The sequence below is a fragment of the Hypanus sabinus genome, chromosome 5 (assembly GCF_030144855.1).
Source record: "Hypanus sabinus isolate sHypSab1 chromosome 5, sHypSab1.hap1, whole genome shotgun sequence".
In the NCBI taxonomy this organism is placed as follows: Eukaryota; Metazoa; Chordata; class Chondrichthyes; order Myliobatiformes; family Dasyatidae; genus Hypanus; species Hypanus sabinus.
In genome coordinates this window covers 48239244-48527601 of record NC_082710.1, presented here as the reverse complement: position 1 = coordinate 48527601, position 288358 = coordinate 48239244, and the positions used below count along the sequence as shown (strand labels likewise).

General features: G+C 39.8%; 2 protein-coding genes across 4 annotated transcripts; both read left to right on the top strand.

Annotated features, from left to right (window-relative positions):
• The first annotated feature begins 25308 nt into the window (after positions 1–25308).
• nfil3 (nuclear factor, interleukin 3 regulated) lies at positions 25309–36426 on the top strand. 3 transcript variants are annotated; one of them, XM_059969915.1, is made up of 3 exons: positions 25309–25653; positions 26770–26979; positions 34362–36426. In XM_059969915.1, exon 3 carries the CDS (start codon positions 34627–34629, stop codon positions 36136–36138), a length of 1512 nt encoding a protein of 503 aa, XP_059825898.1. In that variant the 5' UTR covers positions 25309–25653; positions 26770–26979; positions 34362–34626; the 3' UTR covers positions 36139–36426. The 3 variants fall into 3 exon arrangements, with proteins under 3 accessions (XP_059825898.1, XP_059825897.1, XP_059825900.1); XM_059969914.1 differs by lacking the exon at positions 26770–26979; XM_059969917.1 differs by lacking the exons at positions 25309–25653; positions 26770–26979 and adding an exon at positions 27008–27261.
• Positions 36427–48843: 12417 nt separating this feature from the next.
• On the top strand, positions 48844–239363 carry auh (AU RNA binding protein/enoyl-CoA hydratase). Its single transcript, XM_059969913.1, has 10 exons — positions 48844–49111; positions 69831–69898; positions 70876–70963; positions 105571–105657; positions 161762–161854; positions 169536–169592; positions 213828–214015; positions 217102–217152; positions 230009–230056; positions 236288–239363. The coding sequence occupies exons 1-10, from the start codon at positions 48874–48876 to the stop codon at positions 236363–236365; spliced, it is 996 nt and encodes a 331-aa protein (XP_059825896.1). The 5' UTR covers positions 48844–48873; the 3' UTR covers positions 236366–239363.
• Positions 239364–288358: the final 48995 nt, after the last annotated feature.

Sequence of the window (288358 nt, the reverse complement as noted above, 5' to 3'; positions counted from 1 at the left end):
TTTCGTGGAATCCAGTAACGTTAGTGTAACTCAGACTGGATGAAGTTGCATTGATGTGTCTTTACAAACCTATGTGTAAAGCGCTCCTTCCCTCTGCTAGTCTGCAGGTCCCCCTTGGGCAAGGTGGAGCACCTGCTTTAGACGCCACACACCCCTCCCCATCAAGGACATGTGAGCCATGGGAACAGGTGGTGGATGATTGTCTGAGCATCTGGTGCGTATCACAATTCCTGGTTCTGCTACCTCTGACAACAATCTCTGAAGAGTATCGATAATGGCTGGGGTCACCTGTCTTGTAAAGACACTGTCCAGAAAAAGGCAATGGCAAACCACTTCTGTAGAAAAAATTGCCAAGAACAAACATGGTCGTGGAAAGACCATGATCGCCAATGTCTCACGATGTGGCACATAATGAGTGAATGAACAAATCTCCTTGAAAGCAAACTTCAGATTTTGTTTTTATTTCTCTAATTAACTGTGCTGAATTGGCACCGGATGATATTTATAACTCCAGTGAAACCAGTTAGATTACTGTAATAGGGTAAAATATGAACTGAGGGATAACAAATTCAATATATTCAAGGACCTCAGGAAGGAAAAAGGAGTTAGAGACAGAATGGGTGAGACAGAGTAGTTAGGTTTTTTTAATGAGTAAGAATTGCAAAAAGTGTTGGGGTAACAGCAAAGCATACTGTTGACGTCAACTTGCAGTAAGCTGAAGAACTTTCAAGTGCCTAGTTCCACTCTTCTAGTCTCCTCCCTCATGCTGCTGTGATAAAAGTCATTTCCATAACTCGTTGTAACTCATTTTCTCGCAAAGTCTCAAAACTATGCACTTCCTTGGTTACCACTAGACCTTCTTCAAATAGTCTTCAGAATGTAAAACTATAATTTAACATTCTCTCATCACTCCTCCTTTATGCATATTCTTTGCTCAATAACATCCACCTACATCCACTGTCATAAGAATCCTTTTATTTTTTGATAGTATCTTTTTTCGTCTGCTCCCAAAGCTCTATTTGGTTATTGTGATGCATTGGAATGAAGACAATAAAGGGAGAACCAACAGAGCATGCACTATACTCTTTTGTTATTACAATAGTGGGTGGATCATATTCCTCACTTTAAAGTCTATCACATTGGTGGTCTACAAAAGAGTTTGGCTTCTGAATTGAAGAAGGATATTGCCTTCTCAATTTAGTTGATTTAAACAGAAAGTTTCTGAAAATATACCATTTCCATATCTTTATCTATTAGTTGAAAATATTTTCATATAACAAGCAAAACAAATTTTATTCATACTAAATCAATGTTTTGATGAAGCAGTTGTCCATCTCAGTTATCAATGTGGGAATTGCCTGTTGTTTTGTTAACCAGGGAAAATGAGAGTAACTCTGGCATGTGACAATGGGATCTGTTGATTTTAAATATCATTGATTTAAATGAATCACTTTAAAAAAGTATCAAAGTCCAACAGATGTCATTGACTTTCTCCATTCATCTGGGGGGAATTTTGTATGTCACCAAGGTGGGTGGGGAACTGAAGTTTGGAGGGTGCTGATGTACTGTCCCCAGCAGTGTGAAGGAAGTTGAGAAACCTCGGCACTACACTTGCTCTGACATTCGTTTTAACTGAGCCAGTGATTGCTGCTTATTTTATATTTAGATTGACTTGGGCAATGTGACATCAACTATGATTCATATTTGTTTCCACTGATGTTTGGCAACTGCTCGGACAATTACCAAATCAGAAAAAGTGATGTGCTGTGAACCACTAGACTTGGCATCACTCTGCTGTAACCATGCTGGGACAGCAAGGAACCACCAGGACATTATCTCCCCTACTCTTTGGGTAATGACACCTTCAGAAACAAAATAAGCCTGGGGATGCTCACGGAAATAGGCCAATTTTGGAATTGGACGTGGAGAGTATTCTAATAGTCTGGTATGAAGGAGCCATTGTTCAGGATCAGAAAAAGCTAGAGAAAGATGCAAACTCAGAAAGATCCATTAAGGTGACTAGCCTCCCCAACATCAAAGACACCTTCATAAGGTAATGCCTCAAGAAGGCAACATCCATTATTAAAGATCCCCAAAATCTAATGCCCTCTTCTCATTGCTACCATGAGGGAGAAGGTACAGGAGCCTGAGGACACACACTCAATGTTTCAGGAAAAGCCTACCATCTGTCATCAAATTTATGAATGGACAATGAACCCATGCACACTATCTCACTACTTTTGTTCTCTTTTTACACAACTTATTTAATTTTTGTATGTTTCTTATTGTAAATTATAATTTTTTGAAATCCTGTCTTACAATGTACTGCTGCCACAGAACAATAAATTTCACGACATATGTGATTGATATTAAACCTGATTCTGATTCTGAAATAGATTTGGTGAACCCATAAGATCAGGAAAGGGGAGTAGAATAGTATTTTCATCTCCATTCCTGAATATATTTACTGCTATTCTGTCATTCTACTGGCTAACTCTACTTCTGTACATCCTCATACACCTCCACCTTAAAGGGAGACTAATCCTTTTTTAATGTATGCACTTCCTGACTTGTTTTTTCAATTTCGTCCTTTTACACCATCTTTCCTTGTTCTTAAAGACACCGTAAATAAGACCTCTTCATCCTTCCATTCAGATCAAGCACTTTCCATCACCGAGAGGTGTCTCTCCTTCTTGCAAGGCAGAAGCACACAGAACAGCAGTAAAACTGAGGAAACTAGAGTTGAACTTCTGCGGAAACCATTTCACATAGTTGAAGGGAAAGAGGCTTTGGTTATACCCGAGATACAATACTGTCAGAGACAGGAAGATGTGAGAGTCCTGGATGGCTGGTAACTAAATTCACTGTCATTCCCTCACCTGGTAAGCAAAGCTCACTTGTGTGGATTTGAACTCAGCAGAAAGTGAAAAATTATTATTGTTTATTATCAAAGCATATATAACTCTGAAATTAGTCTGCTCCAGATAGCCACGAAACAAAGAAAAAAACAGGAAAATCATTCGGAGAGAAACAACAAACCCACCTCCCCCCACCCCCATACAAAAAAGAACGGCATCCTGGTCATCAAGTGTCAGTACCTCCAGTTGAACTCTGTGTTTTTGTGTGTTTCCCCCAGCTGTCAGTCTATGGTTTTGTATTGTCATGTTCTCCTGTCCCCACTCCTGCTCTACTCCAGCCCCTGTATCACTGAGTACTCCGTCTCTCATCTGTTTCTCATTATTACCCATGTTGCTGCCACCTGTGTCTCACTGTGCTCCACCTATCATCTGCCTCTCTGTTTATTGCTCAGTGTATTTCAGTCCTGTGTTTTCACCTATTGGTTGCCAGATTGTGCCAGTGAATTTTCCTGAGCCTTTCCAGCATTTGTATCTGTACTCTGTCCGTCTGAATATTGACTCTGCCTGCTTCCAGATTCTGGTATTTGGATTTCTCTGGATGTTTTGATCTCTGTCTGAAATTTGATGCTGACTTTGTTTGCACCTTGGGATTTGTCACTCAATTAATATCACTGTGTGCACAGTACTGAGTCTACAACCTGATCCCTGCTCCAGCGTCCTGACCTCAAATCCCAAAACCCCCTTCCTCCCACACAAAATGGAACAGGAATATTGAGCCCTCTCCCCCACAAAAAAACTAACCGAACATCAACCCCAAAACCCACTCCCCTCACACAACAAAATGAGAAAGGAACAGGTGATTAAAAACTGTCAGTCTGAGAAATTCTGTAGTCCATAATCACAATAGTCCAATCCATAAACGCAGAACCACAATACCATCCTACGATATCACCAACGTTCATTGAAACAGAGGGACACGACATGAGGCAGAGAGGCCTAACTGCCTGCCACAGCGAGCCACACAGCGATAGGCCGCTCACAGACCTCCTCCAGCAGCCATCAAAAGGCAGGCAGAAAGGGTGGGAACAAGATTGTTCTAATTAATGTTTGCAGCTTTTCACCAGTCAGTCAACACAGCTGATAGGACATGAAGAAAGGGTGTGATGACACCTATGACACTTTCCCAATGGAGGTCACTCATTCTCAGAGTGTCCCAACAGGATAGTCAAGCAGGCAGTACAACAGCATTTCAGTTGGTTAAGCAAGAAGAAAATTGTCTCACATTCTCAAAGGAGCAGGAACATTAAAGCTCTGAGGTTGATGCTGTACCTTATGAGCATTGAGTGGCATGTGCAATGAACTGGCAGGAATGTACATCTGCTGCATAATGCACGTATCTGCTTAAGCATGATGTTGAATGTGGGTGTCAGGTAATGTATTCCTTCCTGGGAAGAGACCACGGGCATGCGTCCGGTGCTCCCGATGTGGCCTTTTATGTATTGGTGAGACCCAATACAGACTGGGAGACCGTTTTGCTGATCACCTATGCTCTGTCTGCCAGGGAAAGCAGGATCTCCCAGTGGCCACACATTTTATTTCCACGTCCCATTCCCATTCTGATATGTCTATTAACCATGGCCTCCTCTACCGTCAAGATGAAGCCACACTCAGGTTGGAGGAACAACACCTTATATTCCGTTTGGGTAGCCATCAACCTGATGGCATGAACATCATTTTCTTTAACTTCCATTAACGCCCCTCCCCCCCTTCTCACCCCATCCCTTGTTTGCTTGTTTGTTTGTTTATTTATTTATTTATTCACCCCCACCTTTTTCCCTTTTCTCTCTTTTCTCTCTCTGCCCCTCTCACAATCACTCCTTGCCTGCTCTCCATCTCCCTCTGGTGCTCCCCTCCCCCTTTCTTTCTCCCTCAGCCTCCCATCCCATGATCCTTTCCCTTCTCCAGCTGTGTAACCCTTTTGCCAATCAACTTTTGAGCTCTTAGCTTCACCCCACCCTTTCCGGTCTTCTCCTTTCAATTCAGTTTTCTCCCTCCCCCTCCCACTTTCAAATCTCTTACTATCTTTTCTTTCAGTTAGTCCTGATGAAGGGTCTCTGCCCGAAATGTTGACTGTACTTCTCCCTATAGATGCTGCCTGGCCTGCTGCGTTCCACCAGCATTTTGTGTGTGTTGCTTGAATTTCCAGCGTCTGCAGATTTCCTCGTGTTAACCCTCCAATTTGCTTCCTTTTAGCTTTCATTCAGACTACTAGGCAGTATGGTAGTGTAACTGTTAGTGCAACGTTTTACAATGCTAATGATAGGGGTTCAATTCCCATCACTGTCTGTAAGGAGTTTATATGTTCTGCCCATAACAGCATGGGTGTCGCCTGGGTGCTCCAAAGCATGGCAACATTTGCAGTGTGACCCCGGTACATCCTTGGACTATGTTGGTCATTGATACAAAAGGTATATTTCACTATATGTTTTGATGTTTCAATATACATGTGACAATTAAAGCTAATCTTTACTCTATAATCTTTTGATTCTTTTTCAATGGACTTCTGGCTAGGCTCCCTCCTTCTCCCACCTGTGAATTTCTTTCTTTCTTTCTTTTTAAATCTTTTTAATAATTTTTAAACAAACATAAATGAAACATGAATACAGAGAGTTTGCGAGTACATAGTTAATAGTTTAAATAAACATTCAAATAGATGATAATCAAAATATAATAACCTCCCAAACTCATGGTAATTACAAACAAAAGAAGTAAAAAAAAACCAAAAAAAAGAGAAAAAGAAAAAAACCTAACCAACATGGGCCATTGCGTTATGTCAAATATACACAGCAGCGTCAATAACTCCGCACCTCCATCCAAATAATTAAGGATAATAAAAGTGAGGTTTAGGAAAAGACAATTTAACTCATATGAAAATGTTGAATAAATGGTCTCCAAGTTTCTTCAAATTTAACTGAAGGATCAAAGACAACACTTCTAATTTTTTCTAAGCTCAAACAAGAGATAGTTGGAGAAAACCACTGAAATATAATTGGAGGATTAATTTCTTTCCAGTTCAATAGAATAGATCTTCTAGCCATTAATGTAACAAATGCAATCATCCGTCGAGCTGAGGGGGATAAACGACTATTATCCACCATTGGTAAACCGAAAATTGCTGTAATAGTATGCAGTTGGAAATTGATATTCAGAACTGTTGAAATAATACCGAAAATATCTTTCCAATAATTTTACAAGCAAGGGCAAGACCAAAACATGTGGGTCAATGAAGCAACTTCAGAATGACATCTGTCACAGGTTGGATTAACATAAGAATAAAATCGAGCAAGTTTATCCTTAGACATATGAGCTCTATGTACAACCTTAAATTGTATTAGGGCATGTTTAGCACAAATAGAAGAAGAATTGACTAATTGTAAAATTTTCTCCCACTGCTCAGTGGGTATAAGACAATGAAGTTTTTTTCCCATTCCTTCTTAATTTTTTCTGACACTTCTGGATGTATTTTCATGATCATATTATAAATGGTGGCTACTAAACCCTTCTGACAAGGATTCAGGGCTAAAAAATTTTCCGTAATGTCCGATGGACATAATTTCGGAAAAGACTGTAACTCATTATTCAAAAAATTTCTAACTTGCAAATATCTAAAAAAATGAGTTTTAGGTAAATTATATTTATTAGATAGCTGTTCAAAGGACATAAAACTATTATCTAAAAATAGATCATGAAAACATGTTATATCTTTTGTTTTCCATAAAACAAAGGCTTGATCCATAAATGAGGGCCAAAAAAGAAACTTAGATATTATAGGGCTTGATAAGATAAACTGATTCAAGCCAAAAAATTTACGAAATTGAAACCATATTCACAATGTATGTTTAACTATAGGATTAGTTATTTGCTTATTCAATTTAGATAAAGAAAAAGGAAGTGAAAATCCTAAAATTGAAAACAATGAAAAGTCTTGTACAGATTTACATTCCAAATTTACCCATTGTGGGCAAGCTGCTATAGTCGATTCTTGTGTCCAAAATATTAAATATCATATATTAACTGCCCAATAGTAAAATCTCAGGTTTGGCAAAGCCAACCCACCTTCCTTCTCAGGCTTCTGTAAATATTTTTTGCTTAGTCTAGGATTTTTATTCTGCCACAGATAGGAAGATATTTTGGAGTCAATAATATCAAAAAAAGATTTAAGAATAAAAATTGGTAATGCTTGAAATAAATATAAGAATTTGGGTAATACCATAATCTTAATAGCATTAATTTGACCAACCAATGACAAAGATAATGGAGACCACCTGGTAACAAGTTGCTTAATTTGGTCAATTAAAGGTAAAAAATTAATTTTAAATAAATCTTAATGTTTTTTGGTAATTTTAATACCCAAATAAGTAAAATAATTTGTGAATACTTTAAATAGTAAATGTTTATAAATTGGAACTTGCATATTTAATGCAAATAATTCGCTCTTATTAAAATTCAATTTGTAAACAGAAAAGTTACTAAACTGAGCAAGCAAGGACGAAATAGCAGGAATAGATCTCTCGGGGTTGGATATGTATAGTAACAAATCATCAGCATATAATGATAACTTATATGTCCCTTCCCCACGAGTAATACCCAAAATATTAGGTGATTCATGAATGGCTATAGCTAAAGGTTCCAAAACAATGTCAAATAGTAAAGGACTTAAAGGACAGCCTTGCCTTGTACCACGGAAAAACTGAAAAAAAGATCTTTGATTATTGGTAAAGACCGAAGACAAGGGTTTATAGTATATTAATTTAATCCATGATATAAATTTTGAACTAAAATTAAAACGCTGCAATGTATTAAATAAATATGGCCATTCAACTCTATCAAATGCTTTTTCAGCATCTAAGGAAATGACACATTCTGGTATTTTGGGTGAAGGAGTATAAATAATATTAATTAATTTTCAAATGTTAAAAGATGAGTAGCAGTTTTTAATAAATCCAGTCTGATCTTCAGAAATAATCCGAGGTAATATATTTTCTAATCTAGTGGCCAAAATTTTACTAAAAATCTTAAAATCCATATTCAGCAAGGATATAGGCCGATAGGATACTCATTCAGTGGGGTCTTTATCTTTTTTAAGAATTAGAGAAATAGAGGCTTCATAAAAAGATTGTGGCAATTTACCTATAGTTAACGCATCTTTAAAAATTTTACAAAGCCAAGGGGAGAGTATAGAGGAAAAGGATTTAAAAAATTCTACAGTATAACCATCCGGACCAGGAGCTTTACCGGAATTCATTGAAAAAGTAGCCTCTTTTATTTCAGTTTCCGTAATAGGTGCATCTAGGAATACACTATCCTCTGTTGTTAATTTTGGGATATTCAATTTTCTTAAAAATTCATCTATTATAGAAGAATCCTCAACAAATTCTGATTGATATAAAGAATTATAAAAATCTTAAAAGGCTTTATTTATCTCTTTATGGTCAATCGTCAGAGTGCCATCTCGTTTACGAATCCTAGTAATTTGTCGTTTAACCGAAGCAGTTTTCAATTGATTAGCCAATAATTTGCCAGACTTATCTCCATGTACATAAAACTGGGTTCTAGATTTAATTAATTGATTTTCAATCGAAGAGGATAATAACGAACAATGCTCCATTTGAAGTTCAACTATTTCTTTATAAAGTTCTTTGCTGGGGGGGGTCACTGAATAAATCTTATCAATTGCTTTGATTTTATCAACCAATGTTAATATTTTAGAATTAGTTCACTTCCTAACTCCAGCAGAGTATGAAATAATCTGTCCACGAATAAATGCTTTAAAAGTGTCCCATAACATTCCACTAGAGATCTCTGCTGTAGAATTTGTTGAGAAAAACAAATCAATTTGTTGTTTAATAAAATTAAGAAAGTCTAAATCCTGCAATAAAATAGAGTTGAACCTCCAAGAATTAGCATTAGTAGATGAGTTCATTGTCTTAATAGATAGCTTCAAAGGTGCATGGTCAATAAATTTAAACACAGAAAGTCATTTTGCTTCGTTGCATTCATCGGCATTAGCTCTCAATTAAATAATTCTAAACTTCTCATCTTTTTAAAAATCCTTTCATGACCTTACCTCTCCCTATTTCAGTAATTTCCAGTTGTGCAGTCCTCTAAGACATATCATTCTTCAATGTCCAGCCTTTGCATAGTTGTTCTACCACTGGTACACCTGCCTTCACACTCTAAGCTCCTAAACACTGGAGTTCCTTTCCTAAACCTTTCCACTTCATTTCCTTGTTATTCCAATTTAAGATATTCTTTCACACCTAACTTTGTTGACCAAGCTTATGATTACCCGCCCTAAACGTTTCTGCACGAACTTGTGTTAAATTTTGTTTGATATCGTTCTTGTGGTTCACCTGTAATGACTTTCTGTACTAAAGGCACTACGTCAAGACAAATTATTTTTGTTTTGTTTTCTTGGTTGCTCTCTGGCTGTTCAAAAGTTGGTCTGTTGCTGGTAAGATGCCTTGGAGTTCAGGGTAATTTAGAAACCGGATGGTGTAACTTATGGAGGGTAAAATAAAGACCTCATGATAATGAGGACAGGCAGGTGAGTAAACTGCACCATTGGCTTTTCATTATTTATCATGATTGCTCTTGATTTTCATCTTCACTGTGTTACGTATCCCGTAACTGGATAACTCACCAGCAAAGATAGAGAGGTCCGTTGGAGTCTGATGGCACTATTTTCAAACGTTTTATTCATAAAGGGGGCACAAAATTAAGGTTAAACCAAACATTCAGAACATATACATCGGCAAAACTCAATCTAAAGCACGGGTACAGCAATAATCATCATTAAGAAATAATCTCGACTGTTGTCTAGGGGATAATATATTGTCCGTTGGGAACACAAAAGTCACTCAGGAGTCTGCAGCCTTCTGTCTCTTGGGGAATCGCTGGGTTTCACGTGTTTCAGAGAGAGTGAGGAGAAAACGGGAAAACTTGCCCGGGTCTTTGACGAAGCAACACCGTTGAATCAGGGGAGCGTTGTTTCCCTGTTATTAGTTCGAAGTCCTTCTCGGTATATTCAGCCACCTGCTCCCCAGGCAGAGAAGTTACGGAGCGCACGTGGCTTTTGACTGGCTTCCAGCTATCATGGGAGCGTTGAGCGATCGAGTCCTTCTGGTGCGTCTCTCTCTGGGGTACCGCCTTCTGCAGTCCCCTTTTATCTTGACTTGCAGAGTTGCAGATGTCCATCAAAGTAGGGTGATGCAATCCCCACCCAGTTGTTCCATAGCAGGGTCATGCCCTCAGCACAGGTGTCTCTAAGAGCCCTGGCCAAAACCATTACATTGTCTCTGATGCACCATCAATAACTCACACTGAGACGTAGGCGAGATATCGGCTTTTATTGACTGGAAGAAGGAACCAGGAGTGAGTGTCTATCATACAAGGTCCTGGAGACTGAGGCCGATCTTCAGGCCGCAGGTCTCCTTTATACAGGGGCCTGTGGGAGGAGCCACAGGAGCAGTCAGCAGGGGCGTGTCCCGAAAGGCACATAGTTCACCACATTCACCCCCCCTTCGTTTGAAAAAGTCCTCATGTAGTGAAGGTTCTTACAAGTCAAGCCGATCAGGCGGTCGAATCTGTCGCTGCGATCTACGTAGCACCGGCTGTGACCGCATAGGTGCCGGCAACATTGGCGATTGCACAGGGGACGGGGGTTGCGCGTGTTCTTGCCCACTAGGCGCCGGTGATCCCTCATGCATGTGCGAGGCGCCTGGTATAAATGCGTACGAAACGCCCGGTATACAAGTGTCGTGAGGAGTCTGTGTAGGGCCTGGTGAGTACGGTGTCACCTCTGGTGCAGGGTTCACAGTTACCGGAGAGCCTTCAGGGTAGTGGTCTGCTGCACCTGCGGGTGCCAGGTCGCGGATGGAGACCGTGTCCTCCCGCCCATCAGGTAAGACCACGTAAGCATACTGGGGGTTCGCATGGAGAAGGTGAACCCTCTCCACCAGCGGGGAGTATTTATTGCTCCTCACATGTTTCCGGAGCAGCACTGGCCCCGGGGACGTCAGCCAAACTGGTAGGGTGGTCCCAGTGACAGACTTCCTGGGAAAAGAGAATAGGCGTTCGTGAGGGGTGGCATTGGTGGACGTACATAACAGAGAGCGGATAGAGTGCAGTGCCTCAGGGAGGACCTCCTGCCATCGAGAGACCGGCAACCCTTTGGACTTAAGGGCTAAAAGTGTGGCCTTCCACACTGTGGCATTCTCCCGCTCTACCTGGCCATTACCCCGGGGATTATAACTCGTGGTCCGACTGGTAGCAATGCCCCTAGCTAGCAAGTACTGGCGCAGCTCCTCACTCATAAAGGAGGACCCTCTATCACTGTGGATATAGCAGGGATACCCGAACAGAGTGAAGAGCTGGCGCAGGGCTTTTATGACGGACGTGGCAGTGTGTCGGGGCAGGGGATGGCAAAGGGGAACCGTGAGAACTCGTCAATAACACTGAGAAAATAGACATTGCGGTCAGTGGAGGGAAGGGGGCCCTTAAAGTCAACACTCAGGCGTTCAAAAGGGCGGGTGGCCTTGACAAGTTGTGCCGTGTCAGGACAGTAGAAGTGCGGTTTGCACTCGGCACAAATTTGGCAGTCCCTGGTCATCGTCCTGATGTCCTCCAGGGAGTACGGCAGGTTCCGAGCTTTCACAAAATGGTAAAATCGGGTGACCCCCGGATGGCAAAGTTGTGCATGAAGGGCGTACAGCTGGTCGAGCTGTGTGCTAGCACATGTTCCCCGGGATAGGGCATCAGGGGGCTCATTGAGTCTGCCAGGCCGGTACAGGATATCATAGGTGTAGGTGGAGAGTTCTATCCTCCACCGCAAAATCTTATCATTTTTGATCTTGCCCCGCTGTTGGTTGCTGAACAGGAACGCAACCGAGCGCTGGTCGGTCAGCACAGTGAATCTTTTGCCAGCAAGATAGTGCCTCCAGTGCCTAACAGCCTCCACTATGGCCTGGGCTTCTTTCTCCACCGCGGAGTGCCGAATTTCAGAGCCTTGGAGGGTGCGAGAAAAGAATGCTACTGGTCTGCCTTCCTGATTAAGGGTAGCAGCCAGAGCGAAATCGGAGGCATCACACTCCACTTGGAAGGGAGCGGTCTCGTCCACTGCATGCATCGTAGCTTTGGCAATGTCCGCTTTAATGCAGTTGAAGGCCGCGCAGGCCTCAGCAGAGAGGGGAAACGAGGTAGACTTGACCAGGGGGCGAGCCTTGTCCGCGTAATGGGGGACCCATTGGGCGTAATAGGAAAAAAACCCCAGGCACCGTCTGAGGGCCTTGAGAGTGGTGGGAAGAGGGAGCTCTAACAGGGGGCGCATACGTTCGGGATCAGGCCCAATAACCCCGTTTTCCACGACATACCCAAGTATAGCAAGGCGGGTGGTACCAAAAACACACTTGTCCCTGTTATAAGTAAGGTTCAGAGCTGCGGCCACTTGGAGAAACCGTTGGAGGTTGGCGTCGTGATCTGGCCTGTCATGACCACAGATGGTGATGTTATCCAGATAGGGAAATGTGGCCTGCAGTTGGTACTGGTCCACCATCCGGTCCATTTCCCTCTGGAAGACAGAGACACCATTCGTGACACCGAAAGGGACGCGCAGGAAGTGATAGAGCCGGCCGCCCGCCTCGAAGGCGGTGTAGGGGCGGTCCTCTGGGCAGATGGGGAGCTGGTGATAAGCGGATTTCAGATCTATTGTCGAGTACACCTTATACTGAGCAATCTGGTTGACCATATCCGCGATGCGGGGTAGGGGGTATGCGTCAAGCTGCGTAAACCTATTGATGGTTTGACTATAGTCCACCACCATCCTATTTTTCTGCCCAGTCCGAACAACAACCACCTGGGCCCTCCAAGGGCTTGTGCTCGGCTCAGTGATCCCCTCCCTGAGCAGCCGCTGCACCTCCGACTGAATGAAGGCCCGGTCCCCCGCGCTGTACCTCCTGCTTTTGGTTGCCACAGGTTTACAGTCGGGGGTCAGGTTGGCGAACAGCGGTGGGGGAGGGATCTTGAGAGTGGAGAGGCTGCAAGTGTCGGTAGCGCAGCTGTTGGCCTGGTTCTGGATGGGATGTGTGTGTCCGTGTGTGTGTGTGGTCAGTAGCGGGGTATGTGAAGAAGTCCCACAAAACTGAGGATTCTTGACAGTGAGTGGTGGGAGGGGCCCGTCGTATGCCATAGTCACACTTTCGAGATGGCTCTGGAAGTCCAGCCCCAATAGCACAGGTGCACACAGATTAGGCATGACCAGCAGTTCAAAGTCCCGATATACTGTGCCTTGCACCACCAAAGTCGCTACACAACCCGCCCGGATGTCTGCGGACTGCGACCCAGAGGCCAAATGGAACCTCCGACTGACCGGCCGCGTTGCAAGTCCGCAGCGTTGCACTGTGTCCGGGTGAATAAAACTCCCAGTGCTGCCCGTGTCAAACAGGCATCCAGTCCAATGCCCCTCCACCTGGATGTCCATCATGGACCTTGCAAGCTGGTGTGGGGCGCTTTGGTCGAGAGTCACAGTGGCCAGAGTTGGATCGCCGTCGGGGTACCCGGTCAGCATCGGAGGGTCGGGGGCGGGGCATGCTGACGCCGACAAAGATGGCCGCTCACATCCGGGGTACCCGGTCAGCATCCGAGGATCGGGGGCGGGGCGTGCTGACGTCGACAAAGATGGCCGCCCACATCCCGGCATGCAAGATGGCGGCCCCCACGTTTCACCCGCAGCGCTGCACTCCGCTCGAGGTTGAGACTTACAGACCTTGGCGAAGTGGCCCCGCTTTCCGCAGCTGGAGCAGGTCGCTTCTCGCGCTGGACAGCGTTGTCGAGGATGTTTCTTTTGGCCACAGAAATAACAAAGCACGAGTTTCTTACGGGCCACAGCCGTGGTCTGGGTCGGGGAGCTCGTGGAATGGCGACTGGCGGCGGCGTTGGCGAATTCGCTCCCGGGAGCCGGCGGTGGCGGGGTCTGAGGCGTCCACGAAACCGGCGGGGAATCGCGCGACTGGACAGCGTCGGCGTTATGCCGCGCAGCTTCCAGAGCGTTGGCCTTCTCTATCGCCGAGCTTAAGGTAAGATCCGAGTTCTCCAGCAGCCGCTGGCGCATGTACACTGACCTCAGTCCCGTCACAAAGGCGTCTCGCACCAGCAGCTCCGAATGCTGTTCTGCCGTGAGCGTCTTGCAGTCACAAGCTCGGACGAGTGTCTGTAGTGCTCGGAGAAACTCAGCGCACGATTCGCCAGGCCGCTGTTGCCGGGTAGCTAAGCGATGTCTTGCGTAGACGGTGTTCACCGGCCGCAGGTACTGTCGTTTGAGGGCGTCCAGTGCCCCTTCGTAGGTCGGCAGGTCCCGGATAAAGGAGTAAACTTTGGGGGTGACCCTCGAGAGTAGGATTCTGTGCATAACGGCGGGTTCAGTCGCACGAAGCTCCGCCAAGTACGATTGGAAGCATGCAAGCCAGTGTTCAAAAGCGAGAGCTGCGTCAGGGTCTTGAGGGTCCAAATCCAACCGGTCCGGACGCAAAACGGGTTCCATGTTTTAAAACTTCCAGTCAATAAAATTGATGCACCATCAATAACTCACACTGAGACGTAGGCGAGATATCGGCTTTTATTGACTGGAAGAAGGAACCAGGAGTGAGTGTCTATCATACAAGGTCCTGGAGACTGAGGCCGATCTTCAGGCCGCAGGTCTCCTTTATACAGGGGCCTGTGGGAGGAGCCACAGGAGCAGTCAGCAGGGGCGTGTCCCGACAGGCACATAGTTCACCACAGTCTCTCATTTGCCTGGGTCCAAGACCCGAATTAATAGTGCTCTTACGATTCTCCGGAAGGAGGGGGCTGCTCCCGCCCCTTCGGCCCCTCAGAGCTGTGGTACATTCATAACACCCCCCCCTCTAAAAAAACGTTTTTTACCAGTGGTTAAAAACGGAGTTGTACAGAGTCTTACATGGTTTTTAATCTAACAGAATACCCAAGCTTTTTCTTTTAATTACAGAGCCATACAGTTATACACTTAGTTCAGCATCGAGATAAACAATCCGCTAGCACATTATCACTCCACTTAATGTGCTGTATCTTAATATCGAATTCCTGCAGCATCAGACTCCAGCTCAATAACCTCCTGTTTTTATTTTCCATATTGGCCAGGAATACCAACGGGTTGTGATCGGTTTTCATGGCCGCACCGACCACCGCGGGGGTAGTGTCATGGTACCTTTTCATCATGTTCGCGTGAACTAACTGGGTCGGCTTTCGCCAATCGGGGGTTTCAATCACGTAATTCAGCGAGTCTATTTTCTTACGCACTGTATATGGTCCTGGAAACCTCGCCTGAAGGGGGTGGGTAACTACCGGAAATAGGACCAAAACCTTGTCGCCTACGTAAAACTCTCGTTCTCTCGCTCTCGGGTTATAGCACTGGCTCATTTTTTCCTGGGATTCTTTAAGGTTTTCCTTTGCCAAGGCGCGTACTTTATGCAGCCTCTCCCGGAATTTCAGAAAATAGTCGATCACACTGACTTGAACGGTCAGGCTAGACCACTTTTCTCTCAGGAGGGTTAGAGGGCCCCTGGGCCTGTGACCGAAAACGAGTTCAAACGGACTGAACCCCAGTGAGCACTGGACTGTATCCCTGACGGCAAATAACAGAAGGGGTAAAGCCTCATCCCAGTCTCGAACATTCTCCTGACAATAAGTTTTAAGCATGGTCTTTAGTGTAGCGTGGAACCTTTCCAACGCCCCTTGGGATTCCGGGTGGTACGCGGAGGCTAGAATTTGTTTGACCCCTAGCTGGGTCATCATCTGCCAAAATGCGTTAGATGTGAAGGTACTCCCCTGATCCGATTGTATCTCCTCACACGCGGGGATGGGTCGGAGGGGTGCCTTAGGGATAACTTGGTTCGGCTTACCCACCATTTGGCAGGTATGACCTTTTACAATATTCAGTAATCTCTTTTCTCAGGTTTGGCCAATAGAACTCTCTTTGAACCCGATCCACTGTCTTCGTTATTCCCAGTTGCCTACCTAACGGTCCCTTATGAACTAAGTTCAGAATTTCGTCCCGATACGCTTTCGGGACTACTATCTGATGAACCACCGCCCAGTCCTCATCGACCGACACCTTGGGGGGCCTCCACTTCCTCATCAACACACCCTCCTTCAGGTAGTAACCTTCGGGCTCGGTTTCAACCTCGGTCTCCGAAAGAACCAACTCTCTCAAGGCTATCAGCTCCTCGTCACTTTCCTGTTCCCGTACAAACTCTCGTCTGGCTAAGGGCAGGTCTACCTCCCCCTGTTTACTCTCTCCCCCCTCCTTACTCCCCGGTTTACCTTCCTCGAACCCTCGCTGGTACAGAGTCGGTAAAAACGTGTCGGCCAAATCAAAACCGGCCAGATTTAGACTGCTCTCTCTCTCAGCTGTCTTTTTCGACATGCTGCGAGTGACCGCACAGGCGGGGTATATCTTCAGATCTGAGGGAGGGGCCTCAATCCTCGCAGGCTGGGTTATCAGCTTCACGGCTGCTCCCATTTTCCCTCCCGCTAGGTCGTTCCCCAGAAGGACATCCACGCCTTCCCCCGGCAACTCCGGCAGGACCCCCGGCTCCACTGGTCCCAACACCAACTCAGCATCCATAAGGACCCTATGCAAGGGGACCAATTCGTAAGCCCGGAGAATGGCCTCCTTTACTTCAGCATAATTCTCTGCTTCTCCCTCCTCCAGGGACAACGCCGCATATGCTCGTTGGGCCTTCCCCTTTAACACACTTTGTAACAACACCACCCACTGCTCTTCTGGCCACTTCTGATTTACTGCCACCTTTTCAAAAAGCAAGAAATAACTATCGACATCTGTCTCCTCGAATGGGGGCACCAATCCCAACTCCCTACTAACATTAAACCGCTCCGTTCGGTCTAACTCTTGATTTCTTCGCTCATTCCTTATCTTCTCCATCTCCCAGTCAAGTTGCCTCTGTTTCTCTTTCTCGGCCCGTTCCTTCTCTTTCTCGACGGCTTCTAGCTCCTTTAGGTGAATTTCATACTGTCTTTGCCTTTCTTTCTCTCTCTCAGCCGTTTCCAGCTCTTTTAACTTAATTTCATGTTCCAGCCTTAATTTCTCTATCTCTAACTGAACCGTCCAAATTGATGGTACCTTTTCAGGGTATCTCCCAATACCTCAGCTTCAAACACCTTCTTCCCAATGTAATACTGGGTTATGGCCCTTCGCACCTCCCGCTTTTTCATGGACGACCTCACTTCTGCGAGGTTCAACCCCTTCGCCAAATTTAACAAGTCTGATTTGGTGGCCGCCTCTAGCGCCCCCAGTCGGGTTTTTCATAAATTCACCCACGTCCATCTTTGCTGGTTTCCCGTCTGGCTACCCGCATAACCAGATTCAAGTTTTTGACTACAAGCCCGATTCACTGGCCTCCCAATTTGGTTTCAAATCCCGGACGAGAAACCCCACGTTGTTACGTATCCCGTAACTGGATAACTCACCAGCAAAGATAGAGAGGTCCGTTGGAGTCTGATGGTACTATTTTCGAACGTTTTATTCATAAAGGGGGCACAAAATTAAGGTTAAACCAAACATTCAGAACATATACATTGGCAAAACTCAATCTAAAGCGCGGGTACAGCAATAATCATCATTAAGAAATAATCTCGACTGTTGTCTAGGGGTTAATATATTGTCCGTTGGGAATATAAAAGTCACTCAGAAGTCTGCAGCCTTCAGTCTTTTTGGGGAATCGCTGGGTTTCACATGTTTCAGAGAGAGTGAGGAGTAAACGGGAAAACTTGCCCGGGTCTTTGACGAAGCAACACCGTTGAATCAGGGGAGCGTTGTTTCCCTGCTATTAGTTCGAAGTCCTTCTCAGTATTATCAGCCACCCGCTCCCCAGGCAGAGAAGTTACGGAGCGCATGTGGCTTTTGACTGGCTTCCAGCTATCACGGGAGCGTTGAGCGATCGAGTCCTTCTGGTGCGTCTCTCTCTGGGGTACCGCCTTCTGCAGTCCCCTTTTATCTTGACTTGCAGAGTTGTAGATGTCCATCAAAGTAGGGTGATGCAATCCCCACCCCCACATTGCCCGAGGGTGTCCATATCCGTGGTCGCTGTCACGTAGCAGGGTCTTGCCCTCAGCACAGGTGTCTCTAAGAGCCCTGGCCAAAACTATTACATTGTCTCTCATTTGCCTGGGTCCGAGACCCGAACTAATAGTGCTCTTACGATTCTCCGGAAGGAGGGGGCTGCTCCCGCCCCTTCGGCCCCTCAGAGCTGTGGTACATTCATAACAACTGCATCAGGCTCCTCAATGTAGTGTTTCATTTCTATATGTCCAAACCTCAGCACTGCAGAAAGTTACACAAGCAACACAGCACTACCATTCAGGAGACTCCGATGCCCTTAGTTTTATCAAGGCAACTGAAATACGTCTTCAGGTTGCCAGTATCTTTCTTAGTGACATAATAGGCTGTCAAATAAGCTGAACCATAATGTATCTGGTTGCTGATCCTTACAGTCATGTTCATTTATTCTTTAAAGGGATTTATTTCTTTTCTCCCAACGAACAGGTAAGTTTTCTTCAGGATGCTGAGAGTTTAGGATGAAAGCATGATAGCATAGTACTACTCAGGAACATAGTGCATACCCTCATGAGGTTCTTTTTGTAGTTGCATGCAAGCTGCTTATTGAAGGAAAGGAAATCATCGTGCCTGACTTTGATATCACATAGTCAGTGACTGTGGCTTTCTGTTGCACACAATCCAAGTATAATTAATTGCACAGCCTGACAAACGAGTCACCTGTTGCTTGCTTAATGTGTTGGCATACCAACTGCAAGACACTTCAAGTACGTGTGATTTAAGAAATGGGATGAATTGAGTCATGAGTTTGAGGGCAATGGTGATTATGCCAGGGGCAGAGAATTTATGAATACAGGTCTAAGGTTAACATGTTAACTCTAATGTTTCAAAGCATTTCTTTTATGAATTAAGCCATTTCTAGATTCATTCAACTGTAACACTGCAAAAACATACCTATTTGCCTGTCCCTCTTCAGCCTTCTCCAACGCCATTGTGCTGTCTATTACTCTCCCTGGCGGACTCTGGGAAGCTTGGAAAACTGACGTGAGTTAAATTAAAATTCTAGACTTTGGTTAGCACCCCACTTGATGATATACTAAATCTGACAACCCACCACACACTGGAAGTTATTACTACACAGCTTGGGTTAAATGCTGATCAATAGATTTAAACAGTACAGCACAGAACAGGCCCTTCAGTACACAATGTCTGTGCTAAATATTATGGCAAATTAAACAAAATCTCTTTTGCCTGCATTGATCTTCATCCCTCCATTCCCTGTACATTCTTGTGGTCATGGGTTGACCTAACAGTCTGTTAAACACCACCATTGAACTGCTTCCACACAAACCACAACAGCTCATTCTAGGCACCCACCATTCTCTGTGTAACAAACTTCCCGTGCACATCTTCCTCAAACTTTCCCCTTTCCATTTCTCTTGCCCTCAAGTATTTCATATTTCTGCTTTGGATAAAAGATTCTGTCTGTTTGTCCTACCTTCTGACTCTCAAAATTTTATATACTTCTATCAGATGTCCCATCAGCCTCTGCTCCTTTGAAAACAACCCAAGGATAGGAAGCAGATCTCCAACTCATTGCTACTTTCAGTATATTTCCCACCAACTCTTAACACACTTCTTCAGCAGATCTCTGATTTATTTTTTGTGACTACGAGACATAGGAGTAGAATTAAGCCATTCGGCCCTTTGAGTCTGTTCTGCCATGGTCGGTTTATTGTCTTATCCTCCTGCCTTCTTCCCATACTCTTTGACATCTGTCCCAATCATAAACCCATCAACCTCCACTTTAAATATACCCAATGACTTGGTTTCCAAAGTGTGGCAATAAATCCCACAGAGTTGCCACCATCTTGCTGAAGAAATCCCTTGTCATCCCTTTTCTAAAGGAATATCCTTACTGTGCCCTCTAGTCCAATGCTCCCCTGCTATAGGAAACATCCTCTCCATGTCCACTCTGTCTAGGCCTTTCAATATTCGAAACATTTCAATCAGATCCCGCTTATTCTTCTAATAATCCACTTAAAACTGGAAAGCGGAGTATAATTAAATAGTGAGAGAATGGATAATGCTGATATTCAAAGAGACCTAAACGCTTTTGTTTACAAGTCACTGAAAACCAACATGCAAGTGTAATAAGCATTTAGGAAGGTTAATGATACATTGACCTTTACACAAGAGGGTTCAATTTCAGGTCCAATGATATCTTATGCAATTATGTAGGGACATCATCAAAATGAACCTGGAGTAATGTTTGGTCTCTGTACTTGGTGAAAGGTTGTGTTGCCATAGAGGGAGTGTGCTAATTTGACAGATAATGAGTTTAGAGAATGAGAAGTAATTGAGTAGATTACCCCTGTGTTCTCTAGGGCAGTGGTTCTCAACCTTTTTCTGCTCATAGCCCACTTGTGACTTTCATTTCCCTCTGTGGCCCCCACCCTCCATGATCTCCAGTAGTTGCTAAAGTTTTTTTGGGTCAACTGTAGACATTATTCTAATATACAGTCAATACTTACATTTTAATAGGTTATAGGTATTTTTATTTAATATAATGTTACAAGTGTACATGAGAAATTAAACTATTTCAAAACTCTGAACAGGATACTTTATTTATTATATACATAATATTCTTCCAACCGGCAATGAAAAACCACTTAATATTGTTTCTTTGGGTATTTAATAAGATTCTTGCAACAGATCCAAACTAGCAAGTTTTTGAATATCTGGTTGCAACTTGGTTAAAGGTAATCGAAGATCACCTCTTTTCACAACATTAGGATGGTTACAAGCTTTTCCCAGCAGGTGAACAGCTTGACTGAAACCTCATTCAGCAGGGGCACAATTAAGAGCATCCTGACTGGCTGCATCACTGCCTGGGATGGGAACTGAACTTCCCTCAATCGCAGGACTCTGCAGAGAGTGGTGCGGACAACCCAGTGCATCTGTGGATGTGAGCTCCCCACTATTCAGGACATTTACAGTGACAGGTACGTAAAAAAGGCCTGAAGGATCACTGGGGACCCAAGTCACCCCAACCACAAACTGTTCGATCTGCTACCATCTGGGAAACAGTACCGCAGCATAAAAGCCAGGACCGACTGGCTCCGGGACAGCTTCTTCCACCAGGCCATCAGACTGATTAATACACACTGATGCAATTGTATTTCTAAGCTATATTGACTGTTTTGTTTTATATCTTACTGTACATAGTATTTATTACAAGTTACAATAATTTGCATATTGCACATTCAAATAGAGACATAACATAAAGATTTTTACTCCTCATGTATGTGAAGGATGTAAGAAATGAAGTCAGTTCAATTCACTAGGAGATGGGAAACCCAATTAAAAACAACTTTGTTTTCTCCCAGAGCTGTGGAAGCTTATTTTAAATATCACTAATTATCCAGAAATTTTGCTTGCTACATTTGAATTTTGCTTGAGCTGGTGTATCACTCTGCAGCTCAATAACATATTCTTGTGATGTGGTGTCAACATCATTGACATTCACCCCAAATGGATCCACCACCCAACTTGGAACATGCATCTCCAGCAGGTCTCTGAACCGAAATTCTATGTGTGTGCAGTTCTTTCAAACGACCAAGAGATACAATCAGATCATTTTGCAATAATTAAGGGTGGCCAGTGAAGGAAATTACATAAATTTGCAACGTCCATCATTGGTGCTGGAAATTTGAGCTTTCCAATGAACGTGGTATTAACATTGTTGCATGATATGAGATTGCAATTTTTCCCCAGTAACTGTTTGTTTAATAAACTCAATTTTTCAAACATATTTTACGTGTAAAATAAAGAGCATGTATCCACCAAGAAAAGTGAATAGAATTTCCTTTCAAAATATGGTAAGTGCCAGGGATTTAATGGAGGTTAAGTGGTAGATAGTGATGCATGTACTCTCGCCTCCCTGCAGTTTAGCCAATTCTAGCAAATGACCCCACTTCAGTAGCTGCAGCCTTCCTGTCACGTTTGATAAGTATTATAACATGCACCGACCGGTCAGGAGAAGGCAAGCAGAGCCGCCTCCTGCCGCCTACTCACTGATTGCCCTTACTACAGACAGCCCCCACCCCCTATTTGCTGGGTTGTGATTTGGGAGTGGATGTGGAGTGGAGTTTATTGGGCCATCCTGGAGGGTGTGAACAGTGACCTGTGCATGGTCAAGCAGGAACAGAGTTAACCACCCATGTGTAGCATTCCCTCCTACACACACACACACACACACACACACACCACACCCCCTGTTTTGCTCTCTCACTTGCATAATCTAGCATATTTCCCCATTCATTTCATTCACGGTTACAATAAAATAGCATATATTCAATTATTTTTTATTCATATATTTTAGTAATATTTCATTAAAACTGTAAACCTTCCATGGTTCATTCAGAAACTACTACGGCCCTCAATTTCTTGTTCTTTACTTGTGGCCCCTGTGAAATCCAGCATGACACACATTGAGACCACTGCTCTAGGCTCTAGAAGAATAAGAGGAGATCTGAGAGAATTTTATAAAAACCTGCAGAGATGTATGGAATAGATATGTGTAGGATCTCTGGCTGAGGTGCCTTGAAACAAATTTCACTGCCTTGGAATAAGGGTTGGACACTCAGGGTTGTGATGAGAAGAAATTTCTTCACATGAAAGCTGGTGAATATTTGGACACCTCTGTCCAGATGGATAGCCTCCTTTTTCTATAGAAAATGGAGTTCATTGAATTAATTCAAAACCGAAAGCAATGCTTTTCTCCATATAAGGAGAATTAAGGGATATATTAAAACAGCAGGAAAATTGAGTTGAAATGCAAATTCAGCTATGGTCTTGATGGATTGCAGAGAAGGCTCGGAGTACAAATGGCCTACTTCTTCTCCTACTTATTGTGTTCTTCTATTAATCTAACATATTAAAATTATATTAAATATAACTGGCATCATTTGAAAAGTCATTTACATTGAAATCCCTTAACAAAAATTATGTAACATCATGCCCATTTTGGCAACAGCAAATACTGTTTAGTAGACATCAAAACCAGGTTCTGTCGAAGGGTCTCAGTCCAAAATGTCGACTGTATGCTTTTCCATAGATGCTGCCTGGCCTGCTGAGTTCCTCCAGCATTTTGTGTGTGCTGATCACAATCAGGTTTGTTATTACAAATCTTTTTGAACTTGAAATATATTGTTTTGCTGCAGCAGAGCAGTACAAATTTATTAAAGTACTATAGAATAGAAAATAAATAAATAGTGCAGAAAAGGAAATGTAAATGTTCATGGGTTCACAGGCCATTCAGAATTCAGGTGGCAGAAGGGAAGAAGTTATTCCTGAATAATTGAGTGTGGGTCTTTAAACTCCTGTACGTCCACCCTGATAGTAGTAATGAGAAGACGGAATGTCTTGGACAATGAATGATGGATGTTGCATTTTTGAGGCATCGCCTCTTGAAGATGCCCTTGATGGTAAGGAGGAATGTGTTCATGATGGAACTGGCCGAGTCTCCATCTCAATGCAGTCCCTTGTGATCTTGTGCTCTGGGGCCTCCATGCAAAGCTGGGATGCAACCAGTTGGAATTCCCTATGCTGTACATGTATAGAAATTTGCTAGAGTTTTGGTGACGTAGAGTCTCTCGATCTCCTAATGTAGTAGAGCTACAGATTAGAAAATCTGATCAAACAAAGGGATGTCAGTATAAGCAATGAAAGCTGAATATTGCAAGAAATCTCACATTGTTGCAACTTTAAAGATCATAAATTAATATAAATTATAAATTAAAGTCTGGAGCCATTATACGTATATGCACAAGGGACTTACGATGTTTCAGGAGATGCATTGAGGAAGGGCTTCAGTTTTTAATATATAGCATCATAAACATATATCAAAAGAAAGTGCAGACCAGATCTTTAGTATAGAAAACTACAAGGAATACATACTAAAATAACCATAAATCAACATAAACATGCCCTAATGTATTGCTGTTTCTGAAACTTTGGGTATTAATTTACACACATTTTATACCAGTGAAACCAGAGATAATTCTTACAAATGATATTTTCCCCTGGTTAATGATGAAATTTAAAACGTCAAAATGCTGTTAAAGGATATTGCAATAGCCACTGACAACAGCTTGACTAGTCCCAGAAACAACCCCATGATGGCCCATTGCAGTATGCTTCCTTTGCACTTGATTCTAAAGGCATACGTATTTAACTGCACATCTAGGAGATGCCACTTCAAGTAACACAGTCTCTCACATTCTGGAAAGGCAGGGAATATGAACATCCTCAGGCCACGGAAAATGCATGTGGTGTGTTAGCCCATGCATCCACATGAAGAATCTACCACGTAACACTCTCCCATACTCTCCCCAGTGGGGCTTTGGCAATTTGTGTGTGGGAAACTATTTATACCTGTCTGGACATGCCCCTCGGTTGACTGCTCCTGTGGCTCCTCCCACAAACCCCTGTATAAAGGCGATTGGAGACACTGCTCCCCCTCAGTGTCGGAGATGCTGTGTTCCGTTTTGCTGCTAATAAAAGCCTACCGTTCGCCTCCCGTCTCCGAAAGTTATTGATGGTGCATCATTATGCAAGGCGATTTTGTATGAAATCACGTACAATTTGTACGATTTTGGTGAATGATAAATGTATTGGAAGTCCTACGCCATACACGGGCATTTAAAAATCAAGTATATTCAGTACTGTAAGCAGGTGTGGCATGTTATATGTGAATTTAGCCCAGATGAATGGGCCCGGAATGCCCTTTTCCCTCTACAGGTAGGTACTCTTTGTCCCACTACGTTCTTCCAGCGTTTTGTTTGTTGACAATGCACTCAAATTCCCTCAGTCTACAGCAGGGAAATTACCTTACACCGAAATTGGTACTGAGTCAGTATACCACAAACACCTCGATACTTAATTTTATTTGTTTCTTTTCCCAGCGAGTTAGTGAAGATGTTATTTAGCAGCTCCTTCAGCGTTTTGGGGAAAATAGCTTTCACAAGTTCTTCATTTTAAAAACGTGATTAATCTCCGCTGAGAAAGTTTCCAGCACAACCACATAACTCAGATTTCCCCGTCTGGCCCTTTGCCGTCTGCACTCGGGGTATCGGGCAACCTTAAGGGCGACTTGGCAGTGTCCCCACTGGATGTTACCTAAATAGCAGTTTAGTGAGATCAGCACCCACCCCCCACGTCTGCGTCCCTCGCTCTATTTCTCTTCAGTTATGCAACAGTCTGCGATAATGTGCTGTTTTTCAACCTAACCCGGCACAATCTCAGCACCCGCCCTCTCGGTGCCGTGGTTCCGGCCGCATTGGTCGCTCCCTTGTGCCTAGTTGGGTGCTCCCTTTCGCTGTGCGGTCGAGCGTCCTGTCAATCAGGCGCTTCCTTTTCTTCCACTCCGGCTTGGCTGCTCGGCGGCTGACCTACTAACACACATCTCGGGCACCAGCAGCAGCAGCAGACGTGTGGCTTTATGTGGCGAGGCGAGGCGCGGCGCGGCGAGGCTTTCAATGGGAAGTCGAAACGAGAAAACTACAAAGTAAACCCAGGAGCACTTTCACTGTTCACAAGCAGCTTTGCTCCGCCACTTACTGATCGCTTTCGATGGTGTTTCGCGAGGTAGGAAATAGTTTAGTCTGTTGTCTTTTTGTGTACTATGTATTAAAATTGATTTAATCTCCGCCTAAAGGCGCAGAGCTCCAGGGAGGCAGCGCTGCGCATCTTGCTGTGACGAACAGCTTCTATATATAAATTCTCTAATTATAATATCTATCCATAGAGGAGACACCATCCTATTATGTAACCACGGGAGCGCTGTTAGTTCTGGTAACGAGGATCTAGATGTTCAGAGTGTAAGCACAGAATTAGAGTGGGGTCCCAAAACACACAAAATATCATGGTAGATTTGTAATAAGGAGTTAGGATGCCCTTGCTATAAATCTCGTTTATGTGTCTGTGTGTTTCCGAACAAAACAGGTTGGCGCTGGGTGGTACGCGCAGCAAATAGCCTTATGTGATGAATTCCCCTTTTCTCGTGTATATATTTTATGACATTATTACACTATTATTAATAGATTGTTCGCTTGCCGAGCACATCCTGTGCCTTGTACTTGTAGGGTTTGTTCTTGGAAACATTGCATAATATAGCCATTATAAAACGCTGGCAGGATCAAGAAGCTGAATGGACGCTTTTGTAATCCTGCTATTAGGAAAATAGGACGCGGGTGCAGTGCTGTCTTGTCCTTTTTTGTAACAAAAAAGAAAGTATTTTTAAAATGGTTAAGCAGATATGTATAAACAATCGATTGGACGCGGAAAGGGCTGCAGTTTTAACATAAAATCCTGAATGTTTCCATAATGTGTAACTCGCCTCGGTTAACCGATCGTTCAAATGTAACATACATTGTGACTCTTCGCCCTTTGAAGCAAGCATTTTCGAAAATATTGCATAATCTAATCGGTAGGGAGGGAAACTGAAAGTTGAAAGAGACGATGTTAACCGTGCAAACTATTACAAAGCAGGTATGTCTCAGAAAGGGATCGAGGGTTGTTTGGGGGTATCCAGGAGCTGACTGATTCAGCCGAATAAGCTTTTAAAACGAATGTTGGAATTTAACGAACCTAAATTCCTTTCCCAGTCTTTTGCTTAGAAAATACAGATGAAATCTTTTATTTTTTAGAAGAAAAAAAAGTTTTAGTTATATGCCGCGGCTTCTTGTGTTTTTCTTCCCCCAGTACAAAGGAGTATGTTGTAGGCGTTGGTGTTGGGAACACGTGAAGGGCAGCGGCTGCATTCCTTTGTTCAGGGTGGATTGGAGTGAAGAGCAAGTCGAAGAGCTGAATGAGGATGAATCAGCTGCAGGATCAGCTCGGATGCTGCTCTAGTCACGTATTCTGATTCTCACTGTCGCAATCCAATGAGAGGGAAAGAAAACACATAGAGAGGTACATTACATTGTGAGGCAATCGCTTCTGGATTGACACATCGTTCCAGAACATTTCATCAGTGTAGCGATAAACACCTTTAAACGTTATCGAGGCGCTCAATGGGAGAAAGAGAGAGTGGGTGGTGGTAGGGCACTGGAAGACACTGGCTATATATAAGACGAAAACAGCTCGTTCAAGACGTTCTTTCGTGGTGGATCTATTAGTTTAGCAAAACTTCCCCACTCCAGTTCTCTTTGTGATAGATGACCATCTAATGTGTCCCAGCTCTCGGCTTTTTAGGTATGGCTGTTTTGATTTCTAATGATTAAGTACAGTAAATGGAGTTTTTTTTCATATAAGCCTTGCAAGGTGATAATTACTTCAGAGAAAACTCTGCTCTTCATAGTTTTTAGAATATGATTTATTTTTGAGCAATGTGCTTTTATAAAATATTCATTCAGTTATTAATTTCCACGAAAATTGAATCTCTTCGATTCAGTCTTTCAAAACAGACAAACCGCTTTCCCCATTCCTGGTCTGGCTGCTTCGATGGCACTTGTTCTGCTGCTTTGTTGCATTAAGTACATCATAGCGTTTGAAATGTGTGTCACTATTATTGTTGACCTGACAGCAGGAGTCAATTGTGTGTGGCTGGCTAAGTAGGTCATGTGTATAATGGCTTTATTTTCCTGGTTAGTAGCGTTGTCATCAAAAGCTTTGGAGTGGATCGTTGAGTTGCAACTCGGGCGCTGTTCTCTAGAGGGCGCCACGATTATCTTCATTTGCGCACCCTATCTGATTTAAGGTCCAACAGAAAGTTTTTTTGCACTGCTCTAAAATTGAACATTGCGAAGAAATAAGGCGGAAAACGAATGAGATTACAGTCAGTTTTGAAACCTTGTGCATTAAAGGCTGCTGCATAATTTCCTGATTCCAAATAAATTAAGATTTCAATTGGTTTACCCAATATGTGAACAAGGATAGTCCTTCTAACCCACATGAATTCAACAGTTGTTAGTTTTCCATGCATATTTTCTCAGTGACCCATCCCTGCTGAATCCTGCCAGCAGAATTCTAACAGTTTATCCAATATTTTTTTTACATCTTGGAAGCTGCGATCTGAATAATGACAATTATTCTTGGCCTACCTTAATGTCCATTTAGTATAAGAACAACAATGCCTTAATATAACTATAGAAAGCCTTGTGGACCCATACTTTTAAGTATTGAGATAGTACTATATCGTTTTACATTGGGGAATACTTGTTATGGGGGAATTCTGGTTTATGGGATAGCATGACAGGAATATGAAGAGAGATTGAAAAGGCTAGGCCTCTATTGACATCATTGAAACATTGCAAAACTGTCAAAGAGTTCACCAGGATAGTTGCAGCAATGATGTCTCTCCTTGCAGAGGGATCTACAAAGAACAGATTATTGTCTCAAAATAAGAGGTAGGCCATTTAAGACTGGTAAAAGGAAAGATTTCTTCACATAAAGGGTTGTGGATTTTTGGAATTCTCTAGCCCAGAGGGTTGCAAAGCCTCACTGATTAATAGCATTCAAAAACTGAGAATGATGGAATTCTGTATATTTGAGATAGGACAGGCATTGGCATAAAAAGTCAATATCTTTTTGAATGGTGGAGCATGAGCTTCATGTCCTATTACTGCCCCCTTTATTTTATGTTCAAGAATTATTGTTGCTTTTGAACATGTTACACTACTTTTACTAATGCTGTGATTAAGATTTGTTAATATCATAGTCCTATGATATTTTCGATTAGTCTTCAAACTGTACACCAATAATCCAACATGCTATCAGAATCAAGTTATTGCATATTGTATTAAGTGCAAGTGGATTTTCAGTATCCTTATTTTTCCTTAGCAACAAAAAGTAAGTAAAACCCAGTATTTACAACTCGTATGTATTAAACAGTCATTCAGAAAATTGGAGCAATATAGTTTCCTGTAGTATACAATTGGTGCCAGTCATACCATGAAAGTAAATGTAATTATGGTAGCTTAACCATTTTGCTAACGCAGAACAAATAAAATGAAATGTGTGCTCAACCATCATCTTCAGCCTATTCTGAAAATAGAAAGACAAATATAGTTATGATTGAGTAATTAAGCAAAAACAATATGTCAATTTGTATATGCAAATCATTTTGATTTCTGCCCTTAAGCTTTTCTAAGGTCAAGATAAATAAGGATTATGTTACAAAATTGTTTTCTTCATTTTGAATGAATCTTTAAAATCTATTTCTGCTTTTCTTTACCTATGGTTCAATTTAATAACAGAGATCCTATAGAGTGTACAACCTGAAATCCTTATTCTTCACAGGCATCCATGAAACAGAGAGAAAAGAACCTGAAAGAATGACTGACAGAAAAATGTTAGAATGCCAAAGCCCCCCTCCCACATGTGAAACTTTATTTGTAGAGGCAAGCTCTATTATTATAACTGAAAAAGTATGATGTACTGAGAGTATTCTTATAGTTCAGTAAATATATTAGCTTAAAAATTTGTAAATGGATTTATGTCCAATGAGTTATTAACTGAAGATTTTCATGGAGATAAAAACTAAGATGATGTTTTTGGGTGGCATGTTGACTCATCTAGTAGTAACAGCACCAAAGACTCAGGTTCGATCCTGTACTTGGATTTTGAATCTGGGCTATGCATATTCTCCCTTTGAATATATGGGTTTCCTCTGAATGGTCTGATGTCCTCACACCTCTCAAATATGTGTTGGCTAGTCGGCCAACGGCTACAGTAAATTGTTCCCAGTGAGTATATGGTAGCACCTGGGGAGAGAATGTAAAGAAAAAGGAAAGAATGATAAGCAGGTGAGAAGAATGAAAAAGTGGGATTTATGTGGGATTATTATAAATGAGTGATTGATGTTCACTGTAGCTCTCTATGACATTTTGACTTAACAACTGGTTCAGTAAACAAATATTTTACTGCATCACTGAATTAATTTTATTTATTAGTACATTTTTGAAGAGAGTGAAATTCATTAACTTGTGGGGAATTGATACTTACGCCAGTCTTAAAGATCATATATTTCAACAAGAGTAGATAAGGTAACATATATAGTTAAGTGTTTGTAGACAAATTTGAATAAAATATTAGTGTTGTGTTAATCATCACTTCACTTACATTCCAACATTTAAAGATACTTAATAAAAATCTTTAATAAAATTCATCATGCAATTTACATGAAGGTTGGGAAATGCCTACATAAATTATGAATTTAACAGGAAATTATTGTTAAATTATTTCCAGTTATGTTTTTTCCATTCAGTGCCAACCTTGGATTCCTCAATATTCATTTATGCATTTTTCCATAATGAAGCATAACAACCATAGATTCAGTATTAACCATTCACTTCCCACTGTGGAAATTGTTGTATTCATTTGTAAACAGGTAAACTCAAAGAACTAAAGTAAGTGTTTCTGGAAGAACTGGATTGAAATGTTCATTAAAGGTTTGAACTGCTGACTGGTTCTTTTATTGGAAGAAGTATTTCACTCATGATTTCAGTAACCAACAGTTCTTGGGGTTTCGCTTTGCAGAAATTATTTATCTTATGATTAAGAAGGTAATGCTCTATTGAGTGTTGAAAATCTGCATTAAAAGAAGTAGAAGTATAAAACAATATTTATTTAGGAAGCAGTTCCTCCTCCAGAGTTGAAAAAAATTAATGATAGCTGAAATAGGCAATTAGTGAAATTGTTAAAAGGTATATTTTATCCCAGTTGAAGAGCATTCCAGAATTGTTGATATTCTTGGAGATTTTCAGTTATTTTTACATATATCTAAGTAGTAGATTAAATTATTAGAAAAAGGGAATGAAGGCTCAGTCTGCATCCAATTTACCATCAACAATACTTTAAACACAGAATTTGAAAACTGAATAAAATCTGAATTAATATAATCTACCATTTCATTCATAACAAATCTGAAGCCTTGGCTCCCTATTAAGTTAAACTTTATAAAGTTTCAGCAAAGTACCTAAGAGTATAATGGAATATCACAGCCATTGAAATATTTTCTACTGATTTGTTTTAAGTCTAGAACTTGCTTTCTTCTCCATGTTCTCCTGATGAGAAAAAAAAATTAATGACTACATTTATAAATGCTCAGTCCTGCTTTAGATGTTTCAGCAGTAATTCATTAAAATGGTTTAATTACAAAAGGAAGATTAAAATTGGAGGCAATTTTGTAGAGAATTAAGACCTGTCATGTTTAAATATGATTTTTAATTGGAAATGGGGGGGAAGAGATTTCATGCTATCTTGTCCTTCATCAGTAATGTGGTTTACAATTAGTGACAGTAACCGACTACCACATTAAATCTACCTGCTGATTTAGATAATATTCAATCTTCCAACTTGTTTTTAATTTAAGAAAATAAAAAGTTCTTTTTAAATTAATATTCACCAAATTTGGTGTAAGAGAACAATTAGAATTAGTAAAGGCCAATTATGGTTTAAATATGTCACTAAAAATAATTTTATATTCATTAAGAAAGAAAGATTAGTTATAGTATTTTAAAACAAAACCAGGGAACTCCCTACTTTTGTTTTATATGGTCCAGTGTACCTGTATAAACCTACTTCTATTGCATTGCCATTGTTTATAAACTTGGCCTGTTAATAAGAAAAAACTGAGCAGTCAGTTATCATCTGATACTATACTTGATCACTATTTCTACTAGATGAAGACTAGTTATTCTCAGCATTGCTAGTGATCATTTCCACTAGTAATAACTCATGGGATATAACTTGGTTGGATTCAGGCTCGTAGAGTAATTTTCCAAGTCATGACTAACAAAAATAATATTTATTGAGTATATGGTTATTTTTGGCATCTAATTTTGTTAGGGAACAAACCAGTAAGGATACAAATAGTCCTTTTAAGACTAACTGACTACATACAGTACATGATATGATATGACAACAATTATCTCATTTTTTTAATCTCCAGTCTCTTTTGCTTGGTAGCCTTATATTCTTATCTCATCTGTGTTTTGGCCCAAGCTCTTGTTGCTATGTACTTCTAACCTCCAGATATAGAAATGGAAAGATTGCAGATGGAATGGTTGCAACTTCAGTTGTAGTGCATCAATCACTATAAGTGATAGAAAAGGACTTCCCAAACTCCTAAGTGTCTTTAGAATTGATGGACAAAAACCCTTAAAAAGAAATATTGACATGATATGCACAGAAGACTACAACAGAGGAATATAATTACCACAACAATGGTTGGAGAATGTACACTTTAAAAAAAATGTTTACTTTGGGATTCTACTGAAGAAATTTGCTTGCATCTGCATTGTACTTTAAATTTTAAAAAATACCCAAATACAAACATTTCATTCTTTTCAACACTCATTTTGAACAATCAGTCTGTTCAGAGAATATGCATGGCATTGTATGAATTTAAGCATTTTGGGACGTATTGGCCTATATTTAGACTTGATGTTATGAACAATGGCAAGCACTAGCATTTGCAGCTGACTTTAAGGAAAGGTGCCTATAAAGATTCAACAATTTCTGTGGTGTGAGTTTCAGCATTCCGGATGCTGACAAGTTTTAGGGACTTCTGGAACCAAGCAACTGTGGTGCCTTGAAACAAGCTAAACAGGCAACCTCAGTAAGTAATTCTCACAGAAAACAACATTGTGAAGCAGAAAGCATCATTGATTTGACTATGAATTCAAGATTGGATGTGGCCTGCTTTTTAACTGCAATCTTTAGAGAAAAAGGAGTCCTCATAATTAGCACTCGCCTCGAAGACTGGTGCGGATACCTCTACAGCACCGGCTGGCTTAATCAAATCTTAATTGACTTTAAAACTTACACTGCTTACAATAAACTGTAACTCTTTAAATAAAAGGAGTCTGTATCAATAAGACCCGACATAGATTGGGAGACCGCTTCATCGAGAATCTACACTCCTTTCTCCAGAACAAGCAGGATCTCCCAGTGGCCACCCATTTTAATTCCACTTCACATTCCCATTCCAATATGTCCATCCATGGCCTCCTCTGCTGTTGTGACGAGGCTACACTTAGGTTGAAGCAACAACACCTTATATTCCATCTGGGTAGCCTCCAACCTGATGGCATGAATATTGATTTCTCAAACTTCCAGAAATGGCCCCCACCACCCCCCTTCACCATTTCGCATCCCCTTTTCCCAATCTCACCTTATCTCCTTGCCACCTATCACCTCCTTTTGGTGCTCCTCCCCCCTTTTTCTTTCTTCCATAGCCTTCTGACACTTTCACCAACTAACCCCAACATTTTACTTCATCCTTCACCTGGTGTTTCTCTCTCCCCTCCCTCCACCTTTTACACCTACTCCTCAGCTTTTTTCCTTCAGTCCTGCCGAAGGGTTTCGGCCCGAAACGTCGACTGTACTTTTTTCCATAGATGCTGCCTGGCCTGCTTAGTTCCTCTAGCACTTTGTGTGTCTTGCTTGGATTTACAGCATCTACAGGTTTTCTCTTATTTGTAATTACCAATATGAATTCAGTTTCTACAACAATAATCAAATCTTTTTGTTGTTCCTCTCTGCGTCTCGTTGCGTATTGAGTGGCAACCTTGCCTTTTATTTAGCATTTTTCTGCTTTTTACAAGGCTGAGTTGTTAGCTAAACATTCAGCCCAGCACAGATAGAAAGCGTGCAAGGAGCTGGCTGGATTTGAACTTTGGACCTCTCGCCTCAAAGGGTGGTGTGGATGCCACTACACCACCAGCCGACTTAAGTAAACTTGAACTTGACTTTAAAGTTTGCACTGCTTACAATAAAGTGTAACTAAATAGTTTTTACAGTAAAAGTAGTTTGGAAGTATCAGAAGTTCTTGTATGTTTGCTGGCTTGAGGATTAGAATGGGGAAGATGGCAAATCAGCCATTCCAGTGTAACTGCAAGGAATCAATGCAACAACAGCTTATGAATTTCCATGTGTTAATTTGTGTACATTTACACTCCAAGAGTTCCTGCCTAATTTCTTCCATTATAACACAGAGCACTGCTGTCTCTTGGTGTTTTCTTAATGCAGATTCTAAGTGTTAGCCATGGTGAGATTAGCTCTATGAATTTGAATAAGCAATTTTAAAAATAAACATGAGCACCAAAGTTCCAGATGACGTATGCCCCGACCTTCATGCCAGATTGGTAAAGCTAAATGCCCTGTATGATTGAGTCTGTCCATGCACTCTGCCTCTAAAGTTCATTCCAGTGAAGTCAAAGAATTCTGGAGACAGTCTGTAATATGTTCTTTACCGATTAACACTGCCAAAATAGAATAATATTCTAGGCAATGTTTTAGTGTTGCATTTATTTCAGAATGACTAATTTGTTTAATTTTCTTTCTTCCAGGTTGTCAATAAGATCACAGTGCAATTGACAGATTCCTTCTATCAAGTCCAAAAATAATTTTTGTAGCTCTGATTGAAATCTAACTAGTAATGAAGATCTGGGTAAAATTAAGGCTTCAGACTTCTTTGTATTGGAAACAGTGAACATTTAGTAATCGAAGTCTACTAATGGAAGCAAAACCTTCATTGTGCTGTATTCTAGAAAACAGTTAAGAACTCTTTTTGTCCCGTTGGTCATACAAGTGCACAAGAACAAAGTCAAAATAATGGAGGCACAAAGACCAGCACTCCAGAAGAATACAGCACTGGTTGGATCCTGCATTTCTGGAGAGCAAATGGTGGTATTAGCTCCTGCTTTAGAAAACATAGCAGAGAATTTCTCTGCGGATGACAGTTTGCTGAGTGATGAGTTGAGCATTGGATCTCTCAAACAAAAATCATCAACTTGCCGGAGAAAGCGGGAATTCATACCTGATGAAAAGAAAGATGCACTGTACTGGGAAAAGAGAAGAAAAAATAACGAAGCTGCCAAAAGGTCGCGTGAGAAGCGACGTTTGAATGACATGGTTTTGGAGAACAAACTTATGGCATTAGGTGAGGAAAATGTAAGACTGAAGTCAGAACTTTTAGCTTTGAAGTTGAAGTTTGGATTGATTACTGCAGCATTTTATGCTCAAGAGGTACAGAATCTTGGGAATTCTTCAGGCCCATGTTTTCAAGACTATAAACCCTCCAACATGAACCTAACTTCTTTCCCACCTGACCATGAACACAACTTTCTAGCAAATGGCTGTATTTCTGTCATTAAACACTCACCACCAAGTTCATTGTCGGATGTTTCGGAAACATCTTCAAATGCCAGGGAAAGTCCTCTTCTCCAAGTTGCATGCAAAAGCCCAACCAGTACCTTCAAGGTTATAAAACAAGAGCCTCTGGAATTCAAAGTGGATTCTAGGACCTACTTAAGGGAATCTAATGAGGACAATGGTTCATATGTTGCAACTGTGTACAGGAACTACATTGGGAGTGCCTTCAGTGGAAATTATTCCCATTCGCCACCTGCTTTACAGATTACCAGATCATCAAGTAATTCCCCAGGAACATCAGAAGCTGATGAAGGTTTCTTAGGGAAAAGTACACCCGAAGAGGATGGAGAAGATGAACAGCGAGTACCAAAAGGCCCAATTCCCTCTCCTGTAGAACCAAAAATTGTGAGCAATGCCATAGTTAAGGTCCCCGAATCAAACTCTTCTGCACTGCCTCACAAGCTTCGTATCAAGGCTAGAGCAATACAGATTAAAGTAGAGAATGTGGAGGCATATTATGAAACGGCGGAAAAACAAACATCTGCCAGCAATATTTCCACTGAAAGATCTTGCGCATTAGATAGTGCAACAACATTTAAATGCAATTCTTCAAAGCCAGTGCACTCTTCCCTTGCTCCTTTGAGCATTCAAGTAGCAAGTATCAATGACTGGTCTCAGAAACCAGAACTTTGGCGACAAAAAGAAATTGAAGAGAAATTGGAAGGGGCATATAAAAATGTTCAGCCATGTTCACCAGTTGCACTAGCAAACCCATTGGTTAATGCTGGGAAGGACTCTGCTTGCAATGGCATTAATCAAGGGGCACACTTGGAATCTGACAACTTGTATTTAAAACAAGGCATTGCAAACCTAAGTGCAGAAGTTGCAACATTGAAAAAACTCATAGAAAAGCAGCAGGTTACTGCTTCAGACTCTAGTAAAAGCTCTACTGAGAAACGACTTGCCAATTAGATTACCAAATGAAGTAAAGTAGTACATTTTATACTAGATAAATTTTCACTGGAACTGTTGTCATTTCACTGTAGTTAACTTGTAATTTCTTGTAAATGCTTCTGTATGTTCTGAATTGTACATTATGAAATTTGTCTTTTGTGGACTTTGTGATAAACATTGTATGATGAAAACATTCACTTCTGTACATTCAACTGCCTGAAACAATTCTACAGATGAACCTTTTACCATTTTGTTTTATCAGACATCAAAAAGCCAAATATCAGGTACAACAATTAAACAGTTGATGAATAATGAGACTTGCCTGACTTTTGTTGAATAAGGAAATATTCAAATATACGAAGATCCTGTTACTATTACTATCCTGTGCTATTGTCTCTACCCTGGCAGGTTGTGCTCTAAATTTTTTTAAAAAAAAGGTCTCCCGGAAATTGCAGTAGTTTTATGAAGCCAAAATTGAGGATTGGTGAATTAAATGCACTATCCAATATTTTATCTGGAAGGTGCTGTTCACCTGAAAATACTAATTTCAAAAAAATTGTGTATTTCATTTCAAAATTAATAGAAATTGAAGTAATTTTTACCACTTTTTTAAAAAGTTGTTTTCTCTTTAATTTTGTTTATGGGGATAGAGAGTTTATCATTTTTATCAGTAAGTACCAGCATCAAGCTTTCTTAGTCCTAAAGTTTTTAATATATAATCATCTTTGGATGATCAGTGAAACTCCCTTGATTCCTGACTCTGACAAACACCTTAGCTCCAGCTTTTCTTTGATGTGGACATTCTGGCTGGTTGTCATGTATTGTCTATTCCCATTCCCTCCGAAAGTACTGGCTCTTTCATTCGAGCATGTAAAGGCAACCATAATACAACTGGTCAATAGTTGCAGCTCAAATTGGATAAAACTGATCAATATGCTTCCCTTAAATGCTGTTAGAGACCTAGATGCTTTTTTAATGGTAATTTTTAACTTTCTTGTTCATCAGCTTTGTAACCATCTTTTAATTCATTTAATGACTTGAACTTAATTATTTATCTGCCATGTGGGATTCAACCTTGTATTCTACTCATATTATCCCTGCTTCAGCCAATGTGATGAGGGTATCTGCCTCTATACTAACACAGACATTGGCTTTCAGACCCTCACCATGCTTTGGGTGAATAGAAAATGCTCATCTTACCTCTAATCATTCTGTCTTCACTTTAAATCTGGGCTCCTTGGTTTTTGACTCTATAGGCCTCTCAAAATTTTGCACAATTCCTGTAAGTCTTCCATCAGCCTCCCCCACCACAGTTGAAACAGTCAAAGCCTATTCAGTTTTTTTTTTCAGGGACTGCAATATTCCAATCCTGACAACATTCTCAAACATTTTCTTGACACAATCTCCAATAAAATTGCATCTATCTTGCAACACGGTACAAAAAGTATATGAAGTACTTAACCTGTGGTCTGACCAGATGTACAGTACAATTATAGCATGAGATTTGCCTAAGCAAATAACGGAAAGTATTGCAAGGCCTTTGTAAGCAACAGGCTCGTTACTGCAGAAATCTGTGAATTTAACGGTCTAAGGTAGTTAGTGATACAGTATGGATTAGGGTCTTCGGCCCTTCGAACCAAGCTGCTCCAGCAAGCCCTAACAAACTCAACTGACCCTCACCTAATCGTGGGATAACTTACAATGACCAATTAACCTTCCTAGTACATCTTTGGACTGTGGGAGGAATCCAGAGCAGCTGGGGCAAACCCTCCCTTTCCATGGAAAGGAAGTACGGACTTCCTACAGATGGCGCTAGAATTGAACTCTGAACTCCGGACTCGGAGCGTCCTGAGCTGCTATGCTACAGTGGCACCCAATATTTCTCAACACAGTATTATTCCATTTATTTGGTATTCCCTGTGGCTGCATCTCCCAAGATGCATTACTACATGATTTTCTGATTTGAATTCCAATTGCCATGTTAGTGCTCAACTGACTAAACCATTTATATCTTAAGGCAGTCTAAAATGTTTCTCCCCATTGTCAACTACATGGACAATTTCTGTAAGATTCATTTTAGTGTCTCCTACACTTAGGTCTTAATCACCAGTATGTTTTACAAATGACAAGGGATTGAGATGAACCTCACTGCTGCAAAATTAAGACATAAAATCTGTCAAACATTACACTTTGCTTTAACTGAGCAAAATTTGGAACCCTTTTCCATGGGCTTTCACATTTTGAGCAGCCTGCCATGTGGAACCTGGTTAAAAGTCTTGCTTCAATCAACATACAGTGCATAACTCACTATCTTCACTGACCATCCTAACTTCTAATCAATCAAATTAATTATACATGAGCTTCCCTTAACATATCTATACTGTGTGTCCTTGATAAAACTGTGCCTTCTATATGCGGTATTTCCTCAGAACTAATAAAGCATCCACTTTAAATATCTTGGATATTTGATCATTTGACTTTAAAGTGGATGGTTTATTGTGTAGCTATGTCCTAGTCCATTATTTTGTTTTTCTGCAAGATAACTCTTGGTCTTAAAGTTGCCTTTGGCATTGAACTCTGTTATCATTATGTCCTTTTTCCCTAATGGTTTTGGTGTTTAATCAAGAAAACATTCCCTTAGTCAAGCAATAGGATTTTAGGAAATCATTTGGAAATAATCCAATGCTAAAATCAATGCCTTTCAAGGATTGTTTGCACAAGTAATAATGGTCACAAAAGCACAACACTTCAACATGTCATGCCAATACATCAGTTTACTGCATCTAACACTATAATGAAAACTTATTAAAACCGTTGTTGTTTCCTTCCACCAATTTATGGAGTACTTGCTAGATTTTCAAATTTGGATGTGTAAGTTTTCATTTATGTATGTGTTTTTAAATACAAAACACATTACAATATGCAGAAAATACATATTTTGGCCATGATGTAAAGACAAATGCTAACTTCAATTTGACATTTTATAAGTACACAGTCATTATCCAACAGTTAGAACTTAAAATTTTGACTTTTGATTTTAAATATTTATATAACTGTTCAACTATTAAATCAACACTGAAACACTTCTGCAAAAACTAAGGAATTGCTCAGCTTGTTCCAATACAACACCAAATACCATGGTTTGAATTAATTATTTTAAAACCAAAGGTCCCAGTGACCTTCAGTAAAGTTACAATGTTATATTTTGATGACATTTTTCATCTTATTATTTCACAGTATTTAAGTACACTTGCTTCTTTCAAAGTATAATATATTTACAGATCTTTTTAAATAGAAAGAATCCCAACATAATTGGTTTATACTTTGAAAATGAGTAACAATGTTAATTTCAATCAAATATCCACGAACACCTTGAAATTTATTTAAAACTCGGTTTAAAAAAATCTATTCATGTCTTTACTCAACATTTTACTCACAGAAATGCAATAGAGATATCAATGAGAAGTTCTGCATATTTTAAGCAAGGTGCTTCTTGGTTTGATTGATTGAATTTGAAAAAAAAAATGCTGCATTTTATCTTAAGGCAAAACAAGCTTCAAACCAAAACATGGAATTTGTCTGTAGCTTATGCAATTACTATACTTCGTAATTCTTAATCCTTTGATGATTAAGCGTTTATTTGTGGCCCAAGGAATTGAGGACAGTTATTGTTAAAAATGCTGAATATGAGTCCCGTTCTGCAGCCAACTTCCTCTTTCATGACATGACCAGATCAAAATCTAAGGACATTTTAGTAATGCAGTTATTTTATTTAATCAGCTGTACTCCAAAATGGCAGTCATTCATAATACACATTATCCTCTATATAAAAAAAATCCTTTGCTTAGAAACATATAATTTTACATTGTTTCCCATGTTAAGTGCCAGTGGTCCATTCTTAATAACAAACATAAATATAATCAATTGCTTTCAGTTTTTGGCAGACTTATTCGAATAAACAAGAAACCTGCTTGAACGTTAATTATATAATGACTGTTCCAGACTGCACTTACTAAACAAATATATGACCAGATGCCAAAGGGCAAATATAAATAAGAGACATCAGTAGAAGTTAAAATTAATCACTTAATGAATACAATTGAGGTTATGAAATATTTCAACTTTTCAAGTAAATATCATGTTATCCTAATTTAAAATTCCTTTTCAAAAGTGTAGTACCTTGTAATGTGTTCTCACTTGCCGTGAGTGGAGAAAGCTAGTATCATTTTTAAAAGGTACAGAAGCCCTGTTAGGTCTCATACAACCAGTATTTGTACTTAGTGCATAATTTGAATGTTACTGTCATCATCTGATACTTGATATGCTTCTCAAAGTATTTGCAAATAAGCAAGTCTGAATTAAGAATCAAAACTATCACATTTGCTTGTTAATGTCGGAGATTTTCTGCATTAACTGAAAAAAGATTAAAAACACAAGGCAACATATTAATATCCCTTGCGCCAATGGGTTGAGAGCACTTGCCTTGATGTTGGGAGTGGCACAGGGCTGGCACGCAGGGGTTTTCAGGTGGGCATCCTTCTTCCTCGATGCTTCATCGATTAGCTGATTGCATCTCCGGAGGGCTCAACAATGACTTCTGGTGTCCCACAGTCACTCCCCATTGTGTCCTCCCACCCTTTTGATGCTATCTTGGAGCCAGGAGAGGTCATTTTGCTTGATCCAAACCCATTGACTACTTCTTTCCACTGCCTCTGTTGTGGCTCTGATGGTTATAGAGTCTGATCATGGATCCCTAGCTCTTCAACAATTTGATGGTGGATGTGGCTATAAGTCCCCAACAACCCTCTTACACAGGACAAACTTTGGTTTTCCAGCTCTGTCACTAAGCCTCAGCTGCTAGATCTCCATAGCGTAGCCTCTTGTGCTCATATGCTTCGGCCACTGAATCCTCCCACGGAACTGCAAGTTCCACAATGTAGGCGATCTGTAAAGAATTGGACCGGAGAAACAAGTCTGGCTGAAAGTTGGTGGTAGCAATTTCTGGTAGGAAGGTGAGTTGTTTATTGTCATCCACCAGCAATTTCCAGTCACGGGCCACTTTCATCTGTCCTGTTTCTGGCTTAGGAGGGAGATTAGTTGGTCTTTTCCTGTTGGTGTTAGAAGTTTAGTTGTTTTTTGGGGGCTATCCTCTTGGTTGTGATTGCCACTGCCAGACTCTTCAAGACCTGGTTGTGATGCTATGTGTACCTGCCTCGTGTGAGGCTGGTTTTGCAGCTTGCCAGGATATGCTTGAGGGTTGCCGGAATCAGGCACAGGGCCCAAGTTGGGTCCTCAATGAACCACTGGTGGAGGTTTTTTTTGTGAGAGAAGCACATCATATGCAGATCTGATAAGAAAGCTAATTCTGTTTGCTTCCATCACCCATATTTCCTTCCAGTTGATTTTCCTCCATACAGTTCTTTCCCACCACATCCATTGCCCCTGCTCAGCTAGGGAGGCAGCCTTTACACTTCTCTCTGACTCTTCTTGTCGCCATACTTCCTCGACAACCATCTTCCTTCGCTCTGGAATTGTGGCCTTATTCCAGGTGCTGCCAAACAACCAAAGCTGCCTTGCCCTGTTGGAATTGCCCCACAATGTCTCTATGTCCAACGCCTGCTGTTGCTTGCTGCACCACATTGGATGGGGTCTATTTCTGTCCAGTTGATCTGGCCCATGCAGAGATACCAATGGTCTTGTTATGAGAGTCTTCGAGTGTCATCTGTAGACGCACCTTAGAGCACTTGAATTCTTTTCTAAGGCCAGTGAAAGGTATTTCAAGGACTCCTTTACCATAGAGACTGATATTACTGATACACCAAGCCACTTCGTCATGATCAAAGTGATGGTTGCTCGAGCTTCTTCACGGTTGTTAGTGGGACCTCACAGACAGTGCGGGCCACCTCATCGGGGAGGAGTCTGAACTGTAAGCACCAGAGCTTCAGTTTTCCAGGCAGCATGGTCTTGTTGGTGTTATCCAGCCCATTGGCGATGCGTTACTTTAGCTGCTACACCTGCTCTTTGTCCATGAGGCTGGCATTGTACAATCTACCCAGGCTTTTGACAGGCTGTTCAGACACTGCTGGAACAGGGTCATCACTGATAAAGAACCTTATGTCTTTCAGCATTCCCTTGGCTGTGGAGATGCTTTGTGACTTGCTGGGTTTGTTTTTCATTCTGACCCACTTGAGGTTTTCCTGCAGCTTTCCAAGTAGTTGCTTGGTGCATACTGCGGTAGTGGTCAGTGTTGTTACATCATCCATGTTCGGCCTAATGGGGGATGACGAAGTCCAGGCTTGTTCTTTCACTGCTACCACCCATCTTGAAGTCCTGATAATGACCATGACCACTGAGAAAGCCAGGGGTGATATAGTGCAACCTGCCATAATGTCTACTTCCAGTTCCTGCCATTTTATGGTAAAATCTGCTGTTGTGAAGCACAATTGCAAGTCTTGATAATACAACTTCACCAGCATTGTGAAGGGCTCTGGAATCTGGAAGAAGTCAAGTGCTTCCCAGAGGAATGTATGGGGAGTTGAGCTAGATGCATTGGTGAGGTCCAGGAAGATGACATAGAAATTTCTTTTGTCCTTCCTAGCTGCTTGGATCTGGTGCCATACCATGCGTGAATGTTCCAAACATACGGAGAACCCTGGAATTCCTGCTTTCTGTGCAGATGTATCAATGTATTTGTTTTTCTCCAGAAAGCTGTCCAGCCTCTGTGCTGTTGCAGCGAAGAAGATTTTCCCCTTGAGGTTCAGAAGGCAGATTGGCTGAAACTGACTGATGTTTTCCGCATCCTTTTCTTTTGGAATCAGGACACCACCGGCCCTTCGCCACACTTCGGGTATTATTCGCCTCTGCCACACTACCCTCATGAGCCTCCAGAGAAACCACAAGATGGCCGGTACATTCTTATAAGGCCTATATGGTACTCCATTAGACCTGGGAACAGATGTCGCTCTTGCCCATCAGATTCCCTTCTCTGCTTCTCTCTATTTTGAAGGGTCAGAATCCAGGTGTTAGGATGGGTACTGAAATGGTTGGATGTCTCATGGCAAAATCATAACTTCCTGCCTTTTCAAGTTGGTGTGGATCTTCTCCAGGTGCTCTGGCAATTCCTGCTGTGATGTTTTCAAAGCTTCACTTTTTTTCCAGTGTGAAGAAACCTTTAGTGAACTTAAAAGGGTTTTTGTAGAACTGTGTTCTGTCTGTTCTTTCTTTCTGCAAAGTTTCCTTAGATTCTCAGCTCTTCACAGCTTTGTTAGCTGGCTCTTGATTTCTGCTTGAAGTTGGTTGGGGCCTTCCCTCTCACTCTCTGAGGGTTTCTTTCACTGTTTCCTCAGCTGTCTCCTTTTTTGAACCAGTCACTCAATCACCTGCTGCCTCCTAGACTTACTGGTGATGATAATGTCTTCCACTCTTCCATGCACTGACTCCAAACCGCTCTTCCCCATAGCAGTAGATGATGTATCCCATTGCATCCAGCTTCTTTACTGTTCCTTTTAATTGCTCTAAACTTTTCATCAAGTTGTTTATAATAGTTTCCCACTCTTTCTTATCAGCAGTTTTGGGCCACTTCACGAGCGATCTGTGCTTTTTGATCTTTCTCTCCTTGGGAGGTGTTGGTGGTGGGGTAGGTCCCTCAGCTGGGGTTTCTGTGCTAACCTCCTCAGCGACAGGGGTGCTGATGCTCTGAGAACTTTGGTTTGTGCTTCACTCGACTCAGCTGATTGACTTTGCAAGAAAGTTTGGTCAATGACAGGCCCCTGCCCCAGCTCTCTCAAGCTCCTTTTCCTCCCTTGATGGATCTTCAACCCATTTTCTGACGTTACTTTCTCCTACCCACAGATGCACACCCAACACCTGTGACCCACTACAGCCACTGGTGATTTGATGTCACAGTGCTCTCTTTATTCATGGCAGATTCCGTTCCTAGGATTGTAGCCATGTTATTAGTTATCGAAGCATCTTGCACCCACACTCTCCCAGGCTCTAGGGGTACGTTCCTATGTTGCCTTTTCATAGCCATTAACGAGTGTTTCCAATATACTGAAATATAGGTCAACTGGCCTTTATGCTTGTTAATAGCTGCTGCTAACTGGATTTATCATTGTGTTAACATGAGGCAAATGAAGCTACAGTATTTACAAGATAAACTCTTTCAACAGCTCTTTAACTAACAAGTTGGGATCAACTGTTTATAGAGAGTTTATGATTTAGATCCTTCAACTTACATCATAATTTGTCTGTTGTGGAAATGATCTAACTTCCAGTATATTGGAAAGGGCAGCATAGTACTGTAACGCTTTACAAATGTCAAAGAACAGGGTTCAATTCCTGTTGCTGTCTGTAAGGAGTTTGTACGTTCTCCCTGTGACCACATGGATTTCCTCCAGGTGCTCCAGTATCCTCCCACATTTTAAAAATATATGGGGTTAGTGGGTTAGTTGGTCAGAATGGGTATAGTTGTGTGGCGAGGGCTCATTGAGCCGGAAGAGCCTGTTACCATGCTGTTTTCCTAAATTAAAATAAAGTCTCTTCCTTAAAAGAGTTGTGGAGAACTTGACTCATTGCACTGGAGTAAATCATAAATAAAATATTTATACAAATGTTATGTATACCAAGTGTGTTAAGAATCAAACTGACCATTTTATCAGTAGCGATCTGATACATAATTCACTTGCCATATTACATGAAATCTGAAACAAATATGCCTTCTAGGTGAAATCACAAAATAATGAACACATCCTTTATTAGGGATTGGCAATAAATGGCAACATTGTGAGAAATGTTCACATTTAGTAACATGAGTAATGCTTTAATTGTAATTGTGTACTAGATATTTAAGAGAAAGTAGTTTATGATTAAGTCAACTAATGTATTTTCATGCTACAAAAATGAAAATGAGAAAATACACACACACACAGATCTACAGTATATCAGGTCCATGACCTCTTGCCAGAAGTAAGACACATATAAGGAAATTAGAAAATCGGCACAATTCAAGTGGCAGAGAGGGAGGAGAACAAAGGGAATTAAAGGGTGGAGACTAATAGAAAATTCTTAGATAATACAGACTGGTGTTAAGGGCGGGCTATTTAAGGACGAAAGGAATAGGAAGCTTTCCTGATGTGATCATGTGAATGGAATGGTATCTCTATGAGAAATAAAACACTAGCAGCGATGACCACAGATTAGACTAAATATACCATATAACAAATTTTAGAACTTCTACAAATTGACATTTTGTCTCAGTAATTTTCTTGATGAAAGGCAGAAGTTCACAGACTCCTTGGTTAATGGTAAAGCTCCTTGGCATAAAAGAGGTTGAGATCTCCTGATGTAACGTCTAAGAATGGGCAGATAAGAACAAAAACAGAGTGCGCTAGAAACACACAGCAAGCAGGTCAAGCAGCATGTGTAGACAGCTAAACACAAAAAGTTGGAAGAATTTAGCAGATCAGGCAACATCTATGGAGGGAAATGGAAAGTTGATGTCCCGATTCAAGACTCTTCACCTGGACTGGAGAGCTAACTGTTCTTTGACTCCCTTCTCACTGCATTGAGGCACAATTAGATTTTTATATCAGAATGATTATTTGCTCGACAGAATACTTAGATTCTTTAGCTTGTGGTGTAGAAAGTGGTGTTGGAACTCAGTGGGTTGAACTGTGTCCCTAGCCCTCCGCCTATCTTTATATTGTCTGCCAATATGGCCAAAAAACTATCAATTCCATCATCCATATCATTGACATATAACATGAAAAGAAGCTGTCCCAAATTCAACCCCTGCAGAACACCACTAGTCAACAGTGCCCTGACCAGAAAAGGCCTCCTATATTCTTAGCCTTTCCTCCTGCCAGTTAGCCAATCTTCTACCCACGCTAATACCATAGCCATGTTGGTACCTTGTTAAATGCCTTTTGAAAATCCAAGTAAACAACATCCACTCTCCTTTGTCTATCCTGCCTGCTAGTTCATCAAAGAATTCCAACAGATTTGGCAGGCAAGATGCCCCCTGAAGGAAACCGACTAGGGCTTTGGCTTATTTTATCATGTGCCTCCAGAAATCCCTAAAGCTCTTCCTTAATAATTGACTGTAACATCTTCCCAGCCACTGAAGTCAGGCTAACTGGCCTATATCTTCCTGTCCTTTGGCTCCTTAACTTCCTAAAGAGTGGAATGACATTTTCCATTTCTCTGGAACCATTCCAGAATCAGTGATTATTGGAAGATCACTACTAAAACCTCCACAATCTCTTCAGATCCCTCTTTCAGAACACTGGGGTGTAGTCCATCAGGTTCAAGCAATTTATCCAACTTCAGACATTTCAAGAATGAAGCGGAGAGGGAAGACAGCCAGTATAAACAGGTAAATTGCTTTTTTGTTGTCCCATGCACTGAGGCATAGTGAAAAAATTGCCTTGCATTCCATCCACACAGATCATTTCATTACAACAGGGCATCAAGGTAGTACAAACAATAACAGAAAGCAGAATAAAGTGTTACAGGTACAGAGGAAGTGCAGTGCAGATGGGCAATAAGGTTCAAAATCATAATGAGGTAGACCGTGAGGGCAAGCATTCATATCATATTCAAGAGCTGTTCAATAGACTTATAAAACTGGGAAAAAAGCTGTCCTTGAGCCTGGTGGTGAAAGGTGCAAGGAGGAAGGGTGAAGGTTAATAGGTGGAAGGAGTAAGTTGGTGAGGGGTGGGGTGATGGGTGATAGGTGGAAGCAGACAAGGGGGAGAAAGAGGCAGGTAGAGCCAGGTAGGGGGAGGGGAGGGTTAAGTTGTAGATAGAGACTAGGCGATAAGTAGGGACATAAAGGCCACAAGACCTGGAATCTGAAAAATGGTCTTGGCCTAAAGCATATACTGTTTATTCATTTCCAATGTGCTGCCTGACCTGCTGAGTTCCTCCAACATTTTGCGTGAGTTGCTTTGGAAACTGTTAAATTAGGAACCAGATGGGGAAGGGATATTGTGGGTAGAAAATGTGGATAGTAGGATGGAACCAAGAGGAGGTGATAAAAGACTAAAATAATAGATGGGGGTCTGGATGGGATCTATGGGAAAGGGAAAAAAATGAGAGACCCTGACATGGATTAAGAGAAATGGGAACATGGGATGTCATGGTTACTTTAAATTGGAAACTTCAGTTATTTAAGCGCTGCTATTGAAACGTTGATGCAGAATGAATGCTCCAAATGTCTGTGGACAAAGTTATGTAGTTACATCAACATGAGATTCTGCAGATGCTGGAAACCCAGAACAACACTCACAGGGATCTCAGTAGGTCAGGCAGCATTTATGCAAATGAATAAACAGTCAATGTTTCAGGCCAAGACCCTTCTTCAGGAGTTAGTTGCATGTAGTTACATGATAGGTGTTCCTGTCCAATCAGGATCACAATATAAATACATTTTGGGATATAAAAAAATTAATGCTCAAGGGCACTATGTTTCATATTTTTAAAGAGAAAGACATGTTTAGGCATTTAGCGTTTAGGCATCGCTAGACCATTTGGTTCTAGATTTGAACTCAAAAAATCATTTGTTTCTTTGGAACAGTTAATGTTAGGTATTTAATTTCATGGACATAGCCTCCTGATCCAGACGCTCACCTTCTAGTCTTAATTCATCTCTAGTAGACACGAGGAAACCTGCAGATGCTGGAAATTCAAGCAACACACACAAAATGCTGGTGGAACGCAGCAGGCCAGGCAGCGTCTATAGGGAGAAGCACTGTCGACATTTCGTGCCAAGACCTTTCGTCAGGACTAACTGAAAGATAGTAAGAGATTTGAAAGTAGGAGGGGGAGGAGGAAATGCAAAATGATAGAAGACCGGAGGGGGTGGGGTGAAGCTGAGAGCCAGAAAGTTGATTGGCAAAAGGGATACAGAGCCGGAGAAGGGAAAGGATAATGGGATGGGAGGCCTGGGGAGAAAGAAGGGAGGAGGGGAGCACCAGAGGGAGATGGAGAACAGGCAGAGTGATGGGCAGAGAGAGAGAGAAACAAAAGAGGGGAGAAAAACTAAATATATCAGGGATGTTTAAGAAGAGGAGGTTAGATAACGGAAGTTAGATAAGTCAATGTTCATCTCTAAAAGAGACTGGTCTACACAAACACTTGAAATTTGATAGCAGTTATCAGTTTCAGGCAAATACCTCTTAGTTTGTAAACATGTGTTATGGTTCCTACCTCTTCCTATATGAGCTTGATTTGCTTTATGGACTAAGAACATGAAGGTACTTAAACTGATTAATTCCACAGGTCTAAATGCAGCATTTACAACCTTGGCTTGAAAGGCCAGAAATTAAATTTGCAAATGCATGCCCAAAACTTCCAGCTACCTCATGGAGTCCTTTACAATGTTTTTTTTTTAATCTGTGAAAATTATTGGCATCAATCTGCGCTTTTTTTCCCATCTGGTGGATAAACGAATTTAGCATTGAAGCACCACTGTATATCGCTTGTTTTCAGCAAGGGTTATTGCTCCCACAACTACAGACGACGTGCAACAATCAACAAGATTAAAAAGATATTGCTGGAAACTCTCAAAAAAATGTTAAATGTACAATATTTCACATAAAGCAAGAACACAGTGCACTTTCCGACTCTCACAGAGCCTAAATTCCGATCATTCCTCCTCCGCCGCACGCTGACCACTCGTCACCCCCACTGCGCTGGGGTTTCTGGGAAGTGTGGCAAGGAAGGTCGATGCATTGGGGTTAAAGTTGACGAATGGTTACTATGGCGGCGTCGACAGCTGTTTGCAGGCCGCTTGTTCTGCGGAGGGGTATCGGAACTTTATTCATTGGTAGCCTAGGCAGGTACAGTTTAGGAGTTGGGAGTAGGTTTGTTGCACACGAGAGCCGAAGCTGGAAGACGGGGTCTGTGGGATCGCCTGGAACGAGGTGTTACAGTGAAAATGCAGCGGGACCGGAGCTGCGGGTGCATCACCTGGAGGAGGAATCGAGAGGTAACCGTGTGGCCACTCTGTCCCGGGGAGGATGGATTGATAGGAGGAGGGCAGGAAAGAAAGAACAAGAAGGGAACAAGTAACAGGCCCAAATTTGGATTTGCCCTTTTCCCAGTGATGCGAATCCAAGGTTGTCCTTGTCTACACCCTTAACAAGAATATTGTAGCTGGAATACCCTCCATTTCTTTAGAAGATTTGTGGTGGATTAACCTCTTTCGTTATTTTCAGTCTGTATTTTTATTCCAATTGATTATCTCCTCCTTCAAATTGCCACTTAATGGAGACGAACTTCACTCTCGAATTTCAATTATTTTTCTTCATACAACCTTACTTATACTATGATGCTTAAACTCTTTGGAACACAAAATGTGAATAAGCTGTTTCTTTTTCATTGCACAATATAAGATTCTGTGAAAGTAATCAATTTCATGTATGTGAAAAAGCAATTTAAAATAATTTAAATATTGAATTTTGTTTTGCATTAGGTGTTTAAGTGGTAGAACATAGAACAGTACTGTATGGCAACAGGTCCTTCAGCCCATCATGCCTGCACTGAAACCAACACTGTATTAAAGTACATCTATCTGTACATGATCTATATTCTTTCATTTTTAACAACCACTTAAAAAAACACTACCATGTCAGCTTGCATCACTCCTGTGGGAGCCTATTCCAGTCTTTTCGCACTCCCTGTAGAAAGAAAACTTGCCTCACACATGTTCTTTAAAACAAAACGTCTTGCACAATGTTTTCTGGCCATAAGATGTGTGTCATCCTTTGTATCTTACTTACGTTAAAATCACAGAGCTTTCTCCAGGAATACAAAATGTTGTAGCTGGGATTTTGCAATCTCATAAATCAAATTCAGTTTTAAAGTGGTAAATTTAGTCAATTTGGGGAAGTCGTTGCAATTGTGATTTGTTTTTCAGTCTTGCTGGTCTTCAAATAAGCATGGTTTCTAGATGCAATCGAATGGTTTAAGTGAAAGGATCATTTACAGTATGTTGCACATTGACCAAATAGGCATTAAATGTTGTCACATCAAAGTTTATTTATATTTTTAAAAGCCCATTTGTGTAAACACAACATTACTTTCATGAGTGTCTACAACAGATGACTTCTATTTGTTTCCACTTGAACCTAAGTACCTCCATATAAACATGTACTTACTGGAAAATATATTATTAGGGTTAGAAATTGTGAATAAAGTATACAAATATATTAATAGATTAAGCTTAAGGTCATAATAGTTCAGTTTTATAAAACATGATGTCCTCTAAGTAATGTTACTGAAAACATAAAATAGTAGTATAAAAAAAGGCCATGTAGCACGTTACTCTACAACTTGGTCACTTTTTGTGCCATATTTAAAGCAAATTTATGAGAATTTCTCCAAGAATGCAAAAACAATCAAGTCAGTGTTTCTGCAGTCTCTTAAATAAAATTAAATTCCAAAACATGTATGTAAACTTCATTGTCCTTAAAGTGGCATGAATATTCAATGAAAGGAATTCAGCAATGTCACTTAATTTTCTTTATAATCTTCCAAGTTCCTATTCTCCATTTAGTTTTACAGTGGACCTTGATTTCTGTAGTAGGATGTGAGTAAGTTTTTGAAGCTTTCACCTAATAGCTCTTTTTTTATGATTATTACATGACATAACATGAAAGACGCTTCACCCATCATTTCGTTAGCCAATGTAGTCACTGGAGAACAAGATTGAGGACCTACGGGCAAGATTGTTGTATTGGAAGGAAATGAGGAATTGCTCTGTTCTGAGTTTCATGAAGACGCGGCTCCTGATGCGTCGGTCAGACCTGAAGTCTGTTGGATACATAGGATGTACTGGACTGCTTTTTACATAGAAGTCTATTTTTACATAGACTCACATTTTACATAGAAGGTAAAATGTGCAGGGATCTGTGTTTCATGATAAACTCTTTGTGGCGCTTCAACGCAATCGGCTTGTTGCATTCTTGTTCCCCCGACCTGGAACATTAAGGATCAACCGTTCTACTTGCCAGGAGAGTCCTTCATGATTCTGACCGAAGTTTACATACCACCAAATGCTGATGTTAATCAGGCACTCAAGATATTGAATGCTGCTTTCGCCAAACAGGAAATAGCCCAGCCTGTCACATTTCAGATCATAGTTGGGGATTCCAATCAGGCTTATTTGAAGTAATCTCTGTCCAATTGTCATCAGCATATAATGTGTAGCACCAGAGGTCCCAACACCCCTGCTGTACTATGATTAGGAATGCCAACCATTCTATGCCTAATCTGCATTTTGTGAAACCAGATCATTTAGTTATTCTTCTACTATCTGGATACAGGCACAAATCAAAGAGTAAGGCTCTAGAGATTAGGACAACAAAGAGACGGCCGCAGGAGGCAGAGCAATGGATGCAGGATTACTTTGAGTTGGTGAGAAATGCCATGTTCAGGGATGTAAGTGGGTCTGAATGAATATACCACAGTTGTCCTGAACTTTATAAAGATAGTTGCAGACAAGTGTGTCCTCACCAAATCATTCAGAGTCTTTCTCCAACCAGGAACCCTGGATGAACCATGAAATCCACAACCTGCCAAGGGCCAGTTAAGTGGCTTTCAGGTCTGGCGACCAAGAAAGATACAAGAGGCCCAGGTACGATTTCAGGAAAGCCATCTTGTGTGTGAACTACAATTTTGGACCAAAGTTGAATTATTGAATGAAGCTTGACAACTGTGGCAGGGCTTGAATGTGATTACATCTCACAAAGTGAAACCAAGCAACATGAGTGACAACAAGGCTTTGCTCCCTGATGAGCTCAGGGCATTCTTTGTTTGCTTTCACCATCAAAACATGGAGGAACGTTCATGAACTCCCACAGCCCCCAATTACACTGTGATTTCAGTCCATGAGGCCAATGTGAGAGCATCCTTCAGGAGAGTGAATCCACGAAAATCATCTGGCTCAGGTGGAATACCTGTCCGAGTACGAAAGACTGGAGTGTTCACCGATATCTTTAACCTCTTGCTTCATTAATCCAAGATACCCACCAGCTTCAAGCAGGCTTCAGTTATACCAGTGTCTAAGAAGAATGTGGTAACCAGCTGCAATGATTATTGTCCAGTAGCACTTACGTCCACTGTAATGAAGTGCTTTGAGAGGTTGGTGATGGAACATATCAAGGTTTAAGGTTCATTTTATTATCAAAGTAGAAACACAGAATACAACTCTGAGATTTGTCTTCTCCCGATAGCCAGAAAACCATGGAAATCGTAGATGTTAAAACCCCTTTCCTGCACAAAAAGGAAAAAGAAACAAAACTTGTAAACCCTAACCCCTCAGCCTCTCCCTTGCACAAAAATTAACAGATTTCCCACTTGGACACGGCAGCTAAATGTCAAACCCCTAACCCTTAAGCTTTTCCCACACAAAAGACAACGACAATAACATCAAATACCCAATCCCTCCCTCACCCAAAAAAGTAACATATAGCACACCTGCCAATTGGCAACATAGAAAAGCTGAACGAGACCAATACAAACTAGTTATATCACATAAGTCTTGGAATTTCAAAAAACGTCCTCTATCAGCATCAATAAGAGCAACACTTTGAACTCAGTCCTTCTGTGGAGCCTTCATCCGCCGAGAAGCAACCTCCCATGGGGAATGACCTTTGCCCTGACATGGCCCCCTCCCCCCATGGGGATCGATCTCTGGGCTGACCTGTTAACTGTCAACCTGGCCTCCTCCACGTTCGTCTCAGTGTTTCAATTTTCTTTGATGCTTCGATAAGCGAGAAATAGAGTTGATGGTGCTCCCTGCTGCCTCTGGTCTCCTGTTTGGGACAGCTTGTGTTTTTGGTCCTCTCCCTGGAATTTTCTTGGAAACATCAGGGCACGAGGTCACTTGATTGAACTCCAAACTGTAAGTCACAGGCTCCAACAGTTTCCGAAAAACAATTATTTAAAAAAATGAGTAAGTAAAAAGTGGAGAATAGGTGAACTAATTGGCTATCTGGAAGATGTAGCCTGAGGAATTGTTGTTCACTAGCGCCACCTTGACAGAAAGAATCTACACCTGTCTGAGAAGTGAATTGGATCCATTCCAGTTGCCAACTGTCATAACAGGTCCACAGCAAATGCCATTTAATTGGTTCTTCACTCAACCTTCGAACATCTGGATAGTAAAGATGCATATATCAGATTGCTCTTTATTGATTACAGCTCCACATTCAATACTCCCATCCCCTCAAAACTAATCATGAGCTTAAAGATCTTTGACTCAATACCTCCTTGGGCAATTGGATCCTTGATTTCCTCATTTGCAGACCCCAGTCAGTTTGGATTGGCAATGACATCTCCTCTCCAATTTCCATCAGCACAGATGCACTACAAGGCCGTGTGTGCTTAGCTGCTTGTTCTACTCACTTTATACATGACTATGAAGCTAAGCATTGCTCCAAATGTTATGATTAAGTTTGCTGATGACACCACTGTCATGGGTGTGATGAATCAGCGTATAGGAGGGAGATTGAAAATCTGGCTGAGCAGAGTGCCAAAACAAACGCCTCTCATGCAATGTCTGCAAGACCAAGGAACTGATCATTGACTTTAGGAGGAGGAAACTGGTGGGGTCTATGACCATTCCTTATTGGGGGATCAGAGGTGGTAAGGGTCAGCAACTGGCTACATCACTGTCTAGTTTTGGTCGGGGTGGGGGGGGGGGTTGCCACTGCACAAAATCAAAATAAGCTGCAGAGAGCTGTAAACTTAATCAGCTCCATCATGAGCACTAGCCTCTGTAGTATCCAGGACATCTTCAAGGAACAATGCCTCAAAAAGGTGGTGGTCATCATTAAGGACCCCCATCATTCAGATCATGCTTTGCTCTCATTGTCACCATCAGGAAGGCAGTACAGAAGCGTGAAGGCACACACTCAGTGATTCAGGAACAGCTTCTTCCCCTCTGCCATCTGATTTCTGAATGGACATTAAACTCATTAACACTACCTCGCAACTTTTTTATTTCTATTTTTGCACTACTTATTTAATTTAACCAATATAATTATGTTAAAGTGTCATTATATGTATACTGTATTAAAGTAGCATTATAAAGAAAGCATACTAGTGCCTCTACTTTAGGGGTTTGTGAAGATTCAGCATGGCATCTAAAACCTTGACAAATGTCTATAGCTGTGTGGTGGAGAGTATATTGATGGGTTGTATCATAGACTGGTATGGAAACACCAATGCCCTTGAATGGAAAATCCTACAAAAAGTAGTGGGTACAGCCCAGTCCATCACGGATAAATCCCTCCCCACCTTTGAGCACTAATACATGGAGTGCTGTTGCGAGAAAGCATTATCCACTTCACGGACCCCTCACCATCCAGGCCATACTCTCTTGCTACTGCCATTAAAAAGAAGCTACAGGAGCCTCTGAACCCACACCACCAGGTTTAGTAACAGTTATTATCCCTCAACCATCAAACTCTTGAACCAGAGGGGACAATTTCATTCAACTTCACTGGCTCTGTCGCTGTTTCCACAACCTATGGGCTCACTTTCAAGAACTTTTCATTTTATGTTCATGATATTTATTGCTTATTTATTTATTTATTATTATTGTTAATTTTTTTCTGTTGTATTGGCACAATTTGTCTTTTGCACATTGGTTGTTTGTTGTGTTGGATGCAGCCTTCTATTGAATCTATTATGTTTCTTGGATTTACTGTGTATGCCTGCAAGAAAACAAATTGCAGGGCTGTATATGGCGATGTAGATGTAGTTTGATCATAAATTTACTTTGAATTTTGACTTCTTTGTAAAAAAAAGATAACTATCAGTTTCCTCAAATCATATGATTCCTAATATCTATTCAGAATTGCAGTCATCCAATCATTAACACCCACACATACTCAGTGTCTACTCTGTATAATAGTGGAACCTGGCGTGGTCTTCTGCTGCTGTAGCCCATGTACTTCAAGGTTCGATGTGTTGTGTGTTCGGAGATGCTGCTCTGCACTCCACTGTTGTAATGCATAGTTATTTGGGGCAATGTTACCTTCCTGTCAGCTTGAGCCAGTCTGGCCATTCTCCTCTGACCTCTCATTAATAAAGTACTTTCACTCACAGAACTGCTGCTCACTGGATGTTTTTTGTTTTTCATATCATACTTTGTAAACTTTAGAGACTGCTGTGTGTGAAAATCCCAGGAGGTAAGCAGTTTCTGAGATTCTCAAACTACCCCGCCTGGCAGCAACAGTTACTCCACAGGCAAAGTCACTTAGATCGCTTTTCCCGTTCTGAAGTTTGTTCTGAACAACATCTAAACCTCTTGACAATGTCTCCATACTTTTATGTATTGAGTTTCTGCCAGATGATTGGCTGATTAAATACTTGCATTAATAAGCAGGTGTACTGAGTAAAATGGCCACTGGCTATATGCCCTGCAGTTTGTTGTTTTGTGGCAGCAGTATTGTGCAAGACGAAGATTATTAAGTTACAAAATAATAAGTGGAAAAGGCAGCAATATGACATTTTTTGATGAGCCATTCAGAGCTCTAATGGAAGAGAGTAAGAAGCTGTTTTTAAAACATTGAGTGGGGTCATCATGTTCTATATATTCTCTCTGATGGTAGTTGTTTGAATAGGGCATGTTCCAGATGGTGAAGATCTTTAATGATGTTTGTCGCTTTCTTGAGGGTCAACTTCCTGAAGATGTCCTCTGGCGGGAATTAGCTGAGTCTCCCATCCTTTGCAGCCTCTTCTGCGCAACCAGTAGGAATGCCATCCATCATTCATCTATAGAAAATTGCAAGTTTTCGTGACATACCAAGTCATCTCAGTTTCCTAATGAGGTTGCTAAAACAGTACGAGGTGCCAAAACACTTCAGCCGCCATCTTGGGGCACCACAAAGCTTCTTGTCTCATCTGCAGATGGATCACAAACTTCCTCTGTGACAGGAGGCAGCAAGTGAGATTAGGCAAACACTTCTCCACATCTTGCTCAATCAGCACTGACGCATCACAGCGGTGTGTTTCACCCCTTTCCTATTTTCTCTGTACACTAATGAATGTGTCTCCAGTGAACCATCACGTTCAAGTTAAATCATCATTCAACCATACACGAATACCCATGAATACAGCAAAATGAAACAGTGTTCATCTGGGGCCAAGGTGCAAAACACTGTATCAACAATTATACACAGCACAAGGTACAAATAGCACAAGTAAGATAGCAAGTAAACATACAGTTATACAAAAAAGTATATATAGCCCAAGTCCCTGAGTGACATGTCCTGTAAATAGATGGTGCATGGGTGTTTTCTGTAAGAACAAGCAGTTCTCAGCAGTCTGCAGATGAATGTATGCACACACCCACACAATCCAGCTTGACTTCAACCGAGCAAACACTGGATGACAGCACCAATGGGTGGGGCAACCCCCAACCCAGCATGGATGCTATGCTACACCACTTCCAGCATCTACTCTCTTGTACTGCTGTAAAGAGCAAGCTCATTGCTTGAGGCCTAGTCCTTGCTACACTGGGCCACACAGCTCCCCTGTCATATGTCACGACAGTAAGCGGACTTGGTGTAATTAACGCTGTGTCCATCAGGGTCTTGCAGTCAATCACAAGTGAAATGTCTGAGACAGTCGTGCTGCTAAACTGCCCACTGCTTTTGTGCACTGGCTGTCTTAGCAGGCATTAACACGGTTTGCACCATGTCTAGCTTGTCCACCAATGAACAGCTCACTGATAGGGTAGACTTGCAATACTTGAAGTTCTCAGTATTCACTTCCAATTATAAAAAGAGATGCTTCTGAACACACCACCATCTTGTACTGGGAGGTGGATTCCAGGGTGGGCAGTGTACACAATGATATTTCCTGTCTGCTTCTTTGTCCTGAATGCATACAAGTCCTGCAGTGATTATTTATCAATGAACTTTTTGTATTATCGGACAATTCACTGTAGTTTTCGTATATTGTGCACCAAACCAGGCAGTAATGACTGATGTGAAAGTATATAAGCTTTAAGTTAAACTGATCAAGTTTATGGATGACACCACTGAAGTAGAACTAATCACCAGAGGTGATGAATCCAAGAATCACTAGAAAGTTAGCAAGCTAGTCTCCTGGTGTAGTTACAGTAACTCGGAGTGGAATTTCCTTAACTGTGGTGATGCATGTTGACTTCAGGAGGAATATGTCTCGTTTCTACTCACTCATCATCAACAACTCTTAGCACCACTCCAACATTATGGTTCCTGGGCATCATTATCTTGCGGGACCTTGGCTGGAGAATCTTATCTCCTTCATTAACGAAAAGACTCGGCAGAGGATGTACTACTTTCAGCAGTTGGTAAAATCCCATCTTCCCCAGAACATCCTAGTACAATTCTACACTATCATCACAGAGAACCCTCATATCAGTCGTTACTGTCTAATCTGGAGCAGTATTCTCTCACAATATACGAAAACTACAGTGAACTGTCAGGTCTGCTGAAAAGCTTATTGGCTGTAGTCTGCCATCACTGCATGACTAGTATGTATCCAGAACATAGAAGTAGGCAGGGAAAAAAAAACCATTATGGACACTACCCATCCTGGAAACTGCCTTTTCCATAAAGTCCATTCTGGAAAGTGCTATTGGGTTATTAAAACAAAAACTTCACGCTATCTTAAAAGTTTCTTCCTCCAAGCAGATAATCTATTCAACCATTCCAGTTGGCCACTCCAACCCCTGCTATCAATTCTGACTGCACTTCATCCTCAACGCTTTAATCTACATATTATAATGCTGTTTACATCATAAGTAAATGCTGGTATTTACCTGTGCACATTTTATTCTATTTCTGTACTTTAACCACTAAGTTTATTTTTTTATATGTATAATTCTTTATTCTTATTGTTCAGTGTTTATTGTTACTTGTTGCACCAACACACCACAGCAAATTCCTAATACATGTAAATGTATGTGGCAAATAAAGTGATGTGGTAGAGTTACTGTTGTGTCATTGTGATTGCTTTAATGTGTTGGGCCCAGGATAGGTCCTCTGATTTGTTGATGTCCAGGAACTTTGAGCTGCTCAACCTTTCACTATTGACCCGCAATGAGGACTGGTGTGTATTCTCCTCACTTCCCCTATCTGAAGTTGAGAATTAATTCAGTGGTCATGCTGATGTTGAGTGTCTAGTTGTTGTTGCAGCAACATTTAATCAGCCTGCTAGTCAGCCAGTTTCTGTGTTTATGGTAACTCTTTTCCCCAGGTAAGTATTTTGCTAAAGATGTCTAAAAATTTTTTTTCTGTTGATGAAATTGGTCATCTGAGTTTTTCCAGTGATATTGAATAAATGGAATGCGATTAGCCTTATTTGACACATATACAATGAAACATGCAGTGATATTTATTGTTTGCTTCAATGACCAACATAGTCCAAGGTCATTGCACAAGTGTCTCTATGATTTCAGCAGCAACATAGCATACCCATAACATATAAAACCCAATCCTAACCTGTACATCTTTGGAATGGGGGAAGAAACCCAGGCTGTCACAGGGAGAATATGGAGATTCCTTACAGATTGCAGTGGGAATTGGACCCCAATCAGTAAATGCTGATACTGTAAAGTGTTGCGCTAACTGCTACACTACCATGCCACCCTAGTGAGATAAAATATGGCAGTTTGTATGCAGCAACCCTTTTGAAGTTCTTGTCCCTCTGTCCATGTAAAACCTACCATGGTGTAACACCTCACACTTGTCTTCATTAAATTCCCTCTGTCATTTGTCAGCCCATTTTTCCAGCTGGTCTTTCTCAGTGTCTTTCTCAGTGTCTACTACACCCCCAATCTTGGTGTCATTGGCAAATTTGCTGATCCAGTTAACCATATTATCATCCAGAGCATTAATATAGATGACAAACGACAACGGACCCAACACCAATCCTTGTGGTATTTAACTAGTCACATTCGCCCAGTCAGAGAGGCAACCACCCACCTCCCACTCTCCAGCTTTTCCTACAGAGTCATCATCTAATTCAGTTTACTACCTCATCTTGAATGCCAAGCAGCTGAACCTTCTAAACCAGCCCAACCTCCCATGGGGGGAGGGGGAATTGCTGCTTGCTGCCACTTATGCATGGGAGGGAGGGGAGTTGGGGAGATTACTTTGGAGTTCTAACATTTAACTGTCGTCCATTCTTTGGGGGTACTCCTCTGTTTTCCTTTGACAAGGTTCCGCATGGAAGGTTAGTTGGGAAGGTTCAATAGTCAGGTATTAATATTGAGGTAGTAAAATGGATTCAACAGTGGCTGGATGGGAGATGCCAGAGAGTAGTGGTGGATAACTGTTTGTCAGGATGGAGGCCGGTGACTAGTGGTGTGCCTCGGGGATCTGTACTGTGTCCACTTTTGCTTGTCATATACATTAATAATCTGGATGATGGGGTGGCAAATTGGATTAGTAAGTATTCAAATGATACTAAGGTAGGTGGCATTGTGGATAATGAAGTAGGTTTTCAAAGCTTGCAGAGAGATTTAGGCCAGTTAGAAGAGTGGGCTGAACGATGGCAGATGGAGTTTGATGCTGATAAGTGTGTGGTGCTATATTTTGGTAGGAATAATCCAAATAGGACATACATGGTAAATGGTAGGGCATTGAGGAATACAGTAGAACAGAGTGATCTAGGAATAATGGTGCATAGTTTCCTGAAGGTGGAATCTCATGTGGATAGGGTGGTGACAAAAGCTTTTGGTATGCTGGCCTTTTTAAATCAGAGCATTGAGTATAGGAGTTGGGATGTTATGTTAAAATTGTACAAGGCATTGGTGAGGCCAAATTAGGAGTATTGTGTACAGCTCTGGTCATTGAATTATAGGAAAGGTGTCAACAAAATAGAGCGAGTATAGAGGAAATTTACTAGAATGTTACCTGGGTTTCAGCACCTAAGTTACAGAGAAAGGTTGAACAAGCTAGGTCTTTATTCTTTGGAGCATAGAAGGTTGAGGGGGGACTCGATGGAGGTATTTAAAATTATGAGGGGGATAGATAGAGTTGATGTGGATAGGCTTTTTCAATTGAGAGTAGGGGAGATTCAAACAAGAGGACATGAGTTGAGAGTTAGAAGTTTAGGGGTAACATGAGGGGGAACTTCTTTACTCAGAGAGTGGTAGCTGTGTGGAACGAGCTTCCGGTAGAAGTGGTAGAGGCAGGTTTGATATTATCATTTAAAGTAAAATTGGATAGGTATATAGACAGGAAAGGAATGGAGAATTATGAGCTGAGTGCAGGTTGGTTGGACTAGGTGAGAGCGTTCGGCATGGACGAGAAGGGCCGAGATGGCCTGTTTCCGTGCTGTAATTGTTATATGGATATATGGTTTTTGTGGATGATTGCGAAGAAAAAGCATTTCAGTAGCTAATAAGATCACAAGATCACAAGACAAAGGAGCAGATGTAGGCCATTTGGCCCATCGAGTCTGCTCCGCCACTCCACAATGAGCTAAACTATTCTCCCATTTAGTTCCAATTTCTGGCTTTTTCCCCATAACACTTGATACCCTGACTAAATAGATACCTATCAATCTCCTCCTTAAACACCCTCAATGATTGGGCCTCCACAGTTGCATGTGGCAATGAATTCCATAAATCCACGACCCTCTGGCTAAAAAAAATTCTCATCTCTGTTTTAAATGGTACCCTCTAATTCTAAGACTGTGGCCTCTTGTCCTGGACTCACTCACCAAGGGAAACAACCTTTCCACATCTACTCTATCCAACCCTTTCGACATTTGAAATGTTTCTATTAAATCTCCTCTCATTCTTCTATACTCTAATGAATACAGTCCAAGAGCTGACAAATGCTCCTCATATGTTAGCCTCTGCATTCCAGGAATCATCCTCGTAAATCTTCTCTGAAATCTTCTACTCCAACATCAGTACATCCCTTCTAAGATAGGGGGCCCAAAACTGCACACAGTTTTCCAAATGAGGTGTCACCAGTGCTCCATAGAGCCTCATCAACACCTCCTTACTCATATACACTGTTCCTCATGAAATGATTGCCAACATAGCATTCACGTTCCTTACTGCCTATCCAACCTGGTGGTTAACCTTTAGGGTATCCTGCATGGGGACCCCCAAGTTCCTTTGCACTTCTGACTTTTGAATTTTCTCCCCACCTAAATAATAATCTGCCCGATTATTTCTTCTTCCAAAATGTACAACTGTACATTTCTCAGCATTGTATCTCATTTGCCATTTCTTTGCCCACTCTTCTAAACTGACCAAGTCTCTGTAACCTTTCCGGTTCTTCAACACTTCCTGCTCCTCCACCTATCTTAGTGTCATCTGCAAACTTAGCCACAAAAGCATTTAATCCATAATTGATATATAGTGTAGAAAGAAGCGGTCCCAACACCGACCCCTGCGGAAATCCACTAGTAACTGGCAACCAACCAGAATAGGGTCCCTTTATTCCCACCCTTTGCTTTCTGCCTATCAGCCAATGCTCCACCCATTCCAGTATCTTTCCTGTAATTCCAAGGGCTCTCATCTTATCAAAGGCTTTTGAAAATCCAAATACACACCATCCACAGCCTCTCCCTTGTCAATCTTATTTGAGGTTACCTCAAAAAATTCCATAAGACAATAAGACCATAAGACAAAGGAGCAGAAGTCGGCCATTCAGCCCATCGAGTCTGCTCTGCCATTTCATCATAAGCTGATCTAATCTACCCTTTAGTCCCATTCCCCCGCCTTCTCACCATAACCTTTGATGCCCTGACTACTCAGATACCTATCAATCTCTGCCTTAAATACACCCAATGACTTGGCCTCCACTGCCGCCCGTGGCAACAAATTCCATAGATTCACCACCTTCTGGCTAAAAAAAATTTTTTTGCATCTCTGTTCTGAATGGGCACCCTTCAATCCTCAAGTCATACCCTCTCATACTAGTCTCCTCCACCATGGGAAACAACTTTGCCACATCCACTGTGTCCATGTCTTTCAACATTCAAAATGTTTCTATGAGTTCCCCCCTCATTCTTTTAAACTCCAAGGAGTACAGTCCAAGAGCAGTCAAACGTTCCTCATATGTTAACCCTCTCATTCCTGGAATCATTCTAGTGAATCTCCTCTGAACCCTGTCCAATGTCAGCACATCCTTTCTTAAATAAGGAGCCCAAAGTTGCACACAGTACTCCAAGTGAGGTCTTACCAGTGGCTGACAGAGCCTCAACATCACATCCCTGCTCCTATACTCTATTCCTCTAGAAATGAATGCCAAAATTGCAGTCGCCTTCTTCACCATCGACTCAACCTGGAGGTTAACCTTAAGGGCATTCTGCACGAGGACTCCCAAGTCCCATTGCATCTCAGAACTTTGAATTCTCTCCCCATTTAAATAATAGTCTGCCCATTTATTTCTTCTACCAAAATGCATGACTATACACTTTCTGACATCGTAATTCATTTGCCACTTCTTTGCCCATTCCCGCAATCTATCCAAGTCTCTCTTCAGACTCTCAGTTTCCTCAGTACTACCGGCCCCTCCACCTATCTTTGCATCATCAGCAAACTTAGCCACAAAACCATCTATTCCATAATCCAAATTGTTGATATACAACGTAAAAAGAAGTGGCCCCAACACGGACCCCTGTGGAACACCACTGGTAACCAGCAAGCAACCAAAATGGGATCCCTTTATTCCCACTCTCTGTTTCCTGCCAATCAACCAACGCTCTATCCATGTATGTAACTTCCCAGTAATTCCACGGGCTCTTGTTTAGCAGCCTCATGTGCAGCATCTTGTCAAAGGCCTTCTGAAAATCCAAATACACAACATCCACTGCATCTCTCTTGTCTAGCCTACTTATAATTTCCTCAAAAAATTGCACTAGGTTTGTCAGGCAGGATTTTCCTTTAAGGAAAACATGCTGAGTTCTGCCTATCTTGTCATATGCCTCCAGGTACTCCATAACCTCATCTTTGACAATCGACTCCAACAACTTCCCAACCACCGATGTTAAGCTAAGATGTCTATAATTTCCTTTTTGCTTCCTTGCCCCCTTAAATAACAGAGTGACGTTTGCAATCTTCCAGTCCTCCGGAACCAGGCCAGAATTGATCAACTTTTGAAAGATCATTGCTAATGCTTCTGCAATCTCCACAGCTACTTCCTTCAGAACATGAGGGTGCATTCCATCTGGTCCAGGAGATTTATCTACCCTTGGACTATTCAGCTTCCTGAGTACTTTCTCTGTTGTAATTGTGACTGCACATATTTCTCTTCCCTGACACCCTTGAGTGTCCGGTATATTGCTGATTTCTTCCTCAGTGAAGACTGATGCAAAATACTTGTTCAGTTCCTCCGCCATCTCCTTATCTCCTATTACAATTTCTCTGGCATCATTTTCTATCGATCCTATATCTACTCTCACCTGTCTTTTACTCTTTATATACTTGAAAAAGCTTTTAGTATCCTCTTTGATATTATTTGCTAGCTTCCTTTCATAGTTCATCTTTTCCCTCTTAATGACCTTCTCAGTCTCCTTGTGTAAACTTTTGAAAACTTCCCAATCCTCTGTCTTTCCACTAATTTTTGCTTCCTTGTATGCCCTCTGCTTTGCTTTTACTTTGGCTTTGACTTCTCTTGTCAGCCACAGTGGCATCCTTTTTCCATTCGAAAATTTCTTTTTTGGAATATATCTGTCTTGCACCTTCCTCACTTCTCGCATAAACTCCTGCCACTGCTGCTCTGCTGTCCTTCCCACTAGTGTCCCTTTCCAGTCAACTTTGGTCAGTTCCTCTCTCATACCACTGTAATTTCCTTTAGTCCACTGAAATACCGACACATCGGATTTTGGCTTCTCTTTCTCAAATTTCACAATGAACTCAATCATGTTATGATCACTGCCTCCTAAGGGTTCCTTCACTTCCATCTCTCTAATCACCTCTGGTTCATTACACAATACCCAATCCAATACAGCTGATCCCCTAGTGGGCTCAACAACAAGCTGTTCTAAAAAGCCGTCTCGTAGACATTCTACAAATTCTCTCTCTTGAGATCCAGTGCCGATCTGATTTTCCCAATCCACTCGCATGTTAAAATCCCCCACAATTATCATAACACTGCCCTTCTGGCAAGCCTTTTCTATTCCCTGTTGTAATTTGTAGTCCACATCACTGCAGCTATTTGGAGGCTTGTAGATAACTGCCATCAGTGTCCTTTTACCCCTGCGATTTCTTAGCTCAGCCCATAAAGATTCTGTACCTTCCAATCCTATGTCAACTCTTTCTAATGATTTAATATCATTTTTAACCATTAAAGCCACGCCACCCCCTCTACCTACATGCCTATCCTTCCGATACACTGTGTATCCTTGGATGTTCAGCTCCCAGAGACATGCATCCTTTAGCCACGTCTCAGTGATGACCACGATATCATACCTGCCAATCTGTAACTGTACGACAAGATCATCCTTATTCCTTATGCTGCGTGCATTTAAGTACAACACTTTCCAGTATTTGGTACTTTTTGCACTGTAACTTTTTGTTTTGCAACTTTATTGCACTGCAACTCATCCCAATGGCTGCAGATTTGCTCCATCAGCTGCCTGTCCTTCCTGACATCCTTACTGCTCACTATCTTAGATCTATTTCTGTTTTCTCTCTCCTCCGCTCCATCATTCCGGTTCCCATCCGCCTGCCAAATTAGTTTAAATTCCAATAGGTTGGTGAGGCAGGATCTTCACTTCATGAAACCATGCTGGCTTGGGCCTATCTTGTCATGCACCTCAAGGTATTTCATAAGCTCATCCTTGGGGATCGACTCCAATAACTTTCCAACTATCGATGTCAGACTAATAGGTCTGTAAGTTTCTTTTTGCTGCCTCCCTCCTTTCTTAAACAGAGGAACTACATTTGTGACCTTCCAGTCCTCCAGATCCATGCCAGAGTCTATTGATTCCTGGAAAATCATTTCCAATGCCTCCACAGTCTCCAAAGCCACCTCCTTCAGAACCCGTGGGTGTGCCTCACCTGGTCCAGGAGACTAATCTATCCTTAGTCCATTTAGCTTTCCAAGCACTTTCTGTCTAGTAATCTTGACTGTACCTAATTCAATTCCCTGAGACCTCTGACTATCAGATATGTTGCTAATGTCTTTCACTGTGAAGACTGATGCAAAATACTCATTTAGTTCCTCTGCCATCTCTTTGTTATGCACTATAATTTCCCCAGCATCATTTTCAATTGGTCCTATATCTACTCGTGTAACTCTTATACTTTTAATATATTTTTAAAAAACTCTTAGTGTCCTTTTTTGTGTTAATTGCCAACTTCCTTTCACAATTCATCTTTTCTTTCCTAATGACTTTCTTAGTTTACTTCTGTAAGTTTCTAAAAGTCATCCAGTCCTCAGTTTCCCCTCTGAGTTTTGCTTCCTTGTACGCCGTCTCTTTTGCTTTTATTTTAACCTTAACCTCTCTCATTAGCCACATTTGTGCCGTTTTTCCATTCATGATTTTCTTTTTTTTCTTGGAATATATTTTTCCTGCACTTATTTGTTGTAGGAATTTCATCCAATTCGGCTCTACCGTCCCTCCATCTAGCTTACTTTTCCAGTCAACTTGGGCCAGTTCCTCTCTCATACCACTGATATTTCCTTTGTTCAACTGAAATATCGATGCACCTTATACCAGCTTCTCCTTTTCAAATTTGAAACTGAATTTAATCATATTATGATATAGGACTTGATGTTTCAATCCCTATGATAAGTCAGCACTCTCAATGTTGGCAGTGGGCTTGGAGTGGTGACAAGGAGGGTAGGTACCTCATCGAGGTCATTAGGTGGGCACCCTCCTTATTTGACATTTTGTTGATAAGCCCATGACGTCTCCAGAGGGCTCAACGGTGCTATCTGGCATCCCAGATACACCCTCCTCAGTTCCATACCCTCCTGTCTTCATCTTGCAGCCCAGCTGCTGTCTTTCCTTTTAATCCAAATCCATTTACTGCGTTCTTCTGTTGCATTTGACAAGGACTTGATTGCTTTTGGAGTGAATAACCCCTCACCCCCATCTTCTTCAATAGACTGGTCGTAGATGTAGCCATGAATCCCCTGCATCCCACTTCTACAGGGAAAATCTTGGTTTTCTAGCCATTCTGGGCTGCTGCAGTTGCCAGTTCAGAGTACTTGGTCTTTTTCCTCTCATAAGCTTCTTCAACACCATCTTCCCATGGTACTGCCGGAGTGTTGTAGCTGTAATGTCTGGGGGAAACACAAGCTTTTCTTCCAAGTCCATGTACATTTTCCAATCCCGAGCAACCTGCAGAATGCTTACCTCTTTTGATGTTATATGGTGCTCTGGAGGTTGGCTGCTGGTACAGACTGTTTAATGTGAACATTTCTTGGCGATGTTTGTGGTGATCCGCCTCTGTTCCAAGATTGATGCCAGCTGTCTGAGAACTTGGTTATGCCACCAAGTGTACCGCCCCTGGCTGAGGCTTGTGGTGCATCCTGTAAAATATATATTATATACATTTCTCTGACATTAAATGTTACCTTTGAAACCTTTGAAGCCATGTGGGACCTTAGCAAAGTCCATGTAGACAACATCCACTGCCTTGCCTTTATCAACTTCCTGGTAACTTCTTAAAAAAAAACTCTTAAGGTTGGTTGGACATGATCTACTATGCAAAAAAACCATGCTAACTATCCCTAATCAATCCTGTATATCCAAATACTCATATATCTGGTCCCCTAGAATAGCTGCCAGAATCTTTCCCACTACTGATGTCAGGCACACTGGTCTATAATTTCCTGGTTTATTCTTGGAGCCTTTCTTAAACAACAGGACAATATTAGCTATCCTCCAATCCCCTGGTACCTCACTTGTTGCTAAGGATGATTTAGCTATCTCTGCTAGGGCCACAACAATCAATGCACTTGTCTCCCACAGGGACTGAGGGAACACCTTGTCAGGCCCTGGGGATTTGTCCACCCTCATTTGCCTCAGCAAACACCTTCACTGCTGTAATCTGTACTGGGCTTATGACCTCACTGCTGCTTTGCTTCACTTCTGTAGACTCTATGTCTATGGAACTGCCAGTCCTGCCTCTCCAGCAATGAAGTCTCGCTAATGGCTGTGATATCATAATTCAGTGTACTGATCCATGCCCTGAGCTCATCTGCTTTTCCTACAATACTTGCTGCATTGAAGTATATGCAACTGAGACCATAGTCACACCACGCTCAATCTTTTGGTTCCTGAATTTGTCTGAGGTCTTAATAACATCTGTTTCTACCATCACCAGTCACTCCACTGTCTGTTCTGGCAATCTGGTTCCCATCCTTCTGCAACTCGAGTTTAAACTTGACACCTCCCCCCACTAGGATATTAGTCCCCCTCTAGTTCAGGGGCAAACTGCCTTTTCTGTACAGGTCCCACCTTCCCTAGAAGAGAGCCCAATGATCCAAAGATCTGCAGCCTTCTCTCCTATACCAGTTCCTTAGCCATGTGTTAAACTGTATGATCTTGCTGTTTCTGGCCTCACTAGCACGTGACACAGGTAGCAATCCTGAGATCACAAGCGTGGAGTCCTGTCTTTTAACTTACTTCCTAACTCCCTGAAGTCACTTTGTAGAACTTTGTCCCTTTTCCTATCTATAACATCGGTACTATATAGACTGTGACTTCTGAATGCTCACCCTCCCAACTAAGAATGTCCTAGACCCTGGCACTAGGAGGCATCTGGGAGTTTTGTTTTTGTCCACAGAACCTCCTTTCTGTTCTCCTAACTAACAAATTCACTATCATGACTGCTCGACAGGTCATGTCTTCTCCCCCCCTTCTGACCCACAGAGCTAGACTCAGTGCTGGAGACCTGACCACAGTGACTTAGTGACCTGACATAGTGACCTCTACTAGGTAATTGCCGCCAACATTATCCAAAGTGGTATTAAGGGGATAGTCACAGGGGTACTCTGCACTGGCTGTTTAACCCTTTTCACCCCCCTGACTGTCACCCAGTTTCCTATGTCCTGCATCTTGGGTGTTATTATCTCTCTATATGTCCTGTCCATCACCCCCTCAGCCTCCCAAATGATCCAGAGTTCATCTAGTTCCAGCTTCAATTCATTAACACAGTCCGTTAGAAGCTGTAGCGGTATGCACTTCTTGCAGGTGAAGTCATCAGGGACTTCACATCCTGTAAGAGGAGCATTTATCCTGCCTGGCATCCCCACTGCTCTAAATACGCAATAATGAGTTTAACTGTGCAATTATAAAGAATGAAACAATAAACTGAAAAAAATCTACCTGCAGCTTTTCACCTTCTCTCACTCAAACCTTGATGAGCTAACGCCTCAAATCTCCATTCTAACACTGACTACTCCAACAAAAGCTGCTCCATTTGCCCTTGCCTTATTTTTGTTTGGCCTTGCTAATGAATCCTTATCTCTGATTGGCTGCTGTTCAAATACAAAAACTCCTGCAAAGCACTGCTTTTGACCGCACACTCGCCAACCGGTGTGAGTCATTTCTCTTGTTCCCAATCTCTGATTGGCTGGGAATGAATATGTTATGGATGAGGGATTTGGCAAGGTTAGGGGAAAAAAAAGAGTATTTTAAGATTGAGAACCTGATTTAGAATATTGAGCACAGAGCTGAAGACTGAATGTGACATAGATATGGCCAGTTAAATTTTGGATCAGCTGAATTTTATAGGGATGGGTGGGTGGCTGTACACTAGTTGAATTTGTCAGATGTAAGGGATGGAAATAGTCCATAGCTAGGGAAATGTATGAAATGCTGCAAAATCTAAAATAGAAACAGAAAATGCTGGAAATGTTCAGCAGGTTAGGCTGCATGTGTGAGAAGAGATCAAGAACTCAAAACTGAAGTAAATCTTCTCTTCCATTCATAGGATTTCAGATATTTCTTGTTACTGAGTTTGAGCTCATTGGCCCAAGGTACATTATAGAATAACAACATAACTTTCATAGTCTTCCACATTATTCCATTATAGAAGGAGGGTTGAAAGATACTAATTAGATCTTACGACATTACCTAGCTCCATACATTGGTATGTGTCTCAATTGCACAGAACAGAAGTGCAGCTGGTAGAGCCACTGCCTCACCCAGGTTCAGTCCTGACCTTGGGTGCTGTCTGTGTGGAGTTTGCAGATTCTCCCTGGAAAGTGTGGGTTTGCTCTGAGTACTCTGGTTTCCTCCCATCTTCCAAAGATGTGCAGGTTGGTAGGTTAATTGGGCACTGTAGTTTGACTGAGAGTGTCAGTCAAGGGTAGAATCTAGGGGGATGCGATGAGAATAAAACTGGAATTCTTGTAAGATTAATGTATTTGGGTACTTGTGAATGTTGAGAACCAAAGGGCCTGTTTCTTATGGATCTCCTCATGATTTTATGATTCCATATTCTGGAGACTAGTTTACTTTGATTTATGCAAACAATGTAGTCCTTCTGCCTTTTTTAAAATTCAATATCTCTGCATAACTGTCCTCAATTACAAATTAACTTCATTCTTATTTTGTTAATGTAATGTTTTCTGATTTCACAAACTCCCCTTTAATCTCCCTATTTAATCTTTATTCCTCTTAACTGGCATTAGGGATTTAGTTTAATATTTAACTTTAGTTTATGAATTTACAAAAATTATAAAAGGGGTAGATTATTTTCATTTTTTGTATTTTAACAGGAATTGTTGTACTTGGAATAAATAGACCACAGTCCAAAAATGCATTCAGCAGAAAACTTGTGGACATGGTAAGCACAAGCATGCACTTGCATTTGTATATATTTGGAAGGGCAAGGAACAACTAGGAAAAGTCCGTTGGTCATTTATCTATTAGTTATTTATTATCTGGCATCATTCGAAAATGGTATTTGCTGTTTTCTAGTCTCTTCCCCCCCCCCCCCCGCCCCCAAAAGACTACTAAACAGATAATGGTGGCTCTCAATTTAGAAAGGCGATGGGACAAATCTAGATAGTTACAAATTAATTTCTGAGAATTAATTTCTGAGAAGAAAGGAAAAAAGGAAATCCCCAAATCTGAAATACAAAGAATACTTAAATTTGGTTTGAAACTAGACATGCTGCATGAACTTTATCCAGTTCTTTGAAGAAGTAAGGAAGTCTAGTAATTGCAGATTATTAGACTGTCAAAAGGCTTTGAAGTAGTGGATTAATAATTCATGACTGGACCCTTAATATGATTAGTCAGGCCATGTAACAAGCTGAAGAACAAGGTAATGTTGCCAATTGAACAAAATGAAGAATGTTACAATTAAGTGTTTTCTCTGAGATTGATGGAAATTGAGAAATTTTTTTTTGAGTTGTTTATTTTGCCACTTATATGAGTAACTTACACTTGGAAAGAGATATACAATTTCAAAGTTTGCACATGCTGTTAAATGGGTGGACTTAATTCTGAGAAGGCTGCAAAAATATATGGCATAAATATTTGTTCAGTATAGCATGTAAATCGCATGTTTATTATACAGATAAACATTCAATGCTGCAGTTTGGTGGGAGAAATGATAATTTTCATTGTGGGGAGAGGAAGAGAAGGAACTAGTAGATGAAAGATCAAAGGTGCACATATTCAGAAATCACTGAAGTACCATTGACTCGGGGATAATGTTTGCTTAATTGAGCTGAACATGGGCATACAACTATATTGGTTTAACATTGTCCCTCGGAATCTTTGATTTTATATGTTAATGTGTTTTCTCTTATTTAGATGGCAGCAGCAATAGAAGAAGTGAAATGCGATAATAATGTTCGAGCTGTTATATTGCGCAGTGAGGTACCAGGCATATTTTGTGCAGGTTTGTCATCAGCATTAGCTTTCAAATAAGTTTAAACAACATGCCTCTATATGAAAACCATTTTGTTAAGTCTTTCTAAATGACTATAAAATATTTGAAAAAAAATTATTTAGCATTATTGCTTGCTTGATTTGTAATGCATAAGAGCATAAATGCCATTTTTATTTTTAATATTTAATTTTAAGTATGGTTGAAAAAATATAGATGTTTAATAACAGCTTTTTCAGTTGATAGTGAAATCTTGTAATAAACAATTCAGAGTTCTTTTGGATACAGAGTAATATCAGGTGATGAAGTTTTTGATTATTTATTTGGACCTGGGAGACAATGCTGCCTTGCTAGCCAAGATACTTGAAAAATTGCAGGAATGTTGTCACACAAATTTAACACTACAGAAAGAAATATTGGGACTGGTGACCAAAATCTGATGAAGAAGAAATTTTAAGGATTTGATTAACAAATCAAGGGAAGTTGGTGATGTGTATGGAGAGAAAAGTGAGACTTGCAGCATACATAGCTGCCATTGATGGATCAAAGCAAATTAAGGTTAGGAAAAAATAGAGAAGTAGGGATAGGCGATACAGGTGAACTGTGACTTCTATTATTTGTGATTACATCTGACTTTCATTATTAGAATGTTTCATATTTTGGAATTTCTCAAAACAAATTTTGAGGAAAGTATTGCAATTTGGAGAATTTGCTTAGACAGGTAATTTACAACTCTTTTCTGGGATAACCACCACAGGTGTTTCAAAATGGTTAACTGTTCAGATTTGCATGTATTTAGGACTTGGGTAGATACTGAAGTTCAGCTTTCTGCTCCTGTGAACTACTGGCACTGGAACATTTGCATTGCACCAGTGAGTAATTCATGGAATTTATTGCGATGTTGAACTCACGTCCTCAGATTTCTCTGTTCTCACATTCTAAAATCTGTATACTGAGACTGTAGCAAATAAAGCAGTCTTATTTAAAATAAAGGAAAGAAATAGCTGGCAAAAGAACAATAATTAGACTGTTTTGTTTTATGTAATTGGTTTTATATGGCAGAACAGCTTTATGACATGCTTCACCCTTAAATAAAATGATGACAATTTATCATTTATCATTCTTTTTCACCCAGAGAAGTTTAATTTTTTTTCCCGCTTTTGTAGTGGTCTGTAATAACTTTTTATAAGGTTTGCTTTATATTTAATGGACTAAAATATGAAAGTAAAACAAAACTTTAATATGTGGTTGATTATCATACAATTTTGTCAACTTGTAAAGTACTAAATTGAATGATGTGGTGCTGTCTATTTACAAAACTTGTCCCTTACTTCACATTTTGGACTATTATAACTTATAATTTGACCTTTCAATGTCTCTTCAAAAATTGCCTTTGTGACAGCAAAATTAAAGACTGAAAACATTAAAGGAGATTTTTGTTAATGGAGATTTTCAGGACTTGAATTGTTCTGTAAGAAACATAACCAATCATATTCCCCTCTTGCTGAACTGTCCTGTTATTTTCCTTCTTCACATTTTGTCAACTTTTGTTTTTCACCTCATTCTGTTCTCTTTAATCTTCTCTTCTTCCCTCTAGCCATTGCCTTGCTGCCCAATTGAAACCAAGCACTCTATTAGATAATTTAAAAATCAAGCCAGTGCAAAATAATTTGTAAGTAACACTCACAAAATGCTGGAGGAATTTAGCAAATCAGGCAGCACCTATACAGGGGAATAAACAGTCAATGCTTTGGGAAGAGATCCTTCATCAGGACTGGACAGGAACAGGGTAAAAGTCAGAATAATATGGTGGCGGAGAGGGACTGAAGTAAAATGCTGGGAGGAGTAAGTGGAAAGGGTAAACGGCTGAAGATGAAGAATTGGAGACAACAGTGGACCAAGAAGAAAGGAAAAGAGAAGGGAAATCAGAACTTGTTTTCCTGTTTGTCTGCTAAATCTTTGCCCTTTCATCCCTGTCAAGATTTTAGATTCTGCCCTTGCTAAGACCTGATGGAAGATCTAAACGTGTGGGGAGTCCCAACACCACTGGGACCTGCTCTGTCAGCATAAACTGAATTTACCAGTATGTCCTGGAGTTGAGTATTTTATTTGTTGCTGTGAGGTACTCTGGAATTGTGAGTTTTACTTTCTGAATGCCAGTAGTTCCAATCATAATCTTTTAGCAAAAATTAAGCAAGATATAACTCAATAACCAGTTGCATTGGTTTCATAACTATAGCACTAAGGCAGTACTGCAATTGATAGTGAAAATGAAGTTTAACATTTGGTCCGCTCCACAGAAGGGCTGAGTGAAATTATTATTTCAGTTGTTCATATTTGTTGTAATGCGTTTAATATTGTCCTATCTACCCATCTCTTCAGCCTTTTTTGTCAGCAAAAGTATTTGGGTAAACACCCCAATTTTTTGATGGTCGCCTTTCTTTTTTTTTAAAAAAGCCATCAATCTCTGAAGCTTTATGTATGCCTTTTGCATTATAACTGTTGTTATTCAGGAAAAACCTGTTCTCAGACTTTTAGTGAATAGTTTCATTTGGTGATTTATTTTGTAATATTTCTCATTGTTCATTGCCATTGGGTGCAGTTTTCTTCTACAAGTTCTCTTTGAGCAAGAAGAACTATTGTGGTATTATTTATTTCTATTTAATACTATTTGGGCTTCCTAATACTACACTATTTTTATGTAACATTTTAAGGTTTACGAACACAGGATCGAGTTTGTTTCTAATAGTGCATTACAGTAAAACTGCAGTAATCAGCTCCCTGAATATTTAGAAATCCTGGTGTTTTGGTATTTGGCTTATAATGTGTGTACTCCATTCTATGTAGCAAGGATCGCAATTCCCATGTAGCTGAGCTTGGGGTTCTTGCACTTCCCTCAAATCTGCTGGGACCTCCTTTGCATTCTTGAATGAAAGTCACCAGGTTCTGTTTCCTGCATTCCCTTGAAACTTAACAGATTTGCTGGAAAAGTGATTTTATTTGGAGGAAGAAAGTGAATTAAGGGTATGAAAGAAGAGAGTATATGTATGTGTTTAATGTGCAAGGAGGCATTTTTTTCTTAACACAGTAGTTGATATTTGGAACTCACTGCCAAGGTACATGATGGAATTGGACACCATCACTAAGCTTAAATGACATTTAGACAGGCAGAGCAAAGAACGATATGAAGCTAATAAGGTCAAATGGAATTAGTGTATAGGGACAGAAACAGTTGTCATGGGTGGGTCAATCAATCAGCTCTGTGTTATCCAACTCTACTTGGGAAGTGCATCAGAGTATTAATTGGAATAACATCCACAGTCCCAAAAATCTGCTAGTCTGGCACCTCCAGTTCCAAGGTCTGATGGATTAAACTCATTTGTTGACTGTCATGAACTTAGAAGCAATGGCAAAATGCAATTCTCAGAATAATGAATAATTTTATTACATATTATAGCATGGGTTCACTGAGTACTGGAGAATTTACTGAACTTTACCAATGAGTAAAGTTTTATTTTAAAATTTATAACCAATGCTAAAATTCGTAATCATTTGAATTTTCAATTCAGTATAAGCTTTGACACATTGCCACCATCTGTTCTTGTGAAAATGTTTGTAAGGGTTTTATTATTTTAAAAAAGAGCCTGTTATACATTTTGAATTTGTAATGAACAATGGCATTTTTTTTCTGCAAATATTTATACAGCTGAAAATTGAGATACATTGAAAGTAGCAGAGGAAGCTCAACATTCAAAATAGTACATTGCTGATGCACACAGCTTTTTGGATAATTTAATTATGTTTCTTTCTATATGATCCTGCTGTTTATTCTGGTTAATTGTTTTTATAGTGTTCTCATTGTAATCAGAACTTTCCTAGGAAATCTGCAGAGAAGTGACAGCCAAGCTGTTTCCTGATTCAGTGAATTGATATTTGTAACAATGTGACAACACTAGTTAAGTAGCAATTTCCTGAAAACAACATTGCAGCAATAATGACAATTTTTTTTTACAGTTTGAGTGACCTGCATTAGAAACCATGGTTTTCTTCTGATTAACATGATTTGAAAAGAACACGTTTTTAATTGCCTAATGATTAAGGGTACGATACTGCAATTGCTTTAGGTTTAGTTGATATTTAACTGAAATAGTAGCAGAATGATGCATTTGATCTGTCTTACTAATTCCTGCTCCTGATCTGGCTAATTATAAATCTTCAAAATATCTTGATGATACTCTGTATTTACAGGTGATGTGCTGAAAGGGAAACAGTTAAAGTCAGTGAAGTTGAATCAAAAATTAAAATGACCATGATAAATGTAAACATTAAAATCCAGTGATCCATATTAGATCCTGACCATGGGTGTAATATTTGTGTACATTGTTCTTGTGACTGCAGTGGTTTTGTTGGGATTCTCCAATTTCCTTTTACTTCCCTATGATGTATTGATAGTTACATTTGTATAGGTAGCTGGCAAACGAATCAAAAGGGAGTGATAGCTATGTGAGAAAGAATTGGTTATAGTGAAATAAGATGAAAGGGATTGAATGCATCCTTCAGATGGAAGCAGGCATAGACTCGATGGGCTGAATGGTCTTTGTAACAAGTAAGTTAAGATTGGGAGAAGTGGGGAGGATGAGTGAAACAGACAAAGTTTCTGGTAGGGGACAAAAGGAGAAATTAACTCTCATAAGGGTTCAAAGTGCAAGATTGTGCAAAGGCGATAATGGGGCTGAAATTGAAACAGTATTCATGGCTATCCAGGGGCATAGCAGGATCCGATTGAATTATTAATCTTGGCCCTGATGAATGATCTTAGCCAGAAGCTAAGATCCATAGATGATGTCTGGCCTGCTGAGTTCCTTCAGTATTTTGTGTGTGTTAATGTTGGTGTTGTGTTTGGAAAGTTGCAATGTGTCAAATCAGAAAATAACATCTGCACAAGGATCAGCTCCCTTGAAATTTTTTGACCTCTGCTTCTAAATTGTGCCAAAATTAAAGTACGATAATAAATGATAAATTCAAACTATAGGTAAATAGCAGCTTGAATCATAATTGAGACGAGAAATGATTGAATGCACACAGTTCATATAAATTGCATTTGGTCTACCCAGTGTAGATGAGATGAGATTATGAACAGTGAGTAGGAGAACACTAAATTGAGAGAAATACAAATAATTGCCTGATTGCATCTTGCGGCCTTTGGGAGGAGTATAAAATCCGACCGTGAGCTTGGAGTGAACCAGCAAATCAAAGGGGGAATAGTTCCTTCAAAATGCTGAAAGAAAAGGATAGTATATCTTCAGTGGTGGCATTATGCTGAATGTGCTTGGAATAGCAGAACAAGATCATTATGAAAGCTGGAGGCTGAAAACAAGGGAAAAGTCTGTCATGTCTCTCGTGATGGAGGTGAAGGGTTGAAGGCAGAATTTGGAGAAATGGAGCAGTTATTTGAGGGCACTGTCAACCTGTACTCAATGGAGGATGGTACTTGGTGGAGGAAGTAGAGTAGAGAGGTGCGTTTTGATTAGCGGGAAATTATGGTAGTACTTTGAGAACATATTCCTGTGTCAGGGAGGTAATTCGGTAAGGCTATATGGGTAGAAAATAGAATACAGTAATCACCTTGACGTGATTGTACTGCAGGTCCACCGACAGTCATTGGGACTTAGAAGAGTAAACATGTAGAGCAATGGCATTTCTCTTTTGTGATGACTGTATTGCTGAAGGATGAGGCAGAATTTAAGAGCCCCCAAGAAAATTTTCTTAAGTATAGTATAGATGGCAGAATTAGAGGGGGCAACACTTGGCCAACCATTTGGAAATGATGCTGGGCAAGTAGCCAGTTTGTCAGTGGAAGAGCGCTTTGTTAAAGTTAACGTCCAGAATTGGATCAAAATTCATTGTTGATGATGTTGGATGAGAATTTGCAGAAATTAATTGGGACGGGCTATGGGAAGGTATAAGGATGTCTGGCCAGTGTAAGCATTTTAAAAGAAAAGTGGAGCCTGGTTGATGAGGGATATTAAGACTCCATTCAGGAAAATGAAGAGGCGCATGTCATGTACAGGCAGCTGGAATTATGTGAGGGAGATAAAGGATGTAGGAGTAAACTTAGAAGGAAATCAATAGGACAAAAAGACATGAGATGGAATTCTCCTTTGTTTTTTCTGCCAGTGCTAAGAGGTGTTAAAACTATTTTAAGAGCAAAAGGCTAATAACTAGGAAGAGAAATTTGTAGTTGTTAATTTTGAAATATGTCGTGTATAGGCAGCTGGAATTAAGTGAGCCGAGATAAAGGATGTGGGAGTAAACTTAAGAAGGAAGGAGGATTGGAGAATGGCAAATGTAGTTCCCTTGTTTAAAAAAAGGTGATAAGGAGGATCCTGGGAACTATATACCAGTCAGTCTTAAGTCAGTGGTCTGCAAACTATTGGAAAGGGTTCCTAAAGATAGGATCTACGAGCATTTGGGGAGGTACAGTCTACTCAAGGATAGTCAACATGGCTTTGTGAAGGGAAGGTCGTGCCTCACAAGCCTAATGGAGTTTTTTGAAGAGGTAACAAAAGAAATTGATGAGGGTAGGGTGGTAGATGTGGTCTACATGGATTTTAGGAAGGCATTTGACAAGGTCCCTCACAAGAGACTCATCCAGAAAGTTATGAGGCATGGGATCAGTGGAATTTTGGCTGTTTGGATATAAAATTGGCTTACAGGAAGAAAGCGGAGGGTAGTAGTGGAAGGAAAGTATTCTGCCTGGAAGTCGGTGACTAATGGAGTGCTGCTCTTTGTGATTTTTATAAATGACCTGGATGAAGAGGTTGAAGAATGGATGAGTAAGTTTGCAGATGACAAGAAGATTGGAGGAATTGGGGCTGGAGCAGTAGGTTGTTGAATGTTACAAGAGGATATAGACAGGATGCAGAGTTGGGCAGAAAAGTGGCAGATGGAGTTCAATCTGGATAAGTGTGAGTTGATGCATTTTAGAAGGACAAACCAGAAGGCTGAGTACAGGGTTAATGGTCGGTTACTTAGGAGTGTGGATGAACAAAGGGACCTTGGGGTTCAAATCCAGACATCCCTCAAGCTGCACAGGTTGATAGGATAGTTAAGAAGGCCTATGGGATGCTAGACTTCATTAATAGGGGGATTGATTTCAAGAGTAGAGAGGTCATGTTACAACTCTACGATTCTCCAGTGAGACCACACTTAGAGTATTGTGTTCAGTTCTGGTCACCTCATTATAGGAAGGATGTAGAAGCTATGGAGAGGGTGCAGAGATTTACCAGGATGTTGCCTGGATTGGAAAACAAGTCTTATGAGACAAGGTTAGCAGAGCTGGGACTTTTCTCTTTGGAGTGTAGAAGGATGAGAGGGGACTTGATAGAGGTCTACAAGATTTAGATAGGGTGGATAGCCAGTACCTGTTGCCCAAGGCACAAATAGCAAACACTAGAGGGCATATGTACAAAGTTAAGGGAGGGAAGTTTAGGGGAGACATCAGGGTTAAGTTTTCTACACAGAAGGTTGTGGGTGCCTGAAATGACTTGCCAGGGATGGTGGTGGAGGCTAAAACATTAGGGGTATTTAAGAACCTCTTGGACAGGCACATGGATGGAAGAAAAATAGAGGGTTACGGGGTAGTGTGTGTTTAGTACTTTTTTTAAAGGAAACTATGAGTCGGCATAACATCGAATGCAGAAGGGCCTGTACTGTGCTGTAGTATTCTAATGTTCTAATGTTCTAGCTCTCTGGCATGGATGACTTGGACCAAAGGCCTGTTTCTGAGCTCTATTACTGGCTCTATGTACAGCATCTCATCCTTCATTGAAGTCAACAATTTTAGAATGATTCTACTTGCCCATTTGTCCCTGTGCAGTCTTGATTTTTGTTTATTTTCTTGTCCCAATGGTTGCCTCTAAATGCTTTGTAAAGCATCCCTTTGACCATATAATTTGTCCTGTCTTCCACACTGTTGTAGATTGTTTCTATCTCCACACCGTTGTATTTTAACATTTTGTATACTTGCAGTTGGAGTCCAGCAAAAGTTCACTGGGCTGATTCCTGAATGACAAGACTGTCATTTGGGTGTGAAACTGGATTGATTGGATCTGCATTCTTTTGTGTTTTGAAGAATGTGAGGGGATCTAATTGAATTATACAACATCCTTATAGAACGTGATGAACTGAAGTTGGGGATTATTTCTTCTGGTGGAGAACTAGGGTCATAGCAGGTAAAGACATTTGGCACTTGGCACAGCATTGGAGTTAGTAGAGCTGCTGCATCAAAGTGCCAGAGAGCTTTGTGTGCTTTTGACTATTCAGTCCTGATCTTGGGAACCTATCTGAAGAGTTGCATATTCTCTCTATGACTGATTCATCCCAAAGGCAAGCATGCTTGTGGGCTAATTGGCCCTGATGTATTGGTGAATTGTAAATTTTAAGGAGGGCTGATGAAAATGTGGGAAGTATTAAAAAAATTGAACTAATGTAGGATCAGTATAAAATGAATGGTTGATGGCGTATTCCCAGTGGGCTTGAAGGGCTTGTTTCTGTGGTGAATCTTTTTATGCTAGGAATGAACAGAAGTTTCTTTTCTGGGAGGGGGATGCACCTGTGCAATATTTACCACATAAAATTAAGGAAGTCTAATGGCTGAATTTTTTATGGAGCTAGAGTTTCCTAGACACAAGGAGTATGAAGAGAGAGTGGGAATGTGGTGTTGTAACAGAGGATCAGTAGTGATAGTGTTCAGTCATGGAAAATATTTAAAAAGTTTACCTTGTGCTTCTATTTCTAACCTTCCCTGTTCCAGTGAAAGGGCATTGCCCTGTTGGGTATCCCAGTTTTTCTGCTCTTATCATAGTTGTGCATCTGCTGTATTTATTTCTGCTGTGCTGGCAAATACATGGACGAATGCTTAAAAAAAGAACGGGGTAACTCCACCTTGGACTTGCTGGTTCGTAGCCAACTGAGAAAACTCTGTAAGGGACAGTCATCATGTTGATGAAATACCAGGTGCTGTAACTAATACTATTGAGAAATTTGCTACCTGTTTTTTCAAATATCCTTCTTTTCAACAGCACTATGATTGAGAGGCAACATCATTTAAGACTCTTGGGCAAGGATTCTTATCCACCTGGTTCCTGATTCCCCAGAGCTGCATTATTTTGATCACTGATATGTGTGCAGATAAAGTTCACTATGCACAAGGTCATTGACACAGGATAGTTACTCCCATGAAATAGAAATCTGGAAATAATTCAGAAAACATGATAAATTTAACCTCTCAAGGATCCAAACACCTGCCTTTTCTGCCTTTCACTTGTCTTGTGAGGTGTTTTCCTCATAGATAAAATTACTTTATCATGCTTCCATTGTTTATGTTGAATATTGAATGAAGAGGAAACAGGTATATATGCCGAAAAGGCTGGAAACGCACAGCAAGAACAGCAAAAAGCGAAACTGAGTAAACATTTCAGGTTGAGGACCCTTCATCCGGACTGGTGGAGAAATAAAACAGTTTTAAGTTGCAGAGAGGATAGGGGAAGGAATGGAATTGATTTTATTTCTTACATCCTTCACATACCTGAGGAGTAAAAATTTTCATGATACGCCTCCGTCTAAATGTGCAATGTGTGATTTATAGTAGTTTGTAATAAATAGTATGTACAGCAGGACAGTCAATATAGCATAGAAATACAATTGTATCAGTGTGAATTAATCAGTCTGATGGCCTGGTGGAAGAAGCTGGAGTCTGTCGGTTCTGGCTTTTATGCTGCGGTACCGTTTCCCAGATGGTAGCAGCTGAAGTAGTTTGTGGTTGGGGTGACTCTGATCCCCAGTAATCCTTCAGGTATTTTTTATGCACCTGTCTCTGTAAATGTCCTGAATAGTGGTAAGTTCACATCTACAGATGCGCTGGGCTGTCCACACCCCTCTTTGCAGAGTGCTGCGATTGAGGGAAGTACAGTTCCCATACCAGGCAGTGATGCAGCCAGTCAGGATGCTCTCAGTTGTGTCCCTGTAAAAAGTCCATAGTATTTGGAGACTTGTACCAAACTTCAACTGTCTGAGATGAAAGAGGCGCTGTTGTGCTTTTTTTTAACCACATAACCGGTATGTACAGACTATGAGATTCATGGTGATGAGTATGCTGAGGAACTGTTCACTCTCTCAATCCCAGATCCATTGATGTCTGTAGGAGTTAGCCTGTCTCCATTCCTACTGGAGTCCACAACCAGCTCCTTTGTTTTTGCAACATTGAGGGAGAGGTTGTTTTCTTGACAACACTGTGTCAGGGTGATGACTTCTTCTCTGTAGGCTGCCTCATTATTTGAGATAAGTATCATCAGAAAATCTAATTAGCAGATTTGAGCTGTGGATAGTGACACAGTCGTGGGTGCGTGTGTGGTGGTTTTGTTGAGGTCATGACAAGCTTTTTGCACCAATCTTTTTGGTGATTGCTCATCATACAGTGTGTCTTGGCCATCCGAAACCTGGTAGATCCCAACCCTCTCCAGGTTTTTGGAGCTGGCTGGATTCGAACTCGGGAGCCTTCACTCCAAGGTCCGGTGCTGATGCCTCTGCACCACCAGTCGGACTTTATTGAGATGAGTGCGACAGGACACCAGCCATTCAGATATGTTACCTTGGTCTTGGATGTGGTATTGGGGGCGGTTAGAATGGTTACAAAAGTTATGAAATGAGACCTTTTAAAGAGAATGAAAATACAACAAGGAACATAGAAATTGCAGCATGCATTGTTGTAATACATGTGTGGTAATGGTTGAGATAAACTTTACCAATGGATGACGTGCAACACTAGTTAGTCTTGATTCTTTGTCTTTGAAACAGACAAAGAAAGTGTATTACCTGAAGTCAGATAATTTATAATTAAGTCTGGAAGGCTAAGTTTTGCAAAGAGGGCAGATGAAATATTGCTCCTCAAGCTTATGTTGAGCTTCATTATATCTCTCCAGTGCCAGGCGAGGTAGGGAAGTTGTGAGGGAATCATATTGGAGCTGTCAGGAATTGTGAAGAATGATCTGCTGAACGTGGAGTCTGGTGGGATGGAAGGTGAGAACAGCCGAACTCTGTCCTTGTTCAGTTCGGAAATAGAGGGATGGAGGCACGTTCTCTACTCAGTAAAGGAAAGTGTGCTTCAGGGAAAGGAACTCATCTTCTTCGTGAAAAGTCTCGATATTGTAGTAAATACCATTGAGGTGGAGGAACTGGGAAAATGGAAAGGAGTCTTTAAAAGAGGCAGTGTGAGAGGAATTCTAGTTGAGATAGCTGTAAGCTTGTAAAAGAATTTTGCTGCTAGACCAACTCCCGAGATGGAAATCCATAAAGAGTAGAGAATAGCTGTGCATTCATCAGATGGAAATGGCAGCAAAAGTATTGAAACTTTTGAATTTTGTATGATTACAGTAAGTATTGGAAGAAATAGTTAAGCTTGGGGAGACTGAATAGTGTTCTAATTATCACACGAAGACTTTAGACCTTGTGAATTTTCATGAGCTTCATCTTAATCAGGTAAAATTAAGTGGAGTTTAGAAGTTCAATCTGAGAATGAATTTAGTCAGGTGAATGAGTGACGGCGGGGAATTGGAACTCTGTTCAAGAAAAAAGTGGACTGACCTTGTTGGGGAGTAATGGAGTAGGTATACATGGTATAGATGAGGAAATTGAAGGCCATTAGACACGTCACAATTGTAAATAGGAAATGTCTGAACCTGGGAAGAAAGGATGGAGTCAAGGTAGTGGAAAAAAATGTTTGCTGGGGCAAGTGCATGCTGAAACAATCAGTCTTTCAGATTTTCCTGCTTATGGATGTTGGGCAAAAGTAAAAAAAAACAGGTTCAGAAGGAAGCAAATTAAAGTGGATGAGGGGAATGCAAAATCGAGAGTTATGTGAGCAAGTAGCAATAAATAGATCTAGAGACAGCTCAAGGCCAGAAATAAGGTCCAGGTGATTGGAAATGTTTTTTCTCATTTTCCCATTTCTAACAGAGAATCTGCAACTGACGTGATAACCCTGTTTCTCTTTCCATAGATTCTACCTAACCTGTTGTGTGTTCCAAGATTTTCTTTTCAGATTTCCAGCATCAGCATAATTATGATTTTAAAGAATATACAGTATCCAGAAGAGGTTCTATAGCAGAAAATCAAAATGGGCAACAATATTGAATTCTATTCTAAAGGGAAGGCAACCAATAAATTGCAACAGGGACACTGACTCTTTAGAGACAATTGAAGAAACATCAAAATACTCGATTTCTTTTTTAAAAATGAAAAAAATATTTTAGTAGTTTGAAGGGGATACCTGTGATACAGCTAATCTTAACGGCTGTCGAATGCATAAATACTGGAAGACCCATTGCATATTATTTTATAACAAATTGATTTTTCATCACATTTCATATTCCAACATCAGAGTTTCAAATGTTTTTGCTCAAATGAGGTATCCCTTTTACTTACCACAAAACCGAAATATTCTGTGCCATTCTGATGCAATACAAGCTTGTCATCTGATTCTGGGCTTCCATGAATACAGTAAATTGCTAACTGATGATTTAGCGTGACTGCATCCTAAGATTGCTTTTGAAAGATAGATCATGGCCTCTCCACAACCATGATGCTAGGACAGTAATTTAAAATTATATCGGATAGAATTTGCTTTTACTGCCACCATATGTTGTTCCTTTAATGGCAACCAGTGTTTGTGGGTTGGAACCAATGACTTAGTAATACACTTGATTCTTGAAAGTGTGTTAATCATGTTTAACAAATGATCTTCTAATAAAAATGATTTTTTTTAAATTGAGGGAAAATGTGACATGCTGACTGGTAACTTTATAAAAATCATGTTAATGAAAGCTTTGGTAAGCTGCCGGAGGTTGTGCTTCTCATTTGAATATTACAGTCTGGTATGCTTTTATCAGATTTTAGATGCTATCTAAGAAAAACAACATGAAAAGAGTCATGGTTGAGAAAACAAGCTCAAATATTACTATTATCGGAAACTCCAAAAAATACTCTTGTTGATTTTTTTTTAAGCTAATAGTTGCAAGTAAGACTGAATTTTTAGAGTTAGTCTATGCAGGGGATGATGCTGTGAAAATATTTAATTTAGTTAAGTGATGTATGTCAGGTTAAGCTTAATTTTAATTTTGTTAATTTATATTGAAGTCATCTTGGACCGTATCGTAGTTATTAGAGATTTGCTATTTAGAACATAGAACATTATGGTGTAGTACAGGTCCTTTGACTCACAATGTTGAGCTGACTCTTTAACCTACTCTATGATCAATCTTACCCTTCTCTCCTAAATAGCCCACCATTTTCTATTGTCCATGTGCCTATCTAAGAGTCTCTTTTACTTTAAATGTCTCTAATGCATCTGCCGCTACCACTACCTCTGGCATCTCGTTCCACGCACCCATCACACTGTGAGAAAGAAACTTGCCTCTGACATTTGCCCCCTATTCTTACCTCCAATCATTTTAAAACTATGCCTCCTCAAAAAAGGAGTAATATTTCCCACACTCCAGTCATGTGGTGCTACTCCTGTGGTCAGTGAGGATGCAAAAGGTTCAGTAATCTCTTCCCTCACTTCCTGTAGTAACTTGGGCTATATCCGGTCTGACCCCGGGTACTTTTCTATCCTAATGTTTTTCAAATGTTTTTCAATGTTTTCCTAATGTTATCCTAATGTTTTTAATGTTTTTCAGCACATCTCTTTCTTTTTAACCTTGACGTGTTCCAGCATATCAGTTTGTTTTGTGCTGTCTTCACAAACAGCATTTTCCTTCTCACTGATGAATGCTGAAGCAAAGTATTAAGAACCTGCCTTACCTTCTCTGACACCGGATCTATCCTTGATTGGTCCTATACTCTAGTCATTCTCCTGTTCTTCACGTATATGTAGAATTTCTTTAATCCTACTCACCAAGGCCTTTTCTTGTCCCCTGTTGGCTCTCCTAAATCCATTTTTCAGCTCCTTCCTGGCAACCTTGTAACTCTCTAGATCCTATCTTATCCTTGCTTCCTAAACCTTAGGTAAGCTTCTTTCTTCCTCTTAACTAGCTGTTCTGCATCTAGTGTTAATGTGGTTCCTTCACCCTACCTTTTCTTTTCTGCCTCAATGGGATGAACCTATCTAGAACCCTATGCAAGTACTTTCTAAACGACCTCCGCATTTCTATTATGTGTTTCTCTGAGCATATCTGTTCCCAGCATGTCCTCCCAAGTTCCTGGCTAATGGCATCATAATTCCCCTGTCCTCAATTAAATGCTTCCCCATACTGTCTGCTCCTGTCCCTTTCCAAGGCTATTGTTAAAAAAAAGAGAGTTGTGGTTATTGTCTCCAAAACACTCACCAACTTAGAAATCTGTCAGTCTATCAGTGATCTGTCTTGATTGACTAGTACCAGATCCAGTATGGCCTCTTCTCTAGTCTGCCTGTCTACACAATGTGACAAGAATCCATCCTGGTCACATCTACCAAATTCTGCCCCATCTAAATCTTTTGCACTAAGTAGGTACCAATCAATGTTAGGGAAGTCGGAGACCCCCATGACAACAGCCCTGTTATTTGTGCACCTTTCCAAAATCTGTCTCCAGATATGTTCCTCAGTATCTCATGTTCCTCATTGGTGTTCCATAGAATACTCTCAATAGAGTGATTGCTCCCTTCCTGTTTCTGACTTTCACACACACTGATTCAGTAGATGATTCCTTAAGGACTTCCTTTCTTTCTGTAGCTGAGATACTATCCCTGATTAGCAATGCGATTTCCCTACCTCTTTTACTTCCCTCCCTGTCTCTTTTGAAACATCTAAACTCCTGAATCTCTAGCAGTTATTCCTGCTCTTGTTATGAGTTTCTTTAATGGTTATAAGTGTCATTTGTTCCTGATACTTGCATTAAAATAGACACGCGTCAACCCATCGAACTGATTACAATTTTGCCCTAACAACTGCCTGCCCTTCTTCAGTCTCTCTACATGCTGTATCTACCTGCATACCAGTATCCCCATCCTTTGACCTAACACTCTGGTTCCCATACCTCTGCCAAACTAGTCCAAGCTCTCCCCAGCAGGTAAAACAAATTTCCCCGCAAGGATATTTATCCCCCTCAAGTTCAAATGTAACCTGTCTATTTTGTACAGCACATACTTTCACCAGAAGAGATCACCATGATCCAGAAATCTGAAATTCTGAGAGCTGACCACTGCTCCAATTCATCAGCTACACATTCATTCTATTCATACCTTCATTGGCACATGGCACAGGCAGCAATTCATAGGTTACTAACCTTGTGGTCCAGGTTTTTAGCTTCCTACCTAGTTCCCTATCTTCCTATCTTCTCTCTTCAGGACTCTTACTTTAGTATTAAAGTTGAAAGATACAGTGGCATGCAGAAGTTTGGGCATCCCTGGTCAAGATTTCTGTTACTGTGAGTAGCTAAGCAAGTAAAAGGTGACCTGATTTCCAAAAGGCATAAAGTTAAAGATGACACATTTCTTTAATATTTTAAGCAAGATTACTTTTTTATTTCCATCTTTTACAGTTTCAAAATAACAAAAAAGGAAAAGGGCCTGAAGCAAGTTTGGGCGCCCTGGATGGTCAGTACTTAGTAACACCCGCTTTGGCAAGTATCACAGCTTGTAAATGCTTTCCGTAGCCAGCTAAGAGTCTTTCAATTCTTGTTTGGGGGATTTTTGCCCATTCTTCCTTGCAAAAGGCTTCTAGTTCTGTGAGATTCTTGGGCCGGCTTGCGTGCACTACTCTTTTGAGGTCTATCCACAGATTTTCGATGATGTTTAGGTTGGGGGACTGTGAGGACCATGGCAAAACCTTCAGCTTGCGCCTCTTGAGGTAGTCCATTGTGGATTTTGAGGTGTGTTTAGGATCAGTATTCTGTTGTAGAAGCCATCCTCTTTTCATCTTCAGCTTTTTTACAGATGGTGTGATGTTTGCTTCCAGAATTTTCTGGTATTTAATTGAATTCATTCTTCCCTCCACCAGTGAAATGTTCCCCATGCCACTGGCTGCAACACAAGCCTAAAGCATGATTGATCCACCCCCATGTTTAACAGTTGGAGTGGTGTTCTTTTCATGAAATTCTGCACCCTTTTTTCTCCAAACATACCTTTGCTCATTGCAGCCGAAAAGTTCTATTTTAAATTCATCAGTCCACAGGACTTGTTTCCAAAATGCATCAGGCTTGTTTAGATGTTCCTTTGCAAACTTCTGATGCTGAATTTTGTGGTGAGGATGCAGGAAGGTTTTCTTTGATGACTCTTCCATGAAGGTAATATTTGTGCAGGTGTCACTGCACAGTGGAACAGTGCACCAGCACTCCAGAGTCTGCAAATCTTCCTGAAGGTCTTTTGCAGACAAATGGGGGTTTTGATTTGCCTTTCTAGCAATCCTACGAGTAGTTGTCTTGGAAAGTTTTCTTGGTCTCTTTGGAGTCAGGTGTTCCAATCAATAAGATGAGATTGGAAGTATGGGTTGTGGAGGTGCCTGGCTCTGTTAAAAAAAAAGACACACAAAGTCAGGTTACTGACAGAGCCTGCACTTCTCGAGAAGGATTTGTTTATGTGCATCACCTGGCCTTTCGTAAGGATGACCATGAACAAGCCATAGCCCTAACATGCTAATTCAGGTCTGAGACCTTGGTAAAAGTTATCTGAGAGTTCAAATCTCTTGGGGTGCCTAAATTTTTGCATGGTGCTCCTTTTGCTATTTTGCACTCTAAAATTGTACAAAACAAAAATAATTCACTAATCTTGCTTAAAATGTTGAAAAGAATGTTTTGTCCTTAACTTAATGACTTTTGGAGATCAGTTAACTATTCACAATAACAAAAATTTTGACCAGGGTTGCCCAAACTTTTGCATGCCACTGTATGTCTTGTTGCATATATTTAGCACTTAATGTAGCAAAATATCTGCAATGACTTCAGTTGATTAAACTATTTTGACTACGATTTTTGTTATAAAGGTTCTAGGAGGCATGGTGATGTACTATTCAAAAAGATGGGACTTGTTAAACAGGAGGAGAAAGCAGAAAAGAGCAACGGTTCCCAACCTAGGGTCCATGGACCACTCAGTTAATGATAGATGTATGTAGCATAAAAAGGTTGGGAACCCCTGGATTGGGGAGAGTAGGCCAGAGCATTGACACTATGGTACTGGTATCATGGTATGCTGAACTAGAGTGCAGATTCACGTGAGACTAGAATTAGTTGAAGATTACAGACTGAGTAGAAATTTATCTCTCAAGGTAAGTAAATGTGTTGTCTTCAGTCTTGCCACAGTTTAACTTTCGAGAGTTCCAGTTTGTACATTACTGATGTTGGCTGAGCAATTGTGTATTGGAACAAGAGATGGGAGAAATATAAATTATGAATATAGATCATCAACGTACAACTGGGGACTGATCTAAACTCTTTTTTTTCATTGCCGTGTGTATATTATGATGGGGGCCAATATAGAAATATGAAAGATTCTAGACCATTGATGTTGTAGAAAGAACTGTGGTTATCAGTGTCATTAACTGAATGGTTGATAAATATTTCACCTCTGTGGTGAATATTAATGCAGAAAATGCTGGAGGTATTCACAAATCCTGGAGATGCAGGCAACATCTGTAGAAAGAGAACAGTGGAGTCAACATGAATAAAAAAATTATTACCCTGAAATGTTGACTCTTGTTTCATTCTCCATAAATGCCGCATGGCTTGCTGAAAAAAGTCAGAGAGGGATATAGCATGGAAGTTGGTCCTTCAGCTCCCAAAGTAGTCAATCATTGACTACTCTTCCATGGTAATCTCATTTTCTTGCCACATGATCAACAACTCCTCAAAAGAGACTACCACTTGTGTATGCATGGTGCAGTTTACAGTAGCAAATTAACCTACCAACAGTCCATTGTTCCTAAATAAAGCTGTGTCATTCTGATGTAAGACAAATATTTAATTTGATTCTGGGCTTGGCTTGTGCTCCATGATTGCAATCATTTGCTAAATGGCAATTTAGCACGATTGCTTTAAGATTACTGTTTCCACACTAAGGTGAATCCTGGCCTCCCCTTATAACCCTTTAATAGGTTTAGATAACCAACCCTTCGTCAACTCTAATACTTGTAACATTTTCTGTATTTTTGACAGATTTTCAATATCTGAAGTTTTTATTTTGCTTATAGGGCATTGCCAGAGTATATAAATTTTAACAGAATAAGAATATTTAAGAGCACTTGCAGAACTGAAACTTGTTTTTAGAGGATCAACATAGAATTGCAGAAAAGTTGCATCTTGATTTACATTACATTCAGGAACTTCAGAGTAGAGATGAGTTGGCATGGTAGAGCTTTTGAAATTAATTTTGATAGGGAACAAAGCATTATTGAAAATACTTAACGGTTTTTAATGGTAATAACATTGGATTTTTCCACTTGATCAGTTAATCATGCTTTGATCTGCAATTGCTATTTGGAAGACTCTCTAATGTACTTACTGCCAGCACTTCGCTTCCAAGAATTTAATTGTTTTCTTGTATTATATGGCTTATGTGACTCAAATAATTCAGGTCACCTTTTCTAAGTATCTAGAATCTTTCTGAGAATATTTAAGTAGTCAGGCGTAAACTGAGACAATATTTGAAGCACAGAAGGTAGAACTATGTAAGTGTTATTCTCTGAGGTTTGACTGATCATAGAATCATAAAGCTTTGATCAGAAACTTCCAGGTGTCTAGGGGAGAACTTGTGTTGGTGACACTCCTGACCTATGCTGATAGGATACTGGTCACATACCTGACATCACCTGGGAAGTATTTGTCCTGGAGTGCCATTAATGCATTGTGATTTGTGTATTAATACACATTAGTGCCTGACACTTATAAATAACCTCCAGTTGATTTGTGTTATTCTCACTTTAGTGGTGGGTAAGGCACTGTCTGGTGACAAGAGTCTTCCAGAATATAATGGTATCTATTACATAAAAGGAACCAGAACAAGAGTGATGAATAGTCTTGGCCTGAAACGTCGACTGTTTACTCTTCTCCATAGGTGCTGCTTGACTTGCTGAGTTCCTCCAGCATTTTATGTATGTTGCTTTGGTTTTCCACCATCTGCAGATTTTCTCGTGTTTGAGAACAAGTAGTGTCCCTGATTTTAAGTCAGACAACTAAGCCACACCTGCTGGCTGTTACAGAGATAAAACATGAAGTGTTTCTGACCTTCAGAAACATTTGAGTAACAGTGAAAGTTTGTGTTTTTAAAAAATAGTATATGCACTGTACTGCATTTTTAAAAAAAGTTTAACTTGTAGACATTTTAAATATCATGTGGCATTTTGGTTTTTTTTGACGATTCCCCACAATATTGGTGGGAGATTGTTATTTTGGGAATCAAACTTGCAGCTCTTTTGATTCACTTGATGTTTAGGATTATTGTGAAGGAACTGATCTTAACTGAATTGCACAAGTTGCTAGTTGGAGTAATGCAGGGCAACATAGGTAGCATTGTTGAATGGTTCCCTTAAAATCTTGAGCAGATACAAGCCAGTGGCAATGAAGTTATGGAAGCTGTCTTGTGACATTAATTTATGCAGCAACAGCAGTGTTCTGATGTAGATTTTTTTTAGGATAGATTGGTTAGTAGCAATGTAAATAACTGCTTTGTTCTAAATAATAAGCTGTTGCCTTCTCAACAGAAGAAAAGTGAATAGTGGAAACAGCCTACCAGAAGCAGGCTTAGGTACTGGCTCTGCACCAGAGGAAATAGTTACAGATTTAAGGGGCCAATAATTGAAAGTAAAACCTCGTATTTAGCTTATTATTTAACCTATCAGATTTTTACTTGCTCTGATCAGAACAATCCTTTTCAGTCTTTTTCCTTTCTCTCATTTCTCCATGGCAATACATTTCCTCTTGCATACCCATCAATTCCCCTTTGATTATTCTTTTAACCACTTATCCACAGAATGGTAATTTGTAGCCACTAATTAACCCAACCCATGTAGGTACAGAGAGAATGTGCAAACTCTACACAAATAGCCTGAAGTCAGAATTGAACTGGGATCCCTGGAGCTATGAAGCAGTTGTTGGAAATGTGGGAAAAGCATCAAGAACTCAAATTGAAACAACCAATGACATTGTCAATAATTTAAAATTAATGGAGTCACTATCTGAAGATTCTGTTAACCTGTACTTTGAAAAATCTTCCTTAGTGACATTTGAGTTGATGTGATTGGCAATACAGCATCAGTTGTTGCTTTTTAATTCTAATGTCAAACAGCTAATTTAGCACTTTGCTGGTGTCAAGCAATGTATTGCATCAGTGCAAGATGTCATATATCATGTTACTTGTGCATGGTTTATGCTGTGCTTTTATTTGGTAGTTTTTTCTTCCTTGAACTTGAGAACATGCGTTTATATGCTCATTTGAAGTCATTTTGATGTCTTAGTTCCTTCACTAGCAATGTAATTTAAAAAAAATCTGTGTATGTTGATTTAACAATGCCAGCATAAAATTAAAAATCAGCAGAATAAATTTCTTGATGTCACCAAGCGTCTGATGCCAAATAAATTATTTTAATATCAAAATTTCAGACATATGCCTAGTAAGTTAATTACATGAAACTTGGTTTCTTCTCCACTTCAAGTGAAATGGAAATGACTGTTTCCAAGTTGTTGTCTGTTACCCCAGAAATTTGAATAAGTGCTTCCAAGTTCAAATTATCTTTGTAGTCGCAATCCAACTTGTGCATCAGATGTGTATAGAATGAGAACAGTAAACATCCAACGTTCTGTCATTGTGCTGCCATACTGATTCATTTACTTAGTTAACTCTCTCAACTCTCAAGCTCTCTGTGGCTATATCCTGACTACTTCCAACTATTGCTATGCTGTTGTTTCCCACTATAGTTATCCATTGGTGCTATGCTGCAATGTCCCCTCAAATCTTACTCCACATCTTGAATGCAGCAGGTAGTACCTGAGTACATATTAAGTGTCTGAGGCCTAGGCCATTCGTTAAGGTGCACATGAATTTCCAGACCATAGCATTTGTAAACTGATGTAGTTGTGACCAATTGTGGAACTGTTTACTTTTTAAGACCATAAGACATAGGAGCAGAATTAAGCCATTTGTCCCATTGAGTCTGCTCCACCATGGCTGATTTATTATCCCTCTCAATACCATTCTCCTCATAACATTTGACGCCCTGAATAATCGAGAACCTTTCAATCTCTGTTTTGAGTATACCCATTGACTTCTCCTCCTTAGCCATCTGTGGCAATGAATTCCAGATTTACTGTCCCCAGGCCTGAAATGTTTATTCTTCTCCATAGATGCTACCTTGACCTGCTGAGTTCTTCCAGCTTGATGCTAAAGAAACCTCTGTTCTAAATGGGCATCCCTCTAATCTGGTCTTAGACTCCTCCACTATTGAAAACATATTTTTCATATCCACTCAATCTCGCCTTTCAAAATTTGATAGGTTTCAATGAGATTCCCCCCTCATTCTTCTAAACTCCAGTAAGTACAGACACAGAGCCATCAAACACTCCTCGTAAGGTAATGCTTTCATTCCCTGAAACATTCTTATGAACCTGCTGTGGACCCTCTCCTATGCCAGCACATCCTTTCATGGATGAGGAGCCCAAAACTGCTCCCTATTCTCCAAATGTGGTTTGATCAATGTCTTATAAAACCTTGGTATTACATCCTTTTGTATTCTAGGTCTCTCAAACTCGAGGCTAACATTGTATTTGCCTTACTTACCATTGACTCAGCCTGCAAGTTAACCTTTAGGAAATCCTGCATGAGGACTCCCAAGTCCCTTCACACCTGATTTTTGAATTTTCTTCAAGTTCAGAAAATAGTCTACAACTTTATTCCTTCTACCAAAATATATGATCTTACACTTTCCTACACTATATTCCATCTGCCACTTTGCACATTCTCCTAATATGGCTAAGCCCGCTGCAGACTCCCTGTTTCCTCAGCATTACCAGACCATCCACTTATCAAGGTTCAAAGGTTCATTTATTACCAAAGTATACAACTCTGAAATTCTTCTTCTCTAGGTAGCCATGAAACCAGGAAAATAAAGAGTGGCATGATCATCAACCCCCAAATCCCTCCTCCCAGCACAAAAAAATGAACAAAAATGGAACAGGCACATCAACACATAAATCCCTCTCTCCATACACCAAAAAACAAGAAATATTGGGCAAAAAACACAGAATACAGAAAAAAAGACTGAAAAAGAAGTCCTCAGTCCAAGTCCACATCAAAACTCAGAAAACCTGGGCAATTTTCTCCTTCTCTGTAGCAGAGTGGTATCACCAGTGATTTAAAAAGACAGTCTCCACTCTACATAGCGGAGTAATCTCAACAGTAATTTTAAGAAGGTAGACTCCCATTTCTGTAGCGAAGTGATCTCACCAGTGATCTTAAAAATCCAGTCTCCCCTCTCTGATAGCAGATCTTTGTATCATCTACAAACCAGAAAAAAGTCATCAATTCTATCATCCAAATCATTGACGTACAACATGAAAAGCACCAGCCCCAACATCAACCCTTATGGAGCACCACCTGCAACCAACCAGATTTCCACTCAGCAACTGCTGTTCTCTTGTCATCTCTGCTGGTGTCCTCCTTCCAATCAAAAGTTTACAATGTAAACGCTTACACTATTTGACTATAACCTTGTAAAACCTGGAAAATTAAACCACTTTAGAACTTAATTTTTTCCGCATTAAATGGGAAGAAAATTGTACTTAATGATCTTTTTATTATAATTTCTTTCTGCTGTATAAATCCACTTCTGAATTTGTCCACTTTTTTTTCATTTCTGTCATTCTTTCTCTGTACATATGTACTCAATTTATTCAAATTCAAACTGGATTGCTTTCAAAAAGCGACACAACCACTTTGCAAAAGAGTACAATGTGACATTGGAATTTATGAGTAATAAAGGGATGTGTTATACAGCACTTTGGCCTTTAGTTAAGACTTTGAATCTATAGTTGTGCTAGAAAGTTTATGAACCCTGTAGAATTTTCTCTATTTCTTCATATATATGACCTAAAATGTGATCAGATCTTAATGTAAGTCCTAAAACAAGATAAAGAGAGCCCAATTAAATAAATAACACAAAACATTATACTTGTTCATTAATTCATTGAGAAAAATGATTCATATTGCATGTATTTGTTGGAAAAAGTATGTGAATGTCTGGGGTGATGCCTTCTACAAAAGCTATTTGGAGTCAGGTGTTCCAATCAATAAATGAGATTGGAAGTAGGGGTTGTGGATGTGCCCGGCTATGTAAAAAAAAAAGACACATAGAGTCAGGTTACTGACAGAGCCTGCACTTCTCGAGAAGGATTTGTTTATGTGCATCATGCCTTGATGAAAACAACTTTCAGAGACCCTTTGAAGAAGAATTGTAGAGATCCATGAAGCTGGAAATGGCTACAGAAACATTTCGAAAGACCAGAGTGTTTTTCAGTCTGTAAGAGGAAATGGAGGAACTTTAGTATAGTTGCTACTCTCCCTAGGAGCGGGCGGCCTGCAAAGATCACAGCAAGAGCACAACATGCAGTGCTGAAGGAAGTGAAAAAGAACCCAAGGGCAAAAGACCTGCAGAAATCTCTGGAACTTGCTCTGTTCATGTGTCCACTATATATATATATATATATATATATATATAAAATACTGAACAAGAATGGTGTTCATGGAAAGACATCATGGAAGAATCCACTGCTTCCCCAAAAAAAAACATTGTTGCATGTCTCAAGTTTGCAAAAGACCACCTGAATGTTCCACAATGCTTCTGAGACTATGTTCAGTGGTCAGATGAGACAGAAGTTAAACTTCTTGGCAGAAATGCACACCTCATCCCAACTGTGAAGAATGGTGAAAGGTGCATCATGGTTTGAGGCTGCTTTGCTGATTCAGGGATTGGACAACTTGCAATCATTGAGGGAACAGTGAATTCAAAATTGTATCAAGACATTTTACAGGAGAATGTCAGAATAGCAGTCCGTCACCTGAAACTTGATTGAAATTGGATAATGCAACAAGACAGTGAACCAAAAGATAAGAGTAAATCAACAACAGAATGGTTTAAAAAGAAAATGTGTGTTTGGAATGGCCGAGTCAAAGTCCTGACTGAAATCCTGTTGAAATGTTGTGGAAGGATCTGAAGCATGCAATTCATGCAAAGAAGTCAACCAACATCCCAGGTTGAAGCAGTTTTGCAAAGAGGAATGGCCTAAAATTTCTTCAAGCTGATGTGCAGGACTGATCAATAGTCACCACAAATATTTGGTTGAAGTTATTGCTGTACAAAGGGGTCATACCAGTTACTGAAAGCAAAGGTTCACATACTTTTTCCAACAAATACATATCATACTGGATTGTTTTCTCAATAATTAAGTGAACAATATAATAGTTTTTGTGTTATTTATTTAATTGGGTTCTCTTTATCTCGTTTTTAGGACTTGTAGGAAAATATGATCACATGGAATGGTACAGCACAGTATAGGCCCTTTGGCCCACAATGTTGTGCCAACTCTTAAACTCTGCCTTCCATATATCTCCCCAACTTAAATTCCTCCATATAGCTGTCTAGTAGTCTCTTAAATTTCACTAGTGTAAATTCTACATGGTTCCGAAACTTTCTAGCAATACTTTACATGCCCCTCACATACAGAATAAACTCACATTTGTTCCCTTTGTTGTTTGCTATGGATAGGCTGAGGTTATTAAAATATATATAGAACATTTAATTTTAGAATGTGCAATTGTATTTGGTCACTGTACTTTCTTTTAAATTGCGGGACATTTACAGGAGGGATTGGCATTCCAAGAAATATTTTTTATTAGAATTTTTGTAGTTGAAATACAGATCATTTAATTTCTTTGAACAATGTTTCAATTGAGTATTTTCTAATTAGGCTCAGTACTTTTAACTTTTTCATATTTATAAACAATTTAACTTGTTTAGGTGCTCCTGATCTCCTTGAATTGCTGATTTGTAGCTAACCCAAACTGATATTAAAGAGTTCTAAATTGGTACCGTAGTTTTGCTTAATTGAGGAGTAATTGCAGTTGACATAATCCAGTGTTCTGGTTACATGATAATATCTTACTTTTTTTTGCACAAAACCTTTTTTGTTTAAACTTGGTAATTACTTCATACAGGAACAAACTTGGAAAGGTTCTTCCATCTGTTGATTCAACAAAGTTTAGCTCATTATTAGTTGGTAAGCGAAGGTACATGAGCAGTGTGCCACCACTCTATTTCTTTGGCTTTTTTATCACTGTTTACTGTTTTTTCTTGGCAATGACAGAAGCTCTGTTTGCACAATAGAGGTTTCTACTTTTTAAACTTTTACTGTCTGTAATTGCTCTCCTTCTCTTTCTTTGTTTTTAACAAATTCAAACGTGTTCTTTTTCTATTACGTTACCAAAATTACAAAATGAATGTTTTCAGCAATACTCCTTAATTCAATGGCTTTTAGCAGACATAAATGATTCCATTTAATTTCTGTGTTATAAGTCAGTCTTTATATATATACATATAAAATTACAAGTAATTTATTCCTGGATTTATTGTTTTTTTCTGATTAAAAGCATTTCAATGCTTTGTGACACCGAATTTGGGAGATTCTTCACAGGTGTTAATCTGCAGTATATCTTAATTGGGTGTCACCAAGTTGGCTATGAGACATTGACAGAGCAGAATTTTCTTTGCAGAACGGTATCTTTCAGTGTTAATATTTCCGTGACACTGTTTCTGTTCCGTCATTATTTAGATGCCTTGGTGATAGAGGTGAGAAACCATATGAGGAAAAGGTTTGTTTAGCAGTCATAATGGTGAAAATGACATTGACTTTCTTAGAGTTATAGAGCAAGAAACATACCCTTTGGCTCAACTCATCAAGCCGATCAATATGTCCTCTGAGCTAGTTCCACTTGCCTAGGTTTGGTGCTTAGCTCTCTAAATCCTTGCTATCTTTGTACCTATGGTGCCTTGCTTAGATGATGATATAACTTCATAGTTGGGCTTTGGTTATAACTCAATCATGTTCAAGCAATTCATCAAGAGGAAGATTGCGTTACAGTTGGCTTTTCTTTCATCTTCTATGCAGCACTTTCCAAGACTGACATTGAAGTCAACAAGGTGGATTCTGTTCGGTCTTTGATCAGTTAAATTTCAAAATCAGAGCAGAATTTCTCTATCACCTCATCTGCTACTTCCAGGTTTGTGATATATCCACTAAAAAGTGAAGCATGCCTAGAATCTTCCATAAATTAAGTAGTATAAATACAATAGACATCATTCTAAGAAGAAGAATATGAATCACTAATTTTTCAAAATTAATAATCATTAGATTACGATAATTAGAAGCAATATATGTCTGTAAATGTTCAACTTCTTCCTTCCAATTTATTCTGGTCACAACTTCATGACTTATTCAAATCACTCCTCAGAAAATTATTAATCTGCATGAAACAGTACTAAAAAAAAGGAAATACTTAAATAAGAAAGGGGAACAGAAAATGTAACACTAATAAAAATAGCATCTCAATACATTTATGAACCAAAAGGTGAAATGCATTTGTAAAATCAAAGCCTTCACACCTTTGGCTTCAGCACAACTTTTGGATTATTAGAGATGCAAAACTGAAATCCATTAAGCAATAATTATGGTTGAGAGTTTATTTTGGGGTGAAGATTTAACCAAATCATTACAACTTTGTATTGTTAAGCCTTATTTTGAAGTTGAATTTTTTTGAACTTGAGTGGGAGTGTAAAACTGATTATATTTATTTCTTATTAAGCCAGAGAATCAGGCTGGACATGTAACAAGTAAATGATCAGTCCGATACTGTAAATTTTATACCTGCACTGAAGTTAGAGTTTTTCTTTGGCAAGTTGTTCTTTTAGAAAGGATGTTCGGTCAGTAGGAAACATTTTTGCTTGTTATTTATCTTTTCATTGCACTTCTACCCGAAGTATCAAACTGCTGAATAATTCTGACCGGATATTGATCTGGTTCTTTGTTATAGTAATTTGTGTACTATTAGCTACTTCAGCAGATGAATCCATTCACTTATGTAATTTTTGAAGTAGGTGAAACATCTTTATAATGTTGGTTTGAGATTAACATACATAATGCTTAAAAGTTATCCATTGTATTATTCCCAGCAATGGCTGACATCCAAAAGAATTAGCTAATTTACTTTTCTGAAAACAAAGCAGGACTCATTTTGGGATGAAAGAACCTTTTTAAGGCCAGGGCCTAATGAGCTCTAAATAGGAAACAAGCACACTGGTTGAAAAATGGCTGCTGCTGTTAGCTTCCTTTCATAACAAATCAACAATTGTTTTCTTTTCCTTCTTGCAGACCAAAAGCTAATATGTAAAGGAATTCAATGCCCCTTTGAGTAACTGGCATATAGCAGTTAATTTTAAAAGTAGTGAAGATGGGTGGTGCTACACTTGGAATACCTTTTATATTATTCTAAGTTGATAATTGAAACATTACATTTCTACAAGATGAGGTAACAAATTTGTCCTAATTTACTTCCCTCATTTCTGTTAGAGAAGTGACATTTTATATTATACATAGTTATAGTGATAGTTGTGGCCTTCCAGCATTTCAACTTCATTTTGCTTGTGGATAAGACATTGGAGCAGAATTAGGCTATTCTGTCCATCATGACTGATTCATTATCCCTCTCAATCCCGTTTTCCTGCCTTGTCTCCATAACCTTTGATGTCATTACTAATCAAGAAGTATTCCCAATGACTTGGCCTTCACAGGCATATGTAGCAATAGATTCCACAGATTCACCACTGTCTGGTGAAAGAAATTTCTTCTCTTTGTTCTGAAGAGATTTCCCTCTATTCTGAGGCTGTGCCCTCTGGTTCAAGACTCCCCTACAATAGGAGACGTCCTCTCCAAGTCCACTCAGTCTAGGCTTTTCAATACTTGATGGGTTTCAGTGGGATCCCTCTTCATTCTTTTAAACTCCAGTGAGTACAGGCTCGGAGCCATCAAACACTTCTCATACCAATGGCCCTAAAGAAGCGTCTCAGCCTGGATTGTCAACTGTTTATTCATTTCCACGGATGCTGCCTGACCTGCTGAGTTCCTCCAGCAGTTTGTGTGTGTTGCAGAGCCATCAAACACTCCTCATACATTAAATCTTTCATTCCTGGAATCTTCTCTAACCCTTTCCAAGGGCAGCACGTCTTTTCTTAGATAAGGGGGCCAAAAAATGATCATAGTACTGACCTAATGATATCAGGAAGGGTGATGGGGGTGATTATATTTTACTGAATATGAATGAGTGATCGTTAACAAAATTAGGAACGCTTGACTCAGTCGTGGATAGAGTACTGTGTAACATTTCAGTGAAACTTGGTGCGCTTTGCTTTTGAGGTTCAATGTAAATTGACAATAAATGTAGACATTTTTGATCAGAATGAAAAAAGCTTGTACTAATAACAATTCTCTCTGAAAGAAACATCAGATTGAGAGAACAATTATGATAATGGAGCAATTGTTCTAATTTCTTTTGTAAGTCTATCACAATCTTGTTATTCTTTATAATATACTTTCTGCTTAAGTTCTGTAGAAATTGAACAGTTAACATTTCTGGGAAAAATGTACTGTTCCAATATAATCTTGGCTTGAATGCAAAGGTTGACATAACATCAGGGATAACAGGAGTAAAGTTTTGAATACACCATTGTTCAGCTTCAGAATTATTGAAGAGATGTATTGGGAAAAAGTATGAATCAGTACAAGCTTACAGATGTAGTGCATTAGCCTGCCTGTGTAAAACTTGACTGCTAGCACATGGATCTATTCCCCCTGTAAGATGCTGATGTTGTCTGCAATAATTTCATTGTGCTGTTTACTAAATGAATATCATTTGGAACACAGTGTGCTTAAGTTTTTGGCCCTAGTTAGATGCCATGAACAGTAGTGATTGATTCTGATTGCCAATTGGTGTTTTTATGCTTTCTTCAAAGTCATCCAGATTCACTGTACAGTCGGCCAGCCTTATCCGCGAGTTCTGCTTCCACAAATTCAACCAACTGTGAACCGCGAATCGAGAAAACCCGGAAGTGCTCTTCTAGCACTTGCTGTTCGAGCACGTATAGATTATTTTTTGTTGTCACTATTCCCTAAACAGTGCAGTATTAACAACTATTTTACATAGCATTTACATTGTATTAGGTATTATAAGTAATCTAGAGCTGATTTAAAGTATATGGGAGGATGTGCGTGGGTTATTGTGGGTCGGGATTGAAAAAATCGTAAGTTCTCTTACTAAGTAAGTTGGAACAGTATTAGTTAGTGTCAGTTAGTCAAATGTTTGTCTTAGTATATAGTATATATTTTACCTTTCTATGCATATAAGAATGTATGTTTTAGCACTGCGCTCGGGAACAGAAGTTCCCGAGTTTGATCCAGTGACAGATCGCTATCGAGTGTGCTCTCCATTCGTGCCGGATTGATGTGGAGGATCAAAAACTCAAAACCCCAAAACTCAATAATTAAACTACTGCATTTATTAGTAATAATTGTAGCTTTCATCGGGGCAGGGCCTTCCTCACTTTATCCTTTAAAATTGTTCCGATCGTTGACCGATGTAGACTAACACTTTTACAATGACCGATGGCGTTTCTCCTCTTTCCGATCGCTTTATTATTTCCACTTTATTTTCAATTCTGATCGTGATTATTTTCGTGAACAGAAACACTGCAGATTCAGAGCTCTACCGCCGGGTCCTCATACTCACTGCACTGAGACAGGTTAAATAAGGTCTGGGTAAACACGAGGAAATCTGCAGATGCTGGAAATTCAAGCAACACACATAAAATGCTGGAGAAACGCAGTAGGCCAGGCAGCATCTATAGGGAGAAGCACTGTGGACATTTCAGGCCGGGACCCTTTGTCAGGACTCGGGTTCCACTAGGTCCTAAGATCCACCACATTGAGACAAGTTGAATAAGGGACTTGAGCATCTGTGTTTTTTGGTATCCGCGAGGGGTCCCGGACCCAATCCCTCGCGGATAAGGAGGGCCGACTGTAATTCAAATTAATTTATCTATACTTGTTTATTCAGTTTCAATTTTTCCAAAGTAATAATGGAATTGAATGGTGGTAAGGTGAACATAAAATTGTACCTTTCCGGAAAGGGTTAACAGATTTTTGGTTCAGTTTTTGTAATCTTCACTAATTATTTACATTACATCTTATAATGAAATGATGCCAGTGATATTTAATGTACAGTGGCATGCAAAAGTGTGGGCACCCCGGTCAAAATTTCTGTTACTGTGAATAGCTAAGCGAGTAAAAGATGACCTGATTTCCAAAAGTCATAAAGTTAAAGATGACACATTTCTGTAATATTTTAAGCAAGGTTACTTTATTTAATTCCAACTTTTATAGTTTCAAAATAACAAAAAAGGAAAAGGGCCTGAAGCAAAAGTTTGGGCACCCTGCATGGTCAGTACTTAGTAACACCCCCTTTGGCAAGTACCGTAGCTTGTAAATGCTTTCTATAGCCAGGTAAGAGTCTTCCAATTCTTGTTTGGGGGATTTTCGCCCATTCTTCCTTGCAAAAGGCTTCTAGTTCTATGAGACTCTTCAGTCATCTTGCAAGCACTGCTCTTTTGAGGTCTATCCACAGATTTTTGATGATGTTTAGTTCAGGGGACTGTGAGGGCCATGGCAAAACCTTCAGCTTGCGCCTCTTGAGGTAGTCCATTGTGGATTTTGAGGTGTGTTTAGGATCATTATCCTGTTGTAGAAGCCATCCTCTTTTCATCTTCAGCTTTTTTTTTATAGACAGTGTGATGTTTGCTTCCAGAATTTGCTGATATTTAATTGAATTCATTCTTCCCTCTCCCAGTGAAATGCTCCCCATGCCACTGGCTGCAACACAAGCCCAAAGCATGATCAATCCACTCCCGTGCTTAACAGTTGGAGAGGAGTTCTTTTCATGAAATTCTGCACCCTTTTTTCTCCAAACATACCTTTGCTCATTGCGGCCAAAAAGTTCTATTTTAAATTCATCAGTCTACAGCGTTTGTTTCCAAAATGCAGCAGGCTTGCTTAGATGTTCCTTTGCAAACTTCTGATGCTGAATTTTGTGGTGAGGACACAGAAAAGGTTTTCTTCTGATGACTCTTCCATGAAGGTCATATTTGTGCAGGTGTCGCTGCACAGTAGAACAGTGCACCACCACTCCAGAGTCTGCAAATCTTCCTGAAGGTCTTTTGCAGTCAAATGGGGGTTTTGATTTGCCTTTCTAGCAATCCTACGAGCAGTTCTCTCGGAATGTTTACTTGGTCTTACAGACCTCAACTTGACCTCCACCATTCCTGTTAACTGCCATTTCTTAATTACATTATGAACTGAGGAACCAGGTACCTGAAAACTTTGCTATTTTCTTATAGCCTTCTCCTGCTTTGTGAGCATCATTTATTTGAATTTTCAAAGTGCTAGGCAGCTGCTTAGAGGAGCCCATGGCTGCTGATTGTTGGGACAAGGTTTGAGGAGTCAGGGTATTTATAAAGCTTTGAAATTTGCATCACCTGGCCTTTCCTAATGATGAGTGTGAACATGCCATAGCCCTAACAAGCTAATTAAGGTCTGAGACCCTGTTAAAAGTTATCTGAGAGCTCAACTCTCTTGTGGTGTCCAAATTTTTGCGTGGTGCTCCTTTCCTTTCTTCTCTCTAAAATTGTACAAAGCAAAAATAATACACCAATCTTGCTTAAAATATTGAATCTTTAACTTTATGACTTTTGGAGATCAGTTCATCTTCTACTCACTTAACTATTCACAGTAACAGAAATTTGGACCGGGGTACCCAAACTTTTGCATGCCACTGTATATCTAAAGTATTGTGGGTCATCAGGCAGTTCATTCAAAGATTGTTGCTTGATTGAAGTGTTTAAATAAATTTGCTAAAACTTAAGTTTTTTTGTACCCACTTTTGCTCTCAAGGATCATGTTTAATTTTGGATTGTGTGGATTTTTAGTTTTCTGTATTTGTGACTTGTGTCTTTGTTTCAAAATGTTTCTATTGTTTCAAAAGTCACAAATTTTTATTTTGTATTTGTGGTTTTACTTGTGTCTTTGTTTCAAAATGTTTCTGTTTCACAAGTCACAAATTTTTATTCTGTATTTGTGGCTTTACTTGTATCTTTGTTTCAAAATGTTTCTAGTGTTTCACTGGTCATGAAGCGAGTGTTACAGCTTTTAGCATGTCATTTCAGAGTACTGGTACTTTGCCTTGCACTCAGGATATGATCTTGACTCTTGAGAATAGAAGAAGTAATGGAATTAGCAGTGAAGGATATTAGAACATAAAGAAATGTATTGTTGATAGCACTGCTGCGCGGAAAACTTAGTATAAACTTTGCCCTCCCGTTGATGTGTTTTGAACCTGGATGCTGGCTATCAGATATTACCCAGCAATGAATTGACCAGGGCTTGGTGAAAAGAAGCTGCCTGCAAAAGCTAGAGTTGTGCAGACTAGTGCAAGCAGAGCAGCTACTCAGTGCTGACCTCAATGGAATTTAGACTTGCATCCTGGTTGGCTAATCGAATATTGGATCAGCAGGTTTATTACCGTTGAGAAATCTTTAGGCTGAGAAGAGTTTGTACCCAAACAATAAGAGAGGGATGTGACAGTTTTCGTCACATCCAATAAGAGATGATGCAAGAGACTATGGGGTCTGGGTATTCTGTCAACATTTGGTTCAAGTGGATTATAACCTCAAGTATAATTCCCATTATAACTCATCCATGTTATTTAATAAAGAATGGCACTTAGTTTTTCTTGTATGCTTCATTGGATTTATTTATTAATACTAACTTTCAAATAAGCCAGCAAGAAAGAGGAAGTAGGCAAATAGTATCCTTGAACCATCGTTATTCATAAGTTCATGGTTGATCCTGTCGTGAGCATGACACATCTACACTCCCACCACCTTTTGTTGTTCAAATGGAGTCAGTGTGTGCCTTACTGCAGTTATATGCAGTTAATGTGTCTTTACAACCATACGATGTAGAGCATTCCAAGGAGTCATAACCTCAGTGTGTAGAAATGTTCCCCCTTAATGCTAGATAGGGGAAGCACATATTCACAATTCATCTTGTCAGTTCCCTTCAGCACTCTTTATATTAGTGGTCGTCAACCAGTCGATCGTGATCAACGGGTCAATCTTTGAAACTTTCCCAGTAGAGCCTAAAAAAAAGAAATATACACATACACTGTTGTAATGTGAACATTATAAAAATAAGTAATACTAATTAGGATAATGGTAATATAACAATACTCCTGCTACGGAAAGTGTTTGTAAAGAGAGGTTGTTTCTGGGGTTGCGGAGTTTTACTCCCATCCTTTCTGCTTGGTGCGCATGTGAGTATAACCCCTCCGCCATGCACCGTGGTTCAGTGAAACCCTCTGTATGTTAAGTATTGGTTTATCTGTCCCAGATAAAATTGTTCCTTTGGGCATGAAGTTGTCGAATGGTCCTTTTTCAAAGTAGTAGATGCTACAGCTACATTATGTCTGATAAACCTTTTGATGCAAAAGTAAATTTTACCCCTAGAGCGCATATGTGAGTCGTTTCTAACCCACACTTAGTTGCTTTCCCTGGTTATTGTGTTTCTCTTTTTCCACTACTCAGCGTCGTGCGTCACATGTGTGCGGACATCATGTGACAATTGTAGTTTTTTCAGCATAGCTTGTGCTGCATCAAAGTGACCAATTAGATTAGACTGTCGCAAACATCAATATACGGCTCTCGCTGGTGATATCCTGGAAGGTAGCTAGCTAGCATGGCAGAAGCTCCGTGAAAGAAGGCGAAAACGTACAAATGCCATCCAGAATGGGAAGAGGAAGTGCTATTTACCTTGGTGAAAGACAAGTGTATGTACGTTGTGCCACCAAACAAAGCACTGACTAAAAAAGGGAATCTGGAGCGGCACCACAACACCAACCACCAGAAATTTAACGACACCTGCCCCCCAAAGAGCGCAATCTGTGTCAAGAAAGTTGAGGAGCTGAAATCAGGGTTGAAGACCACTACTTTATATACTAATCCCTCCATGCCAGAATTTAGCTGAGAAGCCCTTCTGCCCACTGCCTCAGTTAAAGTATTGTAAATTCTTTAACTAGTACGGAATCAACCTGTTGTGTATTTGCAGTAATTTCTACTTTTGTTTCAGATGTCTAGCATCTTGTTTTCCTCTTTTGGGTCTGTGAAGTTTTCTAGTTATTCATTGTTAGGAATCTTTTGCCCCAAGATTTTCCACTGTTCATTTAAAAAAAAAATCCACTAGCTACCCATTTGGAACTGAAAAGAGTGAAATATTGCTGCTGTGTGCATTTTGTTTTACTTGCATAATTTCTCTAAATATATGTACCCATGCCATCAGATTTTGAAATGTGATAACTTGTTTATTCAATAACCCCTTTGAGAAATTCAAGGTCTTTGTGTTCAACTTCAACGTTCCTTATGTATTAATCAGATTTATTTATTTTGCAGGTGCCGATTTGAAGGAGAGAGCAAAAATGCAGCCCAGTGAAGTTGGTCCATTTGTTTCCAAAACAAGAGGTTTAATTAATGAATTTGGTAAGTTGTGATGCAGAGCTAATAAACATTTGCTATTACAGATATAATATTTGGAAATATGCCTTTTTCGTAGGTAAACTTTGTCAAAAATTAAGATGACTGGGTATTTGGAATACTTTAATAATGTATGTTCTTATTTTGATAACTATATCAAGCTCTTGAAACAATACATTTAACATGGCATTACATAGCTTAAAAATCTACATCTAACTATATGATGAATAAAATGAGGCCATCATTTTGGCATTTGCAAGGACTGTGATTCCAGGTAATAGAGAAAAAATAGAATAAAATAGAAATAAAATAAAATTTATAAATTTAAAAAATAGGTCAAATAGAGGTGCCTAAAAATGGAATAGTTTTGGAAAATTGTTATTGATTCAAATAAGATACGTGCAAGGCCTGAATTTATATTTTACCACAACTAATACTCTTGTACCCCAGTATATTCTATATACCATTACTGTTGAGTCAGGTGACCAATTTAAGTTCAATGGCAACTACAGAAAAGCACCTTAGGAGTGATATTTATTGTTAATGAGTACCTCAGAGCTGTGTCTTATCTATCTATCTGCTCTAAGCACTTTATACTATGATTGTGTGGCTAGGTGCAACTCCACTGACAATGCCATATTTAAGTTTGTTGGTAACACCACTGTAGTTGGCCATATCGAATGTGGTGACAAATCAGCATATTGGAGGGAGATTGAAAATCTGGTTGAATGGTCCCACAGCAACACCTTTCACTCAACATCAGCAAAACCAGAAGCTTATTATTGACTACAGGAGGAAGAAGCTGCAAGTCCATAAGCCTGTCCATGCTAGGGAATCGGAAGTGGAGACGGTCAATAACATTAAATTCCTTGGTGTTACCACATCAGAGGATCTGTCCTGGGACTAGCAAGTAAGTCCCATTACAAAAAAGGCATGAATGTTCTTCCGCTTTCTTAAAAATTACATAGATTCAGGATGTCATCTATAATGTTGACAGACTTCTATAGATGCCCAGTGGAGAGAGCTTGACTGCTGTATCTTAGCCTCACATGGAAACACCAGTACCCTAGATGGAAAAGTACAAAGTGGTGGGTACAGCCCGGTCTATGATAGGAAGAAGCCTGCTTCACCATTGAGCACATCAACAAAGAGCGCTGTCAGCAGAAAACAGCATCCATCATCAAGGACTTCCACCATCGAAGCCATGCTCTCCTCTCTCTGCTTCCATTGGAAAGGAGGTACAGTAGCCTTAGGTCCTGTATCATCAGGTTTAGGAACAGTTACTACTCTACAACCACCAAGCTCCTGAATCAGCATGGATGGCTTCTCACTTCGATGCTGAACTGATTTCATAACCTTTCTCCTGATAAAGGGTCTTGGTTTGAAATGTCAGCTGTTTACTCTTTTCCATAGGTGCTGCCTGGCATGCTGAGTTCCTCCAGCATTTTGTGTGTATTACTGTGATTTCCAGCATCTGCAGATCTCTTGTTTGTGTCACAACCTTATTTACATTTTATCATTTTTTATTTGATTTGTTTTCTTCTGCACATTGGTTGTTTGTCAGTCTAAGTGTGTGTATACTTTTTAATGTAAATTCTATCGATTTGTTTATTTTCCTGTAAATACCTGCAAGAAGTACATCTCAAAGTAATATATGATAACATATACGTGCTTTGATAATAAATTTACTTTGACTAATGAAATTAAGGTAACTTCCATAAAGTTACAACAAATAACTTTGTGCATGTCTGGGGATCAGAGAGAGGAAAGCATAAAGGGCTCAATTTTTGTAGTTCCTTTCTAGTGTGTTCATAGGGGCTTCGGACACTTTATGTCATCTCTTGAGGAACAGTAACTTTGGAGGCTTACTTTTTCTAAATCACTTGTAAAGGAGATACTGTATGTGATCTACCAGTGGGCAGGTCTTGAGTCTCATATATGTGATAGATTTTCTGCAGTCAGAGTACTGTCACTTGTCTCTAGATTACCCAAGGTAGCTGTTTGATTTATCCCTTATCCTGCAGTACATTGTTCATCATGGATATTAATTGGTTGTTTATGCTCGACACTTAAGGAAGTTGAGCTGCTTCTGCATTTCCTTCACAGAGAACATGAGTTTAGGCAGACACGAGCGCTGTGAAAATACACAGTTGGCCTGTTAGCAGCTGTGGAATAAGAAACAGATTTAAAAATTTTCATCAGTGTTTTGGTCATTGCTAATATTCAGGCCCTGAAAGAATACTAGAAAAGAAGGGGCAGAAACCATAACCACCGACCTTCTTATACTGGCTCCTGCCACCTTCCCTTCTAGTCCTGATGAAGCAGCTTGGCCTGAAATTTTGAATGTTTAGCCCCCCACTCCATAGATGCTCCCTAACCTGCTGAGTTGCTCCAGTAATTTGTGTGTGTTGCTCAAGGTTTTCAGCATCTGCAGAATCTCTTGTGTTTATGATCTCTGATTTGTTTGATTTCTGACATGTATTCTACATTCAGAGAAATATTCTGAAGAAACACATTAGAGTGCGTCATTAATATGGAACTTCTGGTCATTGACACATCATCATTGTGCTACCTGTGCAATGATATCCCTTCAAAATATGTGTATATACATTACTTTATAATTTTCATAACTATTCATTGTTTCAGAAGTCCTGTGTATGATGCATCCTCAAAAAAATTCATCACAACGTTTATCAGTCTTAACTCATTGGACTTATAGCTTTGTGCATCCTTTGCCAAATAGCAAGCAATTACTCTCTGCATTAAGTGGCCAAAATCAAATTGACTGAATCTTAGAGCCTCTGACTTCATAAATGTTCCTGTAGTAACAATATTCCCAGGAACCAATGATCATCTCTTGTTTTAATTGAGGGGGCTTCTGACTGTGCCTTCCACTGTGATCTGTAGTCTGGCCTAGTGGGTATGGACCATAGACTGGCACGGATTCAGAGCAAATACTGGAAGGAGAGAAGTTAATATCTTCTCCATCCTGGGGGGAGTTTCAAGATGGCGACGTAGACATCTGCCTTTTAGGCGCTCTTCATCTTTTCAACTATAATCACCCTTTAATCAAACCTTTTCGTACTTAATCATATGGGTTGTTACTTACGATTTACTTTTTTTTCTAAAACAATATTTGATCTAATCTTTCTAAACTTAAAATGGCTACAGCTAAGAAATCATCTAAAGACCCTTTATCTCTCGATGCAATTTCTAATCTTCTGGATACTAAACTTGCAAGTTTGGAAAGTAGATATCTTCTCCATCCTCTCAGGGTTGATGTGGAGGATCAAAAACTCAAAACCCCAAAACCCAATAATTAAACCACTGAGTTGCTTAGTAATAATTGTAGCTTTCATCGGGGCAGGGCCTTTCTCACATAATCCTTCAAAATTGTTCCGATTGTTGACTGACATTGCCTAATGCTTTTACAATGACCGATGGCGTTTCAACTTTTTCCAATCGCTTTATTATGTCCACTTTATTTTCAATCGTGATCGTGATTATTTTCGTGAACAGAAACACTGTGGATTCAGAGCTCCGCTGCTGGGTCCTAATGTCCATCGCACTGAGACAGGTTAAACAAGGTCTGGGGTTCTGCTGGGTCCTAAGGTCCACCGCATTGAGACAGGTTGAATAAGGGACTTGAGTATCCACATTTTTTTGGAATCTGCGAGGGGTTTCGGAACCAATCCCTCGCAGATAAGGAGGGCTGACTGTACTGGTTTAGTCTCCACTGGAGAGCCATCTGTTCTGGTGGCATCTCTCTGTTGTTCATTTATGGAGAACAATTTGTTGCTCTTGGTTGGAATCTTACTGTTCACCTGTGACTGCAAGCTGCACCTGGGTAACAGCAGAACTGTTGTTCTGGGTACCCAGAATTTAACCTCATTCTACAAAGAAAAACAAAGATTTTGTCAGTATCAGCTGGGATAGACATACCACCTTTAGAATGGAAAAAGTGCTCACCTGTCTTCTTATAGTCTCTTTACTAGTTTGAAGACTAACTTCTTCATACAGTCACCGTATTGTTATGTCTGATAGGCCAAAAAATGAACTATATATTTTACTACCAGCCTTCACTAATTCTTCTCTATTGTAGTCTGGAGGGCATGGAACTGTGAGTTAACAAATTTCATGTCACATGCCGGTGATAAAAAACCTGATTCTCATGAATACCTAATGAGAAAAAGGAAGTGTGTACTTAAACAGTGCACACAAAGAGCAGGATTGAATAACCAGAAATGTGTAAAATGGCCTTTTTGTTAAAATGCTTTCATAACACATTGGCCATAAAATTCTATTACACTGCTCAATGTCTTAATGCATTATGTTCATAGAACATAGGTAGTTGGCCAAAATCCAACAGTTCAGGCAGATGCAAAATATACAGAAGGATAATTGAATGAAAATTCTTCTGGTCGTGGAATTATAAAGCACAGAAATTGCCCATCTTGTCCTGTTTACCATCAAATACCCATCTAAGGAAAAATTATAAGCTGTGAAAGATGCAGTTATTAGAAAAGATTAGGAGAATAATATTGGTTTTGGTTCAGTTCAGATAAGAGCCGTGATTACATTATGGCCTGAATGGCTTTCTCCTGTGGAGTAAACATCCATGGTTACACGGTTAAGTGTGGGGATGGGCGTGAAGTAGATTCTAAAGGAGGGTTAGACAAGACCTGATTTTATCAGAAACTGCTAGCTTGAGTATGACTTTCTCTGACACTGTTTTTGTGTGGTTCTCTATGTTCCCATAGTTTTAAAACTAATTGAAACATTTAAAATTAAAGATATTATCTTTGTTTTGGCATTAGTTCCCCTTTGCCTACAGGCAATAAGATTTGCTTGCTTTAAGAGTGCAAAGAAGGATGAGACAAATTTGCAACCCTACAGAGGAACCTGTGTGCAAATAAAGAGGCTCATGGATAGGTACATGGAGCTTAGAAAAATAGAGGGCTATGGGTAAGCCTAAGTAATTTCCAACGCAAGTACATGCTTGGCACAGCATTGTGTGCCAAAGGACCTGTATATTGTGCTGCAGGTCTTTCTATGTTTCTATGTAAATAATTGATTATTATATTGGTAGTAAATTTGCTTTGTAGTATTAGTTAATTGAATTCAAGTAGTTAAGCCATATACTGAAACTATTAGATGCTACCTGCAGCCATACAGAGATCAAGTAGAGTAGTTTTGTTATGACTTTGAATGCAACATAAGTCAGGGTGCAAAAGGGTGAGAGGATATCTTTATTCAGTATATAGCAATATTGACTATCTTTGCTTTGGCAGGCCTTCAGAAACAATTCATCATTTTCATCAATTCATCTCGCTCTGCTCTTCAAATTTTGGATACTGCAATTTCCCTGTCAGCCAGTTCCTGCCAGGTTACTATGTTTCTTCTAAGTAGTTGTAGGATGTCAAAGGAGAAAGGTTCTGTGTTGCATATTATTTTGTAAGAGCTAATTTCATTATGGATATATCTCTCACTATGCTAGTAAAAAAAAATTCAATAAAAAGTTTTTTTTGAAACTTAAAGGGCTATAGTTATGTATTATTTTCTTCAAGTAGCATAGCAAGTGCTCACAGGCAGCCCTAATCCAATATGTTATTGCTTGATTTTGTTTTTTATTTGCAAATTGTAGTTTCAAGATGCCTTACTAACGTTCTTATTTTGTGTCTCTGGTTCATTTTATTTGATATCCGTGAATGCAGTCAATTGTCTTTTCCTGTCTTGACTTGCATGATGTCTGTTTAGCAATATTGTCAAATTATTGAAGCCCTTTTGGATTAGATGAAGGGTCTTGACCTGAAATGTCGGCAGTTCATTTCCCTCTACACATGCTGCCTGACCTTTCTGAATTCCTCCAGCTTTTTGTTTCAAAGCAGACCTGCAGCTGTTCAAACTGGAGGAGGATAGACTCCTCCAGTTGGAAAAGAACAGGATCATAAAATTAGAAGGGAATGCAATTTTAAAGAAGAAATTAATACACAAATAGAATAAAACAGGAGCCAGAGGGTATAAAAAATCCTTTTCCTTTGGGGCACAGCAAAAGGTGCATTTGAAATTTTCAGATCAGTTTGTCTGATTTCAATTCAGACAGGGTGGGAAAATTATCACGCAAGGATTATAATGAATCAAGTAGATTCTGATGTTGTCAGGAGAACTGGAAATATACAATAACTATAGCTTAGGAAAATAAAAATAGCCCACAAAGCTGCTGAACATATCCTTACCTTAGAAATTACCTAGTGTTTCCCATAGCCCTTTATTTTTCTAAGTTCCATGTACCTGTCCAGGAGTCTCTTAAAAGACCCTATTGTATCTGCCTCCACCACCATTGCTGGCCGGCAACCCATTCCACGCACTCACCACTCTGCATAAAAAAAACTTAACCCTGACACCTCCTCTGTACTTACTTCCAAGCACCTTAAAACTGTGTCCTCTCGTGCTAGCCACTTCAGCCCTGGGAAAAAGCCTCTGACTATCCACATGATCAATGCATCTCATCATCTTGTACACCTCTATCAGGTCACCTCTCATCCTCCGTTGCTCCAAGGAAAAAAGGCTGAGTTCACTCAAACTATATTCATGAGGCATACTCTCCAATCCAGGCAAAATCCTTGTAATTCTCCTTTGCACCCTTTCTATGGTTTCCATGTCCCTCCTTTTAATGAGGTGACCAGAACGGAGCACAGTACTCCAAGTGGGGTTGGGCCAGGGTTCTAAATAGCTGCTACTTTACCTCTCAGCTCCTAAACTCAATCCCAGGATTGATGAAGCTTTTTAACCATAGAGTCTACCTGCGCAACAGTGTTGAGTGTCCTATGGACTTGGACCCCAAGATCCCTCTGATCCTCCATATTGCCAAGAGTCTTAACATTAATACTATATTTTGTCATCATATTTGACCTACCAAAATGAACTACCTCACACTTACCTGGGTTGAACTCCATCTGCCACTTCTCAGCCCAGTTTTGCATTCTATCAATGTCCCACTGTAACCTCTGACAACCCTCCACACTATCCACAACACCTCCAACCTTTGCGTCGTCAGCAAATTTACAAACCTATCCCTCCACTTCTTCATCCAGGTCATTTATAAAAATCACGAAGAGTACGGGTCCCAGAACAGATCCCTGAGGCAAACCACTGGTGACCAACCTCCATGCAGAATATGACCCATCTACAACCACTCTTTGCCTTCTGTGGGCAAGCCAGTTCTGGATCCACAAAACAATGTCCCCTTAGGTCCCATGCCTGCTTACTTTCTCAATAAGCCTAGCATGGGGTACCTTATCAAATGCTCTGCTAAAATCCATATACACAACATCTACAGCTCTACCTTCATCAATGTGTTTAGTCACATCCTCAAAAAATTCAATCAGGCTCCTAAGGCACAACCTGCCTTTGACAAAGCCATGCTGAAAATTCCTAATCATATTATGCCTCTACAAATGTTCATAAATCCTGCCTGTCAGGATCTTCTCCATCAACTTACCAACCACTGAATTAAGACTCACTGGTCTATAATTTCCTGGGGTATCTCTACTCCGTAGCATGGAACAACATCCGCAACCCTCCAATCTTCTGGACCCTCTCCCGCTCCCATTGATGATGCAAAGATCATTGTGAGAGGTTCAGTAATTTTTTCCCCCGCCTCCCACAGTAGCCTGGGGTACATCTCGTTCGGTCCCGGTGACTTATCCAACTCGATGCTCCAGCACATCCTCTTTCTTAATATCTACATGCTCAACCTTTTCAGTCTGCTGTAAGTCATCCCTACAATTGCCAAGATCCTTTTCTGTAGTGAATACTGAAGCAAAGTATTCATTAAGTACCTCTGCTATCTCCTCTGGTTCTGTACACACTTTTCCACTGTCACAGTTGATTGGTCCTATTCTCTCATGTCTGATCCTCTTGTTCTTCACATACTTGTAGAATGCTTTGGCGTTTTCCTTAATCCTGTCCACCAAGGCCATCATGACTCCTTCTGGCTCTCCTAATTTCTTTCATAAGCTCCTTCCTGCTAGCCTTATAATCTTCTAGATCTCTATCATTACCTAGTTTTTTGAACCTTTTGTAAGCTCTTCTTTTCTTCTTGACTAGATTTACAGTAACCTTTATACACCACGGTTCCTATACCCTACCATCCTTTCGCTGTCTCATTGGAATGTATTTATGCAGAATTTCACGCATATTTGCCACGTTTCTTCCATACGTTTCCCTAAGAACATCTGCTCCCAATTTATGCTTCCAAGTTCCAGCCTGATAACCTCATATTTCTCCTTACTCCAATTAAACGCTTTCCTAACTTGTCTGTTTCTATCTTTCTCCAATGCTATGGTAAAGGAGATAGAATTGTGATCTCAGTCTCCAAAATGCTCTCCCACTGAGAAATCTGACACCTGACCAGGTTCATTTCCCAATAGCAGATCAAGTACAGCCTCTCCTCTTGTAGGCTTATGTACATATTGTGTCAAGAAACTTCTTGAACACTACCTAACAAACTCCACCCCATCTAAACCCCTCGCTCTAGGGACATGCCAGTCAATATTTGGGAAATTAAAATCTCCCATTACAACAACCCTGTTATTATTACACCTTTCCAGAATCTGTCTCCTGGATTGGGTGGTTTATTAAAAAACACCCAGTAGAGTTTTTGATTCCTTCCTATTCCTAACTTCCACCCACAGAAACTCCGCAGACAGTCCCTCCATGCGTTCCTCCATTTCTGCAGGCGTGACACTATCTCTGATCAACAGTGCCACACCTTCACCTCTTTTGCCTCCCTCCCTGTCCTTTTCAGAACATCTAAAGCTTGACACTGGAAGTAACTATTTCTGCCCCAAGCCATCCATGTAATGGTCACATCATATCTCCAAGTACAAATCCATGCTCTCTCATCTGCTTTGTTCATAATGCTCCTTGCATTAAAATAGACACATCTCAAACCATCGAACTGAATGCGACCCTTCTCTATCACCTGCCTATCCTCCCTCTCGCACTGTCTGCAAGCTTTCTCTATTTGTGAGCCAATCGCATTTTCCTCCATCTCTTCAGTTTGGTTCCCACTCCCCAGCAATCCTACTTTAAACTCTCCCCAATAGCCATAGCAAAGCTCCCTGCCAGGATATTGATCCCCCTGGGATTCAGGTATAACCTGTCCTTTTTGTACAGGTTCTGCCTGCCCCAAAAGAGGTCCAATTATCCAGAAATCTGAATCCCTGCCCTTTGCCCAATCCCTCAGCCACACATTTATCCTCCACCTCACTCTATTCCTATACTCACTATCACGTGGCACGGGCAGTAATCCTGGGATGACTACTTTTGTGGTCCTGCTTCTCAACTTTCTTCATAATTCCCTGTATTCTGCTTTCAGGACCTCCTCCCTTTTCCTGCCTATGTCGTTGGTACCAATATGTACCATGACCGCTGGCTGTTCTCCCTCCCACTTCAGGGTATCGTGGGCATGATCTGAAACTCCTGGACCCTGACACCTGGGAGGAAACTACCATCTGTGCTTCTTTATTGTGTCCACAGAATTGCCTGTGTGACGCCCTAACTATAGAGTCCCCTATCACTGCTGCCATCGTCTTCCTTTCCCTACCCTTCTGAGCCACAGGGCCAGACTCTGTGCCAGAGGCGCGGCCATTGTTGCTCCCCCCAACAGTATTCAAGCAGGAGTACTTAAATTGTCAAGAGGGACAGCCAGAGGGGTGCTCTCCAGCCTCTGGCTCCTGCCTTTCCCTCTCCTGACTGTTACCCACTTATCTGTTTCCCCAGGCCCCGGTGTGACTACCTTGTTGCAATTGGCCATGTTTATATTGTGCATAGGAAATTACTGAGCAATATTTTGTTTTTCTTAACTGCTGTAATTGTGCTAGCACTGCTGAGACAGCCTGCCTCTGTACAAAGTTTATATGTACGTCCTTTCTCTGAGCACGCGGGTTTCCTCCCACAGTCCAAAGACGTACTGGTCACTAGGTTAATTGGTCATTGTAAATTGTCTCATGATTAGGCTAGGGTCAAATAGATGCGTTGCTGGTCAGCATGACTCATTGGGCCGAATCTGTGCTGTATCTTTTAAATCAATCAATTAATAAGTACATTAATAGATAAATAAAAGCTCAGCCATACAGCAGTTCAGCAATGATGTCGTCAGCACCTCTGTCTTTCCTGTCTTTAGTGCTTACAGTTATTCAGAAGCCTAAACAGAATAAACCTGACTGGTTGGACATGTGCACAAAAATGGCTGAAATCATCATTTCAGCACTTTTGAGTGAAGACAATTACTGAAACTTTCCTTATTTTTATTTCCATTGTTAAGAATAGAGCTAACCATGGTAGTACTTTGTCAATGTTTCTGCCACAGACTGTGGTGGAGGCCAAGTCCGTGGGTATATGTAAGGCAGAAGTTGATCATTTCCTGATCGGTCAGGGCATCAAAGGATATGGCAGGTGTATGGAGTTGAGTAGGATCTGGGATCAGCCATGATAGAATGGCAGAGCAGACTTGATGGACTGAATAGCCTAATTCTGCTCCTTTGTCATATGGCCTATAGTAGGTTCCCTCTATTTGTATCCAATTGGAATACATGTCTGCTGTCTTTCCTGGCATGCTCTGCTCTACAGTTGCTTTATAGTTCTCAACCTAGGTTTAATCTTGATGTTCAGTGGAGACGGTGTGAAATTTGCATCTGAACAGGTAGTTTTCATCCCAATTTCCAAGAACATGCACAATGATAGAGTAATTTCTCCTGTAAATTGTCCTTAGGTGACTGGAAGATTTGGAGGTGAGGGGTATTGATGGGAATTTCTCTGACATTAAATTGTACCTTTGAAACTTTTGAATGTGGCGTGAATAATTAACGTCCTTAGTGTATGTGGCAGTGAAACTGAAGGACTTGTTTCCTGAGCTGTATGACTCCACATGGAACAATAATGATTTTCTAAATTGAAGGTGATCAAGGATTTACTAGTAGGTGGCCCGGCCTATCCTCTTGGTTGCCCCATGTATCCTACTGTTTCTTATCCTTCATTTCCAGTATTCTTATAAGTAATGTTAATTCTTAGTTTCCTCTTGATTTATTGCAACAGTATCAGATAAGCTGCAATTTGTTAAGAGTCCAGGCAATCTTGAAGAATTTTCACTTTGCTTCCTGCACAACTATAATCATTCTTTGAAATGTAATAGTTTGACTTTTAAGAATGATTAGGAAATGTGGAATTAAATATGTTAATCAAATTAATCAAAAATGAAATGCTGGTAGAATGTAGAATGCTTTTTTTTCTGAAATTGATGCATGCCACAGATAATATTAAATTGATGAGGGTATACTGAAATAGGGATTTGAGGGTTAGATCCTGTTCAGTTATCAGCAGAAACATTAGTAACTCAGATGATCCAATGATATTCAAATTTTTATTAACCAAAGCAGTCACTCATGTGAGATGATAAATGATCAAGATGTTAGTCAAGATATTTTATCAAGTATTTGACCAGCTATCAAAATACAGTGCAGCCACTTACAAATGGGAACTCATTATCATTTCATGTGGAAGTCTTCACAATTGATTAAAAATTAATTTGCCTACATCTGTCTTCAGTGTTGCTCGAGTCCATTAGGGAAGTTGAAATCCAAATTTTCTGAAAAAGCTAAAGCAAAATAGATATTTGACATGTATGGGGAAGATTGGTGATATTCAAAGATTTTGGACAAATGTAAGTATAAAGCAATGATAGATGATTAGTTTTATACAAATTATTTGCAGTTTTTTTTTTTGCTGTTAAGGATATACAGTAGATGATGCTGGGCGAGTAGTTTTCTGTATTTGGTACCAAAAGCTAGAGCTTGAAGATTATCCTAAAGGTGTTTGAAATTCGGATAAAAGTGCGAATTTAAGTTGCCTGCACGTAGTTCAGGAAGTGTAATCTTTGCAGCTAGGTATTAAAAGGATCTCTTATTTGTGGCACATTTCAGCAGCCGAGTTACAGTATGTAGTTAAAAAATGGTTGCTCCACTCGTGGGAGGGAAGAGGAAAATTGACTTCAAGGAATTGGAGACACTTGTGAAGAATGGTACTTTTTGTACAACATTAAATACCAAATGAAATCAATAGTAGAGTAGGAGATCTTTTTTTTGTGCAAGGCTGATGAAAGGTTAGTGTAAAGTCTCTAATAATATAAGTGTGTCTATTAATGTCTGCACTTCAGGAAATCCTGCAATGCAGGCACAGCACTATTTCTGCTGTATATATTTCTGTGGACTGAAGAAGAAGTAAATGGTATCCTGTTCTAAGTAATACAAATCAGGAGTGATGGCCTAGAATGATTTTGAGGCTGGGAAACTGGAAGTGTATTTGGGCTTCAAATAAGTTTTATATCTTAGCGAGAGCAAATATATTTGAGTCTTACCTTTTAAATAGCTCAGTTTCAGGTGAAATTGAATTAGTGAACCTTGTGTTTTGTGAACAATCAGAAATGCCTGTTTCTTAACTAGTGAAGCTGATAATCTTGCTGCAGATGAATTTTGATTTTGCTATACTGTTGTTATTTTGGTGGGTTGGACAGTGGATTTAAAAAGTGCTTGGAGAATGAAAGTCCTGCTGATAAATGAGGATGTGAATTTCCTAAAGAGTGCTAAAATTATTTGTTCTGGATTAAACCAATTATCAACAGCACAATGTTTTTATTTTATTCCCTGATTTGCATGATTGAATTCCCAGTGTTTTTTCATAAACATTCCTACGTGAGATACAGACAAAGAATAAATAAGATATAAATCCCAACACAGGGGGAGTCTATTTGGTTCACTGTCACTTTGTTATTCAGTCTTAAAGATAGAAACTGCTTGAAGATATTTAGTTGTGTAGATATCACATGCAACATGAGCATGATGACATTTGAAAGAAACACCTTAATATTTTGGTGTAGACATGAGAGACTGCAGATGCTGGAAATCTTGAGCAACACACAAAATGCTGGAGGAACTCAGCAGGTCCAGAAGCATCTATGGAAGGAACTAAGCAGTTGACATTCCGTGCCAAGACCCTTCATCAAGATTGGAAAGGAAGTGGACAGGAGCCAGAAGAAGGTGGTGGGAGGAGGAAGAGATGATTTAAGAAGCTAGGAGCTGATAGGTAGTAAGGGGCTGAAGAAGGAGGTATTTAATAGGAGAGGATAGTAGGCCAAGGAATAAAGGAAAGGAGTGGGATCAGAGAGTGTGGGCAAGTCATGAAGGAGATTTAGTGACCGGTTAACCAGAATGGGGAATGGAAGAAGAGAGGAGTAGGGGGAGGAATGTGTGGGGGGGGGGGGGGGTGGTAGGTGTTAGGGAAATTACTGTAAGTTAGAGAAACCAATATTCATGCTATCAGATTGGAAGCCACCCAGACAGAATATGAGGTGCTACTCCCTCAACCTGTCAACACACCCAAAATGCTGGTGGAACACAGCAGGCCAGGCAGCATCTAAAAGGACTGTCGACGTTTCGGGCCGAGACCCTTCGTCAGGACTAACAGAAAGGAGAGATACTAAGAGATTTGAAAGTAGTGGGGGGAGGGGGAAATGCGAAATGATAGGAGAAAACTGTAGGGGGGTGGGATGAAGCTAAGAACTGGAAAGGTGATTGGCAAAAGTGACACAGAGCTGGAGAAGGGTAAGGATCATGGGACGGGAGGCCTCGGGAGAAAGAAAGGTGGGGGGGAGCACCAGAAGGAGATGGAGAACAGGCAGGGTGATGGGCAGAGAAAGAGAAAAAAAAATAAACAAACAACTAAATATGTCAGGGATTGGGTAAGAAGGGGAGCAAAGGCATTAACGGAAGTTAGAGAAGTCAGTGTTCTGAATGGCCCTGAATGGTGGTGAGGGAGTAAGTGTAAGGGCAGGTGTAGCACTTGTTTCCGCTTACAAGGATAAGTGCCAGGAGGGAGATCGGTGGGAAGGGATGGGGGGGGGGTACGAGTGGACAAGGGAGTTGCGAAGGGAGCGATCCCTGCGGAAAGCAGAAAGAGAGGGGAGGGAAAGATGTGCTTGGTAGTGGGATCCCGTTGGAGGTGGCAGAAGTTACGGAGAATTGGACCTGAAGGCTGGTGGGGTGGTAGGTGAGGACGAGGGGAGCCCTATCCTGAGTGGGGTGGCGGGCGGATGGGGTGAGGGCAGATGTGCGGGAAATGGGAGAGATGTGTTTGAGAGCAGAGCTGATGGTGGACGAAGGGAAGCCCCTTTGTTTAAAAAAGGAAGACATCTCTTTCGTTCTGGAATGAAAAACCTCATCCTGAGAGCAGATGTGGCAGAGACGGAGGAATTGTGAGAAGGGGATAGCATTTTTGCAAGAGACAGGGTGGGAAGAGGAATAGTCCAGGTAGCTGTGAGAATCTGTAGGTTTATAGTAGATATCAGTAGATAAGCCGTCTCCAGAGATGGAGACAGAAAGATCAAGAAAGGGGAGGGAGGTGTTGGAAATGGACCAGGTAAATTTGAGGGCAGGGTGAAAGTTGGAGGTGAAGTTAATGAAGTCAATGAGCTCAGCATGCATGCAGGAGGCAGCGCCAATGCAGTAGTCGATGTCGCGAAGGAAAAGAGGGGGACGGATACCCGTATAGACTTGGAACATGGACTGTTCCACTAAGCCAACAAAAAGGCAGGCATAACTGGGACCCATACGGGTGCCCATGGCTACACCCTTGGTTTGGAGGAAGTGGGAGGAGCCAAAGGAGAAATTATTGAGAGTAAGAACTAATTCCGCTAGAAGGAGGAGAGTGGTGGTAGAGGGGAATTGGTTAGGTCTGGAATCCAGAAAGAAGAGAAAGAGCTTTGAGACTGTCTGGGTGGGGGATGGAGGTATATAGGGACTGGACGTCCATGGTGAAAATAAGGCGGTGGGGGCCAGGGAACTTAAAATCATTGAAAAAATTCAAAGCGTGAGAAGTGTCACGAACATAGGTGGGACGAGATTGAACAAGGGGGGAATAAAAAATGTGTCAAGGTATGCAGAAATGAGTTCAGTGGGGCAGGAGCAAGCTGAGACAATAGGTCTACCTGGACAGGCAGGTTTGTGGATCTTGGGTAGGAGGTAGAAATGGGAATTGCGGGGTGTGGGAACTATGAGGTTGGTCGCAGTGGATGGGAGATCCCCAGAGCTTATGAGGTTGATGATGGTATAGGAGACAGTGGCCTGGTGCTCCTTAGTGGGGTCATGATCAAGGGGTAAGTAGAGGAGGTATCAGAGAGTTGTCACTGTGCCTCGGCCAGGTAGAGGTCAGTACGCCAGACAACAACAGCTCCCCACTTATCAGCAGGTTTTATAGTGAGGTTGGGATTGGTGCGGAGGGAGCGGAGAGCAGAGCGTTCGGAACGAGTGAGGTTGGAATTGGAACAGGGTGTGGTGAGGTCGAGACGGTTGATGTCCCATCGGCAATTAGCAATAAAGAGATCCAGTGCAGGCAGAAGACCAGAGCGGGGTGTCCATGAAGAGGAGGAGGGTTGAAGACGGGAGAAGGGGTCATCGGTGGGGGTAGGAGAGTTCTTGCCAAAGAAGTAAGCTCGGAGACGGAGCCGGTGGAAGAAGAGTACAGCGTCATGGCGTACGCAAAACTCGATGAATTGTGGGCGAAGGGGGACAAAGCTGAGGCCCTTACTGAGGACAGAGCTGTCTGCCTCAGAGAGTTGAAGGTCGGAGGGAATGGTAAAGACCCGGCACGGACGAGAGATGGGATCAGAGGGGGGAGGGAGGCTGGTAGTGTCAGTGGAGAGGGAAGGGTTGGGGTGAGAGGAAGATGGAACCTCTGAGGGAGGCTGACGATGGGCTCTGAGAGGGAGGGGATGGCAGAGTGGTGGTGGGGGAAGGGGAGACGGGAGTCACAATCACAGCATGTGAAGATCCGGCCTGGAGTTCAAGGCTGGAGTCGCAGTCGGTGGTTATGCAATTGTTTTGAAGTTGTCCATGGTCGTTGGAACCCGCGTTGATGGTGCTGGAGTCCGGGTTTTGAATATGCCCTGGGTTGCTGGGGCAGCCGAGATTGACGGCCGTTGGAACACGCGATGATGGTGCTACACCTGCCTTAACACTTCCTCCCTCACCAGCATTCAGGGCCCCAGACAGTCCTTCCAGCTGAGGCGACACTTCACCTGTGAGTCGGCCGGTGTGGTATACTGCGTTCGGTGCTCCCAGTGTGGCCTTTTATATATTGGTGAGACCTGACGCAGACTGGGAGACCGTTTCACTGAACACCTACGCTCGGTCTGCCAGAAAAAGCAGGATCTCCCAGTGGCCACACATTTTATTTCCACGTCCCATTCCCATTCTGATATGTCTATCCATGGCCTCTACTGTCAAGATGAATCCACACTCAGGTTGGAGGAACAATACCTTATATACTGGCTGGGTAGCCTCCAACCTGATGGCATGAAAATTGACTTCTCTAACTTCTGTTAATGCCCCTCCTCCCCTTCTTACCCCATCCCTGACATATTTAGTTGTTTGGTTCTTTTTCTCTCTTTCTAGCCATCACCCTGCCTGTTCTCCATCTCCCTCTGGTGCTTCCCCCCCCCCCCCCTTATCCCGAGGCCTCCCGTCCCATGATCCTTTCCCTTCTCCAGCTCTGTATCCCTTTCGCCAATCACCTTTCCAGCTCTTAGCTTCATCCCACCCCCTCCGGTCTTCTCCTATCACTTCGTATTTCTCCCTCCCCCCCCCACTACTTTCAGATCTCTTACTATCTTACCTTTTGGTTAGTCCTGATGAGGGGTCTCAGCCCGAAACATCGACAGCGCTTCTCCCTATAGATGCTGCCTGGCCTGCTGTGTTCCACCAGCATTTTGTGTGTGTTGTTTGAATTTCCAGCATCTGCAGATTTCCTCGTGTTTGCTCCCCCAACCTGTGTTGATTTCACTGTGGCAGTAGAGGAAGCCATAGACAGACATAATCAGTATGCAAGTGGGAAGTAATGGACAGAGCACAGCTGCTCGATGAAGCAGATCCCCAATCTACATTGAGTATTACTGGTTTCACTGATATAGAGGCTGCACTGGGAGCACCAGATGCAATAGATAATTCTGACAGCCTCTTCTCCCACCCCATCCCCACACCTTCATATTCTTCCCCTTCCTTTCTAGTCCAGAGGAATGATTTGATTTTTTGTTGCATCATAGACGTTAAGCATACACACACCCCCAAAAAGTCATTCATCTCTCAATTCATTATTGATTCATAGTTTCATGAATATAGTTTATCATCTGCTACTGTTAATCTATGAGGAGTTATTGTGACATTGGTAAGGTATTTGGCTGTTGGAGTCATTGCACTGGAGACAGCACAGGATGTAAACTATGGACGTAATTGTAGTAAACTATTTAATCTGGCAGTATTCTCTTGCTTTTAAATTCTGGCCTTAGAAGAATAGCTAACTTTATTTGAGGAATAATTGCTAAGCATGAATGTAGGGAGAATATTGCCTTGTAGTTGTTCACTGAGGTTTGAAATGTATAGTCCAAAACAAGGTAATCTTATATAGGTATGCAGTGGTTGCAGTATAGAATGACAACTAATTGCTCCAATAATGGTAGACTTTAATAACAAATTGAAGAACTGTTGGTCGATGTTAGTTTCCAATCTTAAAAATTAGTTAAGAGGAATTGTTTAATACTTTCTCCTCATGATACCAGAAATGGTTCCCGTAAATGATTGACGTAATCTAAAAGTAGCCATTTGGAACAAGAAATGGGCTAGACCATTCTCTCTCTAGTCCCCTACCCATGCCATGTTTCTTCCATCTCTTCCCCCTTCCCAGTACTTACTGTGTTATTTCTGGTTCTGCATTGCCAGTTGCTCTGGCAAGAGTTTCCTGATCTAAAACTGGATCATGGTGGCATTTTCCTGTACTCCATTTGCAGACGTTTATGGATATTTAAATGTTCTGCTATAAAATATACTTGAACAGAATTTTTTTTAATGATAGAGTCACTAAATGGATTAATATTTCAAAAAACTTGGGATTTTTTAAAACTGCATAAATCAGCATACATGCATCTAAAATATTAAGAAATAATAAAAATAAAACAAGTAAAACAAACAGCGAGCTTGTGAGTGTTTGTATTCTGCACTTTGCAATGGAGCTCAAAGTCATATACACTGGTTTAAGATCCACCTTCCCCATCTAACCTCTAAGTTGCTTCTGCATTTCAGTGTTGTAATGCACAGATTTGGAAGTCAGGGGTGAGCTCACCCATGAAAGAGTTAATCAGCAGTAAGCTGCAGAATGGCCTGAAAATGCTGTTTGATACAGGGCTTTTTTTTATATATAAAAGAGATGTGGATATCTGCAGCTAGACCAGCATTTCTTTCCCACCTTCAGTTGCCTTCCATGTATATCTCAAATGCCATTGCTGCTCATACATGAGATTGTTTTCCTTTTCTCGAAATGAGTGTACACTTCAGTGTACCTATGGGATCCAGTCATCTGTGTAGGCTGGCTAGAGTTTATTTCTCAGTTGATGTAGATTTAATTAAAAGTAAGTTGAGTCAAGGGTAAACTGAAAGTTATATGATCTCATGGTACATGGATAGGAAAGGGTTGGAGGGCAATGTGTCAAACATGTTCAAATAGGACGAGCTTACATAAACATCTTGCTCAGCACAGACAGTTTGGCTGAGGGACCTGTTTTTATGCTTTGTTATCCTGTGATTCTAAGTTTCCAAACAACTCTGTTGATGAAAAGGCATGATCTCCCAGTAACTACCTATTTCAATACAAATTCCCATTCCCATTCCCATTCTGGCATGTTTGTTCTTGGCTTCCAAACACTGCCAGGATGAGGCCAAACTCAGGTTGAAGGAGCAATAGCTCATTCTATCTGGATAGCCTCCAACCTGACAGCATTAACATTGATTTCTCTAACTTCTGATAATTTCTCCCCTTCTCGCTTTTCCCATTTCCCATTCTGTTTATCTTCTCATCCTTTCTCTTCTCCTCACCTGCCCATCTCCTCCCTTGGGTTACCCTTCTTTCACTTTCCTTCATGATCTACTGTCCATTGCTGTTAGATTCCTCCTCCTTCAGCCCTTTAATGTCACCAAAACCAAGGAAGATGATCGTTGATTTCAGATGGTCTCAGCCTGAGCACACACCCCTCAGCATCAGTGGCTCCACAGTGGAGAGAGTGGAAAACATCAAGTTCCTTGGGGTGCAGATCTCGGACAATCTCACCTGGTCCAGGAACACCACTGGGATTGTGAAACGAGCCCAGAAGAGATTGCACTTTTTGAGGAAGCTTAAACAAGCATCACTCCCCACTAACATCTTAACTACATTCTACAGAGTGGTTGAGAGTGTGCTGACCTTTTGCATCACAACCTGGTGCTCCAGCTGCAGTGCTGCCGACAAAAAAGCCTTGCAGAGGGTGGTTAGCGGAGCAGAGAAGGTTATTGGGGTCTCCCTACCTTCTGTCCAAGACCTCTTTCAGAGTCGATGCCTCCAGAAGACACTGTACATCATAAAGACCCCTCACACCCTCTCCATGAACTGTTTGTTCTTCTGCCATCAGGTAAATGTTACAGGAGCATCAAAACTAAAACCACAAGGCTACTAAACAGCTTCCTCCCACAGGCAGTCAGACTGCTAATAGCTGCTCTACCTGACTCTGCTTTGGACACTTTTAACTTGCACTGGACACTTATAATTTGTTTTTAACTGACATGTGGCTGTTGTTTTTTACTATTTATTGTTATGTTTATTATTTGTTGCGTTTGTTATGTTATGATTGCACTGCTCCTGGGAAACGCTGTCTCATTCTGCCCTGCAGAGCTGATGTACGATTAGAATGACAATAAAGTTTTTGAATCTTGAATCTTTACCCTTCCACCTATTACCTCCCATCTTCTCACCTCCCCCACATACCCCACTTTCCTCTTTATCTCTTTCACCTGTACTCTGCCAGTTTCTACTACTTTCCTTCAACCCCGCTCCAACAACTTACTCCTGTTCTGGTTTCTGCACCTATTCCTAATGCACCTAATGAAGGGTCTTGGTCTGAAATGTGTACTGTTTATTCTCTTCCTTAGATACTGTCTGACTTGCTGAATTCCTCTGGGATTTTGTGTGTGTTACCCGATATTTGGGATTGCTTTGTTTAGTCCTCTTGCATATGAAAATCTGTGCAGAAAGAGATGATAGTCAGTACATTGACAGTCTGTACTACAGATCATGCACATGGTAAGAAACAGTTATTGTTTCCTGAGGTGTTATTCAGTAATTCATTACTCCAACTTTCGTCATGGACAACAACATATAATGAAACCAAACATAATACTGCATTTATAAAGAATGGCAAGAATTGAAATATTTAATGCTGCTTGTACATATTTGTGAAAGAGGTTTTTTGAATATAATAAATTCAGGAGTAATATTTATCCTGAGGACTGACCTAGGAAGAAAATATTCTCCCTAAGTAAAAGTTAATAATATATTTTGCATTGAATTTTGAATACATTTTGATACATTTTGAAGCTTTCTACTTTTATTGTGTAGTGAGAAATATTTCAGTTGTTTTTGAATTAAATATTTTCTAATTAGCTTAAATTGAAGAACTGAGAACAGTATTAAAGAGTGGTTTTATTTAATTTGCTGTAATGCATGACTCAGTTTGGTAAAACCATTGCCCATGAAGAAAAGCTTTTGTGCAACATGTTTAACTTAGTCATAGAAAATTGAGTCTCTGACATTTCTTTCAGTCATTGTTAATGTCTGTTCAGTGAAGTTACTTCAGTAACACAAGCATGCAAGTACAGATGTTTTTCATTCTTCTTCAACCGCTTTAACCACAGAAGGAATGCAATTGACTGACCTGTGCTTTTAGTTACAGGAAAAATAAAATTTAAAAAAAACTAATGGCAAGTATACTGGGGTTTCATTAGCTGTTTCTGAAATATCATATGTTAATGGTAAAATTTTGTAAATTTAGTGAAGTTAAGAGCAATATAAAGTCCATGCAGCAAAGTTCCCTTTATGAAATTATTTTAACACTTCAAAGGAAAACTATATTTAATTTTGAGTTTTGCACAACCTGCTTATTAAATCCTACTATAATTACATCCATTTAGGAATGCGCAGAGTTTAAATATTTTTTCAGTGATCTTGTTCCAAATTATGAACAGATGTTTGCTGCTTTTATTTTACCTTTGTACCACCTTGTGCAAATAAAATGTTAAATAATTAAATTGAAATCTGAATGTAAATGTGGTATCTTTATACATATATATTTACTTTGTTTCTTTTAAAGGACTGGCAAATCTTAATTGCTTCCAAAAAAAAATCAAATCTAATTGTTAATATTTAATTCCAGGGCCTGGTTTGTTATGGAATCTAAATAAACAGGAAATTACTTATACTGATTAATGTGGAACGTTTCTGACAATTCAAGTATTATTATGGCTCTTTCCAATGGTATGTGCAGTCACAAGAATAGAACAATGGATTGTTGTGATTTTTACCACCAAATGCTTTGACACAGTGCAACAGGATCATGTTGAGAATGTCAAAGGGTGATCCTAAGGGAGTACATTCACAATGCATGCCAAGTACTGCTTTTGAAATTTTTAAAGTTATGTCTTCTCCTTGGGTGCATACAAGATCATTACCATATTATAGAAATCACCAGAAAGAGTAAACTGTTGTTTGAAAAGAAAGAGAATGTCATGCATGGTGTGCTAACACCTAAGAAACCACATCGGCCAGAGAGGAAGCATGTCTCTTTGCCAATATCCATAAAAAAATCTGTACATAAGGTGACTCTGACAGGGAATGATAAAATAGTGGTGGTGGGGTAGGTTAGTAGGTGGAGATGTTGATCAGCCTTGCTTCTTGGGGAAAGTAACTCTTTTTGAATCTGATGGGCCAGGCATGGATGCTATGTAGCCTCCTCCCTGTTGGGAGTGAGACATATGTCCATGAGCAAGGTAAGTGGGATCCTTCATGATGTTACTGACTCTTTTCCAGCATCATTTTGTATATATGTCCTCGAAGGTGGGTGGTAATACATTGGGCATTTTTGACTACCCATTGTAGAGCCTTCCAATCTGCTACAGTTCAGTTTCCATACCATGCAGTATGCTGTCTACTGCACATCTGTAAAAGGATGTTAGTATAGATGTGCATAGTGCAGCTCTTTTCATCCTCCTCAGAAAGAAGAAGCGTTGGTGAGATTTTCTGATAGGACCTGTAATGTGCTGTTCTATTCAGTGTTATGGGACTATAAGAGATTGTGCAAGATCTGTACTTCCAGGAGTTTGAAACTGACTGTTTGCAGTTTCCACTGCTGTGTCGCTGATGTAAAGAGAGGTGTGAATGATGTGGATTCTCTTGAAGTTGATAACCATCTCCTTTGTCTTGTTGACATTGAGGAAGAGGATATTCGCCAGCACCAGGCTTCAAGCTCTTTCATCTCCTCTCTGTAGGCAGTCTTGTTGTTGGTGCTTAGTCCCACCACTGTTGTGTCATTGGTGAACTTGATAATGTGATTATTTGGATATTTGGCTGCACAGTCATGTGTGAGCAGAGTGTGCAGTAATGGGCTCAGAACATAGCCAAGGAGTGCACCTGTGTTTAGGATGATGGCAAGGGAGGAGTGGTTGTGCATCTTGACTATCTGAGGTGGTTGTTGTGCCTGGGCTTGTCAATTTTATTTAGCAATTTAGTAATTTTTATTTACACATGTGTAATTTGGGTCCATCTTGCATCAGCGTTCTTGTATCCAATCACACCAAATTTTGTATTACCTAATCTAGTACTGTCCAACACTTACATTCATTAGTATTGGTTTTGGTTTATTATTGTCACATGTACCAAGTTAAAAGCTTGTCTTGAATATTAGTCGTACAGATCATGTCATTGCAAGGTGCATTGACCTTGAATGAGGTAAAACAGTAGCAATTTAAAATAAAGTGTAAAATCTACTGAAAATGTGCAGTGCAGGTAAATTGTAGCATGCAAGATCATAATGATATCAATTATGAGGCCAAGAATCAATCTTATCAAACAAGAAGTCTGTTCAAGGTGGTAGAAAAGCTGTCCATGAGCCAAGTGGTATGTGCTTTCAGGCTTTTGTATGATCTACCCAGTGGGAGAGAGGAGAAGGGCAAATGCTCTAATATACAGATTATTTCTTTTTTTCTACTATATCTTACATACCGGTGCTGATCCGCTAAATAATTTGGTTTATATTCTACCTAAGCATATCTATTAACAAAAATCACAAACCCACAGATGTAGTCTCCTGCTCCAGAACTTGTGGAACTATTCCAAACTTCTGATGCTCAGGTCTATAATTACATGTTAATATATTTATCCTGTGAATTCTATCCTTGTAATTGAGGGTTTGAAAGACAAATCCAAGTATAATTGGATTAGAAATTGAAATGAGTTATTTTAATTGATATAAATGGTGAACATTGAGCCAGCTTAATGGGGGAAGAGAGTAGCTATGGAGAAGGGTGGTAAGGTGCATGGAATAGTCCTTGAGAGCAAAGGACCAAGTAATCTTTATTAATTAATTGAAATGGCTAGTTGGTGAATTTGGTTGAGTACTATCAAACTAACTGATCAGTGTTGGTTAAATTAATTAGGGCACACATTTTTTTCCTCTGTCTGCACTACTCTTCAACATGATAAGAGTAAACATGATTTAACCTCAACTCTGCTTTCAAATGTACCCAGAGTAACCTTCTAATCATTTGCTTATCAAGTATCTAGAAACATAGAAAACATACAGCACAGTACAGGCCCTTCGGCCCACAAAGCTGTGCCAAATACGTCCCCTACTTTAGAACTACCTAGGCTTTACCTATAGCCCTCTATTCTTTTAAGCTCCATGTAGCCATCCAGGAATCTCTTAAAAGACCCTATTGTTTCTGCCTCCACCACCACTGGCAGCCCATCCCACGCACTCACTGCTCTCTGCATAAAAAACTTACCCCGACATCTCCTCTGTACCTACTTCCAAGCACCTTAAAACCATGCCCTCTCGTGCTAACCATTTCAGCCCTGGGGAAAAGCCTCAGACTATTGTCACGCAGGTGAGAAACTGCTAAAAAAATTCAGCAGTTCTAATGAACAAGGCAATTAAAAGAGAGAGAGAGGACTCTGACTTGGTTTTGATAACACTTTTAATTGTGACCTTGAGAGAGAGAGTACGGCGCCAGCTGAGACACGAGCTGGGAAGTTGCCATGGTAACAGCTCAGAGTGGTTGAGCTAACAGACGGCTGGAATTTCGGATGGAATATAAAAGTTGAGGCTTTGGTCTGATAACAGCAGAGGAGACATGACACGGGAGAATTGCGGAAGCTACCCAAGAAACCACTGGTGGAATTTAAGACCACCACGAGGGTGGAGGCCACGGACCGATTAATTTCGACCCATGATTACCAGTGTGGGTAAGAGCTTGCCTGTGGGGGTCTGCTGGTGGTAACCGGTGCTGTTGGTTATTAGACCGTTCCCTAGAAGGGGGTCTGTCCATCTGTGTCTGTGTGGGGTTCACACGAAGTGACTCTAAAGACTTCAGAAGCAAGAACAACTAAAGATGCCAACAGAAACATCAACTCAATTAACACTCTCTCTCTCTCCATCAATTCAACTCGACGCAACTCAAAGTGAACTGAACTGCTTAAACTTACCTGACACCGTAAGACTGATATCTACCTCCGGGACTATTATCCTTGTATCCACACTCACATTTAAGGAGAGAGAGATATATATATCTATATAATAGTTTATAACCTGTACTGTATTATCCGGTTTTAATGATATTAATTCATAGTAGTAATAAATATAGTCTTAATATATAGTAAACCAGACTCCAGGTGTGTTCTATTTCTGCTGGTCCTTTTCAACTTGTCTTGGGATTCGTGGCACTATCCACAAGATCAATGCCTCTCAATACCTTGTACACCTCTATCAGGTCACCTCTCATCCTCCAAGGAGAAAAAGCTGAGTTCACTCAACCTATTCTCATAAGGCATGCTCCCCAATCCAGGGGATTGGGTGCATGCCTCATGAGGTGAATTGGGTGTAAATCTCCTCTGCACCCTTTCTATGGTTTCCATGTTCTTCCTATAGTGAGGTGACCAGAATTGAGCACAGTACTCCAAGTGGGGTGTGACCAGGGTCCTATATAGCTGTAACATTGCCTCTTGGCTCTTAAACACAATCCCACAACTGATGAAGGCCAATGCACCGTCTGTCTTAGAAATATTCAAAAACTCTGCCTCCTCCATGCTTAAGCACAAAAGAAGTGTCTTGTTCGCAGATATACAGTCAGTGGAGAACAAGACTGAGGACTAAAGGCAAAATTACATTACCATTGGCAAATGAGAAATGGCTGTGCTCTGTGTTTCACAGAGACCTGGCGAACACCAGACACTCTGGATTTGTAAGTAAGACCCAAAGGGTTATCGATTCACTGGATGGACTAGACTGCTGATTCAGAGAAGGTCGAAGGTGGGGGTCTGTGCTTCATGATAAACTCTCTGTGGTACTCAGGCTTGATGTCTTATTGCACTCACGTTTCCCCAGACTGGAACATCTGATGATTAATAAGTGACTTGTATCCACTGCAATTTGCCTACCATCACTACAGGTCAACGGCAGATACAATTTCATTGGCTCATCACTCAATCCTGGAACATCTGGACAGTGAAGAGGCACACATCAGAATGTTTTCATTGACAACAGGTTGGCATTTAGTACTGTAATTCCCTCAAAACTAATCAATAAGTTTCAAATCCTAGGCCTGAATACCTCCTTGTGCAACTGGATCCTTGATTTCCTCACTTGCAGTCAGTTTGGATTGGCAACACCATCTCTTCGACAATCTCCCTCAGCACAGGTGCACCACAAGGCTGTGTTCTTAGTCTCCTGCTCTGCTTGTTTTATATTTATGACTGTGAAGCGAAGCACAGCTCCAATGCCATATTTAAATTACGTAATGACACCACTTTCCTTGGCCAATTCAAGGGTGGTGACAGAGAGAAATTAAAAATCTGGCAGAGTGGTACCACCAATGGCAATCTCTCACTCAATGCCAGCAAGACCAAGGAGATGATTAGTGGTTTCAGGAGGAGGGAACTGGAGATCCGTGAGCCAGTCTTCATTGGGCGATCAGAGGTGGAGTGAGTCAGCAACATTAAATTCTTCGGTGTTATCATTTCAGATGATCTGTCCTGGTCCATTATAAATGCCATTATGAAGAAACCATAGCAGCGCCTCTACTTTCTAAAGAAATACGTGAAGATTCAGCACATCTTCTAAAAAATTTTACAAACTTCTATAGATATATGGTTGAGAGTATATTGACTGCATCGCGGCCTGGTATTGAAACACCAATGCCCTTGTACAGAAATGTCTACAGAAAGTAGCTTTTTTGTAGACCTACACCATACCAGCCATGCTCTTTTCTCGCTGTGGTCATCAGGAAGGTACAAGGGCCTCAGGACCCACACCATCAGTTTCAGCAACAGTTATTACCCTTCAAAAATCAGGCTCTTGAACTAGAGGGGATAACTTTACTCGCTCATCACTGAACTGGACTCACTTTCAAGGGCTTTTCATTTCATGTTCTCAATATTATTTGCTTATTTAAGTATTATTTTTATTCTGTACATTGGTAGTTGTCTGTCCTATTGGGTGTGATCTTTTGTTGATTCTATTGTGTTTATTGTATTTACTGTAATCGCCCACAAAAAATGTATCTCATATAGTGACATATATGTAACATCCAAGCATGTAGTCCCTAGAAGCTGTCATGCAAGTAGATAGGCTAGTAAAGACAGCTGCATGTTTGCCTTTATTGGTTGGGACATTGAGTATGAATAACAAAGTCATATTGTGGTTATATAACATTTTGGTTAGGTTCATCTTGGAGTATTGTGTACAATTCAAGTTGCTCCCATCGTGGAAAGGATGTGCATGCTGAAGGATGCTGTCTGAATTTTAGGGTATGGGCTAGAATGAGAGCTTGGTCAAACTTGGGTTGTTTTCTCTGAACTGTTAAAGGCTGAGGGGGAGATCTGATTGATGTTTATTAAATTAAGAGTAACATAGATATGGTAGACAGTCAGGATCTTTCCCCCAAAGTAGAACTGTCAAATATGAGAAGATGTACAGTTAAGGTGAGAGAGGGAAAGTTTAAAGAAGGTTTGTGAAGCAAGTTTTATTTTACAGAGAAATAAGATGCCGGCCGTGGTGAAAACAAATATGATATTGACATTTGAGAGACTTTTTGATAGACATATGAATAGTCAAAGATGAAGAGATATTGATCAAATGCTGGAAGAAGAGAATTAGTTTAGTTTGGCATTATATTTGGCACAGATGATGCGAATCAAAGAGCTTGTTTCTGTGCGTTACTGTTACGTGTTCTAAATGTAGACAGTTTCTAATAAGCTATTCTGCATCATTAACTCAAGATAATGCCTTTACCTTTTGTGAACTATGAAAAGGTATAAGCATACCTTCTGGGAATAATAGAAGTTCATCTTATAGCTTCATGAAAACATTTCTTGTTTATTTTATTAGGTATTAAGGGAAATAGAATTGCCATAAGAAAGTGGTATTGAGATTACAAAGTCCACTGATCATCTTACTAAAAAGTAGCAAAGTGCAGGGGACTAATTTGACTATCTTGCTCTAATCCTTTTTTCATTATCTTTCAAAAGTTCTTTGGATTTTTATATTAATTACTGACTAAACTTGGCATAGATTCTTAAGTCTAATATTGAAAACAAATACCATTTGCATAATGTAATAATGCTAATAGAACATAGAACAGTTCAGCACAGTATAGGCTCTTTGGCCCAAACTGTTGTGTCAGCCTTTTAGCCCTTCCTTCCTACAGAGTCCTTTTTACTTTCATCATGTGTCTATCCAATAGTCTCTTAAACATCCAAAATGTATTTGCCTCTAGTGCCATCCCCAGCAATGCATTCCATGCACTTACCACTTTGAAAAATCTTCCTCTGACATCTCATCTAAACTTTCCTCCAGTCACCTTGAAAACACATCCTCTCGTATTAGCCATGTTAACCAAGGAAAAAAGTGCTGGCTGTCCACTCCATCTATGCTTTTTATCATCTTATACACCTTTATCATGTCACCTTCATGCAAAATATACTCCATCCGCCATCACCCTTTTCTGTAGGCAAGGGTGTAGAGGATGATAGGAAGCATAGATAAAGTGACCACGTGACCAAGTTTTGCTGGATCCCATGGCTTCTGACTTTCTTAATGAGCCTACCATGGAGAACCCTGACAACCAATTTACTAAAAATGATATACACCAGATCCACTGCTTTACCTTCATCAATTTGTTTTGTCACCTCCTCAAAAAACTCAATAAGCATCATGAGGCATAACCTGCCCCTTACAAGGCCATGCTTAGGCTCCTTCCTGGCTACCTTGTAACTCTTCATAGCAGCGGACCAGTCAATTTGAAGAGAGAGTCAGCTTCATAGAAACATAGAAATCTACAGCACGTTACAGGCCCTTCGGCCAACAATGTTGTGCCAACCATGTAACCTGCTCTAGAAACTGCCCAGAATGTTCCTAACGCATAGCCTTTATTGTTATTGTTATTCTGCGCTATTATTGTTTTACCTTGTTCAATCTCGATGCACTGTGTAATGATCTGATCTGTATGGACAGTATGAAAGACTGATGAAGTATGAAGATACTTCATTGTATCTTAATAAACCAATACCCATATTTTTTGTATATTTTGTGCATATCTATGTTATGTATAATTTGTTAATTTAAGTTTCCTTAATTTTGTTTGTTACTTTGTAAAGTACTGTGCTGCTCCTGCAGAAACATAATTTTCATGGCATATGGCAGGACCAGTTGATTCAGAGAGAGTGAACTTCACACAGGTCGGCAGGGAAGTGCATAGACACAGTAGCTCATCATCGCGCAAGGACGCTGCGAAAACTCCAAAATAAAAGAGAGACACTGTCTAGTGGAGTGGTTGTCAGAGTAGTGTAAGTCAGAATAGTAGGCCTTTGGTTCATCAGGGCTTTGGCAAGGAAAGGCCTAGGCGAGGTAAGTTCCTTTCTTTCCCCCGCCCCCCCCCCCCCCCCAACAAGAATAGTGCATATGACAGCAAGGCCAGTTTTCTCTTCTGGGTGTCAGATGTGGGATGTCCAGGAGACTTCCAGCCTCCCTGATGGCCACATCTGTGCCAGGTGCATTAAGCTGTAGCTCCTTAGAGACCGAGGACCGAGTTAGGGAACTGGAGCTGCACTTCAATGACCTTCGGCTTTTTAGGGAGAGTGAGGAGATGATAGACAGGAGCTACAGGTAGGTAGTCACCCCAGAGCCCCAAGAGACAGATAGGTCAGTGACCATCAGGAGAGAGAAGCGAGAGCGTCAGGTGTTGGAGAGCACCCTGTGGCTGTCCCCCTTAATAATAAGTATTCCATTTTGAGAGCTGTTGTTGGGGGGAGGGGTGACCTACCTGGGGGAAGCTACAGTGCCTACGGCACTGAGTCTGGTCCTGTGGCTTAGAAGGGTAGGGAATGGAAGAGGATGGCAGCAGTAATAGGGGACTCTATAGTTAAGGGGACAGATAGGTGATTCTGTGGGCGCGAAAAAGAAACAAGGATGGTAGTTTGCCTCCCAGGTGCCAGGGTTCGTGATATTTCTTAGCGCGTCTGTAATATCCTGAAATGGGAGGGTGAGCAGCCAGAGGTTGTGGTACATATTGGTAACAACGATATAGGTAGTGAAAGGATGGAGGTCCTGAAAACAGAATACAGGGAATTGGAAAGGAAGCTGAGAAGCAGGACCTCATAAGTAGTAATCTCAGGATTGCTGCCTGTGCCATGTGACAGTGAGTATAGGAATAGAATGAGGTGGAGGATAAGTGCGTGGATTGGAGCAGGGGGCAGGGTTTCAGATTTTTGGATCATCAGGACCTTTTCTGGGGCAGGTGTGACCTGTACAAAAAGGATGGGTTGCACTTGCATCTGAGGGGACCAATATCCTGGCAGAGAGATTTGCTAATGCTATTGAGGAAGGTTTAAGCTAGATTTGCAGGGTGGTGGGAAATGAAGTGAAGAGGCAGAGGATGGGGAGGTTGGAGCACAAGTAGAGACAGCTTGGAGGGAGTTTCTGAGTCTGATGGGTTGAGATGTGTCTATTTTAATGCAAGGAGTATCATAAGCAAGGTGGATGAACTTTGAGCTTGGATCAGTACATGGAACTATGACGTTGTGGCCATTACATATGATGTCTCAGGAGCAGGAATGGTTGCTGATTGTGCCAAGCTTTAGAAGTTTCAAATAGAACAGAGATGGAAGCAAAAGAGGTGGGGGCATAGCATTGCAAATTAGGGATAATGTCACGGCTGCAGAAATGGAGGAAATTATGAAGGGATGGTCTACTGAGACAGTGTGGGTGGAAGTCAGAAACAGGAAAGGGGCAATAACTCTACTGGGTGATTTTTATAGACACTCCAATAGTAATAGGGATATTGAGGAGCAGATAAGGAGGCCGATTCTGGAATGGAGCAATAATAGGAAGGTTGTTGTGATGAGAGGTATTAACTTTCCTAATATTGATTGGCATCTTCTTAGTGCAAGGGGTTTAGATGGGGTGGAGTTTGTTAGGTGTGTTCAGAAAGGTTTCCTGACACAATATGTAGATAAGCCAATTAGAGGAGAGGCATGATCTGGTATTGGGAAACAAACCTGGTCAGATATCAGATCTCTCGGTGGGAGAGCATTTTTGAGGTAGTGACCACAACTATCTCCTTCACCATAGCGCTGGAGAGGGATAGGAACAGATAATTTAGATAATTTAATTGGGGTAGGGGAAAATATGATGCTATTAGGCAGGAACTTGGGAGCATAAATTGAGAGCAGATGTTCTCAGGGAGATGCACGGCAGAAATGTGGCAAGAGTTCAGGGAACTTTTGCAAGGAGTTCTGAATAGGTACATTCAAATGAGATGGAGAGGATTTTAGGGTTCAGGAACCGTGCTGTATAAAGGCCGTTGAAAATCTAGTCAAAAAGAAAAGTAAAACTTAAAGGTTTAAGAAACTAGGTATTGTAAGAGCTCTAGAAAATTCCAAGGTTGCTAGGAAGGAGCTTAAGAATGGAATTGGGAGAGCCAGAAAGGGCCACGAGAAGGCCTTGTTGAGCAGGATTAAGGTAAACCCTAAGGCATTCTACAAGTATGTGACTAGCAAGAGGATGAACTGAGTGAGAATAGGACCAATCAGATGTGATTGTAGAAATATATACATGGAGGTGGAGAAGGTACTTAATGAATACTTTGCTTCAGTATTCACCATGGAAAAAGACCTTTGCAATTGTGGGGATGACTTACAGTAGACTGAAATGCTTGAGCGTACAGATGTTAAGAAAGAGGATGTGCTGGAACTTTTGAAAAGCATTAAGTTAAATAAGTCACCAAGGGTGAATGAGATATACCCCAGGCTACTGTGAGAAGCGAAGGAGGAGATAGCTGAGCCTCCTGTGATGATCTTTGCATTATCAATAGCAACAGGAGAAGTACCGGAGGATTGGAGGGTTGCAAATGTTGTTCCCTTGTTCAAGAAAGGGAGTAGAGATAACCTAGGAAATTATAGACCAGTGAGTCTGACCTCAGTGGTGGGCAAAATGTTGGAGAAGATCCTGAGAAGCAGGATTTATGAGCATTTGGAGAGACATAATCTGATTAGGGATTGTCAGCATGGCTCCGTCAAGGGCAGGTTATGCCTTACAAGCCTGATTGAATTATTTGACGATGTAACAAAACACATTGATGAAGGTAGAGCAGTGGATGTTGTGTATATAGATTTCAGCAAGGCATTTGATAAGGTTCTCCGTGCAAGGCTCTTTCAGAAAGTGAGGCATAGGATCCAAGGAGACCTTGCTTTGTAGAATCAGAACTGGTTTGCCTGAAGAAGATAAAGGGTGGTTGTAGATTGTTCATATTCCACATGGAGCTCGGTGACCAGTGGAGTTCTGCAAGACCCCTCCTCTTTGTGAGTTTTATAAATGACCTGGATGAAGAAGTAGAAGGGTGGGTTAGTAAGTTTGCTGATGACACAAAGGTTGGGGGTTGGGGCAGGATTTGATAGGATGCAAAACTGGGCTGAGAAGTAGCAGATGGAGTTCAACCCATATGTGTAAGGTGGTTCATTTTGGTAGGTCAAATACAGCATTAATGGCAAAACTCTTGGCAGCGTGGAGGATCAGAGGGATCTTGGGGTCCGAGTCCATAGGACGCTCAAAGCTGCTATGTAGGTTGACTCTGTGATTAAGAAGGCATGCAGTGCGTTGGCATTCATCAATCGTGGAATTGAGTTTAAGAGCTGAGACGTAATGTTGCAGCTATATAGGACCTTGGTTAGACCCCACTTGGAGTACTGTGGGGTCACCTCACTACAGGAAGGGCATAGAAACCAAAGAAAGGGTGCAGAAGAGATTTACAAGGATGATGCCTGGATTGGGGAACATGCCTTTATGAGAATAGGTTGAGTGAATTCGGCCTTTTCTCCTTGGAGCGACGGAGGATTAGAGGTGACCTAATAGAGGTGTACAAGATAATGAGAGGCATTGATCATGTAGATAGTCTGAGGCTTTTCCACAGGGCTGAAATGGCTAGCACAAGAGGGCATAGTTTTATGGTGTTTGGAAGCAGATGCAGAGGAGATGTCAGGGTTAAGCTTTTTACACAGAGAATGGTGAGTGTGTGGAATGGGCTGCCAGCAGTAATGGTGGAGGCAGAAATGATAGGGTCTTTTAAGAGACTCCTAGATAGATACATGGAGCTTAGAAAAATAGAGGGCTATGGGTAAGCCTAGGTAGTTCTAAGGTAAGGACATGTTTGGCACAGCTTTGTGGGCCGAAGGGCCTGTATTGTGCTGTAGGTTTTCTATGTTTCTATGTAAGACTCTTGGCAGTGTGGAGGATCTGAGAGATATAACCATATAACAATTACAGCATGGAAACAGGCCATCTCGGCCCTTCTAGTCCATGCCAATGCTTACACTCACCTAGTCCCACTGGCCCGCACTCAGTCCATAACCCTCCATTCCTTTTCTGTCAATATACCTATCCAATTTTACTTTAAATGACAATATGGAACCTGACTGTAGCTTGGGGTCCGTGCAGATTGACAGTGCTGTTAAGAAGGTGTAGGGTGTGTTGGCATTCATCAACTGTGGGATTGAGTTCAAGAGCTGTGAGGTAATGTTACAGCTATGTAAGACCTTGGTCAGACCCCTCTTGGAGTACTTGTTCAGTTCTGGTTACCTCACTACAGGAAGTATGTGGATACTATAGAGAGAGTGCAGAGGAGATTTACAAGGATGTTGCTTGGATTGGAGGGTATGAGGATAGGTTGAGTGAACTTGGCCTTTTCTCCTTGGAGTGACAGAGGATGACAGGTGACCTGATAGAGGTGTATAAGATGATGAGGGCCATTGATTGTGTGGATAGCCAGAGACTTTTTCCCAGGGCTGAAATGGCTAACACAAGGGGACATAGTTTTAAGGTGCTTGGAAATAGATACTGGGGGCATGTCAGGAATATGTTTTTCACTTCAGAAGGTGGTGGGTGCGTGAAATGCACTGGCGGTAGCGGTAGGTGGAAGCGGATACAGTAGGGTCTAAGAGCCTCTTAGATACATGGAACTTAGAAAAATAGAGGGCTATGCGCTAGGGAAGTTCTAGGCAGTTTCTAGAGTAGGCTACATGGTCAGCACAACATTGTAGGCCGAAGGGCCTATAATGTGCTGTAGATTTTGGTGTTCTTTGTAGCTGTATTTCATGGAGTCCAACAGGACACAAGTCACCTTCAAAAGAAAAATGAGCTGTTTTGTAGACAAACTGGAAGAAGTTACCTGGGTCTGCAAGAACCACTGCTGTCACCAGATAAACTTATCCCCTTTGGTTCAAGAGCCTGATAGTTGAGGGGTAACAGCTGTTCATGAACCTGCTGGTGAATCCTGAGGCTCCTCTACCATCTCCCTGATGCGAGCAGCAAGAAGGGAGCATGTCCTGGGTGGTGGGGGTTCCTGATGATGAATGCCACTTTCCTGTGACAGTGCTCCATGTACATGTGCTCAGTGGCAGGAAGGGCTTTATCTGTGATGGATTGGACTGTATCCACTGTTTTTGTAGGCTTTTCTGGTTCAAATACATTGGTTTCCATAATAGGCTGTAATGCAGCCAGCTAATGTGTGTACTCTTCACTACACATCTGTAGAAGTTTGTCAAAGTTTTAGTTGACATGCGGAATCTTTGCAAACTTCTGAGGAAGAAGAGGGGCTGCCGTGCTTTCTTTGAAATTACACTTGCATGCTGGACCCAGAACAGGTCCTCTGAAATGATAACACTGAGGAATTTAAAGTTGCTGACTTTCTCTACCTCTGATCACTCAAGAAGGGCCTCTGGTTTCGTCCTCCTGAAGTCAATAATCAGTCATCTTGCTGACATTGTGTAAGAGTTTGCTGATGTGGCAACACTCAGTGAGATTTTCAGTCTCCCTTCATCAACACCTGCAATTCAGCCTACACCAACGGTGTCTCCAGTAAACTTGAAAATGGCATTGGAGTTGTGCTTAGCCACCTAGTCATAAGTGTAAAGCAAGTAGAGCAGGGACTAAACACACAGCCTGTGGTGCACCTGTCCTGATGGCGATTGTGGAGCGAAATCAAAGATTGATTAATGTGATTTGCAAAAATATAAGTATAAACAGCTTTTATAGTAATGATTGCACATGTACAGCTTATGATTTATTTTCTAAAATATAAAATAAAAATGCATGCACTCACATTTATATGTAAGTTCGAGTGATTACGTTCAAGACAGAATTCCCTTGGTCTCTGAATCACTAGATTGAGTATTTTGTTTAACACATTTTGTTCAACCAGCCCACTGATTTAAAAAAATAACAAACAGCTGTTACTTCTGCTGGGAACTTTGATCAAACTGGCAGCTCGTGTAGGTAATCCTTAGGTACACAGGGTTCTGCAAAATTAAAGACAAAAAGTTAATTGTCAGGCAAATATGCTAAATGAAAACTCCATGCAGATTTTGTAATTATCACTGATACAAGTACATGTGGTAATTATAAGGCATGTACAGCATACATTGTTAACTTTTAAAAATTGAGGGAAGTGCCAAGCAGGGATCATCTCCAACATTAGAGTCTAACTATTTACTTCTAATGTTCAGTGGCAAAGTTCAGTACCATGTCTCATCATTAACATCATCTGACAACAAACGCTATCAGTGCAGCAATGAAATTTGCCTACAGTGCTTATAAAATGTATTCACCCCTTTGGAAGTTTTCATGTTTTATTGTTTTCCATCATTGAATCACAGTAGATTTACTTTGGCTTTTTTGACACTGATCAACAGAAAAGACTCTTTCATGTCAAAGTGAAAACAAATTTCTAGAAATTGGGCTAAATTTATTACAATTATTAAACACAAAATAATTGATTGCATGATTACTCAGCCCCTTCAAATCAGTTACCTTTGGCAGCAATTACATCCTTGAGTCTATGTGGATAGGTCTCTTATCAGCTTTGCACTTCTGGACACTGCAGTTTTTCCCCATTCTTCTTTACAAAACTGCTCAAGTTTTGTCAGATTGCATGGGATCATGAATGAACAGCCCTTTTGAGGTCCAGTCGCAAATTCTCAATTGGGTTGAGGACTGGACTCTAACTTGATCACACCAGGGTATTAACTTTGTTGTTTTTAAGCCATTCCTGTGTAGCTTTGGCTTGTGGTCATTGTCTTGCTGGAAAACAGATCTTCTCCCAGGTGGCAGCTCTCTTGCAGACTGCATCAGGTTTTCCAGCAGGATTTCCTTGTATTTTGCTGCATTCATCTTCTCTTTTACCTTCACAAGCCTTCCAAAGTCTGGTGCAGTGAAGCATCCCCACAGATAATGCAGCCAACATCATACCTCACAAGATTTTGTGTTTTTGATAACGTGTGTTGCTTGGCTTACGCCAAACATGAGCCAGTCCTTATCGGGAGGTCAGGGGTAGAGAGAGTCAGCAACTTTAAATCCCTTGATGTTACCATTTCAGAGGATATGTCCTGGGTTCAGGATGTAAATGCCATTACGAAGAAGGAAGATCTCTTCTTCCTTAGAAGTTTGCAAAGATTCTGCATTCCATCTAAAACTTTGACAAACTTATAGATGTGTGGTGGAGAGTGTATTAACTGGTTGTATCGTGGCCTGATCTGGAAGTACCAATGCACTTGCATGGAAAATCTTCTGAAAGTAATGAAGGAGGTTTCAAAGCTCTGAATCTGCTCTTGGATGATTAGTGTCTGGCTGCAACAAGAAATTAGAAAGGTTAACAAAATATTATTTCTTGCTTGGAGAATGGTACCCAGGTAGTGATGTATTGGTTATGATCACGTTGAAATACAGAGTGGGTTCAGGAGTCCAAGTTGTCTACTATTCCCAATTCATGTGTTCATATATGATGCTGGTGTGGTGTTAGAAGCACAATAGTGGCATTTAAGAGGCATTTAGACAAGCATACGAACATCAGGGAATGGGGATGTATGGATTACATACAGGCAGATAGATTTAGTTTAATTTTGCATCCTGCTTGGCACATATGGTGGGCTGCAGAGCTTGTTCCTATGCTGTATTTTTCTGTGTTCATAATGACTGTATCTTGCCATCACATTCTTTAGTAAAATAAAATAACAAGCGGGATCTTGTGGCCATCTGTTTTACTTCCACTTCCTATTCCCATATGTCAATAGACAATAAGTGCAGAAGTAGACCATTCGGCCCTTCGAGCCTGCACCGCCATTTTGAGATCATGGCTGATCATCTACTATCAATACCCGGTTCCTGCCTTGTCCCCATATCCCTTGATTCCCCTATCCATAAGATACCTATCTAGCTCCTTCTTGAAAACATCCAGAGAATTGGCCTCCACTGCCTTCCGAGGCAGTGCATTCCATACCCCCACAACTCTCTGGGAGAAGAAGTTTTTCCTTAACTCTGTCCTAAATGACCTACCCTTATTCTCAAACCATGCTCTCTGGTACTGGACTCTTCCAGCATCTGGGACATATTTCCTGTCTCTATCTTGTCCAATCCCTTAATAATCTTATATGTTTCAATCAGATCCCCTCTCAATCTCCTTAATTCCAGCGTCTACAAGCCCAGTCTCTCTAACCTCTCTGTGTAAGACAGTCCAGACATCCCAGGAATTAACCTCATGAATCTACGCTGCACTTCCTCTACAGCCAGGATGTCCTTCCTTAACCCTGGAGACTAAAACTGTACACAATACTCCAGGTGTGGTCTCACCAGGGCTCTGTACAAATGCAAAAGGATTTCCTTGCTCTTGTACTCAATTCCCTTTGTAATAAAGGCCAACATTCCATTAGCCTGCTTCACTGCCTGCTGCACTTGCTCATTCACTTTCAGTGACTGATGAACAAGGACTCCTAGATCTCTTTGTATTTCTCCCTTACCTAACTCTACACCGTTCAGGTAATAATCTGCCTTCCTGTTCTTACTCCCAAAGTGGATAACCTCACACTTATTCACATTAAACGTCATCTGCCAAGTATCTGCCAAGTATCTGCCCACTCACCCAGCCTATCCAAGTCACCCTGAATTCTCCTAACATCCTCATCATATGTCACACTGCCACCCAGCTTAGTATCATCAGCAAATTTGCTGATGTTATTCTCAATGCCTTCATCTAAATCTTTCTTTTTCAATCTTTTTATTGAATTTCATATATATATATATATATATATATAAAGAGAAACATAACATAATATAAATAGGTTATAAATGCATTAGATTTAAAGTTAAATTTATAATAGGATAACAATATCTTATTAAATATCAACCAAAGAAAAAACTTATAATAAACAATCAAACCTATTTTGATTGAACATGAAAAAGAATAAAAATAGTCATCAAAAGAAAAAAAAAGTAAAAATGCACGAAAAAATGTATATTAAAAAAAAATAAACCTAAACTAACATGGGCAATAATACCAGTTTATATGAGTATGATCATGTCAAAAACTCTGGAACTCCATACCAGAACAAGAATAAAAAGAGAAAAGGTCTGGAAGAGGCCAAATTAATTCATATGAAAGTGTCGAATGAACAGTCCCCAAGTTTCTTCAAATTTAATTGATGAATCGAAAATAGTACTTCTAACTTTTTCTAAACTCAGACAAGAGATAGTTTGAGAAAACCACTGAAATGTGGTAGGAGGGTTTACTTTCCATTTTTGTAATATAGACCTTCTGGCCATTAATGTTACAAAGGCGATCATTCGTCTAATTAAAGGGGAAAGTCGACTACCATCCTCATTTGGTATACCAAAAATTGCAGTAATAAAATGAGGTTGTAAATCAATATTCCAAATTGAGGAAATGGTAGCAAATATGTCCTTCCAATAATTATGTAAAGTGGGACATGACCAAAACATATGGGTCAATGAGGCCACATCTGAATGACATCTGTCACATTGACGGTTAATATGAGAATAGAATCGAGCAAGCTTATCTTTAGACATATGAGCTCTATGTACGACCTTAAATTGTATTAAAGCATGTTTAGCACATATAGAAGAAGAATTAACCATTTGTAAAATTTTTTCCCATTTTTCTGTTGATATATTATATTGAAGTTCTTTTTCCCACTCTTGTTTAATTCTACCTGATATTTCTGGTTGTATCTTCATAATCCTATTATAAATAAAAGCCACTAATCCTTTCTGAGAAGGATTCAGGGTAAAAATCACGTCTGAAAAATCTATCAAAGTTGAATTGGGAAAGGATGGTAAAACTTTATATAAAAAATTTCTAGTTTGTAAATATCTAAAATATTAGATTTAGGTAAATTAAATTTGTTGGAAAGTTGGTCAAAAGACATCGAACTACCTTCAAAAAAGAGATCACGAAAACATATTATACCTTTCCTTTTCCATATGCTAAAAGCTTGATCTGTTAAAGAAGGTTTAAAAAAGAAGTTAAGTAAGATAGGGCTATCAAGAACAAAGTTTTTCAGAGTAAAAAACTTACGAAACTGAAACCAAATTCGTATTGTGTGTTTGACAATAGGATTGGATAACTGTTTATTGAGTTTAACTAAATCAACTGGAAGAGAAGAACCAAGAATGGAGAATAAAGAATATCCTTGTGCAACATTACATTCTAAATTTACCCACTGTGGGCACAATGGTGAATCCAACTCTAGTTTCCAATATATTAAGTTTCGAATTTTATTCGCCCAATAATAAAATCTAAAGTTAGGTAAAGCTAAACCACCATCTTTTTTAGATTTCTGTAACTGTCTTTTACTTAACCTGGGATTTTTATTTTGCCACACAAATGAGGAAATTTTTGAATCAATGTTATCGAAGAAAGATTTAGGAATAAAAGTTGGTAAGGCTTGAAATAAATATAAAAATTTTGGTAAAATCATCATTTTAATAGCATTAATCCGACCAACTAATGATAAGGATATAGGAGACCATCTAGTAGTAAGTTGTTGAATTTGATGAAGCATGGGTAAAAAATTCAATCTGAATAAATCTTTATATTTCTTAGTAATTTTTATACCTAAATAAATAAAGTTATCAGTAACAACTTTAAATGGTGTCCTATCATTCAATAAAGTTTGCTCATTTAAAGGAAATATTTCACTCTTATCCAAATTTAATTTATAACCAGAAAAACTACCAAATTGAACCAACAAAGATAGGATAGCGGGAATAGACCTATCAGAATCAGAAATATATAACAACAAGTCATCAGCATAAAGTGATAACTTGTATAACTTTTCATTACGTGTAATACCAAAAATATTAGGCGATTCACAAATAGCAATGGCTAAAGGTTCTAATGCGATATTAAATAATAAAGGACTTAAGGGACAACCTTGTCTCGTACCACGAGATAATTGAAAAAAAGAGGATCTATAATTATTTGTAAGAACAGAAGCAACAGGTTTATAATATATTAATTTAATCCATGATATAAAATTAGAACTAAAATTAAAAATTTTCAAGGCATTAAATAAGTATGTCCATTCAATTCTATCAAAAGCTTTTTCAGCATCTAATGAGATAACATATTCTGAGGTTGTGGGTGAAGAAGTATAAATTATATTAATCAATTTTCTAACATTAAAAAACGAATACCGATTCCTAATAAAACCAGTTTGGTCTTCTGAAATAATCTGTGATAATACTTTTTCTAACCTAATAGCTAAGATTTTTGTAAGAATCTTAGAGTCTACATTTAATAGCGATATAGGGCGATAAGATGCACATAAAGTAGGATCTTTATCTTTTTTAAGAATTAGAGAGATAGTAGCTTCATAAAAAGACTGAGGTAATCTCTTCTTAGTAAATGCATCATTAAAGATTTCACATAACCAAGGGGAAAGCAAAGAAGAAAAAGTTTTTAAAAATTCTATAATATAACCATCAGGACCAGGAGCTTTCCCTGAATTCATTGATGAGATAGCCTCTCCTACTTCGGCCATAGAAATAGGAGCATCAAACACACTTCGATCTTCATCTGTCAGTTTGGGAATATTTAAATTGTTAAAAAAATTATCCATCATGGACAGATCGCCATCAAATTCTGATTGATATAAAGATTTATAAAAATCTTGAAAAGTATTATTAATTTCTTTATGATCAGTAGTCAGATTACCGTCTCGTTTACGAATTTTAATAATTTGTCGCCCAGTTGAAATAGCTTTTAATTGGTTAGCTAACAATTTACCAGTTCGATCACTCTGAATATAAAATTGAGCCCTGGTCTTGATTAATTGATTCTCAATTGAAGAAGATAATAATAAGCTATGTTCCAATTGAAGCTCAACTCTCTTCTTATAAAGTTCTTTGGTAGGAGTAACGGAATAAATCTTATCAATTTCTTTAATTTAATCCACCAATAAAGCTATATCTAAATATCTTTGTTTTCTTTTACCAACGGAATATGAGATAATTTGTCCACGGATAAAAGCTTTGAAAGAGTCCCAAAGTATTCCTCCCTCAATCTCTTCGGTATAGTTTGTTGAAAAAAATAAGTCAATTTGATGTTTTATGAAGGTAATAAATTCTGGATCTTGAAGCAAAGTAGCGTTGAGTCTCCAAGATCTAGTATTAATGGAAGAGTCTGAAATCTTGATGGATAACTTCAAAGGTGCATGATCCGAAATGGCAATAGAATCATATTTACAATCAGTAACATCTGTTAATAAACGATGATCAATAAGGAAATAATCAATTCTAGAATAACTATGATATACATGTGAAAAAAATGAAAATTCTTTATCTTTAGGGTTCAAAAACCGCCATATTTCAGTAATCCCCGAATCAACCATAAAAGAATTAATAAGTAAGGCTGATCTATTCGGAAGAGTTCGAATAGGTTTAGATCTATCCATCAAAGGATTCAGACAACAATTAAAATATCCACCCATTATCAACATATATTCATTTAGATTAGGAAGGGAAGTAAATAAACGTTTAAAAAATTCAGGGCAGTCAAAGTTTGGAGCATAAATATTAACTAGAACCACTTTTCGATTAAAAAGTGAACCAGTAATCAACAAAAATCTGCCCTGTGGGTCAGAAATAATTTCATGATGTGTAAACGAAATTGAGGGGTCTATAAAAATAGACACACCCCTAATTTTGGCGGTACAATTCGAGTGAAATTGTTGAGCCTTCCAGAACCTAAAAAAGCTTTGATTATCCTCCCTCCTAATATGGGTCTCCTGTGCAAAGATAATATTAGCATTCAGTCTATGGAATAGTTTAAATATTTTTTTACGTTTAATCGGATGATTTAAACCATTAGTATTCCAAGAGATAAAATTAATAGACTTATCCATCATGCCAATATTGATTGTGTATATCATAAAAGGTTAAGAAGACACATAACCCATAATTCAGGAAGAAGGAAAAATGATTCAGGAGCAACCGGAGAAAATGACACCTCAACAATATTAATAATTTAAAGTTGGCCCATAAACTAAAAGCAAAAAAAATAAAAAGCAAAAGCGTGAAAAAAGATCCCTACCCCCTCCCCAACCCCTCAAAAAAAAGCCAAGCAGCAGGCGCACAACTAATACTAATATTACCTCCATTACAAGATGGCAACTCCATGAAAAGATAAAAAGAGATTATAAAACACCCAGATTTAAGTACAGGGTTGCAAAAAAAAAGAATATATATCAATCAAAATGAAAAAAAAAGTAATATAATAAAGTAAAAGATCATTAATTAAAAAAGGATAGACGTTAAAGTTTGAAACAGTGTAATATGCCTTTAAAAAAAAGATTCCATATTCAAATACAAAAAAATGATGTTTCAAAAGCAAAGACTTATGGGAAGAAGAAACGACATTTTGAAAAAGCCATATTACAAAATATAAATGTAAATTCACCAATCTATTAAAAAAAGTTTTAAAAAAAGGTTATCAAAATAGAATTAAAAAAGGATTCAATAATCACTACAATATAAAAAAAGGATCCAAAAATCCAAAACATTCGCCCCATTCTCAAATACAAGCAAACAAATGAATGCTTACGGAAAGCAAAGTCTTATGGGAAGAAGAAACGGCATCTTAAAAAAAGAAATCATTATTACAAAATATAAACATGTATATCCAATTCAGAAAAAAATAAGAAAAAAGACATTATAGTAAAATTAAAAGAGCATCTATAAACCATGATAGTAAAAAAAAACCCGGGTCTACAGACCAAAGTAAAAAAACTATAACACAGCTTCACAAGTTAAAGCCCAAAACGAAATGGCATCTTCTCTCCAAAAATTCTTCAACATAACACATAGTTCAGCTTATGCTGGAAGATCGATGTTCTTCAACGAATTTCTTCGCATCTTCCGGAGTATTAAAAAAGCGCTGAGTGTCGTCACTCAACGTAACTCTGAGATTCGCTGGGTATCTTAAAGCTTGTTTAAATCCAATCGAATGAATCTCTGCCATCACTGGTTTAAAAGCGATTCTTGCTTTCATTACTTCAAATGAATAATCTTCAACAATACGAAATGTGTTGCTTCTGTAAGAAATCATACCTTTCTGATGAGCTAGTCGGATTAAAAGTTCTTTCTCCCGAGGATAATGGAGGCGAACAATCACAGCTCGTGGCCTGTCTCTCGAGATCGAAAATCTCGAAACTCTGTGGGCACGATCAATAGTAGGTTTAGCTTTCAAAACATCAGCGCCAAAAACTTCCCATAATAAGTTAGAGAAAAATTCAGTTAAGTCACCAGATTCAGCATTTTCGGGAAACCCGATGATTCGTAAGTTCTGTCTGCGAGATCGGTTTTCAAGATCGGTGATTTTAAACTTATAATGCTCTACTGTTTTAGCAGTCGACAGTACCTTCTTCTCCAGTGTTTTGATTGTACGTATTTTTTCACAAATTAACTTATCAAGAGCTGCGAGCTTTTCTTCATGTCGTTCAATATCTGCTGCCTGCGATTGTAACTTGGTATCAAACGATCTAACGACTTCTTCGAGCCCAGACATTTTCGCAGTAAGCTTATTTTCCAGACTTGTTATTTTACTTTCCAAACTTGCAAGTTTAATATCCAGAAGATTAGAAATTGCGTCAATAGATAGAGGCTCTTTAGACGATTTCTTAGGTGCAGACATTTTAAGTTTGGAAAGATTAAATCGTATTATTTTAGAAAAGAAATAAATCGTAAGTATCAACCCATGTAATAAAGATGAAAAGATTTGATTAAAGGGTGATTATAGTTTAAAAAATGAAGAGCGCCTAAAAGGCAGGTGTTTACGTCGCCATCTTGAAACTCCGCCCCCGCCTTCATCTAAATCATTGACGTAAATTGTAAACAGCTGTGGTCCCAATACCAAGCCCTGTGGCACCCCACTAGTCACCACCTGCCATTCCGAGAAACACCCATTCACCGCTACCCTTTGCTTTCTATCTGCCAACCAGTTTTCTATCCATGTCAATGTCTTCACCCCCAATACCATGAGCTTTGATTTTTATGTCTATCCATGGCTTCCTCCACTGTCAGGATAAGGCCAAACTTAAGGAACAACACCTTGTTTTCCGTTTGGGTGTCCTCCAAGTTGATGGCATGAACATCGATTCCTTAAACTTCCAGTAATACCTCCACTCCCCTTCACCATTTCCCATCCCTTTGCCTCTCTCTCATGTTACCTCCCTGCCCGCCCATTGCCTCCCTCTAGTGCTCCCCCCCCCCCCCTTCGTCTTTCTCCCATGGTCTTCTGTCTCTTTCATCAACTAACTTCCTAGCTCCTTGCTTCATTCCTCACCCTCCAAGTTTCACCTATCGCCTGGCGTTTCTCTCTCCCCTCCCCCCACATTTCAAATCTACTCCTCAGCTTTATTTCTCCAGTCCGACTGAAGGGTTTTGGCCCAAAATGTCGACTGTACTTTTTTCCATAGATGCTGCCTGGCCTGCTGAGTTCCTCCAGCATTTTGTGTGTGTTGCTCGGATTTCCAGCATCTGCAGATTTTCTCGTGTTTGTAAAATAAAATGTTTCATTGTTATTTGGGCCTTTTGCAAAATGCAATGGAAAATTTGGCTAGCTTTGGGAAGTTTTTCTATAATTGTCATATTCTCATAAATTTTGACCATATTAAAGCAATTGTACACAATTCATTTTAATTATTTAATGTAAACTTGCTTATGTTCACCAGCTTTCTGGACATAAAGTCCTATTTAAGTTTGATTACGCAATTAGGCTTCAACTATATTTTTACAGATCAAGATTTCACACCACTGTGGGCAAAGTAAATATAACCGTGTTGCTGAGCATCTGATCAATACATTCAGCCACAATCATTTTTATTAATACTGATTTTCTGATCTACATGAACGGGGATTTGGAGTATAAACATAATCCTGTTGAAATGTTTTTCAACAGAGTGCTACATTTTGCCAAGGATTGATAAAAGTGGTTTTCTCAGTTGAGCACAAGCTTTTCTTGTAACAGAACAATTTGAGAAATACACCAGCCAGTGATGATATTTTTTTTGGATTAGCCTAATTTTAATATAGTGAAAAGTGAGACTGGAAACATTGTTTTGTAGACTGAAAATTATGTGTTAATGTGAAATTAAAGATCCGAAAGCTGTTTCAAAAAAGTGTAACACAATAGTGCAACAGGTAGACCAGCTGCCTCAACTCCAGGAAGCTGGATTTGATCTTTTCTCCTGAGGTGCTGTCTTTATTGACTTTGCACATTTTCCTTGTAGCCACGTGGGTTTCCACTGGGAGCTCCAGTTTCATCCCATATCTAAATACCTGTGGGTAAATTAGCCAGTGTAAATTCTCATTGTGTGACAGTAGCTGGGGGTGTTGATGGGAATGTACGGAGAATAGGGTACAATCAGTATAAAAATGGATGCTTGGTGTTTGACTTGGTCTTTGTGGGCTGAAAGGTCTGCTTCCATTTTGTATCTCACTATAACAGTAAGTTGCCTGACAGTTGTGAAATATTGTGGGGTAGCTGAGGGGGAAATGAGTCTGTTAGGATTGCTGTGCTAGGAACTAGTATGATACTAATAGGATGAGTGGCCTCCTCTGTGCCTCAGTGTTATAGTTAGTAAGTAAGCAATCTGACCTTTGATTTCCTGCATTTAGAAATTGTGATTAAATAAGAATCTGGAAAGACTGCTGACATTTTCTTTTGCGGCCTTTGACAATATCATTTGAATAAATGTGACAAGATTGTTTATGCAAAAATGCTACTGGGCCAGAGAACAGCGAAAGGTATATAAATGTCACTCACCACTCCATTCATTTGCATTGATAATGCTTAATGGAATCAACAGATAAATTAAATCTGGAAAATCCAACACATACAAATTTATGTTTCTTGTTTTCCTATTTTAAAGGTCAATGCTTGTTTAGTTTTAGCTTAATACATACTTAAGCCTTCATTTTTGATGAAGGTGAGTACTTTTTGGAAATCATCATCATAAGTGTGTTACTGTCAACAGTACTTGGCTCCAGTAAGTCTACATATCACGCATGCATCCACAAAACACTCCCTTTACACCCCAAATATCACCTACTTTACAGTACACAAAATATATGGAATGAAACCAAGCAAACAAGTAGAGATAGATAGGAGGGATAAAAACCTGCTTCTCAAGGCTTTTAGCTGGTAGATTAGGATTGTATGACACTTAACATTAGTTATGCAACTGCAGACAGTGAACTAAAGGCACCCTTCATATTACAGCAGGTGGGGGAGGGGTAGGTTGGTTGCAATCCTAGAATGTGTTCTGTATTGCAATTTTACATAATGTAAAGCTGTGTCATTTGCACATGCATGAACAAATGCAAGTTGAAAAATAAATTTTTATTTATTTATTTTCACATATTTTACAAGAGCGATATTTTTTCCATAAACCAGATTTTTTGTCAGTGATGTGAGAATTCTATTTGGGGCAAATTTCAGTTACTCGTGGTGCTATTACACAGGGGTTGCCTGCATATTTTGCTGACAGTGAACTCACATGGGTGCAAGGGAATACAACCCACTTTGTAAATTCAAAGTAAGAAAGAAAGAAAATAATTGAATGTAAGATGTTAGCAATATAATTGATGACCATGGATAGAATCTACGCACTACATCACATCACAAGACTGAGCTGTTGAACACAATTGGTGATATTGTTGTTTACCTTCCATCCATACAAATAACTATATTCATATTTACTCAACAACACACACAAAATGCTGGTGGAACTGCATCTATAGGGAGAAGCGCTGTTGACGTTTTGGGCCGAGACCCTTCGTCAGGACTAACTGAAAGGAAAGATAGTAAGAGATTTGAAGGTAGTGGGGGGAGGGGGAAATGCGAAATGATAGGAGAAGACCGGAGGGGGTGGGATGAAGCTAAGAGCTGGAAAGGTGATTGGCGAAAGTGATACAGAGCTGGAGAAGGGAAAGTATCATTGGACGGGAGGCCTCAGGAGAAAGAAAGGAGGAGGAGTGATCCTCCTTTTTAGCAGCAGCAATCTCAATGCAATACATGATAATATAGAAAGAAAAAAAATAAATCAATTAGAGTAAATATATATATATAAATATACATACATTGAATAGATTAAAAATAATGCAAAAATAGTACTATATATAATAAAAGAGTGAGAGCGTGTTCATGGGTTCAATGTCCATTTAGGATTCGTATGACAGGCGGGAGGAAGCTGTTCCTGAATCACTGAATGTGTGCCTTCAGGCTTCTGCATCACCTTCCTGATGGTAACAATGAGAAGAGGACATGCCCTGTGCAGTGGGGTCCTTAATGATGCACTGCTCCTTGAAGATGTCTTGGATACTACAGAGGCTAGGACCCAAGATAGAGCTAGCCGGATTTGTCTTGAGGTCCACACTGATGCCACTACACCACCAGCCAGCTGATCATTACTAGTACGGTTCTATAAAATTGTCTATTAGCTGTTGACAGTTATCGACAGAGCAATTCAGAATATGATACGCTACCATATTGTTGATGACTAAGTGAACAAAATCAACGCAAACTCATAGTACAGATAATGGATAAATACAATGCTTTCAACAACTATATCCTGTAATCTTCATTTTCAGGGTTACATTCAAGATGATTATTAATACTTACAAATTCTTCATAGTTCTTAACTAGTTGAAGTAGTGAAATCATTTTGTTTTTCACTCTACCTTCTGGCATCTCCAAGCTTGAATGCTTGAAACTGCAGTCAGTAAAGCAGTTATGAATTATCTTGCTGCTTATTTCTCGCCAGCTATCAGTGACAAATTCACTGCCTTTTGAATACAAACATACACAACTGACACTATTTTTTAAAAAAATGCTTACTCCAAGCATCTTATGTCTACCGGTCACACAAGTGCATGTAATTAATGCTAGTTAGAAACTATTTGGCAAGCCTCCTGCACCAGTTAAGTGGCATAGTATCCCAAATCAAGCCAGGGAATCCTGGCAAATTTATTGATTTATTTTTGTTCTTTAAAAGTTGTCCCAAATAAGTTGCTGTCTCAATTATCTAATGGCCTAATTAACTGGAATCTACTGTATTTGCATTTGAAAGACCTAAGAGGTAATAAATTTGTCTTGTGTGTAACATGAATATGTAAGTTCAAATTTTCTGGGAAATGTTACCACAAGCACCTCCCCTGACACAACATCACAAGTGTGAGGAAATCTGAGACTTGATTGTAAAAGTGAAAATTCTGGATTTGTTAGCCTTCTAGTAAAAACTGGGACCAAGGCTTTGTTAACCATCAAAGTTGATTTTTATGCCATCTGTTTTGTCAGCAGGGATTATTGTGCCCAATCCACACAGATGAATTGTATGGATCTTACTAGCAAGTCAATTTTCAATCAATTTGTAGATGGCGAGTATAATTTTTGTTTCCATTTTCAGTGGTGACTACAGAGAGCTTACTATTGGTAGTAAGTTTTAAGTCTGTAAATCCTGCTTTAAGGCCAATGTTCATACACAGTGATTTGGTTTAAATGGTTTGGTTTTTGTAGAATCTGAATTATTAATTTTTTGATTTTTTTGACCCAAAATGTTAGAAGAACTCAGCAGGTTGTCTGTGGAAGGGATTAAAGAATTGATGTTATGGGCCAAGATCCTTAATCAGATTTTGAAGGGTCTTAGCCCAAAATGTTGACTCTTTATCCCTTTCCATAGATGCTGCCTCACCTGTTGAGTTCCTCCAGCATTTTGTGTGGCTAGCAGGAAACAGTGAGTAGGTAAAGTAGGTTCTTTTTCTGGTTGGTGAGGTGTATTGATTGGTCCACGAAAGTGAGAGGTACTTGCTCTAAAGATATGTGAAATTATGTCTTTTTTCCATTTTGGTTTAGGAAAAAGACAATATTCAAATAGTGAGAGATTGCAAAAATATTGGGAAAGCAAGCAGAATGTTTTATTAATTACTTGTGGAATTGGGTACATACTGTACCTAGGAAGGTATTGGTTTAACTATAAAGGGCATAGGTGTGCACATCTGAAGTACTGTTACAACATTAGACTCCTTACTCAAGGATGGATATAAAAGATTTGGAAGTAGTTCAGGGAAAGTATAATGCAGTGAAACCTGAAATTGGCAGGTTTTATGGGGAAAGTTTGCATGCAGTGTGGTTTCAAAAAGTGAAAGGAGACTTGATTGAAATATGTACAAGGTCCTGAGAAATCTAGAACGGGTGTACATGGGGAGGATGCTTCCTCTTGTGAAGGGATCAACAACGAGGATTCTCTTTAAAAGTAATGAGTCACCCATTTTTGTTTTCTCCGAGAGTTGTGGGACTTTGGAATTAGTTTCTTCAAAGGATATTAGTTGCAAAACCTTTGTATTTTCTTAAGGCAAAGGTAGTTAGATTTTCTCAAAGCAAGGAGATGTGAAGTCACCAGGTATAGGTGGAAATACAGTTGATATTAACACCAGATCAGCCAAGATGAATTTAAAAATCACATGTACTCAAGAAACCGAGTTGTCTGCTTTTCCAAATTCATATGTTTATATTTATATAATTTATATTGTATTTTAATCAGTCCCATATGCAATATAAAAATAATAACACCTCTACTTTGGGAGACAGCTGGGTGCTGCATGTAATCAGACCGTTATGATATCCTAAACCAAAGGAGTAAAGCTGCAGTCATGTATCAGTGTCATTTTCGTTTAAAGATGTATTACGTGCTAATATAACATTTCAACTTGTCCTATTTTTACACAATATCAGGTGAAAATAATGATAAGTTTGCATGCAGGTTGCTATTTGGCTCATCTTGCTTATCGTGCAATCAAAAGTGGTGGGGTGTATCACAGTGGTTACCATATATTTGAGTAATTTCAAAGATTTCTCCATACATTACTACCTAACAGAAAGGCAATTATGTGTACAGAAGTTTTTTTATGTGTCATAAAGCACTTTATTGCATTTTTGTTGAAATTAGCTTTTGGCAGAGTGCTTCTACCTTAGTGCTCAGGTTTAAACTTTACTCTTTCTGAAAGTACCTTAAGAATTTGAAAGCTTGAATGCAAGTTTCTCTTGTCTTTATTCATAACTTACAGCTTGCTTCAAAGGGTTAGACCTAAGCCTTTCTCCATATCACTTCCATATTTCTCCATTTTGCTTTTGCCTTAATGGCTAGAACTTAATTCAGTTTTCAAATAGACACCCAACCAGAACAGTACACAGATTCTTCAGTATGCCATCCTTGGGGTTTTGCTGTATTCATTTACTAATCTAGTTTGGCATGTGTTATTTTGTTAATTGGTGTTCTGCAAAGGAAAGAAAATGTAATTATATTTATTGCTTGTCTTTTCTAACCTCTGGATATATAATCGACCTTAGAACCAAAGGAATAATTTTTAAGTATTGGAGCAGCAGCCAATTTGTGCACAGCAGGGCCTCACAAACCACAGTGAGATAATGACCAGTTAATCTGTTTGTGAATAGTGATAACTAATTCAGTGCCTGGTATCATCCTTCTCAGTTTCTTTCTGAGTTAGTTCAGCATTTTTCACTAAATACGACCTTTGTTTTCTCTTGGTATGTGAAACTTGTCCTTTTATTTGTAACTTCGAGCTCTGATTCTTCTGCTTATGTAAAATTATTTTCCAGGCCTTTCTAGAATTTGTGAAGTGGTTCATTAAACTATATCACTCTAGCAATTTTCCTGAAGATTCTTTGAGGCTGGGCATCAGTTATTTATTTTGAATTGATTTTTACTTTTCAGTCATTTCTTCATTCATCTCCAAATTGTACTGAGCCACCCACTTGATGAAGCATCCTTTCAAGCAGAACATCTAAGTATTTCTGGAAATCTGGGTAATGTACAGAATGACAAAATTTTCTAGTGTTTTCTTTTGGTATGTACATTTTTCAAAAAAGAACGTGTCATCAGCCTTAAATAGCATAACTAGCACTTTCATCACCTTTCCTTCTGAATGGAGGAACAAAACATAGCTGTCCAATTTCACAACATGATATCCTGAGAGAAAATAATAAAGGAACATTATGAATCAACTGTGCACAGAAACAAATCAGCAGAATTTACTCCTAGAATTCTGCATCAGGACTGAGAGTGTAGAGTGAAGATAGCTGTTTATAACCTTGATGGTATACTTGATACTGAGGTGAATTTAAGACCATTCTCATGAACAATGCTGTCCATTCTCATTACAGTACTATCCTCTGTCTTGGCTCATCTTTTGAGAACTTCTGAAATCCTTCAAGATTTCATTTGATTCCTGATCAGCCTTGATATAAGATCATCTAAGCCTATCTGTAACTTACTTTGCAATGTCACCCATCATCTGTCTTTTGAATTTGCTCTGTCCGCCAGAAAAAGTGGGATCTCCTAGTAGCCACCCATTTCAATTCTACTCCCCATTCCCATTTCGACATGTCAGTCCACAGCCTCCTCTTTCTTCCGCCACGATGAGGCCATGCTCTGGTTGGAGGAGCAACACCTTTTATTCCACCTGGGTAGCCTTTAACATGATGGCATGAACATTGATTTCTCAAACATCCAGTAATTGCACCCCCCTTCACCATTCTCCATTCATGTTTCCGCCTCTCACCTTATCTCCTTACCGGCCCATCACCTACCTCGGGTGCTATTCCTTCCCTTCCTTCCATGGTCTTCTATCCTCTCCTATCAGATTCCCTCTTCTCTAGCCTTTATCTCTTTCACCAATCAACTTCCCAGCTCCTTACTTCACCCCTCCCCCTTTCCTGGTTTCACCTATCACCTACCACCTTGTACCACTTCCTCCTTTCCCCCTACCTTCTTAGTCTGGCTCTTCCCCCTTCCTTTCCAGGCCTGATGAAGAGTCTCGCTCTGAAACATCAACTGATTACTCTTTTCAATAGTTGCTGTCTGGCTTGTTGAGTTCCTCTAGGATTTTGTGTGTGTTGCTTTGGATTTCCAGCATCAGCAGATTTTCTCATGTTTTAAAATTCTGAGTTGTCTCTATAATATGCCATGTTTTTACAAGTTTTTATCTGCATATTCTTCCATGGTTTTACTCAACCTCTCTAATCTCCTTCAGCTCATTATACTTATGTAAGATATTGTACTTCATAAATTGTGGCCCAGAGGTCACAGCTGTATTCTTGTCTCCAGTTTTTCAAGGAACAAAGTACTGAAAGACTAAACATTTCCAAGGCAGTAATAACAAATTTGCAGTGTTCTTCAGGAATTGTTAAGTCACACACCTGTACTAAGGTTGCTATACTCTTGAGGTGAAAGTCACTTTAATTCTAAGCTATCTTGTCTCTGGAACCCTCCAAGCAAAGGCAGATCATAATTTGCCTCTCAGCTTTTCTTTAGGGATATCATTGATACTCTCTTCAGAAGAAAAATTAATTTTAGTCATTCCTTTTTTACAGACCAGTAGTTAAAGGACATGGGTTTACTAAAGCTACGACTACTCTAATTATACTGAACTCATTGTGCTTTGGGTTCTCGATGTATTCAGATGTTCTGAAGTCCATTAGTGTCAGTGCCTGTGAAGACATTTGGGGCTTCACTAGAAAGAATCAGGAACAGATTGATGAGAATAATCAGAAGATCTACATTGTCTTCAACAAACACATCAAATGAAAAAAAAAGCACAGTTCCTTGGAAACCTGAAGATTGAGGTCCAACAGTAAATTATTGATCTAGAAACAAAGCATCTAGTGCTTCCCTGCATATATGATGGATAAATTCTTCCAGGGCTTCTAGCCAGATACAAGTATTGACTTTAATTGACATTTCAATGACAAACTCTGCCTTTTTCATCAGGTATGATGACTTATAAGCCCTTATAAGGGTTCAATTAGTTTCCTTCACCTTGTAGCCATTTTGTATAACATTGTGCAAAATCATTTTATTTCCTCGTAGAGACTCTGGGTATGAATTCATTTTTGCATGGTTAATCAAAGTAGAAAAAAGCTCTATGTTGGGAGTCTCTCATCCTGCCGAAGGGACTGTACTCTTCCTTCAGCACTTTGTGTGTGTTGCTTGGATTTCCAGCATCTGCAGGTTTTTTCTTGTTTATGTTGGGAGATGCCATGTTTAGGCTACTGCCTGGTTTCCATCATATCAGAATGTCCAAGAACGGAAGGCAACCATTATTCTCCATTTCCATCATAAATTGAATGTTTGGATGTGTGCTGTTCAGATGGCCGTGGAACTGTTGGAGTGCCTGGAATCCATGAGGTCACACTCTAAAGGTGTCATCAATGTATCTGAAAAAGCATCTGGGGTGTAAGGGCGATGAACTCAGAGGCCTCTCTTCAAAATTCTGCAGGTAGAAATTAGCAATAGCCGATGACAACCCATGTCCACTGCATCCGTTAGCTCATAATGGTTCCCCTTATAGGGGAAGTACATTGATATACGGGTGTGTTCAGATAGGTCAATGGTACTCTTATCAAAGACTGCAGGAGGACCAAGCTGACCTTAATGGGAACTCTCATGAACAAGGACACCACTATGTTTTCCGGAGTCAGCTGGATGTTGGTTATCGTTTTTACGAAGTCAGTTGAGTTCATGATGTGATGCTCACAGTCCCTAACAAAGGCAGACAGCATGGTCATTAAATAATTAGTGTAGTAATTTGGAGAATCTATTCCACTGACAATAGGCCTTGGTGGGGGGTGGGGGGATGAGGATCTCTCCTTGTGTATCTTAGGGAGCCCATAAAGTCTTGGTGGTACTAGGACCTGAGGCAGAAGTGTCTTGCATATATCTGCTCGAAGTCTGGATTTCTATAGTAAAGCGGAAGTTGTCATCACTTTCAAATATCAATTAATATCATCCACAAACCTGTAAGGAAGCTCAAATCCCAGGGTATGCGGTTCAAAGATGGCCTGGGACTCAGAATGGCTGGCGTTTCCAGGATTCTCTATGAATGCGGAGCAGCGTAAATCAGCCAGACAGGACGCATGGTGGAAACACGCATCAAAGAGATCAGGAGGTGTAACTGGTTGAGTTATCCTGAGAAGTCGGTGGTAGCAGAACTTTGCTTTCACTATAGCCATAGGATTAGCTTTGACACAAACTACTGTGCCATGAAATGCCTTTTGGGGCTGCCTAGTAAAGGAAGCCATTGAAATGCATCCTTTCAAAGGGTTTTACAAAGACAAATTAGAATTTGATGGTAGACAAGGTGGGAGAGTGGAAACCTAATTGGATAAGGACTAACCAATCAGGAGGGACGGACAACAGGAGTATAAATAGCACCAGATTAGACATCCCTGATGAAGATGGCTGAGTCTGTCATCGAAAAATCTGTTAAAATCAATACCTGTACCTGGCTGGATGCCCTAGAATAGATTATTCCTAGAAACAGAGTTGGTGGAAAAGTGACCCACTATTAATTACGATATACTGTATGTGGCTTGTTCTTGCTCTCATGGTTACCTGACATAAGAACAGCCCAAGTCTCTGTCCTACTGAAAACCACAGTTGCCAAATTAGCAGTAAGGACAGGCATCAGCAACCGTTGGAAGACACAGTAAAGAAATCCAGCAGCTGTAGATTTTCTCTTGCTTCACAATATAACTATAATTCTTATTATAAATCCTCGTTATACCGTTATAATTGAAATGTGAAAGATGAGTTTGTTGTCATTTGCTCAAGTACATGTATACACAGGTGAAATGAAAAGCTTACTTGCAGCAGCAACACAGGCACATGGCATATGCAAGCAGCATTTAAAAGGAGAAATGTAAATTTAACATAAATTATGCACAATTTTTCCAAAAAAAGAACAAAATTGGAACCAAAAAGGTAAATTTTAATGCAAAGTGATCAAAGTATCTAGTGGTGTGGACTTAAGGCTTCTATATGTACATGCAGATGCTAACTGCGAGAAGATGGCATAGCCTGGATGGTGGGGACTTTTGATAGATGTTGCCTCCCTGAGGCATGGCCTGCTGTAGATACTACCGATGGTGAGAAAGGATGTGACTTATGTATTGGGCACAGTTTACTTCTCTGCAGTATTTATATTCCTGCACATTTAAATTGTTGTACCAGACTCTGATGCAGCCAGTCAGAACACTTTCAGCAATGCATCCATATAAGTTTGTTAGTGTTCAGTGACCAGTCGAACCTCCTTAACATCTTAAGAAATAAAGATGCTGGTGTGCTTTCCTTGTGTTTACATCTACGTGCAGGGAGCAAGACAGGTCATCCAGTATGTTAATAGTGAAGAATTTGAAGCTGCTGACTCTTCCCAGCGCTGATCCCCTAATATAGACCTGCACATGTTCACCTTCCTTCCCTTTCCTGAAGTCAGGCAATCGGCTCTTTAGTTTCACGGACATTGTAGTGGCACCATTCAACCGTGTGTCCTCTCTTGCTCCTGAAGGTGGATTCTTCACCATCTGTACATGTTATACTTCGCACTTTTAATGGGTTCTCTTGCTTGAATGGTAACTTCTAATTAACCTGCTGTATGCTGAATTCTGAATCTAATAAAATCTTTTAAGTTTGTAAACTTGTTTGAATTCATGTTTCTCTATGTCATAAGCAGAGGGGAAGTGTACTGAACACCTGGAATTGGATCCTTTCTTTTACAATGGATAAGTAATTTTATTAGGTACTGATTGAGGCCAATGTATTGAAATCTATAGGAATGTATTTCAAACTTTTAATTTAATATTTGAACCGAATTTTAAAAAGATGGTTAGTTGCAACAATACGGAAACATGTCAGCTTCTTAAATGATAATGTGTCTGCAAATAATAAGACATCTCCATTTTACAAAAAAGAAAATAAATTGAGACAGCTAAATCTACATGTGAATGCTTTCATTCGTCAGCAATTTTGGATGTAGTAAAAATTATTAAGAATATAAAGCTTTTGCAACATACAAAGAGAATTCTATTAAAATCATATTCATGTACTTATTCGACAACACTGCTACCAGTTCACTTAGCATTGATGTCAAGTTGAAATAAATCTGAATTTCTAAATGGAATGTTATTTCTATCATTAAAGTTAGGGTGTAATAGAATTTTTTGTGTGTAATTCACAGGTAATCTTCCAATGCCCACAATTGCTGTACTTGATGGAGCTGCCTTAGGAGGAGGTCTAGAAATAGCTCTAGCCTGTGACATTCGTGTGGCTGGTAAGGAATTATACTGTTAAGTGAATAACAAATTGGATAGCTCCCTGTGCATGTGAAGTAAAGCATGACTTCTTCAAGACAGAGTTTTTATTTTCTAAATAATATAGTGCCCTCTGTGCACTGGATTTTTACCACAAGTACCAGAGTAGCACTTTTTACTTATTCCCTTCACACAAAGAAGGGTTTAGTTACACTTGAATAACAAAAGTTTACTTTTAATACAAAATCATACTGAAATCTACTTGTCTCTGATTATCAATGATGAGATGAAATGAATCAACTAAGGGTTGCTGCAATCTTTGCAAACATAGAAAAGTGTATACAGATTATTTGTATTCTAATCCAATCTGCCTTTTATTAAATAGAGGTCCTTCATGCATATATTCTTGTTGCTGCAATTATCTGCTATATACAACTAATAATTGTACCATATAGCCATTATCTGATGCAATTTTATTGGAAATACTTTGCGGTGTGAAAACTTTTTAACTGGCCTTTCCAAAAAATCTGGAATTCTTTGCTTCTCTGTCCTCCTCATGAATGTCCTCTGGATTCTCCAATACTAACACATCCTTTCTTAGATGAAGGGGCCCAAAACTTCACACAATACTCCAAGTTCTACAGCATACATACTTGCTTTTATATTCTAGACCTCTCAAAATAAAAGGTAACATTGTAGCAGTGTGCTACATGCAGCGCTAAAATTACGACACGGAGTTGGTAACTGCAGTCGAAGGAAAAACTTTATTCAAAATCCTCAGCCTCACTTTTAAGCCTCCCTCAACCTGCCCCCCCGTGGCGCAGAGGCTCCAAAGCTCTGTGCTCGCAAACCCCCGTAGGCTATCTCCCTTAGCCGGAAAGCTGGCTAATTGTGAGCCGGTTCGGATGTGCCGGGAAATGGGTCGCCACAACATTGCATTTACCTCCTTACCACCAACTCAACCTGCAAGATGACCTTTAGGGAATCCTTCCTGCACAGGGACTTCCAAGTTCCTTTGCACTTTTGACTTTTGGATTTGTTCTGCAGTTAGAAAATAATCTACCTTTATTCCTTCTACCAAACGGCACGACCATACACTCCCAACACTGTATTCCATCTGCCACTTGTTTGCCCATTCTCCTACTTTGTCCAAGTCTTTCTGAAGATTCCTTGCTTCCTCAACATTATCTGTCTCTTCACCTATTTTTGTATTGTCTGCTAACTTAGCTACAAAGCTATCAATTCCCTCATCCAAATCATTGACATACAATACGGTGCAAGCGTATGTTTAAAAAAAAATTCTGTAAATTGAAGATGCTTTCAAAATAATGAAATGAAATATCAAAATATTTACTATAAAGTGCAGTTAACAGTAAAAACTAAATCAAATGAATGTTTGGTACGACCACCCTTTGCCTTTAGAATTGCATCAATTATCTTAGGTACACTATCATGCAGTTTTATGAGAAAATCAGCTAGTAGATTATTCCAAGCATCTCAGAGAACATTTCTTCTGCAGACTTTGGCTGTCTCACTTGCTTCTTTCTCTCCAGGTAATCCCAGACAGCCTGGATGATGTTAAAATTAGAGTTCTGTCGATGCCATGCCATCTGAAACCATATAAAAAATCTAGGATGTTTCAGACTTTTGCACAGTACTGTACAGTATAACATGAAAAAGAAGCAGTCCCAACATCACTAGTCACCGGCAGCCAACCAGAATACAGCCCTTTTATTCCACTCTTTACTAACTGCCAGTCAGCCTGTAGGGTAACATAATTGGTGGAAATGTACAAAATTCTCAACCACCAACATTGAGTTGGGGTTTCTCTTTAAGAGGCTGGTCTGACATAATTGCGTAATTAAGGATTTATAGCGCACTTTCTGTTCAGGTTTTGGAGTTCAATAAAATGCGTTCCGTTTTTCTGAAGCATAAAATGCCTTGCGTAGTTTTATTTGCAAATACCCATAAGCCAATCTTCTGTCCATGCTGCTGTCTTTCCTGTAATATCCTAGGCCCTTATAATGTTTAGCAGCCTTGTGTGCAGCACCTTTCAAGTGTCTTTTGAAAATCCATGTAAACTACATCCACTGGCTGTCCTTGTTTCCTCAAAGATAATTTGTCAGGTAAGATTTCCCCTTAAGGAAATCATGCTGACTTAAACCTATTTTATCTGTGCCCTAAGTACTCCAAAACTTCATTCTTAATAATGGACCCTTAACATCTTGCCAACCACTGAAGTCAAAGTAACTGGCCTATAGTTTCCTGTCTTTTTTCCTTTCTTCTTAAAGACTGGAGTGACATTTGCAATTGTCCAGTCCTCCGGAACTATTCCACAATCTAGTGATTCTTGAAAGGTCATTAGTAGTAATGCCTCCACAATCTCTTCAGCCACCTCTTTCAGAACCCTGAGGTGTAGTCCATCTGGTGCAATGACTTTTTAATCTTCTGACCTTTCAGCTTACGAAATACCTCCTTAATAATAGCAACTGCACTCACTTCTGCCCTCAACACTCTCGAATGTCTGGCATTCTGCTGGTACCTTCCCCAGTGAAGTCTTATGCAAAATATTTATTGAATTTGTCCATCATTTCTTTGTCCCCCATTATTATCTCTCCAATATCATTTCCCAGTGGTTTAATATCCATGTTTAGCTCTCTTTTACTCTTTATATATCTGAAAAGATATTTGATATCCTCTTTTATATAATTGGCTGGATTACCTTTGTAATTTATACCCCCATACCCTGACTACAGTTCAAATACCTATATATAACGTCCATCAGGGTCTTTTTACCGGTGAAGTTTCTTAACTCTTCCCACAAGGAGTCTACATTTTCTTTGTAAGGATTTACCAACAGAGCCACTCCCACACCTTCTGCCCACCTGCCTGTCCTTTCGATAGGAAGTGTATCCTTGGATGTTAAGCTGTCAGCTGGGATATTCTTTCAGCCATGTCTAGGTGGTACCCACAACATCATACCTGCTAATTTCTAACTGTGCTGCAAAATCATCTGCCTTTTTTTGTATACTGAGTGCCATCAAACATAATACTTTCAGTCTTGTATTCATCACCCTCTTTAATTTTGTTTCCAAGTTAAATTTGTAGCCCTTTCTAAACATTTTATCTTTTTTTTATTACCCTGGAAACATCTTTAATCTCTCCTGCATTCTGCTTCCATTTTACTTCATTGTTATTTTTCAAGCTGTTGAATTCATCTCCCTACTATTTAGTTTAAAGCAATATCCTTAGTTCTACTTATGTGATTGTGGCCTACCACTTGGGTGTATCAAACCTTGCCAATGAAGGCTTTATATTTGAACATTACAAAATTAATTACCATCTGCATTTAATAGCAAAATCTGGGCTTGTATGTTGTCATTTTTTAAAAAGGTTATTTATTTTAAAAAACGATAGAAATTCAAAATCTAGGAAGTGGAAACTGACATTCATACCCTTGAGTGTGTTGGACAATCCTTTAAGGTCATAACTAATCAAAGTCTAAACTGTGCATAACTGCCTTTGCCCCATATCTTAAAAATATTTGTAGTCTTGGAATAAATATTACACTTAGCCCAGGGTTCAACCTCCATTTGAAGATCCAAGTCCCAAACTTGCATCACAGTTTGGCTTTTTAAAACTGACCTTAACTTTTAATTTCTTCCCTTCTATCTTGTTGGTTGTCCTTGTATCTAGAAATCTTAGATGAGTTTCTAAATTTAATAGAAAATATCCTTGATCTATATAATCTCTTTGCATAGCTTAACTTTTAGATTGCCACTGTCATTCTGGTAAGTGTATGCTTGGGCCTCTCCAAAGCTAATATATTGTTCATACATTGAAGTGACTGTATGAACAGGATGGTCTGATTAGAAATTTGTATACTTAACAAAGCACGGATTTTTGTTGATCAGCTAATTTTCTTGAACTGGTTAATGATTTCCTTTCAATTCTGTAAAGTTTAGTTAAGCAACAAACTTTAGTTAGTTAGCAATGGGATCCCACTACCAAGCACATCTTTCCCTCTCCCCACTTTCTGCTTTCTATAGCAATCGCACCATACGTGATCCCCTTGTCCATTCATCCCTCCCCACTGATCTCCCTCCTGCACTTATCCTTGCAAGCAGAACAAGTGCTACACCTGCCTCTACACCTTCTCCCTCACCATCATTCAGGGCCCCAAACTTCACCTGTGAGTCTGTTGGGGTCATATACAGTGCCTGGTCCTCCCGGTGTGTCCTCATTATATTGGTGAGACCCGACGCAGATTGGGAGACCATTTCACTGAGCACCTATGCTCTGTCCTCCGGAGGAAACAGGATCTCCCAGTGGCCGCCCATTTTAATTCTACTTCCCATTCCCATTTTGATATATCAATCCATGGCTTCCTCTACTGTCGCGATGAAGCCACACTCAGGATGGAAGGACAATACCTTATATTCCGTCTGGGTAGCCTCCAACCTGATAGCATGATCACTGAATCCTTGAATTTCTGGTAATGCCCCTCCCCCCACTCTCCTTCACTAGTTTCCATCCCCTTTTCCCGCTCTCACTTTATCTTGCCTGCTCATCACCTCCTTCTGGTGCTTCTTCCCCCCTTTTCTTTCTTCCATGGTCTTCTGTCCTCACCTATCAGACTCCCTCTTATCTAGCCCTGTATCTCTTTCATCAATCAACTTCCCAGTTATTTACTTCATCTCTCCCCCTTCCGGTTTCACCTATAATCCTGTGTTTTGCTTTCCTCTTCCCCACCTTTTAAATCTGTGTCTCATCTTTTTTCCTCCAATACTGCCAAAGGGTCTTGGCCTGAAATGTCAACTGTACTTTTTTCCTTAGATGCTGCCTAGCCTGCTGAATTCCTTCAGCATTTTGTGTGTGCTGTTTGGATTTCCAACATCTGCAGATTTTCTCTTGTTTGAGACTTTTACGAATGAGTTTATTGAAAGTCATGTGATTAACATTTCATTATCTTCTACACTGGACAACCTCAATAAACTCAGTAGAGTTTGTCAGGCAAGATATATCCTATATTAACTCATATTCAATCTCTTTGAACTACTGAATCTCTGAGTGAAGTATTTTTTTTATCAACAGAATTCAAACTAACATCTATAATTCCCCCTTCAAAGTAGATAGGTATGCCACGTTCCAGTGGAAGGAAATGGTTGCTCATTTGAAAAGACTTTTGGAAGATCATAGTTGACGCATTTCATTTCCCTTAGTAACCAAATGGCCCTGAGAACTTACTGCCATTTATTTGCATTATATTGCTCATAACTTGTTTCATGACTTAGTTCTGATTTTTTCTGAAAATTGTTGCAAAGTAATTATTCAACCAATGGTGTTTTCTTCTACTATTTATGAAAGGCCCTACACTGCTCTCATCCACCTTTTTTTATTTAATTGTAATTTTTTGGTACTGTATATATTTGGGCATGTAAGTACATTCAGGGTAGTGGTTCTTCTCTGTAGGTAATCCCTTGGGGTTGAGGCTGACTGACTTCCATCTACTTCTCTAGCTCTGAATTGGCTGAGTATATATTCACATATGTGAAAGCAGGTGATTGACTGGATGGTGGGTGAGTAGCATGAGAGATGGGGGTTTCCTGTTGTTTTCACTAGGCTTCTGATGAGGAGACGGGGGGTTTTTGGTTTCTTTTTTGTATGCTTCTCCATCTTGAGTAGACCAGGCATATTCTGTAATTAATGAGAATTGTATTTTTCAAGTGGACCTAGACAACATCTTTGAGCCATTCTTTTGTCTACCTGATAATGTCTGCTTTAAGGGAATTCAAAATAAGGTCTGGTATGCTGCATGTAAAAATATAGTCCAAGTATTGAAGTTGGCAAATAATTTGTGGCATTTTCTGATAGTAAGATTAACAATGTCTTCACAAATGCTATTGATGGTGGACCTTGGAGTCATCCAGTCACTGTGGATATTCTGTATCTGCTGTTGCTTGAGAATCATCAGGTTGATAGTTAAGTGGTGTGTGAGAAGAGCCATCTTTTTTAGGGGATTTGACATCTTTGACATTTGTTTTATTGCAGCAGTGTTGGTTGCCAATGTTATGTTGGGAAAAAGCTAGTGGAAACAATAGATCCGATTAGACAACTGTCAGTCCAGAATTCTTTGTTGTTGCCATGATGTAGGTGATGAAACGTCGTAGTTGTCTCTTGCTCTAACAGTGACATTCTAACGGTTGCCATTGCATGGATTGGGAATATTGCCACAACCTCATTTACTTGACTCTCTGAAACATGATGTTGATTATAATGTTCATGTTCCAAGTATTATGTCAGGAGCATTTGTTAGCTTCCACTCTCCATGAATTAGGGTTTTCCAGAGTATTATTTTGCTTCTAACTCTGGCAATGAATTCAACCAGGAGGATTAGTTTACCTCCCTGTGGAGGCATGCCAGATTTTCTCAAGATTTTGCTCAGGGCGATGGCAGAATGCCAAGTCCCTGGGTTATGCTAGAACATTAGTTTATGTAAGTCAGAATATCAACTTTAATTAAAATAATGTTTTTAAAAAACAGCCTCTTCTTTTCATGTATCTTTATAATAAATATTGGTGGCCCTATTCAAATCATGTTAGATCCATATCTGGTCCCTTGATTCAGTAATTCAGAGAAAAATCCTGGACTGAATGCTGAGGCCAGGGGTAGAGTTTGAGGTCTGACATAAGTGCATATTCACAGCAGTGTATGAGTGTGGGAGTCTTGATGGTGCTAAAATGAGGGCCTTCATAACCCACCACATAGTCACCGGAGTGATCCATTTTGTTGCATATGAAACATTGATCCAGAATCTTCAGTGTTCAGGATTAGAGGGAATTCTGAACTGTATCAGCTGTATTTTTTTGGCTTCTGTAGGATACCATGTCATGAACGAGCTCATTGGTTCTTTGGTTTCAGGTCAAGATAATGACGGTATTGCCAAAAACGTTTGCTCTTCCAAACCTTGGTTATAAATTATTTTTTTTTCTGATACAACATGCACAGAGGCAATTATTTATGAATTGTTAGCTATTTGTCACAACAATCCAGAACTACTTCTATTGCACAAATTCTTCTTTAAAGCCTTAGTTTTCCACTATTTCAAATGTTATTCTGTTTAAAAACTGAGCCAATAACTGCTTCATTTATCATGTCACAGTTCATATTTCAATAACAATCTAAATAGACATCAAAATCTTGCTCCTTGTTCTCTGTAATTTTGAATTAATATCCCCATTGTTCATTTCATTGAAATATTTTATATATTTAAATGTACATCCCATTTTTTAAAATTCATTTTGCATTATAACGAATTACCCTTAGACTGGAGTACACCACGGTCTTTATTTTCAAGTGGTGTGAATTCTTCCCTTGACATTTCTTTCTTTCATCCACCCTTTCTCTGGGATAAGAGTTTAACTTTGAATAATAACTATTTAGAATTCAGCTTCATAGTGAAACAGCATGCTTCATTGGTGCAGTGTAAACCAGGGCAGCATTGTTCACCCATAAATCATGACCTATATCTTGTTAATCTTTTTAGAACGCAACAATTTAGAGTATCCAATTAATAGAGGGTGCGACACTGAAGCCTTTATAAGGTGGTAAATTTTTAAACTATAATAAAAACAAAATGTACCATGATTAATGGATGTCATATTTATCTAATAACGTATTTCTCCACTTTTATTGTTACAGCTTCCTCTGCAAAATTGGGACTTGTTGAAACCAAATTGGCAATTATTCCCGGTGCAGGTATGGCCTCACATTGTATTATTGGCTCTTAATGTTAAATCTTTCCTTCCTTAAGATATTGAGTTCCACCAACAACCCTCACCCTTCAAATCTCCTGTCAACAACCTTTTTCTCAATGTTTGTACATAAGCAGAATTTTCTTGTAGTTGAAGAGGCAGAAATCAATCAAGGATAATCAACGTGGTTTTGTTAGGAGTTCCTGTCTGATTAATTTGATGGAATTTTACAGTTTTAATGCAGTCAGTGCAATTAATGAGATCTTTGTGGACTTCCGTAAGGCTTTTGGTAAGGTCTGATACGGAAAACTGGTGCAAAAATTAGGGTTCATGGGATTCTGGGAAAATTGGACACAAAATTGGCTTGTTAAAAGAGGCACTGGGTGTTTACCTCTTCTCTTCATTTGCCTATCACCTCCCCCTAGAGCCCCTCTTTCTTTCCTTTCTCCAATGGTCCACAATCCTTTCAGATTTCTTCTTCTTCAGCCCTTTACCTTTCCCATCCACTGGGCTTCACGTACCACCTTCCAGCTTTTCCTCTTTCCCCACCCTCTATCTTTTTATTCTGGCTCTTCCCCTTCCTTTCTAATCATGATAAAGAGTCACAGCCCAAAATTTCCTGTTGAGTTCCTCCAGCATTTTGTGTATGTTGTTCTGGATTTCAAGGTTCTGTAGAATCTCTTATGTTTATGAATTGTGTTTAAATGTGCTATTGTCATGCACACTGGATTTGTGCATGGTCTGGTTTCAAGCAGAGCAATCCAAGCTGGCTGTTTCAAATCCTGCATTTTGAGTGGGACTGGTTTGATCACAGATGTCTGTAGATGTCTAAATTTGATAGCCCTTAAAAAGAAAAAGTGATCATGATACTTAATTAACAAGCACATTGTTTTTGATGCTTCCACTGTGGTAACTTCGGGTTGCATGCATCTGGGTTCAGCCCCTTTGTTCATTGCCTGTATGTTTCAGGAAAGGGCACAGTATTGTGGGTGGATTGCCTTGCAAATCCATGTATAAACTCATGGGCCTAATCATAATCTAGCAATTAGTAGCTGATTCGTCAGCTTCAGGGTTCATACATTTCAAGCAAAAGCCACCCTGTACTTGGGGACTTAAGAGGAATTTCAGATGTTGTTACAGCTTTCATTACAGCTCTGGAAACCAGTGTGCAAAGGGTCTTGTAGAATCAGAGCAATTTGATGATAAATACTTCTGCAGCTTGCATGGATTACACATCCCCAGGGATGTACCAGTGGATTTGGTGAGTACAAAGTTGTAGTCCTGACTGGGGATAATTAAATCTGTGATCTCACCAATGCCCTTCTACCAGTGCTGATACCTATACAATTCGTCCTAGATGGCTACCCTTCATACTTGAGCTTGTATGTGAACAGCTTGAGGGCATCCTCTAAGACTTTCTGTCTGTCTGCTGAATGTGAACAATTTTGATACTCTGTGCTGCAGTAGTTGTTGGGACCACTTCTTTTCACATTAAATGTCAAGGAATTGATGGTTTTGTGGCCATGTTAATGGGTGATTTGAAGATTGCTGGAGGAGTAGCTACTGTTAAAGAAGAAGGGTGTCTATATAAGGGTTTAGACAAATTGGAGGAATGGGCAAAGTGACAGATGTAATATAATGTAGGGAAATGCATGGTTATGCACTTTGACAGAAAGAATAAAGGTGAGGACTATTTTCTAAATGGGGAGAAAATTCAAAAATCAGAGGTGCAAAGGGACTTGGGAGCCCTCTTGCAGGATTCCCTGAAGGTTAATTCGCAGCTTGAGTTGGTGGTAAGGAAGGTAAATGTAATGTTTACATTCATTTTGAGAAGACTAGATTACAAACACAAGGATGTAATGCTGAGGCTTCATAAGGCATTTGTCAGACCACAGTTGGAGTATTCTGAGCAGTCTTGGACGCCTTATCTAAGAAAATATGTGTTGGTATTGGAGAGGATCCAGAGGAGGTTCGCGAGAATGATCCCAGGATTGAAAGGGTTAACATATGAGCAGCTTTTCATGCCTCTGGGCCTGTACTCATCAGAGTTTAGAAGAATGAGGGGGGGAATCTCACTGAAGTCTATTGAATATTGAATAGGCTAGATTCAGTGGATGTGGAGAGGATGTTTCCTATTGTGAGGGAGTCTAGGACTAGAGGGCATAACCTCAGAATTGAGGAAAGTTCATTTGGAACAGAGATGATGTAAGTCTGTGGAATTGATTGCAACAGACAAGTGTGCAGACCAGTTCTTTGGGTATATTTAAGGAGGAGGCTGCTGGGTTCTTGATTAATCAAGGTGTTGAAGATTACAGGGAGAGGGCAGGAGAATGGGGTCGAGAGGGTAATAAATTAGCCATGATGGAGTGGTGGAGCAGACTCGATGGGCTGAATAGCCTAATTATGTTGTTTCTGGCCTAAAGAAACTGTTAGGGGGTAGTAATCAGACTATGATACAATTTACCCTGCATTTTGAGAGAGAAAAGCTAAAATCAGATGTATCAGTTTTACAGTGGAGTAAAGTGAAATCAAAGTTTAAAGTAAAAAGTTCTAAGTAAAATTTATTGTCAGAGTACGTACATGTCACCACATACAACCCTGCGATTCTTTTTCTGTGGGCATACTCAGCAAATCTATGGAACAGTAACTGTAAGCAGGATCAATTGACAACAAATTGTGCAAATACAGATATAAATAAATAGCAAAAAAAAAAGAGCATGAAATAACAAGATAAAAGAGTCCTTAAATGAGTGTAGTTTGCTCCTTTTTGTCAAGAGCCTGATGGGTGAGGGGTAGTAACCTGGTGCTACAAGTCCTGAGGCACTTGTATCTTCTACCTGATGGCAGTAATGAGAAAAAAGCACAGTCTGGGTGGTGAGGATTTTGATCATGGATGCTGCTTTCCTGTGGCAACGTTTCATGTAGATGTGTTCAATGTTTGGGAGGGTTTTACCAGTGATGCTCTGGGTTGAATCCACTACCTTTTGCAGGATTTTCTGCTCGAAGGCATTGGTGTTCCCATACAAAGCCGCAATGTAGCCAGACAACACACTTTGCACCACACATCTCTAGAAGTTTGCTAAACTTTTTGATCACATGCTGAATCTCTGCAGACTCCTGAGGAAGTAGGGGTGCTGTTGTGCTTTCTTTGCAATTATATTTATATGATGAGTTAGGACAGGTCTTCTGAGATACTAACATTTGGGAATTTAAAGTAATTGACCTTCTACATCTCCGATCCTCTGAGCTCTGACCTCTGGCTTCCCTCTTCTGAAGTCTACAATCAGCTCCTTGGTCTTACTGACATTGAGTGAGAGGTTTTTGTTATTAAACCACTCAGCCAAATTTTCAATCTCTCTCCTATATGCTGAGTCATCCCTACCTTTGATAAAGCCACAGCACTGGTGTCATCAGCAATCTCGTATATGGTGTTGGAGCTGTTCTTAGCCAAATGGTCAAAGGCATAAAGTGAGTAGAGCAGAGTGCTAAGTACACATCCCTGTGATGTTCCTGTGCTGATGGAGTTTGTGGAAGAGATGTTTTTGCCAATCTGGACTGACAGAGAGGCATGAGAGAGGAGCTGGCCAAAGTAGATTGCAAGGGGACTCTAGCAGGGATGACGGCAGAACAGCAATGGCTGGAGTTTCTGAGAGTAATTTGGAAGGTATAGAATTGGTTCATCCCAAAGAAGAAGAAGTATTTGAAAGGGAGGATGAGGTAACTGTGGCTGACAAGGGAAGTCAAAGCCAGCCCTACAGCAAAAGAGAGGGAAGATAGAGATTGGGAAGCTTTTAAAAACCAACAGAAGGCAACTAAACAAGCAATAAGGAGAGAAAAGATGAGCTATGAAGTTAAGCTAGCTAATAATATAAAAGAGGATATCAAAAGATATCTCATATATGTAATGAGCAAAAGGGAGCCAAGAGTAGATATCAAACTGCAGGAGAATGATGCTGGAGAGATAGTAATAGGTACAAAGAAATGGCAGAAGAACTCAATAAATATTCTGCACCTGTCTTCATTGTGGAAGACACCAGCAACATGCTCGTAATTTGAGTGTCAGGGGGAAAGAAGTGAGTGCAATCACCATTATTAAGAAGTAGCTTGGGAAGCTGACGAGTCTGAAAGTAGTTACATCACCTGGACCAGATGCACTACACTCCAGAGTTCGGAAAGAGGTAGATGAAGAGACTGTGGAGGCATTACACCCTGCTGTCACCGATCACATATGTACACCCTCTCTAAATGACCTGATGCCCGCCCTCACTGTACTGTCCAACTCACAGACACATTCCCATCCTCCATTGGCCACATTAAATATTTTATTGCTGCTGTTTTACGTATTTCTGCTATTGCTTGTTTTATTGTAATATTGCCATTAGCATTATACTGTCTTATGTAAGCATGCAACTCCTACTTTGTCAACCTGTCAACCTTCAGGCCATGCCACTCAGGATATTATTTTGAGACTGTATGTGCTGGATCATAACTGTATGTGCTGTGGGTGAGTATGTGTACTGTGTTTTGCACCTTGGCCCCAGAGGAACAGTGTCTCATTTAGCTGTGTACATGTACATAGTTGAAATGCAACAAATTTGAACTTGATTAGTAGTGATTTTTCAAGAATTGCTACATTCTGGAATAGTTTTGTAGGACAGGAAAATTGCAAATGTTACCCCAATCTTTAAGAAGGGAGGGAGGCAAAGGACAGGAAATTATAGAGCAGTTAACAAGATGTTAGAAACCATCATAAAGGGAGTGGTTTCAGGGTACTTGGAGGCACATGATAAAGTAGGCCAAAGTCAGCATGGTTTCCTTAAGGGGAAGTCTTGTCTAACGAATCTGTTGGAATTTTTTGAGGAAATAACAGGCAGGATAGACAAAGGAAAGCCAGTGAATGTTGTTTATTTGGATATTCAGAAGGTCTTTGACAAGGTGCTGCACATGAGGCTGCTTAACAAGATAAGGGCCCAGGATATTACAGGAAAGGTACTAGCATGAATAGAAGATTGGCTAACTGGCAGAAGGCAGAATCAGAATAAAGGAGGCCTTCTCTGGTTGGCTGTTGGTGACTAGTAGTGTCCTGCAGGGATTGGTGTTGAGTCCACTTATTTTTGCAGTACACCCTATCCTCATTATATATGTCTTCAGACTATGCAGATTTACAGTAATGCGAGGAACCTATTTCTACCAGCGTCTCCTTATATGCGTCAAAAACTCAGTTACGCGAGGAGCACTGCTTTCCTGCCAATACAAGTCACGTGCACATGCCTCACAGTCTCACTGTTGGGATGAGAAGCACCGCTTTCTCGCCAATACAAGTCAGGTGCGCGTGCCTCACGGTCTCACTCCCACTAGTCTCGCATTGGTTTTGGCAAGGTGTGGATGTGCGATCTTGTGCTCTTAAACTTTTGTTGGTTTTACCTATGGTGCAGTGATTTTGTGCTTGAAATATTTAACTATGCCTCCTAAGCGTCCTATGTCACATACTGGGCCATCAACTGAGCAGCAGAGGACCGCTTTAACATTTAAAAAAAAGTTGGAATTTATAAACAGCGTGGCATCAGGTAAAGGTAACACAGCTCTGGGAAGCTTCTGCTGGGAACAGAATCTTGTCTTTAAATTTCTTTTGTTGCTTGACAATGCACCAGCCCATCCTAAACATTTGGACAACATTCATCGTAATATAATAGTGTGTTTCCTGCCGCCTAACTCAACATTGCTGATTCAACCACTCGACCAAGGTGTGATCCACATTTAAGGCGTATTTTTTTTATGGTGAACTAACTCTCAGATGCTGCAAGCAACAGACGATTTTGAAAATCCCGGGAGTTTACCAACAGTGAGGGAATGGTGGAAGTCGAAACGCTTGGCACAAATGGCAATGGGCATCGACCCAAATTTAGAACGGAGTCAGCATTTCAGTTGTTCCCTGTCGTCACTCCTTCTTCCCTACAAGCAAATTTATGCTGAAAAACAAAATGCTACCAAGCAAACAGCCCTCACCACTTTCTTCAAACCTGTGTCATCTCCTGCTGCCAGCAGTTCTAAGAGTTCTGTGAGTCTTCCTTCACCCCTTGCTGTGCTTGATGATCCTGACGACCCACAACCATCCACCTTATCCATGTAAAGCTGCCCGACACCACAACAATCACTCATCTCCTGGAGCGAACACACCTGCCACTGTTGGTGAGTACTGTACACCCGAGTATGTTAACTTTCTATGATTTATTACACTGAATATTACCTTAAATTGATGAAATATAATATGAATGTTGCCTTGTGGTACTGCTTTTGTGTCATATTGGTATGAAAATGTGAATAAATTACAGATAAAACATAGGAAGCCCTCTGGAGTGCATCCCTATTGTCTCCATTTAAATAATTATTCACATTATGCAATTTCACATTATGTGTCAACTGCAAGGAACGTATCCCCCGCATATAACAAGGATAGGGTGTATATGTAGCATTAATTGGATGTCTGACCCCACTTTGCTGGTCAGAGCGGGTATTAGTCACTGATTTAGAGCTTTAAGGAAGATTGCGACATCAATGAGAGTGTGGAAGGCGAGCATGAGTTCAGCATCGACTGCCTGCCTTTTCTGTGAGCAGCCTATCGCTCTGGTAGGCAGGTAGACCTCTGCCTTGTGGGGTGTCCCGCTCTTTCGATGCATGTCTGTGACGTCGGAGGACGTTTTGTGGTTCTACATTTGTGGATTGAACTATTGCATTTGTGAACTGTGGACTTTTTCAGATTTATGGATTTTATAGTCTATGTTTTTTCACCCATTCCTTTTCTATTTTGTTATGCAAATGGAGGGGTTTGGTGGTTGATGTTCTTGTTGTGTTTTATTTTTTTTGTGCAGAGGAGGAGGGTTTGGGGTCAATGTTCTTGTTGCATTTTGTGTGGGAGAAGGGGGTTTGGGGTGGATGTTATTCCTTTTTTGTGCAAAGAGAGGGTTTTGGGGGTTGATGATCAGGATGTTGTACGGTGAGGCGTGAATTTGATTTTTCTCTATGAATGACTTTCATGTTCTTTCTTTGTTTTGTGGCTATGTGGAGAAGATGAATTTCAGTTGTGCGTGGATACATACTTGAATGAACTTTTGAACCTTTTGAATCTTTGATTAAGTCAATAATTCAGATGACAGAATTGATGGATTTATGGCCAAGTTTGTAGACATGACGACGATAGTGGAGGCACAGGCAGTCTGAGGAATTGCAGTCTGCAGAAGGACTCAGACCAATTAGGAGAATATGCAAAGAGTTGATGTGGAGAAGTTGTTTCCAATAGCAAGTCCAGGATCCGAGGGCATATCGTCAGAATATGGGCATCCCTTTACAATATAGATGAGGAATAATTTCTGTAGCCAGAGGATGATTTCATTCCCACAAAAGCCTTTAAAGCAGAATTTAATAGGGTCTTGAAAGAATGTCAAAGGTTATGGGGATAAGGCAGGTGAATGGAGTTGAGGCATAGTAAATCAACCATGATCCATGAGGGAATGTTGGAGCAGACTCAGTGGGCAGAATGATCTCCTTCTACCTCTATGTCTTATAGTCTAAATCAGCTGATTGACTGAGAATTGCTTCAGTGTTCCAAAAGAATCTCAGAAATCCCAGCATAGTTGTACATAGTGAGGCTCAGAGTGTATACTTTAGTATGTAAGGGGGGCTTCAGTGAATATGACGGGGGAATCACATTGGGTTCTCAAGCGTATGATGTGGGATCAAGTCAGGTTAGTTGATGATGGATCTTATTTTTGCACTCTTAAAGTTCATGTTATTTGAGAGGGTGAGGTGACGTAAGGCAGGACAGCACTGCTCAGCTGAGTGGAATGTACTTCCCATTTCGTGTGGGAGAGTATGGATGTTTTCAGTGTTTCAGAACAAGCATGTATGCAGGATGTAACTACAGCTACAGAAGCTTGAGCTTCATGTTTCAGAGCTGAAGTGATGACTAAAGTCATTATAGTGTATCTTTTCAATTGCACGTTTATGGAGATGGTCACACAACAGTTCAGGTGTGAACAGGAAGAGAACTCATGATTGAACAGCAGTTGGTTGAGATGGAGTGAGCAGGTAATGCCAGTTGTCTGAGTCAATATCACTTTCTACCAGGTTTTGCCTTTTACATATTGTGCTGATTGATCAGATACATTCAGAGTCAGCAACATAGCACTGCAAGTGGCTCAGCTGTATAGGGAGGGATGATGAAAAATGAATCCAAGTCAAAATAAGTTTATTATTAAAGTACGTATAAGTAACCATTGAGATTCATTTTCTTGTAGGCATTTACAGGAAAATAAAGATATAGTTGATGAAAAATCTATGCATAAACAAACTGACAAAGAACATTGTGCAAAAGAAGACAAATGGTGCAAATTTGAAAAAAAATGCTGAGGACATAAATTATGAAGTTCTTGGAAGTGAGTCTGTAGGTTATGGAATCAGTTCAGATCGAGGTAAGTGAAGTTGTCCACACTGGTTCAGGAGTCTAATGGTTGTAGGGTAATAACTGGTCCTGAACTTGTTGGTGTGAGACCTGAGGCTCCTATACATCCTGCCTAATGGTCATAGCGAGAAGAGAGCAAGTCCTTAATGATGGATGCTGCTTTTGTGACAATGCTCCATGTAAATAAAATGGCATCTACTGTTCATCTGTTGTGATGGTAGGTGAATTTGCGCAATCCAGGTCACTCCTCAGGCAGGAATTGACGTGCTTCACGGTCAACTCCTCAAAGTACTTCATCATAATGGATGTAAGTACTACTGACTGACGAGGGAGGATTCAACAACTTGGGGAACAGGCTGGCATTTCTGTGGTCCTGTATGTGACTCCAGGATGCTATGTTGCCTCACTGGTGAAAGATGAAAAATGTCATTGAATGGTTGCAGAGCATCTTGAAGGGGCAGGATGAACAGCTTGAGCATGCGATCCATATTGTTGACAGAAAGAGAGGTGATATCCTGCAGGGGAGCTAGGAAAAAGATTAAAAAGGACAACCTTAAATTCAATAATGCCTGGTGTACTACCAGTGTTACATGTTAAAGAGTACAGAAATGGGAAGATAAAACTAATGAGTATATGGCTAGAGGGACAGTACAGGAGAAAGAACCTTTGATCCCTGAGGAATTGAGTCCTTTTTTTGTAGAGATACGTTGCACCTCAACAAGAACATACGAATTTCCACAAAGAAGAGTTTGCTAATGCTGTTAGCGAGATTTAATTTGGTTTGCAGGAGAATGGAAGCATGAGGGTAGAATCTAAAGGGAGAAAATATAGGCTAGAAACAAGGTCGAGTAAGAGGGTGTCAGGAATGAAAAAGCAATAGTGTAGGGCATGGTGTACAATCATAAGAGTACACAGTTTAAGACAGAAAAGATAGAAAGATAAAACTAAATGCAAACATGCAAAAAGAAATCAGGACGTCCTGCTGAAGGGTTTCAGCCCAAAACGTCGACAGTACTTTACTTTCCATAGAAGCTGCTTGGCCTGCTGAGTTCCTCCAGCGTTTTATGTGTGCTGTCAAGAAGTCAGCTTATATTGGATTACATCAGCATAAAGAAGCATAGTTGCACCAATAGCAGAGCTAACATGGTATGCTGGAATTCCAAAGCAACACACACTAAATGCTGGAGGAACTCCGCAGGTCAGGCAGTAACTGTGGGAAAGAATAAACAGTTGACATTTCAGAACTGGTGAAGGGTCTCGGCCCGAAATGCCAACTGTTTCTTCTTTGCCATAGTCGCTGCCTGGTCTACTGAGTTGCTCCACATTTTGTGTGTGGCACTAGTAGAGCTGCTGGTACACATTTCCAGTGATTCAGATTTAAAGCTGACTTCTGGTGCTGGCTACATGGAGTTTTCAGGTTCTTCCATGAACAATTGGGTTCCTCAAGGGCGAGATTAGATGTAAAGAATAGCTTTATTTGTCACATCTACTGTATATCGAAAAATACGGTGAAATGCATTGTTTGTGTTGAGTCAGATCAGTGAGTATAGTGCTAGACACCCTGCAGGTATCACCACACTTCCATTGCCAGTATAGTGTGCTCATATCTCACTAACCCTAACCATTAATCTTTGGAAAGTGAGATGAAGTCAGAGCGCCCAGAGGAAACTGACAAATAGTCAGTCATTATGCTATGTAACCTTCATATTTCTGTGCAAGTGCACAGGTGCAGTAACAAAGCTTCAGTGTTTAACAGAAACTGGCCGCTTGAAATTTAGCTATAGTTTAAACAGTAGCAAAATTAATTCTTTTCACTAGATTAAAATATTGTCAAGGAAGTAAAACACTGAACCTATCTAATTAATTCCTGATTATTCTACTGCCGGCTGTCCTTGGCTTTCTGGGAAAAAATGGATTCTTTTAAAAAAGGAAAATAAGTGTCAATGGATGTTCCTCTTGTCTGTGAGCCTAGTGAAGTGATACTTAGTGAAGTAAAGAATTTTTCTACCATATGTAACTCTGGTCAGTTTATTATTCTAGTTCCCTTGAGGAATCCCAGTCTGCAGAATTTATATTGGTTGTGGAACTTGTATCTTGGAAGTAGATCAGTAGCTGTTTCATAATTAAAAACCTGTGTGGGCTACTAGGACAAGAATTTGCAGAGTTAATTCTGTAAAATATTAAGACTTGCGTTATTATTAATTTTCATTTCTGTCCTTAAATTTGTATGTTTTGATGGACTTTTATATTTATTAAAAGCAACAGCTGCCATGTTTGCAGAATAAAAACATTTTACATTCTGTAAGATTCCAATCCAGGATCAGAGTAAAATAAAAGAAAGATAATACAAATGCTAGAAAGTTGAAACAATATGAGGAAATGTTGGAAAATTCAAGCAGGACTGCAGTCTATAAAATGAGAGTAGAGATTATGATATGACATTGTTAAATTCATTATTGAATTTGAAAGATTGTAAAACTTTTATTTTAAAAGTTGAGGGTGATATCTATATAGTACCTGTTTAGCTGGATTGGAAAATTAAGAGCTTAAAGGCAGAGAGAATAGGGTGAGAGTGAAATGCAGAATGAAATTGGCAGTCCCTTTGTACTTTAATTTCCTGATCAATCATTGTCAACAGCCACTCTCCAGTCCTTGACAAATTATGCAGAAAGAAGATGCATCAATTAATCTTGACCCTTCCTTTGATCAAAGCACTATTTATATTTTAATTGTACATCTCATTTCCACTCTAATCACTCCATCTTCATTCTCAGATAATTCCGATGAATTTTGTCATCTCACCTACACTTATTTTTACACAGAATTGGCGGTTCAGATTCAAATGCTCTATTTATGTTTAAAAGCATGTCTTGATGAGTGATCTCGGCCCAAAGCTTTGACTCCTTATTCTTCTTAAATCTACCTGACCTGCTGAGTTTTTCCGGCAGTCTGTGTGTCTTGATCTGCAGAATCCCATGTTTGTAATTTTCAGCAAGCCATTTTTTTTCCTATTCAGTCTACAGAAAGTATTAATTTGTAAGTTTAGTGGTTTGAGTAGTTTAAAGATAGTTAGAATTTGTATTATGTTTTTAATGCAGAGAAACATTCTTTGCCATTCTGCAGCAGCATGATTAAGTAAACAATGATGCGATGCAAAGTAAGGATGATATTTAGGTGTGTGTGATAAACAAACTTCATGGGAGGAGTAATAAGGATGAAGATGGTCTCAAAATGGAAGAAAGAGATGGAGAAAGTTTAGAGATAGAGATAGTTTGGAGCCTGTGTGTATGAAGACATGGATCCTCATGTTAAGAGTGTGGGGTGGATTTTAATTTATTAGGTTATCAAAGAGTACCTTTACTCATAAGGGAACTATTTTCAAATCTCATTAAATGGTAGAAATGATTGTTAAAGTTAGTAGAAATCAGAGGCATTTATTGAAAGTGATGACTTATCTTTCCTTGTCATCATGTGACCAGAAAAAAAATCCAGATTTTAAAAAATATGTTTATTTTGTATTTTCACAGAACAGTCTGTTGTTTACTGAGAAGAGAAGTTAAAATGACTTGTAGAAGTTAATTCAGCTGTTGAGTTGGTTTATTTAAAAGTTCTTCAATCCATTATTTTTCAATAAGGGCCATGTTGTATGTTTTCTTAAACTGTTGCTAAGAGAAGGCTGTTAAGGAGTATGAGCTTTTATGAAAATTAGACAAGCTAATCTTTTCAATTAATGTGGGTATCAACACCTTTTTTAACTGCTCGCACGTACTTTAGTCAGGCTGCTTTTCTTATGTTTTCCCTCACCTCATGGCAGCTATATGTTACAGTAGTGTGGCTGCTATGGAGAGAGTTCTTTGCATACTGACCTGTTTCCCAGCAGTAAGTGCAACAATGAACAACTAATATCAAGTTTTACATACAGGTCGTCTTTTTGCATGTGAATTTGTGTTGAAAATTCTGTTTCTAACATCCCAATTGCTAAATTTTGTGAACTTGGATGAAAGAATAGGTTGGAGTATGCAACACCATATTATTGCAGTACATTTTCAGCCGACTGAAAGAGGTTGAAATCCAGTTTTTAGTCAGGTGAATAATATAAAACAGAAAATACTGATAATGATATTTCAGTTAGATATTAATATGATAGATGTGATAAACTTTAATGAAAGGCTTGGAATGGGAATAAACTTGGAGAGTAGAGAAAAATCGGAATGGTAGGTTAAACGGAGGTAGTGATAGGACATGAAGTAGGTGGGGCCTAGGGAAGCTATAAATGGCAATAGCAATTCCAAGATATTTTATCTTAGGATATTAGAAAATAGGAGCTCCTATTAGCTTAAGAATTGTTCCATTAACTGTCAAGTATGGAAGTCTGTGAAATGTCAGTCAAAACAAAATGGTGCTGATTTTCTCCTGGCAGGATAGTTCTAAGTACTTATTTATTAGTAGGCATACAACACGCAACAGGACTTTCCGGCCCAACGAGGTACACTGCCCAGCAAGTGTACACATGCTTTACTTGGAGAACGTACAATCTTCTTACAGATGGCACTGGAATTATACTGTGAACTCTTGAACCCCAAGCTGTAACCACTACACCACAGTGACTCTCCATTTTCTGAGAATTGCAGTTATGATGACAAGTAGTGAGAAAAGTGTATGTGAATTAGAAGTCATTTTGCATATTGATTTAGCTTCAATAAAGTTCTATGATGCATTGCGGACAGATTTTAGATGCATTAAAAATTCTATAGAACAAATATACCCTGCTTAAAATTATTTGCATTTGTATTTGTTCATATTAATGTTCAGAGAATTGATCAGATTTTTCATTTGGATTATCTATGTTTTAGTATGGTAGAAATAACCAAGTTCATTATTTCATCTGCACCTATATTGTATTAAAACAATCCATATATGAAACCACGCTATGAATCACAAAATTTCCAATTGCTTTGAAAGTCAATCAATTTGATTTCAAGTACAGTTAATTTCACTTAAGGGCAAGAAAGAATTTTCGACAAAAAAAACTTGTCAAAGAAAAGGTGCTCATTGGAAATTCATCTTTGTACTCATGAAATGAGATGGAAATATTCTGGCATATATTGGTATGGTTGCAATTAATTTGAAAATGGATTGCAAGCTTGAAGCCAAAAGTCTGAGGAAGATTAATTAGTTTTATTCAATAGAAACTTACAGTTTAGCAGAAGTTTAGCCTGTGGTATTTTGGCAATTCCTATTTAATCTAAAGTATTTAAATGTATAAATTTGTATTATAAAACTCAAAAATGTGATATTAATAAAATGAGCTGTATGAATTAAGAGTGTGGAAACATTTACTGGAAGGAAAATTTGAGGTGAATATACTATGTGCACTTTAGGGTAAGCAAGATAAGTATTATGGAACAAAGGACTAGAAATTTATATTACTACAGTAAGATTAAAGACAGAGATGGAGGTTCATGTGGATCATAAATATTAACATTAACTAGCCAATTGAATGGCTGTTTCTATGCAGTCCATTCTTTTGTCTGCAGTTCTATACCCACTGGTCAGTAGCAACATTTACTGATAGTTCTTTGTAGTATGACTTTTTACTGTTGTGTTATACAGATGAGTAAAAACAATACTCGTGATTCAGAGAGAAAAGGATTTGCTAATTCATGTGGTTCAAATAAGCCCAGCAAACTTCAAGGCACAAATAAAAAAGAAAGTAAAAATTATTAAATGGCATTATAGTATTATCATGAGAAGTGGCTGATTTAAAAAAAATAGAATCTTGTGATGCATATCATGTAACATCTGTGTCAGTTCAAAGAGGTCAGAAAGCAGGTCATATGCTTTTCTCTCATGTTTTACTCTGTATCTTTCCATTTTTTTACCTTTTTGCTTAAATATTCACAATTTTATTTCTTCATATTGACTTTTAGTTTTTGTTTTGTCATTTTTAAAATTTTTGATTTGATGTTTTCTTGTCTTTTTTATTTGTGTGAATATTTCTTGTTGGAATCTACTAGTTGTTTATTTTTTGAGTTTCTTTAAAGAGATTATGCTTAAAACCAATATTTTCATCATTCATTTATTTCTCCTTGATTGTGCTAGATTAAGTGCTGCTCTCTTTATGATAATTGTTTAATACACAAACATTATGGAACCAATAATAACAAAAACTTATCTGCTATTAAATTTGAGAACGTACAAAACTGAGGCCTTTCATTGGTTGGGGTCAACCATGGATGTTGTGCCCCAGCTGTCTACGTGATATGCAAGCCATGGCAATATGATATGAGAAGGAAGCTGTTGCCCATGTAGCAGGCTGACCACCTTCATGTACACTAGCTGATGGATCCAAAAGAATGACAGAGACAAAAACAATTTGGTACCAGTGGCATCACAAGAGTTGCCATTAGCATTGAATTCCATCTCTGATTTCTCCTCTGGGTTTACTCCCAAAGCCTTCCTTATGAGTGGGTATAGCCACAAGGCCGTGGAGGTTTGAGATCGAGAGTTATCCTTCTTCTAGGTGAGCTGCCAACCATGGTTGATGAACCCCATCAGCCCAAAATGACTGGTTTTAAGGTGCCAGTAACCTACCTTGGCCCCTTTACCTGTCAGGGTTTAGTAGCTAAGCTGCACGTTAAGGCTAGGAGCTGAACTGGGTTGTCAGAGGCTATTTGAGATGCATGCCATTGGGAGGTTTTAATAGATAGTGGGAGCTTATGAGTAGGAATGCCAATTTACCTCAGGTAAGTGGGAACTAGATTGAGATATCTCAAACTGATATATATATTTAGTAATTCAACTAATCTAGGAAGCTATTTAAACAGCAGCCGCAGTGAAAACTTGGTAATTTCCTAATCCAGTTCTTTTTAAGGACAAGATCTTTCTTGCATGAGAAATTTATTCTAAATGATGGACTATAGTTTACAAAATTTTGACTCACTGGTGACATTTGATTGTTGCCTATTCCGTACCAAACCACTGTGGTGTTGGGGTGAGAAAAAATTGACCAGATATGCATTGTCCACATGATTCGGGACAGAGTCAGTCTAGCCGTTTGTGGCTCCTAAAGTCTGATCTCAATCAACAACAAATTACATTTGAAGAGTGTTAAATCTGTCAACTTGAGTTAAGCAAGGATCACTCAACTCCAGGCCTCATGTTTTGATGTCAAGACAGAATCTGTTGAAGTATACAAAATTATGAGCCCTAGTAAAAATGAAATCATTGGGAATTGAAGTAGGTGGGGATGAGCTCTCCACTAGCTAGGTTCATACCTGAAAAATCATGGTGACTTTTGTTGTTTGAAGCCTTCAGTGTTGTCCTAGGAGTTTGCTGCAGATGTAGTGTCTTAGGGTAATTAGGTCAGTTTTTCTCTGTGTAAGATCAGAAAGGAAGAGGTTTGCTGATGATTCCCCAATCTTTATTTCTATTTGCTGCTGTTCAAATGATGTATCATTTCCATGACTGTGATGCAAGAGTTGGACAGCATTCAAACTTGGCCCGTAGAGCAGCAAGTCACAATTATACCTCAAATCTACCTATATCAAGCGAGAGTCTGACCATCACCCATTACATTCAGTGGTAATACCATTTTGAACTCTCTTTACCACCCACATCGTGTGATTGCCACTGACAAGGATCTGGATTGTAACTGCAAGAGCAGCTCAGAAACCGGATTTTATTTATTTTTATTTCATTTAGTGATACAGAGCAGAACAGGCCCTTCTGGCCCAATGAGCCACACCGCTCACCAATCCAGTTATTTAACCCTAGCCTAATCACAGGAGGATTTACAATGTCCAATTAAAGATTAAATGTACAAGCCATGAAGATGTATGGTGTATGGTGGATGGTAAGGTAAGGAAGATGTATGGTGAGCAAGTGATGATGGTATTGGGAGCAGAATGTACCAAGTGACAAAGCATCTACAGCTCAACTAGCCTTGTTCTTCCCTCTTACCCACTGGCACACATATGTACACAGAGCTCTAAATATAGGACCTCTTTGGCCTCCTGCAGACTCGTGGATTTGCAGAAATTGGGCCTCGACTTCTGGACCATTGATGAACCTTCAGGCTTTGAGCTAGATTTCTGAATGACCTCTGAGCTTTGATCTTCAGTATCAACCCAGAATTCACTGATAACCATGAATGAGGACCTGAAAACCAGGCCTTGAATGCCAGGCTAGCCAACGACAGGCCCGAACGCTAGGTCTCAAACTCTGGTCTTGCTGATTCATGTACCCAGGGTGTTACCGGCCCTTGTTCTTCCTGCCCATGTGGAAAACTCACCTTCACCAGTCTGCTGGCATAACATCCAATCACACCCATGTTACTGGCCTTTGAAATCCGAATAGAGGCTTACTCTTAGTCTGTCCTGTAATTTCCCAGACATCCCTGTCTATAAACCCTAACCTGTCCTTGAACTCTCCTCTCTGTCTCAAAACCATCCTGTGAACCTAAAAAAACAACTAAGTCTGTGACTTAGACAGAGACTGAAGCTTGGCGCCATCTTGAACGAGTTACTTGGCAGATTAAGGCCTGGATTACCTGTTAATGAACCTACATCATAATTCATAAATAACTAACCTTAAATCAACATTATAATTGGATGCCTTCCCTTATGTGTGATTCCTTTGAAACTGAAATTGGCATTTGTGTCTTTTTTTAAACTGTGACCTGCCATAACCTTCACTTCCATTTTGAAAGTTGAGAATCAGCCAATATTTCATTAGCTGTTTTTTTTAATTGTCCTTGTCCTTTTTTGTGTATTTTTTATATTTTTCTTCATTTGCCAGCATTAAGAAAACATTAAATTTTCTGGTACAATTCCAAGAAGCCCTTACTTTCCTATATAGACAGTTCCCAGGTTAAAGCAGGTTTAGTCCCTGAGAATTGTTTATTATCTCATTTGGAAGTGAACAAAGATAGGTGGGAGGGGTAGGATATGTTGAAGCATGAAGTACAGAGAGAAAAACTGGGGAATTAGAGAGAAAAACCGGGGAATCATAGACCGGTGAGTCTAACATCGGTGGTGGGGAAAATGCTAGAGTCGGTTATCAAAGATGTGATAACAGCACATTTGGAAAGAGGTGAAATCATCGGACAAAGTCAGCATGGATTTGTGAAAGGAAAATCATGTCTGACGAATCTTACAGAATTTTTTGAAGATGTAACTAGTAGAGTGGATAGGGGAGAGCCAGTGGATGTGGTATATTTAGATTTTCAAAAGGCTTTTGATAAGGTCCCACACAGGAGATTAGTGTGCAAACTTAAAGCACACGGTATTGGGGGTATGGTATTGATGTGGATAGAGAATTGGTTGGCAGACAGGAAGCAAAGAGTGGGAGTAAACGGGACCTTATCAGAATGGCAGGCAGTGGCTAGTGGGGTACCACAAGGCTCAGAGTTGGGACCCCAGTTGTTTACAATATATATTAATGATTTAGACGAGGGAATTAAATGCAGCATCTCCAAGTTTGCGGATGACACGAAGCTGGGCGGTGGTGTTAGCTGTGAGGAGGATGCTAAGAGGATGCAGGGTGACTTGGATAGGTTAGGTGAGTGGGCAAATTCATGACAGATGCAATTTAATGTGGATAAATGTGAGGTTATCCACTTTGGTTGCAAGAACAAGAAAACAGATGATTATCTGAATGGTGGCCGATTAGGAAAAGGGGAGGTGCAACGAGACCTGGGTGTCATTGTACACCAGTCATTGAAGGTGGGCATGCAAGTACAGCAGGCGGTGAAAAAGGCAAATGGTATGTTGGCATTGATAGCAAAAGGATTTGAGTACAGGAGCAGGGAGGTTCTACTACCGTTGTACAAGGCCTTGGTGAGACTGCACATGAAGTATTGTGTGCAGTTTTGGTCCCCTAATCTGAGGAAAGACATTCTTACCATAGAGGGAGTACAAAGAAGGTTCACCAGATTGATTCCTGGGATGGCAGGACTTCCATATGAAGAAAGACTGGATCGACTAGGCTTATACTCACTAGAATTTAGAAAATTGAGGGGGGATCTTATTGAAACATATAGAATTCTAAAGGGATTGGACAGGCTAGATGCAGGAAGATTGTTTCCGATGTTGGGGAAGTCCAGAACGAGGGGTGACAGTTTAAGGATAAAGGGGAAGCCTTTTAGGACCGAGATGAGGAAAAACTTCTTCACACAGAGAGTGGTGAATCTGTGGAATTCTGTGCCACAGGAAACAGTTGAGGCCGGTTCATTGGCTATATTTAAGAGGAAGTTAGATATGGCCCTTGTGGCTAAAGGGGTCAGGGGGTATGGAGCAAAAGCAGGTACAGGATTCTGAGTTGGATGATCAGCCATGATCATACTGAATGGCGGTGCAGGCTCGAAGGGTTGAATGGCCTACTCCTGCACCTATTTTCTATGTTTCTAAGTATTCAGAAGGACTTAGACAGATTTGGAGAATAAGCAAAGTGACAGATGGAATACGGTGTAACAGATGGAATAAATAGTTATTCTCTGAACGGGGAGCAAATTTGGAAATCAGAGGTGCAAAGGGACTTGGGTCTCCTCTTGCAGGACTCCCTAAAGGTTAAAATGCAAGTTGAATTGGTAGTAAAGAATGCACATGCAGTGTTAGTGAACATTTTGAGAGGACTAGACTGTAAAAGCAATGCAATAAAGCTGAGGTTTTATAAGTGATTGGTCAGACCGCATTTCGGCCTCTTATCTAAGAAAGGATGTGTTGGCATTGGAGAGGGTCCAGAGGAGGTTCATGAGAATTATTCTGGGAATGAAGTTACATGTTTCTAAGCCTGTACTTGCTGGAGTTTAGACAAATAAGTGGGATTCTTATTGAAGAATTGGTTGAGGAATGATCTGTTCCAATTTATTTAAAATGATAAACAAGTTAAAAGCTAGCAAACTATTTTCTCTGCCGGGATAATCCAGAACATGCAAGTATAAATTAGAGCTAGCCTGTAATGGAGGCAGTGCATACTGGCTTCTCCAATTGTCTTAGAAATACATTAAAATTCTGATTATCCTGCACTGCCTGGGCTTTAGTGGTGTCAACTATTGGATGAGATTCCCACTAACAGTAATACTCATTTTTAGCTGTTGGGAAATAAGATAATGTAACGGGGAAAGTATCTTTTCCAGTGACATGTACAACAAGCTGGAGGAACTCAGCAGGTCGGGCCACATCCGTGGAAATGAGCAGTCAACGTTTCGGGCCGAGACCCTTCGTCAGGACTCGAAACATTGACTGCTCGTTTCCATGGATGCTGCCTGACCTGCCGAGTTCCTCCAGCGTGCTGTAAGTGTTGCTTTGACCACAGCATCTGCAGTGTACTTTGTGTTTTCTTTTCCAGTGAATTAGTTGAGTTTAATTAGGAGTGTGGGAATGGGGCCTTGTTGAGTTTAAAAGGAGAATGGGAAATAAGGCCATCTTTTAATGAGGTTAAAAGCTATGGAACCTAAGGGCTTCTCAATTCAGTGGATAGACTGTGCAGTGTCCTTAGACAAAGTTGGAGGCGGAGGGATCGGCTTCTTAATCAACACCTTGTGATACTCAGATGTGATGGTTCTGGCGAGCTCCTGCTCATGCAGCTTGCACAGTGAAATGTCACCCTTTTTGTCTGCCACAGGAATTTACTTTAACTATTCTGACAGCAGTCTACATTCTACCTGAGGCAGATATAAAATCTGCATTCAGTGGATTAACCTCTGTGTCAGTGGCCTTGAAATGGGATGCCTTGAGGCCCACCTCTCTACTAGCTGTGACTTCAACTAGGCCAACTTCATGAGCGTGTTGCCAAAACATTATCAGCATGTCTCCTGTCCTATCTGGTGCCTAAACACCTTTGACCATTGCCATATGTCCAACAAAAATGCCTACTGAGCCATTCTCTAACCACAGCTTAGAAATCAAGAGTACCAGACTGTGTTCCTTCTCCCTGCAAGCAAACAGAAGCTGAAGTGTGAGGATCCAGACCAGAAACTCATACAATGTTGGTCTGAGGAAATAGTAGAGCCTCTATGTGACTGCTTCAAGTCAATAGACTGGTGCATGTTCAAAGAGTCAGCTATCAGCCTAGATGAGTCTGTCACTACCACCACGGACTTCATCAGCAAGTGTGTTGACGACTGTGTACCAAAGAGGACCATCTGGGTGTTCCCAAACCAGAAGCCATGGTGAACGCAGAGATCCACTCCCTACTGAAGTCTAGGACTATGCCATTTCAATCAGATGACGCTATCTTTACAAGAAATCAAGATATAACCTCTGACCTGTTCAAATTGGAGTCCCAGACCAGCTCTGAATTGTGCCAGGGCTTACGTGCTATAATGGGCTACAAAACAAGTCAGGCAGCATATCACTGACAACAGCACATCCTTTCTTGATTAGCTTAATGCATTCTGAGTAAGTTTTGAACAGAGGTATTGTCATATTGGTATGCCACCTCCCATCCTGACAGCCTCCATTGCACCTGAACTCAGCCACCATTGCAGATGTAAGATCAGTCTTCCAGAGAGTAAATCTGCTGAATGCATCTGGCCCAGATGGTCTCTGTGGCTGATTTTAGATCCTGTGTAGATTAGCTGCCAGGGCAACTAGCAGATATTTTTACCTCTCCCTGCTTCAGTCTGAGATTTCTACCTGCTTTAAGGAAACCACTGTTATCCTAGTACCTAAGGAAAACAGGTAATGTGCCTTAATGACTACGCCATCACAAATTGCTTCAAAAGGCTGTTCATGGCACGCATCAACAGCCTCCCAGGTAACCTCAAAACACTGCAATTCGCTGACTATTTGCCTACTATTGAAGTAGGTTTACAGCGGACACTATTTTCTTGGCCTTCACTCATCTCTGGAGCATCTGGGCAGAAAAGTAATCTACATTAGACTATATTTATTGACTAAAGCTCTTCATTAAATACTATAATTCCAAACCAGCTCATTACAAAATGCTGAGACCTGGGACTCAACACCTCCCACTGCAACTGGATACTTGACTTGCTGACCAACATACTGCAGTCAGTAAGAATAGTAGCATGATTATTCTCAACACTAATGCTCCACAATGATGAGTCCTCATTCCTACGCTATTCCCTGTGACTCATGACTAAGTGTCCAGATTCTGCTCTAGCTCCATCTACAAATGTGCAGATGATACCACTGTAGTGGGCCATCGTCCAATTAATGAGTCAGTGTACAGGAAAGAGACAGAGAGCTTAGTAACATGATGTTATGACAGTAATCTTTCCTCTAATATTAGCAAAACAAGAGTTGGACATTGGTCTCAGGAGGGGCAATGATGGGGGTGAACATCACCAAAAGTCTGTCCTGGTAGATGCCACAGGCAAGTAAGCTCATATTCCCCAGGAGGCTAAAGAAATTTGGCACGTTTCTGTCAACTCTTGCTTATTTTTAATAATGGACCATAAAAAGCATATTAGATCAATGCATCATGTCTTGGGATTGCAGCTACTCTGCCCATGAGCACACAAAGAAAATACTGCTGAGAGTTACGGAAACACTTTAGTCCATCACAGAAATCATCCTCCCTTCCGTGGACTCCAGTATAACATGTCCCACCCACCCTAAACATTCACCCTTCTCATCTCTCCTATTTAACCCAAAAGCACTGCAGTTTACACTGTAATTTCTTTGTAGCCGTTACACTTTATTCTACATTCTGTTATTGTTTTACTTTATGATACCTTGGTGCACTGTTAATTAATTGATCTGTATGAAAAGAAAGGTTTTTTACTGTACTTTGCTACATTTGAGAATAATAAACCAATTTTAATTCCTATTTCAATACCAAAGGAGAATAGGACCTCAGTGAGTTTAGAATGTGGGGAATGGGGCTGCAATGAGCTTAAATGGAGAGTGGTAAATGGGCTCACAGTAATCTTTAAAGAGAACATGGTTAACTGGGACAGGTGAATTTAAAAGGAGTATGAAAAATGGAATCCTGGTGAAGTTAAAGTGAACTCTTGAACAAGATGCTGAATTGGTTTTCTTAAAAAATAGATGAAGAATTACTTGAATTTTACTATAATTGTCATTTACCAGAGATCTTCAAAATTGCTTCAGTTATTTATTTATAAAAAGTTTCAAAGAATAATTAGTAAGACTCTTCTAATGAGTCAGTGGTCAAATTAACCATGTTTTGAATTATCAGTGTAAACACTAAATTTTCAAGTTTAAATATGGAATTGAACTAACTTAGCTTAGCTAGTGCAGCAATGTTTGTGTGTTTTTGTGCATGTGCATCCCATCACTAGTTGAGATTGCTATCAGTAGAGCTATATTTGGGGTTGCAGAAGAAATGAATGTTCTAACAAATTAAAATGCATTCATATGCTGAATCACAGTTTGTAAGCATAGTAGTTACAAAATTTTCTGAAATGAACATTATGCTACTTCTCAGAAATTGCTTAATAATGTTGCTTCATGAGTCATTGCAAAATCAGCAGCTGATTAAATGTGCACGTTAATTTATCTTGGCTTACTGATTTCAAAAGTTAAATTAGTGGCAATGCTGGGAATCTAATGGGTATTAATTTCAAATAACTACACTGATGAAATATTACAATCATTGATGAAAATGGATTACTGTTTCCTGAAAACAATATTTATTACTGACTTTAAAAACCCTAAAATTAAAAAAAATGAAAAAGCCAGCTTTGCCTTTGTTTGCGTCCAGAGTGGCAACCTGTGTTGAACTGTAACTGCAATTAGATCAGCTGACCATAATGTATTTCAGTGTTTAATTCTGCCCATGAGAACGAAAGCTGAAGTGTTCAAAGTTATGTGGTTTGGTCCAAACATGTGATGGGAATATATACTTCCATAATTGTAGATGCCTGTAAATATTATGATCTGTCCCTTTGATGTTTTGATTGAGAAATTGACGCCTCAGACATTTAGAATAATGGCTAATAAATTCAAAACTAAAGTATTTTTTTAATTGGTGAGAAATGCTAATTATTTTTAATCATGGTATTTTAATTTACTTGCCACTGGAGAATGTTGATCTATAGAAAGAAAATACATGTGCAAGTCTGTTTAATCATCATTAAAGGATGATGAAACATTTCCTCTTTATGGGAAAAGAACAGATGTCTGTTTCTTAAAATACAGCAAGATCTCTAAGTTTAGTGAATGAGAAAGAAAGATCTACAAAGCTCACCAGTGCAAAGAAAGTAGCTAACATAATAGTTTCCATCTCCGTTGCATAGATGCAGAGATTTCAGTCATTACATTATGCAAGAATAATTCAGAGAGGATTGCTCAGAAACATTAAAAGGCTAGGGAAAGCCTTTTGTGGAGTATGTTAGCACATATAGATAACCTTTGATAAAGAGACTCAACTGTCTAAACATTATGGATGTGCAGCACATGAGGATCTGAAAGCAAGTCATAAAGTTCTGTTGTTTTATTGTTCTGGTGGTGCTTATTAAAAATGCAACTCTGCTACCTTCTTTGCTCTAAATATGTACATCACATGACAGATTGTTGTCAACAATATCATTACCTTCTGTTTCCCCCCTGCCATCCACGTTTCAGGAACTGAGTACCCCACTGGCAACTTTTACAGTATGGAAATAAAAATACAACAGATGTTCATTTATAATGGTTAAAGATCCGAAGTTTATGCGAGATTCAGAATGAACATTTTTGCATCTACAATATTGGCTGAATATTGTATATATGTGTAAATTATAATTTAAAAATGGCTTGCATTTGAAAGAAAAGTGCATGACCTTTCTTACTGAGCCTGCACAAAACATCAATGATTTTGACACTACAGCCAAAATGCAAAGAGTGAGGGAAATCAGATATGAATTGGGGAAACGACTATTTAGAATGATAATACAATAAAAAAGGTATTTTGCTTTGTCAGAGAGAAACAAAAACTATAGTAGTATAAAAACCAAAAATGTTGCAGCCACTCCACAGGTGAAGCGTCATATGTGGAAGGAGAAGGCCCTTCAGCAGAATTAAGAAAGGAAGAAAACCACAATGACGTGTTGAGTTCTACACTAAGTTGCACCAAGTATTTGGATTCATTGCCATTTTTGCATACACCTTAATGCTAATTATCCTTCAGATTTTTAGTTGAGGCATAAACTGATCTGTTTTCTCGGGTAGGCAGAAAAGATCCATGGAGCTATTTCAAAGAGCTGGAAGTTATCTGAAGTGTTCTAACTAATATTTATCTCTCAACCAACATTACTGAAAAAGCTTCTTATTATCATTGCTTTTGTAGGAGCTTGTTGTGCACAGGTTGATTGCAACAAGTTATTGATTCATGGAATGTGGACTACTCTGACACTTAATTCCTTATCCTTAAACAGTTGCGAATCAATTGACTGATTTTGAATAAAATGCCATGTACTCTCCATAGGAAACATTAGCTGACATTTATGTATTTATAATGATAATGTATTAATTGCATATTGTTGGAATGTAAACAGTTATTTGCGTCCTTGAACCATTACAGTCCTTTTTTTGAAAGGTATGATGTATCACCATTTTGACTTGTTGGCAAGGTTTGGCAATATATTTCAAATTATGCAATGCTTGGAAGGCAACTTGCTGGTGGCGGCCTTGTCTTTCTAGTATATTACTCTAAGGATTTGGTCTATGCTGTCAAAGAGACTTCAGTTAGATGCTGCAGGGCACCTATAGGATTTTAAAGACTATCATAATAGAAATGAATGCTTGGAAATAGCCAGAAAATATATATTAGAGGCTTCAGGTCCTCCCCGGCTTACAAGAACTGATATATGCACAACTCATACATACAAGTAAACACTCGGAAGATAGGCAGTGTGGATTTCTTAGTTGCTGCAAGGCTGCAGGCAACCCAACAGACAATAGGTGCAGAAGTAGACCTTTCAGCCCTTCAAGCCTGCACTGCCATTTTGAGATCATGGCTTATCATCCACTATCAATACCCGGTTCCTGCCTTGTCCCCATATCCCTTGATTCCCCTATCCACAAGATACCTATCTAGCTCCTTCTTGAAAGCATCCAGAGAATTGGCCTCTACTGCCTTCCGAGGCAGTGCATTCCAGACCCCCACAACTCTCTGGGAGAAGAAGTTTTTCCTTAACTCTGTCCTAAATGACCTACCCTTATTCTCAAACCATGCCCTCTGGTACTGGACTCTCTCAGCATCTGGAACATATTTCCTGCCTCTATCTTGTCCAATCCCTTAATAATCTTATATGTTGCAATCAGATCCCCTCTCAATCTCCTTAATTCCAGCGTGTACAAGCCCAGTCTCTCTAACCCCTCTGCATAAGACAGTCAACCCACCTGGAAACTCAGTTCATGGCTACATTTCTGACCTGCAAACCCTCTATGTTATGATCAGTTCACGGTTACAGAACCCTGTCATAACACAGGGACAACCTATATATATATATATATATATATATATATATACGTAACATATCAAATCAAGTTTGTTTTAGTTGTACTTAATGCTTGCTTTCATTAGATCTTTGTTTCTCTCCCGCTGGAAGCTACTTCTATGGAATCTTTAATGAAAACGCAGATTGCCTTGGTCACGTTTCTTATTCAAGAGTCAGCACCTCTGATAATGTAGCACTATGCCATTATTGCATTAAAATGTTAGCCTAGAATATTTTTATGCTAATTTCTTGGTCTAGGACAGGGGTTCCCAACCCTTTTTATACCATAAACCAATACCATTAAGCAAAAGGTCCAGGAGCCCCTGGTTGGGAACCCCTGGTCTAGAACCTAAACCTCTATGCTCCTTGTCAAAGGCAAAAGTTCTACCAACTGAGTATAATTGAAACCACTTTAATTGGAGCTAGATAGGTATCTTATGGATAGGGGAATCAAGGGATATGGGGACAAGGCAGGAACCGGGTATTGATAGTGGATGATCAGCCATGATCTCAAAATGGCGGTGCAGGCTCGAAGGGCCAAATGGTCTACTTCTGCACCTATTGTCTATTGTCTATTGGGTTGCCTGCAACCTTGCAGCAACTAAGAAATCCACACTGCCTATAATTGAAAGTAGGGCATGTTTGCAAGTGAGAAGCTATGGAATGAGAGGCAGGAAGGGAGAGTGTATGAGGATATTGGGGTGGGGAGGGGCTTGCTATAATGGCCTTCTGTAACCCTTCCTTAGAAATTAATACATGCAGGTATGCCCCTAGCATTTATTAATTCCTGGTTAGCTCCAGCTTCTTTTTGTAGAAGATGACTTAAAACAAAACAGAATTCAAAGTTCAAAGTGCATTTATTATGAAAGAATGTATAAATTATGCAACCTTGAGACTTGTTTCCTTACAGGCAGTCACAAAGCAAGGAACCCAGAAGAACCCAATTAAAAAAATTAAGACCAATCCCCTAGTGCCCATGGAGAGAGAAAACATACAACAAGTTATATAAACAACAGAAGCGAGCACCAACAACAACATTCCAAATCAAATGGAGCTCTTGGGTCTGAATCTGAGGAGCAGGCCCAAAGCCTTGGTATTCAGTTCATCATTTTATCGGGGCAAATCTCTGCAAAGCTCGCAGACGTAGCCGGCACAGCAGCCCGGAACTGTCTCACAGCCTCAGTGAGTCCCTTATATTTTTGGATAGTGTAGCTCTTGTGGTTAAATGACTGGCATTATGCTTAGGTGTGAGCTTTGCAGCAATCTTAAGTGTGGACATGTGAACACATGCATTTAAATGTCAGTTAAGAATTTTAATGACCTGTATATTTGGTGGCGAAGGGCATTAGAAATTATGTGAACTAATCTTGAACATTTCTATGGGATCATAAAACTTGTGAACCTGCATCTGGCTTCTTGGTACATTTCCTTTGTTTAAAGAAGCTCATTGTATAGACGCGTCGGAGATGCTTCATGTGCAGTGAAATCAGTGAACTTGAGCAAGTTGCTGTTCAGATGGTTCTTTTGTGGTTCTTTTAAGAGACTCCTAGATAGGTACATGGATCTTAGAAAAATAGAGGGCTATGGGAAACCCTAAGTAATTTCTGAAGTAAGTACATGTTCGGCACAGTATTGTGGGCTAAAGGGCCTGTATTGTGCTGTAGGGTTTCTATGGTGTAATACTTGTGTTTGATTGTACTGGCTTACTGTATGCCAGTCTTCTTAATCTGTGATTTAGTCCTGAGCTGTGTGCAGTTGTGAGGAATCTGAATGTGAGTCTGTGCCAAGTGACTGGAAATGTATTGCTTTGTGATGTGGCTCCTGTGACAAGTGATGCAAATTTGGTAGAAAATCACAGCTGTGCCTTTTGTTGGTATGTTATTAATTGTGACTATCTCTTTCTGAAGATCAGTGCTTTGAGCATAAAATAATGTGCCATTAGGGAATTTTTTTATTATCCCCAAAAACCTGCCTTGAGGGATGCCACAAAGGATTAAATGCAGCATCCTAACCATGCACGAGATATTCCTTCTGCATCAAGTAAGGTATATGATTGTTGCCCCTACAGCAGTGTTCCCAACCAGGGGGTGCAAGATGGAATTTCAGGGGGTGAGACAAAGAGTGGCTTGTGTCCTTGAGTGACGAGTCACGAGTCATCACTCAGCCAGCTGCCAGTGTGCCTTGAGAAGTGGTAGTAGGTGGTTGTGTTGCGTAGATAGTAGTTTCGTTGTTTATTTAATCAAAAGGAGAGAATAACAGAATTAACATATAAGTAAAGTAAGTAACTGATTGTAAGAGTTTTGCTTTTAAAATCATTATAACGCAACATCTAACATAATCATTGTATATTGTTTCACTCATAAATTCACGATCGCGAGAGTCCGTTAAGTATTTCGCCCCTCGGGGTCTCTCAGCTCGCCGTCACCTCTGCTCACACACACCGTGCCTCGATCTGTCATTTGAATTCATTCAGCTGATCCTGTGGTTATCTCTGCTTTGTCCAGCCGATCAAACGCCTCCCTCGTTACCACTGACTTCCCCATATATAATGCGAAGGACTGAGGAGCGCGAGGGACACAGGAGGTAATGTTTGTCCCAAGCGCACTCCAGTCTCCCGCTGCCCGAGTCAGCGTTGAGGATTCTCATCAGTGTTACCTGGGAAGTTACACCTTAGAGTTGAGGAGTCTCATCAATGTTAGCTCGAAGGTTACATCTCAGAGTTAAGAATCATCTCACGATACCAATATCTTTATACATCCCGAATCAACCATTGAGTAACGACTTCACGTTAAAACCAAACCCGCAGACAGTAGGTAAATTATTCAATTGTAAAATTTTAAAAAGCCGCATTTTGATAAAAAGCAGCTGCAGTCATTCATTCGTAGTTGTCTCAATGCATTAAAGAAGTTTTTGAATTTCAAATGTTTTTTTTCTCTTAAAAGTTTTTTTTCTTGAATCGTTGATAATTTTGAATTGTGTTAGTTGAGGAGGTATCATGGTTAGCACCGAGGACTTTGAGTCGTGTGATGGGAGTTCATATCTCCAGTAATCATTGGAAATAGGTGTGTAAATTCCGTAGAGCGTAGTCTAATAAGTCGTGTCGCGTCCCCGTAGCATTTCCACCTGACAATTTATCTTGGCGTAACCGCAGATAATATCGTAATGGCGTCGAAGGATGAAAAGAGGCAGCCTCTCAAATTTTCCTTCACTAGAAGAGATGGTTGATGACGCTGTATTCATAACTCCTACTGTGCGTGAAGAAATTGTGGCTCATTTGGAAATGCTGTCAGAATCGTTTGATGGTTATTTTGCTGCTGGAGACCTGAAGATTTCAGAAGAATGGATCATGAATCCATATTCGTACAATTTGGAGAAAATGTCAGATGATGAAGAGCTGAAGGAAGATCTTACTGATTTGCGGACAAATCGAGCTCTTGAAATGCAATTTGAAAGCAAGACTTTGAAGGAGTCTTGGTGTGCAGCACTGGATATGTTCCTAAGGCTTGGTGGAAAAGCACTCTGTGTCCTCATTCCATACTCACACGTACTTGTATGAATCTGGATTCAGTCCTCTTTTGTCAATCAAGACAAAATCTAGGAACCACCTGAATCCACAGGCAGACAGATCGCAGTCTGCAAGAAAAGTTCCACGTTTTTACAAAATCATGAATGAGAAGCAGGAGCAAAGAAGTCATTGAATTTTATGTTCACAATTGGGATTGATTTTACTGTTTACATTTTTTTTCTGAATAAATTAGAATCTAATTGCTCAATTTATATTTGCATTTTATGCACTGAGTTAAAAGCTTATTTTTTTAAGTTCAATTTGTTCACCCACAGTATTGTATGTGGTTCAAAAATTAGAAATTAGACTTCTTCATTTACAAATGTGATATTACTTTTGTAGGGGGTGCAGACATTAATCAAACATTTCCTAGGGGTGTGGGGCATAAAAATGGTTGGGAACCACTGCCCTACAGTAATTGGTACTGAAATAAAGACAAAAAAAAAACTCAGTAGGCTGGACAGCAGTACTGACTTTGCAACTGCGCTCTTGGTGCTTTTACTCGACGTAAAGAATCTCTAGGTAGACACATCTGAGCTCCTTCATTGTACAATGAAATTGGAGAAAAGAGGAACAGTTACCATTCAGGTGAAATGCCTTTCATCAGAACTGAGAAAGAGAGAAAATAAGTTAGTTTAGATAGTAGAGAAGGAGGGCTGGGGCACTAAGTGGGACTTAAAATTTACCAAAATATTGTTACTTTTAAAGGGTTGTTACAGTCCTTTTGTCTATATAATTTATTGATAATGTTGTAAAGTTTGTGAGATGTTGCATAGCTTGCTCTACCAGGGGATGCCCAGCAGACCAGAATATACAAATGAAAGAGGTAAAAAAGAATTCTAGGGGGGGTGGAGTTTCAAGATGGCGACGTAAACATCTGCCTTTAGGCGCTCTTCATTTTTTCAACTATAATCACCCCTTAATTAAATCTTTTCGAATTTAATCACATGGGTTGATACTTTTGATTAACTTTTTCTTCCTAAAATAATATTTGATCTAATCTCGACAAACTTAAAATGGCTACAAGCAAGAAATCGTCTAAGGAACCTGTATCCATCGACGCAATCTCTACTCTTTTGGACGCTAAACTGGATATTAAACTTTCGAGTCTGGAAGGCAGATTGGATGGTAGATTGGGAAGCAGACTGACAAGTTTGGAAAATAAGCTTACCAGGAAAATATCCGAACTTGAAGAAGCTGATAGATCACTTGAAATTAAACTTCAATCGCAGGCATCGGATATTCAGCGGCATGAAGATAAGATCGTGACTCTTGAAAAATCCATTTGTGCAAAAGTACGTACAATTGAAGCGTTGGAGAAGAAGGTAGAGTCGAATGCTAAAACTATGGATCAGTATAAGTTTAAAATTACTGATCTCGAAAATCGATCTCGTAGACAGAATTTGCGTATCATCGGGTTTCCCGAAAAAGTTGAGTCCGGTGATTTAACTGAATTTTTCTCTAATTTACTATGGGAAACTTTCAGTGCTGAAGGTTTGCAAGCTAAACCTGTTATCGATCGTGTTCACAGAGTTGCGAGATTTTCGGCTCTGTCTGATAAACCACGAGCGGTGATTGTTCGCCTTCATTATCCTCGGGAGAAAGAGCTTTTAATTCGATTAGCTCGTAAAAAAGGCATGATTTCTTATAACACCAATTCATTTCGAATTGTTGAAGATTATTCTTTTGATGTAATGAAATCAAGAATCGCTTTTAAACCAGTGATGGCAGAGATTTATTCGATTGGCCTTAAACAAGCTTTAATGTATCCAGCGAAGCTCAGAATTACGTTAAACGACAACAGTCAGCAATTTTTCAAAACACCGGAAGAAGCGAAGAAATTTGATGAAGAATATAGATCTTATAGTGCAACTTGAACTATGTGTCATGTTGAAGATTCCTCGGAGAGAGGGTGCCATCTCATTTTAAGTAACCTACGAAGTTGGGTTATAACTTTCTATCCCGTTCTACGGGTCTGGCTCTTATTTTTCACTATTATCACTGTTTTATGGATGCTTTCTTAACTTTTATAATATTTTTTTTTATTTTATTCTTTTGTCTGTTTCAGATATATACATCTATATCTTGTAATAATGATTTATTTTTTTCAAGATGTCGTTTCTTCTTCCCATAAGACTCTGCTTTTTATAAACATTTATTTGTTTGCCTGTACTTAGACATGGGACGAATGTTTTGAATTTTTTTTAGTTTTTTTTATATATATTGTAGTGTTTATTGAATCTTTTTTGATCCTATTTTGGTATTTTTTTATTATTAAACTTTTTTAATAGATTGTTGAATCTACATTTATATTTTGTAAGATGGCTTTTTCAAAATGTCGTTTCTTCTTCCCATAAGTCTTTGCTTTTGAAACGTCATCTTTCTTGCATTTATATATGAAATTTTTTTTAAAGGTATATTACACTCTTAAATTTTGATGTTTATTTTTTTTTGTTAAAGATTGTTTGTTTTATTACATTAGTATTCTCATTCTGATTGACATATATCTTCTTTTTGCAACCCTATATTTAAATATGGGTGTTACATAGTTTTTTTTAAAAAAACTTTTTATGGAGCTGCCATCTTGAAATGGGGGTAAGGTTAGTGTTAGATTATGCGCCTGCCGCTTGGCTTTTCTTCGAAGGGTGGGGGGAGGGGGTGGGGATCTTTTTTCACGCTTTTGCGTTTTTTTCTGCTTTTAGTTTATGGGCCAACTTTAAATTATTAATATTGTTGAGGTGTCATGTTCTCCGGTTGCTCCTGAATCTATTTTCCTTTTTCCTAAATTATGGGTTATGTGTCTTTTTAACCTATTATGATATACACAACTAATATTGGCATGATGGATAAATCTATTAATTTTATCTCTTGGAATACTAATGGTTTAAATCATCCGATTAAACGTAAAAAAATATTTAAGGTATTCCATAGATTGAATGCTAATATTATTTTTGCACAGGAAACCCATATTAGGAGGGAGGATAATCAACGTTTTTTTAGGTTCTGGGAGGGTCAACAATTTCATTCGAATTGTACCGCTAAAATTAGGGGTGTGTCTATTTTTATAGACCCCTCAATTTTGTTTATACATCACGAAATTATTTCTGATCCACAGGGCAGATTTTTGTTGATAACTGGTTCACTTTTCTATCGGAAAGTGGTTCTAGTTAATATTTATGCTCCAAACTTTGACTGCCCTGAATTTTTTAAACGTTTATTTACTTCCCTTCCTAATCTGAATGAATATATGTTGATATTGGGTGGAGATTTTAATTGTTGTTTGAATCCTTTGATGGATAGATCTAAACCTATTCGAACTCTTCCGAATAGATCAGCCTTACTTATTAATTCTTTTATGGTTGATTCGGGAATTACAGAAATATGGCGGTTTTTGAACCCTAAAGATAAAGAATTTTCATTTTTTTCACATGTATATCATAGTTATTCTAGAATTGATTATTTTCTTATTGATCATCGGTTATTAACGGATGTTATTGATTGTAAATATGATTCTATTACTATTTCGGATCATGCACCTTTGAAGTTATCTATTAAGATTCCGGACTTTTCCAATAATGTTAGATCTTGGAGACTTAATGCTACTCTGCTTCAAGACCCAGAATTTGTCACCTATATAAAACAGCAAATTGATTTGTTTTTCTCAACAAACTATACTGAAGAAATTGACAGAGGAATACTTTGGGACTCTTTTAAGGCTTTTATCCGTGGACAAATTATTTCGTATTCCGCTGGTAAAAGGAAACAAAGATATTTAGATATTGCTTTATTAGTGGATAAAATTAAGGAAATTGATAAGATTTATTCTGTGACTCCTACCATAGAACTTTATAAGAAGAGAGTTGAGCTTCAAATGGAACATAGTTTATTATTATCTTCTTCAATTGAAAATCAATTAATTAGAACTAGAGCTCAATTCTATATTCACAGTGATCAAACTGGTAAACTGTTAGCTAATCAATTAAAAGCTATTTCGACCAGGCGACAAATTATTAAAATTCGTAAACAAGATGGTAATTTAACCACTGATCATAAAGAAATCAATAATACTTTTCAAGATTTTTATAAATCTTTATATCAATCAGAATTTGATGGTGATCTGTCCATGATGGATAATTTTTTTAACAATTTGAATATTCCTAAACTGATTGGTGAAGATCGTAGCTTGTTTGATGCTCCTATCTCTATGGCCGAAATAGGTGAGGCTGTCTCATCAATGAATTCAGGGAAAGCTCCTGGCCCTGATGGTTATATTGTAGAATTTTTCAAAACTTTTTCTTCTTTGCTTTCCCCTTGGTTATGTGAAATCTTTAACGATGCATTTGCTAAGAAGAGATTACCTCAGTCTTTTTATGAAGCTACTATCTCTCTTAATTCTTAAAAAAGATAAAGATCCTACTTTATGTACATCTTATCGCCCTATATCACTATTAAATGTAGATTCTAAGATTCTTACAAAAATTTTAGCCACTAGATTAGAAAAGGTATTACCACAGATTATTTCAGAAGATCAAACTGGTTTCATTAAGAATCGGTATTCTTTTTTTAATGTTAGAAAATTGATTAATATAATTCATACTTCATCACCCACAGTCCCAGAATGTGTTATCTCATTAGATGCTGAAAAAGCCTTTGATAGAGTTGAATGGACATATTTATTTAATGCATTGAGAAATTTTAATTTTAGTCCTAATTTTATATCATGGATTGAACTAATATACTATAAACCTGTTGCTTCTGTTCTTACAAATAATTATAGATCCTCCTTTTTTCAATTATCTCGTGGTACGAGACAAGGTTGTCCTTTAAGTCCTTTATTATTTAATATTGCGTTAGAACCTTTAGCCATTGCTATTCGTGAATCTCCTAATATTTTTGGTATTACTCGTAATGAGAAATTATATAAATTATCACTCTATGCTGATGATTTGCTGTTATATATTTCTGATCTTGATAGATCTATTCCCACTATTTTATCCTTGTTGGCTCAATTTGGTAGTTTTTCTGGTTATAAATTAAACTTAGATAAGAGTGAATTATTCCCTTTAAATGCGCAAACTTTATTGAATGACAGGATTCCATTTAAAGTTGTTACTGATAATTTTACCTATTTAGGTATAAAAATTACCAAGAAATATAAAGATTTATTTAGACTGAATTTTTTACCTATGCTTCTTCAAATACAACATCTTACTACAAGATGGTCTCCCTTATTCTTATCATTAGTTGGTCGGATTAATGCTATTAAAATGATGATTTTACCGAAATTTTTATACTTATTTCAAGCCTTACCAATTTTTATTCCTAAATCCTTTTTTGACAACATTGATTCAAAAATTTCCTCATTTGTGTGGCAAAACAAAAACCCTAGGTTAAGTAAAAGGCAATTACAAAAATCTAAAAAAGATGGTGGTTTAGCTTTGCCTAACTTTAGATTTTATTATTGGGCAAATAATATTCATAACCTAACGTATTGGAAATTAGATTTGGACTCATTATTGTGTCCGCAGTGGGTAAATTTGGAATGCAATGAAGTAAAGGGATATTCTTTATTCTCTGTTCTTGGTTCTTCTCTTCCTGCTGATTTAGTTAAATTTAATAAACAGATATCTAATCCTGTTATTAAACACACATTACGAATTTGGTTTCAATTTCGGAAATTTTTTACTTTGAAAAACTTTGTGCTTGATAGCCCTATTTTATTTAATTTTTTCTTTAAACCTTCCTTGACAGATCAAGCCTTTAGCATATGGAAAAGGAAAGGTATAAAATGTTTTCGTGACCTTTTTTTTGAAGGTACTTTGATGTCTTTTGACCAACTTTCCAATAAATTTAAATTACCTAAATCTTCAGATATTTACAAATCAGAAATTTTTTACATAAAGTTTTACCATCTTTTCCCAACTCAACTTCAACGGATTTCTCAGATTTGATTTTTACCTTAAATCCTTGTCAGAAGGGATTAGTTGCTTTTATTTACAACATGATTATGAAGATACAACCAGAGATGTCTGATAGAATTAAACAACAATGGGAAAAAGAACTTCGATACAATATACCAACAGATAAATGGGAAAAAATTTTACAAATGGTTAATTCTTCTTCTATATGTGCTAAACATGCTTTAATACAATTGTACATAGAGCTTATATGTCTAAAGATAAACTTGCTCGATTTTATTCTCATATTAACCCTCAATGTGATAGATGTCATTCAGAAGTGGCTTCACTGACCCATATGTTTTGGTCATGTCCTACTTTACATAACTATTGGAAGGACATATTCGTTACCATTTCCTCAATTTGGAACATCGATTTACAACCTAACTTTATTACTGCAATCTTTGGTATACCAAATGAGGATGGTAATCAGTTTTCTCCTTCAATCAGACGAATGATTGCTTTTGTAACATTAATGGCCAGAAGGTCTATATTACAAAATTGGAAAGAAGTAAACCCTCCTACCACGTCTCAGTGGCTTTTTCAAACTATTTCTTATCTGAGTTTGGAAAAAATTAGGAGCACTATTTTTGACTCGTCAATTAAATTTGAAGAAACTTGGGGACCGTGCATCCGACATTTTCATATGAATTAATTTGGCCTTTCCCAGACCTTCTCTTTGTTTATTCTTGTTCAGGTATGGAGTTCCGGAGTTCTTTGACGCTATCATATACTTATAAACTGTTATTATTGCCCATGTTAGTTTTAGTTTAGTGTTTGTTTCATATATATATTTTCTTTCACACATTTCTAATTTTTTTTTTCTTTTTCTTTTGATGATTAGTTTTGTTTTTTTTTCATATATAATTATATAGACTTGATTGATTAATGTACTTTTTTGTTGTTGATGTTTAATAGGATATCATTATCCTATTATTAATGTAATCTTAAGTCTATTGTATTCATAACCTATTCATTATTATGTTATGTTTTTTTATATTTATATGAAACTCAATAAAAAGATTGAAAAAGAAAAGAAAAAAGAATTCTAAACAAAAATAACAGACACAAAATGCTGGTGGAATGCAGCAGGCCAGGCAGTATTAGTAGGAAGAAGTACAGTCGACGTTTTGGGCCGAGATAGGGCCTGAAACGTCGATTGTACTTCTTCCTATAGATGCTGCCTGGCCTGCTGCATTCCACCAGCATTTTGTGTGTGTTAAAGAGCAAGCACAAGGAAATCTGCAGATGCTGGAAATTCAAGCAACACACACAAAATACTGGTGGAACACAGCAGGCCAGGCAGCATCTATAAGAGAAGCACTGTTGATGTTTCGGGCCGAGACCCTTCGTCAGGACTAACTGAAAAGAAAGATAGTAAGAGATTTGAAAGTAGGAGGGGGAGGGGGAATTGCGAAATGATAGGAGAAGACCAGAGGGGATGGGATGAAGCTAAGAGCTGGAAAGGTGATTGGCAAAAGGGATACAGAGCTGGAGAAGGGAAAGGATCATGGGATGGGAGGCCTAGGGAGAAAGAAAGGGGGAGGGTATCACCAGAGGGAGATGGAGAACAGGCAGAGTAATAGGCAGAGAGAGAGAAAAAAACAAACAACTAAATATGTCAGGGATGGGTTAAGAAGGGGAGGAGGGGCCTTAATGGAAGTTAGAGAAGTCAATGTTCATGCCGTCAGGTTGGAAGCTAACCAGCTGGTATATAAGGTGTTGTTCCTCCAACCTGAGTGTGGCTTCATCTTGACAGTAGAGGAGGTCATGGATAGACATATCAGAATGGGAATGGGACATGGAATTAAAATGTGTGGCCACTGGGAGATCCTGCTTTCTCTGGCAAGACAGAGCGTAGGTGTTTAGCAAAACGGTCTCCCAGTCTGCATCGGGTCTCACTGATATATAAAAGGCCACACCGGGAGCACCAGATGCAGTATACTGCACCAGCCGACTCACAGGTGAAGTGTCACTCACCTGGAAGGACTGTCTGGGGCCCTGAATGGTGGTGAGGGAGGAAGTGTAAGGGCAGGTGTAGCACTTGTTCCGCTTACAAGGATAAGTGCCAGGAGAGAGATCACTGGGAAGGGATGGGGCGGGGGGGGGGGCGGGGAACGACGAATGGACAAGGGAATTATGTTTGAGCGATCCCTGCGGAAAGCAGAAAGTGGGGGCGGGGGAGGGAAAGATGTGCTTAGTAGTGGGATCCCATTGGAGGTGGCAGAAGTTACGGAGAATTATATGTTGTACCTGGTGGCTGGTGGGTGGTAGGTGAGAACAAGGGGAACCCTATCCCGAGTGGGGTGACAGGCGGATGGGATGAGGGCAGATGTGCGGGAAATGGGAGAGATGCATTTGAGAGCAGAGTTGATGGTGGAAGAAGGGAAGCCCTTTTGTTTAAAAAAGGAAGACATCTTCTTGGCAGTGGCAAGAAGAGAGCATTGCCTGGATGGTAGGGGTCCCAGATGATAGTTGCCACTTTCTTGCCGCAATGCTCCTTGTTGATGTGCTCAGTGGTGGGGAGGGCTTTTCTTGTGATGGACATTGGTGTTTCCATAGCAGACTTTGATGTAACCAGTCAGGATATTCTTGGCTGTGCACCTACAGAGGTTTGTCGAAGTTTTAAATGGCATGCCAATTCGGTACAAGCTTCAAGAAAGTAGAGACGCTGCTGTGCCTCTAAATGGTATCACAATAACTTTTGAAACTTGTCATTATCATCTTATGTATTACAAGAGGCTAACAGGCAGAGTCAGGTTTCTCTCAGTATAATTCATCATCAATACTTTTTGTGTTATGAATATAGACTAATATTAAAACATCCAATCAAAACCAGAAAATGCTGGAAATACTCAGTAGGTTAGAATACATCTGTGATCTGTGAAACAGAGATAAGGTTTCAGGTTAAAGACCCTTTGTCAGTATATCAATTTATATTCAGGTTTTGGAAGGTGGTTGGCAAGAAAGTTATAGAAGCCTAACATATGTTATGTATTTTTTATTACAATATTAAATGCCTATCCATAATTGCTTTTAATTTCCTTAGAATGCTAGATTATTTTACAATGAAAGGTAACTGTCACTGCAATGCCATGGATCTTGGTCATGTGGGCCAGATTAGGTAAAGATAACAAACTTAATTCCCAAATTGATCTTTTCGAACGTATTGGTACATTAGTGCTTTTAGACCATGTAGAATTAAAAGCTGCACCCTGACTATGGTGAGAAAATGTGGGGGAGGCATCCTTAAGAGATGTTCCTGCTGTTTTTTAACCAAGGTATATTATGTGCAGTGCAACAGTGGATTACTGATACCGTAGAGTAATGTAATTGGTAGTCCAGTAGGCGACGCGGCACACGGCAGCAGCGGCCTTTAGGATCTGGTACTACTTTAATTTAGTTTTTTAAATTTAATCTTAAATTGAAATTTAATTTTAGGGCAATGGATAACAGATTGACTATCTACCATCGTCAGATACTGCTACAATACAGAGTTCGCCCAAAACCAAACCTTCATGAAAATCTGCTGGGTAGATTGCGCGGCCTCAGCTTGCTGAGGGAATCGGGCCTGCAGTCCTCGGAGTCGCTTGATGGCGGTAGCCGGAGGTGGGGACGTGGTAAGCGGTGTGCGTGGAAGCGGAAGCGAGATGAGTGGGCAGAAGTCCATGCCAGGAAAAAAGCAAGCCCTAGCCGGCTCCCGTCCATTCTGCTCTCCAGTGGGCATTAAATGGGACTACATCTGTGGCAACGAAATACTCGGCGGGAGTACAGAAACGGATGGAATCCTGGACACTGCCATTCAGCTGTTTATTTATGTAACAGATTTTCCCCCAAGCCATCGGACTACCAACCTACTGCCCTCTGCTGTGCCTATTGTCTTGTTTATTATTTATTGTAATGCCTGCTCTGTTCTGTGCACTTTATGCCGTCCTGGGTAGGTCTGTAGTCTTGTGTAGATTTTACCTAGTTCAGTGTAATTGTTGTATTGTTCATTTAGCAACATGGTCCTGAAAAACATTGTCTCGTTTTTACTGTGTACTGTACCAGCAGTTATGGTGAAAATGACAATAAAAAGTGACTTGACTTGAAATGTACTTATTTCACAGCCACCAGTATTGAGTTGGGGTTTCACTTCGAGAGGTTGGTCTGACATAATGACATAATTACATAAAGGGTTTTTAGTTTGCATTGAGGTCAGGTTTTTGGTGTTCAGTAAATGAGTCCTGTGGCTTTTGTGAAACAGAAAACACCTTCGGCTGTTTTATTTATGAAATTTATTGGTGACACCAATGCTGTATGACGGTTCCAGAGTTATGAATATGTTGGCCAATACTATTGTTTTGAAACTGCCAGTGTTTTAGGTTGGTTCATATTTGTGCTTAATAGGAACACCAATCTCTGATAACAACAAATATTTCTATGTAGCAGCATCGCTCAGCAACTCCAAAGCTGCAAGAGTGATAAGTCTACTAGAACACCCGCCTGAACGTGATAAATACCAATCCCTGAAAGCTCATCATTTACAGACGTTTGGACTCAGAGTCTGAGTGCGCCAAACATTTGCCCTTTTTGCCCAGCCTCGAAGCCTTTGGAGCTAATGGACCACATGCTGTCTCTCCTGGGAAATCACCATCCTTGTTTTCTTTTTAAATAACTCTTCATGCAGCAAATGCCTGAGCAAGTTCTCATAGCCTTTGCTAATGCACCTGTGAAGCTTACTAAAATGACTCATGGTCTACACTCAGCTAGGCAGCGGTGCATCATTCCATCTCTTTTCTCTACCTCAATAAGCTGGTCAGCAAGGGCCCTAGCCTGGAGTATTGTGTGCAGTTTTGGTCTCCAAATTTGAGGAAGGACATTCTTGCTATTGAGGGAGTGCAGTGTAGGTTCACGAGGTTGATTCCCAGGATGGCAGGACTGTCATATCTTGAAAGATTGGAGCGACTGGGCTTGTATACACTGGAATTTAGAAGGATGAGAGGGGATCTGATTGAAACATATAAGATCATTAAGGGATTGGACACACTAGAGGCAGGAAACATGTTCCCGATGTTGGGGGAGTCCAGAACCAGAGGCCACAGTTTAAGAATAAGGGATAGGCCATTTAGACCAGAGTTGAGGAAAAACTCTTTCACCCAGAGAGTTGTGGATCTATGGAATGCTCTTCCTCCGAAGGCAGTTGAGGCCAATTCTCTGGATGCTTTCAAGAAAGAGTTAGACAGAGCTCTTAAAGATAGTGGAGTCAAGGGATATGGGGAGAAGGCAGGAACGGGGTACTGATTGTGGATGATCAGCCATGATCACATTTAATGGCCATTGAAGAGCCGAATGGCCTACTCCTGCACTTATTGTCTATTAACATAAGGACACCCGTGGCAGGAAACAGTGACACTAGGCTTGTGCTTTTACCATGCTTGCTTTGGTACAAATGCTTTGCAGCTTCAACAGTGCGAGTGCTTTGGGACGCCAGAGGTCTGTGAACACTGTGGGTTCCAACAGCGAGGGTCATCTGCTATTCATTATGGACACCCTATCAGGGTGACGCTGCCTGTGTGTCAAGTGAGTGTGTTGCCAGCGTTGCCTGTTGTTGAGAAGGCAAAGAGTGACAAAACCTCACTGGATGCTGTTAATGGCAGCAGGATCAAACTTTGGTCAAACTTAAGAACTGCCGGCTTGTGGATGTCAAACACTTTGGGTCATTACCCTGCTCCCCCTGTGAGTTCCTCACAGTTACATTGTTCAGCGCATGTATCATCGCATGTGAGTTTACTTGACTGCTAGGTGAATAACTTAAACCTTGCCAAGCCCACATTCTCTATGACAGTCACAAAACATGAGATTGAGTACCTCATTTCCACCAGTAGACTGGAGCCAGAAAAGCTGGCAACCGTGAAAGCTGAGTTTGCCAACGTGGAGAGACTTAGTATTGTACGCCGATCAAATAGCCCCTGGGCTTCACCCCTCCATATGGTCCCTAAGTCCTGTGGTGATTGCCACACATGGCAATTACCAACGCCTTCACGAGTTCACCACCTCTGATCACTAGCTGGTCCCACATATCCAAGACTTTTCAGCATGTTTAGTCAGAAAGTACCTTTTTTCAAAGTCGATTTAGTTGGGGGCTATGATCAGGAGGCTGTGTACTCAAAGGACATTCCCAAAACAGCTGTCATAACCCGATATGGCCTTTTTGAGTTTTTGTGCATGTCATTTTGGCTGAAAATGCAGCACATGCTGTTCAACAACTGATGAACTCTGTATTAAAAGACTTAGATTTTCTTTTTGTTTACCTGGATGGCATACTTGTTGCTAGTGCATCCAAATCCAAACACATATTTCATCTCTGCACACTTTTCGAGCACTTAAACCAACATGAGTTGATTATTAACTCTGCTAAATGCCAGTTTGGGTTGTCAGCCATTGTCTTTCTCAGCCATCACCTCCCTGCAGTAAGTGTGAAACCCCTCCCATCAATAGTAGCTGCTATTATAGATTTCCCATCACCCCGTACTGCTAAGAAACTAAGGTGTCTTTAGGCATGGTGAATTTCTATCAGCGCTATATTTCGCAAGCTGCTGAACTTATGCTTGTGCCCCTTTATAGTGAGCTGAAATGCAATGTCCTTAATCAAGTGCTTGACTGGTCAGCAGACATGACTAGGGCATTTGATGATATCAAACGAGCTCTTTCAAATGCAACCCTACTAGCACACTCACTGCCCAATGCACTTGTACTCATTACAACTGACACTTCCGACTATACTGTGGGTGCTGTGCACAAACAATTGGATGGAGGTATGTGGCAGCTGCTCACCTTCTTCAACCGGCAGCGCCCTCCCCCCAAAAGTAAGTACAGCACATTTGATCATGAGCTTCTGGGTCCTTACTTGGTTGACGGCCATTTTCGTTTTCTTTTTTGCGGGTCGCCAAATCACAGCATTAGTTGACCACAAACCCCTCATGCACACGATGGCTAAAATATCAGACTTTTGGTCTACACGGCAGCAACAGCATCTGGCCTACATATCCAAGTTCACAACTGATATACAATATATCAAGTGGAAAAATAATGCCTTAGCTGATTGCTTCTCATGGGTAGCCATTCAAGCCATACACATAAGGGTTGACTTTGCCACCATGGCAACGAACCAAGTTACTAAGTCAGAGGCCCAGGATTACAGAACAGCAGTCATGACCCTGCAATTAGCTAATGTCAAGTACGAGGAAGCTGGGGTTTCTCTCCTGTGCGATGTCTCAACCAGGTGCCCTCGCTCCATTGTGCACGCCAACTGGAGGCGGACTGTTTTTACTCCATACATGGCCTCTCACATCTGGGCTGGTAGTCTTCACAGAAACCAGATGCACCAAAATTTGTGTGGCATGGCCTTTGAAAGGACATGTGTGATTCGACTGCAGCCTGTGTGGAGTGCCAGCATGCAAAAGTTAACCATTGTGTTCAGGCTCCATTGGCACCTTTTGAGGTCCCTGAGTGATGGTTTGACCATGTCAACGTGGACCTTGTTGGTTCTCTTCCCCTCCAGCAGTTTCACGCACCTCCTTACTACTGTGGACTGTACCAACGTGTGGCCAGAGGTCATCCCCCTGGTGTCGAAGATGGCCACAGACTTGGCTCGAGCATTCATCAGCACCTGGGTTGCTCAGTTTAGCATCCTATCTGATATTTCTATATGGGTAACCCTAGGTAATTTCTAAAGTAAGTACATGTTCAGCACGGCATTGTGGGCCGAAGGGCCTGTATTGTGCTGTAGTTTTTCTATGTTCCTATGTTTCTTTTGACCGCTGTCCACAATTCATATCAGACGTCTGGGCTGCGATGGACCAGAACCTTGGCGTTAGGGTACATAACACTCCGGCATATCACCCACAGTCCAATGGCCTATGCGAGTGGCTTCACTACTCCTTAAAGGCTGCTCTGAGGGCTTTCCTGACTGATGAATGTTGGCATGATCGTCTCCCGTGAATCCTGCTAGGGCTCAGAACATTTCCAATTTAGGACCTGCAATTTTCCATGGCCGAGTTGGTATACGGGCAGCTGTTACAAGTACCAGGTGATTTCATTCCTGGCACTACGTTGGCCTTGTTGGTCTCTCAACAACATTCCACCCTCTTCAGTAAATTCAATTCCTTTTTACCTATTCATACCTCCCATCATGGCCAACAGCACTCTTGGGTTGACCTATGTTCCACCTTGTTTGTTTTCATCTGCCATGATGCACACCAGCATCCCCTTAGGCTGCTTTACAGTGGCCCATTACATGTTTTCTGGAACAGGAAGAAAAAACTTTAGTAGATAAGAGGGGTAAACCTGAACATGTTTCATTAGATTCTTTTACTTGCAAATGTGTCCTACTTTTAATGGTTTCAATTATAATCAGTTACTCAAACTTTTACCCTTGACAAGGAGCATCAGGGTTTAGGTTCTAGACTAAGAAGTGAGCACAAAAAGATTCTAGGCTAATATTTCAATGCAATGCTGGCAGAGTATATATAACATGTCCTGCTGAAGGGTTTTGGCCTGTAATGTTGACAACTTTTTTCCATAGATGCTGCCTGGCCTGCTGAGTTCCTCCAGCATTTTGTGTGTGTTGCTTGGATTTCCAGCGTCTGCAGATTTTCTCTTGCTTTTATATAGCACATGATTACATAAGATTTGCAGTCGGAAGTTAAATAATGTTCTTCATTTTTTGCATACCTAGGCATATTTTTGTTGCTTTTTTAATGTCTAAGAGTTGGGACTATCAATGTTTCCTTTTACATCATTGTAACAGTTCATTCATTCATTCGTGTTTGCTGAAACAGATTTTTTACTGCTTTTTCAAACAGGTGGCACACAGCGCCTCCCTCGTATTGTAGGAGTATCCATGGCAAAGGAACTCATCTTTTCTGGGCGTGTTGTTGACGGCACTGAAGCAAAAGCAATTGGTCTGGTTAGTCATGTTGTGGAGCAAAATGAAGAAGGAGATGCAGCCTATCATAGAGCATTATCACTAGCAAAAGAATTTTTACCTCAGGTGGGTAATTCTTTTAATATTTTTCTTTAAAAGATTTTTAAAATTTATAATTACCTTTCAAAGAACTTGTAATACTAAACAAAACTGTGACATCTACAGCAGGATTACCAGGGCATGTGTCCACACCCAAATGACCAGTACACAACAAAGTACTTCCATTCATGGATTTAAACTGGGTTTCAGGAATGGAACTCTCTCAGTGCAGCAGTGCTACAGCACTCTGCAGAAATGACAAGTATTTTGTATTCAAGATTCTGAACTTCCTGATTGTGATACTAATTAATGTGTATCTTGGTATTAACATAAGCCAATATTATACCCCTCACAGTGGTCATGGAGAGATAAATAGTTAAAAAATATGGAAGGTGATCTTGAAGTAAATGTGCTCTTGACCTTCTTTCCAGCAGTAATTGGTAGGTTGTCCAACTTTCCTATGTTGTATTGAGGTACTTGCATTATATTACACGTTACTTATTGCCCTGAAGCAGAGCATTCAACCTAATGCTTTCTCTGGCATTAGTGCATCCCAAAGAGGCTCTCCATCATCATTTGTCTAACTTCATCAATATCTTTGTCCAATTTCTCCCCCTCACGTTTATCTATATATTGAAATAGTAGATTACTTTCCATAAATCTCTAGGTGGACAACTTGTTAAATGATTATTTGAGACTGTCATTGACTTTTATATTGACTTCTGGTTTTGGTCATGCCTGTGAATGGCAACATTTCTATGTGTAGCTAAAGAAAAGAAACTATTGTTCATAAACAAGAGAGAATCTGCAGATACTGGAAGTCCAAGCAAAGCACGCAAAATGCCAAACGAACTCAGCAGGTCAGGCAGCATCTATGGAAAAGAATAAACAGTCGACATTTTGGTCTGTGACCCTTAGTCAGAATGATTTTTGGGTTTAGGAAATATATATTTTGTTGCCTTGGGAAAAATACACACTCAGGACAACAAGTATTTTTTCGTGACTTTAATTCCTTTATCTGTTTTAGGTGCTTTACTGCAGAAAGAGGGTATCAAAATAAAAATGACAAAATAAATTTAAAAAAACACAGTTCCTGCTGTTACAACCTCAGCTTAATTTTGGACTACACCCTTGTTACATATGCAGTAGGAAAATAAATAAAACAAAATTTTCTGAACTAATATGATAGTGGCAATTCTAAAAACATACAAACAACATTAGAATCCCACCAACCCGGTATCTTATAGACAACATCAAAAATATGAATAAATACATCCCATCTTAACTAAGAGATATACAGTCGGCCCTCCTTGTCCGCGAATCCAAGCAACCGCAAATCGCGGAAACCTGGAAGTGCTCTTCCAGCACTTGTTGTTTGAGCATGTACAGACATTTTTTTCTTGTCATTATTCCCTAAACAATGCAGTATAACAACTATTTTACATAGCATTTACAATGTATTAGCTATTATAAGTAATCAAGAGATTATTTAAAGTATACGGGAGGATCTGCGTGGGTTATCGTGGATCGGGATCGAAAAATTCGGAAGTTCTCTTACTGAGTAAGTTGGAACAGGTACATACGATATTATTTAGCGTCAGCTAGTCAAACATTTGTCTTAGTATATACCACATATTTTACCTTTCTATGCATATAAAATGCTTAAGAACGTATGTTTCAGCGCTGGACTTGGGAACAGAAGTTCCGGAGTTCGATCCAGTGTAAGATCGCTCGCGAGTGCACTCTCCACCGTGTTGGGTTGATGTGGAGGATCAAAAACCCAAAACCCAATAATTAAACCACTGCGTTGCTTAGTAATAATTGTAGCTTTCATTGGGGCAGGGCCTTTCTCACTTTATCCTTTAAAATTGTTCTGATCGTTGACCGACGTAGCCTAACGCTTTTCCAATGACTGATGGTCACAATGACTTTCTGATCACTTTATTATTTCCACTTTATTTTCAATGGTGATTGTGATTATTTTCGTGAACAGAAACACTGCGGATTCAGAATTCTACCTCCGGGTCCTAATGTCCTAGGGTTGTCCTTTGATGTTTGGCACATAAAATATCGAGCCCCATGTTGGACCAGCGAGGCCTTTCAACCAAAAGCGTCTCCATATGATGCCTGTTGTACCTTGTTTTGTCAAACAAAGAAGCTGCTTTGTATCTACCAGTAATTTTCTCCGGTCACTTAATTCACGCAACACCTTTCATCAGAATGCTATTGTTCAGTCTATCCTGATAGATATAATTGTTCAGTTTGGCATCAGTTCAGTAAATCTTGTTTGCATCTCCTTCAGTGACTTTGTATTCTTTTAGTAACGTGGAGAGCAAAACTTTTCCATCCTCCAATTGAGTTCCATTATAATCTCTGCAAGATGAAAATGTTAACTTTTCAAATCTTTTTAAAATTGAACCCAGAGCTTTATTTACTTTCGATCTAGCCAAACTAATTTACAATGTTGTTTCCAGTTTTTTGTAATCTGGTGAACCCTTTTAAGGCACTTATTTTCCTTGGAGATATGTTTTTATTTTCCACGTTAAAGATCTGATGCCCATTTCTCCTCCTTCCCTACTGGTATACTGTGTGTTTATTCATCTATCTTTCTTTCTCAGGTTTAGCATATGCCATTTTTTTCTGTGAAAATGTCGTACTATGTTTTTTTGAGCTTCCTCTGTAAGCTTATATGCTTGGAGGAAACCCAGATAATGAGTTTGCCTTTTGGTGTCATTATCCAATGGCAATGCCAAGAACAAAGACTCACTGTATGGAAAATTTGCAAAGTCATATGCCCTCCTGTCACTCTCTGGCATTGTAGAATGTAGTAGAACTGCATGTGATGTTTGGGAATGGAGCTTATAACCTGCTAGGAAATCTATTTTAAGTGCAATATTCTTGTCCCCTAAGGATCATATGCTATTTCAAGAATATAGTCCATCTTGGAACAGCTGATCTCTTAATTACATGAACTGCATAAGTTATATTAAAATTGATTAAAAAGTAAGGCTTTTTTATATAGTTCACTAATAATTAATGTTTAGCATGTATATCTAAGGGTTCTTGAGTTGGTTAAATGTGTGCTAATAATTTATTACTATTTTATTTTTAAGGGGCCTATTGCAGTGAGATTAGCAAAACTAGCCATCAATCGAGGGATAGAGGTAAATTTTGTTTGTTTGACTATGTTTGTCTCTTATTTGTTTCAATAGCTATATTTCTTGGGGTATTATTCAACCAGTGTTATTTAAAATTGGTTATTCTTTTGTCACTGTGCAATTGCTGTTTACCCTATTCACAGCTAAATTTTCAAGCATCTTGATAAATTCTTAATTGAAGCTGTAGGAGAATGCAATGATTCAGAAAGAGTGTAAAAAAATTAATATTGCTATTTGTTATTTGACTTGTGAATTGCATAAATGGTAAAAGAATTCTGATGCAAATAATTGTCAGTTTTGCAACACCACTAGTCTAATTCACAAAGCTATTGTCGCATCCTTTTAATGTGGGCATTCTGTTTTTGGCCACAAGGAATCGTGGGATGCCTCAATTTTTTTTGCCTCCAACCATTAATCCATCCTTGCACACCACCCCCCAACACTACTACTTTAAAATTTCCTGTCAAAGTCACCTTATGTACAGACCTAGCATCACTTTATGTATATACAATCAGTCAATATATTTAAGCTATCTTGTGTATTTATATTTATTGTGGTTTTTTGTGCTGCATCAGATTCAGAGTATCAATTATTTTATTTTCCTTTACACTGTGTGCTGGAAATGACATTAAATAATCTTGAATCTTGATTTTATTTTGCCTGAGGCTCAGGCATGATTGTGCATTTTGAAGTGTTGTAAGTGCAATCAGGATGTACAATAATCTGCTGCATAGCGACTTGGTTGTATATGAGCAAACATGAAGATGCATGTTAAGTCGTGTATTTTGAGATTCTGTCAAAATGACCCCTGCTTTTTTGTCTCTCTTTAAACTTCTCTGTTCCATTAATGACCCAAAAATACTGCATTCTTCTTAATCTAATCTTTTTGCATACCCGGTTAATCGGGTCACATTGGGACCTGTATATTTTGGCCCAGTTAAGCAGCTGCCTCAAAGCTGAAGGTCCATGGAAGTAGTTAAAAAGATATAAAAAAGAGAAACTGAGTAACATATAGTGTATTTAAATGTAATACAAAATAAATTAGAAACTAATACATTGTTCAAAAGGACAGTAGAATTCTAATTTATTTTGTATTTAATTATCAATGGAGGAATTCATCCATGTAAGCAATGAATAAAATCAATGCAGACATCTAGTGTAGATAATTGACTACCTTTATACAATGCTATCGATGAATGCATTCTTCAAATCTTCAATTCATTGTAACACTCAAGAAGATTATCAATACCTTCAGATTCTTTGTAGTTCCTGACTTGTTGAAGTAGTGACATTGTTTCACTTTCACTGTTGGTCATTTCTGGCATCTCCAAGCCTCAATGCTTGAAACCACAATGAGCAAAACAATTTTGAATTGTCTTGCTGCTTATTTTTTTGCCAACTACCAGTGACAAAAATTACTGCTTTTTGAACATAAAACATGTAACTGACGCTATTTAAAAACTCTTCACTCTGAGCACACTGTGGTGCCTAATGTCCCAGTTAACTGGAATCCATTATTTATTCCACTCCATTCCACTGTTAATGGCTTTCTGCCACCAAAGACCTTGAATCTCAAAATTCCAAAATTTCTCTCTTTCTCTCTAGGACTGTTCTTGATCAAACAATAACAAAATTTTAAGAACTAACTATGAAGTAAAACTTAGATAATCCACTATCCAATATTGCAAAATCCACAAGATTCAACAAGTAACTTGCCAGGTATTGTTTACTGCACTCCCTTTCCCATTGCCGAGGCCCAGATTTCTGCTCTGACTTTCCATTTACCTGGTTCAGTGGAAAATGTAGCTTACAGTATAACATGTAAAAATAATGAAAAAGTGTTAGAAGTATTAATAAAAATAATGTCCAATAGTTCAGAAAATTTGCCAACTCCACTTCATGAAATTCATGCCACATTACTGGATTTTCACTGCATCCCTTTCAGCAGTTTCCAGAGCGATGAAACATTTGTGTCAGTGTACACCTAAGAAAATGGTTTATAGCCACTCACTGCTTATGAAGAATGTTACAATAGGTGAACGGTGTGCACATTAAACTGAACAGTCTAGAACCTGAAATTTTAATTTGTTTCATGATTTTAAAAAAGAGTTATATTTCTCAGACCAAAATCAGTTTGTTTGACTATTACTGATGCAAAATTCCTTGCTTCTGATGAAGGGCATTTGACCTGAATCATTATCTTTTTCATTGTCCCCCACACATGCTTCCTGAGCCAAGTATGTATTACTTTAAAAAGACTCCTTAGATACATCAAGATAATCAAACTGTGGCTAAACAGTAATTTGGGCTAACGTTAATTCAAAGCCTTATTTCTTTAGCTAGCAATGTAGTGATAACCTACCATGGCACAGTGTGAATGGGTGATTATTGACTATCAAACTCCATCTACTTGCCTTTATGATCACGGATTTTGTTAGCCCTAGAACTAATACTTTAGTGACACTTTGAGTTAACACGTGACTTTTTGTTGGATACTGATTTTTGTCTGATGGCTCAATAATTTTCTTCAGGCCCAAAAAAAATTTTAGTTGTCCAGGTTTGGGTAATACCCCAATTTGTTCCCCCTGCAGCTTGAGGTTAATACATGAACTTAACCATAATTAGTTAACCATTTTGATCTAGGGTGCATTGAGTGATTTCTGGTAAATATAAAAAAATAGATTTAGCAATTTTTGAATGTATGTGTATTTTGGGGCAATGTGTGAAATGTTTTAGCCATCTGTGATTTGCTATTGTTCGGTGCTAAGAATTCCTTTCCCCCAAGGAATATAAAACACTTAAAATTTCTGCTCATTTCAGATGACAAACTCAACTGAGCATTGCACTTATATAAAAAAATTAAATCTCATGCAGTTATACCAACTGGCCCACATTGTTCATGCCACATGCAAACCCACTTAAATTTGTTTCTATTACTTTCTTCATCTTGTATTCATTAACTTTCTTTTAGATGCATCTTTACTGCTTCTACCATTGATTGTCTTAGTGATATTTTCATCTTATGGCTAAACCAGAGTTATCGAATACAGAATGTAAATTACGTGAAAAAAACATTCAAATATGATTAAAGAACTATTGTTAATTTTGTAAACAAAAACTAAACATCTAATACACTCACATTTTTAAAACTACAAAATCAAGCCATACAGTTAATCTTCATCATTTCCATCATTTAAATCAATGGAAATACCATTGTACCAGAATTTTCTAGCAGTTCAGATTGCCTCTGCCAGAATTTCATATCCAGTGCCTGCTGAAGCACAGCATAGTGATAGGTCTCTTCATTTGTAAGGTTCATGTGCATGAGGCTCTTACAAACAGGTTAGGTTAGAGTCATTATTTTAAGATTTTGAAAAGATGGTCCACCTAATTTGCCTCTGTCCCAGTTCATTGTCATCTGACCCATACATACATACATGTATACCAGCAAACTAAACGACATTCATCTAGATCAAGGTGCACACACGATGCATATATCACACACAGCACATAAAACAAAGTATTACCACAAGTAAGTTAATTAAATATAATTCAAAATGTACATGAAGTGCACAGCACAGGTAAACCGTAAATAGTAAACAGCTTGCTGTCCTAGTGATGAGACCTCGGTGGTGGTAGGATTTTCATTAATATCACAGCCTTGGGGTAAGAAGCTTTTTCCCAGTCTGGCAGTCCTAGACCTGAAGTTCCTGTACTTCCTACTTGATGGTAGTGTGTCAGAGATTTTTGAATGGATCATATGGATCCTCAATAATGTTCTGGGCCCTTTGTGAACAAAGCTCCCAATGTCACAAATAGGCAGTTAACTTAAAATCATATATTTTATTAAAAGCTTAATGTCTACAAGGCTGGTAATGATGCAAGCCCTGTCATGTTTAAGAATCCTATGAAAATTTCAGCCATGGTTTATCTGAAAAATTAATTGACATTTGCAACTACAAGAGCATCATGGTTCTCATAATACAAACTGCTGAGAGGATCACTGTGACATTCTTAAACATGACAGGGCTTGCATCATTACCAGCCTTGTAGACATTAAGTCTTTAATAAAATATATGATTTTAAGTGAACTGCCATTGGGTTACAAATTAAAAATGAATGCCACATGCCTAATTTCTAAAGCATTTCAGTGACTTGAAACCAAATTAAAGAAGGTGCAAAGGAGACTTATCAGGATGCTTCGTGGATTAGAGGACATGCTTTATGAAATTGTAGTTGGAAGCTGAATGTCCAAGGTTACATGGAGAGATAGGAAGCTAGGCAGAGAGGATGACGTGGCTCTGCTGGTAAAGAATGGCACAAGTCAGTAGAAGGATGTTGAATCCTTGTGGGTTGAGTTAAGATACTGCAAGGGTAAAAGGGCCCCAATGGTATGATAGTAATGGGAGATTTGAACATGCATGTCAATTGGGAAAATCAGATTGGTAGTGGATCTCAAGAGAGTGAAATTGTTGAATGCCTCTGAAACGGCTTTTTAGAGCAGTTTGTTGAGCCCACTAGGGGATCAGCTGTACTGGGTTGGGTGTTATGTAATGAACTGGAAATGATTAGGGAGCTTAAGGTAAAAGAACCCTTAGGAGACAGTGATCACAATATGATTGAGTTCAACTTAAAATTTGTTTGGGAGAAAGTAAGGTCTGACGAAGCAGTAATTCAGTGGAGTAAAGGAAATTACAGTGGTATGAGAGAGGAGTTGGCTAAAGTAAATTGGAAGGAGATGCTGACAGGGATGACAGCAGAGCATGAGCTTCTGGGAAAAATGAGGAAGGTGCAGGATAGATGTATTCCAAAAATGAAGAAATACTCAAATGGCAAAACAGTACAACCATGCTTGACAAGGAAAGTCAAGGCTAATGTAAAAACAAAAGAGAGGGAATACAACAAAACAAAAATTAGTGAGAAGACAGAGGTTTGCAAAGCATTTAAAAATCAATGGCGAGCAACTAAAAGAGACGTTAGTAGGGAACATGAAATATAAAAGCAAGGTAGCAAACAACATTTAGGACCACTAGAAACTGAGGTTGGAAAAATAATAATGGGGGACAAGGAGATGGTTGGTGAACTAAATGAGTAGTTTGTGTCAGTCTTCACTGTGGAAGACACTATCTATGTGCCAGATGTTGAAGTGCGTGAGGAAAGAGAAGTGAATACAGTTACTATTACAAGGGAGAAGGTGCTCAAAAAGCTGAAAGACCTAAAGGTGCATAAGTTACCAGGACCTGATGAACTGAACCCTAGGTTTTGAAAGATAGAGATTGTGGTGGCATTAGAAATGATCTTTTGAAAATCATTGGACTCTGGTATGGTGCCAGAGGACTGGAAAATTGCAAATGTTACTCCACTCTTTAAGAAAGGTGGAAAGCAGCAGAAGGAAAATTATAGACCAGTTAGCCTGACCTCAATGGTTAGGAAGATGTTGAAGTCAATTGTTAAGGATAAGGCTATAGATTACTTGGTGATACAGGACAAGATAGTACAAAGTCAGCATGGTTTCTTTAAGGGAAAATCTTGCCTGATGAACCTGTTGGCATTCTTTGAGGGGGATTACATGTCGGATAGATAAAGGGGATGCAGTCGATGATATATATTTGGACTTTTTAGAAGGCCTTTGACAAGGTACCACGCATGAGGCTGCTTACCAAGTTAAGAGCCCATGATATTACAGGAAAGTTACTGGCATGGTTAGAGCATTGGCTGATTTGTAGGAAGCAGTGTGTGGGAATGAAAGGATCCTTTATTAATTGGGTACCAGTGACTAGTGCTGTTCTGCAAGGGTCGGTGTTGAGACTGCTTTTTATGCTATATGTCAATGATTTAGATGATGGAATAGAGGGCTTTGTTGCCATGTTTGCAGATGATACAAAAATTAATTGAAGGGCAGGTAGTATTGAGGAAACAAGTGGGCTGCAGAAGGCCTTAGACAGAATGGACAAGAAAGTGGCAAATGAAATACAATGTTCGAAAATGCGTGGTCTTGCACTTTGGTAGAAGAAATAAATGTGCAGACTATTTAAATAGGGAGGAAATCCAAAAATTTGGGATGCAGAAGAATTCGGGAGTTCTTGTGCAGAACAACTTAAAGATTAACTTGCAGGTAGGGGTGGTGAGAAAGGCAAATGCAATGTTAGTATTCATTTCAAGAGGTCTAGAACACAAGAGCAGGAGTGTGATGCTGAGGCTTTATAAGGCAAGAGTGAGGCCTTACCTTGGGTATTGTGAAGAGTTTTGGGCTCCTCATCTAAGAAAAGATGTGCTGGCATTAGAGAGGACTCAGTTCACAAGGATGATTCTGGGAATGAAAAGCTTATCTTACGAGGAACGTTTGATAGCTCTGAGTCTGTACTCTCTGGAATTTAGAAGGATGATAGGGGTTCTCATTGAAACCTTTCAAAAGTTGAAAGGCCTAGATATAATAACGTGGAAGGATGTTTTCTATGGTTGCGGAGTCTAGGACAAGAGGGCACAGCCTTGGGATAGAGGGGCGTCCATTTAAAACAGAGATGCGGAGAAGTTTCTGTAGCCAAAGGGTGGTGAACTTGTGGAATTTATTATCACAGGCAACTGTGGAGGCCAGATCTTTGGGTATACTTAAGGCAAAAATTGATAGGTTGTTGATTGCACACAGCATCAAAAGTTATGGGGGAAAGGCTAAGGAGTGGGGCTGAGGAGGGGGGAGAGAAAAAGGATCAGACATGATCGAATGGCAGAGCAGACTCAATGGGCCAAATGGCCTAATTCTGCTCCCATGTCATACAGCTAATGGAAAGGTTCAGCAATCAAGGGTTTTTCCTTTTAGAGTGGATGAGGCTGAGAGGCAATTAGTTAGAGGTATATAAGATAATGAGAGGCATAAATGAAGTGGATAGCCTGCACTTTTTTCCCAGGGTGTTAATAACTAATATCAGAGGCTTTGTTTTGGATGAAGCCTGAAAATTAACTAGCTCATGCTGTAGTCTAACTTTTTAAATACTTTATAAAGAAAGATACCTTTGAAACGTAAAATATAGAATAGTACAGCACAGTATAGGCCCTTCAGCCCACAATGTTCTGCCAGCCTATAGAAACCCACTCTACCATCAATCTAATCCTTCCCTCTTACATAAAACATAACTTTCCATTTTGCCTACATCAATATGCCCATCTAAGAATCTCTTAAATGATCCTATGGTATCAACCTCTACCACCAACCCTGGCAGTACACCTAACAACTTCTTCTTTAAAAAGGCTGCCACCTTTGTCTCCTAAACTTTATGCTACTCATTGTAAATTGGTACAAGCTTACCATCTAACCCTTCCACTTCCTGAATCAAACCCATATATAAAATTCACAAAGAGGAGGGTGCCAGAACAGGATAAATATTGTAACAGTAAACAAAATGCTACAAACCTACTAACTCCCACAGCTATCTGGACTATTCCTCCTTCCACCCTGTCTCCTGCAAAAATGTTATCTCTTTCTCTCAATTCCTCCGCCTCTGCCGCATCTGTTCTCAGGTTGAGGCCTTTCATTCTAGGACAAAGGAGATGTCTTCCTTTTTTAAAGAAAGGGGCTTCCCTTCGTACACTATCAACTCTGCCCTCCATCGCATCTCCCGTATTTCACGCACCTCTGCCCTCACCCCATTACCCCCCGCCAGCCCACCAGGGATAGAGTCCCCCTGGTCCTCACCTGTCACCCTACCAGCCTACAGATCCAACGTATAATCCTCCGTAACTTCCGCCAGCTTCTACGTGATCCCACCACCAGCCACATCTTCCCCTCCCCCCCCCACTCTCGGCTTTTCACAGGGATCACTCCCTACGCGACTCCCTTGTCCATTTATCCCCCCCATCCCTCCCCAACGCCTCCCTCCGGGCACTCATCTCTGCAAACGGAAGAAGAGCTGCACCTGCCCCCACACTTCCTCCCTCACCACCATCCCAGGCCCCAGACAGTCCTTTCAGGTGAGGCACCACTTCACCTGCGAGTCAACTGGGGTGATATACTGTATCCAGTGCTCCCGATGTGGCCATTTATACACTGGGGAGACCTGCCGCAGACTGGGAGACTGTTTCGCTGAACACCGGTGCTCAGTCCACTGGCAGTGGCGGGATCTCCCTGTGGCCACACACTTCAATTCCACAGACCACTCTCACTCCGACATGTCTGTCCATGGCCCCCTCTACCATCACGATGAGGCCACACGCAGGTCGATGGAGCAATACCTTATCTCCCATCTACCTGCTGGCATGAACATCCAACTCACAGACCTCCGTTGATACCCCTGCCCCCCCTTACCCCCATCCCTATCTATTATTTTAGTCTGGTTCTCTTTCTCTCTCTTATTTTCCCCCTCACTATAATCTCCCCCCAGCCCTGCCTTTCTTTCTCATTTATTTCCCATAATTCTTCACCTTCCCCTAGCCCATTTCCCTCCAGCCTATCACTTCCTAGCTCTCTACTTTATAGACAATAGATAATAGGTGCAGAAGTAGACCATTCAGCCCTTCGAGCCTGCATCGCCATTCTGAAATCATGGCTGATCATCTACTATCAACACCCGGTTCCTGCCTTGTCCCCATATCCCTTGATTCCCCTATCGATAAGATACCTATCTAGCTCCTTCTTGAAAGCATCCAGAGAATTGGCCTCCACTGCCTCCCGAGGCAGTGCATTCCAGACCCCCACAACTCTCTGGGAGAAGAAGTTTTTCCTTAACTCTGTCCTAAATGACCTACCCCTTACTCTCAAACCATGCCCTCTGGTACTGGACTCTCCCAGCATCTGGAACATATTTCCTGCCTCTATCTTGTCCAATCCCTTAATAATCTTATGTGTTGCAATTAGATCCCCTCTCAATCTCCTTAATTCCAGCGTCTACAAGCCCAGTCTCTCTAACCTCTCTGCGTAACACAGTCCAGACATCCCAGGAATTAACCTTGTGAATCTACGCTGCACTTCCTCGATAGCCAGGATGTCCTTCCTTAACCCTGGAGACCAAAACTGTACACAGTACTCCAGGTGTGGTCTCACCAGGGCCCTGTACAAATGCCAAAGGATTTCCTTGCTCTTGTACTCAATTCCCTTTGTAATAAAGGCCAACACTCCATTAGCCTTCTTCACTGCCTGCTGCACTTGCTCATTCATCTTCAGTGACTGATGAACAAGGACTCCTAGATCTCTTTGTATTTCTCCCTTACCTAATTCTGTACCGTTCAGATAATAATCTGCCTTCCTGTTCTTACTCCCAAAGTGGATAGCCTCACACTTATTCACATTAAACGTCATCTGCCAAGTACCTGCCCACTCACTCAGCCTATCCAAGTCACCCTGAATTCTCCTAACATCCTCATCACATGTCACACTGCCACCCAGCTTAGTATCATCAGCAAACTTGCTGATGTTACTCTCAATGCCTTCATCTAAATCATTGATGTAAATTGTAAACAGCTGTGGTCCCAATACCGAGCCTTGTGGCACCCCACTAGTCACCACCTGCCATTCCAAAAAACACCCATTCACCATTATCCTTTGCTTTCTATCTGCCAATCAGTTTTCTATCCATGTCAATATCTTCCCCCCATTGCCATGAGCTCTGATTTTATCCACCAATCTCCTATGTGGGACCTTATCAAATGCCTTCTGAAAATCGAGGTACACTACATCTACTGGATCTCCCTTGTCTAACTTCCTGGTTACATCCTCGAAAAACTCCAATAGATTAGTCAAGCATGATTTGCCCTTGGTAAATCCATGTTGGCTCGGCCCAATCCTATCACTGCTATCTAGATATGCCACTATTTCATCTTTAATAATGGACTCTAGCATCTTCCCTGCTACTGATGTTAGGCTGACAGGATGATAGTTCTCTGTTTTCTCCCTCCCTCCTTTCTTAAAAAGTGGGATAACATTAGCCATTCTCCAATCCTCAAGAACTGATCCTGAATCTAAGGAACATTGGAAAATGATTACCAATGCATCCACAATTTCCGGGGCCACCTCCTTTAGTGCCCTAGGATGCATACCATCTGGACCTGGGGATTTGTCAGCCTTCAGTCCCATTAGTCTACTCATCACCGTTTCCTTCCTAATGTCAATCTGTTTCATTTCCTGTGTTACCCTATGTCCTTGGCCCATCCATACATCTGGGAGATTGCTTGTGTCTTCCCTAGTGAAGACAGATCTAAAGGACTTATTAAATTCTTCTGCCATTTCTCTGTTTCCCATAACAATTTCACCCAATTCATTCTTCAAGGGCCCAACATTGTTCTTAACTATCTTCTTCCTCTTCACGTTATCTAAAAAAGCTTTTGCTATCCTCCTTTATATTCCAGGTTAGCTTGCGTTCGTACCTTATTTTTTCTCCCCGTATTGTCTTTTTAGTTAAGTTCTGTTGTTCCTTAAAAATTTCCCAATCACCTGTCCTCCCATTCACCTTAGCTCTGTCATATTTCCTTTTTTTTAGTGCTATGCAATCTCTGACTTCCTTTGTCAACCACTGTGGCCCCTTTCCCCCCTTTGAATCCTTCCTTCTCCGGGGGATGAACTGATTTTGCACCTTGTGCATTATTCCCAAGAATACCGGCCATTGCTGTTCCACTGTCTTGCCCTTGCTAGGATATCCGTCCAGTTAACTTTGGCCAGCTCCTCCCTCATGGCTGCATAGTTTCCCCTGTTCAACTGCAACACTGACACCTCCGATCTGCCCTTATCCTTCTCAAATTGCAGATAAAAACTTATCATATTATGGTCACTACCTCCTAATGGCTCCTTTACTTCAAGATCGCTTATCAAATCCTGTTCATTACACAAGACGAAATCCAGAATAGCCTTGTCCCTGGTCGGCTGTCGTACAAGCTGTTCCAAGAATGTATCCCGCAGGCACTCTACAAACTCCCTATCCTGGGGTCCAGCACCAACCTGATTCTCCCAGTTCACCTGCGTGTTGAAATCCCCCATAACTACTGCGACATTACCTTTGCCACATGCCAATGTTAACTCCCTATTCAACTTGCACCCAATATCCATGCTACTGTTTGGTGGCCTGTAGACAACACCCATTAGGGTCTTTTTGCCCTTACTGTTCCTCAGTTCTATCCACACAGACTCTACTTCTCCTGATCCTATGTCCCCCCCTTGCAAAGGACTGAATCTCATTCCTCACCAACAAGGCCACCCCACCCCCCCCCCCCGCCCACATTTCTGTCCCTACGATAGCACGTATACCCTTGCACATTCATTTCCCAGGTCTGATCTCCCTGCAGCCATGTCTCTGTTATCCCAACAACATCATAGTTACCCATTCGCACCTGAGCTTCAAGCTCATCTGCCTTATTTCTGACACTTCGTGCATTCAGATATAGAATTTTTAGCCCATTTCTCCTCTCTCTGTTTTAATCGCTGCCTGTTGTGCTTAACCCAGCTCCCAGAACTCCCTTCGGGCTATACGCCCCTTGAATTTTGTTGTCCTTTCTAAATTTACTTATTCTTTCAGCACATTTAACTCCATGTTCCGTCAGACCATCCGTCTGTACATGTGTCCTCCTTATCACTTGTTCCGCCTCACCTTTCTCTACTACACACTTAATATTCCGGAACCGTGTAGTCCCCACCTGTCCTTTATTCTTCCCTCCCTCCTCTTCTTATCCCCCTCAACCATCCCATGTTACTTCACTCCTGATGAAGAGTTTCAGCCTGAAACGTCGTCACTACCTCCTCCCATAGATGCTGTCTGGCCTGCTGAGTTCTGCCAGCATTTTGTGTTTTTATGCACAAGATCAAATTTGCGTTATGTTTAATGTTACAATATTGTTTTTGTTGAATTAGGTGTTTTTTTTTGTTTGAAGCACTAACATTTCTACTGGCAATTACCTTTCTTAGAATTGTCAGGTTCCAATTGTTCTGCATGCTTCAGTTGAAGGACTATTCATGCATCTGCAACTCTTACCTGAGTTGCTCTATCAAAGGCAATTGCTACCCAGCAATCTGCATTAATGAACTCTGTTATTATCATTTTTGAAAATGTCTCACCTCGTATATCTGTGCTGCTGCAGATCGAATCAGCAATCTACCAACTTTTACAGGGCAGGAATATCTAGAATAAAGTTGTTACTTCTATGGAGCTGAAGTTTACCTTGGTGCCATAATACAAGATTTTTGTGTATTAATTATTGTGAAAGCAATTTGCTAAAAATTAGTTTTTTTAATGTTAAAGTGAGATCATAAAGGTCAACAATTCTTTTCAGTCATATTGGGCAACCAGTGAAACTAAAATGAGTTAATGAGCCAAGCATCGTGGAGAAGCTGTTAGTTGATTTATTGTCTGAAGCATTTTACAAACATTTACCTTACCATAGAAGTGACCTATTCATATACAGGCAGTATGGAATGTCTAGTGGGTGGGGTTGAGTAGCGAGGTTGACAACTTCATTGTCAGATCTGCTAGTAACTCAAATAGACTAAACCAAGAAACAAATGAAAAGGAAACAAAAATGTTCATGCTTATACAGGTTAGGATAAGCATTGATATTAGCACAAGCAAACCTTGTGTATGAATAAATGCTTAGTCCAAAAGATGATAGGGGATATTTAAATAGGTTTAATGACATTTGAATATGAACTAACAATTTGCCTTAAGATGATCTGTAGAACAAATAAAATTACTGTTAACATCTGGTATCAAATGAAAAATGGGAGAGATGCAAGTGAGAATTTCGTAATTTTGATACAATATCTATTGGGAGGATTACCTAAAGGTAAGCTTCAGTTTATTTTTCCATGTCCTGCTCCTCTTCACTCTATTCCATTTTCTTCTGTGTCTTTTCCTAATTTTCCATTTATTAATATTTCTTTCTTTTTCAGGTTGATTTGAAAACAGGCTTAGAAATAGAAGAAACTTGTTATGCTCAGGTAGGTATGATATGTTCATGTTGTTTTACTCCTTTAGCTGTGTCCTCTTAATTTGCAGTATTTTTTTATTTTTTGTTCATTTTTGCTATTCCCTGGCCAAAGCAGCTGAAGAAAAATTGAAACATTGCATTTAATTATTCTATAAATGGATGATAGCGTTAAAGGAGGAAGGCACTCTCCCACTAAATTCTGAACAATAACTGGCTGGTCCTCAAAAGAAAAAAGGACACTCTTCCAAATACCTAGTTACAAGGCAGGAATTGCAACAGTTAGCACAAGTCATGTTGTCTATTCTGAATAAGAGCCCATCTTTATTGGGGATCACTTGGCTCCTATATAGTCTCTTACCAGAAATACTTTCTTCCTTCATGTTTTTTTATTTGACAGCTGTAATGAAGTATAATCCTTTATTTCTTTTAAATTAAAAATATAAAATATTCTTTCTTCCTCAAATTATTCATTTTTCCCTCACATCTTATTATTTCTTCCAGCACCTCATTTTGTTCAGTTCCTTTGGTCTCAGAATGTAATGCCTGCATGAATATCATCCTGATATTCTTGAATGCTTCCTCCCTCAACTGCTAGGTCACTTACACACACAGCATTTCAAGGAGAATGCTCATCCCCATCTTATAGCCAATGAGATGGGAAATAAATGTTGGCTTTCACAGGAACATCAAAGTCCTTTGCACAACAAAGTTCCTCCCTGATTTAATTGTCCTCTCCTTTCCTCCTCATCCATATAATCTTTCCTACTCATTCATAATCAATTTCTGATCACATGATTATTTCAAGTCACACTGAAAACTAATCTCTAATCACTCAATTCTCCAGGCCATGTGCTCTGGTAAAGTTTTCTCCTCCTCATGTAGTCCCTCCTCCTGCTGAGACATCTGTCTCCATTCCCTAGGGGTAAGGAATGATTATCCATCCATCAGCAGTTCACTCCATAAAGGTCAGAATTCACTCCATAAAGCAATATAGGTACCTTTACCAAAGATGTTAACTACTTTAAGAACATTCAGAAATGCAAATTCCAGGTTTATTTATTAATATTTAATCTAGCGTTGAGACTCAGACTGTGATCCAGAAGGGGTGTATTGGGTAGAATCCTTACTGTAATCTGATTTGCTCACAGAAACAGAATTGATTTTGATATACCAGGACCAACTAAATGATCCAATCCTTACCCTTCCTGGAGCAGTTTACATTAGGATGTTCCATTATCACATGGCATGGAAATCTAATAGTTACAGATATCTGACCACACCAGCTTTGCCAATTGAAAATTTTATCTTGGTGTTTGTTTAAGTCACATTATCACTCGTCTAAATTGAGAGGAATATAATGACCTAATCTGCAAAACAAAAACAAACAATAAACAATGATTGTCATTATGTGGCGACCCATTTCCTGGCACATCCGAACCGGCTCACAATTAGATAGCCTACGGGGGTTTGCGAGCACAGAGCTTTGGAGCCTCTGCGCCACGGAGGGCAGGTTGAGGGAGGCTTAAAAGTGAGGCTGAGGTTTTCGAATAAAGTTTTCCTTCGACTGCAGTTACCGACTCTGTGTTGTAATTTTTAGCGCTGCGTGTAGCACACCGCTACAATATCAATTCACAATTTAGCTGAATTTGACTCCAGGCTAAGAGGATGATTAGCTCAAAAAAAATCACAAAACACTGACTGCCATAGTGTAGGAATTTCTCAAATCAATGTGATAAGGTTTTGTACGGAAGTTTTAAAGCAACCGTGGTTCGTCTGCCAACATGCCACTTGAAATTTGTCCAGTCTGGTTATAATGATCTTTACTTTGAAAGCAGTGTTACTTTTGAAATGTCAGACTCACCCATTAAAATGAAACTTGGGAGAAGGGAAATTAAATAAAATCTGTGAGCAGTTCTGTTCAAATATGAAAAAAATAATAATTCATGGCTCATTTATTCTTGTAAGCTCTATTTTAGTATGCAAGAAGTTGTCTGGATCATTATTGTTCTAATCTATCACATTCCTCTCCAGAATTTTAGCAGTATATTTGTCCACTCTCCATTTAAGAAGTAAATATATAAAGAAATGAATAAATATAGATGAAAAATAAGTATTCTGTGGTTGTTTTCTTCATTGCTGTCTGCTTTGTCATTGCAAGATTCATAAAAATACAGGATAACAAATAAGCTGGTTAGTATGAAAGTGAGCTGCAACATATGTTCAGCCAATTCTTTTGTGGGTAGGAAGTAGTTTGAAGATATTCAGATGGCTTTTGAAGTTAGGTTCAGTAACAGTGTTTTTGATAAATTCTTTCCTAGAAAGTCAGCAACAAGAGGAAATTGCATCAGGAGTGATGGTATCATAATGGAATTGTTCTTGGCAATTATTTAATGAGAATGGAAACACCAACTGGGATGTTTGAAGAGCCAAACACTGACTCAGGAGTCTAGTGTAATATGTTTATAGAAATGTTCCATATTTTTAACAAGATAATTATTTCACTTAACATTATAGTTTGTCTGCAAAAAAAAGAAAAATCTGCCTTTGGGTGTGTTCTTATATCTGATTAGAAGCAAGATAGAAATTAAGACTAGAGCAGTATTTAAAGTTTCCAGAATCAACTTAATTTTTAAAACTAAGTTGCTTGAAATTAAGGGAGTTTGAACAGTGGCCAATCAGCGAATGAGAGTGTGAGAAGAAGAGGTGACTTCAACAGGTCCACATTTGAAGATGAGAAAAGTAGTGCTTTGTGGCAGTTTTTGGAGCTTGAACTTCAGACAATTAGTGAATGGGAGCATGAAAAGAAAAGGTGACTTCAAACAGGTCTATGATTGAAGAATGAAAAAACAGCGCTTCACGGCAGTTCTTGTAGTTTTAACTGTGGCCAATCACTGAGTGGGTTTCATTAGCAAGGGTGAATAAAAATAAGGCAGGGGCAAGTGGAGCGGCTATTGTTGGAGTGGGCCAGTGTTCAAGTCGGGAGGCATTGACTTTGGTTCTGGCTCATCAGGCTTGGGCGAGATAAGTATCTGGTTTATTCTTCATTCCTTATCTGTTAGGGATAGTTAGAGCAGTGAGAATGACTCCAGGAGCAGTGTTATGTTCTTTGTCTAAGATGTGAGAATTCTGGGAGAGCTACAGCCTCTTGGATGGCCACATCTGTACCAGGTGCACCAAGCTACAGCTCCTCAGAGAATATGTCAAGGATCTGGAGCTGTAGCTCAATGACATTTGGTTCATACAAGAGATAGATAGATAGGAGTTACAGTTCGGTAGTCACCCCTAGGTTGCAGTAGGCAGGTAGCTGGGTGACTGTCGAGAGGGAAGGGAAATGCGCATCCTACAGAGTGCCCCTGTGGCCATCACCCCAATAATATACAAGTTTGGATACTATTGAATGGGATGACTTACCAGAGGAGCCACAGCGATTAGATCTTTAGCACTGAGGCTCAGAACAGAAGAGAGGGAAGAGGACTGCAGTAATGATAGTAGATTCCACAGTTAGAGGAATAGAAACAGGTTACACCTGAATTTAAGTGGGCCAATATCCTTGTAAGCAGGTTTACTAGAGCTGTTTGAGAGTGTTTAAACTAATTTGGTGGGGGGTTGGGATCCATAGTGATGGGGCAGTTGGTTTACAAATAGAGTCAGTGTATATGCTAAAGAAGACAAGCTGATGATAGGGCAAAATTGCCGTCAATGGGATGAATTGCAATGTAAAAGGGTGCAAAATTAAAAAGGGTAATGAATGCAGGACTGAAGTTGTTATATTTAAATGCACACTGTACATGGAATAAGGTAGATGAACTTGTAGCACATTTAGAAATTATCAGTTATGACATTATGACCATCACTGAGTTATGGCTGAAAGAAGATTCTCGCTGGGTGCTTACTATCCAAGGATACAAGTTGTATCAAAAGGACAGACAGATAGGCAAAGGGATGGGTTGGCTCTGTTTCTTCCTTAGAAAGAGATGATATAGGATCAGAAAGTGCAGAATTGTTGTGGGTCAAGCTAAGGAACTGCAAGGGTAAAAAGACCCAGATGGAAGTTATATACAGGCCGCTGGTGTTGTTTGAACTTCCTGCATACTGCTAATGTCTTCCACAGTAAATACTGATGCAAAATACTTATTCAGTTTGTCTGCCATTTCCTTGTCTCCCCATTACTAGTTCTACAGCATCATTTTCTAGCAGTCCCATGTTTACTCTCACCTTTTACTCTTTATATATTTGAACAAACTTTTGGTGTCTTCATTAATATTACTGGGTAGCTTACAGTCATATTCCATCTTTGTCTTTTTTAGTTACCTTCTGTTGGATGTTAAAAGCTTCCCAATCCTCTAACTTCCCGCTAATTTTTGCACTATTATGTGCCCTCTCTTTGGCTTTTATGTTAGCTTCAACTTCCCATGTCTGCTGCTGTTGCGTCATCCTGTCTTTAGAATATCTCTTCTTCTTTGAGATGTGTCTATCCTGCGCCTTCCAAATTGCTCCTAGAAACTCCAGCTATTACACTCTGCCAGACAAACTATAATGTTAAGTGAAATAATTATCTTGTTAAAAATATGGAACAGTAGCAAAGTTGTGGGCTACAACTTACAACAGGAGATAGAAAAGTCATGTCAAAAGGGCAACATTATGATAGGCATGGGGGATTTCAGCATGCAGCTAGATTGGGAAAATCAGGTTGGTGCTAGATCCCAAGAGAGAGAATTTGTAGAATGCCTACCAGGTGGCTTTTTAGAGCAGCTCATGTTTGAGCCCACTAGGGGATCAGTTATTCTGGATTGGGTGTTGTGAAATGATTAGAGAACTAAAGGTAAAGGAACCCTTAGTGGCCAGTGTTCATAATATGATAGAATTCACCCTGAACGAGAGAGGGAGAAGCTAAAGTCAGATGTATCAGTATTACAGTAGAGTAAAGGCAATTACAGAGGCGTGAGAGAGGAGCTGGCCAAAGTTGATTGGAAGAGAACACTAGCAGAGATTATGGCAGAGTTGGGAAGCTTTCCCAGGCAAAGATTGGGAATAAAGGGAGCCTTTTCTGGCTGCTGGTGACTAGTAGAGTTCCACAGGGATGCATGTTAGGTCTGCTGCCTTTTACATTATATGTCAATAATTTGGATGACAGCTTTGGGGCCAAGTTTATGGATGATACAGAGATAGGTGGAGGAGCAGGTGGTGTTGAGGAAGGAGAGAGGCTACAGAAGGAGTTAGGCAGATGGAATACAGTGTCAGGAAGTGCATGGTCATGCACTTTGATAAAAGAAATAAAAGCGGAGACTATTTTCTAAATTTAGAGAAATTCAAAGGGACTTGGGAGTCCTTGTGCAGGATTCCCTAAAGGTTGAATCGTAGGGTAGGGTGAATCGGTGGTGAAGAAGGTAGATGCAGTGTTAGCATTCATTTTGCGAATTCTTGAATATAATAGCAAGGATGTAATGTTGAGGCTTTATAAAGCACGTGAAGCCTCACAGAGTATTGTGAGCAGTTTTGAGCCCTTGTTTAAGAGATGTGCTGATGTTGGAGAGGGGTCAAAGGAGTTTCAGGAAAATGATTCTGGAATTGAAAGGCTTATCATATGAGGAGCGTTTGATGGCTTTTGGCTGTACTCACTGCATTTCAGAAGAATGTGAGGAGATCTCATTGAAACCTATCAAATGTTGAAATGCCTCAATAGAGAGGATGTTTCCTATGGTGGGGGAAGTCTAGGACCAAAGGGCACAGCCTTTGATTAAAGGGACATCCATTTAGAATGGAGACGAAGTGGAATTACTTTTGTCAGAGAGTGGTGGTTGATAGTCCTGTTCTGTTTTTTTGTTAGTTTTTGGGGAGGGAGATTTGGAGGTTGATGATTCTGTTGCCATTCTTTTCCATTTTCATTTCGTAGGTATCTGGAGAAGAATCTCAGAGTTGTATACTTTGATAAGAAAATGAACGTTTGAATCCTTTGGTGAATCTGTGGAATTTGTTGCCACAGACGGCTGGGAGGCCAGGTTTTTGAGTGTATTTAAGGTGAAGTTGATAAATCCTTGATTAGTCAGAGCATGAAGTGTTGCAGGAGATTGAAGCTGAGAGGGAAATGGGTCAGCCATGGTGAAATGGCGGAGCAGACATGATGGGCCATATGGACTAATTCTACTCCTATATCTTTTGGTCTAATGGTCTTAAAATGGTCTTATCGTTCTGTAAAGTGAGATCGAAGCAAGAATCGCAAATATATTTTTTTAAATTACAGGTAATTCCAACGAAGGACAGAATTGAAGGACTTAATGCTTTCAAAGAAAAACGACTACCCGTCTACACTGGAGAATAAAAAGACACATCGTAAGCAGCATGTGGGATGAAAAAAATCATGGTGCTTTCTATCTGGGGTGTTCACATTTTGCTTGAAGTAATACTATTCAAGAGCCATAAGTGTATTATCTAGGAAAATAACATTAAGAATTGCTGTTATATAAAAATCTTTGGATTCATATTTAAACAATTTTATGATACATAAATATTGTAGCTGAGATCTATTTCTCCTTATGATTCAGAATAAGTTTGAAGCAGTTACTAATGCCAGAAATATAAGAATAAGTTTTGACCCATTTAACACCTCAAACCTGTACCACCACTGTGTAGGATCAAGATTGATTTGTATCCTATTCCCATATAAATTGTTTTGATTATATTTACACCATGTTTTGAACAAAGAGGCATAAAAGATTAATTTAAACCGATCTGTCACTGTTGTTCCTTGGATATAGCTTTGTTAAAATGTTAATCATGTTATGTAAGTTAGCATTGACCCCGAAAATATAAACATCCCCTTAGAACTTTAATGTTGTGGATGAAGATCAAACTGAAGTGTCCAAAAAATACTTTTTACAATTTAAAAATAAAGCATAAAGAAATCAGTTTTCAGTATTGATGGGAAGAATGTGATTTTGTACAAAATGTGTTATCAAATAAATGACCTTTATGCAAAGTACAGTATTTGCTGTTCTATTGCCATCATTGAAGAATGAGTGGAGAAAAATTGGCCGGTTTGTTTATACAAAGTTATTACAAAATAGTTACAAGACTTGAAGCATCCTTCTGAAAAACGTAATAATCTGGCAACTTAAATTTCTCCTGCACCAAAAAAAATGATACTTAATGCAACACATCGAGCTTTTCTGACTCTTCACATCTCAAGCTCTTTAAAAATGATAGAGCATCAACAATAAAAAGAAGTGTGAATAGTGTAGTTTTTAAGTAATGAGAAAGAACACGGTAACGGTAAACCATTCATTCCTGGAATCATTCTCATGAACATCTTCTAGTCTTCTCAAAATGATTGCTAACATTGCTTTTGCCTTCTTCACCATCAACTCAACCTGCAAGTTAACCTTAAGTGAATCCTACACAAGGGCTCCCAAAACCCCTTGTATCTCTGATTTCTGAATATCCTCCCCATTTAGAAAATAGTCTATGGCTTTATTCCTTCCACCAAGTGTATAACCATAAAATTCCCAACATTATATTCCATATGAGCTTGAAATATTGTGCATTATATCTTTAAATCTGTTCAATAGGCATTTTAACTTTGAAATACTGCCTAGAATACTGTTGATAGTGGCTTCAGAAAATGCATGAAAGCTGAGCCAAATCAGATTTGCTTACGGAATGCAATCATATCAGTTTAATACATGCTAATAAGTTAGTGATCCTGGTTGCCAACATTTAAAGCAGAGAATGTGAATCAATTATCCTTGGAACTACAACCATGAATTAGGAAAAGCACCAAAATTATACACAACCCCCAATGATCCTTCTGCAATTCTAATATGTATAGACAACTAATTGGAATTTGCTTCACATGCTTGTTGAACATTCTGATTTTTTTTTAACTCCTGGATTATTCTACTTAGTAATCTGCTCTGGAAGCAGTAATAATTTTTAATTGTGTGTGATGATGAGACAGAAAATGGAAAAATATTTGAATACTTCAATTATTTTTATTAATTTATGTAATTTATGCCACTGTCTATTTTACATTAAAGCCTATTAATATCTTAATTAGTGCCATGTAAGATTTGTAGAACTTCTATTTTTATGTATATTTGTATGACAGGCCTTACTTCAGCTGAAGACAAACAGTTTATTCAACTACAGATCCTAAAGTGTAAATACATCTGAAATATTAGAAAACTAATCAATCAGATTGTTTTGCTGGAACAGCAAACAAAATGATAGACTTCAGGATCATTGCTATTTCCAAAAGAAATAAAAGCTGTCAAAACAGTATCATTAGTAATGTGTGGATGGTAGGATTTGTGTGAAAAATTGTTATTTTAGGCATGTTAAGAATGTAATTTGATCCACTGACACCTAAATCAATAATTCTCTACCACAGTCAGTTGAAAACTACACCACAAAGACATGTTATTGCATAGTTCTAAATTTGTGAATTTGTCAACATCCAGGACTTGTAAAGTTTAGCAGCAAGTATTTTGGTCGCCAAGATGCTGCACATTATGTTATTAAACACGTGCCATAATTTTCTTGTCACTTCTAAAGTCTCCTACTGTTTGATTGCCTTCTGATCTCCACAGGCAAGTTTTAACACTGAATTAGAAATTTGCAGTTGATCTTAACTGAGTTTATGCAAGTACTACTGGATTGTTGACTTCCTGATCAATCCCCAGGAATTCACTAACATTTACTTCTGCTACAAATATGTCACCACTAAACGTAAAAAGAATCTAATTTACTTGACTATCTGGCCCTCATGGATGAGGGTACACGCAAGATTCATGCAGCTCTAATCCACAACATGGAGATAAGCAGAACTTAAAAATGTAGGCAAGTTCAGAATGATTAAATTTGTGTTGGTGCACATGCAACACTGTCATGCCATGACCAGAGGACGACATATATAGTGCTATATAGTGTGAACGAAAAGGTCTGATGCTTTTTTAAATCTTCATTGCTGCACATTAATGAATTTAATTTTAAGTAATATGTAAAGTGCAAACCAAGTAATGGTTCCTTCATGTTCACTATGTTTCCTTCACCGCATAGAATGTGTACTTAAAGTACCATACTGTAAGTCAACATAGACTATTTTTCATATTTCTATGAACTTTCAATAATATTATTTAAACAAACTGTAATTGAATGTTTTAAATATTGACCATAAATGATAGACTAACTTCCAGATAAATATTTCCAGAAAAATAGAGCAAATAATGCACATCTGAAAAGCAGGAGTATTAATATGTTTTTGAATGTTTTTGATTTTACCAATTAAACCAACATTTAACAATCCCCAAAGGCTTATTTGGAAAAAATATATTTTTCCACTGACATCGCTGTTAAAATAAATGTCAACCCATTCAAAATTTGCATTTTGCTTCTCTTTCAGTAACTTCTAAACTTGCATTTGCAATACAGACAAATCTCATTTATTCTATGGCCAGAAACATGGAGTAAAAGCAGAGGTTGAAAGGGAGCAAATGGGCAGGTTTGCTTGAGCTCTTGGGAGTGGTTCAAACTAATATGGCAGGGGTATGGGAACCAGTATGATAGAGCAGAGGATGAGTCAGCAGGTTTATAAGTAGATGATATAATATATAATATGAAAGTTTAAGGAAGGATAAGCCAAAGATTGGGTACAACTGCAGATGGAACAGAGTAAAGTTGTACCACAGAGGCAAAATTCATAAGAGCGATGAATGCAGGACTGAAGGTGCTGTATTTAAATGCACGTAGCATTTGGAATAAAGTGGATGAACTCGTGGTGGATTTAGAGATTGGTTGGTATGACGTAGTGGGCATCACTGAGTCGTGGCAGAAAGAATACCATAGTTAGGAACTTTACATCAAAGGATATACTTTGTATCAAAAGGACAGGCAGGAAGACACAGACAGTTGTGTGGCTCTGTTGGTATGAGATGGAATTACCTCTATAGAAAGAGGTCACATGGGGCCAGAGAATGTTGAATCTTGTGGGTGGAGTTAAGAAACTGCAAGGGTAAAAAAAACCATTCTGGGAATCATATATAGGCTTCCAAATAGTAGCCAAGATATGGGGTTGAGTTTTCAAAGGAAGCTAGATAGGGCATGCAATAAAGGTATTGTCACAATTGTAATGGGGGACTTCAATATGAAAGGGAATTGGGAAAACCAGGTTGATGTCAGATCGCAAGAATGCCTACAAGATGGCTTTTTAGAGCAGCTTGTGCTCAATCCTTTTAGGTGATTGGAGTGGGTGTGGTGTAGTAACCCTGATTTTATTAGTCAGCTTAATGTAAAGGAATCCTTAGGGGGCAGTGATCATAATATGATTGAGTTCATACTGCATTTTGAGAGGGAGAAGCATTAAGTCACATGTCTCAGTATTACAATGGAATAAATCGAATTACAGAGACGTGAGAGAGGAGCTTGTCCAGATGGATTGGAGGGGGATACTGGCAGGGATAGTGGCAGAACAGAGGTGGCTGGTTAAAGTTCTGGGAGTAGTTCACAAGGTGCAGGGCAGAAATATCCCACAGAAAAAATTGTTCTGAAATGGCAGTGCTAGGAAACCGTGGCTGACAAAGGGTAGTCAAGGAATGCAGAGTGGGAAGTTGGATAATTGGAAGCTTTTAAAATCCAACAAAAGGCTATTACAAAAGATATAAGAAGGGAAAAGATGAAATATGAGGACAAACTAACTGATAATATAAAGCAAGTTACTAAAAGTTTTTAGTTATTTGAAGAATAAATTATTAAAAATTATTAATAAATTAATTTATTTACCGGGACTTGAGAAACTGAGATACAGAGAAAGGTTGACTAGGTTAGGACTTTATTCCCTGGAGCGTAGAAGAATGAGGGGAGACTTGATAGAGGTATATAAAATTATGATGGGTATAGATAGAGTGTATGCAAGCAGGCTTTTTCTACTGAGGCTAGGGGAGAGAAAAACCAGAGGACATGGGTGAAAGAGGAAAAGTTTAAAGGGAACATTGGGGGGGGCTTCTTCACACAGAGTGGTGGGAGTGTGGAATGAGCTGCCAGATGAAGTGGTAAATGTGGGCTCACTTTTAACATTTAAGAAAAATTTGGACAGCTACATGGATGAAAGGTGTATGGAGGGATATGGGCCAGGTGCAGGTCTCTGGGACTAGGCAGAAAAATGGTTCGGTACAGACAAGAAGGGCCAAAAGGCCTGATTTTGTGCTGTAATGTTCTATGGTTCTATAAAAGGGAGGCAACAGTTGATATTGGACCACTAGAAAATGATGCTGGTGAGATACTAATGGGGACAAAGAAATAACAGATAAACCTAATATGTACAGTCGGCCCTCCTTATCTGCGGGTTCCACCTGCGTGGATTCAACCAACCGCGGATCGGGAAAACCTGGAAGTTCTCTCTCCAGCACTCGTTGCTTGAGCATGTACAGACTTTTTTTCTTGTCATTATTCCCTAGACAATACAGTATAACAACTAATTACATTGTATTAGGTATTATAAGTAATCTAGAGATAATTTAAAGTACAGGCAGTCCCTGAGTTACATACGAGTTCCGTTCCTGAGTCTGTCTTTAAGTCAGATTTGTATGTAAGTCAGAACAGGTACATCCGGTATTATTTAGCGTCAGGTAGTCAAATGTTTGTCTTAGTATATATTATATATTTTACCTTTCTATGAATATAAAACACTTAAGAAACATATGTATTTCAATAATTAAACAACTGCGTTGCTTAGTAATAACTGTAGCTTTCATTGGGGCAGGACCTTTCACATGCTCCAGTATCCTCAACTTATCCTTTAAAATTGTTCCGATCGTTGACCGATGTAGCCTAACGCTTTTCCAATGACCAATGATGTTTCACCTCTTTCCTATCGCTTTATTACTTCCATTTTATTTTCAATTGTGATCGTTTTCCGTCAATGGAACAGAAACACTGCAGATTCAGCGGCAGCCACAGGTGGTGGTCCGGAGCTCTGCTGGGTCCTAAAGACCACCTGCACTGAGAAAGATTAAATAAGGTTTGGAGCTCCCCCGGGTCCTAAAGTCCACCTGCACTAAGACAGGCTAAATAAGGGACTTGAGCATCCGTGTTTTTGGGGATCCGTGGGGGGTCCTGGAACCAATCCCCCATGGATAAGGAGGTTCCGACTGTACATTGCTTCAGTCTTTACTGTGGAAGATGCTGGCCGTTTGCTCAAGGTCCATGAGTGTTAGGGAGCAGGATTGAATGTCATTGCTATTACAAAGGAAAAAGTCCTAGGCAAACTGAAATGTCTTGAAGTGGATAAGTCACCTGGACCAGATGGACTACAACCCAGAGTCCTGAAAGAGGTTGCTGAAGAGATAACGGATGCATTGGTCATGATCTTTCAAGAATCACTTGATTCTGGCATGGTCCTGAAGGGCTGGAAAATTGCATATATCACTCCACTGTACGAAGGGAGGAAGACAAAAGAAAGGAAACCCTGGTGAGACCACATCTGGAGTATTGTGTTCAGTTTTGGTCTCCAACTTTGAGGAAGAACATTCTTGCTATTGAGGGAGTGCAGCGTAGGTTCATGAGGTTGATTCCCGGGATGGCGGGACTGTCATATGTTGAAAGATTGGAATGACTGGGCTGGTATACACTGGAGTTTAGAAGGATGAGAGGGGATCTGATTGAAACATATAAAATTATTAAGGGATTGGATATGCTAGAGACTGGAAACATGTTCCCAATGTTGGGGGAGTCCAGAACCAGAGGCCACAGTTTAAGAATAAGGGGTAGGCCATTTAGAACAGAGTTCAGGAAAAACTTTTTCACCCAGAGAGCTGTGGATCTATAGAATGCTCTGCCTCAGAAGGCAGTGGAGGCCAATTCTCTGGATGCTTTCAAGAAAGAGTTAAATAGAGCTCTTAAAGATAGCGGAGTCGAGGGATATGGGGAGAAGGAAGGAACGGGGTACCGATTGTGGATGATCAGCCATGATCACATTGAATGGCAGTGCTGGCTCGAAGGGCTGAATGGCCTGTTCCTGCACCTATTGTTTATTGTCTTAGGCCAGTTAGCCTAACCTCAGTGTTTAGGCAAGTGTTGGAGTTCATTATTGAGCACAGGGTTTCAGGGTACTTGGAGACTAAGTCAAAGTCAGCATGGTTTCTGTAAAGGGAAATCTGTCAGAATTCCTTGAGGAAGTAGCAAGCAGGTTGAATAAAGGAGAGGCACTGGATGTCGTTTACTTAGATTTTCAGAAAGCATTTGATAAGGTGCCTCACATGAGGCTTCTTAAGATAATATCCAATGGCCTTACAGGAAAGATAATGGCATGGATAGTGGAATGGCTGACAGGCAGGAGGCAGCGAGTGGCAGTAAAGGGGGCCTTTTCTGGTTGGCTGCTAGTGACTGGTGCTGTTCCTTGGGGGGGGGGCAGTATTGGGACCACTACTTTTCACATTGTTATTGATTTAGATAATGGAATTGATAGCTTTGTGGCAAAGTTTGTGGATGATATGAAGATAGGTGAGGGATAGATAGTGCTGAGGAAGCAATGCGATTGCAGCAGGACTTAGACAAATGGTAAAAAAATGGCAGGTGGAATACAGTGTTGGGAATTGTATGATAATGCATTTTGGTAAAAGGAACAATACTGCAGACTATTATCTAAGTGGGGAGAAAATTCAAACATCAGAGGTGCAAAGGGACTTGGGAGTCCTTGTGCAAGCCTTCCGGAAGGTTAAGTCACAGGTTGAGTCTATGGTAAAGAAGGTAAATGCCTTCAAGGGGAATAGAATATAAAAACAAGGAGATAATGCTAAAGCTTTATAAGACACTAGTCAGGCCACTTCTGGAGTATTGTCAACAGTTCTGGGCCCTTTATCTCAGAATGGATGCATTGACACCGGAGAGAGTCCAGGGGAGGTTCACAAAGATGATTCCAAGAATGAAGGGGTTAACTTTCAAGGACTATTTGACAGCTTTGGCCCTGTACTCACTGGAATTTAGGAGAATGCATGGGGATCTCATTGAAACCTAACGAATGTTAAAAGGACTAGATAAGGTGGATGTAGATAGGATGTCTCCTCTGGTGGGGGTATCCAGAACTAGAGTGCATACCTTCAATACTGAGGGATGACTTTTTAGAACTGAAGTAAGAAGGAATTTTTTTTTTTGCCAAAGAATGGTGAATCTGTGGAATGTTCTGGTGGAGGCAAAGTCCGTGGTTGTGGTATATTCAAAGTGGAAGTTGATGGATTCCTGATTGGCCAGGGCATCAAGGGATATGTTGAGAGGACAGGTATATGGGGTTGAATGGGATGTGGAATCAGCCATGATGAAATGGCGGAGCAGACTAAATAGGCTGAATGGCCTAATTCTGCTCCTATGTCTTGTGGTCTTGGTGAAAGATGTAAGAGTTAAAGTCTGAACTGGTAGAATACCAGAATCTTTATTGTCATGTTAAAGAGTCTTGGCCTAAAACGACTCTTTATTCTTCTCCATCGATGTTGCCTGTTCTGCTGAGTTCATCCAGCATTTTAGGTGTGTCACTCTGGACTTCCAGCATCTGCAGAATCTTTTGTGTTTAGTCTTTATTAATGTAAGCCAATCCACCTATCAGCTTTTAGAACAGCTAAAAAGCACATCAGAAGATACGTTAGAAAGAAGTTAGAAGTTCACTTCTGCATCCCAGAGCACCAACAGTTTAAATATTTTCCACAATTATAATAAGGTCATTTACCATGTTTAAATATCACCCCAATAAGTGAGAGTTGCAACTGACAGATGTGGGAAATGGGAGTAACCAAAAGAAATGAGTGGAATGGACTCTACCTGACTGAAAGTGTTACTGAACTGAAAGGAAAGAGCATGATGTTATTTATGAATGTATTTGGGCAACATGGAATTGGAAATTACATTGCTTAATGGACCCTATAATGAACTGTTTCCTAAAGGAAATACCTGAAAGTGGAAACCCCCACCAGCTTCACAGCATGTATTTTCCAAATGTTATTTTCAATGCATGGAAAGTAAACAAATACTAGCTATTATCTGATAAAAGCCATAAGGTACAAGGGAGATTCTACAATAAACATTCTGTCTATACTCAGAATAAAAATGGTAGAAGTGCATTAATGGTTGACATAAACATTGAGGAATCACTTACAATCATTTGAATCGATTGTGGTTGAGTCTGAGATATTTATGTAATAAATGAAGGTCGTTACGATGAATCCATTTGGTCCATTGAAGATTTTTTTGATTATTCCCAGCTCCCTTATCTCTCTCTTTGAGGGGTGGTATTTAAACATGTAGATGACCATATTTATAACTATATTACATATCTAATACATGTAGGTTAGCATAGCTGGAGCAGACACTTGTACCACAATGAAACCAAATGATTATTAACAAATAATTAGACTCCAGATAAAACTACCCTTCGTGTTTACAATGGAGAGAAGAAAGCAATAGTTCTGAAATTTCACATCTTCACCATAGTCACTTTGTTGGAGGCTCATAGCAAAATACTAATTTTACTTATTTTTAATTGCTGTGATTATTGATTATTTGCCATTTGGCCCATTGAGTCTGCTCCACCATTCAATCATGGCTCATCATTTTTCTCCTTCTCAGCCCCACTCTCTGGCCTTCTCCCCGTAACCTTTGATGTCCTATCCAATCAAGAACCTATCAATCTCTGCCTTAAGTACACTTAACACCCTAGCCTCCACAACATTCCCCAAATTCACTACCCTATGGCTAAAGAAAGTTCTCTGCATCTCTGTTTTAAATGGACATCCCTCTATCCTGAGGCTGTGTCCTCTGGGTCCTAGACTCCCCCACCTTTCTATGTCTATCGTGTCTAGGCCTTTCAACATTCGAAAGGTTTCAAAGAGATCCCCTATCATCCAGCGAGTACAGACCCAGAGCTATCAAATGTTCCTCATAGGATAAGCCTTTCATTTCTGGAATCATCCTTTTGAACCTCCTCTGTATCCTCTCCAATGCCAGCACATCTTTTCTTCGATGAAGAGCCCAAAACTGATCTCAATACTCAAGAGAAGGCCTCACCAGTGCCTTATAAAGCCTCAGCATCACATCTCTGCTCTTGTATTTGAGACCTCTTGAAATGAATGCTAACATTGCCTTAGCCTTCCTCACCACCGACTCAATTTGCGAGTTAACCTTTAGTACTCCCAAGTCCCTATGCATCTCAGATTTTTGGATTTTCTCGTGGTCCTACATTCACTCTCATCTTCTTTTATTTTTTACATACTTGAAAAAGCTTTAACTATCCACCTTGAAATTGTTTGCTAGCTTGCCTTCATATTTCATTGTTTCCTTACTAATGATTTTTTAGTTGCTCACTGTAGGTTTTAAAAAGCTTCCCAATCCTCTATCCTCCTGCTAATTTTTGCTTTGTTGTATGCCTTCCCTTTTGCTTTTTACATTAGCTTTGACTTAGCTTGTCAGCTACAATTGCACTATTTTGCAATTTGACTATTCCTTCATTTTTGGAATACATCTATCCTACACCTTCCTCATTTCTCCCAGAAACTCTCACCATTGCTGCTCTTCTGTCATTCCTGCCAGCATCTCCTTCGAATTTACTTTGGCCAACTCTCTCTCATACCACTGTAATTTCCTTTACACTGAAATACTGCTACATTTGACTTCACTTTCTCCCTATCAAATTTTGAGTTGAACTCAGTCATATTGTGATGACTTCCTCCTAAGGGTTCTTTTACCTTAAGCTCCCTAATCACCTCTGGTTCATTACGTAACATCTGATCCAGTATAGCTGATCCCCTAGTAGGCTCAATGACAAGCCGCTCTAAAAAGCTGTCTCGTAGGCACTCTGCAAACTCACTCCCTTGAGATCCATTAACAATCTGATTTTCTCAATGGACTTGCATGTTGAAATCACCCGTGAAGATCATAACATTGCCCTTTTCTATTTCCCATTGTAATCTGTGGTCCACATCTCAGTTGCTTTTGGGAGGCCTGTATATAACTTCCATCAGGGTCCTTTTACCCTTGCAGTATCTTAACTCAACCCGCAAGTAATCAACATCTTCCAATCCTATATCACATCTTTCAACTGATTTGAAGCCATTCTTTACCAGCAGAGCCATGCCATCCACTCTGCCTACCTTCCTATCCCTCCAATATGATGTATAACCATGGACAGATTGCTCCCAACTATAACCATCCTTCAGCCACAATTCAGAGATGGCTACATCATACCTAACAATCTGTAATAGTGCAACAAGATCATCCACCTTATTTCTGATACTCAGTGCATTTGATATATCACTTTGAGTGCTGTATATGCTACCCTTTTTGATTCTGCATACCTAATGCCCTGCTGGCTGCAATTTTGTTCTGTCATCTGCTTGCCCTTCCTGACAGTACGACTACATGCTATCTTTGCTTTTTTACCATCCATCCTATACTGAGTCCCTTTACTTTGGTTTTCACCCCCCACCAAAATTAAATCACCAGATTGGACAAGCAGAAGGCTTGCATAAATAGATTTCTTGGTAAATTTTAAACCTAAATTTGACACACACAAGAGGTTCTACCAAAGCTGGAAATCCAGAGGCACACACGCAGAATGTTGGAGGATTTCAGCAGGTCAGGCACGATATGGAAATGAATAAACAGTGGTTGTTTTGCACCAAAACCCCCCATCAGGTAAAGAAGGAGGAATATACTAGAAGAAGAAGAAGCTGATGGGTGGGGAAGGACTATAAGCTAGAAGGTGATAGGTGAAGCTAGGTGGAGGGGGGAAATGCATTAAGAAGCTGGGAGGTGATAGGTGGAAAAGGTAAAGAGGTGGAAAAGAGGAATCTGTAGGAGCGGAGAGTGAACTGTGAGAGAAAGTAGAGGTGAAGGGGCACCAGGGAAGGTGATAGGCAGGTCAGGAGAAGGGGTAAAAGGGAGGCCAGAATGGGGAAATGAAGAAGAGGGAAGGGGAGGGGAGGGGGAAAAATTACCGAATTCAGAGAAAAATTGCCATCAAGTTGGAGTGATGCACCATCAATAACTATCGGAGACGGGAGGCGAACGATAGGCTTTTATTAGTAGCAAAAGAGACTGCAACATCTTGGAGACTGAGGGAGGAGCAGTGCCTCCAATCACCTTTATACCGGGGTCTGTGGGAGGAGCCACAGGAGCAGTCAGCAGAGGGGCGTGTCCAGACAGGTATACATAGTTTACCACATTCACCCCACCCCCCTTTGTTTTAAAAGAGAGTCCCCACGGGGCGAAGTTTCTTACAAGTATATTTACAGGTTAAGTCTATCAGGCGGTCGAGTCTGTCGCTGCGATCTACATGGCACCAGTGGTGATTGCACCAGTGCCAGGGGTGATTGCACCCGTGACGGTGGTTGTGCTGGCTCCGGCCTGACGAGGTGCTAGCCCGTTAGGCGTCAGTAATACCGCATGCATGTGTGTGGCACCCGGTATGAGAGTGTCGTGAGGAGTCTGTGTAGGGCTTGGTGTGCGCGGTGTCTCGTGGGTATATATATTGGTGGGTACGGGGTTCATAGTCACTGTGGAGTGTTTGGGGTAAGTCGTCTCTTACTAGCAGCTCTGCATGCTGTTCCGCCGACAGTCCCCTGCAGTCGCAGGTCCACATGAGTGTCTGTAGGGCCCGGACAAACTCAGCGCTCGACTCTCCGGCCCGCTACTGCCGTGTCGCTAAGCGATGTCTTGTGTAGACGGTGTTCACTGGCCGCCGGTATTGTATTTTGAGGGCATCCATTGCACCCTCGTAGTCAGTTTGGTCTCTGATCATAGAGTAGACCCTTGCACTGACTCTGGAGAGGAGAACCCTGCACTTTGTGGCAGGGTCGGTCACATGAATCTCCTCCAAGTACGATTCGAAGCATGCTAGCCAGAGTTCCAAAATGTCGCTAGCTTCCTGGGATTGTGGGTCGAGATCCAATTGGTCTGGTCGTAAAATGCTCTCCATGTTTAAAATTGCTGCTAATAAAATTGATGCACCATCAATAACTCTGGGAGATGGGAGGTGAACGATAGGCTTTTATTAGCAGCAAAAGAAACTACAACATCCTGGAGACTGAGGGAGGAGCAGTGCCTCCAATCGCCTTTATACAGGGGTCTGTGGGAGGAGCCACAGGAGCAGTCAGCAGAGGGGCATGTCCAGACAGGTATATGTAGTTTACCACATGGAGGCTACCTAGATGTAAGGTGTTGCTCCTCCTACCTAAGTGTGGTCTTTTCATGGCACAAGAGGAGGCCATGGACCAGCATGTTGGAATGGGTATGGGGATTGGAATTTAAATAGTTGGCCACTAGGAAATCCTGCTTTTTTTTGGATGGAGAGAAGGTTCTCAATGAAGCAGTTCTTCCCCCCCCCCCCACCCCAGTCTGGGTACAGTAGAGAACCCCAACAGATTCACAGATGAAGTGTTGTTTCTCCTGGAAGAACTGTTTGGGACCCTAAATGGAGGTGAGTGGGCAGGTGTAGCACTTCAGCCGCATCTAGGGATATGTGCTAGGTGGGAGGTAGGAAATTAGTAGGTAGGGATGAATGGACTAAAGAATCATTGGGGAAGCAATCCGTGTGGAAAGTGGAGAGTGGGGGGGGGGAGAGTTGGTAAAGATGGGTTTGGTGGCAGGGTCCTTTGGAGGCTGAAGTTGCAGAGAATGTTGTGTTGGATGAGAAGGCTGATAGTGTGGTACATAAGGACAAGAGGAACTCTATCTCTGTTAAGGTGATGGGAAGATGGAGTGTGTGCAGATGTTCAGGAAATGAGGCATCCTCCTCCATTCCCTGAACATCTCTGATGTCCTGGAAATTAATGCCTCAAACTGGGAACAGATGTGATGGAGACAAAGGAACTGAGAAAAACGAATGACATTTTTACAGGAGACAGTGTGCAAAGATAATAGTCCAGATAGCCAAGGGAATTTGTAGGTTTATAAAGAATATCAGTAGACAGTTTGTCCCTAGTGATGAAGACAAGAGAGATTGAGAAAAGAGATAGAGATGTCAGAAATCAACCAAGTGAGTTTAAGGGCAGGACGGAGGCAAATTTAATGAAATTGTTAAGTTCAGCATGGTGGCATGAAGTAACACCAATGCAGTCATCAATATAGCTCAGGAAAAGATGAGGAGCATTACCAAGGAAGGCTTAGAACATGGACTATTCCACGTAGCCAATGAAAGTCAGTCATAACTGGGGCCCATGTGGGTGCTCATGGCTATAGAATTTAGATCAAATGGGAGGAACTGGAGGAAAAGCTGCTGCAGGTGAGGATCAGTTCTGCCAGATGGAAGAGGGTGGTGGTGGAGGGAAACTGGTCGGGTCTACTGCTAAGAAGGAAGCAGAGAGCTTTAAGAATTTCTTGATGGGAGATGGAAGTGTCTTGGGACTGGACATGCATGGTCAAAATGAGATGACCAGTGCCGGGTATTGAAAGTTGCTGAGGAGATTGAGCACATGTGAAGTGTTGTGGGGTAGGTGGGCAGGGACTGAACCAAGGGGGATAAAGGTATGCAGATGTGAGTTCAGTGGGGCAGGAATAGTAGGTCTACCCGGACAGTCAGGTTTATGGATCCTTGGTAGGAGGTAGAAATGAGCAGTGTGGGATCAAGGAACTACGAGGGGGATAACAATGGATGGGATATCTCCAGAGTTGATGAGGTTGGTGATGGTACGGGAGACAATGGCCTGATAATACTGAGTAGAGCGCTTTTCATGGGGTAAGTAAATGGAGGTGGCTGAGACTTGCTGCCTTGCCTTGGCAGGTAGAGATTGGTCCACCAGGCTACAACAACACTTTGGGTAAATTTGGTGACCTGTTTATGCAAGCTTATGGCTAAGTCCCCAAAAATGTATTTGGACAACTTGGAAGTGAATTATCATTCAGGCACTTCCCATAAACTTATCTGAGGTGAAGAACAGAATGCGTGGAAATTCTGAATATTTTTTAAATAGATAATTGGCAAAGTAAGTAAATTACCAAGTCAAAGTCTGTTAATTGATCTTTGTTCCAGCTGGAGTTTATCACATATGCTGCTGATTTCTGTCAGACAATAGGAGTTCTAGAAAACATGATTCGACTGATACTGCTTTAATCTCCACAATTTTGCTCCATTAGCAATTTTTGTTCTTTGCATTCAAATGAAGTGTTCTGGGCACTGTGCCCAACATTTAAACCACATCCTTTTAATACTTAGTTCATTCATGCTCGTGGACTTCTGCCCCATCATAAAGCATATTTGTGTTACTTTAAAAAGCAAGATCTGTAATTTTCATTACATTTTGCTATAATTTTTCCATTATTATTTTAAAGTTATTTGCTTATCTACAAAAAAAAAGTCTAGTCTAGACATCCTGTTAAAACTTGTCCATGCCACTACACTTCCAAGTGAGGTGCAGTATCAAACACAACAGTGAAGCTGTTGAAATTCTACCTTTCAAAAAATGTCATGGAAATACAAGTTGTGACTTGCAGCTGACATTGTCTACCTATGTTAATGTACAACTGGTCAGGCTTTTGGAATGGTAAACCAGAATTTAGTGCTTTTCATTGTTGATTCTGGCACTGCGGTGTGAAAGAGAAGCTGTACACTTGCAGGACAAGAATTCAACACGGGGAGTTGGATTGTAGCCAGGAGAACACCTAGCTCTCTATTCTTTCCACTGTTAAGATATACACTAAAGCAGTTGAATCTTCCCATGTCACCATGAATCAAGATCAGGTGCAATTTAATTCACTGGAAGTGCCAGGAATGGCAGAGAATGACCAATTGATTTGGAGGTTTATAAGTAGAAGAGGAAGATGTTGTCGGTGTACTGAGAGAAAGGGGGGAGATGTGAAAACATGATTATGGGAAATGGAACAGACATTATCTACAATTATACAAATTCTTGGGTGATTGAAAGGGAAAAAGAGTGTGATTTGGACCACCAGGCATGTCTCCCTTTTGCCTCCTTGCAGTGTTCCCTCCACATTCCTATATACACTTGAGAGATGCAGTACCCACTATTTTACATCCAAAAGCTTCTGTTCAAACTTCAAGTGTGAGATCAGCTTTTTGGTCACCCATCACCAACTTTCTATCCCACTCTATGACTTCTGCTTTTGGATGTTTAGATTACTGTGAAGTGAAATGCAAATTTTTTCAAATTCTTCCTCATCTTTCAAAGTGACACATTACAGTCCTCCTGATTTAATTACTGTAATAATTATAGACAGTAGCTTATTGCACCTCTGGACCCCTATTTTATTAATTTATATGACTACTAACATATTTTGCCTTTCATTTTTATTTCTCTGGCCACTTAAGTACCCTACCTTTTCTCCAATACCCCACTTCTTTCGTTACACCTGATAAAATATTGTATTCCTAATTTCCTACAATGTAGAAGGGTCATTGATATAAAATATAAGCAAATTTTCTCACCATCTGGCTATTCCATGGCCCCCAGGAGTATTTCCAATTTATGATAAAATTAGCTCAATGCTTTATTTTGCACCGTGTCTGTAATAGGGTTAGTTCTTGGTTGTGCAAAGCTTGTTCACATAGTAATCACTTATCCAGCTGCAAGATCTGTTTATTTTAAAATAAAATTTACCATAATCCACAAGTAATTAACTAGATCCAATTTACATAGCATTCTCAAGTCTATGAGTTTTCTTGCCAATTCAAAAATAAATGAGAATGCAAGAAATGCCCACATTATACTGTACAATTGAAAGCAGGAAAACTCTAATCTCAGACCTCCGCTACCTTGCAGCTGTACCTACTCATGGGGAAGGACTGGGGAGTACAGTACATCCTGAGGAAAATTCTGGAGCTGGAGTCCTAAGACAGTCCTACGTTGAGTTCATTGCTGGATGGCAACTCCTGTGACGCCGCGGGTGCCAAACTGTATTGGTCTCTGCTGTTCCTTTGGATTCATCAGCTGTGGAGAGAAGGAGCCTGCTGCATGAACAACAGCTTGCTCTCCATATCGTACTGCCTACGTGCGTATTACGTAGACAGCTATGACACGACATCCATGGCCGACCCCAACCAATGGAGGGCCTCAGAAAACAGTAAAGCATCAGGATTCACTATTTTTAATGGTAAAATCACTCAGCTACCTTCTGGTACCCACACATGCTGTTCTTTTCCTCTTATTTCTAACAGTTTTTCTGTCCCTTCATTTTGCTTCTGTACTTTGTATTATGAATTGAATATTCTAACAATGGGTTCCCACTTCAGTCTTTAGACGTAAGGATTCTGAATCCAATTGCCTGATGGAACACCAGTCCCTAATTTCTATTATGTAGCCCAGCACAGTTGAACTTACAAAAAACAATCAGTTAAAAATGAATTAGGGATCTGTTGTGCTTATCAAAAGATCCTGATTTTCTTTCTAGGTACTCATCACCTTTAACTCAGTGATGCACAAAGCCTCAAAACATGCAGTGGGAAGCAATCGCTTTACTGATTTCCATGCAGCCTTTCGCAGCACCTGAGGCCTACTTCAGTGTAATTTAAAGTTGAGATGGTTGGTTCAGACCTAGGTTACAGAGGAGTCATTGGGAATGACTTAAGATACTTTTCCAAATTAAAAACACACTCCTTACAAAGGCTGTTTCTCTTCCAGACAACTAACCTTGAAGTATTGTTGCTCATCTTTATCTGCTTGCTCCAACAGATGCTGCCTGAGCTGCTCAGTATTTCTAGCATTTTCTATTTTTATTTTGGGTTTGTGTTTTGTACCACAGTATGTATAAACTGAGCATACTTCTGCTATTGTGTCCAATGTCTCCATTTAGAGTGAGGACCAGAAGAAGGAGTCTTGTCAGTTTTGCAATCTCACATTATTTATCCTTGCGCCCAACTGCCACCTTTTAAGAATTTCTTTTCAATGGAAAGAGCATGAACAGTGTGGCCAGCTTCTGCAAAAGGTCAAAACTAAGTCGAGCTGAAAACCCTTTGGATTTATGAGGCTGTACTTACTCTAAATATTTTGCAATTAGTACAGAAAGCAACATCAGTAGGAGAAACAGAAAAATTGCAAAGGATGCATTGTATCTCTTCTAATTTTTCCCCATCTGGGTTCTGCAACTCAATACTATTCTGAATACCCAAATGAAAAACATGAATCTTATGCATCTTAATGAAATAACCTTTCATTATTGTAAACTCCAGAAAGCATAAGCCCTCTCTAATCATTAACCATTAGTCATTAGCTATTTCAGTCATTCATATGTTTAATCTGATATTAATCAGATCTTACTAATTTGCTCTCTCCTCCCCCAACCCTCATCCACCATTCTTAAAGCCTTTTTGCCCTGAAATTTTATCTTTTCTTCCTCTTTAAAACTTACAACACACCAATTGCTTCCTGTTTTAGTGATGAGATCATCCAATAATGTTAATTCTGTTTCTCTTCTCCTAGATGTTGCCTGAGCAGAAAATGTTCTGCTTTCTGTTAATATGGTATGTGTGATCTTCATGTCCTCACTGGTAGATGTTGCAACTCTATAAAACTCTGGTTACTTATTATAGGAAGGATATTCGAACTTTAGAGAGAATGCAGAAGCAGTTTCACAGGATGCTGCCTGATTTATAGCATGTGTTATGAGGAATGGTTGAGTGTGCAAGGTTTTTCTCTTTGGAGCAAAGGAGGATAGGAGGTGACAATAAAGGCATTTAAGGTATGATGCATTGATAGAGTGGACAGCCAGTGCCTTTCTCCCTGGGTGGAAAGGGCTAATGTCAGAGGGCATGGTTTTCTGGTGACGGGAGGAAAGTATTGAGGAGGTGTCAGAGGCAGGCTTGTATTCACAAAGAGTGGTAAGTGCACGTAACACATTTCTAGGGGTCGTGATAGAGCCAGATATATTAGGAAGATTTAAGAGATCTTTAGATAGGCACATGAATGAAGGAAAAAGTAGAGGGCTATGTGGGAGGGAAGAGTTAGATTGATCTTAGAGTAGATTTAAAGTTCTGTACAACATCATGGATCAAAGGGCCTGTTCAGTGCCATACTGTTCTATTTTCTATGTATTTGATCCTGTAACTGGAATCAGTAAATATATATATATATATATATAAATAAAACAAAATAACAAAAGTGCCCTTTGATCATCCAAAATGCAGGCCTAATAGTATTACACAACCTTATGTTGCACTGTTTGAATAGATAGCCTATGATTCATTATGTATATACTGTGAATAATTAACCTTCTTACATAATGCAGGCATGATTTAAAATGAACAAATACTTCCATTTAAACAGACAGTTACAGTTGAAATGCTTTTTGTTTTAATGAAATACATAAGTATCAATGGCCTGGTGAACATTAAAACGACTCACAATGTGACATTACCCTTTTTGTCCCCTGGGTTGATGACGTCTTTGTATCAGGTTACAAATATTATCTTTACTAAACAAATGTGTCCAGCTATAAATCAGCAGCTTTGAATGTTAATGCTCAAACAAAGGATATCTTAATGCTGATTTATGGCGAAAGTTTATTAAACTCTCAGTATTCCTGACACATTAAAATTAATGGTGAACAAAAATCACAGGCTAAGAGACAAAAAAAATCTATTTCATTTAACAGAGATGCCCTTTAGAAACTGAATTATTTGAGATTATTAAAGAAACTGATATGTTAATCATGTCTACTTTAAGACTAAATTAACAAAGCATGGAAATTTAATTCTAGCTACTCTGAATCAAAACATAAAAACTCATCTCAAAGCAGTTTCAGGTACAACTGATGTCACAGTTGAAACATTCTCTTGTAGACAATGTAGTTACAACGAAATAAACTCAAGTTCAAGTTTAGTTTATTGTACATATGTTTACTGGCAAATGAAACAATGTTCCTCTGGACTAAGGTGCACAACAGAGTGCACATAGCTCAAACACATAACACATAAAGTAATATTACCACTAGTATGTTAAAATACTAAGGTGTTTTTGTGACACAAGTTAAAAAGTAAACAATATAACACCACTGGTGATTTATGTGTGACGAGACTTGGCTGGTGGCAGGGAATTCAGTAATCTTAAGCTGTTTCCCATGCTAATAATTCTTGTCATCGTGCTTCGGTACCTCCTACCTGAAGGTAGCAGATCAAAGAAGTTATTGGATGGATGGGAGGGCTCATTGACAATGCCAAACGTTCCAAAGTATATTGGATGATTGGATCTGGAATTAGCCAAATAGCCGTAAAACTGATATTGAAGATGCAGCATTGGATTTCAAATATAGATTTGAACTGGCTGATCTCAGACAAATGATATGTACTAGTTGAACACACTGCAGACAAATGAAAATATATTGCATACTGGTGACACATGCCAATTTTAGCAGCAGTGCTGTATGAAAATACACTTAACAGTGATTTCTCAAAATCATAACAATGCCCTTTCAGTCTTTAATTCATTCAATTACATTTACTAACTGGATATCAGTAAGGACTTCTATTTGTTTAAGAACTCATGAGGCCGATTTCCTTTTATTCCCTATTTCCTGCTGCAGGAAACTTGGGCAGTGATAATTTGAATATAGCAATCATCTGCAATGATGTAATCCACTTTACTGAAGGGCTTAATATTGTCTGGTGTCCATTAGGTCATTACTACTTATATCTTGTAATTAGGTCTGACGGGATTCAATTTTACCCCAGACTCATAGATTGAGGGAAAAGATATTTCTGCAGTAATAATCAGAATCTATTAATATATGAACTCCAATAATATCAAGAGCTGAGATGTATTCATTTTTAAATTTGTTTCTGCATGTTAGTGATGAATGAAAAGAATAAATTAATTCATGTATTATTTATTTATTTATATCAAATTACACATTTAAAGGCCACTTGGATAGGTACATGGATAGGAAAGGTTAGAAAGACATGGGTCAAACACAGATAAGAGCGACGAGCTTAGATGGGAATCTTGGTTAGCATGGACCAGCTGGGACAAAGGGCCTGTTTCCATTCTGGATGATTCTATGACTCTATGAGTTTCAGTAATATAACATCATTGACAAATTTCCTAACTCCACTTCCCAAAATGCCAGGCGCAAAATTCAAATCATTACAAAAAAAGGCCTGTAACTTACCTACCAAACACAAATGCTCTTTGTTAAAGGTATTTAAAGATGTTAGAATGGTTTAACTGTGGCAGGGCTATTTCTGGTGAAACAAGTGCCCAGTGACAATTCAGTCATGAACATATACAATTTTAACAAAGGTAATGTACAAAACTATGCCTGCTAAGACTTTCCTGTATCATGCCAATGACATTTTAATCCTTCATGTGTGTAACTGTGTTTTTAGTTGAGTATAAACTGGAGAATAATATCAGCAGGTCAAAGGTTTCCATTTTCTGTTGAGACTGATACTTCTGTCCTTCTGCAGGAAGAATCTTGAGCAGTAGACCAGCTCTTACTGACCTAAACCCTGTCACATTCCTATATGCAGGTTATTGGCATAAGTGAGAAATCTCCATGTACATGGAAAATCTGGAAATGTTACATAAGAAATTTGAGTACTGCAAGCCCTTATAAACAATGAGGTAATCTATTTTAGTGAGATTCATTGAGGAATTCATATTGTCAGATGAACAATATTATCTAGAAAATCCCCTTATTCAATGAAGTGCTAAATAATCTTTTGATACCTCCCCAGGTGATCACAAAAGATGTTGTTTAACATCTCGGTATATTTCTATTCCTTTAGTGCAGTATTGGTTCTGTGGATTTATGTCTTCTGAACATTGCAATTTGGGAATTTACATGAACATACGAAAAATACTGGGGGAGCTCAGCAAGTCAGGCAATATCTATGGAATTAAATAAATGGCTGATGTTTTGGAGTTAGAACTTTCATCATGAGTGCCGTTGAAGGATTTTGGCCTGAAACGTCGACTGTTTATTCCCATCTACAAATGCTGCTGACTTGTCATGTTCTTCAAATGTTTTGTGTGTGTTGCTCTGGATTTCCAGCATCTGCATAATCTCTTGTGACATTAAACACATTATCATTTTGTTCCCTGGATGTTGCACTGCCATAATGACTTGATGAAGGAGTTTGATTATTGTTTCATTGAGTCAGTGAAAGTGAGACAAGACTTAATGACTTGGTGACTGTCCAATCTGTTAGTTCGACTGTCGGGTAGCTGGTAAAAGATCCACTCCCGTATCACCCAGTTGTCTCTATCTTGGGAGTTGCAACCTCATTGCTGTTCATAGGATCGGGTTTCTGTTTCCTTGACAGTGATGCTAATATATTTCACAGCCAGTCAACATTTGCCTGAGAGTTGGGAATTTGTCCAACATTAGACGTATTCTAGATAGAAATCATTCTTGGAAACTGTGTTTGAAAGGCAAATTCGATTGTGAAATTTCATGGAAATTCTGATAACCTTAACGCAGACTTTGGTGAATCCTGACACACGTAAACTGCAACTTATCACAGTCATATAGCAACATTTTAATGAAGTGTTATAATGCTGGCGCAGATAGCTATGAAATATCACAAATGCACAGTTGAATATATAATTAACAAATCAGTTGCATTAATTGTTTATAAAAATCAAAATTTGTAGCATCATTTATTAAAAATACTAAGCCAATGCATACGGGAAAGATATTTCTTCAAATAAACATTTAAATAAAACCTGACTGCACATACAGAATGTGGACTTAAATTAACGTACCTTGGGAATATTACTAATGGAAAATTCATGAAGGAACTTTTGAATAAAGCTTTGAAAACAAAATCGATTCTGACTAGGAGGAAAGTATTGAACAAATGCCTCTCAATATGAAGTGTAACTTGGAAACTTATCAGAGCTGGCTAGTTGTTTGGACAAATATATTGATATTTTCTTATTTAATTGTATGAAGAGTGTTAGCAGCTAAGAGATTAAGTAAATCTGGTCCTCAAGGCTAGTTGAAAACTCACTTGAGACTAAAGTCATGCTTCAGGAAGATGGTTTTCACTATTCATGGCCATCACCTCAGTTTCAAAATGGTATTGGTATTGTGGTTGACTATTGTGTCTGACAATGACGGGAAAGCTGTGCAGGAGAATTTTCCTTGTCATGCCCTTCTCTCTCCATGGAATGTTGCAGTGTCGCCTTCCTGACTGTTGGATCTCACTATAGATCTCATCTGCCCAGTCTGCTGGAGCTGACTTTGCATGCTGGGACAGGAGTGTGCCTCACACACACCAGGGTGAGAGGTCGCTGGCCTGGTTTAGCCCACCTGTCAAAGCGGTGCTCTGAGGTGTGGCTGCTGCCACATGCAAACAGCTACCTGGAGCCACAGGTAAGAGCCAGGTGTCCAGTGGGGATCAAAATGAGTCAGCTGCCCCAGAATGGATACAACCAACCCCTTCTCCAGAGATACTATCCCTCTCTGGGCACGCCACACATCCAAAAGTTTGAAAATACTTCCTGTGTAAGGGCAGCCTCTGTAACTTCAAATATTACCTCACTAATGTCACTTCATCATAACTACTGTCTGTTGATCTCACACCCTACAATCTCTTCTCCCTGCTAAGTATCAAGACAAGTCCACCTCAAAACTGTGCGTTTTTACCCACAGCCCACTACTTTCCAGGATACTTGGTTGAGTGGTGCTACAACAGTAACCTCTTGCTCAATGTCGATATAACTGAAGAGTTGATTGTTGACTTCAGAAAGGGGAATCAAGGCAAATATGCAATAGTCTGATGGAGAATCAGCAGTAGAGAGAGCCAGCAGCTTTAAATTCCAAGGTGTCCAAAACCTACATGCAACCTCAAGGAGGGTGCCACAGCATCTTTACTTCCTTCGGAGGTTGAGGTCCGCTTCCCTCCAAACACTCCAGCAAACCTCTACAGGTGAACTGTTGAAAGCACCCTGACTGGATCATTATCTACTACAGTGATTTGAAGGTGCTGCAAGCTGTGGAGTGGTGTGCACTTAGCCCAACATATCACGGGCACATTCGTCGCAGCTATCGGTCTATCCACGGGAGGTACTGCCTCAAGATTCAACATCCATTAAAGATCCCCACTACCTTCTCACAGCTACCATTCAGCACTTGGTACAGAAGCCTGAAGACCCAAGCCACCAGGTTCAAGAACAGCTACTTTGCTTCAAACATTATGTTGTTGAACTAATCAGAACAACTTTAACCAATAGAGTTTAGCAGCTCTATGACCAATTTCATTGTTTTGCTCTAAAATGGACTTAGTATTTTTTTGTTCTAATTGTGTTCTTCCTTGGAAACATTGTGTTTAATTTATGTTGATCTTGTGAGTGCTACTTATATGCTGCTATGTGCCAGTGTGTTGCTGCAAGTAAGTTTTTAGTTTGACCTGTGCATGCACATGACAGTAAACTCACTTTTGACTTTGATGGTGTTCATCTTCAATTGTAGTTAGTCAAATAGTGAAACAACCTGCATATACCAAGAAATTGACAACTTCTAGACTTGAACTAAGATATGCGTAATGTAGATGTCAGACAGTCATCTCTAACAAGAGACTTCTATTTATTGGATATTGCCACAGCCACATTTCCCATTGTAAACTTCTCCTAGTTATCATTGACAAATATTGAACTGAACCAATGACATAAATGAGAGCTGGTCAGAGGCTATGTGGTCTAGTAACTAATTTTAATGCCTGACTCTGACAGATTATGTCACTAGATGATCATATCATCAAATTCCTAAATTTGAAAATATAATCTATTTTGAGTTGCTATTGAACAGATCATTTCATTTCTTCTTTAGAATCTAAAGTAAGTAGTTAAGTTAATTTTTTCCAAGTCTGATTCTTGAAGCCAACTCTTATATGATGCATCCAACAAAAACTTGATTCCTCTGGGAATTTTCACTGGTTATAGAAAATATTCCATCCCAATTAAGTTTAAAATCAGTGCTTTTGAATTAAAATCTGTTTTAAAACAGACTCCTACTGCTAATCACTCTCTGGTGTCATTGCATTGTGACTTCTAGGTGATGAATTAACAGTTTATTAACATCTAAACTGAATTAGTAGTGATTGTGTGATCACTAGTTGCTGTAAATGTGTCTCTGAATAAATCTCTCACTGTCTGCTTGAGGATTTAATTTGCCTTGCAAATAGGAATGAACATACGCTTATGTAGTGTGAAAGGTTTCAACACCAGTGATTCACTTTAAGAATATAATCCATGGTGGTAATATAGAGAAACGCGGCAGACCTTTTGCAAATGCTGAGGGTCTCCAACAAGCAAAAATGAGATAAATGATCGGATTGTTCATTTTTGTCATGGTGGTTGACTAAATGGCTGGGAGAATTTCCTCGTCCACTTTAAAAAGTGACAAAAAATACCTTCTCAATGATGTGCGGAGGCCAGATTGTTTGTGAAGAAAACAGAATTCCAATGTGTGATGCCCTCGCTAGGTGCTCTCAAGTTTCTGAAGTGGGGCTTTAATTTGTAATCTTCTGTGTTAAAGGAGACCACCAAATAGAGCAAATCCATAACAGGTCAAGTGATGGACACTGTTGTCTTTCGCACTGAATCCTACCACTTCATTGCAGTTAGAACCAGACCATAAAACCATCAAAAGTTGGAAATAAGAAAAGCCCTTGGAGCCTACTGAATTGGTTGTGTTTGTTTCAACATAGTTCATTCGCTTTCCTGCCCCTTCCCAGATAACCTCAACTCCTAAACTGATCGGTGATCTGTCACACTGATAACAGTGCCCAAGGACTCTGTCCCCTTGGTTCTTTGTGACATGAAATCCCAAAACCACATTCCCCTCCAAGGGAAGAACTTCCTCATCTCACCTTTAGATAGGTATCTCCTTATCCTGAGACCATACCCTCCATTTGGACTATCCACTGTGAGAATGCATCCTCTGAGCATTTACCCTGTTCACCCCCAATAATTTTATGTTTCAGTAAGATTATTTTTCATTCTTCTGAACTCTAATGAGTAAAGTCCTAACCCATTTAATCTTTCCTTGAAAGACAATCCCTTTGTATCTCTGATCATCATTGAGAATCTGATCTGAATCTTCTCCAATGTATTTTTCTTAAACACAAGAGATTCTGCAGATGCTGTAAATCCTGAGTGACGCACACTAAATGCAGGAGGAAGTCAGCAGGTCAGGTAGCATCTATGGGGAGGAATAAAGAATCAACGTTTCGGGCTAAGAACATTCATTAGGACTGAAAAGGAAGAGGGAAGAAGGTGGGGAGTGAAAGTAGTACAAGTTGTAAGCAGATAGGTGTAGTCAGGTGAGGGGGAAGGCAGGTGGGATGGGGAGGGGGTTGAAGTGAGAAACTGGGAGGTGATAGGTGGAAAAAGTAAACGGCTGAAGAAAAAGGAATCTGATAGGAGAGGAGAGTTGACCATGGAAGGAAGAGGAGGAGGAGGGGCACCCGTGGGTGAGGAGAAGAGAAGGGGTAAGAAGGAAGCCAGAGTGGAGAATGGAAAAGGAAAGAGAGGTATGGAAGCGATGCCATCAGGTTGGAAGCTATGCAAATGAAATAGGAGGTGCCATTCCTTTAACCTAAGAGTGGCCTCATCATGGCAGTAGAGAAGGCCATGGACTGACATATCAGAGTGGGAATAGGGAGTGGAATTAAAATGGTTGGCCGCTGAGAAATCCTCCTCTCTGTTGCAGATGAAGCAAAGATGCTCAACCTGTGTTCCTCACGCAGCCTCCTCGACACTGTCAGGCCCGACATAGATTGGAAAACCACTTTGTCAAGTATCTTCACTCCATTCACAGTAGTGAGGATTTCCCAGTGCACAACCATTTTAATTCCACTGCAGCTAACTTTCCATTAGCCTTCTCTAATATACTCCCAAGACAGACTTCTGTAAAACTACCCTGTATGGCCATGCACCTTTTTGTGTGCCTACACTGCACTTCCTCGCAACTAGACACTCTATTTTGTTTTTTTTCTGTTATTGTTTTCCCTTGTACTACCTCAATGTATTGATCTGATGAGATGATCCATATGGATTGTGTACAAAACAGTTTTTCACTGTTCCTCAGTAAGTGTAAAAATAATAATCCAATTTACCAATTTAAAAACCACTTACTTGTGTGCAAGCTCTCTGTGTTTCATGTACAAAGTCCCCCAGATCCCCTAATGCTGCATTTCTCTATTTAAATAACGCTGTTCTTTTGTTTTCCCTTCCAAAATAAACGCTTATCGTTTTCCTGCATTATGCTCCATTTGCCAACTTCTTCTAGCTTCCTTCCTCACTGCCGTTAACATGCGTCGTAAAGAATGTAGTCTGTGGTGCTCTGCTGTTTGCCAGACTGAATGTGACCCCCTTATCCCTATTTGCTACTTCTTGCAAATTTCCAACCATCTATCTAACATGCTAGGCTCTTGTAACTTAATATTTGGTGAGGCAGTTTGGGAAACACCTTCTGGAAGTGCACATACAGTACAATAAAAAGTATTCACCCCCCTTGTAAGTTTTCATGTTTTATTGTTTTACATCTTTGAATCACAGTGGATTTAATTTGACTTTTTCAATGCTGATCAACAGAAAGACTCATGTGAAATTGGAAACAGAACTCAACAAAGTGATCTAAATTAATTACAATTATAAAGCATAAAATAATTGATTGCATAAATATTCACCCCCCCTTCAAGTCAGTATTTAGTAGATGCACCTTTGGCAGCAATTACATCTTTCTGTGGATCGATCTCTATCAGCTTTGCACACTTGGACACCGCAATTTCTCCCCATTCGTCTTTACAAAACTGGTCAAGCTCTGTTAGATTACAAAGGGATTGTGAATGAACAGCCCTTTTCAAGTCCAGACAAATTCTCAGTTGGGCTGAGATCTGGGCTCTCACTTGACCACTCCAAGACATTAACTTTGTTGTTATTAAGCCATTCCTTTGCAGCTTCGGCTTTATACTTAGGGTCATTGTCTTGTTGGAAAACAAATCTCCGAAGTTACAATTGTCTTGCAGACTGTATCAGGTTGTCCTCCAGGATTTCCTTTATTTTGCTGCATTCATTTTACCCTCTACCTTCCCAAGCCTTTTGGGGTCTGTTGCAATGAAGCATCCCTACAGCATGGTGCAGCCACCACCATGCTGCACGGTAGGGATGGTGCGGTTTTGGTTACACCAAACACAGTGTTTATTCTGACGGCCAGTGATTTAGTGTGTCATATAAAAGGGGAGGGGTGGATACTTTTTATAGAATATCACAGAATATCAACTGATTTCCCATAGCCACACAGGTTGAGACTGGTTGAGATTACAATTTTCCAAATATCAGAATCAGAATCAGGTTTATTATCACCAGCATGTGACATGAAATTTGTTAACTTAGCAGCAGCAGTTCAATGTGATACATAATCTAGCAGAGAGGGAAAAATAATTAATAAAATAAAACAATAATAAATAAACAAGTAAATCAATTGTGTATATTGAATAGATTTCAAAAAATGTGCAAAAACAGAAATACTGTATATTAAAAAAAGAGCGGTAGTGTCCAAAGCTTCAATGTCCATTTAGGAATCGGATGGCAGAGGGGAAGAAGCTGTTCCTGAATCGCTGAGTGTGTGCCTTCAGGCTTCTGTACCTCCTACCTGATGGTAACAGTATGCTGCTATTAATTCTAGCATTTATTCCAACCAGATACTAGGCTAATTATTTTCTTCTTTTTGCTTTATGATAAGAGACACCCTGCACCAGGAATCCAACCTGGACGATAAATCAGTATGGGCAGAAAAAGCCTCTGAAGAGTGCAGTGTGAGGTATGCAGCCCAAGGACAGTGTACAGCTCATGGTTCGGTAGGTCAATAGGTACATTTAATGTCACAGAAATGTATACAATATACATCCTGAAATTATTTTTCAATACTATCATATCCTCTGTACTAATCATTAACCTCTAAAATTTGGGCCTCCATATCTCCTTCTGCACTAGATCACGGACTTGCTCATCGGGGGGACCACAGTCAGTGCAGATCAGAAACAGCAGCTTCCCCTCACTGACATTCAACAGTGGCATGCCTCAACGATGTGTGCTCAGCCCACTGCTCTACTCTCTCTATACCCACGTCCATGTGGCTAGACACAGTTCAAACTCCATCTATAAATTTGCCAAAGACACAACTATTGTTGGCAGAATTTCAGATGGTGACGAGCAGGCATACAGGAGGGAGATCAACCAGATAGTTGAAGGGTGTCATAACAACGACCTTGCATTCAATGTCAGTAAGACCAAGGAATTGATTGTGGGCATCAGGAAGGGGAAGTTGAGGTTACGTACACCAGTATTCATTGAGAGATCAGCAGGGGAAAGGGTGAGCAGATTCAACTTCCTGAATGTCAATACATCTGAGGCTCTGTCCTGGGCCCAACATATTATTACAATTACAAGGAAGGCATGTTAGGAATTATATCTCATTGGAGGTTGCAGGAGACTGGGTATGATGTACCAGAGAGTGCATTCTAACTGGCTGCATCACCATCTGGTATTGAGGGGCTATTACAACTGGGGAGAAGCTGCAGAAAGTTGTGAATTCAGCCGGCTCTGTCATCAAGGCTCCCCAGCAACGAGGTCATCCTCAAAAGGAGACATCGGTCATTAAGGACCCTCATCACCTAGGGCATGTCTCTGCTCATTGGTCCCATCAAAGAGGAGGTACAGGAGCCTGAAGGCACACATTCAATGCTTCAGTAACAGCTTCCTCCCCCTGCCATCAGATCTCAGAGTGGACAATGAGCCCATGTACACTACCCCAATATTTTTTCTCTCTTTTGCACTACATATTTAATTTAAAAAAATATATATTTCTTTTGTAATTTATAGTCCTTTATTTTGTTGTGCAATGTACTGCTGCTGCAAAACAACAAATTGCACAACATATGCCAGTGATATTAAATCTGATACTGGTTCCAGGAACACAACTACATTGGTGCATGTGACTTAATGTCTTCACACTCATCTTCAAAGACAGAAACATATAGAAAACCTACAGCACAATACAGGCCCTTCGGCCCACAAAGTTGTACCAAACATGTCCTTACCTTAGAAATTACCTAGAGTTACCAATAACCCTCTATGTTTCTAAGCTCCATATACCTATCAAAAAGTTTCTTATTAGACCCTATCATATCCGCCACCACCACCGCTGCCGGCAGCCCATTCCACGCACTCACCTCTCTTTGCGTAAAAAAACTTACTCCTGACATCTCCTCTGTACCTATTCCCCAGCACCTTAAACCTGTGTCCTCTTGTAGCAACCATTTCAGCCTTGGGAAAAAGCCTCTGACTATCCACACGATCAATGCCTCTCATTATCTTTTACACCTCTATCAAGTCACCTCTCATCCTCCGTCGCTCCAAGGAGAAAAGGCCTAGTTCACTCAACCTATTCTCATACAGCATGCTCCCCAATCCCGACAACATCCTTGTATATCTCCTCTGCACCCTTTCTATGGTTTCCACATCCTTCCTGTAGTGAGGCAACCAGAACTGAGCACAGTACTCCAAATGAGGTCTGACCAGCTGCAACATTACCTCTGGGCTCTTAAACTCAATCCCACAATTGATGAAGGCCAATACACCATATGCCTTCTTAACCACAGAGTCAACCTGCACAGAAGCGTTGAGCATCCTGTGGACTCGACCCCAAGATCCCTCAGATCCTCCATACTGCCAAGAGTCTTACCATTAATGCTATATTCTGCCATCATATTTGACCTACCAAAATGAACCATCTCACACTTATCTGGGTTGAACTCCATCTGCCACTTCTCAGTCCAGTTTTGCATCCTTTCAATGTCCCACTGTAACCTCTGACAGCCCTCCACACTATCCACAATACCTCCAGCCTTTGTGTCATCAGCAAATTTACTAACCCATCCCTCCACTTCCTCATCAAAGTCATTTATAAAAATCGCAAAGGGTAAGGGTCCCAGAACAGATCCCTAAGGCACACCACTGGTCACCAACCTCCATGCAGAATATTACCTGTCTACAACTACTCTTTGCCTTCTATGTGCAAGCCAGTTCTGGATACACAAAGCAATGTCCCTGTGGATCCCACGCCTCCTTACTTTCTCAATAAGCCTTGCATGGGGTACCTTATCAAATGCCTTGCTGAAATACATATACACTACATCTACTGCTCTACCTTCATCAACGTGTTTAGTCACATCCTCAATGGTCATTGACCGTTCCAGCATATTCACTGTCGACACCCTAGCCATTATGGCTTTCCATCCCTTTTCTGCACACCGAGAGTCCATGAATATTTTAATCCATTCACTGGGCGGGAACTTTAATCACAAAGGCATATACAACAGATGAGAATGTAATAAATTTCTTACAGGAAGTAGGATTGAAGGAAGTATAATCAAAATATGTAATGGATTGTGCCACGAACTCCGCTGAGGAGAGGGATATCCAGAAAGGGAAGGATCATCGCTAAGAGTGAGAGGAGAGTGGAAGCTGGCAGCAATGTAATGCATTTTTGAAATTCTTTACTGGAAAAGTTGAGGAACGAAAGTAAAACCAAGATTGGTCCTCATATCCCACAAGCGGACAGGCATAGCCTGGACCAATACCAGTTTACGTGGCTACATCTTTGATCTGGAGAGAGCAAGTGGAGTTAAAGAACGCATTCAGCCTGGTAAATGAGATTGCTGGTTGAAGGGTGCTAGTTGGACTTGTATTCAGTGAAATATAGGGACTTTGTATCATACTAGAATGGAAGGGATATGGAGGGATTGAAGGGCTATGGTGAAGTGGCTTCAGAAGAGGAAACCGTCAAAGTACTAAGAGGGAAAGAATCAAAATGTGAAAAAAGGGTGGAGTCAAGGTGGGAACTAAACAAGGTAGGAACGAAGAAAAAGAATTTCAGGATGTGTATGGTATACATTTCTCTGATATTAAGTGTACCGATTGAAACCTATTGAATGTATTTGGTGAGATAACAGCAATGTTGTCCAGGTGGTCCTACAAGCACATTTTGGAGGGGAAGCAGATGCATAGTACGGAGAGTTAGGGATCATAGGTCCATATGCTGAGGAAACTAGATCAGTGACAATCTGGAGGCAAAATTTAACATGTATACCTCCAAACGAAACAACATCCTTTGGTGAAGCAATTAGCAAATACTATCTCTCACACACTCCTTCACTCAGCTATTATCTGTCAGGATTCACTTTTACCATTCACATGCTCAACTGCACTATAACTTACCACCACTTCAATTTTCAGACATGGAACGGTGTTACTGTAATTCTCAGAGAGTACAACATTATGATGTTTCCTGAGTCAAATGCAACAATGCAACTGCCCACTGTGGCACATCAAAGCAATAAAAAATTAAAATGTACCTTCAGTAACTTCATTCATGCTTAAAAATCATCTTCAGAGTATGACAGGTTTATTAGCAGATTCACTGACACCTAAGGCCCACCTGCTTCAGTTTCCTGACAGCATCAGATGGCCAAGTTGATCTGGGTGGAGGCAACAAACAGAGAAAATACTTTTTTTTTCTGTTTGCACCTCAACTTGCTGCTGGAGGCGGACCATGGTCCAAAAATTCCTGTAGAGAGTTTTTGTCAGCCAAGGAGGAGGAAGTTTTCCTGTCCTGACACCCCAGAACACTTGTTCACTGCTGCTGTCTGGTGCTTAATGCTCTGCTGGGCTGGCTCCCTGCCTGCCAACAGCCAATGCCTAAGACCTTATTCGGTCATCAAATTGAATGGATTGAACTTCAAGTTTGGTTTTCAGTACTGTAACTTTTGTTATCCCCCCCCCCTGAGTAATACAACCTTCTAATTTAATCATGTTATTGTACTAACAGTTATCAATGATTGTACACATCAAGATCATAGCTAGAAGGTGAAAGTCCTTGAGAAAAATCATTATTTGTGAAAACATTGTTGTTATGAGTCAGTTTCTTCAGAAGAGATGTAGGACTGTGGATAATGGAGGAAAGATTGCAAGAGAAGGCTTACTCTTAAAAGGGTCTGGGATCTTTTCTTAACAGTGAGCTTGAAGGTTACAAAGCAGACATACAGTGAATAATAAAACACCTCACAAGGAAGATCTACTGCATCTGTCTTCCTAACTTCAATAAATACACATCTTTGGAAAGCTGCAGGTTCAAGTTGAGTAATCTTGATACTAATACCAGATCAATTTTCTGTCATTCCATCCAAGTATATTTGTGGGTCAGTAAGTGAAGTCAAACCTTCATTTCCCATGCTTTGGGGATGAAGTAAACTGGCAAGATTTCATGAGTATCAATTCTATGTAATCTTTTATCAGGAATGGTCAATAGACAATAGACAGTAGGTGCAGGAGTAGGCCATTCGGCCCTTCTAGCCAGCACCGCCATTCACTGTGGTCATGGCTGATCTAACACAATCAGTACCCCATTCCTGCCCTCTCCCCATATCCATTGACTCCACTATCTTTAAGAGCTCTATTTAACTCTTTCTTGAAAGCATCCCGAGAATTGGCCTCCACTGCCTTCTGAGGCAGAGCATTCCATAGATCCACCACTCTCTGGGTGAAAAAGTTTTTCCGCATCTCTGTTCTAAATGGCCTGCTCCTTATTCATAAACTGTGGCCTCTAATTCTGGACTCACCCATCAGCGGGAACATGCTTCCTGCCTCCAGTGTGTCCAATCCCTTAATAATCTTATATGTTTCAATCAGATCCCCTCTCATCCTTCTAAATTCCAGTGTATACAAGCCCAGTCGCTCCAATCTTTCAACATATGACAGTCCCGCCATTCCGGGAATTAACCTTGTGAACCTACGCTGCACTTCCTCAATAGCAAGAATGTCCTTCCTCAAATTTGGAGACCAAAACTGCACACAATACTCCAGGTGGGGTCTCACCAGGGCCCTGTACAGCTGCAGAAGGACCTCTTTATTCCTATACTCAATTCCTCTTGTTATAAAGGTCAGCATGCTTTCTTCACTGCCTGCTGTACCTGCATGCTTGCTTTCATTGACTGATGTACAAGAACACCTAGATCTCGTTGGGACAAACAATTCCTTATTGAAAGACATTTCAGGTACCAGAGAAGACTCTTAGCTTATTTGTTTCCATTTTAAATGCATTAGGAGTTGAACCTCTTTCCAGCTTGATTTGTACCGGATGTCACAATCAGATCAGATTATAATTGGATGAACAAGTGACTGTGATGTATACTTTGTTCAGCAGCAAGTTGGGAAATTTCACTGTACAGTCTTAGAATCCCATCCTGTTGTTAGCATTTTACATTCATAAAACCCATACGTATGTCGGTGTCCAATGTGACAGGAGAAGTGTGTATTCCCACTGCCAGATTGGCAATATATTCTATACTGGCAACATACGCGGAATACTGGAGGATCTCAGCAGGCCAGGCGGCATCTATGGAAAAGAGTACAGTCGACATTTCAGGCCGAGACCTTTCATCCTTCATAGATTCTGCCTGGCCTGCTGAGTTCCTCCAGAATTTTGTGTGCGTTGCTTGGATTTCTAGCATCTGCAGATTTTCTCTCGTTTGTGATTGGTCTGGTTTCCAGAACAGTGTTAACATCAAGCCCCAGAAATATCAATAAAATCTGATGACATTATTTAAGGCATACATTCATATGGGCAGCACGGTAGCATAGTGGATAGCACAATGCTTTACAGGAGACTTGGGTACAATTCCCACACTGCCTCTAAGGAGTTTGTGCATTCTCCCTGTGATTGGGTGGATTCCCCCCCCTGCTCCAGTTTCCTCCCACAGTACTAAGATGTAGTGGTTGGTAGGTTAGTTGCTCATTGTAAATTATCCCACGATTAGGCTAGGATTAAATCGGGGGATGGTGGGCGAAGTGACGCATAGGGCTGGAAATGCCTATTCTCAATAAAAATTTTAAAAATTGGCTGTGGGCAGCTCATTTGCAAAATAGTTCTCCTTGAGTGCACAAAGACTACCTCAAAAAAATCATCACGCTACTAGGCAACAAGAGCAGGGCAGTAAAACCACTTAGAAAACAGGCCAGATATTAGCCTATAGGTTACAATTTAGCTCATGTAAATGCCCTCACCAGTTTTCGACCTTCTTCAGCTGAGCATTATTCAAATTTTCTTTTAAAGGTTAAACCAATAGGGAAGGTGGGGAGAATCAGTGGATGTTGTTTATCCAGATTTTAACAATTTCTGTATATGTCACACATGTGAGGTTGTTACATAGGATAAGGACCATGGGGTTGTGTCTGTAATATTATGAACTAATAAATGCAAATAGATAGATAACTAAGAGCAGGTTTTTGTGGATAACGTTCAAACTAGCACTTTGTTATTATCAGTGTGCCAGTGAGGATCAGGGCTCAGTCCTTGGTGTTTGATCTATATTAATGATCTAGATGGAACCAAGCGTACTCTGTACATGTCCAGAAATATACAGCCTTGTCACAGGTTCCAGTTACAAAAAGAAAACAATTTCCAATTATTATGGTAATTTTGATTACTTGTCGACACCCAGACACCCATTTCAGCTAATTATGTTTTTGCTTATAATTAGCTAAAAACATTATGAGCAACACTTTGGAGAAAGAACCAACTAAGCTTGCAAACACTGGAAACACGTTTCTAAAGCTCCAGTTCCACAACTCTCCACAAAATTATTTGATCCCTGCATTTTCTCATGCCAACGCAAATTTTTACAGACAGGAAATGATGGGCCTCAGAGTGTCTGATATTTTAGGAATTATCATTTAAACATGACTGTTTAATTGCAACAAAATTAAGAGGAAATGTCTGAAGTATTAACATAATAAAAAAAAACATTTAAAGTTATTGTACTCACCAAGAACACCATGTGGAAGTTTTATAGCTTCTCTCTCGCTCAGGGTTCCCAACCTTTTTATGCCATGGACCCCTACCATTAACTGAGGGGGTCTGTGGGCCTCAGTTTTGGAAACTCTGCTCTAGCTGGAGTCCTCATTGAGTTGAGGTTTGTAACTAATTAAAACTATGGGCCTTTCTGTTCACTGCAGAGCCAGTTAGAAAATCAAGATGTGATAGAATATAAGAGATGTAGCCAAGTTTAGAAATGGCCAAAAAAGTGCTGGAAAAGAAAGTTAATCAGTTTTGTTGAATACATTTTTCAAAATGATTAATAATTATTAAAGGCCTCAAAGATTACAGGGAGAAGGCTGGAGAATGAGGTTGAGAGGGAAAAAAATCAAAGTTCAAAGTAAATATATTATCATAATACCTACAGGCATAGATTACCAGATACTACCCTGAGATTAATTTTCTTGCAGGCATTCACAGTAGAACAAAGAAATATAATAGAATCAATGAAAGACAACACACAAATAAGACCTGACAAACAACTAATATGCAAAAGAAAATAAAATGTGCAAATGCAAAAAAATATACAAACAAACAAATAACTAGTAAATAAGTAAATGCAACTGAAAGCATGAGTTGTGGAGTCCCAGAAATTGAGTAGGTAGGTTGTGGAGTCAGTTTAGTGTTGAGGTAAGTGAAGCTATCCGTGAAGCTGGTTCAGGAGTCTGATGGTTGGAGGATAATAACTGTTCCTAAACTTGATGATGTGGGACCTAAGTCTCCTGTACTTACTTCCCAATGGCAGCAACAAGAAGAGAGCATTGCTAGAATAGTGGGGGTCCTTGATGATGGATGTTGCTTTTCTCCAACAGTGCTCTTTGTAGATGAGCTCAATTGTCAATCAGCCATGATCGAACAGTGGATCAGACTTAGTGGGCATAATGGCTTAAATCTGCACCTATCTCTTATGGTAAGTGCAAGAGATTTACCTATCATTGTAGATTAAATACAGGAATTTTAACTTTTTTCCAATAGGGTTGTAATGATGATTATGAGATTTAAAGTGATTTGATGTAACTTTACATGTTTCCCTGAAACAATGCTTATTATAATTTCAGACTTGTTGCTATTTCAGACTCCACACTTAAGAAAGGATATATCTGCCCAAGAGACTTTACCATACTTCCTAGATGAAGTTGATAAAGGTGGGCTTACAAGAATGAAAAATTTGGAAGGGTGGATGCTAAGAAGCTGTTTCTTTACAGTCCAGAATTTAGGGTCTTATTTGCACAATGAGAGACTGGCAATTCAGTATGAGATTAGGAGAAATTTCTTTATGTACGTAATTGTGTAATTACTTGGGGAGTCAGGGTAGTTGTAATCAAACACCACTTGGAGTACTATGCTCCATTCTGGTCACCTCACTACAGGAAGGATGTGGAAACTATAGAAAGGGTGCAGAGGAGATTTACAAGGATGTTGCCTGGATTGGGGAGTGTGCCTTATGAGAATAGGTTGAGGGAACTTGGCCTTTTCTCCTTGGAGTGGTGGAGGATGAGAAGTGACCTGGCAGAGGTGTATAAGATGATGAGAGGCATTGATCGTGTGGATAGTCAGAGGCTTTTTTCCAGGGCTGATAGGCTTACACAAGAGGGCATAGTTTATGATGCTTGGAAGTAGGTACAGAGGAGTTGTCAGGGGTAGGTTTTTATGCAGAGAGTGGTGAGTGCGTGGAATGGGCTGCTGGCAAAGGTGGTGGAGGCGGATACAATAGGGTCTTTTAAGAGACTCCTGGATAGGTACAAGGAGCTTAGAAAAATAGAGGGCTATGGGTAAGCCTAGGTAATTTCTAAAGTAAGTACATGTTCGGCACAGCATTGTGGGCAGAAGGGCCTGTATTGTACTGTAGGGTTTCTATGTTTCTAAATAGGACTACACGGAACATAGACAGGCACAGCGCAGGTAAGGCCCTTTGGCACATGAAGTCAATACTGAGCAAAATGCCAAGTTAAACTAGTCCCTTCTTCTTGTACAAGATCCTTACCCATCCCTTCCCCCCAACCCTACATATTCATGTGTCTATCTAAAAGCCTTTAAACGTCATTATTATATTGGCAGTGTTTTATTGGCACCTAAAAATAACAGTCTCACAAAACTCCTTTCAATTTTCCCCCTCTCACCTTAAAGCTTTACTCTTTAGTATTTGATTTCTACTCTGGGAAACAAAAATTCTCGCACTATCAAGTCCTCTCCTAATTTTATAAACTTCTTTCAGATGATTGATTTAATTCTCAGTATCAACCATGGTCTTGCTGAATGGGAGCATAATCTCAAGGGGAACTATTTGTTACTGCCAAATCTTGCTTTCTTTAGTTATAAATGTTTTAGTTAGTGGTGCACTATTTTTAATTGCCTTCTGTTCAATTTATTTGCTGTGATGAGCTGTCCAGTTGGTCTCCTGTTGCTTCTATTTTCAATAAAGTAATGGTTCGGAAGGAGGGGGATGGCAATGGAGCTGTAAAAATTGCCCAGTTATCCCGCATCTCACTAAAAGCAACTTCATGGGAGATACTGCTGATAGAAAATTGTTGTAATACAAAAATAAACCCAAAAAGATCAGGTTTCATTAATAACTGACTATTGTTCTAAAAAGACAGGGTAATCACTTAGCTTGTAAGTTATAGGCAGATCACATTTGAAAGAAACCCGTCTGCTAACTGATTTGTTAATTGCATGAGAAGTGATAGCTCAGTACTTAGTGCAGCAATTGGAAATTATTATGTGCTGCGTTTCAACTGAAAAGTGGTTGTTACGACTTATGAGATGCTATTTCTGTTTTACTCTGATGTGATTTATTATTCCACTGAGATGTGAGAATATCATTCATTTACATAGACACTGCAACAGCGTTCCACTGGATAGATCCAATGCTGATTGTCTCCATACAGAACATGTAATTGAAGCCAGCAGTGGTTAAACCTAAACCTGGTCTTCATGAAGAGAAATAAAAGGCTGTCCCTGCAACTTATTGACACAGACAAAGAAAGCCAAGGCTCCGCAATGGAAGTTTACTTGTATGACTGAAGTAAAACATCATGGAAGGAAGGGATAAAGTACGCAGGGCTCAGTGTTGATTCAGGAATGGAAAATAGGAATTGGTGGAAGACCAAAATCCGTTAATTCATCTTCTATCATCGTATGATTAAAAGTAGGCCAAATATAATAAAAATCTATCTGATGGAATACTTTGGGAAATGTAAATCCAAAGTTGTTTATTCCTTGAAAGCTTTTCTGTTGTCGGTTGTCTTTCGAATTGCTCATATATCATTTCTTAAAATATTATTTCCTGAAAGAAATTTACTTCATCCTTCATTTTAACTATCATTATGAGTTTAGTCACCCTTTGATGAATGTTTATAAACCTTTTCAAGAATTGAAGATACTTACAGTTGGTACAGTTCTTATCTTAACCATATAACAATTACAGCATGGAAACAGGCCATCTTGGCCCTTCTAGTCCGTGCCGAATGTTTACTCTCACCTAGCCCCACCTACCTGCACTCAGCCCATAACCCTCCATTCCTTTCCTGTCCATATACCTATCCAATTTTTTTTAAAATGACAAAATCGAACCTGCCCCTACCGCTTCTACTGGAAGCTCGTTCCACACAGCTACCACTGTCTGAGTAAAGAAGATCCCCCTCGTGTTACCCCTAAACTTTTGCCCCTTAACTCTCAACTCAGATCTTTTAATTTCCTTTTATGAAATGTACTTTTGAACTCTCTAAGTGAACTAGCAATTGTGCCGTTTCTTGAAGGATTTGTTGAACTTGACTTGTGAGAATGGAAATATGGCTGGGAGCAACCATCACATGGAGCAAATGTTGCATCGAGGCCCAAGAGTGGAAAACAAACCCATGCTCCGCTCCATTACTCTGCACTGATTAAAGTGTTGAGCCAGATTAAAGTGTCTGCCTGTGTTTGATCTGTCTTCCTCTCTTCTCGCCACTACCATCGGGTGGGAGTTGCAGGTGCCATGCTGCCAGGTTCAGGAGCGGTTGTTGTGCTGCAGCCATTGGGCTTCACTCGTCTTAGCACTGAACCGACTCCCCGGCCCGTAAGCTCACTTTTGGAGACTCTGCAGCTCATGCTCTATGTATTATTGGTTTACTTTTTTCAAAACTATTTGCACAATTTGTCCTCTTTTGCACATTGGATGTTTGTTGGGCTATCATGTTTCTGTCTCGTGGCTGCCTGCAAGAAGATGAATCTCAAGGTTGATTATGGTATATGTACTTTGATAATAAATTTGCACTTCGAACTTTGTACATCTGCTTGGGGCATGAGAACACGAACAGCAAAGTTTATGAGGCCCTTGAGGTTTTGAAGGGTAGCATGAGGGAGGACTAAACTTTAAAAAAAAGCCAAACCCAGGAGTAGCAAAGGCCTGAATGAAAGTTTCAGCCACTTACTACTTGAGAAATGGAGGGGAGTTGAATGATACAACAATGCTAGAATTAGGTCTCCTCAGTAATGGCTGCTGTACTTGATATAAACTCATTTTAATATCGTACTAATTAACTTTGTTTACAAATTGCCGAATTCAGAGACCCTGTTAGGGAAAGAATGGATTTGGATTTAAGGAACAAATTTTGTGTTGGAGATCAAAGATGGTGATTATACTTTCCAGTTTTTACCAGAAGGAAAATTAGGTTCCAGTACTGGTATAGGTATTGGTTTGTTATTGCCACCTGTATTGAGATATAGTGAAAACCTTTTGCTCTGTGCCATCCAGACAGACCATGCTGTACTTAACTACACTGAATAGTAAAGGAAATACAGAATATAGTGTTGTAGTTACAAGGAAAGTGTACAGCAGGCAGACAAATAAAATGCAAGGGCTATAATTGCTTAGACTGGGTGATCAATAGCTCAAGAGTTCATCTGTTAACATATAAGGAGTCCCATCAAGAGGATTTAGAGACAATAGAATGGTCTCGAGAAGGATGCCATTCAGCCCATTGTGTTTGCACTAACTCTCCATCAGAGCAACTCACAAGTTCCATGCCCAGGCCCATCTCTGTTGCTTTGCATATTGTTCATCTTCATATGTTTATTCAAATTCCCTTTTGAAGGCCGTGAGAAAACCTAATTGCATCATATGCAGGCAGTGCATTCCAGATTGCAGCCACAAGCTACACAAAAACATTTCCTGCATCAATTTTATTATTTTTTCCTTTATCTTTATAACATAATTAGGCTAAACAGCCCATCAAGTCTGCCCCACCATTCCATCATGGCTGATCCCAGATCCCACTCAAACCCATTCACCTGCCTTCTCGTCATATCCTTTGATGCCCTGACTGATCAGGAAACTATCAATTTCCGCCTTAAATATACCCATGGACTTGGCCTCCACCACAATTGGTGGCAGAGCATTCCACAGATTTGCTACACTTTGGCTAAAAAAATTCCTCCTTACCTCTGTTCTAAAAGGTCCCTCCGAATTATGACGCTGTGGCCTGTAGTTCTGGATGCCCCCACCACAGGAAACATTCTCTTCAAATCCACCTTATCTACACCTTTCAACATTCAACATTCGTTATGTTTCAATGAGATCCCCCTGCATTCTTCTAAATTCCAGTGAGTACAGGCCCAAAGCTGCCAAATGCTCCCTATATGATAACCCCTTGCTTTCCTGGAATGATCCTTATATGTTAACCCTTTCATTCCTGGAATCATCTCCAGTCGTTGATCCCTCCACTAATTGAAAGTCTCCCACAATCAGATCTCCCCTCTACCCTTTCTTCAAATAAGATGATCCCAGCTTCTAATCTATAACAGAGATTATAACAGATTATAAGAGATTATAACTATAACAGAGAAGGCAGAGCCAGGTATTGTCTAACATATGCGGAAGCTGATGCTCTAATTCAGGTAATATTCCCATGGTAGATATCTGAGAAATAGTAGGAGTTATTATTGAAGGCCATCAGAGGTAAAGCTACGGGTGTGGGAACAGTTACCTTTGTGGACATTCCTCTGGTTACGGGCATGTTAGAATGGAACCATTATCTTGTCCAGCTGGATAACTTTGAAGGGTAATAAATTGTTGGTAGCCCTCAGCAAGTAAGGCAGCATCTGTGGAAATCAGAATAATTAATACTTCAAGTTGAAGGCCTTTTGTCAGAAAAAGATTCAGAGGGCAATGGCAGCCAAATAGACGGAGAACAGGTTACAGGCATGCGAGGATTGGTCTGTGATTTGAATTACAGCTATATCAGCCCACTTTTATGTAAGTTATTTGCTGGAAATAATCAGTAGTTCAAGTAGCATCTGCACTGAGAGAAACAACAGAGTATCAGCTCTGTCACCTTTCATCAGAACTAGAATAATCTCATATAAAACCGGCAACACAAGTGAATCTGCAGATGCTGGAAATAAATGAAAACACAAAATGCTGGCAGAACTCAGCAGGCCAGACAGTATCTATGGGAAGAGGTAGTGATGACGTTTTGGGCCAAAACCCTTCATCAGGAGCGAAGTAACATGGGATGGTCGAGGGGGGATATGAGGTGGGGAGAGGGATGAAGTAGAGAGCTGGGAAGTGATAGGCTGAAGGGAAATGGGCTAGGGGAAGGTGGAGAATTATGGGAAATAAAAGAGAAAGAAAGTTAGGGCTCAACTCACATTCAACTCACAGTCCTCCATTGATACCCCTGCCCCCCCCCCTTACCCCATCCCTATCTATAATTTTAGTCTGGTTCGCTTTCTCTCTCTTTTTCCCCCCTCACTATAATCTCCCCCCAGCCCTACCTGTCTTTCTCTTTTATTTCCCCTAATTCTCCACCTTCCCTCTAGCCCATTTCCCTTCAGCCTGTCACTTCCCAGCTCTCTACTTTATCCCTCTCCCCACTTCTTATCCCCCCTTGACCATTCCATGTTACTTCGCTCCTGATGAAGGGTCTCGGCCCGAAACGTCATCACTACCTCCTCCCATAGATGCTGTCTGGCCTGCTGAGTTCTGCCAGCATTTTGTGTTTTCTTATAAAATCGGATTGTTTTGGTGGTTGTGGAAAGTTTTTTTTCCTCAGATTGAAGGCCATGACTAATAACGTTCCCCAGGGGTCAGTACTAGGGCATTTGCTGTATATCATCTTTATCAATTACTTGGATGAGTATGTACAAGGCATCGCTTGCAGGTCACACTGAAACTGGTGGCATCATTGACGATGAAGATGGTTATCAGAATGAACAGAAGGATCTTGATTGGCAGGGTAAGTAGACTGGGCAATGGCAAATTGAGTTTAAGTTGGCTAAGTGTGAAGTGTTGTGTTTAGCAATGAAAAATCAAGATAAGACATTCATCATGAATAGTAGAGCCCTGGTGAGTATTGTAAAACAGGGTGATCTTGGAGTACAAGTACATGATTCCCTGAAATAGGTTTCACAGTTGGACAGGGTGTTGAAGAAAGCTTCTGGTATGCTGGCCTTCATTGGTGAAGACATTGACAATGATAGTTGTGCAAGTCATTAGTGAGGCCGATACTTGGATTATTGTGATAGGTCACTCTTCTATAGGAAAGATACCACAAAGCTGGAAAGAATGCAGAGGAGATTTATGAGGATGTTGCCAGGACTAATCAGTTCTGATCACCCTGCTATAGGAAAGATGCCACTAGATTGGAAAGGGTGAAGAAGAGATTTACAAGGAAGTTGCTAGGACTTGAGGGACTGAATTATGTAGAGAGGTTGAGCAGGTTGAGACCCTTTTCATTGAAGCGTAGAAAAATAAGGTTAATCTTAAAGATGTGTATAAAATCATAAGGGGCATAGATAGGATCAATACAGTCAGCCTTTTGCCCAGTGTTGGGGCATTAAGAACTACAGGGTATAGGTTTCAGGTGTGTGAGAAGAAATTTAATTGGAAAATAAGGGGTAACTTTTTCACCCAGAGGTTTCAAAGTTCAAAGTAAATTTATGTTACCACATACAACCCTGGGAATTTTTTCTTGCAGGCAATCACAGTTAGTAGAAGAAACACCATAGAATCTATGAAAGAACTCACTGAACAGGATAGACAACAACCAATGTGCAAAAAAGCCCAACAAACAATACAAATACAAAGATAAAGAGAAAAAATAATACTAAATAAATAAGCAATAAATATTGAGAATTTGAGGTGAAGAGTCCTTGGGAAGAGTTCAATGATGGAGCAAGTGAAGTTGAGTGAAGTTACCCTCTCTGGTTCAAGGGCCTGATAGTTGAGGGGTAATAACGGTCTCAAACTTGATTATGTGTGTCCCAAGGCTCCTATCCCTTCTTCCTGATGGCAGCAGTGAGAAGAGAGCATGGCCTGGATGATGGGGGTCCATGATGATTAATACTACTTTCTTATGGCTGTGGTCCTTGTAGATGTGCTCATTGGTGGGGAGGGGTTTACCTGTGATGGACTGAGCCATATCCACAACTTTTTGTATCCTTTTCCATACAATGACATTGATGTTTCCATACCAGTCCATGATGCAACCAGTCAACCTATTCTTTGCCACACATCAAAGTTTGTCAAAGTTTTAGATGACATGTTGAATCTTCTCAAACTTCTTAGAAAGTAGAGGCACTACTAAGCTTTCTTCATAATACATGTCGTACCAAGGTCAGACCCTCTGAAATATAACACTGAGGAATTTAAAGTTGATGATCCTCTCCACCTCTGATCTCCCAGTGAAGACCGGCTTATGGACCTCCGGTTTCCTCCTGAAATCAATAATAATTTCCTTGGTCTTGAGTGAGAGATTGCTGTTATGGCACCACACAGATTTTCTGTTTTCAACTCCTATACACTGATACTTCACCACTCTTGATTCAGTCAACAACAGCAAACTTAAATACAACATTCGAGCTATTGAATGCATGGAACTAGCCTCAAAGTCATATGTATAAATCGAGCAGAGCAGGGGGCTAAGTGCCCATGCTTGTGGTGCACCTGTGCTGAGGGAGATTGTAAAAGAGATGTTGTTGCCAACATCTTCTCCACAAGGGTGTTCAGTATTTAGAATGAGCTACCAGAGGAAATGGTTGATGCTGGTACATTAGCAACATTTAAAAAGGACTTGGTGAGATACATGGATAGAAAAGGTTTTTATAGGATACGGGACAGATGCAGGGAAGTGGGAATCTTAGTTGGCATGCACCAGTTGGGCTGTAAGACACTTTTTCTGGCTATATGATTCTGTGACTCCGTAACATTTAATCTAACTTTCTATTGATATACCTTTCACAGATGATGGCTGACCTGGCAAATAATTTCAGTTTCTTCTGTTTTATTTCAAGTGACCAACTCTGCAGTCTTTAACTGAAAAAAAAAAATGACGGAAGCAGTATTTTACATTAAAATTTTAACCAGTGCTATATATAACTTGAACTGGCAATGGTGTAAGGAACTAGAAACCTGGTTCCCGTTGGAACAGGTCAGTCTAGACATTTTAACCCCTCTGATTATTGAAGGAGCAGAAGTCAATTCAGAAGTCCCAGAGCTAAAATGACTAGCTTGGAAGTAGGTACAGAGGAGATGTCAGGGGTAAAAGTATTTTACACAGAGAGTGGTGAGTGTGTGGAATGGGCTGCTGACGACGGTGGTGGAGACGGAAACAACAGGGTCTTTTAAGAGACTCCTGGACAGGTACATGGAGCTTAGAAAAATAGAGGGCTATGGGTAACCCTAGGTAATTTTTGAAGTAAGTACATGTTCGGCACAGTATTGTGGGCTGAAAGGCCTGTAGGATTTTAAGTCCACCTACTCAAACCCAGGGCTAGTACCAATTACTTTTGCTATGACTTAATTTAGTTGATGAAAGATTTTTCTGACCTAGGAAACACACACACATTACATTTGGTAATTTGCAATAAAAAATCTGTTTGAGGGTAATCTTTAGCAGGAGTAGACCAACAATGTATCCCTTCACCAAACACCTATTATAGTGCTCGTTGACACAGCTAGAAGCCAAGATTTCGAAGCATCCTCCGCAATACTCCAAAGAATACAAATAAGAACATGGAGTTAAAGATTTTGATCTTCATTAAGTAACTAAGTAGGAACAAATGGCTTTGCCCAAGAAGCAACTGTCACAGATTGCTACTGGACTTGAAGACATCAATCCATTGCAAGCATTGCAATTGACTTCCAAGAAACAGATGCAAAGATCTATTTATGGTGTGAAAATTACAACAAAGGTCCACTACTTGAATCATTAATCTCCTCAGTGTGTTCCATTTATCTTTCTCTTTCTAATTGGTACCACCTTTTCCCAATGTGCTTTTATCTTAAAGCTTGTACACTTTGACTCTAACAGACAAAGTTTCAGGAAGGTCAACCTTAACATCACCATTTGAGAAGAGTTTCCATCCGACAGAACATTAATTTGAAGAACCAGGAAACAAGGGAGAAAGGGAACTGAGGAGAACTGCAATGTTGAAAGCCCAGAGAGACAAAAGTCTGCAGTAGTTGATTTTAGAAGAAGCCTTGAAGCCAGCCATTTCATAACCAGTAAAGAAATACAAACAAAATTATCACCTTCCCTTGCCTGATTTTGTTTTTCCAACATTTAAGAGAATACATGAGACAATCATTCTGCACTTCACGGAACCAAATACAGCATATGTTTTTTTTGTTATGCACCAGGCTTAATTAATAATCTCTTATTTAGCTGTTAAGTGATCACAGTACAGTATTTTACATGTAGTTTCAAGGAGACACTGGGAGTTGGCAGTAAGCCAAACAAGTGCATAATAAAAGGTACATTGGCAAAGATAGACTGCAAAATTAGATTCAAAAGTTGGCTGATACATATGCAATGAAAAAATTTAAAATATATATTCAAATTCCTCAGTTTGTGTAGAAATAAAATCTCACTGAAAAATTATTCCCTCCATTTCTGTCTGAGGAAATTGATAAAAGAAGATAATTTAAAGCTTATGATGTTTCCAAAACTTCCTGAACCTGGTGATGTGGGACCTTAGGCTCCTTTACCTCCTCATCAATGGCACCAGTGAGAAGAGCAGGTGGCCTGGAATGTTGGGGTCCTTGATGATGGGCGCTGCTTTCTTGTGGCAGTGCTGCTCATAGATGTGCCCAATGGTGGGGAGGGCTTTTCCTGTGATGGACTGAGCCACCACTTTTTGTAGGCTTTTTCATTCATGGGCAATGGTGTTTCCATACCAGGCCAAGGTGCAATCAGTCAGGATACTCTCCACCGTGCATCTATAGAAGCTTGTCAAAGTTTTAGATGAAATGCCGAACTTTTAAGAAAGTAGGGTTACCGTCATGCCTTCTTTGTAATGGCATCTCAGCTGGTCCCAGGACAGATGCTTTGAAAGCATAATGCCAATGAATTTAAAGTTACTGACCTTATCCACCTCTGATCTTCTGATGTGAACTGGCTCATAGACTTTTGGTTTCCTTCTTCTCTCGTCAATAATCAGCTCTTTGGTTTTGCTGACGTTAAGCGAGGTTGATGTTGTAGCACCATTCAATAAGATTTTTAATCACCCCGCTATATGCTAATTTATCACCACTTTTGATTCATCCTATGACAGTGGCGTCATCAGCAGACTTGAATATGGCATTGGAGCTGCGCTCAGCCTTACAGCCATAAGAATAAAGTGAGTAGAGCAGGGGGCCAAGCACACAGCCTGTGGGGCACCTGTGCTGAGGACAATTATGGAGGAGATGTTGTTGCCAATCTGAACTGACTGGGGTCTGTAAGTCAGGAAGTTGAGGATTCTGATGTGTGATGTGCATCTTCCCTTTTTACACTCAAGAATTTTCAGGGCTGAGTGAAGAGCCAACAAAATGGTATCTGCTGTGGACCTGTTGCTCTGATAGGCAAATTGAAGCATATCCCATACAGTATGTCACTTGGTTTTACTTGTAGGAGGTGATAGCATTCTAGCCCTGCTGCAGCTGTTGAGCATCCTTCTGTGATTTAAGTTTGGTCTGGAATTGCCACTTTGCATGTGAGATGACTTTCAGATGTCTTACCTGGTTGTCTTCTACTTTCTTTGGCCGGCAAACCTGAATGCCATTAATCTAGCCCTCAACAGATTGTGGATCTCTTAGTTCATCCAGGCATTCTGGTTGGGGAAGACTGATTGATATTTGGGGACACACTCATCTATGAATGCCTTCATAAAGACTGTGACAACCATGGTGTTTTCATTCATATCTTCTGATGAGTCTTTAAACATGGCCCAGTCTACTGACTTGAAGCAATTCCATAACTGCTCCTCTGCCTCCTGCAAGCACCTCTTTGTTGTCCTAATCTCTGGAGCCTTGCCCTTTAGCCTCTGCCTGCATACAGGTAGGAGGAGGCCAGCCAGATGATCAGATTTCCTGAAGTGCAGTTAGGGATGGAATGGTAGGCATTCCTGATGGTAGTGCAGCAAAGGTCAAAGTATGTTGGGACTTCTGGATTGCAGGTGATATGCTGATGATAATTGGGCAGAGATTTCTTCAAGCTAGCCTGATTTGAGCATATGAAAGGTGTCGGGTTAGGCTGTTTCTTGTTTATTAATTACAGTACTCAATACATCAAGTGCTTGTTTAACATGTCCTTTTGGCTGAACGGTTAGGATCATGAAGAAGATTGCTCTTGGCAACAAGAATGGTAGGCATTTAATTATTAGATGTTCCAGTTTGGGAGAACAAGAGCGCGACAAGGCCTCAATATTCAAACACCACAAAGTATGTTAATCATGAAGCACAGCCCCCACCCTCTTGCCTTCTTTGAATCAGCTGTTCATTCCATCTGGTGCATTGAGAAGCCCTCGCCAAGTCTGAAGTGAGCCATGTCTCAGTGAAACAGAGAATGCAGCAATCCTTCATTTCGGTCCAATACAGCTATCTTGCCCTTGGGTCCACTATCTTGTTCTCCAGACCTTTTGTGTGTTGCCCGAGAAAAATGGAGTTGAGGAAGATGATGACCAAGGAACTTGTTAAATGGCACAACTAGCTCAAAGAGGAAAATGATGCCTTCTGTATATTTTAGAAATTGTAATATAGAATGTGGAAATGCCTGATGATATATTATCTGACTTTTTTATGAAGACATTAACTGGAGCAAAAATGAAGAGGAATTAGCAATATTCAGTTTGGAACTTACAGGTAATTAATATACCAAAGAGAGATTACTGTGGTAATGAAGGGGACTAAAACTGAATAAATCTCATGGTAATGATCCCAGACTAGGGTTTGCAGAGCAAATGCATACATTGGTGATGATCTTCTAAATCCCAACCCTCTTCTCTTCTCTGATGCCACTTCCCAGCTTCTTTCTTCACCCCCTGCCCCACCCACCTGGCTTCACCTGTCACCTGCTAGCTTGTACTCCTTCTCTTCCCTGCAGCTTCTTATCCTGTCCCCTCCCCCCTTTTCCAGTCCTGATGAAGGGTCTCAATCTGAAACGTTGACTGTTTGTTCATTTCCGTAGATGCTGATTGACCTGCTGAGTTCCTCCAGCATTTTGTGTGTGTTGCTCTGGATTTTCCAGCATCTGCAAAATCTATTCTGTTTACTATCTTTTAAACCTTCCTGGAAACTGACTTTAGTGACAGCAGACTGGGAAGTAGAAAAAGTGGCACCTCTATTTTGGAAAGGGGAGGTAAACGTAGGGGAATATAGACCAGTTATCTTGAGATTTGTACGATTTGCAGACACCTGAAAGCCACCATTCCGCACATGGAATTTTATGATTCTGTGATTCTAATAAGGGATTTAGAAAATCGTAATATGATTGGTCATGTTAATGAGGCAAAAATTGTGTTTGGCAGTCTAATGAAATCTCTGAGAATTTAAGTGATCAAGGGGTTAATTAATTAAAGGGTTGTGGATGTAATTAATTTGGATCTCTTAAAATGCATTTGATAAAGTATAATAAAAAAGATATAAATAATATAATGGCCCAGGGATTTGGCATTGCAATCAATAGAGAGATACTAATGGATATAAAGTAATGATAAAGGAGTAAAGACCAAAGTTTAGGCCTGCTGATCATTACTTGTGAATTACCACACGGGCCTGTTGTTACACACAACCTAAAATATTTATCTTAATGGCTGGGATGAGTGTTTGCTGATGATGCAAAGGTGGCTGGGAAAATTGTTTTTAAAAGGTGTAAAATATTTGTAGAGTAATATATACATACCATATACGTTACATACTGTATATGAAAGAACTTGACAGATAAATTATTCACATTGCCAGAAAAATACAAAAAATGTAACATTTTTATACATGGTGGACAACTACTGAGCAGAGAGATTGTCATGTTCTGGATCATATGATATAAAAAGTAACCACAGGGACACAACATGAAAACAAAATTTGTTCCTTACTATAATGAGATTAAATTTCAGAAATAAGGAAATCCTGCTGAGATCTTTTTGGAATATTATTCGTAGTAATGTGTAGTTTTTGCCTCTGTAAAACATTTTCTTGGCATCAGAGTAGCGTAATTTTATCAGACTGATTCCTGGTAAAATGGAATATTCCAAGGTTTGAAAAGATTAAGTGGGATTGACCTATATCTATTGGAGTTCAGAAGAATACAAGGCAATCACGTCAAGATGCAAGATTCAAACTAGGATTGTCAGATTAGTCATCAGAGGCTGTTCCCTCTGTCAGAACAACCCAGTACTTTAGGGCACTTCTCAAGAAAATGGTCAGCCTCCTGAAGAAAGAGTTTCTGATTATACTATTCATTGGTTCCATGAGCACAGGCCTCATGATGTGCTGGGAAAGTGCAGCGCTTGTTCACTGAGTAAATTTGAAGAAGGAAATGAATAAAATATATTTGAAAACTGATACATTTTGAGTTGTGAATAATTTTTTTTCCAATCTATATCTTTTTGAACAAAATCATTTACGTATGGGAATCACTATAAATCTTTTGATGACAAGAATCCCAGCCAACACACTGCTTGGGAAATGGCTGTAGATTTTCCTGAAAAGGGGATCAAAATCTCAACATGCTATAATTACAGAAAAGATGAAGGAAGCATTGCTGTTCTTAATTACTTTGTAGTTTAAAGAGTTCTGTTGATGTCATTGAGGTTATATTAGTTTCCTAAATAGAGAACAAAAAAGTTTGCAAAGGAACTGAAAAAGATAAATAAGATTGCACTTCGTCTATTTTAATTTATGTTTATCTGTGTGTTTATAACTTCCAGAAAAAAAACTTTCTTTAATTTCTTGACCCAAGCCTCAGATCCTTTCTGACTTGCTTTCATTCCTCATGTAGAGATCCTGATATATAACCTGAGAAGTGGGCTGAGAAGTGGCAGATGGAAGTGTGAGGTGGTACACTTTGGAAGGATGAACTCCAAGGCAGAGTATAAAGTAAATGGCAGGATACTTGGTAGTGTGGAGGAGCAGAGGGATCTGGGGGTACATGTCCACAGATCCCTGAAAGTTGCCACACAGGTAGATAGGGTAGTTAAGAAAGCTTATGGGGTGTTAGCTTTCAAATGTTGAGGGATAGAGTTTAAGAGACGCGATGTAATGATGCAGCTCTATAAAACTCTAGTTAGGCCACACTTGGAGTACTGTGTCCAGTTCTGGTCGAAGGAAGGATGTGGAAGCATTGGAAAGGGTACAGAGGAGATTTACCAGGATGCTGCATAGTTTAGAGAGTATGGATTATGATCAGAGATTAAGGGAGCTAGGGCTTTACTCTTTGGAGAGAAGGAGGATGAGAGGAGACATGATAGAGGTGTACAAGATATTAAGAGGAATAGACAGAGTGGACAGCCAGCGCCTCTTCCCCAGGGCACCACTGCTCAGTATAAGAGGACATGGCTTTAAGGTAAGGGGAGGGAAGTTCAAGGGGGATATTAGAGGAAGGTTTTTCACTCAGAGAGTGGTTGATGCATAGAATTCACTGCCTGAGTCAGTGGTGGAGGCAGATACACAAGTGAAGTTTAAGAGACTACTAGACAGGTATATGGAAGAATTTAAGGTGGGGGGTTATATGGGAGGCAGGGTTTGAGGGTCGGCACAACATTGTGGGCCGAAGGGCCTGTAATGTGCTGTACTATTCTATGTTCTATGTTCTATATTATTTCACATTATCAACCAGCTTTAATCTGCAAACTTCTGCTATTGGTTCTTTCCTTATTCATCTTAGAAATGACCATTTTTAAAATTAGTAGTTCCCTTGTCAAACTGAGGTCATTTCTCTATCAATGTCTCATTTAGAAACCTTTCTGCTCCACCCACTGCTTTTCATAAAGCACTTTTTTTGACTTGGTAAGATGCAACACAGATTTCAGCTGTCATAATAGTTCCTTGTTCATTTGAACCCAAAACCGAGATTACATTCGATTAGAGGAGAATGCATTATCTTTGCTGTTTGAGCCTTTACTTTCTAATAAGCTTTGCTATTCAATGCTTGGTTTGATATTGTTGTGAAGTTGAGTTCACAAGGGTGTTGTGTTACAGTATCTACATCAGCTG

Coding starts and splice junctions, on each gene's coding strand:
- nfil3 (XM_059969914.1), top strand. CDS start 34,627: ATGGAGGCACAAAGACCAGCACTCCAGAAGAATACAGCACTGGTTGGA.
- auh (XM_059969913.1), top strand. CDS start 48,874: ATGGTTACTATGGCGGCGTCGACAGCTGTTTGCAGGCCGCTTGTTCTG. Junction 214,016..217,101: donor CAAAAGAATTTTTACCTCAG/GTGGGTAATTCT, acceptor TTTATTTTTAAG/GGGCCTATTGCAGTGAGATT. Junction 230,057..236,287: donor AAGAAACTTGTTATGCTCAG/GTAGGTATGATA, acceptor TTTAAATTACAG/GTAATTCCAACGAAGGACAG.